This window comes from Pelodiscus sinensis, chromosome 27 (assembly GCF_052426305.1).
Source record: "Pelodiscus sinensis isolate ZL-2025 chromosome 27, ASM5242630v1, whole genome shotgun sequence".
Taxonomy (NCBI): domain Eukaryota; kingdom Metazoa; phylum Chordata; order Testudines; family Trionychidae; genus Pelodiscus; species Pelodiscus sinensis.
The window spans coordinates 15,774,179-16,051,017 of NC_143078.1; the positions used below are offsets into that span (position 1 = coordinate 15,774,179).

The 276,839-nt window shown below is 58.8% G+C and overlaps 6 protein-coding genes and 1 long non-coding RNA gene across 15 annotated transcripts; 3 read left to right on the forward strand and 4 right to left on the reverse strand.

The window, feature by feature from the left end:
- The first annotated feature begins 12,852 nt into the window (after positions 1-12,852).
- On the forward strand, positions 12,853-76,275 carry KIF21B (kinesin family member 21B). 5 transcript variants are annotated; one of them, XM_089773633.1, is made up of 35 exons: positions 12,853-13,104; positions 38,631-38,853; positions 39,137-39,319; positions 43,424-43,573; positions 45,462-45,596; positions 45,715-45,870; positions 46,595-46,710; positions 47,340-47,535; positions 48,916-49,105; positions 49,229-49,292; positions 49,907-50,128; positions 50,515-50,587; positions 51,181-51,280; positions 52,252-52,443; positions 53,293-53,492; positions 53,702-53,809; positions 54,135-54,203; positions 54,753-54,982; positions 55,422-55,569; positions 55,686-55,880; positions 57,957-58,058; positions 58,268-58,433; positions 58,786-58,846; positions 60,141-60,198; positions 60,659-60,864; positions 61,297-61,371; positions 61,511-61,624; positions 63,748-63,786; positions 65,144-65,280; positions 66,116-66,296; positions 67,396-67,560; positions 68,184-68,301; positions 68,901-69,071; positions 70,254-70,453; positions 70,904-71,173. In XM_089773633.1, exons 1-35 carry the CDS (start codon positions 13,064-13,066, stop codon positions 71,001-71,003), a joined length of 4,884 nt encoding a protein of 1,627 aa, XP_089629759.1. In that variant the 5' UTR covers positions 12,853-13,063; the 3' UTR covers positions 71,004-71,173. The 5 variants fall into 5 exon arrangements, with proteins under 5 accessions (XP_089629759.1, XP_089629760.1, XP_075766631.2 ...); XM_075910516.2 differs by lacking the exon at positions 70,904-71,173 and adding an exon at positions 71,572-76,275 and having other exon boundaries at positions 12,854-13,104; XM_089773634.1 differs by lacking the exon at positions 63,748-63,786.
- Positions 76,276-76,493: 218 nt separating this feature from the next.
- Positions 76,494-81,903, reverse strand: LOC142820910 (uncharacterized). The gene is made up of 4 exons (XR_012897918.2): positions 81,771-81,903; positions 78,187-78,346; positions 76,822-76,881; positions 76,494-76,632 (listed from the first exon to the last, which is right to left on the reverse strand). It is a non-coding gene; the product is annotated as an uncharacterized LOC142820910 (long non-coding RNA).
- Positions 81,904-82,421: 518 nt separating this feature from the next.
- Positions 82,422-115,444, forward strand: LOC102456071 (maestro heat-like repeat-containing protein family member 7). Of its 4 annotated transcripts, XM_075910173.2 has the most exons (23): positions 82,422-83,522; positions 84,390-84,526; positions 85,184-85,284; positions 87,277-87,402; positions 88,402-88,481; positions 89,290-89,413; positions 89,873-89,959; positions 93,531-93,635; positions 94,573-94,708; positions 96,412-96,521; positions 96,933-97,082; positions 97,323-97,477; positions 97,718-97,865; positions 102,247-102,437; positions 102,531-102,668; positions 103,213-103,327; positions 103,845-103,985; positions 108,353-108,529; positions 111,459-111,614; positions 113,779-113,880; positions 114,114-114,216; positions 114,819-114,878; positions 115,068-115,443. In XM_075910173.2, exons 1-23 carry the CDS (start codon positions 83,203-83,205, stop codon positions 115,217-115,219), a joined length of 3,114 nt encoding a protein of 1,037 aa, XP_075766288.2. In that variant the 5' UTR covers positions 82,422-83,202; the 3' UTR covers positions 115,220-115,443. The 4 variants fall into 4 exon arrangements, with proteins under 4 accessions (XP_075766288.2, XP_075766291.2, XP_075766293.2 ...); XM_075910176.2 differs by lacking the exon at positions 114,114-114,216 and having other exon boundaries at positions 115,068-115,444; XM_075910178.2 differs by lacking the exons at positions 113,779-113,880; positions 114,114-114,216; positions 114,819-114,878 and having other exon boundaries at positions 115,068-115,444.
- A 10,426-nt stretch (positions 115,445-125,870) lies between these two features.
- Positions 125,871-155,400, reverse strand: AMPD2 (adenosine monophosphate deaminase 2). 2 transcript variants are annotated; one of them, XM_075909893.2, is made up of 18 exons: positions 155,176-155,400; positions 143,825-143,955; positions 141,419-141,549; positions 140,728-140,796; positions 138,982-139,093; positions 135,511-135,697; positions 134,867-135,008; positions 134,329-134,418; positions 133,800-133,929; positions 133,322-133,516; positions 132,781-132,912; positions 132,073-132,236; positions 131,523-131,649; positions 131,057-131,220; positions 130,611-130,731; positions 129,922-130,095; positions 128,997-129,107; positions 125,871-128,042 (listed from the first exon to the last, which is right to left on the reverse strand). In XM_075909893.2, the coding sequence occupies exons 1-18, from the start codon at positions 155,255-155,257 to the stop codon at positions 127,827-127,829; spliced, it is 2,478 nt and encodes an 825-aa protein (XP_075766008.1). In that variant the 5' UTR covers positions 155,258-155,400; the 3' UTR covers positions 125,871-127,826. The 2 variants fall into 2 exon arrangements, with proteins under 2 accessions (XP_075766008.1, XP_075766009.1); XM_075909894.2 differs by lacking the exon at positions 140,728-140,796 and having other exon boundaries at positions 155,176-155,398.
- Positions 155,401-189,538: 34,138 nt separating this feature from the next.
- On the forward strand, positions 189,539-205,408 carry GNAT2 (G protein subunit alpha transducin 2). The gene is made up of 9 exons (XM_006132159.5): positions 189,539-189,879; positions 193,757-193,799; positions 194,830-194,971; positions 196,887-197,044; positions 198,411-198,539; positions 198,890-199,019; positions 201,133-201,286; positions 201,694-201,899; positions 204,038-205,408. The coding sequence occupies exons 1-8, from the start codon at positions 189,762-189,764 to the stop codon at positions 201,882-201,884; spliced, it is 1,065 nt and encodes a 354-aa protein (XP_006132221.1). The 5' UTR covers positions 189,539-189,761; the 3' UTR covers positions 201,885-201,899; positions 204,038-205,408.
- A 2,133-nt stretch (positions 205,409-207,541) lies between these two features.
- Positions 207,542-240,896, reverse strand: GNAI3 (G protein subunit alpha i3). The gene is made up of 9 exons (XM_075910388.1): positions 240,698-240,896; positions 223,421-223,463; positions 223,170-223,311; positions 220,746-220,903; positions 213,570-213,698; positions 210,353-210,482; positions 209,596-209,749; positions 208,793-209,002; positions 207,542-208,707 (listed from the first exon to the last, which is right to left on the reverse strand). Exons 1-8 carry the CDS (start codon positions 240,813-240,815, stop codon positions 208,812-208,814), a joined length of 1,065 nt encoding a protein of 354 aa, XP_075766503.1. The 5' UTR covers positions 240,816-240,896; the 3' UTR covers positions 207,542-208,707; positions 208,793-208,811.
- Positions 240,897-250,147: 9,251 nt separating this feature from the next.
- On the reverse strand, positions 250,148-264,045 carry GPR61 (G protein-coupled receptor 61). Its single transcript, XM_075910379.2, has 2 exons — positions 263,804-264,045; positions 250,148-252,725 (listed from the first exon to the last, which is right to left on the reverse strand). The coding sequence occupies exon 2, from the start codon at positions 252,343-252,345 to the stop codon at positions 250,996-250,998; it is 1,350 nt and encodes a 449-aa protein (XP_075766494.2). The 5' UTR covers positions 252,346-252,725; positions 263,804-264,045; the 3' UTR covers positions 250,148-250,995.
- Positions 264,046-276,839: the final 12,794 nt, after the last annotated feature.

Here is a 276,839-nt window from a genome sequence, read left to right on the forward strand (position 1 = left end):
TTGGCCAGCCCCACAAGCCTGAGCCTATTGTCCCAGTTCTGAGACTTCCTGCCGTGCCGTGTAGATGAGCCCCTAGGTGAAATACAAAGACTAAGGATGGCCTTAAAAAAAAATCTCTGTGCCTCAGTTTCCCCCACCTGACCTACCCATGGGGAGTGAGGAGAACTAGCCCATGTTTGTGGATGGGGCATCTGGGATGTAATACAGCCCCCCCCAAAGGGGCCAGTTGTCTGGAATGAGCCAGCCTTACCTCTCCCCTTTTGCTCAGGTGTTAACCTGGAAACTGGGGACGGCAGGTGCCAGGGGCAGGAGCCTAGCGGTTCAAGCCAGAAGAGACTCTTCTGCCCAGCCAGCCTGGCCTCCTGCCTGGCCCCGGATGGTGACTGTCCCCAGTGGCTCCTGCCGCCTGCCTGGCAGAGCTGGCACCCAGCGCGAACGCGCCCTTATGTTCAGCCTGAATGTCTCTAGCTCCACTTCCAGCTGCTGGGTCTCCCCCGGCTCCTGTAGCAGCTTCGCCGGCCGGCACAGCCCGCTGCTCCCTCTCCAGCTGACTCCAGAGGGGGCGGGCCGGGGCCAGCTCTGTGCAGCCAGGCAGCCCTCCCAGGGCAGGCCATTCCCACATCCTGCCCCACAATGGGCCTCTGTTGGGCCTCCCAGCTCCTCAATGGGCTCATGTGACCAAGGGGTCAGCTTCCTCCCAGGGACATCAAAGTGCTGGCTGCGCGCCTAGGTGTCCCGTGCCTGGGGACCCGCATGCTTCAGTGGGGGAGGTGGGCGATGGGGTCAGGGGTCACTGGCCTGGTCCAGTGTGTTACCCACAGGAGGGGGGAGGAGAAGGCTCCCCATTGCTTGCGTGGCTACGTGGCCCACCTGTTAGTTCCAGCCACGCTCAAGCCTAAGCCAACGCTGACCCATCGGTGCCCCTTGCCAGCACTGCTACGTCCCACGGGGCTCAGGCTGCCTCTCGTGTATGCACAAGGGACCCTCCACCAAGGCAGCTGGACACAGCCCGACTGAGCGGCTCTCTCTGGCATCTCCCTGCGCCCTGCCCTGGACTCTGCGGCCACGGCAGGCGGCTCTTGGCTGCATGACTCCCACCCTGCCAGGCAGGCCTGGCAACGGGCCCGGCTACGATTGCCAAGGGAGGATCCTGCAAAGGAGGCCGGGTCGCATGCGTGGGACATGAGCATTAAAACCTCCGCCACCCTTGTGGCGGGAGATCTCGTAGTATAACCGAGACCACAGACACCCTGCTCTGCTGGGAACATCCGCAGCAGCACGGGGGCGGGAACAATTTGTATGGTGGGGGTGCGGAGAGCCATTGAACCAGACTGCAAACCCTGGACAGAACGGAAACCACATCCAGCCAGAGGGTGCTGCAGCCCCCCCCCCCCCCACCCCGCATCCTTAGGGTGGTTTATTGCTCCTCCAGGAACAGATGTAATCTGGTTACAGGAACTGGGGGCTAAGAGGCCTCAGTGCCCCCCTTGAGATGGGGGAATCCCAGCCCCCTCCCCAGTTCCTTCTCCCCTGCTTTCCAGCCAGGAACTAACTCCCCCTCTTCCAGCCCTGCCCCCAGCCAGGGCAGCATCCACCTTCCTTTGTTTCTCCCCATGGGGGGTTGGCTGGTTCAACCGGTATGGAGTCACCTTTGCATAATAAGGTTTTCCCTGCTGGGTCTTGCTCCAGACAGCAGAGGTCACCACAGCCCAGCAAGTACCCCCACTACATCACACCCCCCACCCCGCATCCTTAGTCCCAGCACCTGTGGACCAGCAGAGACCACATCTAAGGCAGGTGAGAGCCTGCTCGAATTTCCCCTTCCTTGTGTGTTTCTTTCTTCCCCCTCTTCCTTCTGTCCTCTATCTCTCAGCTTTTTACCTGATCCAAGAGCATCAGCACAGCCAAAAGCCAGCCAGGAGACAGCTCTGCCCTGCCGGTGCAAACCCAGCAAAGGAGATGGACCTGACCCGAACAGCCAGAGGACACAAAATGAGCCCAATCTAGCTGGAGACATAACAGGTAACAAGAAAACATTCTACAAATGCATTAGAAGCAAGAGAAAGATCAAGGACAGGGCAGGCCCATCCCTCAGTGAAGAGAGAAAAATAATAACAGAACATGTGGAAATGGCAGAAGTCTTTGTGTCGGTTTTCACCAAGAAGGTTGGTGGTGATTGGATGCCCACAATTGTGAATGCTGGCAAAAAGGAGGTAGGCTCAGAAGTTAAAATAAAAGTGAAATGTCGTCAAGTTACCAGGGCCTGATGAAATGCATCCTAGAATACTCAAGGGGCTGATAGAGGAGGGATCTGAGCCTTTAGCCATCATCTTTGAAAAGTCATGGAACTCAGGAGAGATTCCAGAAGACTGGAAAAGGGCAAAGATAGCACCCAGCTATACCAAGGGAAATAAGAACAACCCAGGTAACTACAGACCAGTCAGTTTAACTTCTGTGCCAGGAAAGATAATGGAGCAAATAATTAAGGAATCCATCTGCAAACACCTGGAAGATAATAAGGTGATAGGTAAGAGCCAGCATGGCTTTATTAAGAATAAGTGTCAAATCTATCTGATAGATTTCTTTGATAGCTTTGTGGATAAGGGGAAAGAGGTAGATGTTGTATACCTAGATTTAGTTAAGCATTTGGTACAGTCTTGCATGACCTTTTTATCAATAAACTAGGGAAATACAACTTAGATGGGGCTATTATAAGGTGTGTGGATAACTGGTTGGCTAACTGTTCTCAGAGAGTAGTAGTCATGCTGGAAGGGCAGAAGAAAGTGGGATTCCAGGAGGATCAGTTTTGGGACCGGTTCTGTTGAATATCTTTATCAACAATTTAGATGATGGCATAGAGAGGACGCTTATAAAGTTTGCAGACTATATGAAGCTGGGAGGGGTTTCAGGTGCTTTGGAGGATAGGGTCATAATTCAAAATGATTTGGACAAACTAGAGAAATGGTCTGAGGTGAACAGGACAAAGTTCAATAAGGACAAATGCAAAGTGCTCCACTTAGGAAGGAACAATCTGTTTCACACATACAGAATGGGAAGTGGTTGTCTAGGAAGGAGTCCTGCAAAAAGGGATCTAGGGGTCATAATGGACCACAAGCTAAATATGAATCAACAGTGTGACACTGTGTGGGAGGGGAGAAAAAGCAAACACGACTCTAGGCTGCATTAACAGGAGTGTTGTGAGCAAGACACGAGGAGCCATTCTTCTGCTCTACTCTGCGCTGGTTAGGCCTCAGTTGGAGGATTGTGTCCAGTTCTGGGCACCACATTTCAGGAAAGATGTGGAGAAATTGGAGAAGGTCCAGAGAAGTGCAACAAGATTGATTAAAGGTCTAGAGAACATGAGCTATGAGGAAAGACTGAAAGAATTGGGTTTGCAGTGGAGCTCTGGAAACAGGAGGCTGGCACTGAGGATCTAGGAGGGGGGCTTCTAGGGGTGGGGAGCAGGCACTGAGTCATTTGGGATGGGCACTGCGGGCTCTGAGGGCAGGAGGCCAGCACTGGGGGAGGGGAGGTTGGATGAAGGGGATGCTGGGGTCAGTGACTGGCGCTGAGGGGTATGGAGGGGTAGGAGGCTCTAGGGGTTAGGGCTGGCTCTGAGGGCCTGGGCTTTTGATGGACCAGTATCATTTTATTTGCATATTTATTGTTTGCATAATGAAATGTAAATATGCAGATAAAATGCTACCGGTCCACCAAAAGTCTGTGAACGGGTTTGCCGATCCCTGGTATAAAAACCGTTGGAAACCCCTGATGTAGATGGTGCTCGGTCCCGCTGTGAGAGCAGGAGACTGGTCTTGACCCCTCGAGTCCTTTCTCGTAGGATTCTGTGACGCCCAGCCTGGGTGACCGAGCGGTGGGAGGAGGGAGGGTCACACTGACCTGCCAGCCCAGGTAGCCGCCTGTCACTTGCATGCTGAGGAGGTGGTGGAAAGCGCTACACCTGCATTGCCCCGGGTGTACGACCTTCCTCCTGCATCAGACTGGGTCCAAGCAGGGAGAATGAGCCCAGCAACCCGCTGAAATACCAGCTTCAGAGCCCGCCCTTTCCCGCCTGCTAAGGGGGTGGAGTGACTGTGGGCAACACCCTGCATTCGCTCGTTTCTCCTGCGCAGCAGTAGCAGAAGGCTCTTGGGTTTGGATCTGAACCTCAATAGTTCCCAGCCTTTGCGTGGACTTTCGAGCCTGTTTGCCGTGGGACTAAGCGGGTCGAGGGCCTTGGCCTCCAAGCCTTGTTGAGCTGCTTAGTGACCGGCTCATATTCACACCTCCCTTCTGGGGCCATTCGTCCCTTGGAATTAACACCACGGCACCCCGAACCCTCCCCCCCAAGCCTGCTCCTTGTGTTGTACTTGGAGACCTGCCTGGGTTCTTTTTCAGGGGGATAAGGCAAACCCCCACTTTTATCGATATCAACACTGCATCATATGCATATGACATACGAATACCCTCAGACACATACCCACACACTCCGTCTTGTTGCTTAGTTACCAACTCGTTGCTCCCCTTAACTTCACTGACCAGGTGAGTTAGACGTGGGAGGGGAAGGAACCAAGCTTCTTCCAGTCCAGACCGAAGGTCCAATGTTGACGAGACCCGGGGTCCCATGCAAGACACCCCACATTTAGAGCAGCCTCCCTCTCGTGCAAATGTCTGCACTTAGCAGTGTCAATTAGCTCTTCATTAGATCTACGGCGCCTTCTTCCGGGTGTTATCCCCAGTGCGGCATTCAGCTCCAAAGAGGGTGCTTGCTTCTGACTCCCGAGGGCGTCCATATGATCCTCTCATTGGACCACGTCTTGGTGTCCTTGGATTTGGCTCCTATTCTTCCCCTTTTCAACGGTTGCAACTGTCACTCCTCAGAGTGCCTGCCTCCCACGCCTCATCCATACACACTGTGATGTAGGGGGGTACCTGGCTGGTTTCTATGCTGCTGGCTCTGGGGTAACCCCCACTGGCTGCCGTGGGTACCACGACCCAGCAAAACAGGATGAGTCACTATGCAAACCAGTATGGCCAGACACCCCCCATGGAGAGGAACAAAGGAAGGTGGATGCTGCCCTGGCTGGGGGGCAGGGCTGGAAGAGGGTTGGTTAGTTGCTGTCTGGGAGCATGGAGGAGACAGCCTAGGGAGAGGGGCTGGAGTTTAGGGGCCCAGTCTCCCCCATCTCAAGGGGGCCTGAGGCATCCTAGCCCAGCTCTGTGACCAGATTCCATCTGTGCTGTGCTGTATCCTGGAGAGGCAATAAACTTCCTCTATTCCACCGGCTGGTGCAGTCTGTTCGTGCCATTTCGGGGTGCAGGAGACAGGGGACCCCCAACGCGCCGTCACACACGCCTCATTCATCTGGCACAGAACCACTTTCACGTCAAAGGGGTAAGAGCCATTCTACCTCCAATACAACGACAGTTTCTTTACCTTGGTTATTCCCTAAGGACTATAATGGTATAAAAAGACCTAATACAACGTTTCAACAATGCGGAAGGACGTACTCCAATGTAAAAAAGACTTGAGACATTGTAAAATGACTAATACAAAGGTTTAGCTACACTTGTCCTGCACCCCGCTTCCTTTGCTGGGAGGCTGATAACACAGGAGACTGGTGCAGGCTTTGGGCTCAGCTGCGATCGGATGTCCTGACTTTATAGGGACGGTCCCGCTATTCAGGGCTTTGTCTTGTAGCAGGGCTGATTACGCCCCTGTCATCTTGCTCTCTGGTCCCTCAGGGCCGCGCACCAGCTGTCATGGTGCTGGTCAGTACTGACTCATTGCTCCCTACTTGCTTGTTGATTCTTCGGCACACAAGCCTGCCGGTTGTGTCTGTACAACCGCCAGCACGTTGGGGGCATGTGGGCACCAGTAATGCCCTTCTCTCAAGCGGAAGGGGGCTAGTGGCGTGTCTTCCGCCAGCATTTCCCCTCCTGTCGGGGGCAGCAAGGGGACCTGGCTGCATTTTAGTGCTGGGAGAAATTCTCCTTTGGGATCCTTGGGGGATGGCAAGTTTTAGGAGTCTGAAGGGTGTCTGGGCTGTACGAAGTGCCCAAGGCGTGAGTTAGCCCAGACAGCCCTGTAAGAGGTGCCCTAGAAAGAGACGCATACAACGTGCCCATCTCCAGAGCTAACACCGAGGAGAGGACAGTTGTTTAACCGGGGTGCCGAGAGGCAGGGATGCCTAGTGATCACAGCATTGGATGGGGACTCAGAAGACCTGGGTTCTAGTCCCAGCTCTGCCACTGGCGTGACAGTGAACAAGTTGCTTAGCTGTTCTGTGCCTCAGTTTCCCTTCCCCATCCTTTGTCTGTTGAGACTGAGTTATTTTGGGGGTGGACTGTCTTGCACAGTGTGACTGGGCAGGGGGAGACCCTGCTCTTGTTGGGTCCTCCTGCTGCGACTGTAACACTGAACACTGAGGCACACTTGCTTTGCCCAGCATCCGGGTTCCCCACAACGCCTCTCCTTGCATAGGGCTGTCTGGGAGCATAGCTTCCCCCACAGACGCACATCCCAGAACCCAGAGTGAGGAGGCCACATGGCTGATGCTTCACTAGCCATTCCCTCCTGGTCCTGAGCCTGCTGCTGCTCTCTGGCCCCTCCAGGAGCCAATGTAAGGACGGAGTCCGTCTTGTTCTTCCCAGCACTCCACAATGCCTCTTCCCCCAGGCGAGGGCAGTCCTGTTTTCCAGGTGGGGAAACTGAGGCACAGAAGGGGCCGACTTTCTTGAAAGCAGCCTGGAGTGGGGTAGAGGGGATCTCCATTCTGAGGGAGTCTAACTTGAAACGGCAGCCACTTGATTTCCAGAGGGGCTGAGACCCCAGGATTCCTACTGGCCAGAGGGCTGCTCCCAAAGCCAGGCCACCTTCACCCCCCCCCTCCCCGAGGTAGCCCACATGCTGAGGAGGCCCCAGGAGTCCGAGCTGCTCCTCGCACTCCCTCCTTAGCTGAGCACAGCAGGGCGGAGGAGCTGCCGTGTTTCCCCGGCGCGTGTCCAACTCCAATCAGAGCTGGGCCAAGCTGAGGCCTCCACCGGAATGGGGCTGGGGACCGGGCGCAGGGTTGCCTGGAAGGTGGGAGGCCTAGGGACTGGCAGCCTGAGGTAACCCCCGGGGTCTCCTGGGTGGGGGGGGGCTGCCAGAGATGGCCCTGGCTCTGCAAGGCGGGAGCAGTGCCCAGGGTCACTGCAAGCAGAGCAGGAGGGAGGCTGAAGTTGGAAGCCAGAGGGAGTTGGGGGTGCAAGCAGCCCAGGGACAGGCCCCTCAGAGGCAGGTCCCTCTCCGGCTGGCTCAGGGCTGGGTCTAGGGGTCTAATAAACGCTCCGGGGCAGCGCCAGTTCTGACCCCCATGTGACGTCGGTTCCTTGCCACGCCTCAGTGACCAGCCTGATTCAGCACCACGGTGCGCGAGCGAGTGCCCCGGGGGGCTTCCGGCCTGATCTGAGCCCTCCTCTGCCGTGGCCCCAGACACGCAGGCCCTTGGGCCAGAGGGGCGCTAAAGAAGCAGGCCCACCCAGGGCTTCCCAGCCACACGGTGTGCAGCCAGCACCTGCGAAATGCAGCTGCCTCTGGGGGGGGGGTGAGCACTACCCCCCCATGTGCAGCTACGGCCCTGCAGACCCCCCTTCTGGTCCCACTCGGCTTCCCTCTCGCGCACGGGGGCGAGCTAGCGGGTCAGGAGCAGGGCCGTGGGGAGAGGCGCTTTGATCTTTCCAGCTGTTGCTCTTGCTCCTGTTTTCGCCGTTGGATTTAGCCGTGTGTGGTTCATTCCGCGCCGGGCGGTCTCACACGGGCACGGCTCACCAGCTGGCCTGGGGCCATCATGCCTCTGAGAATGGTGTCGCCCGGGGAGCAGCTGGCAGGTTGGCGGGGAGCAGAGCCGCGCCCCTTCCCTGGCGAGCTTGGAGAGGGGCCGTGCCTAAGCCACTGATGCTCCACATCTCCCAGGAGTTAGAATGGCTTAAAGGCCTCCCATCCTGTGAGAAGCCAGCTAGGGACCCCTCTGGGATTGCCTCCTGCCTGACGGCACACCTCCTCCTTTGCCTGCCCCGGGGCAGAGGCTGCAGAGGCAGGTGGGGTCTGAGCCCCACTGGGGTGGAATCTGGCTGGGGCTGGGATGCTGCAGCGAGGGGCGGTCAGACAAGTGCGGCCCTGGCCGGAGAAACAGGCGCAGGCGGAGGTGCTGCCTCTGCCCGTCCCCAGCGGTGCGGCCACGCCAACCTCTCGGCTGTCACTGGGCTTGTCTCTAGCCTTGCTGCTGAGAGCGCCGCGGGGGGCTAATGCCAAGCAGGAAGCCAGCTGGTCCCAGATGCAGCCTCAGGAAGCCCAGGCCCCCACTCTGCTTTTGGGAGGAGGTGGGCGGCAGGGGGGGGGGCATGGTCCCGGTCCCCACATGGCTTTGATCCAGCCCTGCTTGTGCCCAGCTGGGATACGATCTCTTGTGAGGTCCAGAGCCTCCCCCCAGCACTGTCGTGCCTGGACGTGGGGTGCTGGTGATGCCAAGGGGGCGTGTGCTGTACAGAGCAGAGACGCCAGTGGGGGCGGAGTGTTTAACGGGGAAGAGCCTGTTTCCCATTAATCCATGAGCCACAGGGGGCGGGGGCTTGCGGGTGTGTCATGGGAGAGCTGCCAGGCCCTTTGGCGGGGGGAGGGGGGGACACGACTGTGTGGCTGGAATTCACAGGCGCCAGGGCCCCTTTTTGACGCTGTAGATTCCTGGAGGTGAGAGGCTCAGGCGTATGTGAAAAGGCGCCAGTGGCCTTGTCTCCCCGATTTACCGTTGTTCTCCGTGACCAGGACGGAGGGTTCCTCCCGCCCGCATGGGCCTGGGCAGCGTGAGCCTCTGGCACAGGCTGTATCTGCACCCTCAAAGCACCAGCTTCATGCCAGGCCTGCCTCACAGTCCAGAGCTGAGCTTCCTTAGGGCCCAGCCTAGGATCCCAGCTGCTGTGATCCTAGGCGGCTGCTGTGGCTGTTCCACAGGCAGGATTGGGCCCTGGGCTCCCATCACCTTCCCCAGCTAAACAGCCACAGGCCAGGCCAACCACTGGAGGGGGGACCCCGGCTTGAAGTGCTGCAGGAAGAGAGGTGGTTAAGTGTCGCTTCCTCCAGCAGAGGCTACTGCAGAAAGAACCAAACTGGGCAACCGAGCCCGTCTCCCCGGACTGGGCTGCTTTACTCCAAGCGTGTGCGCAGCTAGAGCTTGCAGGGGGCGAAGGATCTGCAGCAGCGCGGCGCCTGGATGCAGGGGGAGCACACGGCTCGTGCAGTGTGCAAGCGACACGTCACGTTAGTAACACCAGTAGGAAAAACCCTCCGTGGACGGAAACCAGCGGAATCGGGCAACAGTGAATGCAACGTCTCAGGGGTCACACCCAGAAATCTGAGGGGCCGCTGGCTGCTCCCCACTCTGTTAGAGGTGCTATCAAAGAGAAGCCCTGCCCTCGTTCAGTCGGGAAGATCTCAGGGCGATGGCCTTGGCCTTAGCAGCACCACGACTGCCGCTCTCAGGGGGGGCAGCCAAGCAGCTGTGGCTACAGCAGACCCGGCCCAGGTTTGTTTGCAGCGCTCATGTAGCTGTTTTGGTCCCTGAGCAAGGCCAGGTGGGGATTAGGGATGTAAGCGACTAGGTGACTCGCCAATAAGCAAAACCTTATCAGACAGTCAACTAGCTGCTTTCCCTCCACTTACTGCCTCTAGCAGAGGCAACAAGAGGGGAGGGGGGCAGGAGCTGGTGCTAGGGGGAGCTGACTTAAAAGCTGGTTCTCTGCAGCACCATCTCCACCGAGGGCAGGGGATAGCAGGGCCCGGGGGCGAGCTGGGAATCAGGTCTCCCCAGAGGGCAGGGGATAGCAGGGCCCGGGGGCGAGCTGGGAATCAGGTCTCCCCAGAGGGCAGGGGATAGCAGGGCCAGGGGCGAGCTGGGAATCAGGTCTCCCCAGAGGGCAGGGGATAGCAGGGCCCGGGGGCGAGCTGGGAATCAGGTCTCCCCAGAGGGCAGGGGATAGCAGGGCCCGGGGGTGAGCTGGGAATCAGGTCTCCGCAGAGGGCAGGGGATAGCAGGGCCAGGGGTGAGCTGGGAATCAGGTCTCCGCAGAGGGCAGGGGATAGCAGGGCCCGGGGGCGAGCTGGGAATCAGCTGATTCCTGACTCGCGCTGTGACTCTGCTTTTTCAATGTATGAAGAGCCCGCTAGCTCTTAATGCACTTACAAATCAGAAGTGCAGCAGGGGGGCCCAGTGCGAGCCAGGCCAGCTGATTCCCAAGATCCCCCCTGCTGCATTTTAGCCCTTTACATGTATTCAGAGCCTCCTGGCCTTAGCAGCAGAGCCGCAGCAGGGCTGGCTGCCCGGACCAGGAGCTAACCTCGCTGTGGCTCCTCTGCTTATCGACTAATCGACCAGTCAATAGAAAATCCATCGACGAGTTGATTAAACTCTATTTACCATCCCTAGTGCTGCCCTTTACCGGCCCTACTTCTGTCGGGGAAAGAGACAAGCTCAGCACGCTGCTTCTGGACCTGGCTTACAAGGTGCACTCATCACACCTCTCCCCTATTTCCCCAGCAGGGGGCACTATTTGCAGGGTTAGAAACCTGGCACACCTGCCTGTGCCAATGCTGTATTGGCTTTCTGCTTGCCCTCCGCTTGGCACAGAAAGGAGTGAAATCACGATTGCTAGTAATTACCCTCAAAGGTAAGACCAACGGCCGCACTCGTATCTACCCCTTTCCAGCTCAGGGTTCCTGGATGGAGCAAGACAGTCTGTTCCCATTTTACTGATGTGGAAGCTGAGGCCCTGAGACCGGAACTGCCACAAGACAGCAAGAGGGGAGGCAGGGCGCAGGAGTCCTGACTATGGATCAGGTGGCTCCCCCATGGCTCCCTCCCCTGGGAAAAACTCCAAAACCAACAATCCGGGCAGGACAAGCAGCAGGGATGGTTTCAGCCACAGGGCAAGATATTGACACCAGAGACCAGCCTGGCCCTCTGGCTTCCCTGAGGGAATGGAGACTGGCTACGCAGAGCGAGACACCCTACTGTAAGCAACTCCAGTGACCCTGGGGGCTGGTTTCTCCCACTAGCAGGCCCAGGGCCTGTCCCTCTCTCCCCAGTGTAAACCAGCAGGGGCTCCCTTGGGGTAAACTCAGAGCCGGGGAGAAAAGGGTCAGGCCCTATCATGGGGAGAGTCCAGCTGACGGGCCAGGCAGCTCAGCAGGGCTGGGCCACAGCTCCCGGGCCGCATGGGGGGCTCCTCTCTCGGCACAGCTGCGCCGGGGTGGGGTGCATGGCACAGAGACACACAGGCAGGTCCCAGCAACCGGCCGCTTTGAGCAGCGTGTGGGAGAGCAGCAGGCAAGGAGCCTGCTCGAGGTCCCCACTCAGGGCCACCCCTAGGGGAAGTGGGGAGCAGGGCCCAGCGCAACCCCCCTTCTGCCTCAACCCCTTCTCCCGCCTCACCTCTTCTGTCTGTGGCTCACCTCTGTCCCACAAGCCCCACCCTGCTTCTTCCTGCCTCCGCTGCCCTTCCCCGCTCCCACTGCACCCCTCCCCAAAGCCCTTTCTTTCCCCAGTGTGATGTGGCCGGGGGAATTACTGGGGGTCTGGCGCGGGGCAGCAGCAGGGATCGGGCCATAGAAGCCGGTGTCGCTCCGGGGAGCACAGTGGGCTGGGGCCAGGTCACTCCACTTCCTAGAGCCACCTGGCTGGGAAAGGGCAGAGCAGAGGAGGCTGTTGCATTGCTCTGCATCCTAGGACTTCAGCCACAGCGAGTGGGAGAAGGGGGTGACCCAAGACCCCTAGATAATCCTCCAGGCTGCCCGAAGCTCTGTGGGCTAGTCTCAGTCTGAAGGACCGTCCCATCCATAGGACTGATGGGGATGTCTCTGTGGGCCCCCACAAAACCGCTACGGTGAGCACCTCCTGGCCAGAACCTGCACCTGGTACCCCACCCTCTCCCGCACCCCAACTCCCTGCGCTGGGTCACAACCCAAACCCTGCCCCCCCTCCTACACCCCTGCCCCCCAAACCCCTGCCATGGGTCACAACCCAAACCCTGCCCCCCCTCCTACACCCCTGCCCCCAGGCCCTGCCCCCCAATCCCCTGCCATGGGTCACAACCCAAACCCTGCGCCCCCTCCTACACCCCTGCCCCCCAAACCCCTGCCATGGGTCACAACCCAAACCCTGCCCCCCCTCCTACACCCCTGCCCCCAGACCCTGCCCCCCAATCCCCTGCCATGGGTCACAACCCAAACCCTGCATCCCCTCCTACACCTCTGCCCCCAGGCTCTGCCCCCCAATCCTCTGCCATGGGTCACAACCCAAACCCTGCATCCCCTCCTACAGTCCTGCCCCTCAACCCCCTACCATGGGTCACAACCCAAACTCTGCCCCCCCTTACATCCCTGCCCCCAATCTCCTGCCATGGGTCGCAACCCAAACCCTGCATCCCCTCCTGCACCCCTGCCCCCAGCCCTGCCCCCCAATCCTCTGCCATGGGTCACAACCCAAACCCTGCCCCCCCCCCCATCCCTGCCCCCCGCCCTGCCCCCCAATCCCCTGCCATGGGTCACAACCCAAACCCTGCCCCCCTCCCCACCACTGCCCCCCAATCCCCAGCCGCTCCTGCACACCCCGCACCCCTCCCCCCGCTCGCATCCTAAGCCCGGGGCCCCGCCACGCGTCCTTGCCGGGGCCTCGCACCCCGCCTAGCGCCCAGGGAGCAGCTTGGACCCGGGCGGAGTCACACCCGGCCCGGCGCCGCCCCGCCCCCCGGCGCCGATTGGTCGGGAGCCGCGCTCCGCAGCGGGCGGGGTGGCCCCGCTTGTCAGCCCGGCTGCGGCGCTCGCCCGGCGCGCTCAGCATCTCTCCGCGCGGCGGATGCAGCAGCGCCCCGCGCCGCCCCGCTCAGCATGAGCGCGCCCCCGCCCGGCCCGCCCCCCGCCCCGCAGGGGCTGCGCTGGCCCCGGGACCCCCCGCCCCGCCGCGCCTCCCAGCAGCTGCAGCGCCCGGTGCAGAGCGCGCCGCGGCGGGGGCGCTGACCGGCCGCGGGCATGGCGAGCCACGGGGACTGCTGCGTCCAGGTGGCGGTGAGGTAAGGGGCTGGGGGGCAGACAAAGGTGCCTTGTGTTGCTGCGTCCCCTCCGGCTTGCCCTCTTCCGCCTCCTGCTGGGCTTTCCTGGGCGTGAAACGGATGGAAAATCTGGGGGTGAGCGCATGGGGGTGTAGATCCGCGTGGGGCGCCTAGGCAGGCACAGAGCCCTGTGGGGCGCCTGGCCTGCGTGCTGTGGGGTGCCTAGGCGGGCACAGAGCCCTGTGGGGCGCCTGGCCTGCGTGCTGTGGGGTGCCTAGGCGGGCACAGAGCCCTGTGGGGCGCCTTGCCTGCGTGCTGTGGGGTGCCTAGGCGGGTACAGAGCCCTGTGGGGCGCCTGGCCTGCGTGCTGTGGGGTGCCTAGGCGGGTACAGAGCCCTGTGGGGCGCCTGGCCTGCGTGCTGTGGGGTGCCTAGGCGGGCACAGAGCCCTGTGGGGCACCGGGCCTGCGTGCTGTGGGGTGCCTAGGCGGGCACAGAGCCCTGTGGGGCACCGGGCCTGCGTGCTGTGGGGTGCCTAGGCGGGCACAGAGCCCTGTGGGGCGCCGGGCCTGCGTGCTGTGGGGTGCCTAGGCAAGCACAGAGCCCTGTGGGGCGCCTGGCCTGCGTGCTGTGGGGTGCCTAGGCGGGCACAGAGCCCTGTGGGGCGCCTGGCCTGCGTGCTGTGGGGTGCCTAGGCGGGCACAGAGCCCTGTGGGGCGCCTGGCCTGCGTGCTGTGGGGTGCCTAGGCGGGCACAGAGCCCTGTGGGGCGCCTGGCCTGGGGCGAGTTGTCCCTGGTGCCTAGGCGTACGCAGAGGGGAGGGGTGGGTTGCGCCCTGGCTGCGTGTCCCTTGCATGGGACCCTATGTCTCTTAGGCACAGGTCAACACTGTTCTGCCTTCGGCGCGAGCAGGCGCTGCTCAGCCTGGCTCCCTGAGCACAGCAGCACTGACAGCTCGAACAGATAACGGCGAGGAAATCCTGTATTCCGCGCACCAGCCTCGCGCTGCTCTGGGTTTCCTCTCGGCCTCGGTGCGCCGGGCTCTCGGCCTCGTATTTGTGCAGCCAAACAAAGCCTGTGGTTGCACCAGGAAAGAGATGTCCGTTTGACCCCCTTGATCTCCATCCACCAAAGATCCATTTCCTGGCCTGACAGTTGGGGGGCGGGGGCGATGCCTCTTTGTTTTGTTTGGCAATAGCTGCTGCTCTTTGTAGTCCGTTGGTGTTCATCTGGGGTAACCAGGGCTTGCCTCTGTCCTGGGTCTGAGCCGCGTTCGGGGGCGAGGGGCCCTGCCCGATGTCTTTGTTGCATGGCTCTACAGCTGGACCTTCAGCCCTCCCCGTGGGATTCTGCTTTGCAGCTCCCACTCATCAGATGTTCCTGTTTCAGGGCCATTTTGTGTGTGCTCTAAGGCAGTTGGGGGCTGCAGCAGCCCCTTTGTGCTCCTGAAGGTGTGAGGCTCCTGCTGCCGTGGGAAGGTCCGAGACAGACCATCATCTCAGCCTCCTCCTTTGTGCTTCCTGGCTCCGGAACAATACGGGGACAGCTCTGCCGTTTGGGATTATTGTGCACCGTGCTGGGTGGCTCTCGCTGGCCAGAGGGTGTACGGGGCGTTCGGGGAGCAACTGGCAAGGTTTCTAGCGAGGAATTGGCCTTGAGCCCCAGGGACTGCAGAGCCCTCCTGGTCTAATTCGGGGGCTCTTTGTTAAAGCCGCACTAGGCTGGGTGTATTCTGAGCACAGCCGCTAGGATCCTGGAGCTGTCTGTCACTTTCACTGCTGCTCCTGAACAAGAGAGCAGAGCTGGGTGCGGGAGGGGAGTCCCCATGGTGTAGATGCACCTTCTGGAGAACTGAGAGACCAGCATGGAGCAGGTGGGAGGGGAGCAAGAGAGTCCTTGGCAGACTGAGCCGCTGGCCTGGCCTGCAGGACAAGCTCTGGTTGTGGCTCCGGGCAGCACTTCCCCTTCAGCTCTGTCTGCACAGAGGTGACCACCTGCCCTGCCCTATGCTGAGTGGCTACCAAACCGGGGAGCGTGGCCGCTGGGTCTCCCTGTCTGGGCCCTCTTAGAGCCCCAGCGCCCTGCACTGAGAGCCGAGTGTTTGGGGCATCTAAGGGGGCCTGTTATTTAAGCCTGGTGGTTCTGTGGCTTTGGCCTCTGTAGGAATTCTCTGACATGGGGTCCAGCTGACTTGGGTTTGACTCTGGGCCAGGTCATGTAGACCAGGCACAGCAGCCTGTACGTTTGGTATCGGTTATCAGGGTCACCTCTGTGTTTTCCCTTGCCCTGTGTGATGGGGAGAGATCTGCCCTTGGGGAGGGTGGCAGGCCCCGTGGGGAGAGGGCTGGCGGCTAGCCCTAGACTGGTGATGCAAGAGACAATTTTCAGCGCAGCGCGTGAAGCAGGGTGTGTGTGTGATAGAAATGGCATCACCAGGAGCCGCCCAGCCCACCCACATCCCTGCCCTTAACCTGGAGGAGACTCTTCCCTGAACCCGGTGACCTGGTTCTGATCTGGCTTCAGCTGGTGTAAATGTGGAGTGCTGTGCTGGCTCGCTGGGAGCCCCGTCACTGGAGCAGGCAAGGCGCTGATGCCAGGCTGGGGGGCAGCTCGGGCTCTTTGTCTGCGGTGGGAGCTCTGCTGGTTGAAATGGTCTCCCCTGGGTTTGCACTGGCGCCCGGCTCGGCGTGCTCCCGAGCCGAGAGGTTTCCCACTGGCCGGAGACACGCCCCCCGTCACTCCTCTTGCATTTTGTTCAGGCAGATCCTCTAACAAAGGCCCCCAGTCTGGGCAGCTGAGGGCTCCCCCGGTCAGAGGAGAAAGGGGAGCTGAAGTCTGGGGGAGGAGTCCTGCGGGCTGTGCCCAGCTAATCCCCTTTCGCCTGGGACTACAAGAGGGTTATTTTCATTCTCTGGCTGGCGAGGGGATTTGAAGCCCCTTGGCAGCCCAGGAGTGTGCAGAAGGGCCGGGAGGGAGGGAGGGAGGATCTCGGAGTCTGGTGCGCGTGCTCTGGAGAGCAGCGGGGGCCTCGGTGTTTGACTGAGGCTGAGCTGGGAGGGAGCATGATCCAGCAACGGGAAAGCGGGGGTGAGCTCTGTGGGGTGTCGGTCTGAGCCTCACCAAACCTGCCCTGTGCTCCATTGTCTTCAGAGGGGAGCCTCTTCTGACTCCAGATCCTGGTGCAGGGGCGAGGTGGTTTGCAGCTGGCCTGGCCAATGAAAGCTGGCCGGGGGGGGCTCTGTCTGTCTGGGGGGGTGCACGCAGTGGAAGCTGAAGAAGACTTGGCAGGACAAAGGAGGGGATTTAAAACAAACAGTGAGAAGGAGGCCAGTGGGCCGGCAGGGCAGGGCTGGTGCCCAGCCGCAGGGGCCTGGAGCGGTACACAGCGGTTCCCAAACACCCGCCATGGCCAGTCCTAGCTGCCTGGGCTGATACCAACAGAGGCAGGACGTGTGTGCATGTGTGTGTGTGCGTGTGCGCGTGTGGGTGCGCGCTGCCCATCCGACTCTCCTGTGAACCCAGATCTGAGCGTGCTGGGCACTTGGAAATCTGCAAAGAGCCAGACAGACACTAAGGACTCTGCCCCGGGTGAGTGGTTTGTCCGCTGTCAATCAGACAGTGGGATGACAGCCCTTGCAATGATGCTAAATCTCTTGCCCAACCCATGGACCCTCGCATGCCTGGGGTGCACGTTCCCGACAGTGCGTGAGAGGGGGCCTGCATACGCAGGGGTGGGCAGTCACAGCTCTGCAGCATGATCCTATCTGGGGGGTTCTGGCTCCCTGGGAAGCAGAGAAGCAGAGGGCTTTAAAAAGCCTTTGGCAGGGGAAGGAAGGAAAGGGAGTTCTACCCAAAGTTCCCTCATCTTTTTTCCATCTGTGTGTGGAATAACTTTTGTTCTGTGCGCTGAAGAATGTGCAGATGTGCACCACCAGTAGAAACACAGGCTGCTGGGTGTGGGCGCTCTGCTAATCTGCTGGGCAGCATTGGACGCTCTCCTGGGTAGCTGCCCGAGTGCTCAGCTTATGGGGAGCACTGGCCTTCTACCCTCACCCTTAGCCCGTGAACGCAATGTCAGCTGAAGGCTCATCAGACTGGTGCAATTAAGTCAGGTCAGTTTCATAGCTACCAGGGAGTGGTGTGACCAGCATCCCATCCAAGTGCCTCCGTGGCCTTTCAGCGTGAGCGTGGGCAAGGCCACGGCCTCCAGGGCTTGTAGGTGAGCACTCAGCCCCACCTGGCCTGGAATGCACAGGGATCCACGTCTGCTGTGCCACGTGGGCCTCCCAGCTCCCGGGGATCCTGGTGCCACAGAGCTGTGGAGGGGCTTATCTGGCCCTCCGGGCTGTGCTCTTGCAAGCACGCTGCCTCCCTGTGGCCGCCATTGTGGACACAGCAGGGGCTGCGTGCATTGGGGGATGGGGGTGCATCCTCTGCATTCAGAGGAGGGACTTGGTGATGGGGCTGCTGTTTGTCACTGTGACTGGTGGGGGAGGGAGCAGCACCCGAGGGGGCAACTCCTAGTTCCTGCTTGTGCTTAGGACCAGGCTATTCTCCTGTTATGCCCCCTGGGGAGCAGTTGCTCAGGACAATGTGTGCCGTAGCCAACGGGGAGTAAAGGGCTTTGCAGACTGGCCCTGCTGGGTCTGCCAGGCTAGGATGTCTGGCTGGGCCTGCATAGAACCGGCGTCTGCACCTGCCTGGAAAGTCCAGACCCACAGAATTGAGTTTTCGAGGCGTAGGTGGGGGTGGGAGGGAGCCCTGTGCATAAATGCAGCAAACCCCTTCAAATCCTCCAACACCTGATCCTTGGTCAAAGATCTGAGTCTGCAGAAGCACCAGGGAGAGAGACGGGTCCATCACACTGATGCGCTTTGTACATCAAAGCAAAATCCAGGCGTGCCGGTGAACCGGCAGAATGCTCCAAGGCCTGCCAGCAAGGTGTGCTGGCGGGTAGGACAGGCAGTGATGTAACTGGCATCTATTTATGCAGATGAGCCTACCCAGCTCATCCAGATGCCCTTTTCATCTCCTCTAGTGATAACACAAGCAACCCCGCCCCTTCCTTTCGAAATGCCCAAGGCTGGGGTTGTGCTGCCGAGATGGAGCCAGGCCAGTCCTGGAAAATGGAAGGTAGAGGAGTAAGCAAACCATAGGATTTAGGTCCCTTTTTGAATTCAGCGAATGACACACAGCAAGAGGAAGGCCTAGAAGATGCTATTTTTGTTTTATTGACTTTTTTCCTACTTCCTTTACTGTCCCGAGTCAGGCTCTCTCTCCCCACTGGAAGACTGCAGAACAGCTAGATTTGTGAGGCCACCAATCCCAAGGAGCGTCAACCCGAGCGTGCCGGGTTGAAAATGCTGTTAACAATGGAAGCTGCCACTTGAAACGTCAGGGGGTTGGTTTTGCTCCAGCTGGCAGGTTAAGGAGTGCTAGGGAAGTCTGCAGTCTGGGCCCAGCACTAGGCAGCCTAGAGAACGGTGGGGTGGATTGTGCCTCGCTGGCTTAGGGAGCAGTCTCCTTCTGTGTGAGGGTTCTGGACTCTAAAAATTAGCTACATTGCAATCTGCTGGCAAGAGCATTTATTGGTATCTAATGCAGGAGTGGGGACCCTTTCTTGGGTTAGGAGCCGTTGACCTACAGAAAAATTAGCCAGAAGCCACACACAGGTGAGAAGTGGGGGGAAGGGAGGGGGCTGGAGCTCCGGCATGGGCTCCTCAATGCTGGGGTGGGGGGCCATGAGCCTCGGGGGCCACATCCCCAGGGCCTTAAGTTCCCCACCCCTCATCTAAAGTTTCTAAGTGCAGGCCATGAAACAGTGCCAAGAGAAAAGCTAGGTCTAAATAAAACCTTACACTGGATTTTCAGCCAGTGAAGTACACATGCCCGGCGCAAAGTCCCAATATAGACAGTTTACACCAGCTTTTCAAACCAGGGCAAACTGCACCAGCATAAATCACATCGATGGATTCACACGACAGTTGGACTGTTCTGAGCGTCTGGTCTTTAACTCAAACACCTGACAATCAGATGGGGGGAAAAACCCTTCGTTAAATATTTAACTCGAGGCTCTTTCAGTAAAGGGCAGCGAGAGCTTCCACTCCAGTTCTCTGGTCTTCCAAGAAGACCTCTGGCAGGAAAAGAAAAGGTGAGGCCTTGTTTAAATATAAACCTGATCTTGTTTAGCCAGTTTCCAAGCAAGATTTAGTTAAAGGGGTGCAAATCCCTGTGTGCATGCTCTTAATTTGATGTCTGCCTTGTTTGGATTGATGACACGAGTTAAAATGGAGACTAAACTGTGCCAAAACTAGCTTGCCCTCCTTGGGGTTTGCAGTGGCTTAACCGAACCAGTTTAAAATCACACTGTTAGTTCAACAGTGTAATAGTGCTCATAGACTGGGCTGAAGACTTTATTCCCGACAGTTAAATACAGCTGTCTGGCCTGGGGGAAGAGGATGCAACCCTTGCAGTTTTTCCTTCTCAGCGACCTTCATGCTGTGAGGGTTGTAAGTTAAGTGACTTTGCAAGGAGCTAGGCAGTGAGCACTGTAGGTTTCCTGTTCTCCAGTCTAGGAGACTTGCTGACTGTAGAGGAGGACATCTCCCGTTTGCCCGGCCCCAAGGGGCCGAGCCCCCAGCTGGTTCTGCCCTTGTTATCAGCAAACCCTCAGGAGCTTGCCCTCAGCACTGGGTTATGCTGTGGCTGATTATGGGAGCAGACCCCGGCGTTCTCCTACGGTTGGGCAGGCTTGTTTGTGTCCCTAGAGGATGCTCCCAGGTCAAAGAAGCAGATTCCCAAGGGGGCGGGCCGGGTGTGATGGAGCCTGCTGGGGGCTGTTTCTTTGTGTGCCTGGGTTTGAGCGGGCAATGCTGGCCCTCCTAGACTGGCTTTGGGGGCGGGGGGGGGGGGGAGCAGCTCGTCACACAAGCGTCTGTGTTGGGCTCCCAAGACTGTTTCAAATGTAAAAGGAGCCAACGTGCCCCTGAAGCCCGTAGCCCTGCGTTTCCTGCAGCAGCCGAGCGCGCCCGAGAAGGGCCAGGAAATGGAGCTTGTGAAATTGGGGAAGGAAGTCGAGTCAGATTTCAAGTTTATTTAAACCCTGCAACCTCCAGCCCTCCGGCGCTCTTCTGAGCACGCTGCGGAGCCCAGCCGGGCTGCTGGATGGCTCTCGGCCGGACTGAGCGTCTAATTCCCACAGGCCCTGCCAGCTGCCCCCCTCCTCAGCCGAAGGGGCTGGCCGTGGCTCGAGTTTGCCACTCACCCGGGGCAGTGGGCTGGACAGACGTGTCTCCAGAGGGAGCAGCTCAGGTCTCCCGTGCGCGCCTGCCTCTCGCAGCCCACCGGCCCGGCCCCTGGTCTTTGTTCTCACTGCAGATGCTGGCACCTGGAGAGTGGCCGGTTGGAAGAGCTGGCCCCGACCAGTCTGACACGGCCTCATGCCAGTGCCCGGAGTGTTAAACTGGGGCCGTGGTGGAAGCGGGCGCCCGAGGGGGTTAACCCTTGGGATGCTGGCCCTGACGTGTGGGCAAAGCCTCTTTCTGTGCGAGTGCTTGTAGCCCTGCCCAAGGGCTGGCAGGCTGGGACCCTGCTCAGAGCCAGGCCCCGGTGGGTTGCCAAAGGAAAGTGCCTGCTCTGAGCCTGTAGCTGGCGAGGGCTGTGAGTGTTAGCGTGGGCACTGGTGGAAGCCCAGCGAGATGACTGTTGGGGGGGGGGGGGTCTGGGTCATGCCATGGGGTAGCATCTCCCGCCTCTTCAATCCTCACTAGAACCCCAGTGGGTCTCGCTGTCGGTAGAACGCCTGCCTGCTGTGACTCCCACGATGCTCTTGGGCTCAGTGAAATCTTGTGGCAGTGAGTTCCACAGACCAGCCATGTGTGAAATAGGCATGTCCTTCTCTTTTTTCAATACACCACTTGTTCATTCCATTGCCTGTCCCCTCACTCTTCTATGCAGATATGGGGTGAATAGCAGGCTCTGATGAGTCTTCCCTGCCCCAGGCATTGTGGGCACTGGCCTGCACGTCCCCTCTCTATGCAGCGTTAATGGGGGTGAGGCATATAAATACTTTCACTTATCCAATAGCTGTTCCAGTGCTGCCTACAAGACCTCCAGCAACCCAGTCCCAGCTGGACCCACGACTCCTCCGCTCTTGTGCGCCATCCCTGGGCCCGATCGCACAGGAGTGGCACGTTTGGCAGCATCTGGTCCAATCAGTCCCTCGGGGCTCGGGAGCCAGCTTGGAACCAAATCGCGGGTCCGGCTCAGTGCGCTGTGACCAGGCGGGAGGGGCTCGACCCTGATCCGCCGTGACCTTGGGTCTGGTTTTCTGTTGGGGGAGGGGGTTGCGGGACCTCCTGTCCTAGGCCAGGGTAGATAGTCGTAGTGGCTCTGCCCGTTGTCACCGAGGCTTTGGGGTCAGGTAGCAGCCGCAGGGGAGAGCAGGCCACCCTGCCATGGCATGGGGTGGCCAGGGCCGGGAAACTGGGCCCATGCCCAGGGTGCCATAGCCAGTGGGTGAGGGGCAACTGGGCATGGGTGTTGCTGGGCAGGGGGGCAGGACATGCTGGCAGCGCAGGGCTGGGGTTGGAGGCACAGGTGGGAGGGACGTGCGGGGGTTGGGAGGAAGGAGGCACTATGCAGAGGTTGGGGGGCAAAAGGGGCACAAAGCAGGGGTTAGTGGCAAAGGGGGCACAGGATGGGGGTGCAGGGGTTGGGGAGCCCATGGATACCAGGGAAATGAGGGGGGCTATGTCCCCAGGGGTCAGAGGCATCAATACACAAGTTTGCCCAGGGCTCTATTTTCCTAAGGCCGGCCTTGGGGGCAGCCCCCCGTCAGGACAGAGAGGGTCTGGCATGCCTAGCACTAGAGGGGACTGAAGGGGTGGAGGTGTCCGTTATCGGCAATGGAAATGAAACTGACGTCCCATCTGCTTGTCCTCTCCAGCCCCTGTTTGGGCTCCTCCCGGCCCACCCTCTGCCTCTTGGGCTCTGCCCTCCCTGGCCTGGGGGAGCTGCAGCCAGGCTCCCTGGGTTGGGGGGCGCAGCGTGTTGCTCACAGGAAGGGGGGGGAGGAGGGAGCACAGCTCATCCTAAGCCACCTCTGCAGCACCCCTGCCTGGCTCTTCTTCCCTAGGAGGTGGGAAGTGGGGCAGGCAGCCAATCAGAGGGGGAATAGGCTGAAATGTAGCCCCTCAGCGACCTGCTCCGTGTCCGGGTTGAGAGGCACAGAACGGGACCACTGGCAACTCCCTGTCTCCCTCCCCGGGCAGAGAGCAGGGGCGGTCTGGGATATCCTCATCTGCTGGGGGTGGCTTGTATCCCTTTCAATCTGGATTGGCTAGTGCCTCCCCCAGCCATGACCTTCCCAGCCCCCAGGAATGCATTTTATGAGTCCGTGTGAGGCTGGGGCACAGACGTGTTCCTGAGATGGGGGTCAAGGGGGCAAAGCAGGGGGTTGCTGGGGTGAATGGCTGCAGGAGAGCCAGGCCTTGGGGGGGTTCCAGTTTCAGGCTTGGCATTGGTGGCCAAGGAGGCTGCAGATTTGCAGGAGCTGAGGGTGTAAGATCAGCTGGCCAGCCCCGCCAGAGACACAGGCCCCAGGGGGAGCGAGCTGCCTGATCTCCGCCTTGTCCCCAGCAGGTGTCTGGCACGGTGCTCCTGCCCAGGACAGTCGCAGTGTGTGTGTGTGTGGGGGGGGGGGGGTGCAGTGCAGAAGTGAGACAGGCACAGATGGAACGGGAGGGGCTCTGTGGGTCAGCACTGTGTGGAGCAGGGCCCTTGGCCGAGGCCTTGCTTGGCTCCAGCCAGCGCTGTTGGCCTTTGTGTTTTCATGCACGCTGTTCCCCTCACTCCCAACGACCGACGGGCGAGAGAATGCCGTGCGGGCCCCCTGCGGGAAGTGGCCACGGGCTGAAACATGACATCTCCACGTGGCTGAGGTCTGAAATCCACACTGGTGTGAACTCGTGGAGTGAGGCACGTGGTGTCCTGTACAGCCGGTGTTCGGGGCCTGGCCACGGGAGGTCCGGGAGGCAGAACGGTGCTAGCGGCTGGACCATCCCCTCTTAGGTGCCTGGGTTGAGGAGCCTAGCCCAGTAGCTGAACTGCAGCGGTTCTGATGGGCCTTCTTGCCTGGTGCATTTCATCCGGACGTGCAGGGAGGTTACCTCCGAGTCTCTCTCCTAGCCGTAGCTAGTCAGTTTCACTTCTGGGTTCCCATGCCCCAGCAGAGGGCCGCTTGCCGTCCTTCCTGCAGTGAAGTGGTTTAAATCAGCCGCTGATAATGGTCACAGGAACTCACTGGCGCAGGCGCAACACCGAGTCACCCACCCTTTCCGCCGCCGGCGAGGCGGGGCTGGTGACTCAGCCTGGGACAGAGCAGTGCGAATGGAAAAACAAAGCGCAACTGACTTGCGCGGCGAAAAGTCACTTGCCTCCAGGCTGGCTTCAGTCAGACGTGTTTTTATAACTGATGTGAAAAAACGGAGATAAAAATGTCTCTTTGGGTTTTGCTGAATCTACCCTGTGGCACTAAAGTACCGGAGAGCACCCCTTGGATTTCAACAGGAGAAATATCCCTTCTTCCCGGCCTTAACAGGCATTGTGGGCCTGCTTTGTGGTTCAGACGTTCCAAAGTGCCCAAGTGATTTAGGAGCCTGCTGAAAGCCAGGGAGATTTAGGTCTCGCATCCCTTTGGTGCTTTTGAAAATGTTACTCGCCGGCCCACCTGGAAATTCCACCGGGTTCTCTAGACTCACTCTGTCACCGTGCATGGGCAGGTTGTTTGAAATGCTGGGCTTGGATCTCGCCTGGAAAAGTTGTCGTCCCCCCCCCCACCCCCACCCCGGAAGATCTGTGCTATTGTGTGGGATTCACCCTGCAAGGTGGAGAACTCAAGGGGTCGGGGAGATTTTAAGGCTATGGGTTGTTAGCCTCTGTAACCTCTGAGAAAGGGCCACCCTGGAATCCATTTGGAAGCAGTTGGAGGACAGGAAAATGATCATGGATACAGTCAACATAGATTCACCAAGGGCAAGTCATGCCCGACCCACTTAGCCTTCTGCTGGATGTGACATCCCTTGACTTTAGCAAAGCTTTTGTTACGGTCTCCCACAGTATTCTTGCCAGCAAGTTAAGGCAGCCTGGATTGAATATGTGGACTGTAAGGTGGCTAGAAAGCTGGGTAGATCAACAGGCTCAATGGGTAGTGATTAACATCTCAAGGTCTAAGGGGCAGCCAGTACCAAGTGGAGGGTCCCAGGAGTTGGGCCTGGGGTTGATTTTGTTCAACAGCTTCATTAATGACCTGGATGAGGGGATGGATTTTCACCCTCAGCAAGTTTGCGGATGACACTAAGCTAGGGGGAGAGGTAGATACGCTGGAGGGCAGGGACAGGGTCCAGAGTGACCTAGACAAACTGGAGGGTTGGGCCATAAGAAATCTGATGAGGTTCAACAAGGACAAGTGCAGAGTCCTGCACTTAGGATGGAAGAATCCCAAGCATTGGTACAGCCTGGGGACCGACTGGCTAAGCAGCAGTTCAGCAGAAAAGGGTCTGGGGATTACAGTGGATGAGGAGCTGGATATGAGTCGACAAGGTGCCCTTGTAGCCGAGAAGGCTAATGGCATATTGGGGTGCATTAGGAGGGGCATTGCCAGCAGATCCCTTTATTCAGCATTGGTGAGTATCAGTTCTGGGCCCCCCATTACAGAAAGGATGTGGACAAATTCAAGAGAGTCCACGGAGGGTAACGAAAATGATTAGGAGTTTGAGGCACATGAATTATGAGGAGAGGCTGAGGGATTTGGGTTTATTGAATCTGCAGAAGAGAAGAGTGAGGGGGGATTTGAGAGCAGCCTTCAACTTCCTGAAGGGAGGTTCCAAAGAGGCTGGAGAGAGGCTGTTCTCAGTGGTGTGGGATGGCAGAACAAGGAGCAATGGGCTCAAGTTGCAATGGGGGAGGTCTAGGATGGATAGTAGGACAAGCTATGTCCCTAGGTGGGTGGGGAAGCACTGGGACGGGTTTCCTAGGGAGGTGGTGGAATCTCCAGCCCTAAAGCTTGTTAAGTCCTGGCTTGACACAGCCCTGGCTGGGATGATTGAGTTGAGGTTGGTCCTGCCTTGAGCAGGGGGCTGGACTAGATACCTCCTGAGGTCTCTGCCAGCCCTAATCCTCTATGATCCTGGTAGTTTAGCAATATTAATTTAGTAAAGAGGTGATCCTGGGGGTGTGTTAGGCACGTTAATTATGGTACAACAGTGTAATTGGAGCGGAGGGGGCAGGAGAAAATTACACTCGTCGAAGCTCTAAGAATACCAACCTGCTTGAAATACGATCCTGGCACATCTGTCTGGGGGGGAGGGGAGCACTTTTCCCAGGGGTCCCCGGTGCTAATTGAAAAGCAAGCAAACTCCTTTGCCCAGCCCTTTGCCTGGCAGGCCCAGAGGGGATATCCCCTACCCGAGGCTGTCAAAATACACCGTGTTGTTAGATTAAACAGTCGAGAGGGTTGGGACCTGCCTGATTGCAAGGGGAGGTCACGTGGGACTCGGCCACAGAGGTCCCCCCCCCCCCGGAGGCGCCGAGTGTGGGGAGAATTGTGCACAGCTGGGCTGTTTCCGCCAACGTTAAACGCAAACCGGTTTCCCTCCTGGCCACAGTTTGGGCTGGAGGTTGAGCGCGTGGCCCTGTTGTACCGTGTGAGACTCTGAGCGGGCGCGTGGCTTGCACCGCGCAGACGCTGGGGGTGGCTTCCCCAGGAGGGTTCACTTCCCAGCACTCCGACGGGGGTGATACGTGGGCACGCGGGGGCCCTTCCAGCATATTCGCTGCCGTCTGTCTGGCTTCTCTTCTGCACGCTCCACGGCAGGCGTGGCGGGTCTGTTCCCAGCAGCGCCTCGTCACTGGCGTGAACGTATCGGGAGCAAAACTCCCAGCCTGCTGCTTCTCTGCTGTCGGAGACCCTCCTGTGCAGCCAGGCCGGCTGCAGTTCCCTTTGTAAGCAGTTTGTTTTCTGCGGGCTGCCCCTTTAAATCTGCAAAGCCTCGGCTGCTTATCTCTGCAGGCAGCCATCTAGCTGTTGCACTTCTCTAGCCCTCAGCTGTACAGTATCTGAGCCCAGCAGGACTCCCACGGTTGTTATCCTTGGACACCTCTGCTGCGACCCTCACTGTGCCCCTAGCACCCCTAGCTCTTCTCTAGCGCTTGCAGGGCTGGAAGCACAGGGCACTGGCAGTCAAGTGGCATTGTGCCCATTTTTCAGATGGGGAAACTGAGGTAGATAGAAACGAAAGGGTTTGTCCACCTAGGGAAATAGACCAGACCTGCTCCCCATGTGGACAGTCTGGTTCTGGAATAAGAGTAAACTCACATCCTGCCTGAATCTGGATTCGTTTCCCTTTGTGGACAAGCCCTGAGTTGCTTGCCCGAAGAAGGTCACAGAGTCAGTGGCAGGGCACTGAACCTAGCTCTCCCATTGGGTCGTCCTTCCTCCCCTTCCCATGTTGTTCCCCCTCCGCCCGAGCGAAAGTCATTCAGGCCAGGGGGGTTGGTTATTGCAAGGGCAGGACCCCGCTTCTCGCGCCTCCCCTCCCCCCAAGCTTTGCCCCCCTCGGCTACGGAGCTGAGCCTACCCACAGCACTCCCCAGCGGCCCCTCTCCCTGCGGCCCCACGACGTGTTTGCAGGAGCTGCTCCTGCATGAGACTTTGCTGCTGCCGTTGGCTCTTCCAGGCCTTTCCTTGTGGGCTGGAGCCGGACGGAAGGGCTGTGATGACAGCCCAGGACAACATGCGCGTTTCACCTGCCCTGCACAAAGGAGAAGGTGCCAGGTGGCCAGGGGGAGCCACACGGGGCTAACCCTGCACTGGCACCGCCCACTCGCCTGCCAGCAGCCTGGTCCTCGCCAGGAGGGTACTGCTGCCTGCCTGGCCACCCATGGGTCCTGCCCAGGACGGGGTGTCTCCCCGAAGGAGGGGCCGTGGGTAGGTCTGCTAGGGCCATGTGGCCACAAGGGGGGTTTTCATCGGTTTGCAGAGCTCATGGTGGGGCCGCATGAGGCCGGTGTCCCCTCGCCAGGTCTTGCTGGCAGCCTGCCCTGCGCTCCCCCCCCCCCCCCCCCCGCAATGGTCTGCTGCGTGGGAGAGGCCACAGCCACGTATCGAGTGATGCGTGGGCAGGGCCGGGGGCAGCGGCTGCAGTCTCCAGCCCAGAGCCACAGCTGACCAGCGAGGGACGGTTCCCAGCCTCTCTTGCAGCCTGGGCTGGGGGGGGGGCTTTTCTCTCCCTTCCTCCCCCCACCCCTTGGAGAGAGGCTGCTGAGGGAGCACTATGGTTCATTGTCCTGACCTTTGCCACCAAGGGACAAAGCCGCCCGTCATGGCTCCCACTGGGCTCCTTCTCCTTCCTCGGCAGGGGCAGCTGAGGCCCGAGGTGGGGTCTGGCAGGCGCAGAATGAATGTGTGTGAGTGTGTGTGAGAGAGAGCGAGAGAAGAGCCGAGCCCGCTCTGCGATGCTGGAGCCAGGATGGAGAGAGGGCTCCTAGCTCACACCTGGGGCGCGATCAAACACCCCACGGCCGGCTGGGCCGGGGCGTGTCTGTGGTAGCCGCCCGAGGGCTCTGGGCTTCAAAGGGCTTTAGACCCCCTCAGAGCGAGGAGCAAGCAGCGTCCCCTAGGGGACCATTGTGGAATAAATTGCTCATGGGGGAAGCTTCTTCCTGACCCCGGTCAGTCAATGTCTGGGCAGGCCCTGAAGCATGAGGGTTCCCATCCTTTAGGCATGTGCGTTCTCTCCAGCAGATCTGGAGGGGCAGGAAGAAGCCGGCAGGAAGTAGAGTGGCCAGGTGGCCAGTTTAGAACCGGACAGTCCAGCCTTTGAGTGTTCTGTTCGGGAAACACACTGAGACAATAGAACTGAGACAATAGGTCTGTCTGGGATCTTCTAAATCCGATGGAATGTCGATTGTGATGGAATGTCAAGTGCGTCCAGGATTTTTGTTGACACCGTCTGGCAACCCTCGCAGGAAGGCAGCACCTCCCTAGTGGTGAGCGAGTCTGTGCGTTGGGTGCAAGCTCTCGGGGACGAGTACGTGCCTGTGTAACAGGGAGGCCTGGGCCATTAGGCGCGACCTCAGTACAACCCTCGTTCTAGTGGGAAGAGGCAAAGCCGCTGTCCCAGCGGTTCTTTAGTCTTAGCTGAGCTGGGTCTTTCCCAAGTGGGGCTTGTGTGTGTGACCGGTTTCAAGAGCCAGGGCGGAAGGGGGCCCTTTGACCATCCGGTCTGACCCCTGCATAGTGCAGGCTGGAGACCTGCCCCAGAAAAACATCACCTGGATTTAAAATTGCCCGGGATGGAGAACCCCACACCAGGGTGGCCCAATGGTTAGGACGCTTGCCAGAGACCCGGGTTCAACACTTGGACCTGGGGTAAGCAAATGCCTTAGTCTCTTGGGGGCCCCATCCCTGTCTCGTGGGAACGGCGGCACGATCTCAGGAGGGCAGCTTTGGCCAGGCTGCTACCAGCCTCTCGCAGTGCACTCTGCTTGCTATTGAAGTCCCCGGGCAGCGAGCCGCGGGCGAGCCTCCAGCGCCTGGGCGGCCTGGCTTTCAGTCGCAGGGCTAACGGGCCGGCAGCTCCTGGGCTGGCCTGTGGGCTGATGAGTCTGCGCTGGGAGGGGTGGGGGGTTCTTAGAGCTCTCGATGCAGAGGAGCGCTCTCTTCCACTCCTCCCTCTTCCATGGGAGCGGCGGCCCTTGGGTGCTGGGAGCGTCTCCCGCCTGCCCGGACAGGCCCGCGCCAGCACCCGGGCATTGCAGCTCCAGCGCCGAACCCTCCTGGCCCCAGGCTGGAGCGTGAGAGCCAAACCGCCCCCACTGCCGTTTGGAGCAGGCTAGCGCGAGTCTTCTCTGCCCACGTGGGCTGGGAGCCCGCTCCTGGCGTGGCCTGCAGGGCAGTGGCCTGGGATTGTGTCCTTTCCCTTTGCTCCTTGCCTTGTCTCCTGTATGGCCTGCAATGCTACAGAGCCGGGCAGCTCCTTGGGCTCCAAGGCTGTTGTCTGCCCAGCGCCTGGCCCGGTCTGTGAGCGAGCGCTGCATTATCGCAGTACCCCGGGGGGCTCTCCTCCCTTGCGCTTGCGGGGCCTGGCTGGAAATGTCCCTGGAGGGGATGGGGGGACCCACCTTTTGTCACCTCTGCCTTTCGGAGCACAGAGGGAGACCCTTCCCTTTCCCTCAGGCGCAGGGCCGGTGTGTGTGGGCAAAGCTGCTTTGCCCTGTGGCCCCAGAGACCGGTGCAGGCGTGAACAGCCGTGGGTGCTGCTGTTCCAGACTCCTCCGAGAAACCTGACCACAGAACCCTGCAGCTAGCTTAGAATCAGACGGAGCACCGGATGCTGTTACCTCTTGGGGGTTCGGCGGGGCCCCCGACGGCCCAGTGGGGTGGCTGGGTTTCCCTGCTCCCGTCCCTCTGTTTAACCCGTTTGCTCGTTCCTCTCTGGAAGCCAGTCTCCTGCCCGCCCCAGAGCCTGTCTCGGTGAAGCGCGGGTGCGTGGGTCAGCACAGGTGTGCCACGGCAGAGCACGTTGGCTGCCCCGTGCATGCCTGAAGTAAAAGGCTCCCCTAAGACCTGGGTCAGAGGGGCCAGGGAGCGAGCTGTTTCCGAGCTGTGCATTCTGGGAAACGGGGCTCAGGAACAGCAGAGGTGGCAGGAAGATGCCCCGCTGCCTGGCAAACCCTCTCCATCCATACCTGTTGGAGGGCTCCCCATAGCCCTGGGCCTGCAGCGGAGCCCATCGGCGCAATCCTGGATGACTACAGGCGTGTGTGTGTGTTGGGGGGGTGTGAACAGTCCCTCTCTTCTGGAGGCAACCAGAGTGTTCCCTGTACTGGTCCCCAGGGAGGAGGGGAGGGATCGGGCGGCAGGGCAGGGAGTGCCCCGGAGAGACGGCTCCTGCCGGGCAAAGCTGCATTGAGCTGGGTCCTCCCGGGGTCTCGGCCCTGCTGAGCGTGCCTGGAGCGCCGCGTTGGAGCCGATCCTGGTTGCGAGGGGTGGAGGGTGTGATTGCTGCTGGACCTAGGGCAGAGCTGTGAACCGGCCCGGCCGGGTTCAGCTGTTGCCAGCCGTGGAGAATCCAGCAGAGCCCTTGGGAGGCTGTTCCCAGGGTTACTGACCCTCTGTTTCGGTGTATCCCTTATTTCCAGCCCAACTTTGTCTAGCTTCAGGTTCCAGCAGCTGGATCTCGTTAGCCCTTCCTCCGTTAGCCGGAAGAGCCCATTAGTGTAGCCTGGGGCCCCATCTCCATTGAGCCTTATCTAGCCCCCATCTCTAGGGGATCTGCACCCCTTATAGCCATTCAGATTTACTCTGACCCACCAGAAGTGCTCTTACCCCACAGCACTGATTGGGAAACTGAGGCACAAGATAGCAGACCTGGGGTGCACCCCATACGCTGAGTTTCAGTTGAGTGCTCTAGCCATTAGGCCATTCTGTCTGGTCAGCTTGCTGCTGGGGGGTCTCCAGAAAGCCTCAGCGCATTGGCCATAGGCTGCAGTGCCTGGGGCATGCACTCCCCGCTCCGGACCGGCGTCCCGCAGGCGTGCTGAGGGCCGGGCTAACGTGCCGCTGGGAGGTGACTTAAGGGTGTCTCTTGCCCGGAGCCATAGGGGGAGCGCTGGCCGACCAGGCGCCACCGTCCAGCAGGAGCCTCAGTTGATTTTCTCCAGTCACCTCCGCTCCCTTCCAGCTGTCGTAATTAAATGCTTCACTTTGGCTTGAGTTCGCTCCCAGCCAACCAGAGAGCCTGCAAGCGCTCTCCCTTGGGTTCGTTTGTAGGCCTGACTCCTCCTCCTCCCACCCCTCCCCTCCAAGGACAAAGCCATCCCAGCATCCCTCCCCTGCCCCACTTGGGACTCCCAGATCTGCGGTGCTGGCTGCAGCAGAGGAGGAATGGGCAGATGGACAGAGCACTAGCTTGGAGGCATGGGCTCAAAAATCCCCTGCTCTCCCACTGATGCTCTAGATGTCCTTGGGCAATTCCCTTAGCTTCACATCAGCCTCGGTGCAATGGGCATCCGGGGCACATAGTGACAGGAGGGAGGTGAGGCTCAGCAGCTGTCCTGGGCTTGTTACAAAGGAGCCGCTCTGTCTTGGCACTTGCACTCGGCCACAGAGCTTGTGCTGCTTGGGAGTCGCTCTTGCTCCACCTTACTCATGCCAGAACAAAAGGCCTCATTCTCTTGGGGCTTGAGAGATGAGCATCATGTCTCCGTCAAGTCTCTTGCATCCTGCAGTGGATGATGGACCAGCCTGTGCAACAGGATGTCCCAGAGCCCAGAAGAGTTTGACAAAGCAGAGGTCAAAATGGGTCCTAGCCAATGTTCCCTCTAATCTTTCCCTCCATGTGCGGAATAAATGTGCACCTAGGCGTGTGCGACTGTGCACCACCAGTGGAAACACAAACCTAGCTGTGGGCTCTCTGCTAATCAACTGGGCCGCGCTGGAATCTCTCCTGAGCAACCACACAAGCTCCCAGCTTCCAGGGCACACTGCCCATAGCTATAATGTTGCGGCAGGGACCATGCACTTACAATAGTGCCAGCATATGGACCAAAGCGAGTTCTGTCCTAGTCAATATTTGTAATTGGCGACCTGGAGACTATGGACCAATAGGCTTGACCTAAGCACTTGTTCTGCCTTCAAACACGGTATCCAGGTGCCTCCTAAAATCAGGTGCAACTCCTCAGCCAGAGAGGATGTGTGGAGCTTAGCACACCAGAGCCAAGGGCTGGAACAGAACCCCCCTTTCCGCCCCGTAATGTGGCTGGTGTGGGGAGAGCCGATCAGAGGCACAGAGCGACTGGAGGGGACGGGCTAGGCAGCAGTCGCACCAGGCTGAGAGCTCGGGGATTGGAGCGGGTGATGGATTCAGTGTGAGTCGCCCACACGATGCTTCTGCAGAAATAGACGGAGTGACAGGAGCCGGAGCTGCCGTGATGTGAATGTAGGTTACACCTTAGGCAGCAGCTCCGACAGGCTACTCCCCGCTGCCGAGGTGGAGAAACGGAGGCTGGGGCGTGTGGTAGAGCCAGGCCTGGATTCCTCCTAGTTGCTTAGTTGCTTTGACTTCATTCAGCTTCCCGGTGCAACCCAGTGCTCCGTGTGTCACAGGTCCCCCTCTGGGCCGAGCCGTAGGGCACAGGAGTCTGGACTGCTTAGCTGGGGCTGTCAGCATTGGCGAGCGGGTAGCTCATGCTTGCGATCCGCACGCTGCCCGTCAGACTGACAGCTGTATTTGCTGCAGCACCAGACCTGGCCTCCTCTGAGGTCCGTTTCGTTCTCTGCTGGTGCCGATGGCACGGGGTAGAAACCCCCAAGGACTCTGGGCAGTAGTGGAATCCCTCTAGAAAGTGGAGCTGGTTGGTGAACGAGCAAAACTCTGAGCCAGCAGCTGCCTGCCCTCTGGCATCCCAGAGACCTTTCTATCCTCCCCAAATACAGGGCTTCCTGCTCCCCCATGTGGGGGTCCCCCCTCCCATCTTATGTCAGAATCCTCTGTCTTCCAAGGGAAGGTTTGACTGGGATGCAGATCTGACTTGGAGGGGCGGGTGTTCTTGCCTCTAGACAATTGTCCGTCAATTGGGGTGTTTGTGTGACAGCCTGTGTGTGTGTGTGTGTGTGTGTGTGTGTGTGTGTGTGTGTGTGTGTTGGTGTGTGTGTGTGTCTGGGGAGTGTGCCCTGGTCTGCTGTGTTGTGGTTTTATTGAATGTGATGTAATCTGTCGCTCTGAGCCCAGCGGGCCCCGTGCCTGCCTGCCAGGGTCTGTCCCTGCCGCGGGCAAGGCCGTGCTGTCCAGCCTGGGGCGATCCCTTGACCTCGGGACCACAGCCAGATAGCAGCTGCTGCGAGCGCCCAGCATGAGTAGACCCCAGAGCAGCCGGTTACCAAGCCCCCCTGTGGGCACGTGTCCTCACTGGCCAGGCAGCAGGGCGAAGGCTGGAACGCCACCGGGGGCACAGCGCGGTGGGTGTCTTGGGGAGATGTTACAAACTGCCGGTAGGTGATAAATAATTCTGTCCCCCCCCACGCCCCCCTGGGGGGCACTTCTCATGCGAGCGGAGGGTTTGCCCCAGGGTCCGTGGCTGGCTTCCTCTTGCTGCATGCGGTCTGGTGGCGCCTCTGCCCCAGAAGCAGCTGCATTCCGGCACTGCTGTGCACTTCCCACACGCAGGGATGGGGTAGGGGGGGAAAAGTGGTGGAGGTTTAATTTCGTGCCAGATTTTCAAAGCGGCTCCGTTCCCAGCAGCTCAGTGGGTGGGTGGAGGCCGTCGGGAGCCGGGATCTCTTGAAAAGCTGCGGCCAGGTTGTGTCTGGCAGGGCTGTTCTAGTATACATTGGCCAAGCTCTGTGGGCTGCGCTGCTGGATAGAGGTGAAATAGTCCCAGAGCAATAATGTCACCATGGAAGGGGAAACTGAGGCACAGAGGGGGTGGCGAGCGGCGGAGGCGCTCTAGAGTTTCAGTAGAGGAGCTGGGTTTGCGGGGGGTTGCCCTGAGCATCAGGGGAATTGAGTCCGGGGGTCTGAGTTCAGCCTGAACACAGCTTCCAGTCAGACGGCTCCCCGTGACCCCGGGATGGTGGGACATGAAGCCCCAAGAAAGGGATGCCCCTTCCTACAACCCTGGTTTTCCTCCCCATCCATTCCGTGGGGCAATTGGGTTATTGATTAGCCTCCGGAGTGCTGGGGGCCGTTGTGAGCCTCGTGGGGCGTGAACCCTGCGGCCAAGCTGGGGCCCGCCCGGCGTGGCTCCGTGGCCCTGCTGTCTCGTGAGGAGGCTCCTCGAATCGCTCCCTGCTGTCGTCGGGCTGCGGACTCGCTCTCAGGCCCCTTCAATGCTTTGGACGCCAGCCCAATTGGTTCCCTCTGTGCAAACGTTGGCTCGTGGGGCCGCGCGGAACAAGCCGGCCATTGTGCGTGCCGGGGCCACTGGAGAAACTGCCCCCGGGCTTTTTATAAGCAACTGTGTGTGCGTGTCAAAGCATTTCACCCCTCGGGTTGTCCCCTGCTCCCCCTCCTCCTCCCCGGCGGATGCTGGGTTGCCATGGCAACCGCGCGGCGGCTTTCACATCCTGCCAGCCCAGAAAGAAAAGAGCGAGGCTCCGAGTCGGGGAGCCCCCCGGTTGCTTTATGAACTGCTCTCTGTCTCTCGCCCGGCCTAGCCGGCTCCGGATGCAGGATGGGGGCTGCCTGGCACAGCCGCGGCAGCCCCCGGTGCTGTCAGTCACCGGCCCGCGAAAGGGCAGGCTCTCCCGCCCGGCCTGTGTCTGTCTCTCCCGGTGTGTCGGCCGGCCCGTCGCCGTGGGCCCGGCCCCGGCTCTCCGCCAGCTGGGCCGCGTTTGTAAATGGACGGGCCCTGCAGGAAGAATCCGCGGCTCCATCCGGCCACGGCAGTCAGCCCTCAGGGCGTGGAGCAGACCTCTCTGCTGCCCTCCCCACAGCTCAGCCAGCAGGGTGTGCTTGGCGGGGCGGGGGATTCTCTCCTGCCCCCAGCCCCTCTTGCACCCGGCTGGGGCATACGTCACCCCCCTCTCCGGGGGGGCCAGGAAGGGTCCAGCCCGCGTATCTTGCAGGGCTGTGTGCTAGCGGCAAACGCCAGGGGGTGCGTAGTGTCCCCTTCCCCTTCCTGCACCCTCATCTGTGCGAGCCCCGACACCGGTGATCCCGTGGTGAGCAGGTCTGTGTGTGGGCCCCTCCGCCTGTCCGGCTGGACTCCCAGTGCCCCCTGGAGGCTGCTGGCGTTGGAACTGTGGGGCCATTGGCGGGAGGGGGGCTGAGCAAGGGCTGGTGCGCACCCCCCACTGCCCAGCGGGGCTCTGCGCACACTCAAGCCCCCTCTGCAATAAGAGGGTGTGTCAGCCATTGTCCTCCTGAGACGGAGGCTGGAAGCAGCTCGTGTGGTTGGAACAAGCCGCATCTTGTGCCTCGGCGTGGCAGGTGCGACTCTGCCGGTGCAGTGGGCTGTTCGCTGCCATGGCCACTGGCAGATCTACTTCCTGGTGCAAGTGGGGCGCTGGTTCGATCTTTTCCAGGGAGGCTGCCTCGTGTGACGGCGCGTTGCGGTTTTCCCGTCTCCTGCACCCCCGTAATGGCACGAACAGACTCCCCCAGCCAGTAGAATAGAGGGAGTTTATTGCTTCTCCAGGATACAGCACAGCACAGATGTTATCTGGTTCCAGGGCAGGCCTAGGATGCCTCAGCCCCCCTTGAGATGGGGGAGACTGGGCCCCTAAATTCCAGCCCCTTTCCCTAGGCTGTCTCCTCCATGCTCCCAGCCAGAAACCTAACTCACTCTTCCAGCCCTGCCCCCAGCCAGGGCTCCACTCCCCTTCTTCCCATTGTTCTGCTCCCTGGGAGATCACTGGTCAGACAGGTTTGGAGCCCCCTTTGCATAGTGACTCATCCCCTGCCCTGCTGGGCCGTGCTACAGCCAGTGGAGGTCACTCACAACCCCCTGCCCAGCATAGCAACCAGCAAGGTACCCACACTACGTCACAAGGCTGCCTCTTGTCGGGCACGAGGAACCATTTCCCTGCCTGTTAGCTGCTGTTCAGTGACCGGTGGGGAACTCCCGAACCCCCAATGGGCTTAGGCGTCTGGGCAAGCAAGTGCGGTGCTTGATGTGCTTCGGAGCAGCCCCTGCAGGTGGGGGAGGCTGGCTCAGGTGGGCTCGGGGTCAGGTGAGGAGTGACGTTCTCGCCCCGGCTTGCTGTCTGGGCTGCCTGGATTCCGATGGGACCTCGCCAACCTCCGTAGCGCCTGCTGCTCCTCAGCACAGCTTTAAGAACCGAGAGAGCCGTCCAGAGGCCTCACACCACTCGGACCTCACAGGCCACATTCCTCCCTAGGAAGGCTTCCATGCCTATGGACCTGGTGTGCGTTGTCAGCACGGCAGGAACTGGTCTCCTGGGTCTCAGTGTGGTTAGCCCTATTGTGCAAGTGGGGAAACTGAGGCAAGGCCACATGGCGGGTCAGCGGCAGGTCTGGGATTACAACCCTCCGTGTAGATTTGCAGGGGTTTGGTCTTGTTCCTGGCTTTATTTTAACCATCTGTGACCACAGACCTGCGATGCCTTATCATCCCCACCTGAGCACTACAGTAACTCACTAGAACCGCGCCATCTGCCCGGCCTCATTCCTGCTGTGTCTTAGACACGTGACCAGGCACCTTCGTTGGTTAGACAGGACAATCGTGTGGCTATTTCAGTCTCTAACGCGCTGTTGAGAAGTCTCCAGGGTGCAGTTGACGAGGCGTGGAGCGAGCTTTACAGAGCTGTGCGAGGCCACTCTGTCAGTGCACAAGTCCGTGTGATCGGCTAATCCCCCTGGAGATTTCTTCCGTCTCGAATCCCAGCCGGTCCAGCCTTGTCCATCTGCCTGCTCCCCTGCTAGCAGCCAGGCTTTGCCATGGTCCAGGGTCCCATATCCAGCGGGGCAGCACTGAGGGAAGTACAAGAAATGCATGAAAGGGAAACGAAGGATTCACCCGCCTGTATAAAGTTTCTTCCTGACCCTGGTCACCTAGGAGCTGGTTCGTGCCCTGAAGCATGAGGATTTATCACTTTTTTAAAATAAAACATTTCTCAGCTTCTCAACCTCTTTGCAAATACCCAGTTCTCCTTTGAGTCCAGTGAAGCTTTTGGCATCAGGGCTGTGTCATAGCAGGGAGCGCCACAGGCTAACTCTGTGCTGGGTAATAAAGGATCGGACTCGTTGTCTTGTTGTCCATGGAGCCATGAACTCCATGGCTTGTTCTGCATTTCCTTGGTCCAGTTCTCTGAGTCCCCCCCGTCCTTCCAAGTCACGCTGAACCCCCCCCCCTTCATCTGACACCACCCTTCGAGTCCCGTTGTCAGGTCCTCTTGGTTTCAAAGGTCTCTGGGGTGGGGTGCTGTGTTGATGCATTCTCCTGGTGAAATTGTACGGTGCCTGTTACCTGCCTCTTCTTCACCCAGACCATCCGGATTTTGGCTTGTGCCTCTGGGTGCTTTTTGTGAAGCCCTGATGTCCAGTTTTTTAACCTGGGGACAGAGGCGGAGCAGGGGGCGGGACCTTGGGGGACAGAGGCGGAGCAGGGGGCGGGACAGAGGCGGAGCAGGGGGCGGGACCTTGGGGGAAAGAGGCGGAGCAGGGGGCGGGACCTTGGGGGACAGAGGCGGAGCAGGGGGGCGGGACCTTGGGGGACAGAGGCGGAGCAGGGGGCGGGACAGAGGCAGAGCAGGGGGCGGGACCTTGGGGGACAGAGGCGGAGCAGGGGGCGGGACAGAGGCGGAGCAGGAGGCGGGACCTTGGGGTCTGGTTATTAGAAAGGTGGCAGGTACCTTCCAGCTCTATGAGAACTGTATATTTAAAAAAAAAAAATACAGCGGAGGACACTCCTCAAGCCCAGCACATGGCTCGTTTTGGGTTTGGGGGAATTTTTTTATTTTGTTTGTTCTTAAAGTAAATTGTGGGGGCTGTTGCTGTTTTCTCAGCCCTCGGCTTGCCGAGAGAAGCTTGCGAGCGCCATCCAGATTCCGGTTTTAAAGCTCGCCATTTTAAGCCTGGTGTATCTGGAGGACCTGTCTCGTGATTGTCAGGTGCCTGACTTCTGGCAACACGGCATTGTTTCCCGCCAGAAACTCGATCCTCAGTTCTGGGAGGGAAGCCTCCTGTTACGGTGCAGCAAAGCTATTTCCAATCGGCCTGCTCCCGAAACAGAAACCGATTCTTTCCCTGGCAAGAGCTGGCCCCCCGGCCCAGCCTGTGTTTGGCTCTCGAACGCTGCCTCTTGCGGGATGTTGCCTGGGCTTGGCCCGTAGGCGCTTGGCGGCCCTGGAGCGGTGTAGTAGTATCAGGGTCTGGTGCCTTTCTTCTCCTGGGGTGGGCTGGGGCAGAGGGTACGTTCAGCATCCCGGCCCCTGGCTCCCCCATCTGCGTAGCATGTTTGCTTCTTAGCGAGCTATTGTAAAAGATGCATTTTAGGTGGCTTTGAAGGTCGCTGGGTGGACACACAAAGGCCTGCTCACCCCTCCGCCAACCAGCACACCCTCCCCGGTTTGGCTCGGACCCCAGCTAGGGTGAGAGTTGTGGTGCAGTGGCTTCTTGGGTTGGTGGCTTTGGTGACAGTGACCACTGGGCCCCAGCGATCTCGCTTACTGCCAAGCAGCCCTCACAAGGGAATTGCTCTCTAACTACTGACTGGGGGGGTCTGAACCAGCAACCTCGAGGTGCCAAGACCTTACATGGGTAGCACCAAGGTCCCTCCCCTATGGGGTTATTCACAGGAGTCCTGGGGGCCAACCCTAGCCAAATTCCTGCTTCCTGCTGTTTCACCGGGGGGTGCGATTCCTGTGCTAACCGGTTACTTTTTGTGGGTAAGCAGCTGCTGCCGTGTTCCTGCCCAGAGGTGGCTGCATTTCACCCATGGGCAGCCCCTTGCCGCCGGGACGCAGGGTGCTCAGGGAGAGGTCAGATTGTCGTGTCCTCAGCTGTTTGTCTTCTCCACCGGCAGGATCCGTCCCCAGCTGTCCAAGGAGAAGATTGAGGGATGTCACATCTGCACCTCGGTAACGCCTGGGGAGCCCCAGGTGTTGCTGGGAAAGGACAAGGCCTTCACCTACGACTTTGTCTTCGACCTGGACACGTGGCAGGAGCAGATCTACACCACGTGCGTCAGCAAGCTCATTGAGGGCTGCTTCGAAGGCTACAATGCCACCGTGCTGGCGTATGGCCAGGTACCCGCTTTCCCCGCTTGTGTCGGTGGCAGACCTGGGTCACCGCACCACCAGCTCCGGCAGGGCACTGAGCGCTGGGCCAGCACAGCTGGGCAGGTCCTGCAGGTCGGAGCTGAGGCTCATTGGTGGGGTGCAGGGCAGAGGCCAGAGCTGGCATGTTGGGGGGGCTGCCGGCTGGGTTCTTGGGGCATCAAGCTGTTGGGGAAGGGTGGCTGCTGGTTGGGATTAGCGGGCTGGGGCGGATGCGCCGGGGCTGTCTAAGCGCCTGTCCTGTGCCTTTCAGACCGGAGCTGGCAAGACGTACACCATGGGCACCGGCTTTGACATGAACATCTCCGAGGAAGAGAACGGGATCATCCCCCGGGCCATCTCCCACCTCTTCAGTGGCATCGAGCAGCGCAAGCGGGCGGCGCAGGAGCGGGGCACGCCTGTGCCTGAGTTCAAAGTCAGCGCCCAGTTCCTGGAGGTGGGTGTGAGCGAGGGGGGTGAACTGAGCACGGGGAGTGGCCGTGCTCACGGCCGTGGGGCAGGGCCTGGAGAGCGGCCGTGCCCGCGTCTGTGGGGCAGAGCACAAGGAGCTGCCGTGCCCATGTCCGTAGGGCAGGGCCCGGGGAGGGTCTGCAAACCACAGCTGCTCATGCGCCGCTGCAGGGCCCTGCATCAGACAGCGCTGGCTGGTCACACTCTGGCTTCTCCGGGAGGCAGCAGACCTGGTTACCTCTGCCCTGCCCACCTCCGTGGCTCCTGCCACCCCAGCTATTGCTCCAGGCTTCCTCGCTAGCTGGCCTCCCCTGCGAGGCAACAACATGCTGGCCCTGCCGCCTCTTCGCCTCTCCATTGCCCCATTCATCACGCCCTGCCATTAACCAAACCTTTCCTGTGGCGCCTTTGATCTGGAGCGCGCCCATCATGCCGTGCAGGCTGCGTGTACTTGCCGATCGCTCAGCGGTGCCCCCATGCAGCGAGATCTTTGCCCGGTGGGAGCTGCCGTCACAACTTGGCGCCCGTCCTGGTGACGGGGATGCTGCCCGCTCACAGAAAAGCACCAGGCGCGCCAGGACTCCGAAGTCCGGACGGCAACGGGTTCCGTGGCTCCTCGGGGCGAGGGCGGGAAGGCTGTCTGTAGACCGCCCCGCTGCGCTGACCCAGCCTCTGTGTGGTCGATGCCCCAGAAGCGTGCGAAAGCCCAGAGAGCGTGAAGGGGCTGGCTTTGCCTCTTGCGGTCGGATCATGCTGACAGCCGCATACGCTGTGGTGTACGGATCCAGGCTGTGCCACGCTTGGGTCCAGGGACTAGCGCTGGGAAGGAGGTCTGTGTGAGACCACTGGCGGCTGCTGCTACATTATTTTGCCAGTGTGACGGCGCGTTGGGGTTCCCCCGTCTCCTGCACCCCAAAATGGCACAAACAGACTCCACCAGCCAGTAGACTTGAGGGTGGTTTATTGCTCCTCCAGGATACAGCACAGCACAGATGTAATCTGGTTACAGGAACTGGGGCTAAGAGGCCTCAGTGCCCCCTTGAGATGGGGGGATCCCAGCCCCCTCCCCAGTTCCTTCTTCCCTGCTTTCCAGCCAGGAACTAACCCTCCTCTTCCAGCCCTGCCCCCAGCCAGGGCAGCATCCACCTTCCTTTGTTCCTCTCCATGGGGGGTTGAGACCTTCTTTGCATAATGACTCATGGCCTGTCCTTCTGGGCCGTGGTACCCACTGCAGCCAGTGGGGGTTACCCCAGACCCATAGAAACCAGCCAGGTACCCCCACTACGTCACAGCCAGCTCCCCTTGGCGTGACTGTTCGGGGTTCTGCAACTTTCCCTTTTCTCAGAGTGCGCAAAACCTCCGAGAGCTGACAACACGTCGCGCTTCAGCATCGAAACGCCTCCCCCGGTAGAAAACTGGAGAAGGAAGTGTCTGTTCTGAGGCTACTTAGGAGGGGCTGAAGACCTGGCTGGGTCCTGAGTTCTAATGCTGCTGCTGCGTATCTCTTCAGAGACGTGCTTTCTTGGGCTTCGCGGCACCAGTGGCCCGTTTTACAAGGCACTAGTGACTTGCAAACACGGGTCAGAACCAGCAACAGATTGAACATCTCCAGTTGGCCAGGGCCGAACCGCTAGAGCGGAGTCCCACCCCACCCCCGGAAGTCTCTGGGCTTCATTTTCTCCAACTGGGCAAAGACTTCAGACCCGTGTGACTTTACTCTGCTGCACCCGGGTGGGTGAATCGCCCTCCCCTTGCAGCTTAGAAAACCTTCCCGCTTCCGTGACCCCCTCCTGCCTCTTCCGGCCCGGAGCTGAAGATTGGGAGCGTGACCGTGGCAGAACCAAGCAGGTGGCGGGGGGATTCCCTGCTCATTGTCAACTTCCTTTGAAATCCCTTTGTCGGCGCAAGGCTGTTCCCCGGGGCTCGGTCTATACGCCCGAGGACGGCGTGGCGGGGAGCCCCGGGCGCGAGCTGCCGAATCAGACACAAGGAAACCCTGGGGCAGCGGTGCCTCTTCGAGCCTGGGGAATCTCCGTCCCTGGAGAGATTTAAGAGCAGGTTAGACAGATGACTGACGGGGATGATTTAAATGGGGCTGGGTCCTGCCACGAGGGCAGGGACTAGACTTGATGCCCTCTCGAGGGCCCTTCCTGTGTTCTGTGATACTGCAGAATCAGTGACAGCAAAGGTCCCAGTGGAGGCAGACTCCGACTTCACTGTCGCATCATCTAGATCCCCTTGCTAGCTTGTGCTTTGCCTCAGGAGCGCTCAGGTTGCTTTACAGTAACAGGAGTCCCATTTTACAGAAGAGGAAACTGAGGCACAGAGCAGAGAAGTCACTCACCCAGCAGGCCACTTGCAGAGCTGAGAACAGCTCAAACCCAAGTCTCTGGAGTGCTAGGTTAGTACTCTGATCACTAGGCCACACTGCCTGCTCCTAGCATGCCCACGATTGCCCAGCCAGCAGGAGGCGGCCTCCTTTAGCTGACTGCTTTGCCAGAGCAGCACTGCGCCTGCGGGGGGCGGTTCAGCTGGTCCACAGCGCCTGTCACCTCTGCTGCACCCCTGCGCTCCCTGCAAACCCAGCGGGGCAGAGCAGCTCAGCCCTGGGGAATTGTTTGCTCCCAGAGTTGTGCGCTGATGGCTATGCTCCACCCCTGAGGTGGCTGCATCTCCGCGAGGCTGTGTGCGGAGCTGGAATAGCAGGCGCGCTCGTTGCGGGGGGATGATGCGGGTCGGATGGAGGTCCCGAGGCTGTCAGGTGACAGGCGGCTGCCTGCTCTTACTGCTCTTATCCGTGTCCTGTGACCGGTCCCCTCTCCGGGCAGGCCCACAAGAGGGGACTTTTACTGTGCTGGAGCCAGGGACCGAGTGGAACGGATTAGCCGTCCTCTCCTGAGCTGCTCTGCGGCGCTTTCCTGCCAGCCCTGAGCCGGGAGCCTCGCGACGAACCCGCTTACGTGGCCTAGAGCCAGCGAGGTGCCAGGACTCCTGCCCTCCTCCCCGAGCCGGCGTGTGGCTCCGTGCCCTGGGACAGGCGCCCGGCCCGGTGGCCGGATCATGGCACCGCGGCGGGTGGGCGAGGTGCCCGGGTCGAGATGTGCAGCCCGTCGAGCGCCATGGGCAGCCAGGCCCCAGCTCAGCCTCCTTCTCGGGTTGCCAGTTGTCCGGTATTGGCCCAGACTTCTGTCTGGTTAAAAACCCTAGAAAATACCGGCCATGCTCAACTACTTTGGTCCCCGTCTTTGTGGGAGGAGGTGGGAGGGTTGCACTCAGCCAGGTTTTTTTCCACCATGTTCGGTATTTTGGGTGAAACTATCTGGCAGCCCTTCTCCCTTCTGGGCCATCAGTGCACCCAGCACCCTGTGCATGACCCGCTGGGTTCTCGTCACTTACACGCACGGGCGGGTCTGAGCCCTGCCAGCCCCAGACCCCCAGCCAGACGGCCCAAGGAATGCAAGGCCAGGGACCGTGGGCAGTGGGGGAAGCGCTAGCCCTGCCCTACTGCCCAAACCCCTCCCCTGGAGGGGAGCCCCACCCACCCCAGCCCCACCAGGAGGTCTGAGGCTGCCATGCTGCGGCCCAGCCCGACCCTTCCTGGTGGCTAGGGAGCAGGGCTGCAGCCAGGGCGTCGGCAGTTTTGGAAGGGCTGTGCTTTCATTTGCCTGCCGCCCACGCCAGGGCCACTGGCCACTCGGGGCGGGAGCCCGGCTGCGGGTGACGGCCGGGTCTCCTCACCTAGCCCTGTTCTAGGGCCTCCTGGGACGGGCTTTGGGAGACCTGAGTTTCCTTCCTGCTCTGCCGCACGCTCCCAGGGGAGCTCCCTTGACCCCTCTGGCCTCCGCTCCCGTCTGTACCGGGTACCGGGTGTGAGGGTGAGCAAGGACCGAGCGCTGTGGCCGAGGACAATGGGACTCTGGCAGTGGTGGGTGCATGCACACGCCGGGGGCGCTCTCCGCCAGTGCAGTCCCAGGGCTCCGATGCGCGGAGGGGCAGGATCACGGCTAGCTAGTTATACTCCCACCCGCCAGGCTCCGCAGCCAGCCCCCCGCCTCCCAGTAACCCGCTGCCCCGGCGCTCTCCCCTGCAGCTCTACAACGAGGAGATCCTGGACCTGTTCGACAGCGCCCGGGACCCCGACGCCCGCCACCGCAAATCCAACATCAAAATCCACGAGGACGCCAGCGGCAGCATCTACACCACCGGCGTCACCTCCCGCCTCATCAGCTCCCAGGACGAGGTGGGCGGCGCCTGGGCCCGGCTGCGCTGGGCTGTCCGGGAGAGCGGAGGGAGGGGCTGGGGGCGCGAGGGGCAGAGCCCCCACTGGCCACAGGGGGAGTCGGGCACTAGCCTGCCACAGCCTCAGGGCGGAAGTGCTCCCGCTGGCTCTCCTCGCCTGGCCCTGGGGGCTCTGGCTGCCGCTGCCCTGGGACAGACTCCGGGTGCAGCTGCGCCCCTGGGTGGCATGAGGGCGCCACGGCGGGATGCCAAGTCGGTTACGTTTTCCTGTGGCAGCTTCGCAGCGCGAGGGCGCCCCCTGTCTTCATGCTGGGGGATCGGTCTGTCCGTGGATTTCCACTCCCACCCCCAACTGCCCTTCCGGCCCCCCAAAGGGGGAGCTGTCCCCAGCTGATCTCACACCTGCAGCCCCCTTGCAGCAAAAGGGGGTCCCAGCTTGGGCAGGGTTACCCCTCTCCCAGGCAGGGCCCAGAGAGGAGCCTTCGAAACACGCTCCCCACCCCTTCGCTCTCGGTGCTTGGACCATTCCTCCTCTCCAGGCCCCGCTAGGGTTGCCAGGGGTCCGGTATTTGTGCTCTGTCCCGTAAAAAAAATCAGACAATGCAGGACACGTGCAATGTCCGGTATTTTCTGATTTTTTTCCGGCTGCGCACCGGACGGAAGCCTGGCGTGGGTGGGGGGAGCGGCTGGGAGTCCCAGCTGGGAGGCGGGGGCCCGATTGCCCCCGGGAGCCCTCAGTCGGTTGAGTTTGAGGAGGAGGGGAAGCCTCCTCCTCGCTCATGCGTTTCCAGGAGCCTGCGTGGGACAGGCAGCGCCCTGGGATCTGCAAGTGCCCGAGTCAGTCCCACTCCGTGCCAGCTGATTTGCTCACACACACCCCTTTCCCGGCCGGCCAGTTCTCTCCCACTTCCCTTCCTGATCTTCCCCAGCCAGCCCCCCTGCACCCTCCCAGCTCTGCTTCCCGCCGGCCGGTTCCTCTTCCTGATCTCCCCTGGCCAGCGCCACTGCACCTCCTCCCCAGCTCTGCTTCCCGCCCCCCCTTCCTCCTGGCCCCCCCCTTCCTCCTGGCCAGCCCCATGGCCCCCGACCCCCCCCAGCTGTGCTTCCAGGCTCCCTTCCTCCTGGCCAGCCCCGTGGCCCCCGAACCCTCCCAGCTGTGCTTCCAGGCTCCCTTCCTCCTGGCCAGCCCCACGGCTCCCGACCTCCCCCCCAGCTGTGCTTCCAGCCCCCCCTTTCTCCCACCCCCCCTTCCTCCCGGCCAGCCCTGCCCCCCTCCCAGCCAGTCCCACACACCCCCCCCCCCCCCATGATCAAGTGTGTCCGGTTTTTTTTTGGGGGGGGGGGGTCTGTGAGCATGTGACGCCAGGCGGCTCCTCTCTGCTGCATGAAGCAGGTGTCCCCGGGGCGGTCTCTGCCCTGTGCGTGGTGCCAGAGCCGGCAGCCTCCTGGCCAGCTGGGACTCGTCTCATCCCGCCTCTGCTGCAGCTGCTGCTTGGGGTGCATCTGAGAGCCCGCAGGAGCCTGGGCCAGCGCGCGGGGCCCTGTGCTGTGACCCACAGGCCACCTGTGACCATTGCAAGTCCCACCTGCCGTCTCCCTGCGGGTGCAGCACCACGCGCCAGGCCGGACTGCAGGGGAGAACGTAGCGTGCTGGGTTACTTGCGGCTCGCTCGGGCGGGTCCAGCCCACTCCCCGAGTCGGCTCCGCCACGGGCCTGGCTTTCCTGGTAACTTGGGAGCTGGGCTGGGCCGGGGTCACCCTACAGCACCTGCTGCTCCTTCCCTCTGGCCACTGCCCAGCGTGAGCACGCAGGGCCCCGGGGCGCCGGCTCGGCGGGAGGCTCCGCCGCTGGGGTGGAAATCTCGTCTCACCCCTTCCTGCCATTGCAGCTGATCCAGTGCCTGAAGCAGGGGGCTCTGTCCCGCACCACCGCCAGCACCCAGATGAATGTGCAGAGCTCCCGCTCCCACGCCATCTTCACCATCCACCTGTGCCAGATGAGGGTCTGTGCCCAGCCCGACCTGGTGAGGCTGAGTGGGGGGGGCTGGACGCGGAGCGGCAGCGGGATGCTCGGGGGGGCGGTGACAGCGGAGGGATGTGTCCCGTGGGGAGCGCTGACGCCGCTCCGTGTCTGCTGGCCAGGTGACCAGCCTGCCAGAGGGGTCCCAGACCTCCAGCGAGTACGAGACGCTCACTGCCAAGTTCCACTTCGTCGACCTGGCCGGCTCGGAGAGGCTGAAGCGCACCGGCGCCACGGGCGAGAGAGCCAAGGAGGGCATCTCCATCAACTGCGGCCTGGTAGGCTCTGGCGGCGGGTGGCGGAGACGGGCCGGCTGCAGGGCACACAGCCCTGGGGCGCTCTGGCTCACGAGATCCCAGGCAGCGGGAGACCTAGAGGGGACCTGGCTGCTCAAAGTCCTGGCGCAGATTTGGCAGGGAGGGGCCCGGTTGCTAGCCCAGCCCTGGGCGAGGGCGTTCGCCAGGCCGTGGCATAGGAGCAGGGTGGGGGCGAGGACTGCAGCTTGCACCCCCCTAGGGACTGTACGTCTGGAGGGCAGCGCCCCTTCCCCGGCAGTGGGTGCTTAGGGGCGGGATCGGACCCCGTGTCCCAGGCAGGGGCTCTGCCTCGGCCACTCGAGTTGTGAGAACCGTCGTGGGATTCGGGATCTCTGTTCTCCCGACGTCAGTGCTGCCGGGTGCCTGGCACAGCCCGCCTGCCACGCTGCCCCGGCTGGGGAGAGCCCCGGGGCTGGGTCTCTAGGGCTGCAGCTCAGCCCCCCTCCGCGCCCACCCTGGGAGTGACCAGATACAGGCCGAGGGGCCTGCTGAAGGCAGGGCAGTGGGGTGGCTCTGGAGTGGACTAGGGGAGCATCCTGCATAGCCACCGCAGCTGCACCGACTGGCCCGGAGCCGCCCGCCCGCCCCCTGGTAGGAGGCTCCGATCGCCCGGAGCTGCCCCCAGCAGGGAAGGGCCCCGCCCGGCCCGGGGGAGAGCTCACGGTCCCTTCCGTCTTGTCGGCAGCTGGCGCTGGGAAACGTCATCAGCGCCCTCGGAGACCAGAGCAAGAAAGCCGGGCACGTCCCCTACCGAGACTCCAAACTCACCCGGCTCCTGCAGGACTCCCTCGGGGGGAACAGGTGACCCTGGGCCAGGGCGCGGGGTCACCCGGCGGGTGTCAGCTGCCATGGGGGGGGTGACCCGGAAAGGAGGAGCTGCACCCCCGCCGGGCGGGGGGGGGGGTGCATGGAACGGGGGGGCCTGTCAGGCTGAAGCGCTGTTTGGATTTCCTGGGTGCGTTGACGGGGGCCCAGCGGCCTCTCCTGGCAGCTTTTCTAATGCGATGGGCTCGGCCCCGGGCCCCGGCGCAATTAGCCGCTTTTGCAGAATTAGCTCTTGCAAAATGTCAGCCCTTGGCAGCCCCACTTCCAGGCCTGGGCTCGCTTAAATCCCACCCTACCTGGCTCCCTCCCTGGGTGTTGACTCGCTGCTCTGTAACCAGCAGGGGAGGGTGTGGGAGGCCTGCCCTTGTCCGGCACAAAGCAGGCTGCTGCCTGAGCCATGCTGCCCATGCCAGCCCCGTGCGGAGGGGACCCCAGGCAGGGCCCAGCCGCCGATCCCAGCCCACCCTTCCCGCCCCGGTTAGAGAGCTCAGTACAGGCCAAAAGGGGCGTGTGGCCGGAGCTGCCAGCATTGGGGGGTGTCTGATCCGACGTGGCCCAGCTGTCACGTTGACACACCTCCCCGCCCCCGGCGCTCCGTCCTCCAGCCAAACCATCATGATCGCCTGCATCAGCCCCTCGGACCGGGACTTCATGGAGACCTTGAACACGCTGAAGTACGCCAACCGGGCTCGCAACATCAAGAACAAGGTGGTGGTGAACCAGGACAAGACCAGCCAGCAGATCAGCGCGCTGCGGGCCGAGATCGCCCGCCTGCAGATGGAGCTCATGGAGTACAAGGCGGTAAGGGGCTTGCTTACGAACTGCCCATCCAAGCCAGCCCCTGCCCCTCGGGCTAAGGGAGCAACTGGGCTTGTGGCCGGCGGCTAGAGGGAGCCCCATGTGCAGGCACAAAGCCTGTGTGATAAACACCTGGAATCCTCGCAGTCACCGGTTCAAATCCCAGCTGCAGCCTTGAAAAGTGGGAGTGGGTGTGTTGGGAGGGGGGATTCCTGCTCCTCCCCCCACACAGACCTGGCCCCGTTGTGTGTGCAGCTCCTTGTCTGCTGGCCTTGTCCTGCCCTGCCCCCCCCCCCAGTGCATGCTGGCACTGAGCACCACCCCAAAGATGACGCAGTAGCTTGTGGGGAGCACTGGGACCCTGCAGGGTGCACGGGACACTGAAGAAGGAGGCGGTTAAAGGGCCGTGCGTCCTGCTACGAACAGGGAGAAGGCTTTGGGCACTTTCAGAGCTCGAAGACCCCCTCCTCCCCCCGGCTTTATGTCCCTGTCCCACACGGCATGCCGCAGCCCTTCCGCTTCGCCCCCAGCTTGTCCGGGCTGGTTTCCCGAGAACACGGAGCATAAGAACGAGGGGTCACCCAGTGAAATGAACAGAGAGCAGCTTTAAAACAAGCCAAAGGACGTTTCTCTTCATGCAGAGCATGGTCGGCCTGTGGAACTCCTCGCCGGAGGAAGTTGTGAAGGCCAGGACTTGAACAGGGTTCAAAAAAGAGCGAGATAGATTCATGGAGGTTGGGTCCATCGATGGCTGTTAGCCAGGCTGAGGAGGGTTGGTGTCCCTGGTCTCTGTGTGTCAGGGGCTGGGAATGGGGGACAGGGCAGATTCCCTGTTCGGTTCATTCCCTCTGGGGCACCTGGCCCTGGTCACTCAGCAGACAGGACACCGACTTGGATGGGCCTTTGGCTCTGACCTGGTCTGGCCGTTCTTATCTTCCTAACACCAGCCCAACTGCAACCGTTGCCTGTCCAAGGGCTGAGTCTCTTATCGCCCCAGGCCAAGAGCTCATGGAGTACAAGGCGGTAAGGGGAGGGGACAGGGCACTGGGACTTGGGAGCCCTTGCTGTGCCCCAGACTCCCCGCGTGACCTTGGGCAAGTCACTTAGCCTCTGGGGCTCAGTCCCCATGTGGCCAGCGGGTAGCAGCCCTGCCTGCTATCTGGGGGTGTGGCCGGTGCTCAGATGCTGCTGTTGGGGGGCTCAGGTCAGCACCTCCACTGAGCAAAAGGCCTTGATGTCACATCCGCTGCCCCCGAGCGCAGCCCCAGGACCCTGCCTGCCTTCGTAGCGTCTCCCGCTTTCCCTGCCCTCTTGCTGTGGCTGGGTCCCCCCCCCCGGCGCTCAGGGGGGCTGACGGAGGCTGGGCTCCCCTTCTCCCCCCAGGGCAAGCGTGTCGTCGGGGAGGACGGGGCGGAGGGCTACAGCGACCTGTTCCAGGAGAACGCCATGCTCCAGAAGGAGAACGCCGCCTTGCGCATGCGGGTGAAGGCCATGCAGGAGGCCATAGACGCCATCAACACCCGCGTCACCCACCTGATGAGCCAGGAGGCCAATTTGATACTGGCCAAGGCAGGTGAGGCCAGGCCCCTCTGGAGGGCGGGGGGTTGCGGGGGAGCAGGGATCATCCTGCTGACACTGCTGCCTCCCCGGAGCTCCGGGCTGCTCCGCATTACTGATCCCAGTCCTGTCGCTCCAGCTGACGGCAACGAGGCCATTGGGGCTCTGATCCAGAACTACATCCGGGAGATCGAGGAGCTCAGGTGGGTGCGAGCCGCCTCCTCCCCTTCCGCCCGTCCGAGGGGGGCCGCGTACCGCGCGGGAGAACCCGCAGACAGGCAGCCCAGGCCCGGGAGGGGTGCTGATCTGGTTCTGGAGGCCCGGATTCCCTCCCTGGCTCTTCCGCTGCCCACCTCGGTGACTGGTGCCATGGGACTGGGTTCAGACAGGCTCTGCCACTGAGCTTGTGTGACCTTGGGCACATCACTTGCTCTCTCTCACCTTTGGTCTGACTTGACCGTTTAGATGGGGCAGGGGTCGTCTCCTGGGGGCGTGCAGCCCCCCGCACAACAGGGCCCTGGTCTCGGCTCTCTGGGAGCTAGTGAACTCGTAATAAAAGCCCCCTTTGGAGATGGGAACGCCTGGGTCCTGTAGGGTGTCCTGCCCGGCCCGGCTGGTGTGTCGTGGCACAGGCACCCCTCCTTTCTGCAGCGTCCCCTGGGAGCAGAGCCCCGGGCCCCTTCGACTGCAGTGAGCGAGGGACGTCTCTGCTGGTCCCCCCTTAGAGGTCGGGGGGTCTCTGTCCCCCGGGGGCGGGGGGCCTGAACATCTCCCCGGGCTGGTAGGTCTCCGTAACCAAGAGCCCCTCGGTCCCCAGGACAAAGCTGTTGGAGAGCGAAGCCATGAACGAGTCGCTCCGCCGCAGCCTGTCGCGGGTCTCCTCCCGGCCCCCGTACTCCCTGGGCTCGTCTCCAGGGCCGGGCCTGGGGGCGCTCAGCAGCCCCATGGTCTCCATGGAGGCAGAGGCCTCGGAAGTCCTTCGGCGGGCCAAGCAGGACCTGGAGCGGCTGAAGAAGGAGACCAGGCAGCGGAGGAAGAGGTGAAGGCCAGGTCCCTGGCTGGGGGCAGGGGGCGGCTATTCCGGGTCCTCCCATCACTATAGGACCATAGTTACTGGACACCCCTTCTCCCTTGGCTTCCGGCACGCTCCAGACACCCTGCCCCCACCCCACAGCCATACAGCAGGGAAGTGGGGTGCCTGGTTTCTCTGCCTCTGACTTGCCAGGTGACCTTGGGCGAGTCCCTTCCCCTCCGTGTGCCTCAGTGTCCCCATCTGTCATTACTGCTGTGATCGCTGACTCTCTGGAGGGTGGGAAAGCTGGGCTCACGGGGGGCTGTGAGGGGCGTTGGGCGTGTGTCCCCTACGGGGGCCACGTGCCAGGGCTGCCCCGTCTGGGGGCTCATTCCGCTCTCCTCTCCCGGCAGCCCGGAGAAGGAGGCCTTTAAGAAGAGGCCGAAGCTGCAGCAGGAGAACGGGGACGAGACGGACGAGAACGAGGTGAGGGAGGCTTCCCCGTGGAGCCGATCGCTAGCCCGACCGCCAGCAGCCTTCCCTGTGCCTCGGCGGCGCTCGGGCAGCGGGGCCCCCTGCCCCTGGGAGGGGGGGAAAAGCCCAGCCGGGCTGTGGGAGATTCTGGGGGGCAGGGATATGCACCCCATGGGGCAGTCAGCTGCTGTTTGCCCCCACACAGGTGTGGGGAGTGGGGGCAGGGCATGGGCCGTGGATGGAGAGTGGGAGGGTCCCGGCTGCCCCCTGGCGTGCCCTGTTGCCATCGGACACCCAGGCAACCAGCCCCAGGCCTTTCCTTGCAGCCAGGCTTCCTCCTGTGGCCACGTCCCCGCTGCCCCCTCGGCGCTGGGTCCAGCCCCCCTCTCAGCGGAGCGAGGGGCGCTCCCAGACACCGCCCCCCCGCACACCCACGTCCTGACTCGGGCGGGATCAGCCCTGCCCCTTGGGATGAGGGCCCCGGCTCACACCGTCGCCCTGCCTCTGGGGGGGTGTCTGGGGCTACAGCATTTGGGGCTGGCGGGAGCAAGAGCCTGGGCCGATGGGAGAAGGCCCCGTGGGGCCTGACCCCCAATGTTTCCCAGGAGGAGGAGGAGCGGGAGGAGAGCGGCTGTGAGGAGGAGGACGAGGACTCGGGCAGCGAGGAGAGCCTGGTGGACTCCGACTCGGATGCTGAGGAGAAGGGTAACGCCCGGGCCTGGCGCCCCCTCTGCCGAGGCGGGGCGGGGGCTGCAGCCGGCCCTCGGGTGAGCTGGGCCGGTCTTAGCTGGGCCTGCCCTGCGGGAGCTCGGTGGCACGGGCCTGGCTGTCCGGCTCTGTGATCCTGCCCACCTCAGCCCCTCACGTGCTCCCCCGCCAGGGCTGCCTGGCTCTCTCCCCCCCCCCCCCCCGGGTCCAGGGCTGCCTGGCTCTTCCCCCCCCCCCCTTCCCGGGTCCAGGGCTGCCTGGCTCTCCCCCCCCCCCCCTTCCCGGGTCCAGGGTTGCCTGGCCTTCCCCCCCCCCCCTTCCCGGGTCCAGGGTTGCCTGGCCTTCCCCCCCCCCCCCCCGGGTCCAGGGCTGCCTGGCTCCCCCCCCCCCCCCCGGGTCCAGGGTTGCCTGGCCTTCCCCTCCCCCCCCCCCCGGGTCCAGGGTTGCCTGGCTCTCCCCCTCCCCCCCCCCCCTTCCGGGTCCAGGGCTGCCTGGCTCTCCCCCCTCCCCCCCCCCCCAGGTCCAGGGCTGCCTGGCTCCCCCCTCCCCCCCAGGTCCAGGGCTGCCTGGCTCTCCCCCTCCCCCCCCCCCCCGGGTCCAGGGCTGCCTGGCTCTCCCCTCCCCCCCCCCCCCCCGGGTCCAGGGCTGCCTGGCTCTCCCCCTCCCCCCCCCCGGGTCCAGGGCTGCCTGGCTCCCCCCTCCCCCCCAGGTCCAGGCTGCTGACAGGGGACAGCAAAGGGGGCAGTTCCCCGGGGCCCAGCGATTCAAAGGGTGGCTGTCGCGACCGTCAGAGCCCCAAGCCCTCTAAGTCGCTGCCACCGCTGCGTGTTGCAGGGGCCAGTGCGCTCCGGGCGGCGTTCAGGGCTGGCTGCTTGGCCCCCCGCCCCTTCCGCCTGAGCCCACAGAGCCTGTCTGCTCCCGGGGGGCTGCCTGGCTGACCGGCTCTGCCCCCCTCCCCCTGCCCCCAGTGGTGAATTTCCAGGCTGACCTGGCCGACCTGACCTGCGAGATCGAGATCAAGCAGAAGCTGATAGACGAGCTGGAGAACAGCCAGCGGCGCCTGCAGACCCTCAAGCACCAGTACGAGGAGAAGCTGATCCTGCTGCAGAACAAGATCCGTGACACCCAGCTGGAGCGGGACCGGGTGCTGCAGAACCTCAGTACGGGCCGGCCCCCCACCCCCACCCCCACCCGGCTGGCTCCCCACCCCACCCCCGCATGCCGCTGCAGAAGAGCCCAGGGGCTTTTCCGGGTGCCCAATGAGCCCAAACCAGCTGTGCCCCTCTGGCAGTTCCCACCTATTGCCACTGGCCGTTCAGTGTCGGGCTTCTCCGCTCGTGGGGCCGGTCCCTCTCCAGGGTCCCCACTTAGTTTGGCCACTTGCCAGCAGCTTGCTTAGGGCTAGGCCTGGTGGTCCCGTGACCTGGGCAGCTCACTGGGGTAGGTCCCGTGGAAAGTGCTGAGGCCTTCGCTCCACCGGCGCCTTCCCTCTGAGGAGCTCCGAGCATGTTAACGAGCTCTGCGCCCTTGTGAGACAGGCCACAAAGGGTGGTGGCCCCGTGGGGAAACTGAGGCACGGAGCTGTGCCCAAAGCGCCCTGGCGTCTGCGGCGAAGCTGGCTCTAGAGCTCAGATCTCCCAGTGAGAGACTTGTGGCTTCCCAAGGCAGGAGAGCTCCACCTCCGGGGCCCTTCAGTCCTGGGCATGTTCCGAGCTGGGCACCACTAGCACCTCTCACCGGGGCCCCCGACCAGCCGCGTCTCCCTCTGGGGAGGAACGGCAACGGCTGCCGGGAGGACGGCGCATGGCGTGGGGCCTGCACCCCGGCACCGCTCTGCTCTGGGGTTATTGCTGTAAAACGGACCCTCGCTGGTCCAGGTGACTGTCTCCGAGCGGCTGGCCCAGGCAGGCCAAGGGTTAATCTCCGGCCTCCCCAGGAGGGTGCTTTCCCGGGGAAGGCGCGTGGGGGCTCCGCCCAGCCCGGCGCGCTGAGCCTGCCCCCCTCCCCAGGCACCATGGAATGCTACACGGAGGAGAAGGCCAACAAGATCAAGGCGGACTACGAGAAGCGGCTGAAGGAGATGAACCGGGACCTGCAGAAGCTGCAGGTGGCCCAGAAGGAGCACGCCCGCCTGCTCAAGAACCAGTCCCGCTACGAGCGGGAGCTCAAGAAGCTGCAGGCTGAGGTGGCCGAGATGAAGAGGGCGAAGGTACCTGGCTGGGCGAGGAGGGGGCCAGGGGGGTGGGGACACAGAGACCTGGGCAGGTGCTGTCCCGTCTCCGGGGGGGCAGTGCCTGCTGGGAAGTCTGTCTGTCTGTCTGACAGGTGCCTGGGCTCCCCCTGCCCAGCTCCGGGGGGGGGGAGGTTGTGAGGGGAGCCCCCTCGGCCTCGCCAATGCACCTGCCCGTCCCCCCGCAGGTGGCACTGATGAAGCAGATGCGGGAGGAGCAGCAGCGCAGGCGGCTGGTGGAGACCAAGCGGAACCGGGAGATCGCCCAGCTGAAGAAGGAGCAGCGCCGGCAGGAGGTGAGAGCCGCGCCGGGGGGCTGTGGGCAGCACCGCTCCGGCTGGGCCTGTGCCTCTTGCTCGGTGCGCAGCTCCCATGCCACCTGGATCGGGGCAGCAGGGAATGTGGGTTTCCAAGGGGTCTGGGCCAGCCTGAGCCCAGAGCCCCTTGCGTGCAGGGGAGCCCCTGTGATGGAGCAGGGGAACCTGCAAAGCCGGCCAGAGCCGTGGGAATGGCTGAGCAAGGGGGAGGGGGAGCCCTGGGTCCCTGCCCCCCATTCCTGCCATTGTCTGTAGTGGCTCCTGCCCCATCAGGACTCAGTGGGGCTTGGCTTCTCTCTCCCAGTTCCAGATCCGGGCCCTGGAGTCCCAGAAGCGGCAGCAGGAAATCGTGCTGCGAAGGAAAACCCAGGAGGTGAGTGCCAGCCCGGGGCCTGCGGGGTCTGGAGAGCCTCTGGCGGCTGTAACGCGGTGGGTGCTCAGCCCTGGATGGCGCCTCGGCCGCGGGCAGGGCCCTGGGTCCTCTCCTGGCAGAACAGGCCAGGCTGGGTCGTTCCCAAGGCGCTGGCCCTCGGGCGCGTTTCATGGCGGGAGTGACCGGGGGAGGGAAAACGCTGGCTGTGTCCGTCGTCCCCCTCCCCATCCGGGCCCGGCTCCCGTCCAATCCACAGCAGCTTCCTCTGGGTCCTGGCAGCGGGTCGGTGGCGTCGTTCGCCGCTGACTGTGTCCAGGCTGCCTCCGACCCCGTCGGTGCCTCGGGGCCACCTCGGGGCCCGCGGTCCAGACACCTCCCCAGCCCTTCCCGGTGCATTCTGGGAAACTGCTGCCTGCTCGGAGAGCCTGGACTCTCTGGAAAGGGGCTGCAGCTGCTCCCAGCTCGTTTCCCCGGCTCTGGGATGGGGGGCGTGACGCCCCTGCGGGTGTTCCCCGGGGGGCCCAGCCCTCAGGCACTGCTCTCCCCCAGGTCTCCGCTCTGCGCCGCCTGGCCAAGCCCATGTCGGACCGGGTCGCCGGGCGGGCGAGCCAGAAGCCAGCCCTGCTGGACTCTGGTGCGGAGGTGTCCGCCGGCACCACCTCCTCGGACCCGGAGTCCGGCTCCCGCTCGGTCTCCAGCATCGTGCGCCAGTGGAACCGGAAAATCGACAACTTCCAGGGAGACCCTTCGCCCTCCATGAATGGGGCGCGGCCCGTCAGGTCAGACAGGGCTCCCCAATCCCTGTCCCTCACCGCCTCACTCCCTGCTTGGCCCGTGGCCCTGCCTACGGGGGGTTAGCCGGGCGGGAGGGCGGTCCTAGGGCCCACAGCACAGGAGCACGATGGCTCTATAGGTGTGGGTCAATCTGCCTCTTGGTTTGACACGGGGGACTCGCCCAGATGGCTGGCGGCAGCCCCCATGCGTGAATGCCCCCGTCCTGAGCACTCGTGCATGGCGGCTGGTACCCGTGGGTCTGAGCCTCCCAGAATCCCTGACCCCAGTGCTGGTACCTGTGGGTCTGAGCCCCCCAGAGTCCCTGACCATGACCCATGCTGGTACCTGTGGGTCTGAGGCCCCCAGAGTCCCTGACCACGCCCCATGCTGGTACCCGTGGGTCTGAGCCCCCCAGAGTCCCTGACCACACCCCTTCTGCTGCAGGAAGAAGTTCCCGAAGAAGGGGACAAGCCAAACCTTCAGCAAGGCGGCCCGGCTCAAGTGGCAGTCGCTGGAGCGGCGCATCTTCGACATCGTCATGCAGAGAATGACCATTGTCAACCTGGAGGCCGACATGGAGCGACTGATCAAGGCGAGGAGGCGCGGGCGGGCAGGGTGCGGGCAGGGCGGGCGAGGCGCAGGCAGGGCGGCGCCCGGCGGGGTGGGTGCTGGGCGGCGCCGGCTGAGGCGTTCCCTTCCCGCCCCCAGAAGCGGGAGGAGCTGGCGCTGCTGCAGGAGGCACTGCTGGGGAAGAGGGGAAAGCTGCAGGCCGAGAGCCCCGAGGAGCAGAAGAGCCTGCAGGAGCTGAACGAGGAGATCGAGGTGCTGACGGCCAACATCGACTACATCAACGACAGCATCTCCGACTGCCAGGCCACCATCATGCAGCTCGAGGAGAGCAAGGTGCCGGGCGGGGAGCATCGTGTGCTGTCTGGGCGGGGGTGGAGAGTTGGGGTGGATGGGGCTGGCACGGGCTGGACTCTTGCTCCAGGCAGATGAAGCATACGGGGTGCAGGAGGTCGGGGTGCCCTGGGGCAGGTTGGGAGGCTGACAGGGAGCTGAAACGTTCTGCCCTGGGTCCCTACGCTTACCCCGGAGCTCCCCTCCTCTCTAGACAAGCATCAGGGGCCGTAGCTTGCAGGGCCCCGGTCCGGCTGCCGTCTCTGCCTGGGGGGGCTGTGACAGGCTCAGGTCGGTGGGTTCCGGAGGCTGCCATGGACGCCAGGCTACGGTCGTGGCTGTGGCTGCTCGGGCCGGCGAGGCTGCAAATCGGCCCTCCTCAGCAGCGCGGCTGCCCGGCGAGGCCAGGGTGCAGGGAGGCCCGTAAACGTTGGGTCGTCAGGGTCTCCATCCTGCTGGGGGGCTATTTGCGGAAGGGGGGGCCGAGCGCCCCGCTGGAAGTTCTGCACGTGCTGGCGCCGGTGCCAGAGCCACACTCGCTCCTGTCCGTGTCGGCGTCGCTGCACCTGGCTCGCTGCCAGGCTGCAAACGTGCTTGGACCGGGCTTTCTCCGTTCCCTGCGCGTCTCCCGGCAGACGCTGCCTCGCCCGGCACAGGGAGCCCTGCGGCTCAGAGCAACGCCGAGGCCTGGTGTAATGTGGCAGGAGCACACGGAAAGGGCGATTGTTTAGAAACAGGGCCCACTTTGCCCAGAGCTTGGGCAGACCCCAGCAGTGTGTGTTTCCGCTAACAGTCCCGTCACATCGCACCTGGGAGTCAGCGAGGTGCTCAGAGCAGCCTCCGGGGCAGCGCAGGGAGCGGCCCGGAAATGCCGTTTGCTTCCGTAGGAAATGCGCCCTGGGAAAAACAAATCCATGTGCCGTTTCCCCCTCCCCCCGGGGAGACACGGGAAGAGCTGTGGGTGTGCAAACCTGCGTGGAGGTGCTGGGAACCGAACCGGCGAACTTGCGCGGAAAGCCGCGTTCAGGCGCGGGGCGTTTGCCGAGGCCCGGCTGTGTAACAGGAGGGAATTTGGACCGTGCTGGTTAATCCAAAAGCCATTTTTAATCCTGGGGACCCACCCGAATGCTGGGGCCTCTCTGCTTGCGTCTCTGCTGCAAAGACAAGCCCACAGCACGGAGTCTCCGAGCCCCGGGCCGATTGTCTTGGGCCGCAGGGCTCAGAGTACACAGGGAGACACCCGCCCTAGGCCCGGAGCCCCGGCTCTGTAACCTGGTCCAGGCAGCCCAGGGGGAACATTGCGGCGCTACTTTCAGGCCCGTGGCGCAAGCCTGGCTCCGAGGGGGCTGGTCTTTCCGTGTGGCGGGGGGTGACCCCGGCTAGCACCACGTGGCTCTGCTCTCCTGGTGCCCGGAGCACGTACCCAGGTTTAGTGGTGCATGCTACACTTACACTGGGCTGCTCCAGTGCGCCGGAGCAGGTAGCCACCTCCCAAAGGGCGGCTGTTCGTGCTGGGCCATAGGTCGGCCTCGCTGTGTGTCTCCGGGCTGGGGGTGTTCCGCACCCTGGGGAGCCATAGCTCTGCTGGTACCGGTTCCCCAAGTGATCCTTCCCTTGCTGTGCTCTGGGTGCCTGGCTAGCGAGCAGCCCCCTCGTCTCCGAGAGCTGCCGGGGCCCCTGCTGGCGTGTGCTCATGCACGCTGTTGGCAAGCCAGGCCTCCAGGCCATCCGCAGCAAGGGAGGTTTCGGTTGGACATCAGAAAAAACGTCCTAGGGTGGTGAAACACTGGAAGAAGTTGCCCAGGGAGGTTGTGGAATCTCCATCCCTGGGGATATTTAAGAGCAGGTCGGACAGACGCCTGCCAGGGATGCTCTAGACGGTGCTGGGTCCTGCTGTGAGAGCCGGAGACTAGACTTGACGCCTCTCGAGGTCCCTTCCAGTTCTACTGTGCTATGAGCTGCCCCCAGAGCCCTGCGTCCGCCAGTCCAGGCTCAGCGGGGCTGGCCCTCTGCTTTCGGCCCCAGCTCCGGGGCAACGGCCGTTCTGATCCCCTCCCTCCGGTCTCTCCTGCTCCGTAGGAGGAGCTGGACTCCACCGACACCTCCGTGGTGATCAGCTCCTGCTCCCTGGCCGAGGCGCGCCTGCTGCTGGACAACTTCCTCAAGGCGTCCATCGACAAGGTCAGCGGGGCGCAGGGGGGTCTCGGGAAGCCCCAGGGTGGGGTGCCAATCGCAGCGGGAGGGAGGCTGGCCCAGCCCAAGGCCACTGTCCCCAAGCAGCAGCTGACCGAGGCTGGTGTGCATCCTGGGACAGGGATCGGAGCCAGGATCCCACCCACCCGCTGGCCTGCCCTGTGCGCTGGACTGAGGCCCCTGCTCCCTCCGAACAGGGGCTGCAGGTGGCTCAGAAAGAAGCGCAGATCCGCCTGCTGGAGGGGCGCCTGAGACAGACGGACGTGACCGGCTCCTCCCAGAACCACGTGATCCTGGACGCCCTGCGGGAGAAGGCCGAGACCCACCCCGAGCTGCAGGCGCTGATCCACAACGTGCAGCAAGGTGGTGCCTCGCTGGGCCCCCCAAGAGTGCCGTGCTCTGGCTGGCAGGGGAGCAGCAGTCCTGGGGAGGGGGGGGGGGCTGGCAGCGGCTGGGAAGGCTTGGGTTGCCCCCTTGCCCCTGCAGTCTGCCCACCCCGGGCCCTTGGCTTTGCTCTGACCCCGGGGGAGGTGCGACAGGCCCACGTGGTCGCAGCCGGCGGCGCAGGGTTCGCAGCACGATAGCAGGGTGTGGGGGCCCCCGTGGCGCCGTACGCGGCTCTGCGGCAGCCCGCTGGCTGGCTCTAATCAGCCCGGCCCGTGCAGAGCCCTCCCCCCCGAGCGCTGACACGCCCTGTTGGCTGCTCCTTGTGCAGAGAACGGCTACGCCAGCACGGACGAGGAGATCTCGGAGTTCAGCCTGGCCTCGGACGGGAGGTGAGCGCGCTGGGGAGCAGGCCGCGTCCCAGCCCCTGGGCGGCGGGATCTAGGGAGCGATCGCGCTGGCCCCCACGATCACATCTCTGGGGCACTCGCTCTGTTCTCCAGACCTGCCCGATCAGAGCCAGCCCCTCTATGCTCAGACCCAGGCATGCAGGGGCCAGGTGTGACGGCACGTTGGGGGTTCCCCGTCTCCTGCACCCCGAAATGGCACAAACAGACTGCACCAGCCAGTGGAATTGAGGGTGGTTTATTGCTCCTCCAGCACAGCGCAGCACAGATGTAATCTGGTTACAGGAACTGGGCTAGGATGCCTCAGGCCCCCTTGAGATGGGGGAGACTGGGCCCCTAAACTCCAGCCCCTTCCCCTAGGCTCTCCTCCATGCCCTCCGACAGCCAGCAACCAACTCACCAACTTCCAGCCCTGCCCCCCAGCCAAGGCAGCATTCCACCTTCCTTTGTTCCTCTCCATGGGGGGTGTCTGGCCACTGGTTTGCATAGTGACTCATCCTGTTTTGCTGGGTCGTGGTACCCACGGCAGCCAGTGGGGGTTCCCCCAGAGCCAGCAGCATAGAAACCAGCCAGGTACCCCCACTACGTCACACCAGGCGGAGCTGGGAGGGGAAAGGGCGGGACCAGGGGAAGGCTCTTGGAGAGTGGAGGAGGCTGGTGACAGGGTGGGAAGGGGCAGGGGTTCGGGGCCGTGGTTCCTCCCTTTCGCTCGGTGTTTCTCAAACTGGGATGTGTAGGGTGTCCACAGAGAGTTCCTCCCTCTCGGGGCTAAAGCTGGCTCCTTACCTGCCCTGACTCCACATGGCTCCTGGAAGGGCCCTAGGTGTAGGAGCAGCCAGGAGGGATCTGCGTGTTGCCCCACCTGAGTGCCGCCGCCCGAAGCTCCCATTGGCCGGGAATTGCAACCCACGGGAGCTGCGGGGATGGGGCCTGCATACTCCCTGGCTGCTCGCGCACCTAGCACCCCCTTCTGGGAGCTACAGTAAGCGCTGCCAGGACCTCTCACCCCAACCCACTGCCTCAGCGTGGAGTCCCCTCCTGCATCCTCATCCCCGGCCCCTCCCGGGACCCGCACCCCCAGCTGGCGTTCCCACCACTCCCGCCACAGCTCAGTGAAAGAGTGAGGGCGGGGAAGAGCAAGTGACAGAGGGAGGGAGGATGGGGCCCTGGAGAAGGGGGGCAGGGGGTCCCAAATGTTTTTAATCCAAATGGGGGAATTCGGGCTGCTGAAGTTAGGAACTTCCTGTCCTAGCCTGTTAACCCCTTGTGTTCCCTACAGCGTCTCCCAGTCTCTCACCATGAAGGGCTCGGCCAGCCAGGACGACTTCAAGTTCCAGGTCAGTCCTTGGCCGCCGAGAGGCCCGGGGCGCTGTGGGCTGCTAGCTAGAGCTGGGCCTCGGGGCCCGTACTTAGTGTGCTCCCCACTGGCCCGGTGCCGGCCCCTAGCAGGGCTTCCCCAGGGCTGGGATGCCACGAGGAAGCGGGCCTGGAGCTGCAGGAGCCCCAGGTGTGGGCTGAGCCTGGTGTGTTTCTTTAGCACCGTCTGACCCCCGAGTGCCACGTGGTTGGGCTGCACTGAGCCCCGGGGAGGTGTCTGGGTGCTCCCTGGCCACACAGCTTGGCACGGGGGTGCTTGTGAATCGGTCACGCCGGCATGGGGCCCAGGCAAAGGCTGCCCTAGATCTGCCACCGCTGGCAGCTCGGCCCCAGGGCTTTCTGGAGGTGAACGGCCAACGGGCACCTGCTCCACGTGCCACCTCAGGGCCCTGACCAGCCCCCTCCCTGTGCCGCGCCTAGGGGGAGCCCAAGCTGTCCGGCCAGATGAAGGCTGTGTCGGCCGAGTGCCTGGGACCCACGCTGGACATCTCCACCAAGAACATCACCAAGTCCTTGGTGTCGCTCATGGAGATCAAGGAGGACGGGATTGGCTTTTCCATCCGGGATCCCTACTACAAGGACAAGGTCTCCCGCACCATCAGCCTGCCCACCCGCGGCAGCACCTTGTAAGCCGGCGAGCGTGGGCCCCACGGGTTTACAGCCCCGGGGGGCAGGTGGGCTGGGCCACCGAGCTCTGCCCTGAGCCTCGAGTCGGGACTCCTCTCGGTCGGCCCAGCCTGCAGCCGTGGGGCCTGTCTGGGGACACTGGCCGTGGGGGATGGGATCGGGGAAGTGAAGATGACTGGGTTCTTCTCGGAGGGACGGGGGCGTCCGGTCTCCACAGCCCTTACCGAAGGTGTGGAGCTGCCTGCCCTGGCAGCAGAGTCTCGGTGGCGATGCCACAGGACCCGCACTTGCCGCGCAGACCCTTAGCCAGGGCCGCTGCCTTGTGCCGCCTGGCTCGGGCGTGGATCTGCGCGCTCCCCGGGGTCTGCTCGCTTGCTCGGGTCGGCCTGCTCCAGGGGGGGCGATTGCTGACCTGTCTCGCTGTGCTCTAGCCCGCGGCAGTCCCGGGGCGCGGACACCTCGCCTCTGACCCGGAGGAAGTCCTACGACCGTGGGCAACCCGTCAGGTGAGCTGGGGAGGAGCAGCCGGAGCCCGGGTGTAGTGCCCGGTGCTGGATCCAGCTGGCCCTGCAGGTGCAGGCCAAGGGGCGGGCCCCCAGACCAAGGTTGTAATTGGGGGGTCTCTTTCTGAACACCCCGGCCCAGGACTTCGGACGCGGGCTTCACGCCACCCTCGTCCCCGCCCACCAGGCCGCGCAACGACCGCAACGTCTTCTCCCGCCTCACCAGCAACCAGAGCCAGGGCTCCGCACTGGACAAGTAAGAGCCTTGGGCGCCAGGAGCGGGCGGGGGCATCTCCGGCGGGCCCAGCCCCACCAGCAGGCAATGGCAGATGCGGACTCCCATGGCGGGAAGAGCCCCCAGAGCTGGCAGACCCACTGGGGCCTTTGCCACCCCCGCACCTGGCAGCCTGGGAAGCGAGCGGGGGAGGCAGGGAGCTGCGCTAGAACCTCACGTGGGTAGCAGTCCCCCTGGGTGGCAGCCCTATGCCAGGCCTGTGTGTAACCCCATCGATTGGGGGGGCTCGTTGCTCCCCCTCTACTGGCTGGACCTGGCCTCGGGTCTGTCCCTGAGCTACCGAGCCTGGGCCTTTACCTCAGGCACAAGCAGCTGCTGCTGTGAGCCTGCCTGGCAGGTGTCTGCCCTGCCGACGATCCAGCCAAGGCCCCGGTGGCGCCCTCGGAATAGGCCCCACGTGCTGCCCCGGCCGTGGCCCTGTGTGCGCACACGTGTCCCGGGGGGCTGGGCTCACAGCCCCACTAGTGGCCCTGGGCTCTGTGGCTCCTGCTTGTAGCTCTGCGGGGTCCCGGCTCGGCCCCAGCATGTTGGCCAAAATGGTGCCCGCTGTGCTGGCTGCCAGCCCGGGGAACGAACCCGGGAAGCCACTGGCTGGGGGTGGCTGCGCTTCCCAAGCAGGTGAGGTGGGGCCAGGGGCTGTGAGCGGAGCCACCGAGCCACCTCCCCCACCAACGCGTGGGGCTCGTCTGCACCAGCTGGCCCCAGCCCTGGTTCTGTGGGGCACTGGCTGTGCCATCGCTCTGCCCCTTCAGTGCCCTGCTCCCTCTCCTGCTGTGCTCAGTGGGGCGACGCCCGCAGCTCACAGGCCCTGGGCCCCTGTGGGTCTGACACCTGCTGGGCGGGCCAGCTTTCCAGCAGGGTCCCTGAGTGCTCCTGCTGCCAGGGCTGGGGCCGTTTGGGGGTCTCCAGCGGCAGGCTGTGTGGCTCCCACGGAGGCAGGAGCCCACCGTAGGGCACTGGCCCGCCCCCGGTGGGGGCAAATTGACCTTGCTGCTGCAGGGCAGCAGAGCTGTTTCCATAGACAGCCCCGAGGGGGGGGAGGCAGCAGCCGTCTCCTCTCATCTCCCCATAGAATCACTGCAGCTGCTTCTCCCTGGGGGTGGGCGATGATTTCGGATGGGGGGGGATAGAAGAATTTGGAAAGTGGTGGAGGGCCACACACTTCCAGGGTATTAACAGAGGAGATGCAGGGTCTGGGTATTAACAGAGGAGATGCAGGGTCTGGGATGGAGGCCGGGTGCAGAAGGGAGCTTGGGGTAGGGGATCGGGGTGCCGGGGTGCAGGGGCAGGCTCTGGATGGAAGCCCAGCTAGTTTCTTGGGCCGGCTCCCTGCCTGCCCAGCCCCTGCTCCAGCTGTGGGGCCATGAATAGTCATGACCCTCAGGGGGCGGGACTTCAAGTGCTGCCTGTACTTCAAATAGGCAGCTCCCATTGGCTGGAAAGCCGCCAGTAGGATTGTGTGCTGGGGGCGGGGGCAATGTGTGACGCCTCCCCCTTTCCCACTGTTCAAAGACAGACGGTCCCGTTGAGTGGCAGGCGGGGAGCCTGCCTGCTGCACTGACAGGCTGGATCTGGCCCAGAGCCGCATTTTGCCCCGCCCTGTGCTAGTGTCGCGCAGGCAGAACCGAACCGGGTACCTCGGGAGCTCAGTGCGGCTCTGCTCAGGCTGCCGAGCACTGGCTGTTCTCTCTGGAGTGGGGTGGTGGCCCTAGAAGGGACAGTGCCCCGCACCCAGCAGGCGTGGGGGTTAACCACACAACGGCCCAGAGCCGTGGGGAACCCGGGGCCAGGTGGGTCCCTGCCACCAGAGCTCTGTCTTGAGATGCCTGGGCCGGGGGGCCACGGGAAGACGAAACCAAGCCTGGACGCAGGGATCCCGGGGCGAGGTCTCTGTGCTGCCCTGAAAGGCCTGGTGTGCCAGCCGCGTGTCCCTTCTGCTCCTTTGCCCCTTCTCTCTGGTTCTCTGTCTGCTCCTCCCTTCTACCCTCTGGCTTGGACGCAGTAACAACGCTCCACTCTCTGACTCCGCTGCCGCCCCCGCTGGAGTTTTTTCTCCCGTAACCCTGCTAATTTTCTGTCCCTAGGTCTGACGACAGCGACTCCTCTGTCTCGGAGGTGCTGAGGTACACGCCGCTTTCCTTGGGTCGCAGCTCGCCCGCTTTCTGTCCTCCTTGCGTTGCTCCCCCGCCCTGCATGCCGATCCCGGCTGGCCACGCTCCGGCCTTGCTTTGCTAAATCTAACGGCACTCCGTCCTGGTGCTGCTCTTGCTGGCTGTGTCCCTTCCCCTCTTCTCTGCTCCCCGCATAGCCCCCGCATGCTGCGACTGCCCCGTTCCGCCTCCAGGGCTGAGCCACGGTCTGGAAGTGTGGGGCTGGGTGTGGGGCTGTGACTGGGTGGGGGCAGCTGCATGCTCTGTTCTGCCTCGAGGGCCCAGCGGGCCGTGGCGATCGCTTGCACTGCGGTAGCCTAGGGACTTCATGGCCCCGGAGCGCCGAGAGGCCGGGCAGCCCAGCTGCTGGAGCCTGGGGCTGCCGGAGAGGCCGGGCTGGGCCTTCAAGTCAGACGTCTCAAAGCATGGCACAAACGGCACCTCGGCCTCCCAGCCCCCGCTGCGGGGGGGTCCTTCTCCCCATTGTGCAGATGGAGAAACTGAGGCCCAAAGAGTCAATCCCTGCGGTGCAGCATCTTGGCACCAAGGCCCCTGTGGCTGCTGCTCAGGCCGGTGCAGCCTCCCATGTGGATTAGAGCGGCCTGGGGGTTGCTCCACCTTAATGCAGCCTCCCGAGGGGCTGCGGGCAGGCTCTGCCCCCAGTGTGCCCTGCTTTGCAACACCAGCTTTGCAGAGCCAGCGGCGCCAGCCTGGGCAGTATCTGTGCCACACGACTCCCCTCCCCCATGCATCAGACAGAGGAGGGGCATCAGCCCTGGAACAGCCTATTCCAACCTTGCCCCAACTGTGCTGTGTGGCCGATGGCCGGCCCCTTCCCCACCCTGTGCCTCAGTGTCCCCACCGTCCCTCGGCCCCGCTGGGAGGAGGGGAGATGCTGGGAGAGCTGGCTGGGGAGCTGCTCTGGAGACTTTCTCCATGACGGGCTTTTCCCCCGGGGCTCTTTCCTCGCGGATGCTGATTCTCGTGTGCTCAGCGCCCTGGGACCTCCGTCTGACCCCTCCTCTGCCGTCTCCTGGGCTCCGTTCCCGGCTCTGCCATCGACCCGCCTCGTGAGACTCCTTCCCGGTGTGTCAAAACGGGGCGAAGCGACTGACAGTGGACAGGGCAGCTGGAGAAGCGGGGCTGGCCGCAACGCGTGGCTGGGGCAGCCCCAGTTCATTCCAGCCCGGAGGTTCTGGGCTCGGGTCTAGAGCCGGCTGCCCCGTTAGGTCCTGACTCCGAAGGGGATGGGGCTCAGCAGGACCTGGCTGCATCTGCGTCCCACGGTCGGCGTCTTGCTGACGGCCTGGTGCTCTCTCCCCCACGCTAGGGGCCTCATTAACCCAGTGAGCAGTGCCAAGAGCGCCCGCACGGCCCCGCTGCAGTGCATCTCCGTGGCCGAGGGACACTCCAAGCCCGTTCTCTGCGTGGACGCCACCGACGAGCTGCTCTTCTCTGGATCCAAAGGTGGGTGCGTGGGAGGCGGGCGGGCTGCTGAGCTGGGTGGGATTGCTGGGGAGTGGAAGGGGAAAGGGGGAGCCGCCCCGACCTGCAGGGACAGGAGCCTCCTGCTCAGACAGCACCAGATGCCTTAGCACCCCTCAGCCAGGGCTGGGCGATGATTTTCGCAGGGGGGCCACTTAATGAATTTTGGTCCGTGGTCACGGGCTGGCTCCACCCCCTAAGGGGCGGGGCCTGGGGCGGGGCTGGGGACCAGCCTCCCCCCAGAGCTGCCTGGGGCCACAGGCTTTGAATTGAAAACACAGCGAAGGGCTCGTGGCTCAGTCGGGCTGCTACCCCGTTCCCTGGCCACCCCCCGGGGCTGCTGCTGCTATTTAAAGGGCTCACGGCTCCGGCCCCTGCTGGGGTAGCGCTGCGACCGGGAGCCATTTCAATAGGATCCTGCTGCCTGGGCCACCGCCTGGAAATGCAGTGGCCCGGGCAGCAGGCTATAAAGGGAAAGCTGCCAGAGGCAGTCCACGGGCCAGATCCAAGTGTTAGGCGGGTTGGATCCGGCCCCTGGGCCGCATCTTGCCCACCGCTGCCCTAAGCCGCAGCGAGCTGCTGCAGGAGGGGGCAGCAGTCCGGGCTGAACAGCTGTGTGGTGACCTGCCCGGCCCCCAGTGGCCAGATGTTCACCTTGCACCTAGCGCGAATAGGGCCTGGACTGAGCTCCCCTCTCGCCCAGGGCACCCCAGGAGCAGGGGGAGGCAGGGCAGGGCGGGGGGAGGGGAGCCGTGGGGTTCCTGTGCTTAGGATGGGACGGCCCTGCAGCCTCACATGCCCCTGCCTCGCCCCACAGACCGCAGCTGCAAACTGTGGAACCTGGTGACGGGCCAGGAAATCGCCTCGCTGAAAGGCCACCCCAACAACGTGGTGTCCATCAAGTACTGCAGCCACTCGGGGCTGGTGTTCACCGTCTCCACGTCCTACATCAAGGTGTGGGACATCCGGGACTCGGCCAAGTGTGTCCGCACCCTCACGTAGGTACCTGGCACCCTGAGGCTGCCCTGCGGGCCCGGCCCGGCTCACCCTGCTGCCCTGCCAGGGCCTGCGCCCAGGGCAAAGGGCTGGTCACTAGCCTGGCCTGGCTCGCGGAGGCTCCGTGGTTGGGTGCTCTGCTCTCAGGGCAGTTCGGGGGCTCTGGTAACCCTGCTTCCTATGGCGGCTTGGATCAGGGATGGGCAATGAGCCATCTGCTAAGTGCTCCACTTAGGGAGGAGCAACCAGTTTCACCCGTGTAAAATGGGAAGTGACACTCTAGGAAGGAGCCCTGCAGAAAGGGACCTGGGGGTCACGGTGGCCCACAAGCTAAACATGAGTCAACAGCGTGACGCTGTTGCAAAAAACCAAACCTGCTTCTGGGCTGCATTACCAGGAGTGTGGTGAGCAAGATACGAGGAGTCATTCCTCCACTCCAAGAGGAGACTAAGGGGGGATAGGACAGAGGTCTATAAAATCCTGACTGGTGTGGGAAAAGCGAATAAGGAAAAGTGATTTACTTATTCCCACAATACAAGAACTAGGGGTCACCAAATGAAATGAACAGGCAGCAGGTTTAAAACAAACACAAGGAAGATTTTTCTTCACTCAGCGCACAGTGAACCTGTGGAACTCCTTGCCAGAGGATGCGGTGAAGACTAGGACTTGAGCAGGGTTCAAAAAAGAGCTAGATAGATTCATGGAGGTTCGGTCCATCGATGGCTATTAGCCACGATGGGTAGGAACGGTGTCTATAGCCTCTGTTAGAGACTGGGAATGGGCGACGGGAGAGATCGTGTGAGGATTCCCTGTTCTGTTCCCTCCCTCTGAGGCACCTGGCACTGACCACTGTGGGCAGACGGGATCCTGGGCAGGATGCCGTCTGGCCCAGTCTGGCTGTTCTTATGTCTTGTTCTGGGGAGAGGCCCCGCCTGACACCACTGGCTGCGTGTGGCCAGGAAGTGGCTTTGCTTTATCTGCTACGTGGCCGGGGACAGGCGCTCGCCAGCCTTCTCCTCGGTGCCCCACGGGCTGGGTCTGCCATCCACGCTCCGCCTCATTTCCCCTGCTGAGCCTCCCCTGCCTCTGTCCCTGCTGCAGGTCTTCGGGCCAGGTGATCTCCGGGGACGCCTGTGCTGGGACCTCCACCCGCACCATCGCCAGCGCGCAGGGCGAGCACCAGATCAACCAGATCGCGCTCAACCCCGCCGGCACCATGCTCTACGCCGCTGCCGGGAACTCCGTCCGGACCTGGGAGCTCAGCAGGTGGGGGCGGTGCTGGGCCCGGAGGGGCGAGCGGGGCCCGAGGCCAGGGCGGCTCTTGCTGGGGGAGGCGGGTGCTGCGTGGGCCGTGGGAGCAGCCGCTCTGGGCTGGGCCAGGGCCCGCACCCACCTGGCTGGAAGCTGTTACTGAGGCAGGGGTGGCTTTGGCCCCAAGGCTCTCCAGCCCCCCCATGGAGGGAGAGCAGGGGGTAGCCCCCCGTGCAGCCAGGCCACAGCTGCCCAGGCATAAACGCTGAGCAGCTTCGCCTGCCTGCGCTGGGGCCTTGCACCACGGCCCTGCTGGGGCAGGTCCCGGGGGCAGGTGGCCAGGTGAGGCTGGGCAAAGCAGGACCCCGCACTGCTTGAGGTCACTGGCTGGGGCACGGAGCCCACCGCCCTGCCCTTAGCCTGAGGCCAGGGTCCTACCCATGGTGCCCAGGGACACGGTATCCCAGGGTGCTCCTTCCTCAGCGCCCCACAGTCCCGGGTCCCCACTTCTGTGCGGGGGAGAGGGCCTGAGGCTGGAAGGATCCCTGCTGGGAGACTGAGCTAGTGAAGGGCCCGCAGGAGCAAGCGCCTCCTGCTGAGCGTGCCCCAGGCCCTCACGCCCCGGCTCCTGCTTGTAGGCTGCAGCCGATCGGGAAGCTGACCGGCCACATTGGGCCCGTGATGTGTCTGACTGTGAGCCAGACCGCGAGCCACCATGACCTGGTCGTCACTGGCTCCAAGGACCACTACGTCAAGGTACCCTGGGACCCTCCCTCTCACTCACACGAGACCTGTGAGCCCCCGGCCTGCTGCTGGTGCCAGCCTTCCCCACCCCCGTGCAGAGCCGCTGCCCACCCAAGGCGGGGACGCGCTAGGTGGGGGTCTCCGGCGCGCTCAGCGTGGGCCTGACTCCGCTCCCGTGGCGGGACCGAGCCATTCTGTGGAGCTCAGCAGGCGCAGAGGGAGACCAGAGCGCTTCTGCTAACGCCAGCCAGGGTCTGAGACGCCACGACCCCGGGGCTTGTAGCCTGAAGGGCCCGGTGGCTGTGCAGCCAGCCAGCCGTCCTGTCCCCGCACCTGCCAGGTGTCCCGTGGCACCGTAGGGTACGTCTGCACTGCCAGCCTACTTCCAACTAGGGTGGCTAACGTAGGCATTCGAACTTTGCCCCGTGGCCCCTCCAGTCACTGCAGGAGGTGGCGATTTCCTGAGCCATCGTGTCCCCATGTGTCCCAAAGATCAGCGTCAGCAGGCAGAGCCCCACTGCTTCCAGCCCATCCCTGTCTCGTGTCTCCTGGCCCCCCGCCCCTCTGGCCGGCCGGCGGCTGCCCCCTTCCCAGTGGCTGTTTCCTTGCAGATGTTTGAGATCGCGGACAGCGTGGGGGGGAACATCGGCCCCACCCACAACTTCGAGCCCCCGCACTACGACGGCATCGAGTGCCTGGCCATCCAGGGCAACGTGCTCTTCAGCGGCTCCCGGGACAACGGCATCAAGAAGTGGGACCTGGAGCAGCAGGAGCTCCTGCAGGTAGGGAGGGGCAAGCCGGTGGCCTAGCCCCACGGCCCCCTTTGTGTGCTGGAGGGTGAGCCGGGGCCAGGCCGGAGAGCCTGCTGGCGTGTCTGTCGAGGGCTCTTGCCAGCCGGCCGGGGGCAAGGGGCACGGTCCCCTCCCTACTTTGTATGTGAGCCCTGGGCCTTGCCGACGGCAGTGGCTGGCATGGTGGGCAGTGTTCCCTCTAATTGGCTCCATGTACGGAACACATTTTGTGATGTGCGCCGAGGCCTGCGCGGATGTGCACCACCAGTAGAAACTTGCTGCCGGCTGCTGCTGGCCGTGGGCGCTCTGCTGATCAGCTGGGCAGCGTTTGAACCTCTCCTGGGTGGCTGCCCAAGGGCACAGCTCGCTGGGCCCGCTGCTGGTGGGTCCCGAAGGCAGCGTACGGCCGTGGGGCCAGGGGGCACAGGTTGGCCTCAGGGCAGAGCTCTGCATTTCCCAGTGCCTGGCCCTGGCCCTGGGGAGCGTGTCTCTGGTCTCGCGCCCCACATGGCACTACGGCTCATGCGTCTTGGCGAGCACTTGAGGCCCTCCCTGATAATTGAGCGCCTCTGTTCTGGGGAACTTGCCCAGGGCTGGGCTGGTCGGAGGGGGCTGGCACTGGGGGTCAAGGGGAGTGTGGGGGCTCTGCACCTCTGAAAATGGGCTGTCCCCCAAAATGGAGCTGCCCAGAGCTAGTTGTGGCTTGTAGCCGTCGCCCCACCCCACAGTCTGCCCCCTATGACGTGGGGCCCAGGCTGACTGTGATTCCCCCTGGGGCAGTGAGGCCTGGGGGCAGACAAGTAATTAGAGATGGGGGAGGGGGCTACTGAAGGGAGCTTTCCGGCCCCAGGTGAGTTTGCAGACTCCCGCCCCCCGGAATTGGCCCTGCTTGTGGGTCTCGTGTCCAGGCTCCCTGGCTGCAGCGAATCGATCCCGCTGGGGAGCCTCTGGCCAGTGCCAAGGAGCGCTTGTCTGGGGGGCGCTGCTCTCTGACCGGGATCCAATCTGCCGCTGCGGCCGGGGGGGGACCGGAGCAGAGCTTAGAACCGCCAGCCCCTGCTGCCCGGCACCGACCAGCACCAGGCGTTTGCATGGGCCCGTCGTCGCTACAGGCTCTGGCCCGGGGCGCCGTGGCCGGGCTCACCAGCTCTGCCCTGTCTCTGTGCCTGCCAGCAAATCCCCAACGCGCACAAGGACTGGGTCTGCGCCCTGGCCTTCGTGCCCGGCCGCCCCATGCTGCTGAGCGCCTGCCGCGGGGGCACGGTGAAGGTCTGGAACGTGGAGAACTTCACGCCCGTGGGGGAGATCAAAGGCCACGACAGCCCCATCAATGCCATCTGCACCAACGCCAAGCACATATTCACGGCCTCCAGGTGAGGGCTGGGGCGGGGCTCCGCCGTGGAAGGGGGGGCGGGCCCTGCGGGGGGCGGGTCTGGCCCCCAACTCACCCGGGGCAGTGTTGCACAGGGTAGGGGGCAGTGAGCAGCGCCAGAGCTGGGCTGCAGCGGGGGTGGGGGCCTGCAGCCACCCAGCCTCTCACCGCCGACCCCTCTCAGCCGTCGTTAGCCCACCCCCCACGAGGCCCCGTGCCCGTCCCTCCGGTTCTGACCTGCCCCTTGGGGGTGCTGCTCCCCGGGTCCGTGGCCTCGCGGTGCAGAGAAAGGGCTTCTTGCCCGCTGGACACCTCCCGTGCCAGCGTGGCGGCCCTGCCCCACGGCCCCTTCTCCGCCCGCCCTGTGCCCAGCCCTGGCGCGCTCTGATCTCCTCTTCTCCCACCATGTCCCCCCCCGTCCGTTCTCTTCCTCCCTGTGTCTGTGCCGCAGTGACTGCCGGGTGAAGCTATGGACTTACGTGCCTGGGCTCACCCCCTGCCTTCCTCGCCGCGTCCTTGCCATCAAGGGCCGTGCCACTAGCCTGCCTTGACCCTCCTCCTGCTCTCTCTGGCTCTCTCCCCGCTGCGGCGCTCTCGCCGGCGCGCGCTTTGCTCTCTCTCTCTCTCTCGCCCCCTCTCTCCACTCGGGTCTCCGCTGCTTCTCAACGGTACGAGCTTCTTTTGGATTTTCCCCCTTCCAGCTCTGAGCAGGAGCCTGTCCTCTCATCCTCTCCCTGCCGGCCCCCTTGGCTGGGGCCCGCTGCTCCCTCTTGTAGCGCCAGGGGCCAGGCTGGCAGCTCTCCCACCCCTCTGGCCAGCTCGGTGCTGCATGGAGCTTGTCCCTCCAACTGCTGCTCCTCCTGGGCCCGTCTGGGGGGACCCCAGCTCCCTCCCACCCCATGGCGTCACTGGCCACTGCCAGTGCGGTGCCCTCCGGCCGAGAGCCCGGTTCCTGGCACGCGGGGGGCAGCCGGGCACGTCCGCACCCTCCCTGCGCGGGCGCACAGCGGCCTGGGTGTCTCGAGCTGCAGCGTGATGCCCAGGGGGGGCAGGGCACTGTGCTGCTTCTCCCCAGCTGGGGGAGCCCCCGGCCTCACTTCCTCTCGCTTTGTCCCCTAGCGACCTGACGGTGAAGCTGTGGAGCCGGAGGAAGCTCCGGAACGGCCCGACCTAGGCCCTGGAAAGGCAGGCCCAGCCCCCTCCCTGCCCAGGAAGCTGCTTTGTCCGCAAGAGCAGGGGGCGGCCTGGCCTGTGTGGTGTCCGGTTCCCAGGCCTCGGGGGGCTGGGGCTGTGGGCACTCCCGGCCGGGGGCGTAGCCCTGTGCAGCCCACGCTGGGCCTCCGTGGGGCGCAGGGGGACCAGGGCAGGGCCCAGCAGTGCTTTGGGACGGGGCCTTGCCAGCCCCAGCAGGACCCCCGAAGGGATCCGTCCAGTCTGCCCCCCAGCCTGGTCAGTACCCCGACCCCTGGAGCATGGTGGGATCCTGCCCCCTGCTGCTGGCCTCCGCCCACCACGATGCCTGGGGCCTGGCTCCTTCTGGAGTGGCTGCAGGAGCCCCCCTCCGCGCCTCGCCGGGGAGCAGAGCTGGCCGGGCCCGAAACCTGGAGAGGGCTTGTGCGTTGCCCTGGGATCCCCGGCCGACCCCAGCACCAGCGGATCCCAGCCTGGCACCAACAGGGAGCGTCGCTGGGGCAGGAGCCGCGTCCAGGGTTCAGTCCGCAGCTCCAGCGCTGTCTCCCGCCCAAATCCACATGCTGCTCGGCTGTTGTCAGCCTCTGCCCCACCTCGTGCCGAGCCAGGGTTTCCCTTCTGCCCCGGGGGTGGAGAGAAAGCAGAAAAATCCCTGGGGCGCCTCCCAGGAAGGGGGGAGCCCTCATCTCTTCCCTCTGGGCACCTCCCCACCCGACAGCCTGACTCTCCCAGCAGGGCCGGTGGCTGTGTCCCGTGGCTGGGTGTGGGGCGAGCTTGTTCCGGCTGCTGGGGGCAGGGCTGGAAGCTTTTGCAGGGGGCTTTCCCGCAAGGTTGAAGCGCCCTTCAGCAGTTTGGGGATTTGTAATGGCCTGGAAGACGGAAATGCTGGGCAGAGGGCTGCGGTCTGCTCCGTCGCACAGTAGATTTTAGGTTTGCTGGGACTGCTCCAGGACTGGCGTAGAGCTGGAAGGGCGGTTCTGTAGCCTGGAGAGAGGTGTGGGGCACAGGCAGCGGGCATGGGGTGCTCTCAGCGGGATCCACAGCAGGGTTCGAATGGAGCCTGGACGAGGGAAGGACTCGGGTAGCAGGAGGGGCATTAGCAGAGCTGGGGGGCAAGAAGGGTTACCCAGCCCCTGCCCCTGCCTGCTTGCCACCCACTTCACTGCTGCGCTGCCACGTCACTACATGGCACGAAAGCCACGATTCCATGAGGTCTCTCGCCCCATCTCCTGCCCTGCTGGGGTACCCACCTTCCCTCGGGCCATCCACAGCCAAGTGCCTGCAGCTGCCAGACCCCGTGGGCATCCCCCCGCCGCACTTCCGAAGCACATGGACTCACCTTCACGGGCCGCTGGCTGCCTGGGATGCGGGCCGGGCCGGAGGGAACCGCAGTCGCTCCAGGCAGCTTGGAAGAAGCCGCGCTTGGACTCCGCTTGTGTGGCTTGATCCTGGCAACGTGCTGGGGGCTGGTGAAGCGCTGGCTCTTCAGCTACCCTCGTCAGCAATGGACTTGTATGTCCTCGGGGGCTCCAAGACTCAGACCTTTGGTTCCTGGGTGATTTCCCCTCGTTTCCTTCTACGGGGCAGTTCAAAGGACGGTTCTCACCCCCAGATTTGACCTTCTTGAAATCTGTTACAGATGGGCCCGGAGATGGTCCCACTTTCTAAGCATCAGCGCCTCTTTATTTATTTGTTTTGCCTTTTGATGACCCAGCTGCCCTGTCTTGGAGTAGCAAACCCTACAAAAACAGTGGTTGGTCGCCCCCTGCTGGACACAGTGAACGTTGCCTGTGACTCCTGCTGCTCTCTGGAACCAATCAGTGCTTTCTCTGAGAGGGGAAAAATTGTTCATCTCCATCGTGTCGCTGAGCATCCAGCTACTGACGTCCTGCCAGGGGCTGGTGTGGTGGGATCCAAAGACAGTCACTCGGTTTGCTCAGCTATGGATCTCCCCAGCCGCCCGTCCTCTCCCACTGCTGCCACCAACAAAAGAAGTATCCCCAGGCAAGCGAGTGCTGCATTCCAGCCACTGAGACAGTGGAGTACAGCCAGGGCCCCTGATGGAACGGGGCTAGCGTGGCTGGGAGAGCGAAGGTGGATTTTACCGTTTAGCAGCAAGAGGGGCGAGCAAGCGTCTGAGCGGAAGAGGCTGGGAGCTGGGGACTCCGAGGCGCCAGTGTAGCTGGCGGGCTGCCGACCTGGACCCTGCAGGAGGATGTCTCGGGGTGTCTGTGTGGCGCACTAGCTGCCGCATGGAGCTGCTCTGTGGGGGTAACACTTGACAGCCTGGGGGCTGATCCCCGGCAGCTCCACCCTACGTGGCTCCAGTGACCCCAGTACGTCATGGGACTGAGCACTTGAGGGGCCAGGCCCCGTTACGTCTCGTGCCCAGGGCCCCGTGGCTCTCAGTGTGTGGCCACTTCCCGCTCCTGCGTGCTGGGCCAATCCCTTCCCACGCGGTGCCCCTGCAAGGAGGGGGGCGGGGGGGGGGCGTGTTGTACTCTGCCTGTGTGTTCGGTGTTGTTTCAGTTGGGGGGTTTCTTTCGGTTACGCTACCTCATGCTCTGAGCCATTTTTTTTTTAATGATTTTGAAACTTGAATTTGTCCTGGGAACGCACAGTCTGCCGCCGCCTGCAGTGCTGAGCCGCCCGGGCACTGGGCCGCGTCCTGCCTTTCCCGCTGGGCAGCCCAGCCATAGGTCACGCGTGGCCCTGGTCTGCTGCGGAAAGGCCCGTGAGCCTGGGAGGCCAACTGGAGGCAGGGAAGGGGCCTGATCTCCAGCCGGGGGGTGCTCAGGCTTTCTCTTTAAGGGATCCCGGGCTGGGCCCCTACGACAACCAGCTGTACTTGAAAATCATGACCCTGAGTCTTACATAGAGGCCCTGTCTGCACATGGGCAGGGGGCCTCTGGATGTCGCCCTAGGCCAGCGTGTGCCAGGCTGGAGGGGTCGGACTTGGTATGGCTCTTGAGCCCATGGGAGTCCAGCCTTCCTGGTCACGGCAGCACGGGTGCCATGCTCTAGCAGCAGCTGGAGGCTGATCCGGCCCGAGTGGGGGCGGGGAAGAGGGTGCTGTGCGTTTCCATGAAATCGGGGTGCCCTGCCCGACCCCCTTGGTAGTGGCGCTGGCTGTGGCCACCTGGCCATGGTGCCTGGTCTGGAATCAGGCAGGGACCAATTTTTACCAGGCGCTGGCTGCACTTAACCAGCACCTCCTGCAGCCTCGTCCCCAGAAGCCATGGGAGAGCAGGGCTGGGGCGGGCCCTGAGCCGGGCTGGGGCCGCGGGTGTGGGCCCTGCAGCCTGCGCCTGTCTGTCACACGACTTGCTCTGGGCTCCGGCCAGGCCCTGCCCGCCCGGCGCTGCCCCCCATGTCCTCTCCCGGCCCGTGGGCCTGGCAGCCTGGCTCCCAGCCCTGGCTCTGGCACCGCGGGGGCTGGGCTCACACATCACAGCAGCTCCCCCCTGCCAGCCCTGCAGAGCCCCTCGCTGCCAAGCACAGGGTCTGGCTCCGGGGCAGACGCCATCCTGGGGGAGCCTGTTGTCCTGAGGGCTCCCATCCCTCCTGCTGCTCCCCACACCGCCGTGACCCCCCCGCCCCTCCCCCGTGTTGCAGCCTGTCTGCTGGGCCGCGCGGGCGCCTGTCGGGGGTGCTTGGCAGGGCCTGGTCCCTAACCCTTACACCGGGGGGAGGTGGATTCTCATGGGCTGTGCCCTGGCACTGACCTGCCTCCTCCCTGCTCCTTTACACGGGGCCCAGCCCCCTCGCGCTGCCGGCCCTGCCCCCATCCTGCCTCCCCGGCCCCTTTCTGGTACGATTCCCCGAAGAGCACAAGGGCCAGGTCCCTCTGAGCCCACTGGTGACAGGGTCACCCCCCCCCCCCCTTCATCCTCACCAGAGCCACTTGCTTTGTGATCCCGCCACAGTCTCCTCGGGCGAGCCGGGTTGGGACGCCCCACGGTGCTGAGTGACCGGCCTTAGAGCGTGGCCTGGCTCCTACGCAAGGCCCCCGGCACCGGGACTGGGACTGGCTGAGAGCGGGGCTCCTTCCATCCCCCCACCCCCCGGGCCCCAAGTCCTACCAGGAGATGCTGCTGCTGCCCAGCCTGCAGCTCTTAGCTGCATGGTCCCACCCCCCACCCTGCTAGTCCAGAGCCCCTCCGCCTTACACTCCAGCGCCGCTTTACCCCGGGTCAATGCCTGGCCGGGGGGGCGATCCCCCCACCTCAGCGCAGGACGGAGCGCGGCGCCATGGCTTTGGGCTGGGCTAACTCCCCCGGCTGCACTTTGGGGTGAACGGCTGCGTATGGCGCCCTGGACGGCAGAGCTGAGCAGGACTCGCCTGGGTGACTCGGTCGGGCCCCGCACACGTGTTGCGAACAGCAGGTGCCTTGTCTTGCCCGGAGGTGCGTCCAGAGATGCCAGCGCTCGCTAAGGCCTGTCGCTCTCCGGCCGGACGGTGGGCGCCCGCGGGGAGTGGCCCGTGTTTGGTGTGTAGGACCAGGTGTGTATAGTTTATACCTCGCTGTGTGACTGTAAATAGGGTTATTTAAGCCTCATGCTGTACATGGGTTTTCCAATGGATGTGTCTGTTCTGTACACTGTCTTCGTAAATAAATGCAGCAAACTGAACAGAGGAGCAGGCTGCTCTTTACGGGGGGGGGGGGGGTGCACGTGGCCGGGCAGGGCAGGCTACCGATGGGCAAGATGGCTGTTCCCAGGGGTGTTGGGAGCCTCCCGAATGGACCCGAAATGTTTCTCCTTTCCCAAAGGCAGGGTGCAGGGCGGGCGATGGCTCTCAGCAGAGCGAGGGCAGCCGGCGGCTCCAGGGCAGGCGCTAGCCAGCGCACATGGTTCTGACCCTGCGGGCGAAGGTCCTCAGGCTGCAGCCAGACGGGGGCTGGTCCTTGACGGCCTCCAGGATCAGGCAGGTCTGAGCAGCCAGGCATCGCACGCGGGAGTTGCTGTCCTGCCCCAGGCCTTTGAGCACTGCGGTTGGAAGGGAGGAAGCAGCGGTCAGAGCCCCAATGCCGCGCGGGCGACTGCTCCAGCCCGTGGCTGCTGGGTGTCCGGGGAGGCAGCTCCCCCCTGCAGCTCGCCCAGCTCTGGGGTGGAGACCGAGTCCCAGCCCGGCCGCTGCGCCCCAGCGCTCCGTGCCCCAGCCGTGGCTCCACTCACCCTTGCAGATGGCATCCAGCTTGTCCCGGCTCCGGTGGTGCAGCTGCCGGGCGCTGAGCCCTGCACACAAACAGCTCGTCACATCCCTGCAGCCCCAGCCAGGGCATCAAAGCAGCTGTCACCTCTAAACACGGGCCCCCCGGGCAGCCACCTGTCCCATCGCAAACCCAGCACCCTCCCTGGCCCCACCCCTTCCCTGAGAACCCCCCTTGCTCATTCCACCCCCCCTCACTTCCCCCTCCCTTCCTCACTCTAACCTGGCTGGAAAAGGGGTCGGGGCGCAGGCCCTGGGCTGGGGCCGAGGGGTTTGGCGCGTGGGAGCCGGGGATCCTGCGCCGGGTAAAATCTCCTGCTTTGGCTGGAGCAGCCTCTAGGAAACTGAAGGCGACAGCAGGAGCCTCCCAGCAAATGACTGCGAGGGCTGCGCAGTGACCGACCCGCGGGCGCCTCACCAGGCAGTCACAGCTTGGCCACACATCCTTCCTCTGGACCAGCACCCTGAGCCGCCGCCACCTCAGGAACAGCGTGGCCCTGGCGAGGGTGTCCCAGCTCACAGGAGGGGCCGGGACGTTACAGGCGGTGGGACCCGCTGGCCTAGTTGCCCCGCACACCGGGAGGCCAGGTGGGCCGAGCTCCCCCCGGCCCCAGGCGGCTCGCGGCTGGTCGGAGTGTGGCCGGGGACCTGGCGAGGCTCCCGGCTCTGCCACTGATGCCCTGGGCGAACTCAGGCCAGCTGCTAAAGCCCCGGACCTAAGGTGCCCAACTCCCATGGGCGTTCCCTACTTTGGAGGCTCTAGGCCATAGTCGCTCTGTGCCTCAGTTCCCCGCCTGGAGGAGGAGGGGGCATGAGGAGGAATTCATTACTGCTGGGGGCATCTGGCGCCCCAGGGACGGGGGCCAGGAGAGCTAGTGTGAGCACAGACAGCTGGGGCGGGGGCAAGGCCTGGGCATTTCGTGGCTGTCTGGCCACTTGGCCAAGGCCACGCCGGGTCTTGAGCGCCACCTGCAGGCTGGGTAGCCCTGCGCTGGGAGGGGCCATGGCCAGGCCTGGGCTCTTCCTGCCAGCGCAGCCTGTGGGCTGTGTGGAGACAGGGGCCGTAGGCACGGTGAGGTGCCCCCCCCCAGCCTGGCTGCACAGGGGCTGTTGGGCTCAGAGGCTCAGGGATGGCTCTGGGCAGGGGTGGGGGGAATGACCAGGGGGCTACTGGACTCAACTTTCAAGCGATTTTGAGCACGGGGTTGTCGCAGCCCTGAGCACGAGCACCTGCCCCTGCCGGCCAGCCCCGGGGGCGGGGAGTCGCACGTTTCCCCGCACACAACTCACTGGTCACGGGTAACGTGCTCAGCTGCAGGCTCTGGCCTCACCTGGGACATGCTGAGATTCTCATCATGCAGGAGCAGCAGCAGCGGGACCAGGCTCCGGAGAACGTGCTCCTTCATCCACCACCGGTAGGGCTCCGTGACGATGCCCAGCCTGTATCACGTAGAGTCCTGGGGCCACGTTTGTCCAATCTTCTTTAATGACCTGGAGGATGGGTTGATTTGTTCATGGATGATATTGAGCTGGGGGAGAGGTAGAGACGCTGGAGGGCAGGGATGGGCTCCGGAGTGACCTGGACAGATTAGAGGGCTGGGCCAAAAGAAATCGGATGAGGTTCAACAAGGACAAGTGCAGAGTCCTACAGGCTGGGGACCAACTGGCTAAGCAGCAGCAAAGGACCCTGGAATTACAGTGGAGGAGAAGCTGGAGATGAGGCAGTTTGCTCTTGCAGCCAAGAAGGCGAACGGCTTATTGGAGTGAATTAGGAGGAGCGTTGCCAGCAGATCTAGGGAAGCAATTATTCAGCACTGGGGAGGCCACATCTGGAGTATTGTGTCCCCACTACAGAAAGGATGGGGACAAATTGGAGGAAGTCCAGCGCAGGGCATTGAAAACACATGTCCTCCGAGGATAGGCTGAGGGATCTGCGGAAGGGAAGCGTGAGGGAGATACCTGAGGAGGATGGAGAGAGGCTGTTGTCAGTGGTGCCAGGTGACAGAATGAGGAGCGATGGGCTCAAGTTGCAGTGGGGGAGGTCTGAGTTGGATATTCAGAAAAACGATTTCCCGAGGCGGGTGGGAAGCTCTGGGCTGGGTTCCCTAGGGAGGGGGTGGAAGCTCCTTCCCTAGAGATTTTTAAGGCCAATCCCTGGCTGGAGTGATTTACTTGAGGTCGGTTGTACATTTAGCAGGGGGTTGGACTAAATGACTTCCTGAGGTCTCTGCCACCCTAATCGTCTGTTTCCCTTTGTGATGGCGCGTTGGGGGTCCCCCGTCTCCTGCACCCTGAAATGGCACAAACAGACTGCACCAGCCGGTGGAATAGAGGAAGTTTATTGCCTCTCCAGGATACAGCACAGCACAGATGTAATCTGGTTACAGAGCTGGGCTAGGATGCCTCAGGCCCCCTTGAGATGGGGGAGACTGGGCCCCTAAACTCCAGCCCCTTTCCCTAGGCTGTCTCCTCCATGCTCCCAGACAGCAACTAACTAACCCTCTTCCAGCCCTGCCCCCCAGCCAGGGCAGCATCCACCTTCCTTTGTTCCTCTCCATGGGGGGTGTCTGGCCATACCGGTTGAGAGGTCCCTTTGCACAGTGACTCATCCTGTTTTGCTGGGTCGTGGTACCCACGGCAGCCAGTGGGGGTTACCCCAGAGCCAGCAGCATAGAAACCAGCCAGGTACCCCCACTATGTCACACCCTTGTCAACAAATGCCAAAGCAATGCACCCCCAAATCCTAGCCTAAGATTAGGGTGCACTTAGCTCTGTACCCCACACCTCCCATCTCCCAGCCCCCCAGCCTTGTGTCAGGTGAGGCATGGAGCACAGGGTCCCCTACACGCCGTCTCTTAGCCTAGCATTAGAGGGTGCAATGCTCCATGCCCCCCACACACCCTGTTTCCCAGCCTGGTGTTAGGGGACACCACACACCTTGCCCTGTGCACACCCCATCTCCAGGCCTGGCATTAGCGGGTGCCACACCCTGTGCCCCATGCACACGTTATCTTCCACCGTGGTGTTAGGGGGCCCCACGCTCCATGCACTGGGTACTCTTTTTCTCCTGGCCTGGCATTAGCGGGTGCCACGCCCTGTGCCCCATGCACACGTTATCTTCCACCGTGGTGTTAGGGGGCCCCACGCTCCATGCACTGGGTACTCTTTTTCTCCTGGCCTGGCATTAGGGGGCTCTGTGCTCTGTACCTTGTGTGATGGCGTGTCGGGGTTTCCCCAACTCCTGCACCCCCTGTAGTGGCACGAACAGACTCCACCAGCCAGTAGAATAGAGGGAGTTTATTGCTTCTCCAGCACAGATATAATCTGGTTACAAGGCAGGCCTAGCCCCCCTTGAGATGGGGGAGCCTGGGCCCCTAAATCCCAGCCCCTTGCTTAGGCTGCTTCCTCCATGCTCCCAGACAGAAACTGCCCCACTTCCAGCCCTGCCCTCCGCCTTCCTCCCTTTGTTCCTCTCCCTGGGAGGTAACCTGTAGAGCAGGTTACCTTCCCGACCCATCAGCTACTCTGCTGGGCCGTGGTACCGGGGGGGGGGGGGGGGTCACCTACAGCCCAAGCCTAGCAACCAGCAAGGTACCAACACTACGTCACACCTTGTTAGGCAATTTTGTGTGTGTAATTTGATTGTTCTACATCATTAAAATATAATAATCTGATGGTATTTAAATCAGTAATTGGGGCAACTAAGATGGAGTCTGTGACCGTTTAACGTAGGAATCCATATTAGAACATCAGAGCGGCCAGACGGGGTCAGACCAAAGGCCCATCCGGCCCAGTGTCCTGTCTGCCCGCAGTGGCCAATGCCAGAGGCTCCAGTAGGAGTGAACAGAACAGGGAATCGAGTGATTCCTTTCCTGTCATCCCTTTCCAGCCTCTGACAGAGGCTAGGGACACCATTCCTACCCACCCTGGCTAATAGCCATTGATGGACTCAGGGCCCACAACATATTGGCACCTGAGCTGGGGAGCTCACCTGACACCCCCATGTCTCCTTGCTGCACTAAGCAGACACAATTTTCTACACTCTGGGTCCTAATGGTGCCCCCCCACAGTCTGGCACCTGAGGTGGCTGCCTCAGTTCTCCTCGTGGTAAGGCCAGCCCTGGATGGACCTAACCTACATGAATCCAACTAGCTCTTTTCTGAACCGTGTTAAAGTCCTCGCCTTCACCACATCCTTTGGCAAGGAGTTCCACAGGTTGACTGTGCATTGCGTGAAGAAAAACGTCCTTTTGTTTGTTTTAAACTTGCAGTCTATTCATTTCATTTGGTGACCCCTAGTTCTTATTTTGTGGGAAAAAGTTTAGTCTGTACTGGAGAGCACCGAGACATGTGGGTGGGGGGGAGGCAGAGGGCCTCAGTTTGTACAGCTCCAGAATCCAAGGGTGGCACAATGTGCCAGGGAGGTCTTGAGGCTTTGTCACGGCTATACATGCTACACTGACTGCAATAAACAGGATAGCCCCCAGTGCCACTCTGCAGCTGGGCTTCTGCCTGCATTCTCCCCTACAGCTAATTAGGTTATTGATGGGGTTTTTATTTAAATCAGGAAGTTTGGGTTTTAGTTTAGTTTAAAAGTGTTAAAGAAAGGCACGGGTACCTCGCCCCTTCCAGCTCCCCCTCCAAACTCCCTCAGGAACCTCCCTGGCCGCAAAGCTCCGATCTCCTCAGGCACTGACCACTCAGAGACCAACCTAACCCGGACGTCCCTGCAAGCGTCACGAGGGTCCTGTTCTCCTCAGACTTTTCCCGCCCTTGTGGCTTTATCAGGACTCAGCCTCAGGGCTCTCGGCCACAGTGGCAGGCGTGCCTGGGCCCATCTGCTCTACCACCTGACAAGGAGGGACAACCCCAGCAGGGCCTGCAGCAGAGGAAGAAGGGGGTTTTACTGGCCTCACCCGCACACCGCCTGCTTGTATTATCACCAGCCTGCGACTCCTTCCACCCACCAGTCCGGGCCGGACGTTATGGGACTCCGCAGCGCTCTGCCCCAAGGGCCCTAATTCAGCCTGAGGGTAGCAGGTCCCGGTGCCTCCCCCAGCGCCATTGCCAGGTCCTCAGGCCAGAACGGGCCCTGTACTTGGGGTTTGCTTGCCACTTTAATCACAGAGCCAAAGGCTTTGACTTAGTGAGTCTGGGCTTCCGGCCCGTTTGTTGCCGTGTCTGTCCCGTTTTGTCCGATGTTGGTTATGTCTGTGTCCGGTTCTCTTCCCCATTTCTCCCTCCTTTCTAATCAGTCCTTGAATAGCTTCCCCCCTTGTTTGCACCTGAACATCGCCTCCTCTCTCTTTATTGCACCTACGGGGGCGGGGGGGATCTGCTTCAGTGCTTCATTAATTCACAGGTGATAGACCCTGATGGGGGGGGCCGATCCCGTATTTCTGACAAGGGCACCAAGCTTCATTTTAACCGTTTGCTTGGCCTTGGGGTGTCTTCATGTCTCGCCTGCCTGAAGCCCAGCCCTAGTGACTCCGGGGGGTGGGGGTGGGACAGGGGCTGAGACAGGGGAGCAGCCCACACATCCAAAGGGGCTGTCTGGGGCAGGGGTGGGCGTGGCAGGGGTGGGCGTGGCATGACATCACAAGGCCTGTCGCAGCTAATTGGCCCACGGCGGTAAGGAAGCGGTGACCACGCAGAGCGCCCATGACAACGGGCTGGGAAGATGCTGCGGGACAGGGGCGACCTCGGAGGCCGCCGTGGCTTTGCTGCAAGGAATCTCCCTCGCGCGCTCCCTCCTTGCGCGCTGAGAGAGCCTTGCGGGAGCACTCGGGAGTTTTCTCCTTTCCCACTGCTAAGGGAGCTGGAAGAGTCGTGCCGGGGGCGGTTCCTTCCACCTGAGACACAGGAGGGAAGACAGAAAAAGCAGAGGGGAGTCAGCCATGCCACCAGCACGGCACAGTGTCTTTAATATTATTAGGAATGATCTCTATTGCCATTGGGATAACCACGGCCCATCTCGCCCACTATCCCGTCTCTGACGTGGCCAGCACTGCAGAAGACTTGCCCAGAACACGGCCATCAGGGCGTTGGTTATCGATGGAGCTCTCTTCTCCCAGCTTCTGGCATTCAGGGACGTACGGACACCTGGAGCCAGGGGCTGGCTAACAACGTTGGATTGACTTCTCCCCCATGGGCTGATCCAGTTCTCTTTGGAAGCCACCTCCACTTCTGGCCACCACCACGTCTCCGGACATCAGGCTGCCCAGGTGTCTGGTGAGTCACGCCCCGGCTGGCCTGTGACTCGCCTGCCCATTGTGACACTGCGCCGGCTGGCTGGCACAGCCCTGCCGCCTCACTGCCAGGCCTGGCGCTGGCACGTGTGGCTGGGGAATGCTGAGCCAGCCCGTTCAGCTCCGTCACCGGCTGCAGAAAGCGGGTTGCTCGTTTACACCGCAGCTTCTGCCCACGCCTGGCTCCACGCCGGAGACTCTTCTGTTGCCCCTGCTTTTCCCTCGCCTTGCCAAGCACCCGGGGCCGTCCCTGCACCGCTGGCGTGAGCACAGGATGGAGTCCAGGGTGGTCACGGCTGTGCCAGGCAGCACGGAGGAGGAGGACTTGGCAGGGCGTGGGCAGGTGGCACCGTCTGGTAGGGGCCCAGCAGAGCAGTGGTCAGTGCCCAGCCCTGCTTTCAGACCTCGGCATGAGATGTGGTGAGTTGCTCTGGGCCTCAGCGAGCTGGGGAGAGGCTAGACAACAGCCTGCCAGGAGGCGGCTGGGGAGTACCCAGACCCAGAAGTGGCCCTGATCCTGGCTCCTGCCCAGTAAGTTGGGAGCATGAGTTGGGGAGCTTCCGGCTCTGTCATTTCTCGGCGCTGGAGCCTCAGCTGCTTGGGAGGGGAGCTGTGAATTCAGAGCCAGACTGGTGTTTGGGTCTGAATCCCCCGGCCCTGCAGAGCGTTTGGAGCTGGCTCCCGGCCGCGCCCTTCCTAGCCTGGCAGGCAGCCCCCGGGCCCTCCAGAGCCAACCTGCTGCTCCTCCTCTCTGCTGGCCGGCTAGCCGCAGCTCCCCAGCCCCACCCCAGCGCTCCAGCCTCCTCCACGGGGAACCCCACACACAGTCACTTTCTAGCTCCACAACTCCTGCTGCTCACAGCCCGCCTGCCCCAGCACCCCCTCCCTGGGGGCTGCCACCGCCCGTATTCCTGGGGGAGAGAGCAGGGTAATTTCCCTGGGCAGGAAGAGTCCTGGCGGGGTGGGACCAGCCTCTCTGGTGTGCAGCTTGTGACCCAGTGGGGAGCTCTTTGCCCTGGGCTGGGGGTGACCTGGGAGCCTGGCGACCTGGGTTCTAACCCTGCCTGTACGGCTGAGGGGCTGGGTGACTCTGAGCATGTCTGTCTACTTGTTTCCCTGCTGGCTGGGCTGGCTAGCGCGTGAGCCCTGTGGCCAGGGACCGAGTGCAGCAGGGCCCTGGTCGCAGCTGGCACTTGGAGGTGCTGGTGGAACAGACCTAGCCTGGCTGGCCCCACTGCACAGCCTGCCCTCCCCCACCAGCAATGTCTGGTCCTGGCTTCTTTGCAGGATGATGGAGGAAGCACCCCAGGGCTCCTCGAAGCCCATCCCTGCCTGGGAGGAGAGCAAAGCTCCCCCCTGGAAGAGTCGGCAGAGGCACCCCCCGCAGCAGCAGGAGCTGTGTGTGCTCCAGCCCGTCTGTGCAGGTGAGCGGGGGCCAGCTGGGTGGGGGAGGGAGCTGCATGGTGGTGGGGCTTGGCCCCTCCAGGGTTGGGGTCCCCTGGAGGAGACGACTCCGTAGCCTTGCAGGGCTCTGGCCTGCCATGAGATGGAGACAGGCAAACCCAGCGGAGGGGAGGCCCTCCGGCTGGCAGCAGCTGCAGCTGTGAGAGCTGACTGGGGCAGGTGGAGACAGGCCCGTCAGGCGGCAGGTCGGCGGGTTGCTCGGGGCACGGTGGTTGCTAAAGCCCGGGACTGCCAGGAGCCGGCCTGAGCAAGAGATGCCCTCTGCTGCTGCTGGCTCCTTTGCAGGGCCACACGTGGCAGTGCAGGGCATCTCATGCTCAGGCCGGCTCCCTGAGGGGGGTGGCTGATGTGCCCAGTGCCTGCCCGCTTACGCCCGATGGCTCTGGCTGCCCATGGCCGGAGAGGCAGGCAGAACAAGCAGCGTGCGTGGGGAAGAGGGGTGGCCGCTGGGGACTAGAGTTCTGACTCGCTCTTTGCTGGGCTGGGCAGGAAAGAGTTCAGGAGGCCAGGGATCACTGTGCTGTGCTTCAGGGCCTCTACACTGCTGGCGTGGGAGCTGGGGGCAAAGGTCTAAGATCCCTGCCTGTAGCATTACCACCAGCTCTGTCTTCTATCAGATTCACCAGCCCCTCCCAACCGCCCCTGCTTTCTGGAACCAGACTTGGAGGAGAAAGAGGCCCTGGACTACATTGACGCTTTTCTCCGGGTCAATGAGCAGGTACCAAGAGCCCTCCTCTGACCTGGCCCTCCATACGTGCCAGCCACTCTTCTCCACATGGGGCAGGGAGTCCAAGGCCAAAGTGGACCACTGTGACCTCCGGGGTAACACAGCCCAGAGACCCACCCCCAAAGGTTTATACTAGAGCATCTTAAAAACATCCCACCTCGGCTCACCAATGGGCACCCCCCTTGCCCTGGGACACTTCCCCACTGATTTGTTACTTTCACTGTTTAAATGGACATTTCCCGCTTGCATGTGTCTAACTTCCACCTGATGTCCTGGAATACTCTGAGCCTATCGGGGGCTTTTCACCCTCCCTGTCTTGCTGGGCTGGGCTCACAAGCTTCTTCCAGCCATACACACAGACAGGGCAGAAAGACACAGTAGAGATCCATCCTGGAAGACTCAGGTTAGGGGGCTTGTCCCAGGATCTGGCCTTTGGAGTACAGAACCAACGGCTTTATGAAATTCACCCCCTCCCTCAATGTGGAGAGCGGTATGCACAGCTCTTTGTGAAATTAGTAAGTGAGGAAAGGGGCAAACTGGGTTATGGTATAAACAAGAATTAAGTTTAACCTACACAGGATCAATTTTACATGTGTATGAGGGATAGCAAACAGAACAAAGCAAGTTACTTAGTAAATAAATAAAACCCACAAATGAAGCTATCCCATTAGATAGATAGGGTGTACATTAGCACAGGGCTACTCAACACGGGGCCCACGGGCCGCATGTGGCTCATGGCTTGTTTGTTTGTGGCCCACAGTGTGGTTTGGGGTTTACATGGGGCACAACACGCAGCCCATGGATGGGAGCCAAAACAAAAAAGCAGTCAATAGAATGGTCTTCTGTTGAGATGTGGTTTAGTAATTAAATTCCTGGACTATCTTTGCTCATTACAAGTACTGTCATATGGGTGGAAATTGGGTAAATGCTGCATTTTATTAATATCAGCAGAACTGACTTAAATGGGGCCTGCGTGTTGTGTAGCCTTGCCTTTAATCTTTGTATACATGCCCGTCAGTGTGAAAGAAACTATTTGCATATATATTTGCATATATATTTGCATGTACATGCAACCACACTTAAGTAGTGGCCCTCGGCATATGCTGAGTATCACTGTGGCCCCCAGAGCTTCCAAAGTTGAGTAGCCCTGCATTAGCAAATTCGCACTCTGGGTGATAAAAAGGTTGAGAGGCACAAGCTAGATTGGCTTTGCAGCTTGGATTTCCTTAGGGTTAGGGTTTAGGGTTACACAAGTGAGGCCTCTCTCTAGCCTGGGACTATAGTTTACTCTTTGTCCCTCAGGTATTTCCCAGTATCTTGTTGCAGGGAGAGTAAGCCCCCTCCATTTCGTTGTTCCCCTTGTATCTCCTCTTCCCGCTGGCTGAAAGCTCTTTTGCTATGGCCTGGGTCAAACAGTTGCCAAGGTGCAGTGCTGCCTTGGCGAGGTTTCCATGGCTGGCCATTCCAGGGGTAACCTGGGGCCTGTGCGTTGTCTCGAGAAGACATTGTTTGGCTTCTTTAATTGTTGTCCCTGAGGCCCTGTTGAACGTCACAACGTACATAACTTCACATGCAGCGACAACACCCACAGCCCAACGAGACATGGATGTCTAGCGGATAAAGGCTTTGAGAACGACACCTTATAAGCCCTACTCTCTACTGAACCGATGGCAATTGCCTGAGAGTGGTGAATATTGGGGTGTCGGGGTGTCACATCCAGATGTTCCTCCCACTCCCCAGGGCCCCCAGTTTGGCTGTGCACCTGCTGAAGTTTGCCATTGGCCACCGGCCCTGGTCTGGTTCCACACGGAGCCGCCCTGCCTTCCCCAGACAGTCGCTCCTGAGGCCAGAGGAAACGCCTTTCCCCGCACTCGGCACGTCAAAGCCTGAGCTGCGTGGGGAGGAAGCTTCCTGGCCTCTCTGCCCCGGGGGCTCCGTGCCACGCTAACCTGCCCGCTTGTGTCTAATCTCTGCGGGACGCAGGATGAGGCCGAGAAACTGATGTTTCTGAATTGTGTCAGCACCCTCAGCAGAGCCGTCAGCGCCCAGAGCCCGGAGGGGAACCTGGATGCGTTTATCAGCAAAGCTCTGTTTGTGGAGCGGATAAAGGCGAGTCCAACACCCGCGTGGGGCACTGGGCGGGCTCTGTGGCCACCTCTGCCAGCCACTGGGCCGGGTCAGACCTTGGCCTGTGGCACAGGAGAGCCTGGGGCCAGGTGCCTAGAGCGGGATCTAGTCTCTGCAGCAGCTGCATGGACGGGCTCCTCCAGGCTCTCACGCTGCACCACGTCCCTGCCCTTTGATCGCTCTCCTGCCTCTGCCTCCAACTGGCCAGCACCCTTCTTGCCTGGTGTGGTGGGTGCAGCTGCCGCCCCCGGGTCGAATGCAGAGGGGAGCTAACCTCGAGCAACTGCAGCCCCCTGGTTACACGCCCCAGGGCAGCATTAGCCTTGTGGGCCCCGTGTCGCACGAGGAGCTCACATGCAGCCAGTTACCATGGCAGCCGTGTCTTCCGGTTAGAGCCCCCGGCTGGGACTGCCTTCTGCTCCCAGACACAGAACCGCCCAGTGGCTCTAGGGAAATGGACAGCGTCCCCCTGCGCCAGCTTTCCACGCCACCGGCCCCCTGCTCAGAGCCCCACGCTGCGCTCGGGGACTAGCACCATCTGCTCCATAGAGCTGGGAACGCTTTGCCCCCCACGCTGCAGAGAGCTTCCCGGGGCTTAGCTCCCTTCCCTGGGGCTCGGCTCACCTGGACCCGACTCCCAGTTCTGCAGGGAGACCCTGGGCTCGTCCCATCTTCCTCCGTGCCTCAGTTTCCCTGCTAGGCCTCATCTAGTGTGCTCTGTGGGACAGGACTGGCCCTCACTGAGCACCTGGCACAAGGGGCCCGATCTAGGGGTAGTCTCTGGGTGCTGATGCTGACGGAGCCAATGCAGTGAGCTGGTGTGTACGCGGGGGGCCCTGTCTCTGTCTTGCACTGCCCGGCTGGGGCTCTGCACGCCATCAAGCCGGCAGGAGGACGACCGGGCTGCTGAGCCCACATGTCACAGGCAGGGCCTGTTGGAGCATGGAGCCCGCCTGCCATTTCCCCACGCTGTGTCCCCAGATGCTGATTCATCACGAGCCCGTCAACGCCCTGACAGGGAGGGTGCGCCAGCAAGCAATGCTCACCCTCATGGAGCTGAGGTACCCGCCCCGCCCGGCCCCAGGGCAGCCAGATGCACCAGCCTCTTTGCCGCGTCCAGTTCTCCAGGGCATCCCCCCTCTGTCCTGCTGGAGCTGTCTGCTCCCCACTAGCTTCCCTGCCCTCGGGCACCAGAGACTGTCGCCGGCACCAGGGGGTTGGTGGTAGAGGACCCTTCGGAGCTTGGCCTCGTCAAGTGGCCCCTGACGATGGGGGGAGAGGGAGGACCTTTGGGACCCCTAAGCGATGGCTCTGGGGCCGGAGGGGCAGCTGGAGCAGAACTGGGGTCGCTGCCGTCTGTGCCAGCTGTGTCATGCTGGCAGCCCTGTGGCTGAGAGGCTGGGCAGGCTGAGCCCTGGGAGGTGGCACTGCCTGTGCCGGGGGCTTTCGGTGCCGCTGGCGCCCTGCTCTGCCTTTGCCAGGCATCCGGAGGGTGTGGGCTGGAGATGGGCTGGTGGCTGGACAGGTGCCCCCGGACTGGGAGGGGAGGGGAGGGCAGGGCAGGTGCTGGAGCAGCTCAGGGCCATGCTCTGGCTATGGAGATGAAGGGGTTAATGCCAGCTGGGCTGCCCCCTGCCCCGCCCAGCTGAGTGCCCTGTCCAGCGGGCTGCGAGCCCTGAGCTGGGTGTAGGGCTGGATTCCTGCCCGGACCCTGCCCTGCTGGTGTGAGAGGAGGCAGCACCAGCTCCCTCCTCCGGCCCCTCCCCTGGGACCCCGTAGGTCTGTTTCCACGCCCGGGGAGCCGGAGACCTCAGCATTGGAGCATCAGTCCCTCCTCTGCCCTCCAGTCCACAGTGTCTCTTCTCTTAGCAAAGTGAAGCCTCCGCTGCAGGGTCTGGACCAAGGCAGCCTGCTCGCCGTCTGCTTCTCCAGCGTGTTCTCCCTGCCTCCAGCAGAGACCATGCAGGGCGCCGAGGCTGATCTGTACACCCAGGTAAGCCCCAAGTGGCTGTGTGGAGCCTCCCAAACCGCATGGGGATCCTGCCAGTTGCTGGTGTGCCTGCCTGCTGGGTTACCTGGCACTGGCACAAGCGAGTACTGATCACAGCTCGTCGGCAGGACTTCACCGCCGGAGAGAAAGGAGCAGCTCCCTCCTAGGGCAGCAGTAGTAGGCATTTATCCTTTACGTGCACCAGCAAGTAGTGGGAACAGACACTCCCTTCACAAGCACACTGATCCCCCCATGTGTACCTGGGGCACTGGCCTGGGATGGGCAGCATCAGCAAAGGCAGGTGGGGCCGGAGGAGTCTGCCGCAGGCCCCCTGCGGGTACAGGGAGTGGGTGAGCTGGGATCCCTGGGGCTGCCATGGCCGGGGGGTGTCTCGCCAGGCTCTGGTTCAGCACCTGGCTGGGTAATGTCCCTGCTCTGGCACCCTCTCTGCTCTGCATGCAGACCCTGGAAGCCATGGACGGGATGCTGAAGGCCCTGATGTGTAAGGATGAGAAGCCCGACCTTGTGGAGCTGCAGAACATCTTGGAGGTCCGGAGGCAGCTGTGGGGGTGGGGAGGGGACTAGTCTTGTAGCTGGGGTGGGGCTCAGGGCCCAGAGCTCCGTTTAATCCCAAGCACGGGACACGCTCCTCCCAGTACCTTCTGGACCAAGGCGCTCAGCCGGGAGGCCACGTGTCCTGCTGGATCTCAGAGATTCTGCACGGGGCAGGGGTGGAGCCACCTGGGATCTGCCACGTTCTCCACTGAGCCCCTGTCCCACGCCGCTGTGTGCAGAGCCTGGGGCTGGGTGGGGTGCAAAGTTCTCACGGCCCTTCCTGGGCCCTAAGGCCCCACCCAGCAATCACACTGGGACCCCTGGGCTGCAGGCCCTGAGCACCACCCGTGGGCCCCCCAATCTGGCCAGAGCCTAGTTCTGGGCCACAGGCGGTAGAGTCTGTGGGTGATCTGTGGCCCAAGAAGAGAGACGTGTCCATGGCAGAGGTCCTGTCTTCTCGACCCCAGAGCCTGGGAAGAGGGAATGACAGAAGTGCCGGGTTGGGAGGGGTCTCAGGAGGTCGCCTACTCCACCCCTGCAGTGAGGCAGGGCCAAGCAGTCCTCGACCATCCCCGATGAGAGTCCAGGCTGGTCTTTCAAACCTCCATGCTGGGGAGTCACCTTGTCCCGAGGTCCCCTGTTCAGTGCTTCGCCACCGTAGGGCTTCTCCTGACCTCTCACCGAACTCACCCTGGCTGCAGATAAGCCCATTGCTTCTCGTCCTGCTGTCGGGACACAGAACCCTAGAACACTAGAGCTGGAAGGAACCTCGAGAGGTCAGAGTCCAGTCCCCTGCCCTCACGGCAGGACCAAACTGGAGCCAGGCCAGAGGTCAGCGGCAAAACCAATCCTTGGTTTAGAAGAACAAACCTATGAAGAAAGATTGACCGAATTGGGCATGTTTAGTCTTCAGGGGACACCTAATGAGAGTCTTCAGATACGTCAGGGATGTAACACAGAGGAGGGTCACTGACGCTTCTCCATGTGGTCTTCCTCACCACACTCCATTCCCAGGAGTGTGTGAGCAAGACATGAGAAGTCATTCTTCCGCTCTGCTCTGTGCTGATTTGGCCTGAGTTGGAGTATTGGACATTAGGAAAAAACTTCCTAATTGCCATTAGTTTTTTTCCTAATGTCCAACCTAAACCTCTCCAGCTACATCTAGACTGGCATGATTTTCCGGAAATGCTTTTAACAGAAAAGTTTTTCCGTTAAACGCATTTGCGGAAAAGAGCGTCTAGATTGGCACGGATGCTTTTCCGCAAAAGCACTTTTTGTGGAAAAGTGTCCGTGGCCAATCTAGACGCGCTTTTCCGCAAAAAAGCCCCGATTGCCATTTGCGCGATTGGGGCTTTTTGGCGGAAAACAAATCTCAGCTGTCTACACTGGCCCTTTTGTGCAAAAGTTTTGTGCAAAAGGGACTTTTGCCTGAACGGGAGCAGCATAGTATTTCCACAAAAAGCACTGATTTCTTACAGTAGGAAGTCAGGGCTTTTGCGGAAATTCAAGTGGCCAGTGTAGACAGCTGGCAAGTTTTTCTGGAAAAGTGGCTGATTTTCTGGAAAAGTGGCTGATTTTCTGGAAAACTGGCCAGTCTAGACACAGCCCTCTTGTGTCCGGTTCTGGGCACCACATTTCAGGAAAGATGTGGAGAAATTGGAGAGGGTCCAGAGAAGAGCAACAAGAATGATGAAAGGTCTGGAGAATATGACCTATGAGGGAAGGCCGAAAGAACTGACCTTGTTTAGTTTGGAAAGGAGAAGATTGAGAGGGGACATGAGAGCCGTTTTAAAGTATCTAAAAGGGTGTCACAAAGAGGAGGGAGAAAAAATTTTCTCCTTGGCCTCTGAGGATAGGACTTAAGCAATGGGCTTAAACTGCAGCAAGGGAGGTTTAGGTTGGACATTAGGAAAAAACTAAGGGCAGTTAAAGAAGTTTTTTCCTAATGTCCAATACTCCAGACATGGTGCTCTGCGCTAGTGCACCTTAGAATGACATTTCCCTTTCTCCCAGCAGCATGGCGCTGTTCGTTCCCAGTCAGCATGTGACCCGGGTTAGCCCCCCGCTTCCTGCAGTCCTGCCTCCTGCCCCGCGAGCCCCACTTTGTCTGAGGACATTTGAGTTTTCCTTCCTAAGTGCAGCCTGTCCCATGTGTGTGTACTGGATTGCGTCTTGTTGGCCAAGTCTCCAGTTCAACAAGCTCATTATGATTTCCAATCTGTCCTCAGCCGTGCTGGCAGCTCCGCCCAGTGAGGTGTCCTCCGCCGATTTTACAAGCAGGCGCTAACTGAGCTGGTAGTGAAACTAGTACCGGGCCCAGGCACCTCCCGAGGGACCACCCCGAGACATCCCCTCAGTGTGCCACGAGACCCTTGTCACTGCTCTTTGAGTCGGGGCTTTCACTCAGCTGTGCACCCTCCTTCTAGTCTCTCAGCTAGACCTCAGTTTGCTGGGGCAGATGTTTTGGGGGGCTGCGTCAGAAGCCTTGCTCAATTTCACATACCCTATCCACGGAGGAACCTAGACTGTTTTGACATGGTTTGTTCAGGACCAATCCATGCAGGCTAGTCCTCCTAACCCGAATAGCTCCTCCAGGCTCTGACACGGCATCTTTAATCCTTTCTTCCGTTTCTCTCTGGATACCCGAGTTGGGCCGACTACCTAGAATTCCTCAGGGTCTCTTTGTTCCCTGTTCAAAGAGAGGTTCTGGGTCTGCTTTTCTCCAGTCCTCTTGGACCTAAGGCTGTGTCTAAACTGGCATGATTTTCCGGAAATGCTTTTAACAGAAAAGTTTTCCGTTAAAAGCATTTTCGGAACAGAGCGTCTAGATTGGCACGGACGCTTTTCCGCAAAAGCACTTTTTGTGGAAAAGCGTGCGTGCCAATCTAGATGTGCTTTTCTGCAAAAAAGCCCCGATCGCCATTTTCGTGACTGGGGCTTTTTTGCGCAAAACAAATCTGAGCTGTCTACACTGGCCCTTTTGCACAAAAGCTTTGCACAAAAGGACTTTTGCCCGAACGGGAGCAGCATAGTATTTCCACAAGGAGCACTGATTTCGGACAGTAGGAAGTCAGTGTTCTTGTGGAAATTCAAGCGGCCAGTGTAGACAGCTGGCAAGTTTTTCCGCAAAAGCAGCTGCTTTTGCAGAAAAACTTGCCAGTCTAGACACAGCCCCTGAGGCTCTGCTGACTTGAATACACCTAAACTTATCCAAATAATCTTTCACCCTTTCTCTCCCTAGTCTGGCCTGTGTTCCTCCCCCCTTATTGTTAATGTTGCGGTGAGCATTAACCCTTTAACCCCGCTAGCAAAAAAATGCATGAAATAGCTGGACTTCGTCTGTTTCCTCAGTTATTTGCTCTTCTTCTTTGCTAAGTAGTAGTCCGACACTTTCCTTTGTCTTTCTCTTGCTCCTAATGCATTTATAGATCCACCGCTGATTGGCTTTCATGTCCCTTGCTAGTCGTCATTCAGTTTTGCCTTAGCCTTTCTGAGTTTCTCCCGACGTGCTTGTGCAATTTTTTGCATGCCGCCTTGTCCCAATTCGTTTCTCTCACTCTCCCAGTTCCTGCTCCCCTGGACCACATCCAATGAGGTGCATGAGCGGCTGAGGGCAGTGGAAAGGATCGCCTGGCTGATCAGACTCATCGCTGGGCATCACAAATTCAAGGTGGGCAGCCTGGGCCCTGGGTTGCCTCTGAACTGCACTGAGCAGCCTCGCGGTGCAGTGGGCACTGATGTCACTGGGGTCTATCCACACTCCAGTGGGCTTTGCGCTCCTAATTCTGTCTCCAAGGACTCGCCCCGCTGTCCCCTTAGGACCGTGGTCTGCCCTGAAGACTGGGTGCATTTACACAGGATTGCCCCACGAGCACCGTCTGAGCCCCGGTGTCCGGGGGCAGCTGCCTGGTTCAACTCTTTGCCAGTCATCATGGGACTGCTTGGCTAGGTCTAGACTGGCATGATTTTCCGGAAATGCTTTTAACGGAAAACTGGCCAGTCTAGACACAGTCCTTTGGTTTGGCACCTCCAGGGCTGCAAAATGAATTTCTCCCCGCCCCCTTCTGGGCACTCTCGGCCATTTAGCTGCTCCAGCTGCTCCATCCTCCCATGGCAGGATCTGGAAGGAGGCACCCTTAGGCAGCAGAACTGAAGGGGGAGGGGACCAAGTGAGAGGGATGGGAGGGGCCAAAGGAGCAGGAGCATTATGGGGCAGGGGGTTGGTGTGAAGTGGGGAAGGGCAGGGAGCCAGCTCAGGGCCTGCGGGAGGCCCAGGGAAGGTCTCTGGCAGCAGCATTTGGGCAAGAGGACAAGGCTGCAGCTGGAGGAGAGGTGCTCCTGGCCTGGGGTCCCTGCAGGTGCGAGCTGGCGAAAGAGGCCGGGATTATGAGTGTGTCTTTGAGAAGGAGGCTCCACACTTGGGGCAACGTTTGCTGACTTTGCTGCCCAGATTTCCTGCCCCTAGCAATGCCCCCCCACGCCCCGGCTCCTCCTGCTGTCTTGGTCACTGCACTGTGCTCTGCCTCCCCATTGCTGGTGCAGACCCAGGGGAGTCGTAGCACTGGGCCCGCAGGGGCGGGTGACTCCCTTTGCTCTCTCTCCGTCAGGGCGTGGAGGGGTTCAGAGTGCCGGGCCAGCTGGTGGGCTGTCTCACCCTGTGCTGTGCGGAGCACGAGCAGGAGATCTGCCGCTGGGCCGTGGATGGACTTCACCACCTCTACTCCTTCATGCTGCGGCAAAAGTGTAAGAGCCCTAGAGACCCTGCTCTGCCCTCACTGCCCTGACACGGGCATCCCAAAGCCAGAGCAGCTAGTTACGGAGCTCACTTGCCTTTGCTGCATCCTTGCAAACACTGCACCATTCCCAATCCCATCTCGGACTGAGCCTGCACCGTCGCTAGGGGTTCTTTTGGGCCTTAGAAACTAAAAAACGTCCTCATTATCCAAGCTCTGCACTTCCCCCATGTCTTTAGCATCCCCTATCCGTGTTCTACTCTTCATACCTTACATAACGTTGGACATAGTGAGTGAGAGCAATGGTTCTTCTAGCCCAGGACTGTGTCTTCCAAGAGCAGCCGGGCCAGATGGTTAAGAGGGAATGAACAGACTGGGAAATTCGGAGTGATCCCTTCCCTGTTGGCCAGTCCCAGCATCTGGACGTTTAGGGGCACACAGAGTATGGGGCTGCGTGCCCTGATCGGCTTGGCTAACAGATGGCTCCAACTTTCACAAACTTTTCAAACTCTTTTTTGAACCCAATTATATTTTTGGCCTCCACGACATCTCACAGCAATGATTTCCACAGGTTCCTGTGCGTTGTGTGAAGAGATGCCTCCTTTGGTCTGTTTGCAACCGCCTGCCCAGGGTGACCCTTAGTTCTTGTGTTATGGCGGGGTGAAGAATGCTTCGCTGGTCCATTTCTCCACACCAGTCAAGAGTGTACAGCCCTCTATTATACCCTCCTCCCACCCTCCTTAGTCTCCTGTTTTCTACACGAAACAGGCCCAGATGTGGTCTGTACTGCAGACCTGTATTGTTATATCTACCTTGCTGGGGGTGTGAAAAATCCACCGCCCTGAGCAATGTTTGAACCAGCCGCGCTCCTTGTGTGAATGTGCTGTGCAATCTCCCACCAACCGCTCCTGCTGCACGGGGACATAGGCACAGTGACGGCAATGCAGTGTGTTAAGTGTAATGTAGCTCCCCATACTTTGAATCTCTCCTCCCATGGAAGCTGTTCCCTACCCCTGATGTCTGCTGCTCTTCTTGGCACTCTTTACAATGCTGGTTTCTGTTCCATGATGAGGTGCCCAGACCTGCCCGCAGGACTCCAGCTGTGGGTGTCCCAAGGTGTGACATAGTGGCATTGTGATATTTTCCCTGCCACCTCGCCCTTTCTCAATGGTTCCCTGCATTGTGTGTGTTTGTTTAACTGCTGCTGCACGTTGCGTGGCTGGTTCCAGAGAACTATTTACGGTGACTCCAAGGTTTCTTCTGTAGGTGGCAATTTAAACCCCATCGTTTCGGATGTACAGCTGGGGCCATGTTTGCCAATCTGCATTACTTTGCATTTATCAGCATTGAATTCCACCGGCCGGTTTGTTGTGCAGTTTGGGGAGAGCCTTTTGCAGCGCTCCGCTGTCTGCTTGGGACTCACCTCTCTGGAGTAATGTTGGATCATCTGTGCATTTTACCTCCCTGCTCCCCCTGCTCCCAGATGGACTATGTTGAACTGCACTGGTCCCAGCACGACCCTGCTATTTACCTCTCTCCATTGTGAAAACGGGCTGGTAACTGGGGCTCTCCCATCCAGTGAGGTATCATGACTTCAGGGTGATCTCCCTCTGCTCCAGTTTGATGTTCTCCTTCCCCGAAACCAAACGCCTGTTTGCCCCTGGCTATCTGTGAGCTCTATGGCCTGCTGTCTGTTTCCCCTCCCTGGTTCAGGCAGGACCCTGGCAAAGGACAGCACAGAGTATCTGCAAGTCCTCAGAGACTGGCAAGCCGAGAACACCTTCTGGTTCGCCTGGTTCACCAACGCCAGCGATATAGCCGTGGTAACTACCATTCGTGCTTCATGGGAGTGTTGTGCCCAGAGTTAGCAGGGGGAGGAATTAACATCCCCTGAGTCTGTGGGGAGGGACAGACCCAGCTGTGTGACTCACCCACCTACGTGCCCAAGATGCACTGGGGCTCATCCGAACCTTGTCAGGCCTGGAGGGAGACGCAATAAAACCCTCGTTGCATCCACAGCAGTGCTGCTGAGCACTAGCGCGTGTATCCGTGCAGTTTGCACCCCGGCGTGGCGATGCACGACAGCTCCGGATTGCCAACGAGGTGCAAGAACCCAGTCCTGTCCTGGCAGAGCGGGATCTGCCTGCGCTCCTGGCCGGGCCGGTCCTGGCTGCTTGGCCCCCCGGGGACAGCACCGGGCGGGAAAAGGGGTTTCAGTGGCAGGTTTGTTCCAGATGTTTGGGAAGTACCTGCACCCGGCCGAGCGCACGGGCTTCATCCTGGCGGCCATCGACGGCATGAGAGACGACAGCGTCCACGACGCAGTGGAGGCCAGGCACATGCTGCACGCGATCCTGGGAGTCCCCATCCCAAGCTTGGAGAGGGTGAGAGCTGAGCCCCTCTGTGAGTGGCTCTGGGCGCGAGGCGTCATGGGAGCAGGTCTCTGGCCTGTGCTGTGCAGGGTCAGGCGAGGTGATCGCCAAGGTCCCTTGTGGCCTTGGACATGGGCGCTGGCCCAGGGCTGTGGGCTGGGCTGGCGGGGCGGGACTCTGGGGTGCGGCAGGTCCCTGGCAGCCCAGAGGGCGTGAGGAAGCCAAGCCCCTGGTTCCCCCTTTCTCTCCCAGGTGTCGGAGGCCGTGAGGAGCATGTACCACAACCTGGACTCCATCAGCGAGACGCTGGCCCAGCAGGAGCTGCTGAGGTCCCTGCTCTTGCTGGGCTACCAGTACAGCGAGGAGGTGGTGACGGCCCTGCTGGGCTGCTCGCTGTGGTGCGACAGGTACGGGGAAAGCGGAGCCTCCTGGGATCACCTGCCCCCTCCCCCGCCCCGCGAGCTGATGCTTCTCCCCGAGGGTTTTACGGGCCCACCGGCCCCAGAGACAGGAGCCCTCCCTGAATGGCTTCCCCTGGGGCGGATGCAGCCCCCTTGCTGGAGCGGGAGGGCGGCTTGTGGGGACCCAGCAGGCGTGCCAGCGCCGGGGGCTGCAGGACCCAGCTGCCGTCGCCTCCCCCTTTGCAGGGCAGCCGTGGAGATGTGGCGGACCCTGACGTCCCACCCCAAGACCACAGGAAGGATCCTGCGGGAGCTGCTCAAAAGGCTGCAGGAGGGGCCGCTGGGCCAGCGTCGCGACACCGCTCAGAAAATGGCTGCCGTCACCCCCCTGGCTGTAAGAACCAGCCCCTGCAGCAAGGGAAGGCGCGCCGTGGGTCCCCCTAATGGCCTGGCAGGGGCCACCCCCTCCTTGCTGGGGTGGGAAGGGGCAGTGCCCCCCATGTCCCAGGCTCCCCTGTCTGCTGCCCCAGCCTATCCTCAAGGTCCTTCCCACAGGCACCCTGCTCTGGGGTGGAGCCGAGTCTCTTGGGGACCAGCCTTCCCCTTAACCAGCCAGGAACCTCACTCCGGGGATGCCTCCTCCCGGCCCCCTCAGCTGGGCTCACTGCCCCCTTGGGCTGGGCATGCCACACAGACCTGTGAGGGGACCCACCGGGCTGAGGTTACACTTGCCAAGCGACAGCCCCGGCACCATCCTCCGACTCGGCTTTGCCCTGGCGTAGCCCAGTCCTGTAGGCCTGCTTGGGGAACACGCCCACTGGCTCGGACACAGGAGAGGGAGACAACCCCCCTGAAGCCCAGCAGCCCAGAGCGAGAGCACTCCCCTGGGACGGGGAGAACTGGGTTTATTCCCCGCCCCACTGGGTCTCCCAATCTCTCCTGTTGAAACAGTGCCGCTGGGTATAAAATGCTTAGTCGCGGGGCTCTAACTCTTGTTGAAGAAAATCAGTGTTTTGTGGCATTCCAGGATGTTCAGATTTTGGGCCACACCCGTGGGTGGGGAGGGCGCCCAGCTGGGAAACCCAGGGGCTAATCCCTGCTGTAATTAGGAGTGTGTGCTCCCAAGTAGAAATAGACACTGACCTCCTTTCCGGCCGGGGGAGGGGGTTACCACACCCCCTCTCTCCTCGGCGTTGCCCTATTGGCTGGTGTAGGTGACTCCCCACTGTTAGGTTCATGGATTTCACGGCACGGAGGCATCTCTGTGATCATCTAGTCTCTCTGGTGTGACACAGGCCAGAGATCTGTCCCCAGAGCAGAGCTTAGAGGGGAACCATCCCATCCTGCTTCAGAAACGGTCAGACACGGAGAATCCCCCCCATTGATTCATTGATGACTCTCCCCGTTATCCGTCCGCCTTATTTCCCGTCTGATGTGTCTACCTTCGACTTCCAGCCCCCGGGTCAGGCTCGTCCTTTCCTGGTAGACCAAAGAGCCCGTTATTAAATGTTTCTTCCCCTGTAGCTGTCCACTGACTGTCCTCACGGCCCCCTTGCCTGTCTTTGTCCAGAGGACTAGCTTGAGTTTCCGGAGTCGATTGCCATGAGGCAGGGTTTCTAATCAAACAGGGTTGGGAACCCTCTCCCAGGTACATCCACATTCCTCTTGAGTAGCAGGCCTGGACACAAGGCCCAGCAGTGGTCACACCCCTGCCAGATACAGGGGGAAATAACCTCTCTGTCCTACCTCGAGCGTTTCCCGTTTACTGCTCCCCGGGTGGCGTTCCCCCTTTTGGCCACAGCGCCACACTGGGAGTTCCTGGTCAGCCGATTGTCCCCACGACTCCCAAGTCCTTCTCAGAGTCCCTGCTTCCCGAGGTAAGAGCCCCACGCCCTGTAAGCATGGCCTGCAGGTTTTGTTCCTAGCCAGATACATTTACAATGAGTCGGTATTAAAACACGCACACCATGGGCCTGTCCCACACTTTTCAGATCACTCTGAATCGGACCCAACCTCTTCGTTCGTTTGGGTGTCAGCTGCAAACTGTATCAGTGATGATTTTATGTTTTCTGCCAGGCCCTTGATAAAAATGTAAAATTGCGTAGGGCCAAGACCCAGTCCCTTGCAGGGACTGCATTGCTGAGTCCCAGTTTACAATCACAGTTTGAGACCCATCAGACAGTTTATAAGCTGATTCTTGGGTGCCACATTACTTCTGTTTCATTCTAGGGTTTCCATCTAACTGGTGGTGTGATGGGGTGTGGTCAGAGAAGACCTCTTGGGATTGTTCCCCAGTTTGCTGATCACTAATACCTGCCTTCCTGGTCTCTGGAGCTCCCTGCCACCCTGTGCTGCTGGGCCAGACCCTCTGGTCTCCCCCAGACAAGGCCCAAAGTTGTGGTTACCATCCTCCCCCCACCCGCCGGAAGAGCAATGCAGGCACTGAACCACTTCAGCTCTGGGAGGATGCAGTTCTAGGGTACATAACTCAGGAAACCAACCCTGAAAAGTGATCAAAACCCCAAGTCAATCTGTCTTTGTATAAACATTTTACAGAAGAAAAGCTCATGAGGACATTCACCCTCTTTTTCAATGAAAGAGAGATATTCACACTGGTAATTCCTCCAGCTAGAAGCTATTTACACTGAGCTTGATAGTAAACAAAGGGTTTTTATTAAGTACAAATAGTAGGACTGAAGTGGTTTCAAATGAAAATGGACAGATCTAAGTAAGTTACTAAATTACAATGAAAAGAAAACATATAGGTATTATTCATAAATGATCTGGAGAAAGGGGTAAGCAGTGAGGTGGTAAAGTTTGCAGATGATACCAAACTGTTTAGGATAGTCAAGACAGAAGCAGACTGTGAGGGACTCCAAGAAGATCTCACCAAACTGAGTGATTGGGCAACAAAATGGCAAATGAAATTTAATGTGGATAAGTGTAAAGTAATACACATCTGAAAAAATAACCCCAACTATACGTACAGTATGATGGGGGCTAATTTGGCTACGACAAATCAGGAAAGAGATCTTGGAGTTATCGTGGACAGTTCTCTGAAAACTTCCACACAGTGTGCAGCGGTGGTCAAAAAGGCAAATAGGATGCTAGGAATTATTAGGAAAGGGATAGAAAATAAGACCCAGAATATCTTACTGCCCCTGTATAAAACTATGGTACGCCCACATCTTGAATACTGTGTACAGATGTGGTCTCCTCACCTCCAAAAAGATATTTTGGCCTTAGAAAGGGTTCAGAAAAGGGCAACTAAAATGATTAGGGGTTTGGAACAGGTCCCATATGAGGAGAGGTTAAAGCGACTGAGACTTTTCAGTTCAGAAAAGAGGAGACTGAGGGGGGATATGATAGAGGTCTATAAAATCATGAGTGGTGTGGAGAGGGTGAATAAAGAAAAGTTATTTATTGGTTCCCATAATAGAAGAACTAGAGGACACCAAATGAAGCGAATGGGTAGCAGGTTTAAAACTAATCAAAGAAAGTTCTTCTTCACACAGCGTATAGTCAACCTGTGGAACTCCTTGCCAGAGGAGGCTGTGAAGGCTAGGACTATAACAGAGTTTAAAGAGAAGCTAGATAATTTCATGGAGGTTAGGTCCATAAAAGGCTATTAGCCAGGGGATAAAATGGTGTCCTTGGCCTCTGTTTGTCAGAGGCTGGAGAGAGATGGCAGGAGACAAATCGCTTGACCATTGTCTTCGGTCCACCCTCTCTGGGGCACCTGGTGCTGGCCACTGTCAGCAGACAGGATACTGGGCTAGATGGACCTTTGGTCTGACCCAGTACGGCCGTTCTTATGTTCTTATGTAGGTAGTTGTAGATCAGTAAAAAACTTATTTCAGACAGATTCTTGCCATAAAGAGCTGTTCCTATTTCAAAAATAATCTTAAGGTCACAGACAGAGTCTTTTATCCTGACTTGATCTCCAGCCCTTTGTAGCCTTTCAGGGTTTACCAGGCCAGTGGAAGACAACGGGCTGATAGCTTCCCATTTCTTAAACTGACTTTTCCCAGGGCAGAAACATTTTGTTCTTCATCCCCCCCTTTCGTGGAAAAGGGTCAAAGGGGAATCCCGGTACCAGGTGGTACTAGACATGTCTTACTAGTCCAATCACTTTTGGACTTACAGGACCAAAAAAGGCTATTTACAAGTCATTAAGTTGCTCACCAAGTCATTAAGACTTCTAGCTGGGCACCAGAAATCGGTCTCATTAGCACATTTAAATCTATAAACCGCCTCGTGATTCATATTTCTAATTTTTCATACAAAAGAATGCACCAAAATAGGCTCTTTGGCACCAGCATTGATCGGTTACATGAGGTGTTTTGTTCAAAGCATCTCTGAGTTCATAAAGCATGGGGAAGGGGGGGGGGGCTCGTCACAGGTGGGTGTCGCCTTGCAGAGGTCCATGTTCTACAGCATCAGTACTGTTACCTCTAGCGAGCAATTTCATAATCTCATCAAAAAGCAGATGCCAGTTGGTGCGTCAGGAGATGGACCCATATTGATTTGCATTAATTATGTTAACCTCGTTAGTTCTTTATGAAATGAGTCTTGGACCAGCTGCTCCCTTATCTGGCCCGGGATCGATGGCAGACTGACAGGCCCTTCTGTGGTTCTAGCCAAGGTGTCAGGCTAGGAACTGAAGCCAGTATCCCAGGCCTTAGTCCCCAGACCACCACTCCTCTCCAGGTGCCCGGGGGAGCATGGGGAGGATGGGGCCCTGCGGTGAGATCTGTCTCCTGTTCTTGCTGCAGGCCACCAGAGCCCTGTACGAGATCTTCCAGGAGCCGGGCTGCAGGCGGGAGGTGCAGGAGCTCTACCCTCAGCTCTACATCGCCCTGCTCTTCCAGATCACCTACACGGTGGAGCCGTCGGTGCAGGACATCGCTTTCTATTGGAGGGTGTGCAGGCAGGAGAACACGCCCACGCCCCTCAGCCCAGTCAGGTACATCAGTCTGGTGCCTGCCTCCAGACCACCCACGGCCTGCAGCACGGCCTGGCCTGGCTCGCACGGTAACCAGACTCGCTCTGCACACAGGTGCGTGGTGAAGGCCATGAGGGCCTTGCTCCGCTGCGCCGGCTACGGGGACCAGGTCACCTTCATCCAGAAGCAGGGCGGCTGGGACATGCTCGCCAGCTCCGACACACACCACAAAGGGGTCTGCCTGCTGGCCCGGTGAGCGTCGCGCCCCTGCCCGCAGCAGGGCTGAGGACACGGCTCCATTGCCTTGCCCTGGGGGTCAAATGTGGCTCCCAGTCGACGGCTCGGCCTCCCGGCTGTGGGCCGAGGGGCCATTGGCTGCTTCTCACCCTGCTGCCTGGCTCGCTCAGCTGGGGTAGCTCTGCCAGCCCGGGACATGAGAGAGGGAGGGAAAGTCGCCGGTTGGCCCAGCTTCTGGGGGTGAGCGGGAGGCTAACATCGAAAGCGCCAGCACTCGTCTTGGTCCTGTCTAGGCTGTTCCCTCCCCACCTTCTGTCCGGGCACACAACGCCCTTCTTCGCCTGCCGCTCTGGTGCAGCCCCCACACCGCATGCTCAGAGCTGACCTCGGGGCGGGCGCCCTGTGGAGCGTTGAAGGGGCGTGGAGGCCACTGAGCATTTCTAGCCGGCAGGAACCAGTCTGTGCCAGCATCGTGGAACTGGTCGCCCGGGGTCCCCCTGTAAATCGAGAACCTGGCTTGCCCACCTTGAGGAGGCGGGGTTTGTGTTTCCCGTGCCAGGGCCATGGTTAGGAACCGTTTCCAGGAGCGCTCCTGGATCTTCCACCAGCTGATGGCCATCCTTGACAGAAGGGACGACAAACGGCACATCCCGGCCATGGCCTTCTTCATACAGGTGAGCCTCAGAGAACCGCCCTGGCCCGGTAGTGGCTGGAGCATGTGCATGATCAGCGGCGCCGATCGAGGGCCAGGACAGGGTGGGAGTGAACAGGGGCAGGGGAGCTACAGCCGAGGGGTGGACCTTGCTCGCTCTGGACACTGCAGTTACCTGCCCTGGCTGGTGTCCTTGGGATGGGGCAAGGCCCCAGGGCAGGGTGTCTCCGGCTCCCAGAATTCAGCTCCATAGAAGGGTCCCTTGTGTGACCTCAGGCCTGAGGCCCTGCAGAGCCTTATGACGTGCACGTGCCGCGTGCAGGCCAGCTCACCTGCCTCTCCCACCCAGCAAAGGCTGCAGCCTCGTGTCCTGCATGCAGCCTGGCCCTAGAGCCCTCCCTTGCCTGGGCCTTACAGAAGGAGCAGGGCAGGTCTGGTTCTTGGCTGAGCCTCCGGGGGCCCCACAGCCCACGCCAGGCCCAGAGCCGAGTCACCGGGGCCAGCCCCTTTCTCTAGCTTGTTTCCCGTTGGTGGGTTAGCTCCTGCAGTGCCCTGACCTCGGCAATGAGCTGGAAGACGCCATCCTGGACCAGATGAGCAGGCAGCTGAGAGACCCCAACACCGTGGTGCGCTGGCTGGCACTCAAAGGCCTCTTCAACCTGGCCCTTCACCCAGAGAAGGTGAGAGGGGAGTGGGCTGAGGGATAAACCCTGAACCACAGGGCTGGAGCCATTGAAATGTTCCCAGGGCACATGGCATGGCCTAGGAGTCAGGAGCCCTGGGTGCTGTCCCTAGCTCCGCCACTGACCTGCCGAATGACCTTGTGCAAGTCTCCTCCCGTCCTGTGCTGTTCTGCAGGGCAGAGCCTGGCTCCCGAGGGGTGCGTCTCTGGGTGTGAGCAGCACCTGGCACTCCTGGGCCTGCTTGTGTCTGGGGTCTCTGTGATACAAAGAACCCATCACTGGAGTGGTATCAGAGCTGCGGACTCTAGACCCCTGGGGAATGCTGGTGACACCAATCAGGGATCCCCAGACAGAGCCATTTTGCTTAAATTAGAACATAAGAACATAAGAATGGCCGTACTGGGTCAGACCAAAGGTCCATCTAGCCCAGTATCCTGTCTGCTGACAGTGGCCAGCACCAGGGGCCCCAGAGGGGGTGGACCGAAGACAATGGTCAAGCGATTTGTCTCCTGCCATCTCTCTCCAGCCTCTGACAAACAGAGGCCAAGGACACCATTTTATCTCCTGGCTAATAGCCTTTTATGGACCTAACCTCCATGAAATTATCTAGCTTCTCTTTAAACTCTGTTATAGTCCTAGCCTTCACAGCCTCCTCTGGCAAGGAGTTCCACAGGTTGACTACACGCTGTGTGAAGAAGAACTTTTTTTTATTAGTTTTAAACCTGCTACCCATTAATTTCATTTGGTGTCCTCTAGTTCTTCTATTATGGGAACCAATAAATAACTTTTCTTTATCAGCCCTCTCCACACCACTCATGATTTTATAGACCTCTATCATATCCCCCCTCAGTCTCCTCTTTTCTAAACTGAAAAGTCTCAGTCGCTTTAGCCTCTCCTCATATGGGACCCATTCCAAACCCCTAATCATTTTAGTTGCCCTTTTCTGAACCCTTTCTAAGGCCAAAATATCTTTGTTGAGGTGAGGAGACCACATCTGTACACAGTATTCAAGATGTGGGCGTACCATAGTTTTATACAGGGGCAGTAAGATATTCTGTGTTTTATTTTCTATCCCTTTCTTAATCATTCCTAACATCTTATTTGCCTTTTTGACTTCTGCTGCACACTGTGTGGAAGTTTTCAGAGAACGATCCACAATAACTCCAAGATCTCTTTCCTGATTTGTCGTAGCCAAATTAGCTCCTATCATACTATACGTATAGTTGGGGTTATTTTTTCCAACATGCATTACTTTACACTTATCCACGTTAAATTTCATTTGCCATTTTGTTGTCCAATCACTCAGTTTGGTGAGATCTTCTTGAAATTCTTCACTCTGCTTCTGTCTTGACTATCTTAAGACGTTTAGTATCATCCACAAACTTTACCACCTCACTGCTTACCCCTTTCTCCAGATCATTTATGATTAAGTTGAACAGGATTGGTCCCAGAACTGACCCTTAGGGGACACCACTAGTTACCCCTCTCCATTTTGAAAATGTACCATTTATTCCTACCCTTTGTTTCCTGTCTTTTAACCAGTTCTCACTCCATGAAAAGACCTTCCCTCTTATCCCATGGCAATGTAATTTACACAAGAGCCTTTGGTGAGGGACCTTGTCAAACACTTTCTGAAAATCTAAGTATACTATATCTACTGGATCCCCCTTGTCTGCATGTTTGTTAACCCCTTCAAAGAACTCTAATAGATTAGTAAGACAGGATTTCCCTTTACAGAAACCATGTTGACTTTTGTCCAACAAATTATGTTCTTCTATGTGCCTGACAATTTTATTCTTTACTATTGTTTGACTAATTTGCCCGGTACTGAAGTTAGACTTACTGGTCTGTAATTGCCAGGACCACCTCTAGAGCCCTTTTTAAATATTGGTGTCACATTAGCTACCTTCCAGTCATTAGGTACGGAAGCCGATTTAAAGGATAGGTTACAAACCACAGATAATAGCTCAGCAATTTCCCATTTGAGTTCTTTTAGAACCCTTGGATGAATGCCATCCGGTCCCGGTAATTTGTTAACATTAAGTTTTTCTATTTGTTCCAAAACCTCCTCTGACACTTCAATCCAGGACAGCTCCTCAGATTCATTACCCACAAAGGACACTGCAGATTTGGGAATCTCCCTAACGTCCTCAGCCGTGAAGACTGAATCAAAGAAATCGTTTAGTTTCTCCGCAATGGCTTTATCATCCTTGATTGCTCCTTTTATATCTCGATCATCTAGGGGACCCACTGGTTTTTTAGCAGGCTTCCTGTTCCTAATGTACTTAAAAAACATTTTGCTATTTCTTTTTGAGTTTTTCGCTAGCTGTTCCTCAAAATCTTTTTTTTTTTTTTTTGCTTTTCTTATTACATTTTTACACTTGATTTGAGAGTGTTTATGTTCCTTTCTATTTATCTCACTAGGATTGGACTTCTACTTCTTGAAAGATACCTTTTTGTCCCTCACTCTTCTTTTACATGGTGGTTAAGCCACGATGACTCTTTTTTAGGTCTCTTACTATGTTTTTTAATTTGGGGTATACATTTAAGTTGGGCCTCTATTATGGCGTCTTTAAAAAGTTTCCATGCAGCTTGCAGGGATTTGGCTCTAGTCACTGTGGCTTTTAATTTCTGTTTAACTAACCTCCTCATTTTTGTGTAATTCCCCTTTTTGAAGTTAAATGCCAGGGTGCTGGACTGCTGAGGTGTTCTTCCCACCACAGGAATGTTAAATGTTGTTATATTATGGTCACTATTCCCAAGTGGTCCTGTAACGGTTATCTCCTGGACCTGATCCTGCACTCCACTCAGGACTAAATCGAGAATTGCCTCTCCCCTTGTGGGTTCCTGTACCAGCTGCTCCAAGAAGCAGTCATTTAAGCCATTGAGAAATTTTATCTCTGCTTCTCTTCCTGAGGTGACATGTACTCAGTCAATATGGGGATAATAAAAATCCCCTATTATTATAAAGTTCTTTATTTTGGTAGCCTCTCTAATCTCCCTCAGCATTTTAATACCAGTGTCATTAGGAACCATTTCCCCCTATGAATTCCCTTTTGAAGCCTCATAGACGTTAACTACCGAGGTCCTGGGTGCTGCTCTGACAGGAGCTGGCAAAAGCTCTTTGCCACGTGGCTCTTACCAAGTTTGAGACACGTGGTTCAGTGCAGGCAGAGACAACTCCTGGGTGGTAAATGGCAGCTGATCAGCCTGGCCAAAGAGGAGACAATCTGCAGCGACACCTCCCCTCGGCGCACCAAGTCACTCCGGTGTGGGGAACCCGCCCTGCCCATAGGGTAGACGGGGAGAGGGCCATTCTCCGCGCTGTACACCAGTCCCGCTCTTCTGTCTGCCTCAGCCTGCTCAGACCCTGCTTGTGCTTGGTTTTTCCTTGGTTGGAGCAAGGCTGTGGCTCCAGGAGGGAGAAGTGGGCAGGAGGGGGAGGCTGGGTCCCACAGAGCCCCGGGCACAGGCCAACAGCTGGGAGCCTGGGAACCGGGCAAAGGAGCAGAGCCTTTGCACGTAGAGCCAGGACCCGGGAGCCCCTGTGCAGGGCCAGGAGCAGGGCCTGGGGCTGGCAGCTGGGACTCTGGGTATGGGTCTGTGACGCCACGTTGGGGTTTTCCCATCTCCTGCACCCCCGTAGTGGCACGGACAGACTCCGCCAGCCAGTAGAACAGAGGGAGTTTGTTGCTCCTCCAGGATACAGCACAGCACAGATGTCATCTGGTCACAGGGCAGGCCTAGGATACCTCAGCCCCCCTTGAGATGGGGGAGACTGGGCCCCTAAATCCCAGCCCCTTTCCCTAGACTGTCTCCTCCATGCTCCCAGACAGAAAACTAACTCACTTCCAGCCCTGCCCCCCAGCCAGGGGACATTCCACCTTCCTTTGTTTCTTTCCCTGGGGTAGCTGGTCCGACAGGTTGAGAGACCCTTGCCTAGTGACTCATCCCCTGCCCTGCTGGGCCGTGCTACAGACAGCCGCCAGTGGGGGTCACCCACAGCCCCAGCGTAGCAACTACGTCACGGGCCAGGAGCAAAGCCCTGTGTTCCCGGGCCTGTGTTTGGAGGGGAGGCAGATGTTGATTTGATTAGGGTTAGGGATGTGAAGGATTTGAATGAGTGAATTGGTTAAGGGGTACGCCTCTTCCTTAACAAGTGAGGCTTATCAGCTATAGTTAACCAGTGGGGCTGGAGCACCTCCCCACCCCCCACAGGCAGGGGCCTCTCTGGCATCCTGACCCCCCACTTGCCCCCCTTTAATCTTTAAACAACGTTTCCCCGGTTAGCCAATGCAACGGGGTTTTACATCCCTCTCCGGTCTCTTGCGGGTGTTGGCAAAGCAGCTCCTCCTTCCACACAGGTGGGGAAACTCCAGCGCCTGCTGCCAGACATCCAGGAGCGGCTGCGGGAGGCCGACCGGGGTGTCATCACAAAGGCCATCGGCGTCCTGAAACTCATCCTCACCAGCCTGGACCGGCAGAGCGCCAGCCCCGCTGCGGTGCAAGTGGCCGAGAGGCTGCTGCCCCTCTTTGACAACGTAAGGCCTGGCGGGAGACCCTCCAAGCCACGGCGAGGGAAGGGGGGTGGGTGGGGGGCTGGCGGGGCCTGGCCTGCTCCTAGCCTGTTCCCGCCTTCCCCGGCTCCCCGCTCTCCGGCAGAGCGCATGGCAGTCAGGGCGGGAACCTGCCCTCCCAGCATGGAGCCCACCGCCGGCCTATGGGCTCCAGAAGGAAATGCTCCATCTGCGGGTACCCGCTCCCCCCTTTCTTCTCCCCTTCGTTCCCATGGCAACACAGCAGCAAAGGAGGGGCTAGTTCTGCCCTCCTCTTTCATAAAGGGGTGTGCCGAGAACCAGCCCCCTCCGGCGTGTGCACCAGACTGAGGGTCAGTCCGCACCGGAGGGAGGAGAAAGGGGCCCACCCGGTGCGGCCTTGCAGGGGTAACGAGGGGCCACCCAGCTCTCACAAAGCTCAGTCCCACCCTCAGCTCTTCCCAGGGGGCTGAACCCCCAGCCGATCAGAGAGCCAGGGGTGAGCTCTCTAAACCAAAGCCCTGTCTGGGGGGGCACAAAACAGGCCCTTATGGGGGTGGACAATTCAAACCAGTGCTAAGAAGGCGACGCCCGTCCCAGGGGAAGGCGAAGAGGCCTCCACAAGCAGATGGCACAGCTGCCGGTGTCCCCTGCAGTGCAGCCCTGATGCCCCCGCGCCCTGCCCAGGGGTCGCAACTCAGCCTGCCCCACCACTGGGGTGAGGGCAGCGGGCTAGTAAGATTCACATGGGATGGAGGCTGCCTCTGTAATAGCCTGTTAAACTGTATTATGCTGTTCGGCTACTAGGTGGCACTGTGTGATACCTCATTGAACCGAACTCAGCGCATTCAACCAGCCCAGATGAACCCATCTGCAGTGCTTAGTGTCTGCCTCTGGGCCTGGCAGTTCGGAGCCCGGCGGCACCTCTGGGCCTGGCAATTCGGAGCCCGGCAGCACCTCTGGGCCTGGGCAGTTCGGAGCCCGGCGGCACCTCTGGGCCTGGGCAGTTCAGAGCCCGGCAGCACCTCTGGGCCTGGGCAGTTCGGAGCCCGGCGGCACCTCTGGGCCTGGGCAGTTTGGAGCCCGGCGGCACCTCTGGGCCTGGGCAGTTTGGAGCCCGGCGGCACCTCTGGGCCTGGCAATTCGGAGCCCGGCGGCACCTCTGGGCCTGGCAATTCGGAGCCCGGCGGCACCTCTGGGCCTGGGCAATTCGGAGCCCGGCGGCACCTCTGGGCCTGGGCAATTCGGAGCCCGGCGGCACCTCTGGGCCTGGGCAGTTCAGAGCCCGGCGGCACCTCTGGGCCTGGGCAGTTCGGAGCCCGGCGGCACCTCTGGGCCTGGGCAGTTCGGAGCCCGGTGGCACCTCTGGGCCTGACACATCAGTTATGAATAAAAAAATCTTACTTGAGGCTCAGCACCTTTTTCCTTACAAATTAAGCACTGTCCATCTGGTGTGTGCAGACGAGCTCTGTAGCCAGTCCAGAGCTGGTTCAGGCATGTGACATGACTCAGAGTAAAGTGAGAACAGAACCAAAAGATTGCAGCTGGAAGAAGCGGCACCCAAGTTTGGAGGTTCTCATTCCCATGTGCCTCTTTGATGCCCCAGAGAATGTCACTTTTCACAAACCTTCAGAATGGAAAGATTGGAAACAATGCTGTGCCAGATTTCGCATTGCAAACAAGCGGCACAAGGAACTGGAGATAGATGGGTATTGTCTTAATGTATGCAGTGGGGAAGTAGGCAGCATGTCTTAACACACTTTGACTTTACTGAAGACCATCACTAAGATGAGCATGGAAGGGTTCTGGCTGTGTTTGATGCATACTTTATATCTCAGAGAAATGTGGTTTATGAAAGAGCATGTTTTCACCAGAGAATTAAAGACTCCTGCATCCCCTGACTTACATTCCCAAAAATCACAGTTTTCAAACATAGAAATATCAGAAATCGTCTGGCTATAGCGTTAAAAGATAAACACTTTCACAGAGACAAGGCAGATAAGGTATATAGGATACACCTTATTGCTCTAGTGTCTTGGGACTGACTGTGAAAAAAACCCTTTCACAATAGCTAGAGGGATTAAACTCTAGCCACAGCTCTACAGATAACAAAAGAGACAAAATTAGTCAAACAGGCAAGAGCACATTGAAACACCAGAAACTAGCTTAAAAGCTATAAACAGACACTTGAGTGTTTAAAAGTCTTTATCGTAAAACCCATGGGGCAAACAGAGAAAACTCCCAAAGTAAGAGAGCCGAACTCCAGCCAACATGCACAAGGTATGAAGAAGTCACAGCCCAAGAGATGACCAGCCAGTGGTGCATGGTGTAATACATGTATGAAAGGTGGACACGTTGTATCTCTTTGCTGCACCAAATCAGTTAGGGAGTTGACTCACATTGCAGATAATCAAGACCCATTGTGATGACATGGCTGGCGCCCACCTGGAGCCTGAAAATGAATATTTATGGCAAGACGTGAAAATTGACTCAGATGCTGATGTCACAGTCATCTCAGATGGGACTTAACCCCACCCCGAGCTCCATCTGGCACAGCTGGGGGGATTCTGTACTGCATGGGCCACTTTACCACCCAACCAACGTACAGAGACAACAGCTGAGGCTTCCGTGTGTATGGATCAGAAACCAGAAACTTCTCCACTGCAGCATGGCCGCCGGGACGGATGGAAGAACTCAAGGATCTGATGCTATTGGGCTTTTGCAAGGTGACCGAGTCCAGTTCACCTTAAGAGGCAAGGCTGAACCAAGCAGTGTGCACACCACTCTACAAGAGAGACCCAGAAACGGGTTAGCTATAGAGTTCGGTGGTTCTCATGGGCTATTTTCCAGCTATGTGGTAATACTGTGCTTGAAAGACCTTGCCCGTCGGGTGAGCACGACCGCCACAGCCTCCTTCCCACGTCCTCTCTTGCAGGAGTCCAGCAAACTCCGGATGCTCTCCATTGCCCTCTTCAAAGCCCTGCTGGGCATCGTCACGGAGCCCTACCGGTGGTGGATGAAGGAGCACGTTCTCCGGAGCCTGGTCCCGCTGCTGCTGCTCCTGCATGATGAGAATCTCAGCGTGTCCCAGGTGAGGCCAGAGCCTGCAGCTGAGCGCGTTACCCGTGACCAGTGAGTTGTGTGCGGGGGAAACGTGCGACTCCCCGCCCCCGGGGATGGCCGGCAGGGGCAGGTGCTCAGGGCTGCGACAACCCCGTGCTCAAAATTCCTTGAAAGTTGAGTCCAGTAGCCCCCGGTCATTCCCCCACCCCCGCCCAGAGCCATCCCTGAGCCTCTGAGCCCAACAGCCCCTGTGCAGCCAGACTGGGGGGGGGGGCACCTCACTGTGCCTACAGCCCCTGTCTCCACCCAGCCCACAGGCTGCGCTGGCAGGAAGAGCCCAGGCCTGGCCACGGCCCCTCCCAGGCGCAGGGCTACCCGGCCTGCAGGTGGCGCTCAAGACCCAGCGTGGCCTTGGCCAAGTGGCCAGACAGCCACGAAACGCCCAGGCCTTGCCCCCCCCCAGCTGTCTGTGCTCACACTAGCTCTCCTGGCCCCCGTCCCTGGGGTGCCAGATGCCCCCAGCAGTAATGAATTCCTCCTCATGCCCCCTCCTCCTCCAGGCGGGGAACTGAGGCACAGAGCGACTACGGCCTAGAGCCTCCAAAGTAGGGAACGCCCATGGGAGTTGGGCACCTAAAGCCTCTTGCAGCTCTGGGCCTAAGCAGCTGGCCCAGGGTGTCAGCAGGCACTCCATTCCAGATTTTGGTTGGGGTGGGGCCAAATTGAACCATGATTCCAGGGGCTGCTTACACACTTGAAAATGGCAGGGGGGAGAATCCAGCATGCCGTGAGCTCCAGAGGGGCAGTGGTGGCGCGGCTCCAGCTTCCCTTAGCCCCAGAGTCAGTGGGTAGTGCAGCTCCAGGCTGCCCCATCTCTGAGCGCCGCAAATCCGGTGGGCAGACGGCCCCAGCAGTGGGATTCTGGAGAAACATGAGCAGGCCAGGTGAGGCAGTTTGGGAAGGTGTTGCATTCCCCTGCTGTGGTACCTGCCTCCCATGCTCGTATGGAAGGGGTTCGGTACAGTGCGTCCCCGCTGTACGCCGTGTGCGTCCATTCTGCACTAACCTCGCTGATGCTTGTAGGAGCGGATGCGTTATGAGTCCTCCCATTCCACGCTCTGAAGTTGCGCAAAAAAAAAATGCACAAATGGAAGTCAGCCGTGAAAAAAGAACTCCCCGCTCTACATTGTCTCGCTAGAAATCCGAGGGTTTTTTGGAACGTATCTTGGACACACAGCAAGGACGGCCTGTGCGCCTCCCCTTGCCTTTCTCCATACCTCTTCCAAATGCAGGGTAGCTATTTTGAGATGAAGTGATCAAACCTTCACGCAGTACTCGGCCAGTGGGTGCACCATGGATTTCGAGAGAGGCAATATGATATTGTCTCGCTTATCCCGTTCCTAATGAGTCCCGGTAGTTTGGGGGTTTTTTGGGAGGGGGGTTGATTATCACTAGCCATAGAGCAGCTATTTTCAGACAGCTATCTGCAATGAATCTAAGATCTCAGTGTGGGTGGGTTCAGATAATTTAGACTCCATCGTTTGGCACGTGTAGTTGAGATTATATTTTGCCATGCGCATTGCTTTGCGTTCATCAGCATTACATTTCATCTGCCCTTTTGTTGTCCAGTCACCTAGTTTTTGAAATCCCTTCGCAGTCTGCTTGGGACGTAACTATCAGCAAGTTTTGCAGCTCACCGTTACCCTTTTTCCAGCTCACCTATGAACGTGCGGTCCCAGCACAGACCCCTGGGGGACACCGCCTGCTACCTCCCTCCATTCTCCTTTGTTTCCTATATTCTGACGGGAGTAGCTGGTAGTGCCTTTACTAACAGCCCTTGTGTTCTCTGGGTCACGCTGCCTCTGTCTCTAAGCCAGCGACCTGGGCCTAAGACTGTGCTGCCCCCAACTCCCCCAAGGCCCCGCTCAGGCTGGGCTGCAGTTCAGAACTGTCTGTGGTGAAGGGGAGTAGACCCCGGTTCCCAATTCAGAGGGTCTGGGGGGGGCCCCTCGAGTTTGCCCAGGACATCAGTGGCAGAGCCGGGAGCCTCGCCAGGTCCCCGGCCACACTCTGACCAGCCGCGAGCCGCCTGGGGCCGGGGGGAGCTCGGCCCACCTGGCCTCCCGGTGTGCGGGGCAACCAGGCCAGCGGGTCCCGCCGCCTGTAACGTCCCGGCCCCTCCTGTGCCGCAGGTGAGCTGGGACACCCTCGCCAGGGCCACGCTGTTCCTGAGGTGGCGGCGGCTCAGGGTGCTGGTCCAGAGGAAGGATGTGTGGCCAAGCTGTGACTGCCTGGTGAGGAGCCCGCGGGTCGGTCACTGCGCAGCCCTCGCTGGCAGGAGCGGGGCTGGGTCAGGCACCCCCATGTCCGGCTCCGCGCCCACACGCAGCCCAGCTCGGGACCACGCCTGGCCCCGCGTGGCGCCCCTCTGCGCGACCCCCGGCCCAGGCAGGAGGGGGAAGGGCTGTCCCCCCGGGACCCCTGGCAGGCCGCTAACCACCTCGGGCTCCCTTGCTCTGGCTCCTAGCTGACGCGCTACAAGCGGAGAGCCGACAGCTTCCTGTGCCAGACCCTGCCCTTCCTGGAGCACCCGCAGGCCCTGGTCAGAGAAGCGGCCATCAGGTTCCTAGGTAACCACCAAGCAGAGGGGCCCCTTAGCGGGGCGGCTGGACCCAGTCCCAGGCCCGGCTCAGCCCCGGCCAGCGGCGAGAAGTAACCCCTGGGCTCCGCTTCCCTAATTACGGCTCCGACACCCCCAGGAGCAAGCTCAGCCCAGGCCAGCAGATGGGTCCCCTCAACCCGCTCTTCCCCATGCAGCCTCCTCCCGCCGTGGGTCCTTGGGAGCTGGTAGGGTCTCCTTTGGCAGCCAGCCTCAGCCTGGCCCCTGGCCCAGCCCGCGAGGGGTTTGCTGGGAGTTTCCTAGAGGCTGCTCCAGCCAAAGCAGGAGATTTTACCCGGCGCAGGATCCCCGGCTCCCACGCGCCAAACCCCTCGGCCCCAGCCCAGGGCCTGCGCCCCGACCCCTTTTCCAGCCAGGTTAGAGTGAGGAAGGGAGGGGGAAGTGAGGAGGGTGGAATGAGCAAGGGGGGGCCTCAGGGAAGGGGCGGGGCCAGGGAGGGTGCTGGGTTTGCGATGGGACAGGTGGCTGCCCGGGGGGCCCGTGTTTAGAGGTGACAGCTGCTTCGATGCCCTGGCTGGGGCTGCAGGGATGTGACGAGCTGTTTGTGTGCAGGGCTCAGCGCCCGGCAGCTGCACCACCGGAGCCGGGACAAGCTGGATGCCATCTGCAAGGGTGAGTGGGGCCGCGGCTGGGGCACGGAGCGCTGGGGCGCAGCGGCCGGGCTGGGACTCGGTCTCCACTCCAGAGCTGGGCGAGCTGCAGGGGGGAGCTGCCTCCCCGGACACCCAGCAGCCACTGGCTGGAGCAGTCGCCCGCGCGGCATTGGGGCTCTGACCGCTGCTTCCTCCCTTCCAACCGCAGTGCTCAAAGGCCTGGGGCAGGACAGCAACTCCCGCGTGCGATGCCTGGCTGCTCAGACCTGCCTGATCCTGGAGGCCGTCAAGAACCAGCCCCCGTCTGGCTGCAGCCTGCGGACCTTCGCCCGCAGGGTCAGAACCATGTGCGCTGGCTAGCGCCTGCCCTGGAGCCACCGGCTGCCCTCGCTCTGCTGAGAGCCACCGCCCGCCGCCGGGCCACACGCCCTGCAGCCCGCCTGTAGCCTTGGACTTGTACGCCACACGGGGGGGGGGGGGGCTTTTCTAGGGGATGAGGCCACACACCGCGTGAATGGAAATACAATGTAAACATTACAGTCGGCTTGTGCCGTCATTCTCTCCACAGCCACCCACCCTCTTACCCACCCTCCCCCCACACACCCCTTTCCCTCCCCACCCCCCACACCCACTCACCCACCCGCCACACGCACCCCTTTCCCTCCCAACCCCCCACCCCCACTCACCCACCCGCCACACGCACCCCTTTCCCTCCCAACCCCCCACCCCCACTCACCCACCCGCCACACGCACCCCTTTCCCTCCCAACCCCCCACCCCCACTCACCCACCCGCCACACGCACCCCTTTCCCTCCCAACCCCCCACCCCCACTCACCCACCCGCCACACGCACCCCCTTCCCTCCCAACCCCCCCCCACACCCACTCACCCACCCGCCACACGCACCCCCTTCCCTCCCAACCCCCCACACCCACTCACCCACCCGCCACACGCACCCCTTCCCTCCCAACCCCCCACACCCACTCACCCACCCGCCACACACACTCCCTTCCCTCCCAACCCCCCACACCCACTCACCCACCCCCCCACGCAACCCCTTCCCTCGCAATCCCCCCACACCCACTCACCCACCCACCACACACACTCCCTTCCCTCCTAACCCTCCACACCCACTCACCCACCCTCCACACGCACCCCCTTCCCTCGCAACCCCCCCACACTCACTCACCCACCCTCCACATGCACCCCCTTCCCTCGCAATCCCCCCACACCCACCAGCCACATGCACTCCCTGTCACGTTACTGGAATTTGAGGGAAGCAGCCAAATCATGGCTGCACCCATAGGTGGGGGTGCTGGCCCCAAAAATGATATAAAAGGGGGCCATGTGGGGTGTTGAATGGGAGCTTGCTGTTTGCTGATCCTGCGTACGCTATTTATGTGAGTGTATAGTGTCTGTGTGTGTAGGTAGGAATCTGTGTGGATACTGAATATTTCTCTGAATGTGATTGAGCATTGGGCAGAGCCCGGCCTATGGACATGCTAATTAGCGAGGCCCTGTGGGACAATGGCACTCAATGGGCCAAGGACACACCTAAAGCATGAGGTCGGAGACCTAAGAGCTGCCAGGAGAGAGAGGCTGAGGGCCAGGTGACCGGCTTCAGCCAAGAAGAAGCCAGGAAGGAGGTATAAAGAGGCCATGTGGGGGACTCCATTTTGTGCTCAGCTCAGCATTTCATCCCAGAGGCAGCAATGCAGGGATCGAAGAGCCTGGAAGATTTGTGAACCCATCCTGATCGTAGGATGTGCAACAAGAACTTTTAAACCAGCAGCTGTAACATCTCTGCTAGAGCCTGCATCGAGGACTGGGAGTTTTGATGCATGTAACGTATGATACTTTAGCAACCTCACTCTCATGCTTTTCTTTCTTGTGATAATAAACCTTTAGTTGTTAGATGCTAAAGGATTGGCCCAGCGTGATTTGTGGGTAAGGTCCAGAGGGTAAATTGACCAGGGATCTGTGGCTGGTTTCTTGGAGCCGGACAGAACTTGTTCGGGGTAGGTGGGATTGGGTGCTAGGACCCCCCACCTGTGTATGAGGCCCAGGGCCATCTGGGGCACGGATATTGCTGGGGTGTCGGAGGGGTTTTGCTCGTGAGGCTTCAGGCAGGCTGCTGAAGTGCTCTGTGGGACTGGTTTGTGGCCTGTTTGGAGAGGTCACCAGTCTGGGGGCTGTAAGGAGCCCCAGATTTGAGCAATTCGCCCTGAGCGGATGCCCTCAGCTGTGCCCAGACATGACCCAGTCCGTCACAGTGGCGTAGTCGACAGGATCCACAGATCTTGGTCAATTGAGCTTTGGGATCAGGACCCCACGCTGTCTAAATTTGATTTGTGGTACTGAGAGTGCGGTTGGTTAAAGGGCAGCTGAAATGAGTCAGCACCAGTATGAGAGCCTAAGTAGAGAGGCTCTGAAGGATTTGTGCTTGGGGAGAGGCATTGCCTTTAGGAAAAGGGCCTCTAAACTAGATCTGGTAGTGTTGTTACTAGCCAGAGATGTGGATGAAAGGGAGCAGAAACGAGCAAAGGAAGCTGCTGAAAGAAGGCGGAAGGCAGATGAAGAAATTGCTAAGAGAAAGCAGGAGATGGATCGGGAACTTGAGATGAGAAAAGCAGAACATGCAGAGAGAATGGCAGAGCATGCAAAGAAGATGGCCCCGGCCAAGGAGGAAAATGCTAGACTTGACCTCCAGCTTAAGAGACTAAAAGAACAAGAGAGACTGTATCCTCCTGAAGGTTCAATGTATAGCTCTGTGGGTATGCAGTGTGCTTATGATATGGCAGACGTATTTTGCCCAGCTGATGTGATGACCCAACCCCAAAGCATGTGTGAATGCAAACCTTTTGTGTTACCTGTAGCTAGCAGGGAGGTTTGGGAAGGGGGTGCATGTGGCTATGGAAAGTTTCCTGGAGCTGGTCAGTCTCCCGGTAACCAAGGGGAAAGTGTCTCTACATGTGTGCCTGTGGCAGATAGCTGTGTGTCTGTGCAGGGGGGCAGTGAGTCTGAGTGTGGGACCCAAGGGCTTGTCTGACGCCTCAGATGAGGCTGGAATCAGAAACAGGGCAAGAAGGGCCCAGAAGTCAGGGAAATGTTTCTCTGGGGCAGCCTGGAGTGGCTGGCCAGAGTGAAGTTTTAGTTGAGGAGTTGTTGGCTGGTGAGGTTTGTGGAATTGAACCTGCACAAGCTGAAATTGAGTTGTGTGAAGCACAGTGTGTGCAAGCTGGCAATTTGGATGGTGGAAGTAACAGTGGGTCAGTAAAGGAAGCTGTCTCAGTGTCTAGCTGTATGCCTGAAATTAGCCAGGGGTGTTGGGACAAGAGAGAAACTGTCTCTGATTGCCTGTCTGTGTGTGGGGAAGAGTTTCTTCCTTTGTCTAAGGAAGGTGCCCCACAGCCTGTGTTGGCTGAGAGCAGGGCTGTTGTCCCAGAGTTGGGTCTGGATACAAAGAAGGCCCAGAAAGGAGGTGTCTCTAAGTTTGTATCTGCTGGGGAGGAGGATGCTGTGACTTGGGTAGATCCAGGCAGTGTCTTGCCAGAACCCCAGAGACCAGACAGTGGGGACCCTGATGTTGTGCCTGATGCTGCTGTGTTACTGGAAGAGGGGGAAGTGACTCTGTGTGACCAGGGTGACCCCTTAGCCCAGGCACAAGGAGAGAATGAGGGACTGTTAACTCTGGAGCCTAATGATGGTATGGAAGTATACAGCCATCTAGAGAGCTGCAAAGGGAGAGAAGGTGCCTCTGACCCTGTCTCTTGTGAGTCTGTCTGTGTGCCTGAGAGGGGATTGTCTGTGAATCCACCGGAGGGGCCAGAGATGATTCAGGGAGTAAGGGAATCGCAGGAGGAGTTGGTTGTGGCTCAGCAGGGCCATGCTGCTGCAGAGCCAGAGAAGGGTGAACTGCTGCTTAAGGAAGCCCATAGGGAAGTGAGTCCTGGCAGTGCTTGTAACAAGCAGTTTGCAGTAACTGAGAGAGGTGACGATGCCTGGCTTGGAGAAGGCATTCAGGAGAAAGCTCTGCCTGTAAAAGGCAGCAGCTTCTTGTGTGAGGCACTTGTTGCAGTGCCTGACAGACAGAATTTGTCCATTAGCAGTGACTCCACTGACTTGGATATAGACAAATCCAGTGTGGATGGTGGTGGAGAAGTCTCAGAGGGACAGAGGGTTGCTCCAGATGAGGCAAGAACATCCAGAGAACTGGAGCAGGCGGTTAACCCAGTGACTGTGTGTGACCAGCTTGCTGGGAAGTCAGTGTGTGTGGGACAGGATTGTTCCCAGGTGAATGAGGAGAGTGGGAAGTTAGTGTCTCAGATTCAGGAGAAGGACTGTGTAGCCAAGTATGCAGAGCAGAACAGCTGTGTGGTCACTCTCCCTAGGATGCAGGAGATGGCAGTTATGCTCCCATCTCTGGACACAGTGGACACTCATACTCAATCAGGGCGTTTGATATCTGGTTCCATGTGGAAACAGAGGTTGGAGGTGGCCAGAGGAGAGACTTGGGAGTCTACAGCTTACTGCACTGAGTGGGGGAAGGGGGAGAATTCCAGGGCCATTGTGAGCCAGGGAGTCACGCCCAGCCAGCCCTTTGTCTTGGGCAGGCCAGAGGTTTCAGGCCTGGAGCCCAGAGGACAAGGGGGAGGGGCAGGACTTGCTTTGGCAAAGAAGATTTGCCGTTTGAACCTGAAGGGCCAAAACTGCAATGGTGTGGGGCCAGAGAAGGGGCATGATGGAGAATGTCAATATACACCTGTGATTGTTCTTGTTACTGATGTTAATTCTTGTTGCAGAGAATTGTGAGGGTTTACAATGGGCATGATCTTATGGAAATACCATGTAATCTGTCCAGAGATGTACCAAACAACAGACGGTATGTAAGGGGACATTGTGATGTTGTGAATGCATGGTTAATGCTTGTAGCTAGTCTTGGAACTTTTTACAGGACAAAAGGTTCCAGCCAGAAGGTTCTGTGTGAGAAGGGAAACTGAGGCACACCACCATTTTGTTTTCGTGGCTAAGTGCAAAAATGGCTACACAATTTGGGGTGAGAGTACCTGCATTCACACGATGTTAATTGTTGTTCAGAGAGTTGCCAGAGCTGGCCTGGATAAATTCACTAATTTTTTCAACTCAGGGCAAAAGCACCTGACATGCTTAAGGATCATGCGCAGAAGCAGATCCAAGTAGCTGTGGTTCTACCAAGTTCTACCCTGGGTGGGTGAGACAGGGCAAGGACATGGTTGTCAATAGGGCAGACCTTGCAATAATGAACCCTATTTTAGGCACACTTGGTTCTCATACTCTCATTCAGCTCTGTACTGTTGTTTCTGCCATTGGGTAGAACATGTGATGACCCAGAGCCAAAGCATGGGGAGGCCTGTGATGCCCTCAGAGATGTTACTGGCATCACTTCCTGCATTAATTTTGCGTTGGGGGGTGTCACGTTACTGGAATTTGAGGGAAGCAGCCAGATCATGGTTGCACCCATAGGTAGGGGTGCTGGCCCCAAAAATGATATAAAAGGGGGCCATGTGGAGTGTTGAATGGGAGCTTACTGTTTGCCGATCCTGCGTACGCTATTTATGTGAGTGTATAGTGTCTGTGTGTATAGGTAGGAATCTGTAATCTGTGTGGAAGCTGAATATTTCTCTGAATGTGGTTGAGCATTGGGCAGAGCCCGGCCTATGGACGTGCTAATTAGCGAGGCCCTATGGGACAATGGCACTCAATGGGCCAAGGACACACCTAAAGCAGGAGGGCGGAGACCTAAGAGCTGCCAGCAGAGAGAGGCTGAGGGCCAGGTGACCAGCTTCAGCCAAGAAGAGGCCAGGAAGGAGGTATAAAGAGGCCATGTGGTCGATGCCATTTTGTTCTCAGCTCAGCACTTCATCCCAGAGGCAGCACTGCAGGGATTGAAGAGCCCGGAAGACCTGTGAACCCATCCTGATGCTAGGATGTGCAACAAGAACTTTTAAACCAGCAGCTGTAACATCTCTGCTAGAGCCTGCATCGAGAACTGGGAGATTCGGTGCATGTAACGTACTAATCTTTAACAACCTTACTCTCATGCTTTTCTTTCTTGTGTTAATAAACCTTTAGTTGTTTGTTAGATGCTAAAGGATTGGCCCAGCATGATTTGTGGGTAAGATCCAGAGGGTAAATTGACCAGGGATCTGTGGCTGGTTTCTTGGAGCCGGACAGAACTTGTTCGGGGTAGGTGGGATTGGGTGCTAGGGACCCCCACCTGTGTATAGGCCCGGGGCCATCTGGGGCACGGATATTGCTGGGGTGTTGGAGGGGTTTTGCTCGGGAGGCTTCAGGCAGGCTGCTGAAGCGCTCTGGGGGACTGGTTTGTGGCCTGTTTGGAGAGGTCACCAGTCAGGGGGGGCTGTAAGGAGCCCCGGATTTGAGCAATTCGCCCTGAGCGGACGCCCTCAGCTGTGCCCAGACATGACCCGGTCCATCACACCCCCTTTCCTCGCAACCCCCCCACACCCACTCACCCACCCTCCACACGCACCCCCTTCCCTCGCAATCCCCCCACACCCACTCCCCCTCCCTCCACACGCACCCCCTTCCCCTCCCCACCCCTTGCCACATACCCTGTTCCCCCCCCAGCCACATCCACACACACACTCCTATGCCCACCCTCCCACACCCTAGGGCGGGGGTCTCTGTCAACATGTACGGCACTCTAGTGTCAATGCAGATGGAAGCCAGAGGCCCGTGGCAGCACATCTGCCTTTTATAGCAGTATCGTCCCATGCACACCGCTGGGCTTTGCTGTGTCATGCTGGACTCATTAACCCCAAAATCCTCAAGGTGACCCCCCGTCAGCATAAGGTTGCTTTGTTACTGGGCATTTCTTCTCTCCTCTCTCTGGCTCCACTCTTTATCCGCCTGCTGAGGACATCAGTCTGCTCTTGTCCAGCCATCAGTGCGATCCTGATACCAATTAGCATGTCAGGCCCATGTTCCTGGTAAGCTGTGCACTTGTGCAGCCACTCAGGAGACATTCAAATGCTGCCCATGGCTAGGCTTTTGTTTCCACTCATGGTGCACATTCACACATGTCTCGGTGCACAACATTATTCCACACATAGATGGAAAGGATTAGTGGGAACAGTGGGTGGTGCTTTTTAATTTCTCCACTTCCCTTATGACCAGCCGGTCCATCTGGTCCTGGTGCCTCCTCTCTCTTATCTGTTAGCATACCAGACATTTCTCCCCCTCCGAACAGTAAATCCTTGCAAAAGCTGGGCTTTTTGCAGAGCAAAGCGAAGCTAAACACTCCTGTCCTTAATTCAACAATTTCTTACTAGTGCTACTAAAAATAAACTAAACCCAAACACTGTTTCTTCTTGCCAAGTCCACACTAAACCAGCTATGGAAAATCACTTCTTCTTAGCACTTTTCTCTGTTAGGCTTTTGGGCTGCAGGAGCCGGGTGGAGAGTGTGGTGGCTAATCCGCAGGCTCTGCCCTCCACCCCAGACTGTGCTGCATCACCATGGCTACCTGCCTACCCTACCAGGCCGTGCGCACCCCCCTGTAAAGAGCAGCATGCTCTTCTGGCTCAGTTTGAGGACGACAGTGTACAGAACAGACACAGCCATTGGAAAACCCAAGTACAGCATGCGGCTCAAAGCACCCTACCTACAGCGAGGTATAAACGATTCACACCTGGTCCTACACAGGCCGCTCCCCGCGGGCGCCCACCGCCCGGCCGGAGAGCGACAGGCCTTAGCGAGCGCTGGCATCTCTGGACGCACCTCCGGGCAAGACAAGGCACCTGCTGTTCGCAACACGTGTGCGGGGCCCGACCGAGTCACCAAGGCGAGTCCTGCTCAGCTCTGCCGTCCAGGGCGCTATACGCAGCTGTTCACCCCAAAGCGCAGCCGGGGGACAGTGAGCCCAGCCCAAAGCCATGGGGTCCTCCTGGGGTGGGGGGATCACTGGAGTGTAAGGTGGAGGGGCCCTGGACTAGCAGGGTGGGACCATGCAGCTAAGAGCTGCAGGCTGGGCAGCAGCAGCATCTCCTGGTAGGACTTGGGGCCCAGGGGGTGGGGGGATGGAAGGAGCCCCGCTCTCAGCCAGTCCCGGTGCCGGGGGCCTGGGGCCTTGCGTAGGAGCCAGGCCACGCTCTAAGGCCGGTCACTCAGCACCGTGGGGCGTCCCAACCCGGCTCGCCCGAGGAGACTGTGGCGGGATCACAAAGCAAGTGGCTCTGGTGAGGATGGGGGGGGGGGTGACCCTGTCACCAGTGGGCTCAGAGGGACCTGGCCCTTGTGCTCTTCGGGGGATCGTACCAAAGGGGCCGGGGAGGCAGGACGGGGGCAGGGCCGGCAGCGCGAGGGGGCTGGGCCCCGTGTAAAGGAGCAGGGAGGAGGCAGGTCAGTGCCAGGGCACAGCCCATGAGAATCCACCTCCCCCCGGTGTAAGGGACCCGGCCCCAAGGAGCCCCGGGGGGTGAATTTCTCTTTGGAGCCCCGGCTGTCCTGCCCTGGAACCTGCTCCCCATCCCAGACCCCCCGGCCATGCGTGGGCACGGTCAGTCACAGGCCCTGCAGGGGCATGTCCTCCCCTCGCCCCGCCTGCCGCTGGACCAGCAGGGTGACTGCACCGTTCTGTGCTCTCCGGGGGCCTGTTCTGCCCCAAGCCCAGTCTCCAGGCGGCAGATTTTGCAGCCAAGGAAGCAGTGCGGCTCCTGGGCGATCCCAGGGGGTAACACACCGGCCCAGTGGCAGCAGGGGGACGGCTGGGGGTGCGCCGGGGGCGGGCCCAGCAGGGGCCACATGCAGTCTGGGGAACGTGTGTCCGGGGCGAGGCGGATCCACAAGGAAACAGCCCTGCCCTTGCCTGGGGCTGCTCTGGGGTCTGCTCCTGGAGAAGCGGAGCCACAGTCCTGTGGGTACAAGCCTGGGCCAAGCCTCGGCTAGAGGAAACCGGCACCACTTGCTGCAGCGCAGGCCTGGGCCCGTGATTCACGAGGACACGGACTCAGAGAGATGGAAATTCCCCGGGCGGCTGGGAGACCGTCTGCGAGGGGCTAGCTCAGTCCCACACCCGCGGCCCCAGCCTGGCTCAGGGCCCGCCCCAGCCCTGCTCTCCCATGGCTCCTGGGGACGAGGCTGCAGGAGGTGCTGGTTAAGTGCAACCCGCGCCTGGTAAAATCGGTCCCTGCCTGGTTCCAGACCAGGTGCCATTGCCAGGTGGCCTGGGGCGTGTAACCAGGGGGCTGCAGTTGCTCTAGAGAGGGCTCCATGCGGCCCAGGGGCGGCGGCTGCACCCACCACACCAGGCAAGGCGGGTGCTGGCCAGTTGGAGGCAGAGGCAGGAGAGTGATCAAAGGGCAGGGACGTGGTGCAGCGCGAGAGCCTGGAGGAGCCTGTCCATGCAGCTGCCGCAGAGACTAGATCCCGCTCTGCCAGCACCAGCAGGCACCTGGCCCGGGCTCTCCTGTGCCACAGGCCAAGGTCTGACCTGGCCCAGCGGCTGGCAGCTGAAGCTGGATAACGCTGCAGAGATAGGGAGATGGCTGTGGTGCCCACCCAGTGCCCCATGTGGGTGTGTTGTACTTGCCTTTATCCTCCCCACAAGCAGGTTTGGATAGAATAAGGGACATGGCCAAGGCCAAGCAGAAAGTCTGTGGCAAAGCTGGGAAATGACCATGAGTCTCCTGGCTCCCAGGCCAGAGCCGCCTCTTCCAGGCTCCTGCCCTCTGTCTCTGGTTCAGTGAGAGCTGTGCACTCCCAGAGTGCAGGGTCTGGCTGGTGCCCAGAGAAAACGATGCTGCCTATTGCACGTACGTCACTTTCCCCGAACATTGAGCCTGCTGCTACAACCAGCCAGGGCCTGCCAGCTCCCTGCAGCAGGTCAGCGCGCAGCTGTGGGCTGTGCTAGGTGGGGAAGAGGATAGAGACCTTCTGGCGCTAGCGTGCCCTGTTACTGGCCCCTCACTGCCGGCTGGCGCCCCAGGGCAGCTGTAGGTGCAGAGACAAGCCAGCCCCGCGGATGTTTACTCACTGCAGGGGAAGCAAACTCCCCGCCAGGCAGGCGCAAGCTCGGGGCGAGGGCTTGCTGGTAGTGGGTGTTTTGATCAGACAAGCCTGTATTTGCAAGCAGCAGAACACGGCCCATGTCAGCCGCGCGTGCAAGCACAGAGGTCACGAAGCTCTGGCTCCTGTCAGCTGCGATTCTTCAAGGCGCCGTAGGACCCTAAACGTGCAGGGCCAGCCTGGACATCTCGGCCCGCTTCTGCAAGGCCCACGCGCGTCTGCCAGCTGGCGGCGTGGGGCCTGACCGTGCTGCAGGGCAAGGGGGACGCTAGCTGGGGGAGGGGCGCCTGCGCTGTATCCCCAGCCGGGCACAGCTGTGCTGACACCCTCACACCCCGCGAAGGGCCAGCGATGGCCGCTTCCCCCAGAGGCTTCCTTCTGCCAGCCTGGTTCCCCTACCCCCCACCCTGCCTTGCTACAGGATTTGGGCCATCTACCCGCAGACGGATCCAGAGCAAGGAGCCTGCCTGGGGGATGTCCCTGGAGTGGTTTGCCATGGACGTCCCCCGGGCAGTTGGGTGGTTCCCAGCTGTGGCAGGACATTGCCAGACCCCCCCCCCCCCAGGGCCATAAACCCACCGCCCTGTGCTGGTTCCCTGTAACGCCCAGCCCGGACCTGCCTGCTGCAGGGGAGCAGCCCGTGAGCTTTGGCCGGCTCCCTGCACTTCCCCACCCTGGGGTCAAACTCCACTAACTCACATGACAGGCACAGCAAAGGCCCAGGGTCCAGGCTCGCTCCCCTTCAGCACCCCCACCCAGAGCAGCAGGCTCTGGGCCGCCTGGGGTCAGTCCTTACCCTGCCCTGGTCTGTCGGCCGAGGGGCAGTAACCTGGCCCGCAGGCCCCGGGTCTGATCAGCGACTGGCATAGGAACCTGCTGGCGCCGAGCAGAGAGCCCAGGCCTGGGCGCAGCTCCCCTGCCCGCGAGAGTCACAGCCCAGACGTGCACGCACACAGCTTGTGTTTATTGACCATGCTCCTGTGGACACGACCCGGGAGGACACGCAAGGCGGCAGCCGTGGTGGCCGCAGGACGGGATGCCGGGCGGGGACGTTACAGCTACACGGAAATCAACACTTGCTCGGCCCAGGCAGCACAGCGAAGGGGGAGGGGCTCTGGCGCCGGGGGGTGCACACGGGGGATAACCCCCTATTGGGCAGAGGGTCCCCACTCCACAGCCAGCCCTGCTCCCAGCTCCGTGCCCCAGCACCCACCAGGGGCCAGGCGGTGCCAATGCCTCCGTGGTCCCGGCGCCCGGCAAAGAGTGCGGGGGGAGGCTAACCCCACACACAGGGACGGAGAGGCCTCATGGACCAGCCCCACTACAAGGGGTTGTGGGCAGTAGCTGGCAGCCCCCGCCAGGCCCGAGCCGGAGTAGCGGGCAGTGGCCGCTGTGCCGGGCGCTCTAGGGGCACAGGTCCGGCTGGGCCGAGGGCGCTGAAGGCAGCTGCATGGGGGGCAGGGAAGGGCAGGGGGATGGGGGAGGGGAGCGCCCAACATACAGTGGCCCAGGCAGTAACTGAGCAGTTAGGGGGGGGGAGCTGAGCTTTGCCCTGGGGCAGAGACCTCCTGCCCGTGCCCAACCCCATGGCCACAAGACGGGCCTGGTGCCAGGGCTTCCCCGCTGTGCCGGCTGCCCGGGGCGGGGCAGACCCGAGGGCTCTGCTCTCAGGGCAGGGCGGGCAGGGCTAACGCCTCTGCCCCCACGCCAGTCCCCACAGCACTGTGCGGGGCTGAGGCCTCCCTCCCCTGCGCCACTGACGGGGGTGGGAAGCCAGAGATGGGTCCTCCCCCACCCCCGGGACACTGGCGACAGAGCCACGGGGGAGGGGGGTCAGGCCGGGCCCACGCAGGGCAGCAGAGCGGGCAGGGGCCGGGGAGCCACAAAGCAGCATGCGGGGAGGCCGGCTCTGCAGCCCGACACACAGACAGCTGGCGCCTTGCTCCCTGCTACTGCTGGGGAGCTCCAGGGCCCGTCTGGGCGGTTCCCAGCCACTCGAGGCTTCCACACGCCCAGGCCCTGCCTTGCCGCCGACAGAGAAATGCTCAGACGGACACCAGGTGTGAACGGAGTTAAAAATACCCTGCCCCGCCCCCCCCCAGGCCAGGGCGCAGCCTGGGGCGGAGGACTCGGGCATCACAGTTTGAGGAATCTGGAGGGTGGATCCTCCTTTATTTACAAAGTCCCTGGCCCCGCGGGCCCCATGGCCACAGGGCGGCAGCAGGCTGGAGCATCAGGCCAGGGCAAAGCCCAGCTCTCGGCCGCCTGCCCTCACAGCTGCAGCTCCAGCCACAGACCAACAGTCCCAAGGCAACTCTTCCCCGGGCAGGCAGGACACGTGCCACGGTGAGAGTGGCACCTGCCCAGAGCACCATGCTCCGGCCACCCCCCACCAAGCACCTCGACACGTACCAGAACACGTGTGCTCTCCCACCAGCACACTCGCGCCTCACCGGCCTGCCGCCGGGCACGCACGCTGGCTCACTAGCACCTCCAACCCACACACCGGGACTCGTGCGCTTGCACGCCCGCACCCTCGTGTCTCCTCTCCCCCGGGGGCCAGGATCCAGGCGCCGGCCCCTCCTCCCTAGTGCCCCAAAGGGCCTCAAAGCACCCTCGTGCTACAGTCCAGCAGGAGTTTAAAAAATGAAAAGGCAGAAGAAACATCCAAAAGAAAACTAACAACCACCCAAAGCAGCTAAGGCAGCCCCAGCCGGTCACCAGGGGCAGCCACTAAGGAAAGTTTCCTCGGGGAAACACCAAGCCAAGGGAAAGCACGGACGCCAGCGAAGGGCCTGCACAGGCTCCCGGGCTAGGACGCAGGCTCGGCGGCAGGTTCTCCTCGTGCTCCGGGACAGCCCCCAGGGACAGCGCCCGGGGGAGCGCAGGCCAGGGTCCTTCACTGCGTGCCCAGGGGGCATGTCATGGTCAGGGCGTCCTCTTCCTGGATGGTCTCCAGCTCCGCCGTCTGCACGGCCTGCGTGATGAGCGTCAGCTCCTGGCACAGCGTCTCGAAGCGGTAGCTCACCCGGATGTCCGGCACGTTGGTGCGTCTGATGTCGTTCCCCTCCGAGCCCTCCTTCAGGTAACTGGGCCCCAGCCAGTAGCTCTTCACCTGGGAAAGAGGACGGGGAGGGGCAGTCAGGCGGTCTCAGGGTGGGGACCCCACCCGGATGGATCACACGTGGCTGGGACCCACGGCTGAAATGCAGCCAGCTCGGGAGCAGCCGCTGTTCAACAGAGCACAGCAATGCTACACTGCGGTCAAGGTGGGGAGCAGACCAGAGCCCCACGCCCCAGAGACATGCAGGGCAGGGGTACAGGGCCCCACGCCCCAGAGACATGCAGGGCAGGGGTACAGGGCCCCACGCCCCAGAGACATGCAGGGCAGGGGTACAGGGCCCCACGCCCCAGAGACATGCAGGGCAGGGGTACAGGGCCCCACACCCCAGAGACATGCAGGGCAGGGGTACAGGGCCCCACGCCCCAGAGACATGCAGGGCAGGGGTACAGGGCCCCACGCCCCAGAGACATGGAGGGCAGGGGTACAGGGCCCCACCCCCCAGAGACATGCAGGGCAGGGGTACAGGGCCCCACCCCCCAGAGACATGCAGGGCAGGGGTACAGGGCCCCACACCCCAGAGACATACAGGGCAGGGGTACAGGGCCCCACGCCCCAGAGACATGTGCCAGGCCGGAACACAGAGGGTGTGAGGTATTGAGCACAGCACCCCCCTAACGCTGGGCAGGGGAGATGGGGTGCAGGGTACAGGGCATGGTGCCCCCTACACTGGGCAGGGGAGATGGGGTGCAGGGTACAGGGCATGGTGCCCCCTACACTGGGCAGGGGAGATGGGGTGCAGGTCCAGGCCCCCTACCCCAGGCGGAGGAGATGGGGTGCAGGGTACAGGCACAGCGCCCCCTACACCGGGCAGAGGAGATGGGGTACAGGTCCAGGCACGGTGCCCCTACCCCAGGGTACAGAGATGGGGCGCATTGCCCCTGGCACCCGGCCCAGGTTCCTCAGCGTGGCCGGGAGCTGCACACGGGCTGGGGGTGGGGCCGGTACCTTGTGGGAGAAGCCGCTCATGAGCACGCTGTTGCGAGCGAGTTCGCACATGTCGCAGGAGCTGAGCTTCCACACCTGCGTGGCGATGCTGTACTCCTCCATCAGCGGCTCCTGCAACGGCACGGCCGTGTCAGCCGCCCCCGTGCCCGCCCTGAGCCCGCCGGGTTAGCAGGGCAGGGGGTCAGACCCACGGTGTGCCCGCTGGCCAGAGAGCTCTCCCCGGCCTGCCAGGCCCACACTGCCCTCCCCTCCCCACGCCGAGCTCCGTTCTCTCCGTGTGCCCCCCGCCATGGCATCTGGGCTTCCTCAAGACCTGCAACGGAGATCCGGCCCCCACCCCGGGCAGTGGACAGTTGTGGGGGAGCACAGCTGGTGCAGGCAGCACCCAACTGCTTCCCCCACCCGGGCCAAGCCCCTAGAGCCCCCAGTGTGGCCATCCGAGCCTCTGGCCTCTCGGCTGGGAGGCTGCCAGGGCCCGAGGGGGAAGTCGCAGCCCAGACCCTTCCCGTGGGGCAGCACGAGGGCTCCTCGTGAGCACGGCCATTTCCAGGCACCCTGCGCCCGCCCCCAGGGTCCAGCGCACGCGTGGCCTGGCCGCATGCACCGGCAGCCTCCAGACTCCAGCCCGGCAGCCCGGATGGGGGGAGTCTTGGGCCCGAATGGAAGGGCAGGAATAGGCCACGGCTCCCTGAGACTGGCCCAGGAGCCAGAGGGCCGGCCCGGGCGCAGGGCACAGCCCCAGCCGAGCGCTGCTGGGCAGGACGCACAGAAACCTGGGCAAGGCGGGAGGTGCCAAGCAGAGCAGGCCAGTCCGTGGCACTGGGGCACGCCGCCGCCCTCAGAGCCCGGCGGTGGCGATTCCAAGTGGCGGCAGCTGGCAGCAGCTCCCCAGCGCCGGCCGGGCCGGGCCGGGCCGGGGGCTCACCTTGGTGAAGTGGAACTGCAGCGGGTCGTCGGTGGAGAGCGAGACCATGAGGCCGCGGGACAGGTACTCGGGCAGCGGGTTGCGGTGGTAGCTCAGGAAGAGGCTGTTGTTGCTGAGCGGGGACATGGCGATGCCGATCTGGGCCAGGTAGTACAGGTACTGCAGCACGGGCGCCTGGGCAGGACCAGCCGGGTTAGCGGGGCAGGGGGTCAGACCCACAGTCTGGCTGGCCAGAGAGCTCTCCCCGGCCTGCCAGGCCCGCACTGCCCTCCCCTCGGTGTGCCCCTCACCACAGTGCCCGGGCTCCCCCCTTCCCTCCGACCTGCTGCAATGGAGAGTGGCCCCCGGCCTGCCTGCACCCAAGCACCACTGGCCCGGCAGGGCACTGCCCAGCTCCCCCCCACAACAGTTTGGCACCTGAGGCGGGGAGCTCAAATGACGCCCCCAGTCCCCTCGCTTGAGCCAAAACTTTGACGGGTCCCAATTCTGCCTCCTCCCTGTTCTCTCATGGGCCTGCTCTGCTCCCCGCCCCAGGAAAGGAGAATTAACTTACACTGCCTTGTTCAAAAAGTGTCAACGTGCCCCCCCACACGCAGCCTGGCCCTGGGGGCCCCCCCCCCACAGCCTGGCACCCGAGGCGGCCGCCTCCGCCCGCCTCACGGGAAGGCCGGCCCTGCCCCGGGGCTCACCTTGCGGAGCAGCAGCCCGTGCGAGATGTTCTCCGACAGCATGAAGGCCGACACCAGGTGGTGGATGGGGCCCGCCTCCCCGCAGTGAGGCCGCAGGACGAAGGTGTGGAAGCCCCTCCGCCTGCAGAGAGGTTGCCAGAGGCAGGTCAGGCCGCACGGAGCCACGTGGGCAGGGGAGGCCGGAACCGGCGCTGCCCAAATGTAACCTCCAGGAGCAGGCTCCCCATGGCAGGGATCCCCAGACAGACCCTGCACCCCATATCCCGCTGGCTGGCCCCCCAGACACAGGGGCACCCCGCAGCCACGGGGTAACAGCCAGGGCCCAGCAGCTGGGTTAGTGAAGTCCTCCACCAGTCCACGCAACCTCCCCTGAAGGGCCAGCGGGGGGCAGGGCCCTACTCTCCACGGCCCAGGCCCGGGGGACGAGCGGGAGGAGGGTCCCCTACCTGCGCAGGTGGTTCAGCACCGTCATGTTGGCGTACATGTAGTACAGGTAGTAGGCGTAGGGCGGGTTGTCCTCCTCCACCCAGGACCCGGGCAGGGGGCTGTCCTGGTTGAAGATGTGATGCTCCGGCTTGGATTCGTCGTCCACGCTGTCGAAGCCGTCCACCTGCCACCGGGAGGGGAGCGTGAGACGCTGGAGGGGGAGCGTGTGGATCGGACAGGAGGGCCTTCCCGGGGCACCCCCTCGGAGGCAGTGCTGTGCCACCCGGGGGACTAGAGATCCCATGCCCCAGCTGGCCAGAGAGGAGAGACATGCCCGGGGCAGCCAGATCTGACACGTTACCCTCCCCGAGAAGGCTCTTGGCACCCCATGGTCAGACAGGGGCCTGCACTGGACACTGGCTGCCCCCCCCCCCCGCGCCCCCCGCCCAGGGCCTCTGGCAGCCCGCCCCATGCCGCAGCACGCACATGCTCCAGGAAGAGGTGCAGCTCCGGGTGGCTGGCAGGGTGGATGGTGGCTTCAAAGAGGGGCAGGAAAATATTCTCCAGCATCTCCTGGAAGTTGGCCAGCTGCTTCTTGGTGCGGTACACGTCGCTGAGAGAGACAGGGGCCGGCTCTGAGCAGGACACCACCCTGCCCGGGCCTGCTCAGCCGCCAGCTCCCCAGTTCTGCTCTTGCTTCCACCCGCTTCAGTGAGGCTAGTCCCGATGGGCGCTGGGGTCAGGGCATCAGACCCCCGGCCGTGGGGCTCAGGACTCCTCTAGGCCTCTCCCTGCCCCAGACTCAGAGCTGTCAATCCCCCCCTTCCAGGTTCCCTCATCCTGCCGCATCCCCCCATCTTCTCCCTCCCCCGGCTGGGCCCAAGTGCCGAGATCCAGGTTGGCTTCCCCTCCAGCCAGGGAGCCCCTGCCCGGTCCAGCCAAGCCAGGGGCCCAGAGCAGCTACTGGGATCCAGGGAACGATCGCCAGCACGAAGCTCTGCCTGGAACCCCGGGCCCTGCTGGCAGGGATACTCACAAGAGACGCGGCACCTGCACCAGCCAGCGCACGTTGTTGGAGTGCACCTTGTGGCTCACGGCCCACTTGGCCAGCTTGTCCCACTCGTCCCGCGAGCGGCCGTAGATGGAGAGCCGCAGCTCGGCGTTCTGGTACTTGCTCTCCTCCAGGTCGGACATCACCTCCTGCGGGGGGACATGCACCGGCCGTGGAAGCGCCTCCCCGCCCGCGGGCCGGCCCGAGACACGGAGACGCGCAGGCACCACGCGGCTGGCAAAGCCCCTGGCAGCTCGCGAAACACGAGACACTGACGCGCCCAGGCCTCGAGAGGGGAGACAGGCTGAACCAGGCTCATCACACGTCTCTGGATCCCCGCTCCCTCCACCCGGCTTGTTCTGTTTCCACCTGGAGTCTCTACGGTGCCGATCCCCGACAGCCGGAGCCTTCCAGACTCGTCCCGGCACCTGAGCAGCCAGACACCAACCCCCTCGCCTTACACCAGCAGCACCAAGCAAGTCAGACAGCGAGCGGGTGCCAGGCTACCCTGGCCCTTTCTGACCCTGCCCCCCCGATAGACGCGACCTTGGGCTTTTTTCCAGGCTGCCCGCTCAGGGGCCGGGAGGCGGAAGGGGGCCTGGGGCTGTTGGCTGGACTCCGCAGCGGGGCACAGAGGCGCCAGGGCAGGGGAACAGCCCTGCAGGGGAGCACGGGGCCGGAGGCAGCCCTCACCTTGATGATGTGGGCGAAGTACTTCCCCGAGACCTCGTTGTCCGTCTTGATGAAGATCTCGCGCAGGATGGACTCCCCGATGGGGTTGTACTTGGTGTTGAACTTGTCGAAGCGGTGGAAGGTGTTCCGGTCCTGTGCCGGGGCAGAGGGACCCGTCAGCGCATCGGCAGCCAGGACAGCACGGCCCAGCTCTCCCGGATCTCCCTGCTCCCGCCCTCCCTTCCCTGGCTCCCACCCAGCCCACGGCACCCCCTGCCTCCTGCTCCACCCCTTACGAGACCTGACGAGTCCTCCTCCCGAGGGCCCCAGCTGCCCAGACAGCCCCCTGGAGCGGATCCAGCATTCGGCTCAGCAATGGCGTAAGCGGGCGTAAGCGGGCACCAGGGAGAAGGGGGGGAGCTTCAGCCCCGGAGCCGGGTCCCTTGGGCAGCACAGTGGGGCAGGTTCTACCCAAATGGGTTTGCTTTCCCATGCTCCCCCGCCTCCCCGGCCTGGGGGGGGACAGCCCCTCCTGCAGGGCTGCGGAGCCAGGGGGACGCACCGCATGGACGTCCAGCGTGTCCACGCTGAGGTCGTAGGCCGTGAGGTTCATGGTCTCGAAGACCTCCTTCAGCGTCTGCTCCTTGCCCCGCTCCACGTGCACGATCTCGTCCAGGTGCTTCTTCATGGTGCGCTTGATGAAACGCAGCAGGTGCTTCTGGTTCATGCAGGACGAGGCGTGGATGTGCGTGTCCACCTGTGGCGGGGCAGGACACGCATGACCAAGGCTCCGGCGCTAGAGCCCAGCCCTCCCAGCAGCCTGGAGCCCTCCCGGGAGCGGGGGCCCTGGATCACCAACTTAGGACCCGAGGCCAGCAGGGTGGTGGCCATGGCCCAGTGCAGCAGAGAGGCCAGGCCATGCAGGCGGATGCCAGAGGCCCCTGCAGCCCGGGCGGGGCTGGTGCTGCTGCTGCGGGACACAGGCCTTGCTCCCCGGGGCGGCCGGTCCAGCAGGGAGTTTGCTCCGGCCCTGGTGGTACCTTGCGGATGTTGTAGAAGTCCCGGTGGGGAACCTTCTTCTGAGCCGCCAGCTCCTTCATCTCGTTGAGCAGAACGTGCATCTGGAACTTGGAGCTGAGGTACTGCAGCCGCCGGTAGCAGAAGGATTTTCTGGACAACGGAACAGGTGATGGATCTCAGGTCTCTGCCCACGAGCCCGGGGACCTGAACCCCCTTCACTGCAGGGCAGCGGTTGCCTAGTGGGTAGAGCACCAGACTAGGACAGAGGAGCCCTGGCGCTGATGCTCTGTGGCCAGGGGATTATTAACAGCAACTCTCAGGGGCTGGCATCTGAAGAGGGGGTGTCCTGTACCCCGGCCCGCAGCTGAGGCAGGGCCAGTCCCATTCACACCCCGGGCGGCTCTGGGTTCTGCTCTGCGGCTCTAAGGGCGCAGCAGCCAGCCCGGCAGCGGGGCCAGGTGGCTGCCCAGGCGGGAGCGGCTGCCTAAGCCACGTGGCCCATCTCCGCCGGGGCGCCCCGGGAGCAGGAGGGGAAGCCGCTCTGCTTACATGGGGCCGTTGATGATCAGCGCCATCAAGACGTTCATGTCGGCGATGAACTCCTGCAGATCAGGATACGGCAGGTCCAGCTCCGTGCTCCTGCGGGGGGAGAGGGCCTGGCTCAGACTCGGCGCACAGCCGGGGGCAAGGAAAGGGAGCAGCCCCGGACAGGGCACCCAGCTGGCATGTGCCAGGGTCCCAGCTCTACTCCAGGGACTACTTAGGTGGCCCGGCTCCAGAGGAGACACCCTCCGATTCTTCCTCCGGGAGGGGGGGGGCAGCGTGGCCCAGTGGTTAGAGCACAGGGCTGGAACCTGGCTCTCAGTGGCACCTGGAAAGCCAGGCTTGCAGGAGGGGGTGAACATGGAGGGGAAGAAACTCCAAGGGGATGACCCCTGGCTAGCGCCATGCAGGCAGAGGGCCAAGGGCACTTGCTCTTATGCCCAGATCCCAAGAGGCTGCTTCTCCTTTCAAACCCACCAGCCTTGTTCCTCGCCGGGCCCCGCCCTGGGGCTCCCCCCCCCGCCCTGCCCCCGCCTGCACTCACCCGTCGGTGACCCCCCGCTTGGTGTAGACGTGGATCACTCCGCTGACCATGCGGAGGCCGAAGCCCAGGTCGGGCGGCATGGCCGCAGGCGGGCAGGTCTCGTAGGGGTGCAGATTAGTGAATGGGGGGTGCACAGGAGCATCTGCAAACAGGAGGAGGAGCCGGGCAGGGGGCGTCAGACCCAACGGGGCCTGGGCAGAGCCCGGCGCTAGCCTGGCACCGGGTCCCTCGGCGAAGGCTGGGGAGGCTCAGAGCGGGGCTGCCCATCCAGACACATCGCTCGCCCCCTCCCCCCGACTCCCTCCATCTTGTAAGCCAGACTTTCGCCCCTTCCCCCCACCAGGGAGCCCCCTCCTTCAGGACCCCCCCTCTGGCCTCTCCCTTGGAATGCGGGGCAGGGCAGCCCCACCAGGAGGCAAGGCCACGTTATCAGTGGTGGGTAGGGGCGAGTTGCCCAGCACTTCATCAGGGAGCTGAGAGGTGTGGGCGGAGGAGGCTGGGGGGGGACTCCTCCTCCCCCAAGTGTATTCTGCAGCTTACTGGGCCTCCCTCCACAAAGCCCTGCTCAGCTCCCCTCCCGGCCCCCTTCCCTTGGGGCATCCCCCACACTCACTGCTCTCCGCCCCCCGCAGTTCTGGCCTCACCAGCAGCCATGAGGGTCTCCGGGATCTCCTCATAGATCCGGGTCTCCAGTGGCTTCACGGAGAGCTCCTGCAGGAAGCGGCCAGTGGTCTTGCAGAAGCTCTGCAGGGAGAGCCCCATGTATTTCTCCCGGATGAACAGCGCCTTCACCACGCTCTTGGCTGCGTCCAGCAGGTCTGTGAAAGGCACCTGGAGGGGGAACAGGAGACCAGCTCTAGCCAGGGTTGGGCCCACGGTTTGGAACTAGGGCAGGTTTCCATGGATGAGCACAGGACTGGGATGATCTAGCCTATAGGAGAGCTGCTTTAAGGATTAATGTAGGGCCTGGTTTTTCCCCATGGATGAGAGAACAGGGAATCTTGCTCACATGTAAAGGATCAAAATGATCAGGAAACTTGGGCTTTGGAAGTGGGTTTTTTTTCTTCAGTAATATCCTGCAGCCGTAAGTTCCACAGGTTAACACCACAAGTGAGTATTTCATCGGGCTTGAATGTTCCCTTTTAATGTCACTAATCTCCCCGCTCTCTTTCACACACACGTGTCTCTCTCTCAGACACACACACACACGTGCGCACATGGGCATGCCCCAGGCAAGGACTGAAGAGCTGCCAGACCCAAACGGTTACCTAGGGATCTCCTCAGCCACTCACCACTGTGGCACCTGAGCACCTACATTTCAGTGCAACATGGCTCCTTTTCAGCCACTAACAGGGCTCTCACCAGACGGCTCCTGAATCCAGGCACAGGCCCCCAGCTCCCCACAACCCTGCACTCCCTCGTCCCCGGGCCCTCCATCACTGTCCATCAGCTGACCTAGGAAGGGCACCTCAGCAGTTCAGGCGTTAGACTCGGATGTGAGAAACCTGGCTCCGGCCCACTCCATAGACCCCCTGTGAGACTTTGGCTTTCCAGGCCCAGGTCTCTACAACTGCAACAGCAGCATCTCCCTGCACCAAGCAGGGAGGAGGATCAATATGGCAAAGAGGGAAACCTGGACCACTAGGACTGGAAGGGACCTCGAGTGGTCAGCAAGTCCAGTCCCCTGCCCTCAAGGCAGGACCAAATACTGTCTAGACCATCCCTGATAGACATTTATCTAACCTGCTCTTAAATATCTCCAGAGATGGGGATTCCACAACCTCCCTGGGCAATTTATTCCAGTGTTTGACCACCCTGACAGGTAGGAAGTTTTTCCTAATGTCCAACCTAAACCTCCCTTGCTGCAGTTTAAGCCCATTGCTTCTTGTCCTGTCCTCAGAGATCAAGACGAACAAGTTTTCTCCCTCCTCCTTGTGACACCCTTTTACATACCTGAAAACTGCTATCATGTCCCCCCTCAATCTTCTCTTTTCTAAACTAAACAAACCCAATTCTTTCAGCCTTCCCTCCTAGCTCATGTTCTCTAGACCTTTAATCATTCTTGTTGCTCTTCTCTGGACCCTCTCCAATTTCTCCACATCTTTCTTGAAATGCGGTGCCCAGAACTGAACACAATACTCCAACTGAGGCCTAACCAGCGCAGAGTAGAGCGGCAGAATGACTCCTCGTGTCTTGCTCACAACACACCTGTTAATACATCCCAGAATCATATTTGCTTTTTTTGCAACAGCGTCACACTGCTGACTCATATTCAACTCGTGGGCCACTATGACCCCTAGATCCCTTTCTGCCGTTCTCCTTCCCAGACCGTCGCTTCCCATTCTGTATGTGTGAAACGGACTGTTCCTTCCTAAGTGGAGCACTTTGCATTTGTCTTTATTAAACGTCATCCTATTGACCTCTGACCATTTCTCCAATTTGTCCAGATCATTTTGAATGATGACCCCAATTCAAGGAACAGGGAGGCACTCGGTTATATGGTAACAATGGCCCTAAAAGCACCCTAGATAGACGCCGTTGGCCTCCCTATTTCAGGAGCTGGGCTGGGACTAGCTGAGCTGAGCCATGTGGCGAGCCCTGCCTGGCCCAATAGGAGCAGCCCCCATCCGTGGCTGCTCCAGTCCAGCCGGGCCCACCGCACCCACGCAGCTCCCCTCCCGCATGGGCAGCTAACTGGCTAAACACGTCGTTTAACCGTTCACGTTTGACATCCCTAGCGGGGACACAGTGCCGCCTCCTGCCCTGCCTGGGGTGCGGAGCCAGCAGGATACACAGGGGGCTGGAGCCTGAAGGCAAGCTCTGCTATGGGCCTCAGCCACGGAGACGGGAGGAGCCACAGATCCCCCGAAGGGCCTGGGCGTGTCCCCGGTCCAGCAACCAGGGTAGGAGCATCACCTGCCCATTCACAATTGCTACCAGTTTGCTCTTTGCTCTTCCCACCCTGGATCAGTCAGTTTCTCTTTCTAGTCAGTGTCACTCTCTGATAGTCAAGTTCCCCACCTGCCAGCAAAGGGTTAAATTACACCCGTGCACACAAAACCCCCAGGAACACACCCTGGCAAAGCCCATGGCAGTCGGGGCCAGCACTAGTCCCGGAGCGATGTGCTGGGCCGTCTCCCGGCCACGTGCTGGTCCTGGACAGCTCCTTAGCCAATTCACACTGCTGCACACAAGCTGCCACGCAAGGACAGGTGCCCAGAAGATGGGCACCTGTTGCTATTTTAGCCAGGAGAACTGTGCTGGGAACAAAGGACTATCTGTAGAGGTCACCTTGATCCGGTGGGGGACAGGGACAGGGACAGAAGAACGGGCCTCACCCTCAGCTGATGGAAACTGGCACCACTCTGTTGATGCCAGTGGAGCCATGCCAATTTACACCAGCTGGGGACTTGGCCCAGAGATTTCTGGCCCCTGGATGGAGATCAAGGGAAACTCACAAGGGGCTCACAGATTCTGGAGAGGAGAGGAGAGGACCAGGGGCTCTCTGCTGCCCATCACCCAAGAAGAGAAGGTTTGGGGGAAGCTGCCGGGGCCCAGCCTGTGAAACCAGGAGCAGTACGGTGCCAGGTGACTAGGGCAGGGGCATCTCAGGGCACCCCCGTACCACGAGTGAAGGAGTCACTGCAGCCCGGGTAGGCATCCCTGTGCCAACAGGATTAGCACTAACAGGGCAGCGAGGAAGGGGCGGGGGGCAGGCCAGCACCCAGTAGAAGGCTGCCGGAGACCCGGGGGACGTCCTCGGGCTGCTGGCCCGTGCCAGGGTCTGTTGCGGTCACGTCTTCGCCATTATCGTTAGCCGTGCTAGATCACAGGCAAGCCCGCCCCTTCGCCTGCTGCGAGGACCTGACACAGGGAGGGCAGGGACTGGCGGGCCCACGAGATCAGAGAACGGGACACAGGGGAGGCCACTTTCCATCGGCCCCAGGTCACAGGGACGGGCTGGCGTGTGGGAGAATGAGCCGACCCCTCTGGGGGCACCGGCTCGGATCCAGAGGGGACTGGCTGGCTCCTGGGGTCTCTGCGAGAGTGGGGGAGCAGCCCGCGTAACCCTCAGTTCCCACGCCCAGGCAGCCCCTGATGCCCGGCAGACTCACCCCACACGTCTCCTCCCCGGAGATGGTGACCCTCTGGAACTCCCACTCCAGCAGCACATCCCGCTCCTTGGGGAGATGATCCACCAGGTCCTCGCTCTGCTCCTTGTACTGCCTGGGGATGGGGGGGCAAGAGACGGTCAGGGAGCAAGAGCACACGTCCGGCCCCGGCCGTACCTCGGCTGCCCCGTCCCAGGCCTGTGAAACTACCAGAGAAAGACACATGGCACAAGGAGACGTGCAACACGGGACCCCCCAGGGGGTGGCTGGGGGTAACCACAGGGCAGGGAGAGCTCCCGGGACCTCCCCAGCCACACAGCAGCGCCTGGGCGCCCGCCGGTTCCCAGTAAGCAGATGCACGACTCAGCAGAGCTGGGCGCCGGGGGCTGGCGCCCAGCTGGGGTAGCCGCCTCCTGGGGAGCAGCCTGTAGCAAGGAGGGTCCCGTTCAGCAGCCATCAGGGCTCAGCTTGGCTGCTGGAGGCTGCGTTACTGGGAACCTGGCCCAGGGACACACGACAACAAACGGCAACAGAGACACGAGGCGGCGCCTGCCCCGTCTGCGCGTCCAAGAGCGAAGGCAGGAGGGAAAGACAGCGCAGAGCAACGGCCGGGCCGGGCCGGGCGGGACGAGCGAGGCAGCCCCCCCAGCGCTCCAGCCAGCCTCCCTCTGGCGGGCACCTTCCCCAGACCCACCCCTGCCGCTAGAGCGACTGGAGCCCTGGCTTCCCTCCCAGGACTGCCGCTCCGCCTGCCTACCCCCGGGAGCCCTGCGTAGCCCTCCCGGCTCCTCCTCCTTGGCCAGGAGCAACGGTCCCAAGTGGCCGAGGGGGAGGTCTGGGTGGGACAGGAGGGAACACGGGTGGGTGGGGAAGCCCTGGGGCGGGTTCCCTCCATCCCTCGAGGTCTCCAAGGCCCAAGCAAGCCCTGGCTGCGATGATTTATTGGGGCTGGTCTAGACACCTCCTGAGGTCTCTGCCAACCCAGACCCTCTAGATCCCTCTTCTGTCCTCGCTGGGCCCCCTGCCCACCCCGAGAGGGAGCGCCCTGCTTAGCATGGCTCCGCCCCCTTCCCTTCCAGCCCCACGGCCACGCCTGGCTCCCGGCAGAGCCCGGAACGCCCCTCCACTCAGAACGAGGGGGGCTGCACCCCAGGTTGGCCCCTTTGGCACCAGCTGAGCAGAGAGTGCAAGAGGGACCAAAGCCTCCATTGGTGGCTTTGTAGCCTGCCGGGGGGTGGGGGCTTTTCTGTCATGGGCCACAGACCCACAGGAAAAGTCGATCACAGGCCACTCACCCACGGGAGGCCGTGGCGCTGGAGCAATTTTTACAATGGGGACCTTCCCCTGTCCATGCCCCTCTCCCCAGAGTTGGGGCCAAGACTGGGCCACAGTTCGGGGGCAGGGTGGACCGGTGTACGAGGGCTGAGGCTGGGGCCACCTCTGGGGGTGGGAACAGAACCCCTGGCAGGGCCCAGCAAAACCTGGGGGTGCCACAGCACCCCCTGCACCTCTAGTTCCCCCACCTGTGCACGCAGGCTTGGGATTTTGGTGTTCATGGCTCCGGGGGGAACCACAGGCCAGATGAAATTTAGCAACAGGCTGGATCCGGTCTGCGGACCGGAGGTTCCCCGCCCCGGCCCTAGCGAATGCTGCTCCCCAGCCAGGCTGGGATCGGGCGGAGCCCTAGCCCTCGGGGCGTGTCAGCTCACCCTGAGTCGCTGGCAGAGCGGGGGAAAGCCAGACACTCACTGTAAGTCAGCAGCACTGTCAATTTTCAGGAAGTCCTGTTTGGCTCTGAGCAAAATGTCGGGTTCTAGTCTGAGGACAAACAGGAAGCAGAGGCAGGGGCAGAGGCAGGGGCGGGGGCGGGGGCAGAGGCGGGGGCGGGGGCGGGGGCGGGGGCAGGGGCAGGGGCAGGGGCAGATAGACGGATGGACAGACACAGGGAAGAGGAGAGAGGAAGAAAGAAAACACGGGTGTTAATGCAGAAACCAACACCAAGCACAACAGATGCCACGACCAAGGGGATCTCCCCGGGCTGGGGGAGGGGAGCCCACAGCAGAGACCCAAGGGAGCCCAGGGGGGCTGGGAAAGCAGAGAAGGGCCACGGCTGGGACCCAGCAGAGCCACAGCAACCCGAGAGCCCGGCCCCTGCCCACAAACTGCCCAGCCCCTCCCCGGGGCCCAAGCGAGGCGGGAGGTGCTGGAGTCTGCCCTGCCCGAGGGGCGGGGGGCAGAACGTTCCCAGCTCAACCCGGGCGCTGCCCCAGCCAGGCCTCCCGCTAGCCCCGGGCTGCCCCGCCAGGCTCCGCAGCAGCGACCGGCCTGAGCAGGTGGAAGAACAAGTCTGAGGGCCCCGGGTCGGAGCCTTCCTGGCCGGGTGCAGTTCCTGGCCCAGCTCCCCGGGGCCGGCTAGTCCACCCCTGCCTCGGGCTCTTACTTCACGTCCTGGCTGATCTGGCGCTCCAGGCGCTGGCGCCGCTCCTCCAGCTGCTCGATGGGGCTGTCCTCGGGGAACTCGTAGGGGGCGCTGCGCATGTCGCTCTCCGCCAGCGAGCGGGAGAACAGCTCCTGGGCGCAAGGACGAGCCGTGAGGGGAGCCGGCGGCGGGGCCCTCAAGCCAGCCCACCCCCCCAGGCAGCGGCGGGACGAGTCCCCTCCTCGGCGGGCACGGCGGGTTTCCCGGCAGAGGGGCGGCCGTGCGCCGAGGGAAAGGAAGCCGAGACGGGCCGGCTCAGGGCTGCGGGCAGGAGGCCAGCCCCGACGGGGAGCCTCCGCGGATGCCATCTGTTGGCAGAAGGGCCCCGGTGGAAGGAGCCGCGCACCCCTCGCACCCCTCTAGGGCACAGGGGGGCAGCCCGGAGGAAGCCAGCAGCTGCTGCTGCCCCTTCCGAGCCAGGGCTGCCAATGCGGCACGGACACAGGCGGCCATAAGCCGGCTCAGGGCGGGTGTTAAACGCTGGGGGGGGGGCTCCCGCACACACAGACGCCTGCTCCTTGCGGTGCCCGCGGGGAGGGGAGGGGCAGGGCTGCGCGCAGGTCTCAGCGCCGCTCTCCATGGCACGCAGCCTCCCGACACTTCACTGATCCTTCTCAAGCGCAGGATGCTGAATCTGCCCCGGCGGTTGCTGATCAATGGCTTCTCCCGCCCTGGCTGCAAGCGCACAGCCCCCTGGACACGCCCCAGGGGATGCCCAGCCTGACGGCGCATGGGAAGGCAGCCAGTGAGCAACTGGGGGGGGGGCTCGCCTCCCCCCGTGAGCCTGCCGCCCTGAGCAGAGAGAAGAGCCTGGATCGGCCAAGCCAGGCCTGCTCTGCCGCGATGGCCCTGGAAAAGCTCCGGGGCAGGGCCCCCGCGGCACAGAGCCTCACCAGGAAGGAGGCTGGGGGGGGTTAAAATGAGGTTAATTTACTAATCGAGTAGTCATCTCGCTGCGGCTCTGCGATTCGAAACACGGTAGGAGCTGGGGGGAGGGGAGGGGCAGGTTGTCCAGCTCCTACTGCCTTTTAAACTGCAGAGCCGCCGGGGTTTGGTCCCCGACCGGCCCGAGCCGGGACTGAGCCAGGCTGCCTGCCCGGCCGGCAGCGACATCCGTCTGCCCGTTGGGACCCCCGCAGACAGGGGCCAGCCTGGGCCCGCCGCTGGCAGAGCCTGCTTTGCAGCACCCGCCCATGCCCACACCGAGACACGGGGAGATGGAGGCTGACAGAAAGTGGGCTCCTGCCTCCTGCTCATGCCACCTCATGGGGCCCCCGCACCGGCTTTGCCTTAAGGGGACCACAAATGGGGCGGAAGAGAGGAGCAAAAACCAGACCAAGGGGAGGGATGGGGGTGTGCAGGGAGGCACAGACAGGCGGGGCCGAAGGAGAGGGAGGGATGGGGGTGTGCAGGGAGGTACAGAGAGGTGGGGCCGGAAGAGAGGGAGGGATCGGGGGTGTGCAGGGAGGTACAGAGAGGCGGGGCCGGAAGAGAGGGAGGGATGGGGGTGTGCAGGGAGGCCCAGACAGGCGGGGCTGGAGGAGAGGGAGGGATGGGGGTGTGCAGGGAGGTACAGAGAGGTGGGGCCGGAAGAGAGGGAGGGATGGGGGTGTGCAGGGAGGTACAGAGAGGCGGGGCCGGAAGAGAGGGAGGGATCGGGGTGTGCAGGGAGGTACAGAGAGGTGGGGCCGGAAGAGAGGGAGGGATGGGGGTGTGCAGGGAGGTACAGACAGGCGGGGCCGGAGGAGAGGGAGGGATGGGGGTGTGCAGGGAGGCCCAGACAGGCGGGGCCCGAGGAGAGGGAGGGATGGGGTGTGCAGGGAGGCCCAGACAGGCGGGGCCCGAGGAGAGGGAGGGATGGGGGTGTGCTGGGAGGCACAGAGAGGCGGGGCCCGAGGAGAGGGAGGGATGGGGGTGTGCTGGGAGGCACAGAGAGGCGGGGCCCGAGGAGAGGGAGGGATGGGGGTGTGCTGGGAGGCACAGAGAGGCGGGGCCCGAGGAGAGGGAGGGATGGGGGTGTGCAGGGAGGCCCAGACAGGCGGGGCCGGAGGAGAGGGAGGGATGGGGGTGTGCAGGGAGGCCCAGACAGGCGGGGCCGGAGGAGAGGGAGGGATGGGGGTGTGCAGGGAGGCCCAGACAGGCGGGGCCCGAGGAGAGGGAGGGATGGGGGTGTGCAAGGAGGCCCAGACAGGCGGGGCCGGAGGAGAGGGAGGGATGGGGTGTGCAGGGAGGCCCAGACAGGCGGGGCCCGAGGAGAGGGAGGGATGGGGTGTGCAGGGAGGCCCAGACAGGCGGGGCCGGAGGAGAGGGAGGGATGTGCATGGGGAGACACTGAAGGCTGACGGGGAACATGGGGCAGGCGGCTACCTCAGCGATTTCCTTGTACTTGCCATCCATGGAGGTGCGCAGGTCGACAGGGAAGTGCTTCAGGCAATGCGGAGTCCCCGGCAGGGAGCGGGCAGACTGCAGCGTCCGAGGCCCCAGCGCACCATGGATCTCTGTGGAAACAGGGCGGCACTGTCAGCCGAGCGCGCGGTGCCGGTTCCATGCCCGGGCCAGGCTTTGGCCGGGAGGGTTTTTTTAAATTGGAAGAAAAATACACTTAAAAAAAGGGGGAAAAAACCCAGAGTCAGCAGGCTGGGACCAGAGGAGGGCCACTCTGTTTGTGCAGCGCCTGGCGCAGCTGAGCTCCTGAGCGCTACTGTAACGGGGCACAGCCCTGCCTATGGCCAGAACAATCCAGGATCTCTCCGTGCAGATCAGGGTTCCATGCCCATCACCATGGCATCTGGGCACCTGCCACATCAAATCCACAGCCAAAACCCCAGTGGGCATCCTGGAGCCTCTGGCACATCTCTCTGCTTTGGGGTAACTGCTCGGCTTGGGGCACGGAAGAGCTTTTATTTCTGTCTTGCAGGGCTTGGCTCCTTTACTGGGGCGGATGGGAGGGGAGGAGCATTTCGATGCGGAGGGGAGAGGGGGTTAATAACAATGGTGCTACCCTTTGCTTCCTTAGCCCTTTCAGGCCTCAAAGTGCTTCACAGCCACTCAGCGGGGAAGGGAGGCGGAGGAAATCGCATCCTCGGCTTACAGCTGGGGAAACTGAGGCACTGAGTGACAGCAGCTTGAATGCAGCATGGGGGGTCTCCGGGGACGGCTCCCAGCGCACTACAAGGGGGGGTGTCTCTGGGCCAGCACCCAGCACACCGTGTGGGGGAGGGGGGAGTCCTCCAGGGCCAATGCTCAGAGCAATGCAGGGGGGTCTCTGGGACTGGCACCAGCACACTGCAAGGGGGGAGGGGATCTCTGGGGCCGGTGCCCTGCACACTGTGGGGGTCCCTGGAGAGAAGGGGAGTACAGACGCAGCCTCTGTTGTGCTACCCGGCGAGCCATGGGGAGAGAACTCGCTCCTGTCTCAGCCGGTCGGAAGGAGAGGGGGCCGCTCTCCTGCCAGGGCAAAGCAGGCAAGAACCACAGAACAGACACAACTGTCGACAATTCACAACTGGCTGAATGGACCCAACTCCCTGGCCATGGGACCTCCATGAGAACAGGGGTCACCTCCCTGCACCCTGGGAGACAGCACAGCCACCCCCAGCTCCCACTCAGAGCCCAGCCAGGGCAGAGCTGGGGAAAGTGGGGCACCGACCGGCAGGCTCTCCCACCCCTCCCCCAGGCGCAGCATGTTATCCACCGGGGCGCTGCTGCTGGCACCGGCACGCTGGACCTCGCAGATCAACACAGAGGTGCCAAACAGCAGGCGCTCCGCGATGGGAGACCGAGTGGCTAATGCCAGCCCAGCAGCGGCCAGGGCTGCTTCCCCCTGGAGTCACATGCTCCATGCAAAAAGCAGAAGGCTCATCGCTCACCCAAGCAAGGAAAGGGATGGGAACCCCAGGGCCTGCAACTAGCCAGAGCCCTGCCAAAGAGGCTGCCCCAGGTCCCCCTCACGCAGCCGCCTCTTTCTTTCCAGTCTCTCGGGCAGACCCAGCCTGGCTCCTGGCCACTGGCTGGGAGAGAAGCCTCTTGCCTCCTTCCCACCCTCACCTGGGACGCTCCCCATTGCAGGGCTGGTTCTGCTGGCAGTGGGGTGGGGAGATGGGAGACAGCCACTGTTCTAGTACTAGCACCCCTCTGAGCCAAGGGCAGCTGTGAAAGTGACCAACCCCTCGTTAGTTTCACTCTGAGGCAGGCAGGCAAAGTTCTGAGCAGGTGCAGAGAGGAGCCTGCAGCCTCCTTCCAATCAGGGCAGTTGGCTCCACAGCTGGAAGTACCACACACACACACACACACACACACACACACACACACACACACACACACACACACACACACACACACACACACACACACACACACACACACACACACACACACACACACACACACACACACACACACACACACACACACACACACACCCAGAAGTGCAAAGCTGTCTGGGGAAACTCCTCACTTCTGAGGCCCAGATGAACTGGCTCTCGCACCCCACGGGTGTTTAACTGCTAACCAGAGAGGATGGATGGGAGGAAGTGAAGAAAAAGTCAACACAAGCTGCAAGGGGAGACCCCGCCCTGCCCCTCCAGCTGAGGAATCCACACCTAGGGCACTTCTTTCAGACAGGAAATGAAGCTGAACTCCTGGTTGCTTGGTGCTTCCCCCTTCTCAGTGTCAGCTCCTCTCCACTTCCTGTCCTCAGCGCTTGCCCCACACCATGAACCGGGGAGCCTCCCCGCCCCCCACCAGAGGTGGCTGCACCGCAGAGGGGGGGAAGCAATTCTTGTTCATGCCCCGTGTCAAGGTCTGTTCTTAGCGTGCTGCGGCCAGCGTCCCCTTGGCTACTGGCACAGTGTGTCTCTGTTCCCAAGACAGACACATTTCCTACCCTCTGAAGCCTCCAGCGGGTTGAAACCACTGCACTGAGGTAGCAAGTCTGGGTGGTGGGTTAGCCCCTCTGAAGTTACTCACCACCGGAGACCACCGCTCTGGATACAAGCCAGGGCTTACGGCGCTCTCGTTCCAAACCGCTGAGCCCTTAGACACTTTGCGTTCGGACAGCACTTCATGGCCAGGCAGCACCCAATGGGGATGCATTTGCTGCCCGGGGCAGCCGGGAGGCCAGGTTAAATCAGATCCCCAACCCAGAGCACTCCCTGGGCTGTAGCTGAACGCTGCCTGGGGTGCGCAGGGGTGTTTGCCAGGGACCCCTCTGCAGCTCTCCTTTCAGGCCCATGGCCCAGCCTGGCACTGGCTGAAAGGAAAAACTGAACGGATGGGCTGCCTCCATGCACAGCGCACACCACCGTGAACCGTGTCCAGCCTGGCCAGCTGATGCCAGGGCTCCGCTATGACGAGGGCCAGCCTCCCTCCCCTTCCCCCCCCCCGGGTCCTGGCACGTGGGCAGTGCCTGTGTCTGCCTGCGCGCACTCACTTGGGAAGCCCAGAAAGAGCAAATGTGGTGTTAGATGATCCGCACGTCACAGGGGGCCAGGCAAGGGCTGCTGCTCGGTGGGTCTCCAGGCCCTTCCCCATGGACCATCCTCTGGCCTCCCTCAGTCTTTGTGGATTCCAGCCCCAGGGCAGCTGCCTCCCCTGGGCCCTGGCACCCTGCCTGGGCTGCAGCAGAGCCTCATCAGCCCAAACCCCATCCCACCATGTCCCCCCAACACCCCTGACTGCTCAGCAGCAAGACAGCTCCTGCGCTGCTCCCCTTTCCAGCCACCAGCACCTGCAACCCCCCACCCCGGGCGCCCCTCTCCCAGCCTCCATCTGACAGGTGCTGCAAGAGGGGCTGCCTTTGCTGACTGCCCCAGGGCTTCAGGGCAGGATCCCCCCCGCCCCCAGCTCAGCTCTTGCCTGCTCCTCCCCCTGCCCCTTGGGAAGGCTGGGCTGCCCCAAATATCTCCAAAAACAACTGTCCTGTTCCAGGAGCCTGACAGCACCCAGGCAGGGACACGGAACAGAGCCCCTGCAAATGCCCCCCCCCCCCCACACACACACCCCGTGCCCCTGTGCTGGTTCTGCTAGAAGAACTTCCTCCCCCACGCCCACAGCACCGGGGCCCAACAGGGCTTCTGCCCCCATCCCTCCCACACCTGGTACCCCCACTGCAGGCAGGCGCAGCCCAGAGCTGCACCCTCAGGGCCTCTCAGAGCCGCTGCTCCCACCCAGCATCCTATCACCTCCTACCTGAGCACAGCGCCCGCGCAGGGGGCAGGCCCCGGGGGGCCCACCTGGAGCGGAGCCCGGTGCAGACGAGGGGCTGCCCCAGGCTCTGGCCGTGGATGCTGCCGGCGGTTCACAGCCTCTGCCGTGCAGCTGCAATCCCACAAGATTCCAGCCCGGGAGCCGGCTTGGGCTGTACCAACCGTAGCCACGCGCCGGGGGGCGGAGACCAGAAATCTTCCAGCCCCACGGAAGAAGCAGACAAAGCCCTGAGCCATCGTCCCCCGAGGCGGCGGAAGCGCAGGGTCGTGAGCTGGGCGCTGAGCCAGCACGCGTGGCCTGGCTCGCCAACGCAGCAGCGGCAGCACCTCGGGAGCCCTCCGGCCCGCACCACGATTGCTGCCCTGAGCCCACGGTGCCGGCCCAGCCCGCCCATCGCCAGCCCAGCAGCACCCGGCCCTGGGGTGCCTGGCTCAGCTCTGCGGCCCGGCCTGGCCAAGGCTACCAGGCAGGAGGGCTGGGCCGGTCCTCGGCCAGAGACAGGCCTGGCCTGGGCACAAGAAAATGCTGCTCCAATGCTAGTTAACATGCCAGCCCGAGCATCCCCCTTCCAGCAGTAGGGGTACCACCCATCTGCCCTCCAAAGCCTCTCCTGTAGCCAGACATCCTGACTCCCAGATGCCCCCTTCGCTCTGACCACTAGACCCTACTCCCCACCCTGAGCTGGGATAGAACCTTGGCTCCCAGTCAGCCCATCTGTTCTGACCACTAGACTCCACTCTCCTCCCAAGCCACAACAAGGCAAAGTCTGATCCCAGGGCCCCCCCCCCCCCGAGATCCCAGGGGCCCCCCTCCGGGATCCCAGGGCCCCCCCACCCCCTGAGGGCCTGGAGTTCTCAGGGAAGAGCTGGGCTGGTCCAGAAGAGTAAATCTCGCTCTGGAGCTGTGGTTTAATGCCCCCTTATGGAGTGAGGCCCAGCAGCCGAAGGGGGGCTACTGCTGGGTAGGGCAGCTCCTGGTGCTGCAGCCACGGATCAGTGAAAGGCTCCTGCCGACCTAGGAGCAGCTGCTCCCTCCCTCCCTGCGGAGGGAATGGACGCGCCCAGCCTGCGCTCTGCTCCATCCCTGCCACGGAAAGCAACAGAGGGGCTGGCGAAGGGCCTCGGGCCGCACAGAGAGAGGTCTCGGGCGCCCCGCCATCCAGCGCCCACCCCTGCCTGCTCCCAGCCCCAAGCCCGTTCCAGCCAGTGGATGTGCAGTGCACCTGGATGTCAGGTGCTAGGACTGGGCTCTGCCTTAGGAAGGGGGCTGGGGCGACGGTGGCTGAGCTCAGGTTCTGTGACAATCCCAGCTCCCCAGGCCTCCGGACCCGGCGCGGCGTCTGGAGCCCTGGCTGGGCGCGCCCGCTGCTCCCGAGCGGCCGCCAGCTCCTCCTGCTCCCTCCCTGACTCCTGCTCCGACCTTCCCCTGCTGGCGTCCTCTGAGCTCATCAGTCACCTTGGGGCACCTGCGGGGACCCCGTGGGAACACTCCACACCCGCCTTCCCGGGGGTGCCCCACTTTCCTGCCTCCCCCCATCTCCTTGGGCTAGTCCCCTCTACTCCCTTCCCCTCTCTGGCCTGCGGGTCTCTGCCGCCGGGGGGCCAGCTCGGGAGCGGCTACTCGCAGCCCATGCACACAGAGCCTGGGGAAGAACCCTGTTACGCAACCCAGCTGCAACCTCCCGCCACCCCTTGCAAAAGGTCAGGTTCCTCCAACAGCACAAGCCCGCTCTGCAGCGCCCTGGCTCGGGGAGGGCTGTGCAGACACCCCCTTCCCGCCTCCTGTCCAGCCTTGCTACAGCTGATCCCATGCTAGCAACAACCAGAAGACGCGCTGCATATTTTGCCTGTCTGTAGGGCCTTCAGCCAACTGCCCCACAGCCCTTTGCAAAGAGGAGCCAGGGTGGCCACCCCCTTGGCACGCATGGGGAAACTGAGGCCCGGAGGGGGGAAGTGTGTTGGTCAACACCAGAGCGCGTCAACGGCAGAGCCAGCTGCATTCCTGACTCCAATCCTCTGCTGGCATCTGCCAGCCACAGGCAGGGGGATACAGCCACAGGCAGGTTCCTTTCCTGTCCCAGGAGGAAAGTCTCCGGGACCCTGCAGAGCCCACGGGGAGAAGGGACTGGAGGCGAGAGAGGAGCTAGGGTGGAAAACCCAGCGTCTGGGAGCACGGGAGAGGGGCGCGTTGAATGGGGGATGGAGACTTCCCATGTAGGTGCTGGTGGTTAAAAACCAATCCCAGGGACGGGGTCCTGTCTCGGCTCAAGGCTAAGGGAGGGGGGAGGGGCTTGTGACACCCACAACTGGAAAGGGGAACCCCCCCAATCCTAACCGAACTAGCATCCAGTCCCCTCCCAGGTGCCGTCACGTCGGCTGCTGCCCTTACCCCGCTGCTGGCAGCTGGGGCTGTCCAAAGCCCACTCCGTGAATTGCCCCTCCCCTTCCCATCCTATCCCCGGAGGCCCAACCTCGGAGGCTTTTCCAGCCCTGAGTCAGCACAAAAACCCTGGCGAGCCATCGGCTGCCAGCAGCACTGAAGTGCGATTGTTAAACCCGCCTGCCCAGCTCACGGCCAAGCCAGGCCTTCGCGGCCGGCCACCCTCCCGCAGCCTGTCCCATTTCCCAACCGTCTTCTTCCCTGATGACATCATCCGCTGGTGCAAAACAATGCTATTAAGATAATGCCCTGGCCACGGCGAGGCTCTTGCATGGCTTCAGATACAGGCATTGTGGCCCTCACTGGGCGGGGAGACAAGACACTGGACACATGGGGAAACTGAGGCACTGATGAGCAACTAGCCTGCTCAGACCGCAAGCTGGTGACAGAGGCGGGAGTAGCACCCAGGAGCCCTGGGCTCCAGTTCCATGGTGCTGACCATTGGGCAGCACTGCCGACATAGTGAGCTCACCACAGGCCCATACTTCCTGTATGTAAGAAAGGAGATTCCCCAACTGGCTGGTCTGGGTCAGCTGGAAGTGCCGGTGATGCAGCAGCATTCAGGCATCACAGGGGGTGGCTGGCACACACCCTATCCACTCGGAGTCACAAGAACCACTCCCCTTGGGCTGTCATGTACCAGGGCACCGTGAGTGTGAATGTTGGACGCTTGGCGTCCGCATGAGCGTCAGGTCCCTGGGTCCATTTCCGGGTCCTGCCCCAACTACCTGTGTGCCCTAGGACGAGTCACGTCCCGGCGGGCAGCTTCCTACCAGGAGACGGAGCCACTTGCCTGCTACATGCATAGTGTGGCGGAGACCCGGACAGGTGCTACGCTTTCCCAAGGCCCAGGCACCCCAGGCCTCCTGCGTGTGGGGGCTTCCCGGGGGCCCCTTGAAGCTGTGACATTAACGTGCGCGTGGGAGCCCGTGCTTTGTAGAGCGCTGGCAGCAGCTGATTAACGGTTCCTGGAATAGTCACCATCCAGCGGGGTTCATGTGCGGGAATGCGGCAACGAATTCCATCCTAATCCGGGCCGTGTCAGTAACCAGCAGCTTTAACCCTCGGTAAAAGGCGTTTGCTAAGGCACCGTTCACCTTCAAGGGCAGCCAGAGCCCTAGGGCGAGGCGTAGGCAACAGAGCAGCTCCCATCCACCACCACCACCCCGCCCTCCCTGCTGCCGCTCCCCCCTCCCCAGATCTCATGCCCGGAGCAGTGAAGGGAGGGGAGCTGGAGGGAATCTGGCAGGGAGCCATGCTTGCCAGCCTCTGCAGTGTGGCAGGGGAGGGATCTGGGGGGCGCAGCCAGGCTGGAATCCCCTCTGACGATGCACCCCGTCCCGGCCAGTGCCAGCTGACTCGGGCTCTGGCGAGAGGGCTGTTTAACTCTGGTGCAGACCTGGTCCTGGAGGCCGTCTCCAGCCCCACGCGCCTGAGCCAGCGGGCACGGGCCAGGTGTCTCAGTGCAATGTAGACACCCTCCGCTGCCCATCCCCCGCTGTCTGTCTGGAGGATGCCTCCTGCAGCCCAGGGGCCTGGGAGCGCCCACAGGACCTCACCCCTCAGCTGTCTGCCCTGGGGCGCCCTCACAGCAGCGCCCTGTCGATACCAGCGCTGAGGCCCGGAACCAGCTGCATCACAGAGATGCTGATTTCACCCCCTTCCTCACCTCACGCCCTCCAGGGATGGTGCAACCCCGTGACTTCCTCTGCTGGAATCCTGCACCCCCGCCTAGCAGCCGCTCCACCTCCTGCTACCCATTTCAGGAATTATAATTGCAGCAGGAAAAACAAGGTATTGATCCACATGCAGAATTACACACACCCCTATGCCCAGGTGTCCAGACCACACAACGTCCTCCCGCCCCCTGAGAACTCAGCACACACGAGGTGTGCGTCCCACACCACCACACACTCCACAAGCACACAGCACGCTGATCAGCATCAGCCAGGCTTCTAGGCTCTATGGCAACAGATGATAAATAAAGGAGTAAGAATAATGTGTCCCTGCAACACAGCCCCATGAGCGCACAACACAACACCCACACGCAGATTAGCTAGGTGCATTATGAGCTTTTCCCTCCCCACTTGCCTCTGACACCCCACAGTGCCCGAGACTGATGCAGGAAAGTGAACTATGGCCTGGGCCAGTATTAAGGGAGATTCCATCTGCCCTAGCACGACATTCACTGTGGGGCACATGCAGGTGAGCCCAGCTCATCAGGTGTGGGTGCATCACGCACAGCACCCCCCTGCCTCCAACATTCACAGCCCCCAGGGCCTGTGCTTAGGGGCATGATTCTCACACCACAAAACACAGTCCCACTGACTTGAACACGGGATCCTGTAGCCAGAGAACATGCCCTGGGACCGCCTGGCCTGCAGAGCTGACACCCAACTAGTGCCCCAGCCGCCCCACATTAAAGGCTGCTGCCTAGGTCCCCACAAGCCGGACTCTGGTGCGCCCACAGCTGCAGCCGGCTGTCTCTGCAGGCTGGGGGCTCTAGAACACGTGGTGGGAGAAAGCTGGATGCCCCCCAAGGTGGTGGGCGCTATGTTCCAGCCCTAGGAGAGGGCCCCAAAACGTGGTTTGATCCATGTCTCCCATGCCCACAGATCCACGCCACAGTCGCGCACCTGCACCAACACCTGACCCACTAGGGCTCACAGGGGCAGGAGGCAGCAGCTTCCACCCAGGACCTCAAAGCATTTCCCAAAGGCAGGTGAGGAGCATCACTCCCAACTCACAAATGGGGAAGTGGCCACTCGCTCGGCGGGGGCAGCTCAAAGCCAGATACACACAGAACCCGGCCCCCCCCCCCGCTCTAACCCGACACCCTGTGCGGGAACCCGGCCCCCCCCGACCCTCCGCTCTAACCCGACACCCTGCGTGGGAACCCGGCCCCCCCGACCCTCCGCTCTAACCCGACACCCTGCGTGGGAACCCGGCCCCCCCTGACCCTCCGCTCTAACCCGACACCCTGCGTGGGAACCCGGCCCCCCGCTCTAACCCGACACCCTGCGTGGGAACCCGGCCCCCCCGACCCCCCGCTCTAACCCGACACCCTGCGTGGGAACCCGGCCCCCCCGACCCCCCGCTCTAACCCGACACCCTGCGTGGGAACCCGGCCCCCCCTGACCCCCCGCTCTAACCCGACACCCTGTGTGGGAACCCGGCCCCCCCGACCCTCCGCTCTAACCCGACACCCTGTGCGGGAACCCGGCCCCCCACTCTAACCCGACACCCTGTGTGGGAACCCGGCCCCCCCGACCCTCCGCTCTAACCCGACACCCTGCGTGGGAACCCGGCCCCCCCGACCCTCCGCTCTAACCCGACACCCTGCGTGGGAACCCGGCCCCCCCCCCGACCCTCCGCTCTAACCCGACACCCTGCGTGGGAACCCGGCCCCCCCTGACCCTCCGCTCTAACCCGACACCCTGCGTGGGAACCCGGCCCCCCGCTCTAACCCGACACCCTGCGTGGGAACCCGGCCCCCCCGACCCCCCGCTCTAACCCGACACCCTGCGTGGGAACCCGGCCCCCCCGACCCCCCGCTCTAACCCGACACCCTGCGTGGGAACCCGGCCCCCCCGACCCTCCGCTCTAACCCGACACCCTGTGCGGGAACCCGGCCCCCCACTCTAACCCGACACCCTGCGTGGGAACCCGGCCCCCCCGACCCTCCGCTCTAACCCGACACCCTGTGCGGGAACCCGGCCCCCCGCTCTAACCCGACACCCTGCGTGGGAACCCGGCCCCCCCGACCCCCCGCTCTAACCCGACACCCTGCGTGGGAACCCGGCCCCCCCGACCCTCCGCTCTAACCCGACACCCTGTGCGGGAACCCGGCCCCCCCCCCGACCCTCCGCTCTAACCCGACACCCTGCGTGGGAACCCGGCCCCCCCCCCGACCCTCCGCTCTAACCCGACACCCTGTGCGGGAACCCGGCCCCCCCCCCCGACCCTCCGCTCTAACCCGACACCCTGCGTGGGAACCCGGCCCCCCCGACCCTCCGCTCTAACCCGACACCCTGCGTGGGAACCCGGCCCCCCCCCCGACCCTCCGCTCTAACCCGACACCCTGTGCGGGAACCCGGCCCCCCCCCCGACCCTCCGCTCTAACCCGACACCCTGCATGGGAACCCGGCCCCCCCGACCCTCCGCTCTAACCCGACACCCTGCATGGGAACCCGGCCCCCCCGACCCTCCGCTCTAACCCGACACCCTGTGCGGGAACCCGGCCCCCCCCCCGACCCTCCGCTCTAACCCGACACCCTGCATGGGAACCCGGCCCCCCCGACCCTCCGCTCTAACCCGACACCCTGTGCGGGAACCCGGCCCCCCCGACCCTCCGCTCTAACCCGACACCCTGTGCGGGAACCCGGCCCCCCGCTCTAACCCGACACCCTGTGTGGGAACCCGGCCCCCCCCCCGCTCTAACCCGACACCCTGCGTGGGAACCCGGCCCCCCCCCTGACCCCCCGCTCTAACCCGACACCCTGTGCGGGAACCCGGCCCCCCCGACCCCCCGCTCTAACCCGACACCCTGCGTGGGAACCCGGCCCCCCCCCCCCCGCTCTAACCCGACACCCTGCACTGCACCTAGACATGCAGGGGACCCAGCCCCCCATTCCGCAGCTCTAACCCGACCCCCAGCATTTGCCCCCAGCCACGCAGGGACCCAGGCCCGGCCCCCAGTTCTAACCATGACACCCGGGCAGCCCCTGCTCTAACCACTAAGGTCACTGCCCCCCCCCCCACATCCGCAGCACACACGCGCCTGCAGAGTTCACGCCCCCACACTCACGCGCAAAGGAAGCACGGGGGGGGGGGGGCTTTCCTTTCCCTCCCCCCAGCCCGATCCATCCCTTGCCTTTACTAGCGCTACACGCACCCCGTCCCCGCAACGCGGCGCCCACGCCAGATGCCCCGGATCCCCCGCAGCTGCGCCGCCCCGGGGGCCAGGAGGGGAGCCGGTGACCCCCCCGGTCCGCGGGGCGAGCGGAGAGCCCCGGCCCCGCGCGGAACAAAGGCAGCCCACGCACGGGCGCGGGGGCCCGGCCGGCGCTCACCTGCGGCGGCGGCGGGGGCCTGCAGGCTGCCCCGCTTCTGGAAGGGGTGCTTGCCCCGGGGGGGCGCGGCGCCCGCCGACATTGCGCCCGCCGGGGAGTCGCAGCTGCGGAGCCGGGAGCTCTTCCTGCAGCAGCGGCCCAGAGCTTGCTCGGCCCCTCCCCCGGCCGCTGATTGATGCAGCGAGCGCGGCGCCGGATCGAAGTCCCCGGCTCCGCCTGGCGCGGCGCCAGGCCCGGGGCCCGAGCTCGGGCGAGCCCAGCCGAGGTGCAGGGCAGGGGCCCAGGGCGCCGGCTTGGACAGACCCCAGGGGCGTGGTTTGCGGGTTCCAGCAGCAGCACCCCCTGCGCAAAACTTGGTCCGTCCTCCCCCCTCCCCCAGCCGGGCCTGTTCCCAGAGCAGCGAGCCCAGCGGGCCATGGAGCCAGTCTGGGGGCTCTGCTAGGGGCCAGAGAAAGAACTCCCCTCCCTGGAGAGCTGTGGCAGATGAGGGCGCCTGGCCAGATGGGGTAGACAGATCCCCCCCCCCCCCCCCCCCCGGCCTCAGGGATGGATCCGTGCCAGGCCACAGGCAGACCCACCTGCTCACCTCTGCAGAGGAGCAATCCAGGCCCCCCTCCCGGGGCTCTGCCCACAAGACCCAGCACCACCCTGCACAGCATCTTTCCTGGGCGGCCAGGGTCCTTGTGTGCCCACAGCCATGGTGCTTTCCAACCCGCCCCATAGGCCCCTATCACTGGGGCACACAGAGATGTCACACCAAGCAGTACATCAGCATCAGAGCCAGAATTGCACCTCCTGCCTGCACTAACCACTGAGCCACACTCCCATCCTGATCGGCAGGACAGGCAAAGATGTACAGTACAGGCTTTTCAGCCTCCTTTCCCTCCACTGCTATTTTCAGAGGCTGCCAGCCCCATCCCAGGCTTCTGCCAGCACAAGAGCCAGAAAAGGGGCTCCCTGGTGGAACAGGAACAGGCAGCAGGGACAGGCCCTCCCCGCTAGTAAGACACTAGAATTAGCAACACTGGCTGGTGGAGAGCACATGGGGCTAGGACTCAGGAGAGGTGGGTTCTGTTGCCGACTTCACCAGTCTGTGCCTCGGTTTCCCCTCCCCCTTTGCTTGTCATATTTACTTAAATTGTTGGCTCTTTGGGGCAAAGACTGTCTGTGGGTGTGTGCGGCACACACCCGGGCAGGGCGTATCATCTCCGGGGCTGACCGTCCTCTGGCTATTTCACCCCATGGTCTCAGCAGTAGCTGGTTTCTGGACTACTGTGGGGTGGATGTGTGTAGGGGAGAACTTTAGGAGCCATGGCACCTGCCAGGCCTGGGTCTCAGGCCTGGTGAAATGGACTTAGTCAAGAGGGAGAACAAAGGGCATCGGGAGCCAGCCTGTGTTTACTGTCTGGATGTGGCGGAGCCTGACACTTTACAGAGACGAACAGTCCCCTAGAAATGTCCCTGGGCGGGGGGTAACTGTGCTGCAGAGAAGAGCCCCAGAGGGTCTCAGGAAAGGCAGGCCTCGGGGTTCCGAGCTGAACAAGCGCTGCCCAGGCGGGTGAGAAAGGGCCTGTTCCTGGGGGCCAGGGGGCTCTAGGCTGCACCTCCCTTTGCCTCCTGTGTCCCAGTCCTTGTGTTTGAATCGTTAGCTCCAGCTCTGGCGAGCAGCCCTCCCTGGGGGTAAGCGCAGACACAGGGGAGAGCCTGCCCCGGAGCACTGGGGGCAGTGGCCAGTGGGGCCAGCAGACACAGGGGAGTGCCTGCCCCGGAGCACTGGGGGCAGTGGCCAGTGGGGCCAGCAGACACAGGGGAGTGCCTGCCCCGAGCACTGGGGGCAGTGGCGTTGGGACCCTTCCCCGGGGGGGCACAGACAGGACCCCGTCAGCAGAGGCAGCCCATTGACCCCAGACACTGCAGGGTCCCCCAAAGCGCCCGGCTGCCTCTCCCAGGCGGAGCGCGGGGCCCGGCTAGATGCTGGTCTGGCTGGAGGTTGCACAACAGCCAGTTGCGTCACCCCGGGCCGGGGGAAGCGCCCGCAGCTCCGCGGCACCAGGGCCTGGCTGCGCCGGGGAACGCCCGTTCCGGGGCCCCGCGCCCCCGAGCGACCCGCCTGTCCAGCCAGCTGCAGCAGCGCGGGGAGCGCCCTGCCCGCGGGGAGACCCCGCCCCCCCCCGGCATGTCCCGCCAGCCGCGCGGGCAGCAAACCCCCCCCCCCCCCCCCCGGGCCCGGGCCGGCTCCCAGTCAGGCCCCGGCGGAGTCAGGGGGACGAGACTGCCCCTCCCCCTCCCGGGCCAGGGTGTTAGCCCCCCCCGCGAAGCGGAAAGACAAAGAGGAACCGAACAATCCGCCTTTGTGCTGCAGGAGCCGCGTGTCGGCTCCTGGCCCCAGGGAGCCCGTAGAGCCCCCCCCCCCCCCCCCCCCGGGCAGCCTCCGGACTGCAAAGCCGCAGTTGGGCGAACAGCAGCGAGCGGGGGGGAGGGAGGGGGGAGCGAGGGGGCTGGGGGGGGGGGGATAGGGCGAGAGACCAGCTGGGGGGGGGGGGCAGAGGTGGGGGGGAGGGGGAGGAGGGGGGGGGGCGGGTAGGGCGAGAGACCAGCTGGGGGGGGCGGGTAGGGTGAGAGACCAGCTGAGCGCAGGGGGGGGGGGGGGGGGGGATAGGGCGAGAGACCAGCTGAGGGGGGGGGGGGCGGGTAGGGCGAGAGACCAGCTGAGGGGGGGGTAGGGTGAGAGACCAGCTGAGGGGGGGTAGGGTGAGAGACCAGCTGAGCGCAGGGGGGGGGGGGGATAGGGCGAGAGACCAGCTGAGGGGGGGGGGGGATAGGGCGAGAGACCAGCTGGGGGGGGCGGGTAGGGTGAGAGACCAGCTGAACGCAGGGGGGGGGATAGGGCGAGAGACCAGCTGGGGGGGGCGGGTAGGGCGAGAGACCAGCTGGGGGGGGGGTAGGGTGAGAGACCAGCTGAGCGCAGAAGGGGGGTTGGCCAGGTTGATCCGGTTGAAAAAGGGAGCAGGCAGCACTGGCAGCTTTAGAGTAATGGAAGTAAAAGGGGGGAAGATGCTGATACAGAAACTCCGCTCTCCGCCCCCAGCCCCGCACCCTTCCCTAGCCCTACCTGAGGCCATGCTGATCCGGCCCTGTCACTGCCAGGGTGGCAGGAGGCCAGCAGAGCCAGGCTGGCTGGGACGCAGGGGATGAGCCTCCCAGGGGTGGGGAGAAGAAAGCGGCTTTGTGCTGCACCTGGGAGTGGACCAGGCTCTGGCTAAACATCCCTGCTGGGAGGGAATACAGTCACAGAGGCAGGCTGTCCGGCTGGGCGCCCTGCCTGCCCTGGAGTCGGGAGGACTCTCCACTCCTGCTGGCAGCCCGTTCAGGCAGGACCCTGCCTCCCAGCTGTAGCTTTGTGCCTAGAACTATAATGCTAAACTGGGAGCTGAAGGGGAGTCTCCCTTAGCTGTTAGCAGTATAGTGCTTTTGAACCTCTCCTAGCAGTTTTGAATCCATCCAGCAGAGGACAGTAGAGCTGTGAGCTCATTATACTACAGACATTCATAGCAGGAGCTTGCAATTTTCAGTCCCCTCTCCATGAGTAACTCTTGGTCTCCCCCAATGCTCCTGCTCAGAGTGCAAGCACCTATTCAGGGTTATCTCTGGGGTGACACCACTGACCTCAGTAGAATTTGGCCGGGCAATAATTTTGGCCCCCTGAAGTTTAAAACTCTTCATGGAGCCTTCCCGATCCGGGGTCAGATCCTCAGCTGGGACAAATAGATGCGGCTTCATCAGCATGACTACGGCTAGAGCAGCCTGGGCCAGCCCTAGACTAAATGGCACCCCAGACAAGGAGGATCTTTGCCCCCTCACAGACCCCCCCATCTATGTCCCGCAGTCTCACCTTGTCTACACCACTGTGGCCATCGACCTAAGTTACACAACTTCTGATGTACCAAAGTCAACGTGCTTCGTTAGGTCTGCTTACTAAGTCCACCCCTGTGCTTTGGAGGAGAACCACCTAAAACTCAGTCCTAGGCAATACATGGACCCCTCCTGGATGGATTGCTGCCCCTCGATCCAGCAGGAGTGCAGACTTGCCCTTAGACCGTCACCAAACATTTTGTGTTGAGCGGGGCAAAAGGAGTAATGGTATTTCTTTCCTATTGTTGCACAAGGAGGGGTACCTCTGGCCTCTCATTACAAATGTCCTTTATCAAGCAATACTTACATGGGCTCTTCAAACACAAGTTTGCTTTCGCACGTACAATAAAACAGGGTTCACAAAATCCCCACCGCACTCTCGCTTCACTTCTCTTTGTTGTTAGAGGGCACTGGCTGTGGCCACACCCTGCCCCGTATGTACCGTGAGGGTCTGGCTGGCTGACAGCTATCAGGTCCAAGGAGAAGGTGGTTCTCAACGCCTGGAGGATTCCACGCCAAGAAGTTCGGATATGTCTACCCAGCAGGGCAAAAGTCAAATTAAGCGATACAACTTCAGTCCTCCAACTCGCCACTACTTTGAAATAATGGCTTTCTGTGTAGACGCGCTCTGTGTTATTCTGAATTAACGCTGCTGCATAGACATAGCCTCAGTGACAAAGCCTCCCCATTTGGAACCCCTGAAACATGTCACCTTCAATATTCTCTTGTCACTGACAACAAAAACAGCCTCCTAGGCCACAGCCCATGTCGCCTGCCCCTAAATCGAGCCCTGAGAGCAGCTAGCTACTCCTGTGCTGGCCCTGCTCTCCGGCTCTGCAACTGCCCTTTGGAGCAAGGGCCATCAGGACGCTGCTCTGCAGCTCCTGGCCTGTCTCTCTGCTCCTGTGCCCATTTCAGATCTTTGATGGACACCTCTTCTCTCCCCCCCCCTCCCAGTTCCTGTTCAACAGCAACGTTGGGGTGCTGGCAGCGTTCCCTAGCCCCAGCCAGTAAAAGGCATGCCCCCCTGAACCCAGACCCCCTTTCCAGTTGTTCTTTGGTTGCCCCTGCTTGCACAAGAGCTGCTGAGCATCTGATGCTGGGGAAGAGCAATGGGTGTAGCCTGTGTCAGAGGCAGATCATGGGGTAGCAGAGGGGAGGACATGGGGGTCAGCAAGGAGGCTGGAGAGGATGAGGATGGTGAGTGAGGGAGGGAGGAAGCAGTGATGAAGGGAAGGGGTCGGTGCCCCCTCCTGGAGGCGGAGGTCACAGCCACAATGAATCCAGGGTGGGTGCCCCCAGACACCAGCCTCACGTGAACCCACTGGATCAGTCCCACCAGACCCAAGTGTGACGGCGCGTTGGGGGTCCCCCGTCTCCTGCACCCCGAAATGGCACAAACAGACTCCACCAGCCAGTGGAATTGAGGGTGGTTTATTGCTCCTCCAGGATACAGCATAGCACAGATGTAATCTGGTTACAGGAACTGGGGCTAAGAGGCCTCAGTGCCCCCCTTGAGATAGGGGAGTCCCAGGCCCCCTCCCCAGCTCCTTCTCCCCTGCTTTCCAGACAGGAACTAACTCTACCTCTCCCAGCCCTGCCCCCAGCCAGGGCAGCATCCACCTTCCTTTGTTTCTCCCCATGGGGGGTAGGCTGGTTCAACCGGTATGGAGTCACCTTTGCATAATGAGGTTTTCCCTGATGGGTCTTGCTCCAGACAGCAGAGGTCACCACAGCCCAGCAAGTACCCCCACTACGTCACACCAAGCCACATGCTGAGTCCCACCGGATCCAGGGTCTGCCCCCAGGGATTCCAGAGAGGTAGGGATGGGGAGGGGAGGGGAGGGAGGCCTGGGCGAGGAGGCAATGTGGAGCCCTACACCTCCCCTGGCCGGGCAGCTGAACCCGCACGGCCATTCCCAGTCCCCGGGACAGCTCCAATGGGACAATCTCTCCCCCACCCCACAGTGTGCCAAGGCCTGCCCCGAACTAATGCTCTGCCCCTCAGCAGAGAGCAAGGAACCCAGGACACAAATGAAGAACCAGGATAGAGAGTCAGGGGCAAAGGTTAAAAATCTGGGCCCAGAGCAGAGACTCCCACTAGTGCCCACCCCTCTCCCAGGCGTCTCAGGAGTCAGTGGATGCTACTCAAAAGAACTGCACATGGAGACAACTGGGGAAAGAACCAGGCCCGGAGAGCCCCCATCCAGCTCTCTCCTGCAGGGAGGGCTGATCGTCTTGGCCTGCACCAGGAGGAGGCTGACCAGGTGCTCTGGAGACTCTGTGGGGCCACGGATGGGGCAGGTGTGGATGAGGTGGGGCGGGAAGAAGAGCAGGCTAGAGCAGGGGGGCTGGACTTGACCTTCTGAGGTCTCTTCCAGTTCTATGGTCAGCAAGAGGTCCTGGAGCAGGCAGAAGCAGGACAGCAGCCCAGCACACTCTGCATAGATGTGCACCGTGGCCTCCCTCCCACCATTCTAGGAGCCACGGCAGACCCCCGCCCCCGCTGACGGCTCCAGCTAATACGCCCAGCGGGCTGTGGAACTAGGGCGGAGCATAGACCAGGGTTACTCAACACACAGCCCAAGGGCCACATGCAGCGTGTGGCCTGCAGAGCAGTTTGGGTTTACGTGGGGCGCCACTTACAGCTCGTGGGCGGGAGCCAAAACAAACAAGGAATCAATAGAATGGTCTGTTGAGATGCGTGTTAGTCGTTAAATTCCTGGACTGTCACTGCTCATTAAAAGTGCTGGCATGTGGGTAGAAATCGGGTAACGATTGCAGATTGTAGTATCCGCAGAACTGACTTAAACGGGGCCTGCGTGTCGTGTCGTCTTGCCGTAATCTTATATTCGTGCCCCTCAGTGTGAAAGAAGCTATTTGCATATATATATATTTGCATCAATATGCAACCACGCTTAAGTTGCGACCCTTGGCATGTGCTGTGAATGTCACTGTGTCCCTCGGGGCTTCCAAAGTTGAGTAACCCTGGCATAGACTGACCCCCCAGCAGTGTTTCTCAACCAGTGGTACGAGTACCCTTAGGGGTACTGGAGAGAAGTCTGCAGGGTACGTTAACACCACTGAAATGTGGAGGAAACTGGATTTTTGTTTTAAGTTTTACAGCACTTGAAATTTTTGGGTGTAAAAAGTACAAAAATAATAATCGCCTGTCCAGCTACGATTAAGTTGTTTAAACAAATGTGTTGCAATGGTAGAAAAAATATGTGTGTCTCAAAGTACTGGGGGTACTATTTTTTTTGGAAAAAGGGGTACTTTATAAAAAAAAGATTGAGAAACACTGCACCAGAGCGTCCACTTGCACCAGAGCGTCCACCCTCTACAGGTCTCTTGGCGTCGGGGTGAGACACAAGGACAGGACATGGATGGTATGCATGGGTGCACTCTGGGAGCAGTTCAGAGACAGACTGGCTAGATGGCACTCAGACAATTCAGATAGTGTGTGCGGGGGGGTGCAACTGGGGAGGCTTGTGGTGTGTGACATTTTGAGGTTCAACCCAGACCACCAAGGGGATGCTGTGACGGCGCGTTGGGGGTCCCCCGTCTCCTGCACCCCGAAATGGCACAAACAGACTGCACCAGCCGGTGCAATAGAGGAAGTTTATTGCCTCTCCAGGATACAGCACAGCACAGATGGAATCTGGTCACAGAGCTGGGCTAGGATGCCTCAGGCCCCCTTGAGATGGGGGGAGACCGGGCCCCTAAACTCCAGCCCCTTTCCCTAGGCTGTCTCCTCCATGCTTCCAGCCAGCAACTAACTAACTCTCTTCCAGCCCTGCCCCCAGCCAGGGCAGCATCCACCTTCCTTTGTTCCTCTCCATGGGGGGTGTCTGGCCATGGTTTGCATAGTGACTCATCCTGTTTTGCTGGGTCCTGGTACCCACGGCAGCCAGTGGGGTTACCCCAGAGCCAGCAGCATAGAAACGAGCCAGGTACCCCCACTACGTCAAAGATGCATCACCCCTGCCCTGCAACTGTGGGTGCCATCAGTGCCACCCTGCCAGAGTTGAAGCCCTGACACCAGCAGCCAGCCTACACTTCTGGCTCCCACCAGCCTTGGTGACCCCTAGCAGGGTCACCCCAACGTCCTTCCAGACCAGAATTTCCCCAAAGCCAATGTGCCAGTCTGCTGGATTCCCAGCTTGGAGTTGGCCTCAGCACATGGCAGTTCTGCTACTGCTCAGCGTGTGCCAACTGCCTGCCTGGAAGCAGAGCTCTGTAGCTACAAGCCTGTCTCTCATCAGCAGAAGTCGGGCCAATAAGGGATAGTCTCTCACTCACGTTATCTCTAACTCTTGAAACCCCTTCAGCTCTGCCCGGGCAGCAAACTCTTCAGGGCTCTGCCAGTGCAAGCCTTGCCTGGTAGGAAACAGACAGTGATCCCAGCTCCTGAGTTCCCCAGAGACATCTCCCTGCAGTGTCCAGTCTCCTCCTGCAGCTCTTCCAGAAGTGACTCGGTTTGGTGTTCCTGTAAAGAGACAATACCCTGCAGTGCAGCGCATTATGGGTGCATCTACACCGTACCATTATTTCGAGATCATATTGCGAGCGTCTACACAGCCATTCCGTCCTTTTGAAATAACAGATGGCTTATTTCCACTTCTGTAAACCTCAGCTGTTTTGCAATAAGGCCTGTGTAGATGCTCCACTGCTGCCATTTTGAAATTGCCCCTCTCTGGGGCCATTCTAAGTTATTCCACCTGGGGCTCTAAATTGAGATAGCACATCTACATTAGGGAATAAATGTATGTATGTATGGAGATTGCCTATCTCCTAGAACTGGAAGGGACCTTGAAAGGTCATTGAGTCCAGTCCCCTGCCTTTGCAGCAGGACCAAGTACCATCCCTGATGAATTTTTGCCCCAAATCACCTCCACAAGGATTGAACTCACAACCCTGGGTTTAGCAGGCCAATGCTCAAACCACTGAGCTATCCCTCCCCCTGCCTCATGCTAATTTTGAGGCTTCCCTGCAGTGTAAACGCGTTATTTTGAAATAAGCTATTTCAGAATAACTATTCCAGAATAGCCTATTTCAAAATCGCTGTGCAGTGTAGATGTATCCTCTGTAAACTGGGGTTTGGCAGTCATGCTGATTTCAAACACCGCCTGAGCGGGCTTACAGTAAAAGTAAAAGAAGTGTATTTAACAGCAGGACATAGGGTTATGTGATACCGAGTGTGGGGGATAAAGACAGAAAGGGTTCACAAGGAAACATTTCAAATATGTTTGTATGTTGTTCATTCCAGCATGTTACCATCGGTCTGTGCCCACGAGCTTTCCCCTTGGAAGGCTCCAGCATTCTGAGATTTCAAGAGCTCCAGCCCCGGGATACACACCTGGCTTTGCTTCTATTTCCAAAAACTCATTGGCCATGTTCCATGGGGCTGGAAGGCTTCCTGCCTGTCCCCCTGCAGATTCACATAAAGGTGGATGGGATAATCGTGTTAGGATGGGCTGGTTACATTTCAGCAGAACGGTTGGTAAGGTACTCCTGGAAGCAGTGCTGTACGTGTTACGGACACAGGGAGGGAGTGGGGAAAAAGCAAGGGGGTAGCCAAGAGGAAAAGGAAAAAAGGGGATTCATGCTGGCTGGGAGGTAACCCCAACACGCATAGAACTGTTTGCATCTCTGGACTTCAGCTCTTGCTGCGCTCTGTGGATGTGAGGGGGACCAGGGCAGTGGGCAGGTGAAGGAAGAAGCCCTCTAGCGGTCCTGGCAGAGTGGCTCAGAGAGGTCCCAGGGAAGACCTGGTGGTTGGAGAGAAAAGAGCCGCTGGTTGCACCGGCGCACTCTCCATGCTGAACCGCCAGCACCATAAAGGAGTCTCTGCGGGGCCTGATGGCTGAATGAACAGGCGGACCGGACTGCGAATACAGGCCCTGGGGGAGACTCAGGACACGCGCAGCGGGAAACTCGGAACGCTGCTGGCCAGAAAATCCCCAGGATCTTCTGGAGGCTGGCCAGGGACCCTAGGAGCAGGCTCCAGCACATGGACAGGACTAGCTGACTGATCACCAGGACCGTCCCAGGGAAGGCACGGGAGCACCCTGTCCGTCTCACAGCCGATCACACGGCCTGGCCTGCGGAGTGACCCTTTGCCTCCAGAGTGGCTGCCACGACCCTGCACAGAGGGCGCTGGGCCCTGCCTCCTCCCCACCATGGTGGGTCTATCGGGCTGCGCAGGGGAGGTGGCAGGTGGAGAACACCTAAAGGAGCCCTGTCACGGCGCATGCACCCCCTGTCCCTTGGGGTGCAGGTACCCAGGGGTGTGGACGCCACCCAGTCCGCTGCCAGGTCGTTGGCAACCTCTATTGTTCTGTAAAGATGGCCCTTAGTCGACAGCAACACAGCCCATGGGTAGAGTCTGTGGATGGCCCTTGGTTCAGAGCAGTGCAGCCTAATAGCTTAAGTCTAAGAGGGTTTGGGGCAACAGCCCCATAGGGGAGTCCAGGCTCACCCTGCTCCACCAGGCCCTGACCCAGGGCCCTGTGGGTGGCATAGTCCTCCACCACGCACTCGGCTGGGAATCCAACCACGGCATGCCAAGCTCCCCGAGCGGGAGATACCCCTCCTGCACCCTCCATGGGTCACTTCCTACCACAGCTGGCACAGGGACGTTCCACGTGGTCTCCAGGTCCTCCAGTTCCCATGCAACAGCCTCTCCCGGCGCTGGCAGCTCGGGGCGGCCTTCCTGCACTCTGGCTGTCTGGCTGGAGTGGCTCTCACACTCCTTCAAGAGGCCTTTCTCCCTGGGGTCCAGCCCGACTGAGCTGAGCTGCTCCCTTTTATATTGCCCCAGCATTTGGAGCATGCCCAGTCTGGGGGTAGGGGCGGGACTTCCCTTTCCCACAGGGTTTTAACCCCTCCTGTCTCAGTGCAAGGTGTGCACACCCCATCACAAGCCCAAACTGCCTCGATGAGCCAGGCACCAGCTCAGATCTACCAGGCTGGTCACTCACCCACTTGCCATGGGGCATTTAAAGCAACAGCATCCGTTTACAAGGGTTCCAGCCCTGTGGTGCTGAGGGCAGGTCCCAGCTGCCAGTAGCTCCAGGTGTTGAGTTGATTACCTGGCAGGCAGCATCTCTCAGCAGCTGCCAGCTCTGCCCAGGGTCTCAGCTCATGCCTTCATCCTCTTCCTGGGACTGTGCCCAGGAGATTAGAGCCAGGCATGAAATGGGCTTCAGGGGCAGCTCCGTGTCACCTGGGCTCTGACCCTGGCAGGGGCTTGGCTCGGCTCTCTCCTACCAACATGCTAATACAACAGATGTTATTAACGCAAATGTTTCAGATGACGTTTGCAAGGTACGGGTTAAAAAAGGCACCACGCAGCCAGGGTCAAGCTTGGGTTACGAGGAAACACACGTATCGGTTTACAAGGCTAGCGAGATACCCAGTGCGCATAACAGCATTGTCCCGGTGGGTGGGTTTTGGAAACATCTGGATAAGTGCCCTTGGGGACGCCGTCTGTAAAGGGTATAAAGTCAGAGTCTGTGGCGGTTGAGCGCATAGGTACACGAGTGGAACACGTCCCTCCATGGAGCGTGTCCCTTGGTCTGTCAGTCTTCTGTGAAAAGATACAGCGTCCGTCAGGGAAGGAAACAGGTGATTTCCTTGACTGTGTCTCTCATTGGTGGTCTCGTGTATCTCCCCGGGCACCATATGTGGTGTGTTAGAAAAGGAGGCGGGTGTTTTCGCTGGCCACACCCCTCATTGGTGGTCTGAGTCATCCATCCTGGCACTGTTGGTAGGCCATGATGTACTTTGTGCACATATCTCTGGATCACTGGATGACATCGGACACCATCAGCTGCCTCATGACCGGGTGTAGCAGTAACGACACTGCACGCTTGTACCACTGGTTTGTTGAGGGGGGGTGAATAGGGACCTCATAGTCCCGGGCCCTGAGGATGTCAGCCAGTGGGGTGTACGTCTCAATCTTCCAAGCTCAGACCCAGTGGAAGGCTGCTGATATCTACCATGAGCTTCTGCTCCTTGCTGGTCACAATGATGTCAGGCTGCAGCAGGCTGTCCATCCCTGGGCGACAGTCAACGGCGACACTTCCCAGAGCCGGCGGGATGGCTTGGAGCAGCCGGTCCTGGATGGTCTTGTAGTGGAGCCGCCAGGCCCTGGAGTGGGCCTGCAGCTGCACAGGATGTGGGGCAGCGTCTTGTTGGCAAAGCCACTCTTCCTGCACCGCTTGTCTCGCTCCTGTGGCAGACGGCGCCTTTGAGGGACACAGCTGAGCTAGGCCGGGTGGACGAATCGCCAGCATCCCACTTGTTGGCCATTTGAACACCTTGCCCTGGCCAGCTTCCCCTTGAGGCTCTCCACGTATTGGCACCTTTCAGAATCCTCTCCAGCGTGGTTCTGGTGGCGGGGTGACATGTTCCAAGGGGTCAACACGCACCAGGACGCCCAGTTCCCGGTGTTTGCGCCATGCCCAGTGGCAGCACATCCTCTTTCCAGGTTGGTGCAAGGCATGGCGGGCGTGGGACCACAGGGAGGACAAGTCACCTCCTCGCTCCCAAACTTGGCCTCCAGGGAGTCGCTGAGGTACAGGCAGTATCCTGCTCGGAGGGGTCCTGGCAATGTGCTTCCTCCCACCACTGCTCCTCACTGTTGGGTCCGGGCATATCCGGAGGCAGGAGGCCACGTCACACAGGCCACCCATCCGAAATATTCTGGCTCTCCCCTGTCTGTGGAAGACTTTCCCATGTCCAATGTATACGGCACTCTTGTTCCCGGGCCGTCCCATGTCCAATGTATATGGCGCTCCTGTTCCGAGGCCATCCTGTGTCTGATGCATATGGCGCTTTCCCGGGATCATTCGGTGTCCCATACCTACGGCGCTCCTGTTCCCGAGCCATCCCATGTCCAATGCCTATGGCTCTCCCCTTCCGGGGCCGTCCTGTGTCTGATAGCTACGGCACTCACATTCCCGGCATCATTCCGTGTCCCATACCTACAGCGCTCCTGTTCCGGGGCCGTCCCATGTCTGATACCTACGATGCTCCTGTTCTCAAGCTGTCCCATGTCTGATGCATATAGCGCTCCTGTTGCGGGGCCGTCCTGTGTCTGATAGCTACGGCACTCACATTCCCCGCATCATTCCGTGTCCCATACCTACAGCGCTCCTATTCCTGAGGCCCTCCGGTGTCAGACACGGGAAATGCTTCAGTCCGCTCTGGGCGGGGCAGGATTCTAGGCCAGTGACATATGTGCTAATCATACAGGGCTGTTGTGGAAACAGAACAAGCCACCCGGCTGAAGCCAGGGTGAAGGGGCCTGTAAGCAAAGGGGACAAGCGTTACCCGGCAGGGGTTAGTGACACTCCTGCCTCCGCTTGTCCCTGCCTCTCGGGGCCTTCACTCCTTGCCCGACACCTCATGTCCAGGCTCTAGCAGGGTTACAGAGTGGGCCCGAGTCTGAGCTCAGTCCCGTGTAACCTGGATTCGCACCAGTGACTGAGGCACACAAGTTCCACCCACCTCGCCGGCTCCGGGGTTGCTCGGGAGAGGAGGGCTCAGAGGCTTTGGGGAAGGGGCGGAACAGGGACAGGAGGCAGGGTGGGGCTATGGGAAGGGACGGGGTAGGGGGGCAGTTCAGGGGCAGGAAGAGGCTGATGTGGCCGGGGTGAGGGGGGTTGTCCTAGGCCCTGCACCCTGCCTCTTCACACAGCCCAGAACGGTATTTGCCTTTGTCACAACTACATCAGACGCAGTTTGTGACCCAGTGTCTAGGTGACAGACAGCCTCACCACAGCTCCGGGGGAGGAGATGGTTCCCGCCCTCCTGAACAGGTCGAGGTCTTTCTACCGAGAGCTCCCCTTTGGGGCCTGGGTTCCACTTCTCAGCGCTAGGCGTGGAGAGACGGTGGGAAGTGCTGGCCTTAAATTCTTCCTCTCACTTATACAAGTCCAGTCCCACTGCAAGCACATCACTTGGCCTGTGGCGCACAAGGGGCACACTTGTGTGTGTGTACACACTCGTGTGAGTGTGCACGAGTGCTTGTGCACAGCAGCAGTCCTTTCCTAGCAGCAGGGCTGGCTCAGGTAGTCTGCCACCGTGAGAGGCGCAGGCTGCCAGCCCAGAAGGAAAGGCAGCACTTAGCGGGCCCTGCTCCATCCCATGACCAGCGTTGTCTGTAAGTGGACACTTGTGCAGCCTCTCAGGAGACATGCAGATGCCGCCCAGCTATTAGCAGAGCGCCCATAGCTCAGTTTGTATTTCTATTGGTGGTGCACATTTGCACATGCCTCGGTGCACATACAAATTATTCCACACATGGCTGGAAAAAATTAGGGGGAACATTGCCTGTGACAGTGGCTTCAGCCTAGTGCCCTAAGGAAAGGGTAATTCAGACTGAGAGAGGCTGCCCCTTGGTGTCTGTGCCAGCCATGGGTTGTGGGTGGGGATCAGCCTGCACCCTCTGCCTTCATTTCTCTCTCTCCCTCTCACGCATGGCTGCCCCTCTCTTTCCCCCCCCCCACCCGCCCGCTTCTCAGCACCTCCCCTTTCCCACCCTCCACAGGGCTTTGGCTTAATCCCGCCAGGGCTGTGGGGTTTGGAAATGTGGCTTTGATGACCCCTGAGCTGGTGCATGGGACGGGGGCTACCAGGCCAGTTTGCACTGATAGGCCCCCCTCCGCTTCTCCCCTTGCCCCTGCCCCCAGCGCTGCAGCGGGAGCCTCCCGAAAAGCCCCGCAGGGAGGCAGAGCAGCTGTCATGCCAGGGAGTGGATTCCAGCCCAGGGCTTATGGACCTTTCCCAGGCAATAGCTCTGCAAAGCCACCCTAATCCGTGGCTGGCAAAAGGGCTATTTTTAGAAAGCCTCCGAGCACAGGGAATTCCACCCCCCCCCAGCCTCATGGTTCCTTCCTGCCGTGCGCCCACCCCACCGTCTCTAGGGGAAACCTGCGATGGGGCGATTACAGAGGAGCATTTTCCAGTGGCTGCGGCACCAGGGGCTGTAAATAAGCTGTGCAAAGTCACCAGCTCGGCGCTGAGCGGGCATGGCTCACGCATCACAGAGCAGCTCGCAGGGCAGGGCGGAGGGGGAACGCGCCTCCCCTCTCCGGAAGGACAGGCATGCTGCCCCCACACCCCCGGACTCCCCGGGGGTCCAGCAGTGCTGCATGGAGCCCTGGGCTCAGCCATTCTGCCCCTGCGCTCAGAGGCCATCACTGCCGGGCGCGGAGAACATCCTGCAATGGGCCATTCTCCTGCCTTCCTAATGCAGCTGCCAGCTCCAATGCCCTAGCCCCCTCTGCAACCCACCCCCTCTCTCGGGAATCCTGCCACCTGAGCGCTAGAGCCGGCTCGTGCTCTGAGCCAGCCTGTGTTGGCTGCTCCCAGCATGGAGGTGGGGGGCAGGACTCAGCCCCACCACCCTGGGATCCCCACACAAATACCCGATCACCTAGGCCCACTCCAGAACCCGCCAGGAGAAGCTGGGTCCACCCAGACTGCCTTGGCCTGGGGGGAGGCTGGGCGTTAATGCCCTCTTCCCAGGCAGGATCTGGACATGGGCCGAGATGCCTTTCCCCACCCACTTTCTCTGCGTCCGATCCCCACGCAGGCTGGGGTGGGGGCACCCTAGGCACCCAGAGTTCCAGGTACCTACCAGCCCCCCTCGAGGCACCTCCCAGGGACTTGGCTGAGAACTGCCACATCCTGATCTGACCCCTTTGAAAACTAGCCAGTTCCCGGGCTGCGAAAAGGCCCGTTCCCAAGGCAGGCACTAGATGGGGGAAGAGGGGAGGCTTCTGGTAGCTGGGTGCTGGGTTGGGGTCACCCCTGCTGCCCATATGTGGTGCCAGTCCCAACCCCTCCCTTGCGAAGGGGCCCCGGGCAGGCAGCTGGCGCCAAGAGCTCCGGCTAAGGGTGGAGCTGAGCTGGCAAACTCTGCCATGGTGATGGGCCTGTCTGTAGCGATAGGGCCAGGGAGTTGGGAGGGTGAGGGGCAGAGCTAACGGGTTACATGCCTGGGAAAACAAGGGAGAGCCTATGACAGACTCATCCCCTGCTGCCAGAAGGCTTCCTCTCCTAGGGGCTCCGTGCAGACCCCCTCTCTCACAGCAACCCCTGTTATGCAGCCCCTCCCCCTCCACTGAGCCCCCCCAAGCCGGTCATTCCTCTAGCCAGCCCAGGCCCCAGGAGGCGTGGCTGCCCGGGCCAGCTCCAGAAGGGCACATGCCCCCAGTGACTTCAGCCCAGCCCGGATGGGTGGGACGTTCTGGTATTTTAAACAGCGGCCCGGCGCCATGGGACTCCATTAACGTGTTTGGAAACGGGCACACGTCCCAGAATTCCTCGGGAAGCTTTGACCTCTGGCTGCATCGCCGCGTCTGGAGTCCCTCACAAGCGGCCTTTGTTTGCTCTTCAGTGCACAGCAGAAGAGAGACCAAGCTCCACAACCTCGCCCTGTCGGCGGGACGGCTCCAGTCTCCTGTGAGCAGATCCAATGGCTGCATCTCAGCGCTTCGGAGACGCCCAGGTCTGGGGAGCGCTGGATCACGGGTCCTAGCCTAGGCTCCTAAGACACACACTCAGGTGCAGCTCTTGTGTCTTCCTCCTCTTCTTCGGACATGGGGCTCTGCAGCCCAGATGTGTAAACCGCTGCGGCCAGTGACTCAGCCTTCCCAACCCCCAGCCCAGGTTCCCTGTGAGCTGGGTGCTTGTGCACTGCACAGGAGAGATTCAGATGCTGCCCAGGTGATTAGCACCCACAGCCAGGGTCTGTGTTTCTATTGGTGGTGCACGTTCGCACGTTCAATTCACATAAAAAATTATTCCACACCTGGATGGAAAAAATCTGCCCATGAATAGAAAAGAGTAGAGGGAACATTGCCTGCAGCACCATGGGGAGGAAGGAGGCTGCATGATGAGTTTTTCTGGCCCCGGAGCGTGGGGAGGGCAGGCACTCTGCCTACAGAAGGTGTTCTGAGGGCGGAGTGTGGGTGGGGCCAGGCTGGTGGTTTGGAAAGGCAAAGCCTCCCCCTGCCTAGCATACTGACCACCCCTGTAGATGGGAGTCAATCAGCCAAGAACACAGTCAGCTGAGGCTTTTAGGGGCCAGTTAAGGACAGTAGCAAACGATGGGGCAACAGGAAAATACTCACACCACCAGGGACATTAAGGGCAATGAGAAGGGTCTATAATTGCGGCAGGAGGGGAGGAACGACTGTAGATTAATGGAGCCTAAAATGAACAACCCCAAGTGGCCGAGAGCCTGAATGCTTTTTACAATCCGCCCTTATTAGAATGTTAATGGAGGGCCCGATCCTGCAGGCGCTGACTTCAGCAGGGGAGGCACAGTGCGAGGAGCGACGCAAAGGCAGAGAGGGAGGATGGCCCAGGGGCTGGGATGCCAGCCTGGGACGGGACAGACCATGCAACAGGGAGACTCTCAGAATTGCTCCTCACAGGGGGTGTCTTGGCCTCAGTTGATTTTTTATGGCGCTGAGAACAAAATGAACTCCCCCCTGGTTCCACAAAAGCACGTGCGCACACGCAAGGTGCTCCCCGCAGGAGCTGCTCAGTGAGGCCTGGCTGACAGTACATCGGCCTCTATTTCCCTGCTTTGACACGGCCACGGGGGAAGGCTGGTTCAACGACACGACAACGACTGGGAGGGTCTGAAATTTAATTCTCTGCTCTGCCCCAGCCTCCTTCTGTGGCAAGTCACTTGGGCCCAGATCCTAACGGTATTTAGGCTCCTAACTCCCACTGAAGTCGGTGCCTAAATCCCTGTGGGGAGCTGAGTCTTAGTCTCCCAGGGTCTCGCTCACCCCCTGCCCCACATAAATGGGAACGGGGAAGGGGAAGGATCTGTGACAGCAGGCTGCAGAGCCAGAGGATGTCATCAGGCGAGACTGGCATGATTTCACCAGGCACCATGGGGCAAAACTCAGAGGCAGGAGATGAAATTAAAACTGCAGGGAGCGAATGCCTGAAACCCAGAGGCAAGTAACTGTCGGGTTCAGGTACCGCCAGCTGCAGCGTTCCTGTACAGCTGGTAAGTCAGGCGGGGGCAATTCTCAAGTGGAAAAGTCCCTTTAAGAAAGAGATGCCCATCCAGATATGGACGTCCTTTGGACTGGGCCACAATCGTCACTTGGCCATTTGGCAGCAGCAGGCTCCACCGCGGAAAGCTGGGCTGCGAGGGCCCTGTGTGCATTCCCCCATCGCAAGCCTCAGTGAGCGAAATCCCACGGTTCTCATGTAGATTTTGCAGACAAAGTCCCAGTAGAACCCCCCTCCCCCACTCGCCCATGAGCTTGGCTTTAAAACCAGGAGACCTTGAACTATAATCAACGCCGAGGTGCTGAGGGTGGGGGCAGCATGCGGAGACTCCCACGCCCCACCCAGGGCGGCAGGGATGTGCTGCCAGTGGTCAGGAGGGGCGGTCCTGGGCCATTTTAAATCACCAAGCAGGGGTGCTGGGGGATGCGCTGGGGGAGCTCATGAGGGCAGCAGGCAGGGCCGGGGGAGAGACTCACCCCCCAAGTTTGCTGGAACTGGGCCCCCGGCCAGGACTATTCCTGGAGCCCAAGCAACACAGGCCCATAGAACTCGGCGCCCGCGGCCGCAGATCCGAGCCGGCAGGGGGAATCCCGAGCTCCCAGTGGCAGCGGGAGTGGCCCTGGACTCCCCTCCCCTCCCCTCCCACAGCAGCTACAGGCCCTCGCCCCCTGCCAGCCCCCTTTTGTCTCAGCCGTGCTAGTTCCAGTCAGGGACACTGGCTTCCCGGATTTCTGTGCATCGCCCGTGACTTTTACTATAAATAACCCTGAGGAAATTGCAACTTTAACAGTGACCACAGGAGGGAGAAGGCAAGAGCTGGACTGTGTTTTACAGCAGCCTTCAGATTTCACCCTCCCGCCGCCGGGCTGATCCCACAGCCCACGGCCCCCTCTAGCCCCTCAGATGGGGCGCTGCCAGTCTAGCCTCCTTGTCCCTTCCCACAGCGAGCGCCGCCCTCCCTTCCCATGGTCCCAGAGCCCTCCCCCTCCATGTTTCTTGGCTCCCACATTTCCCCTCTGCCACCTACTTTTCCTAGGCCTTTCGTTGTCCCTCTGTGCCCCGCAGTCTCTGTCTCTTCCCTCTCCCCCGTGCCATGAACGCTCCTCACTGTCTGCACAATGGGGGCCGATTCCAACCCCCACCCCTGTAGCACGGGGGTCTCCAGCCTTTTTAAGCACGAGATCACTTTTTGAACTGAAGTGCAATCCAGGATCTCCGTCAGATCCAAACCCCCTTGTCCCATCTCCTTCGGGCCCCTTCTCTGAGGCCCGGCCCCTGCCCCCACCCTCCATTTCACCAGGCAGGGGCAGAGGCTCTGGTCTTGGGCTAAGGGATTAGGAGCGTGAGGGGGGCTGTGAGCTGAGCCTGGGGCAGGGGGTTGGGATGCAGGAGGGGGTTCCTGACTGGGGCGGGGGTTTGGAACTGGCTCCAGCTGGGCACCGCTCACCTCAGAGGTGGCTAAGGCCCTGCCGGGGCCCTGCACCGCTCGCCAAAGCAGCCAGCAAACTCCCTCCATCCCAAGCCCCCTCCCACTCTGTTCTGTGGAGCTAGAATCCAGGGTGGGAGGGGGCGTCCTGACATGAGCACCCTCCTCTCCCTTCCCTGCTCTGCACAGCAAGCGGGAGGCTCCTGAGTGTGGCTAGGGTTACCAGATGGTTTCAAAAAAATACCGGACACACTTGATCTCAGATGGGGGAGGGAGCAGCCGGGAGGGAAGTGGGGCTAGCCAGGAGGAGGTCGGGGGGAGCAGGCCTGGCCAGGGGAGATGTAGGGGCGGGGGAATCAGTCAGCGGGAAGCAGGGCTGGCCAGGAGGGAGTTGGGGGGAGTAGGGCTGGCTAGGGGAGATGTAGGGGCGGGGGAATCAGCCAGCGGGAAGCAGGGCTGGCCAGGACGAGGTTGTGGGGAGCGGGGCTGGCTGGGAGCAGAGTGGGGGGGGGAACCAGCGAGCGGGAAGCAGGGCTGGCCAGGGGAGATGGGGGGGAGGAATCAGCCAGCGGGAAGCAGGGCTGGCCAGGGGAGATGGGGGGGAGGAATCAGCCAGCGGGAAGCAGGGCTGGCCAGGACAGGGTTGGAGGGAGCGGGGCTGGCTGGAAGCAGAGTGGGGGGGGGAGGAACCAGCGAGCAGGAAGCAGGGCTGGCCCGGGGGCACACAGATGCCGGGGCGCTGCCCATCCTGTGCACAGTCCCAGTGGGGCGCACAGGCAAGTCCAGCCTTGGGGATTTCATCCCACCCTGGCCCAGCCCTCCACCCCCCTCCTCTCTACTGTGTAGTTGCGTACTGCCTGGCTGGTAGACACATTCATGCAGTGTGAGCGTGTCTACCAGCCAGGCACTATGCAACTACGTACTGATACGCCTGATAATAATAAAACTCACTTAATTAGAAAATACCCGACATTTCTATGTCCAGTATTTTCTCAATTTATTTCCCGGACAGAAAGCTCAAATACCGGACTGTCCAGTTCAAAACTGGACACCTGGCGACCCTAGGCGGGGGGGAGCAGGGGGAAAGCTCTAAGGCGAGGGGCAGGAGATGTGCAGCAGTGGGGCGAGGGGCAGGTGAAGTGCTGGCACTTGACAGTCTCTTGGCTGAACCAGTCAGCATCACCTGTCAGGGGCTCCAAGATCTACCAGTAGATCCCGAGCTCCTGGTTGGTGACCCCTGCTGTAGCGAATCTTGCCATTGATTTCAATGGGCGTGTGAACAGTGTATGGCTAGCCTTAGTTAAGGGGCTGCCTGCCTTCAATCCCTATGCAAGTACTAGCAGCTGATAGGGAGGCAGTGTGGCATGAAGAAGACCGAGGCTCTATGCCCAGCTTTGCTACTGGCTGCTGGGTGAACTTGGGTGAGTTGTGGCCTTGCTCTCTGCCTCAGTTTCTCCACCTGTAAAATAGGAATAACAACATCAGTCTCCTTGGTCGAGTGCTTTGAGATTGGCTCAGGGAAAGCATGAGATAAGAACAAGGCATTCTTAGTATTCTGGATAAGGGGGAAAGTGCCCAAGGTGAGTGCAGATGAAAATGAAAAATTACAGCAAGCCCCAAGAAACCATCCCAAGCATTGGCAATTGTGCCAACACTTCCAGGGAAACTCATGCTACCCCAAAGCATAGAAATCCAGGACTTTTCTGTTCTGTTCCAATCACTATCGCTCTTCCACTGGTTTAAACCACACTAGAGGGGAGTGAAATTCAGCATTGACGTCCCTCAGGAAATTTCAGCAGCTCGACAGTTGTTTTCTTTCCAAACTGGGACAACAAAGTTAAATTTTTGATTTTTTTTTACCAGAAACCCCCCCCCTTCCCCCCCAAATAAAAAAATGAAAATGTGTTTTGATATTTTCAGTTGAAATGAAACATGCTGACATTCCAAAAATCAATCTGGCTCCCTTGGGCATGTTGAAATGACCCGCAACACTTCATTGCACATCATTTCTACGTTACAGTGCGTGTCCCATGGTGGTGCATTGTCTCATGGGAGCCAGGTGCCCCTTTGTCCCCTATAGGCCAGGCTCCCTGACTGGACTACATCTCCCATGATGCACCGCACAGAATTTAGTCAGAGGGAAAATCACACTACGCTATGCAGGCCCACCAATCGGGTGGGCGGGGGAAAGGGGGTGATGGCCCTGGGTCCCAACAACACAAAAAGGCCTCACTTCTACTGTGGCAGTGAGAAGGGTGGCCCTGGGCCCTTTAAATGGCCCCAGCCCTGCCCCTTCTGCCCAAACCCCGCCCCTTGTGGGGCAAGGAGCAGAGCTCCCCCCCCTCCTCCCACATACACCTTGCCCAGGGGCCCAGCCAGGCTGTTGGCCCCACTGACAGTAAGGGAGATGGAATCCTCTGGGGAGCTCAGCTTATAGGAGGGACCGGAGGGCTGAACTACAAATCCCATAAGGCAATGCAGTGATAGGCAAGGGAAGGTTAATGTTGTATTCAACTATTTTGAAATAAAATATTTTGGGTCAGTTCAACAAAACACAATATTCTGATTTGGGTTGAATCAACCCAAAATGAAATATTTCATTTACATTTTTTGAAAAGAAAAGAAAATTTGGGGAATTTTTCTCATACAAAATTTTAACGTTGTGGAAATTGCATTTTCCATTGGAAAATAACTTTGGCAGAAAAGTCGCACCCGCTCTAAAGAAAACATAACCTTTGGATCCAACCTAGTCTGGCTGACCGGTTCAATATGCATTCACCACCTGTGACAATTTTTAACTCAAGCTGGGGTGGGGGGTTGTCTCAAGGCTGAGCTCCAGGAATGATCATAGAATCATAGAGCTGGAAGAGACCTCAAGTCCAGCCAAATGCCCAAGGCAGGACCAATCCCAACTAGATCAACCCGGCCAGGGCTTTGTCAAGCCGAGACTTAAACACCTCTAGGGATGGAGATTCCACCCACACACACAGGGAACCCATCCCAGTGCTTCCCCACCCTCTCTAGGGAAATCGTTTTTCCTAATGTAAGCAGGGGATGAACAATTGCTTGCAATACAGCCAGCTGAAAGGGGAGAGCAGCCCTGGGGGTGGGTATGCTCACTCGAATTGTTCAGCCCTGCAAGATAATCCACTGTTGCTATGTAAATACAGCTCATGCCGGGATGGGGGAGGAATCCGGGGTGTGGTTATGTAAATCCAATTCAGCCAGGGCTGATGGAGCGTGAATTGTTGGAATGGAATGTGGTGTATTGCAACTAATTTGGCTGTTGTGGGGTCACAAGCCATGCTACCTTAAATGTAGGAACTATAAAATATGACACCAGTACTTGCAGGAGAGACACCATCATTGTAAGAGTCTCAGATGAACAAGCCTCCCCCATCCAGACCAGAGTGAACTGAGTTGAGGGGAAGGGGCTTGAGCTAGCCTGCTTCATGCTTGCCAGGTGTGAGCTGGAAGACTGGTTCAACCTTTCTCCCTAGACCTTAAGCAGGCTCCATAAGGAGTCTCTGTTATTCCAGTGGAAGCTGGAATCTTTTGGCCAGCCTAGGTGGTGGCTAGGAGTTGAAATCACTAAGGCTACGTCTACACTGAAGGCTTCTTGCGCAAGAACTGTTTTGCGGAAGAGTTCTTGTGCAAAAGGTCTTCCACAAGAGTGTGTCCATGCTGCCGTGTGCTTTTGTGGAAGAGATGTGCTTTTGTGTAAAAGTGTCCATGGCAGTGTGGACGCTCTCTTGCGCAAGAAAGCTCCGATGGCCATTTTAGCCATAGGGGTTTCTTGCACAAGAAATTCATGTTGCCTGTCTACACTGCCTTCTTCTGGAAGAGCTCTTGTGCAAGAGGGCTTATTCCTCGTGGGGAGAGGAATAACTCTTCCGGAAAAAGCCCTGTTTTCCGACGCTGTACTGTACATTTACTTGTGCAAGAATGCGCGTGCAGTGTAGACACCCAGCAAGTTTTTGCACAAGAACAGCCGTTCTTGCACAAAAAGCCTGCAGTGTAGACGTAGCCCAAGGCTACATCTCTACTGGTGGGAAGTGTTTTTCCTAATGTAAGCAGGGGCTGAACAACCGCTTGCAATGCAGCTAGCTGAAAGAGCTGTGCTTTTGTGCAAGAGCATCCATGGTCGTGTGGACGCTGTCTTGCACAAGAAAGCTCTGATGGCCATTTTAGTCATAGGGCTTTCTTGAGCAAGAAACCCCTGCCGTGTGTCCACACTGCCCTCTTGCGCAAGAGGGCTTACACTTAGAAAAGAGCATAGCTCTTGCGGAAGAAGCCCTCTCTTCCCACACTTTACTGTAAATCTTCTTGCGCAAGAGCAGGCGGGCCGTGTGGACGCTCTGCAGCTGTTCTTGTGCAAGACCCTGCCATGTGAGGAACCCGAACTGAAGTCACTGGTTTGTCCTGGAGCCAGCCCTATAACGATGGGGTGGCTGACAGGAGCAAGCGGACCACAGGAACAGCACAAATGTAGCCTGGCCTCAGGCTCAGTGAGTGGACTCATCAGGGTGATGTGTCTGGGTCCGCACTGACTGGACAGAGCTGGAAGTGGGGTACGTGAATGGGACCCTGACATTGTTGGACTAGTGAGCCTGAGAGGCAAAGGACATTGCTCAATCCATTTGAGCTGGGACAGTTACTAGTGACTCTGGTTGTGGTGTTTTTCCCAAGCTAATGCCATGTGACTTCTCTCGCCCTTTCATTAAAAGTTTCTTTTCTACGCTCAGACTGTGCTTGCGAGGGGGGCAGCATGGCCTCTCAGAGGTACCCTGGGGTATGTGAATTTCCCAGGCTACTGGGTGGGGGCTCGAGCCGGTCCTGTGTGAGACGGATGCAAAGGGGCCCCTAAATATTGAACCCAGCCCTGGCCATGACGTCATCACGGGCCACCCCTGCTGCTACCAAATCCCCCCTCGCTCTTCTCTTCCGCAGACTAAACAAGCCCAAATCTCTCAGCCTCGCCTCGTAGGTCATGTGCTCCAGCCCCCTAAAGTTGCTACTCAAGCTTAGAATGATGCGGGGTGGGGGGGGGGGCGGTCTACCTGTGTTCCGCAGGCTGGGTGGTCACAGTGGTCCCTTCTGGCCTTGGAATCTGCGGGCAAGTGAGAATAAGGGGCAAACGCCCTGCATGCTCTGTAGGCCCATGGCTGTCGCTAGGCCTGGAGAAAGCAAGTGCAACCCACTGGTCCCCTCTGAGTCTGAGCTCCAGGGGACGGGGGCCTGTTACAGCTGCATTGGGCCAGGCTTTCAGCTCAGGAGGTCCCAGCCAGCCAACCCCAGGAGCCAGTAGCAAACAAAGGAGCAAGAAATGGGCATGATGGGACACACATTTAACCCTTCCCAAGGCATCGTCTCCCTTTCGCTCACTCCCCCAACAGGTCCCTGTGGATCTGGCCTGCCTGATTGAGAGCCACGAGGGGAAGGATCTGTGAGCAACCCGCCCTAACCTCTGGAGCGAGCCCCGGGGCATTGGGGCATTGCCACAGTGTCAGAGCAGCCCTGCTGACTTTGCAGGGGAGCAGAGGCGGGGAGTAGATGGGGAATGCACCAGAGCAGAGTGGCCGGGAACCTACCAGATTAATCTGCAGCATCAGCAGGAGAAACATGCAGCAAACAAGTGTCTCAGGAGAGAGGATTAGAAAGCTGTCGAAACGCAGGGGAGGGGGGAGCTTGCTGGGAGCTTTAGGGGTGCCCACCTGGCAGGCAGCACCGAAGGGCTGGGAGCAGAGATCTGACCCTTCCTGGCAGCCCTACCAAGAGGCAAGAGGGGAGGGACTTGCTGCATCAGGGAGAAGAGGAGGAGGGGGATTTGGTTTGCAGAGCTAACCCTTTAAAGAGCTTAAGGGCAGGATGGAGGAGCCCGATTAGCTGGTGGTAGTCCTTCTCCTGGCATGGAGGGATTAAGAGCACTCCTTACCCGCCTCGTCCTTCAGAGCAGTCGCTGCCCAAACTGCTGGGAGGACAGGAATGGGGGTGAGGAGCCGCAGTATGCTGGAGAAACCAGCTCTGTGAGCGCTTGGCATGCCCCCCAGGCCTTGGTATCACAGCATGATGCCTGAGCCCCGCAGACCCCAGCTGGCACAGGTCAGAGATCACAAAGGCCAGAGCCCTGCGCAAGCAGAGAGCAGGGGACTCATGCTGGACATGGATCCCTTCCCTTTCGTGTGGGGTGAAAGGTTGGCAGCCGGGGGGGGGGGGAAGGGAGAGGAGGAAACACTGCTCCCTTTGGAAGGGAGGCGCGTTCCAGGCAGGCTGACAAGTAGAGGGAGTTGCTAAGTGGCCGAGCACAGTGCGGAGACCCGCCGTTCACAAGCTGTCGTCTGCGTGGGGTGTTCTTTGCAGAACGTGTCTTTGTGCATAAACATTCATGGAGTAACTAATCCAAAACAGCCGGGCCCACATGGCCGGCTTTAACCTACTGCCCTTGGAATCCGTGTGCCCAGACAGCGCTGAGTTTGTTCAGAATACTGGGCAGTATTCCATCATGCCCTGTCCTGTTCCCAGAATCTACCCTTTCTGGGATTTCCTTGCAGTGCATTGTGGGATACTCACTGGAAGCCATGGAATTCAGAGATCAAACAAGCAAAGCCTCGTGACTCCCCTCCTGTCATCCCAGGATTCAGTTGTCTTTCATGAGTCCCATTGCTGCCAGTCAGCCTGGTGGGCTGGCCATTGTGACTAGACTGTGGCTGCAGCACTTGTATTTGCAGCTGCACAGCCAGACGGTTTGGCTTTGCGAGATGCCCCTGCGCTGCAGAGCACGTGTGGGGAGGCGAGGAAGAGGAAGAGGAAGTAAAGCAGCTACTTGTGCATGAACTTTTCCTGAAGTAGCTTCACTGCTGTTCCTGGGCTTGGCATGTGGGATGGGACGGTGAGGCAGGTCTGGGGTGATCACCAAGGACAGTGGAATTTCAGGACAGCAAAGGCCACTTTCCTAGAAACCTTGCAGAAGTTGTGGTGGTGGCAAACCAGCACGAGAGCTCCCCGGGGCGTGAAAAAGTGTGCGGCCATTGCCACCTGCAAGCTCATCGTCTGTGGCCAGCAGCTCCCCAGTTCAGGACTAGTAGATCAGCCGTCGGGGCTCTTCTCACAGAGGGCTGCACTGCGGTGCTGAAAGAGCCTGGCTCCGACAGCCCAGCATGCACCGGAGGCCATGCATGGATTTGCACTGCTAGGTTCCAACACTGTATTGGTGCCATAATAGAACCCACCTGTGCGGGTTATCAGAGCCCCACACAAGGCCTCAGAGTTCATCCGCAGAAAGGGGGATTTCTCCAGGGTGCCCCAAGGCCTCGGCTGATCTCCATGGCAGGTGCAACATGAAAGTAGAGTGGTCTGGAAAGGTGCCGGATCCTCAGCCCCTTTCCTGTAAAGAGAAAGGGAACTGCCGATGTCCAGAGTGGTCCTGGAAGCACCAATTCTATGATTCCCCCATCATGTGGGGAGAGCCAGCCCATCCCTCTGCTTCCCTTGTCTTGGGTGCGTAGCCAGGAGAAAAGGGCTGTCTGACTCTCCCCAGAGCGGAGTGGCAATGATGCGTGTGTTTGGCCAGCTGAGAGGGCGACAGAGGAGTCTGGTGGCACGGAGTAGTATCTGCTTGGTGGGGTAGCTGGTTGCTGTGTATGGCACAATCTCTGCAAGCCAGTGTGGAGCCTCGCCAATGGTGAGAGGGTGGAGGGGCAAACTGGCGGAATGTTACAAACGGCTGGAGAAGCCGCCTCCGCCCAGTACAGCAAAGCGTTGGTGTTTCCTGTAAGCTGTGCGCTTGGGCGACCACCCAGGAGAGTTTTGGGTGCTGCTCAGCTGATTAGCAGAGCGCCCACAGCCAGCAGCCTGTGTTTCTACAGGTGGTGCACACCTGCACATGCCTCAGTGCACATAACATTTATTCTGCACATGGATGGAAAAAATTAGAGGGAACATTGGCCAAGGCGCAGGGCGAAATGGTGACACAAATGTCGATTACACCCTGTGTCAGGCTGGGCATAAGGAAATGTACGTTTGTCTGGCTTTTATTAGGTGTTGTGCATCGATTTTATAACAGCTTCTGCTGTACATGTACTTCCATGCACATGGACTGAACCAGTGTCAAGAATAAACTTCCATGAACAGCAAACAGTGCAAATAATAAAAATCCCTGCTGGACAGACCACACGGCAGCTGTGAAACATAAAACGCAACACGAGGCAGTGCAAAGTGCAGGGGACGCAGCCGTGCACATGCAACACGTGTTCCTTAAGTGGCGAATGCACGCATTGTGCTGTTCTGGGCCCCGGCGTGTGTAGTACGGAGAGTGGCTGCTGTCCTTGCATTGGAGGGTGAGGGAAGAAACCGTTCCTGGTAGTTGCAGGAGTGAATGTGGGGGCCCAGAATTCACTGATTTGCTTGGTGTGGGGAAAGATGACTGGCTGGAACTTGGAGAAGGGTACTGCTGCTCCCAGCATGCATTGCTCCTTGTGGTGTCCAGGACATGGCTGAGTTGAGATGGAGACCATCTGGTGCAATGTTCACAGACAGGAACTTGCTGCGGTTGCTCCACGGCCTTGTTGTTTCCAGCTGTCCCTTGTCAATTCTCTGTCCTTCTCTGCAAGGAGACCACGACGGCACCTTCTGAACCCTCTTCTGAGATGCAGACACGTGGTCCCCAAACATCTCATCTCTGGTTTTCCTTTTGTGGCCCTGGGGATTGGTTGGGCTCCTGGCTGGTGTTTGGGGAGTGAAGGGACACCAGGAGCAAGCGCTGGGAAACACAACAAGTGGTGATGGTATTAAGTCCAGTCTCCATGGCAGCAATTCTCTTCGGTTTGGGAATACCACTCCTGTTGCCTCCCAGCCTGGGGTGAGCATGGAGATGATCAGACGTTTGCTACCTCCCCGCCCCATTAGATAGGCCCCATCCCAGTCTTGGGCCACTGGTAGGCTGTGTGCTGGGGTTGGACGGTAAGGCTGAGGGGTGGCAGCAGAGGACAGGTTAGTAACTTCGCATTCATCTCTGCAGCGCACTGGTGGATTCACAGATTCATAGATGCCAAAGCCAGAAGGAACCTGTGTGATCATCTAGAACCCAGGCCAAAGAACTGCCCCAATACAATTCAAGCAGGGTCCGAATCAACGCTTCCATTTCAGCCAGCTGGAACAGGAAAGGAATCCTGGGTGTGGTGATGTAAATACACTTCACTCAGGTTGCTCAGGCCTGCTAGATGTTCAGCTGTTAGAAGGTACTTTGCTCATTGTAACCAATTTGGCTGTCGTGGGTTCACAAACTGTGTGTGAAAACTGAATGCAGGAATTGTAAGATAAGACCACCAGAGCTTGCAGCTATCGTGGGAATGCACAATGCAGGAAGTCAGACTGTGTTTAATTCAGTTGAAAGAAGAGACCCTGTCAGTGTAAATACACATTGATGGACAGAGGCTGGTCTTTCAGAGACCTAGGGAGGGGGTGGAATTTCCATCCCTAGAGGTTTTGAAGTCACAGCTAGACAAAGCCCTGGCTGGGTTGATTGAGTTGGGTTGGTCCTGCCTTGGGCAGGGGACTGGACTCAATGACTCCTGAGGTCTCTTCCCACCCTCGGAGTCTATGATTCTAGGTCCGTGGTCACCAACCCATCGATCACGATCAACTGGTCAATCGCGAGGGCTCAACCAATCGATTGTGAGGTGCTCAGGGCCCCCCGATTTTCCCCCACCCCCAAGAAGCCCCACTACCTACCTCCAGCGACAATGGAGGTAGTGCCTGCTTCCTGCAGGGTGGACAGAAGTCCTGCAGCTGAGCGCCACTTCTGGGGGTTCCGGAAGTGAGCTGGCTGCTCCCCTCCCCCAGGTCTGCAGCATGCTGGGAACTTGCGGCTAGGGGAGGAGGGGAATCCCCAGAGGAGGCATGCCCCGGGGCTTCCCTGCTCTGTGGGAAGGGGGAGTCGTCCCCGGAGGAGGTGCGTGCCGGGGCTTCCCTCTTCTGTGGGAGGGGGGAGTTGTCCCCAGAGGAGGCATGCTCTGGGGCTTCCCTCCTCTGCCAAGGGGAGGGAGGAAGAAGTCCTGGGAGGAGGTGGGTGTGGGGGACTCCCTGTCCCCTGCCCCCCGCAACAACCTGTCCCCTGTTCCCACTGGCACCCTGTGTCCTGCTGCAGAACCATGTCCCCTGCTCCTCGTTCCCCCCGGCACCCTGATCCCTCTACCCTGTCCCCCACTGGCACCCTGCCCCAACCACAGCACCCTGTCCCCTGCCCCAGCACCCACTAGCACCCTTCCCCAGGACCATGTCCCCTGCTCCCACCAGCACAGTTGGGGCCACATTAGTGAAGCTCGGGGTTTTTTTGGAGGAGTTATTTTTTTGCATCTCACTTGTGTGGCCCCCCAACTGACTTTTCTGTGGGTCAGTGACCCCCTGACTCAAAACAGGGTCCCTGTCCTTCCCATAAATAAAGACAATGTAGAAATTTTTTGTGTCTGACATCGTATGTTATTTAAAAATGAAGCCTGGCCAACAGTCCCCCAATTGGGGCCAAGCCCCCATCTGGCCGCAGCATCATAACACTCCTGCACCATCACCCCCAGACCCTAGATCTGAGCCTATCATACACTGGACCCCCCTGCCCTGAGCCCCTCATATACCCCAACCCTCACATCCAGAAGCCTGTGGCTTGCTTAGGACCCCAACCCTCCATCTGATCTCAGCACTCCCCCTGCCTGGAGCCCCCTCCCTGAGACAGCGTCCCCTTCTCCACCTCCTCCTGCCTCCCCTTCTCCACCTCCTCCTGCCTCCCCACACCCAAATCCCTCATTCCCACCCCAGAGCCCACACATCCTGTCTCAGCCCAGTGAAGGTACGGCTAGACTGCAGGAGTTTTTCCAGGATTCCAGAGAAATCCCGGAAAAATTCTTCCGCATCCAGGGATGCGTTTGTTCTTCCACTTTTTTTAGTGGAAGAGCAAACATGCTCTTTCGGTAACTCCTGTATTCCTTGTTCCACAAGGAATAAGGGGACTTCCGAAAGATGGGGTTTTTCTGACATTTGGTCCAGTCTAGACAGGCCACATATTGGAAAAACCTCTTCCTGCATAAGAGTCAGCAAAAAGCAGCAGTGCAGAGTGTAAAAGGGCTGGGGATAGCAAGTGATGGAGAGGAGGAGAAGAGAGAGGGCGGGGCTTCAAGGAAGGGGCGGGACCTTGGGGCGAGGATGGGGTGGTAGATCTTGGCTTGTTCTGACATTTAACAAGTGATCTTGGGTGTAAAAAGGTTGGAGACCACTGGTCTAGGTTAAGCTGGGGAGGAGATGATTCAGCAGGCTGCATGTCCTCCATGCGTGAGCTGTAAGACTGGCTCAACCTATTTCTCCCCATTGTTCAATGAGCGAGTTGAAGAAAGTCTCCATAAGGAGTCGCTTTTGTATGTAAATTTACTCCAGAGGATGCTAGACTCTCTGTGGCTGGACTGTGCTTGGAAACCTCGTCTCCAGCAGACCAGGGACACCTGGAGCAAAGCCTCAGAGGTGCGGGACTCTGCCGCCGCTGCGGCTTTGCTCCCGGTGTCTCTGGTCTGCTGGAGACGGTCCCCAGCAGACCAGAGGCACCGGGAGCAAAGCCGCAGCGGCGCGGCACCCCGCCGCTGCTGCGGCTTTGCTCCCCGTGTCCCTGGTCTGCTGGGGGGAGGGCGCAGCTAGTGCGCCCCCCCCAGCAGACCAGGCTTTTGTTGTGGACCCTGGGGTAGAGCAGCTGGGGTGCTGCCGGGTTGGTCCTGCAGGGATCTTCCTGGCAGCCCAGCTGTTCTGTCCCAGGCTTGAGATTCAGCCGCTGTTGAAACTGATCAGTGGCTGATTCCAGGAAGCTGGGGGCAGAGCAATTCTGCCTCCAGCTTCCTGTAGTCAGCCCCTGGTCAGTTTCAGCAGCAGCGGCTGAATCTGGACGCCAGTTCCGACTTACATACAAATTCAACTTAAGAACAAACCTATAGTCCCTATCTTGTACGTAACCCGGGGACTGCCTGTAGTGGAAGAAAATTGGCACAACCATATATACCAAAGGATACAATCAAAAAAATGAACACACATGAAAAGGATATATGTCTGTTTTGTGTGCATTGAGTCCTTGGGGCAGTGTCTGAGACGTTTGTCCCATGTACATAGCAGACGGACACTTTAGGCACATGATAGCATAGATTATATTTCTGGATGAACAGGAATATGTGTTCTTGATCTTCTAAGTGGCATGGTTAGGACCTGACACCAGGGGTACCATTAGCACGGCCAGTGTGCCACGCCCACACTGTGCTGAATGCTTGAACCCAGTGAGCAGTGCTGGGGCATTGTTAATGACACCATTCCTGCCCACCCTGGCTAATAGGCATTGATGGACCTAACCTCCATGAATTTATCTAGCCCTTTTTTAACCCTGTTATAGTCTTGGCAACATCCTCTGGCAAGGAGTTCCAGAGGTTGACTGTGCACTGTGTGAAGTAATACTGCCTTTTGTTTGTTTTTAACCTGCTTACCTATTCATTTCATTCGGTGATCCCTAGTTCTTGTGTTATGTGAAGGAGTAAATAACGCTTCTTTATTCACTTTATCCCCAGAAGTCATGATTTTATAGACCTCAATCATAGTCCTTTCTTTTCCAAGCTGAAGAGTCCCAGTCTTATTTAGCTTTCCTAATATGGAACCCGTTCCAAACCCCTAATCATTTTTGTTGTACTTTTCTGAACTCTTTCCAATGCCAAGAGATCTTTTTTTTGAGATGAGGTGACCACATCTGCACGCAGTATTCTAGATGTGGGCATACCATGGTTTTATATAGAGGCAATAAGATGTTCGCTGTCTTATTTTAATGACTCCTAACATTCTGTGTGCTTTTTGACTGCCACTGCACATTGAGTGGCCATTTTCAGAGAAATATCCACAATGACGCCAAGATCTCTCCCTCAAGTGGTAACAGCTAATTTAGCCTCCGTCATATTATACCTACAGTAGGGATTCTATTTTCCAATGTGCATTACTTTGCATTTATCAACATTCAAATTCATCTGCCATTTTGATGCCCAGTCACCTAGTTTTGTGAGATTCTTTTAAAGCTCTTCACAGTCTGCTTTGGTTTGAACTATCTTGAGCAGTTTGGTATCATCTACAAATTTTGCCACCTCACTGTTTATCCCTTTCTCCAGATCATTTATGAATAAGTTGAATAAGACTGGTCCTAGCACAGACCCCTGGGGGACCCCGCTAGTGACCTCTCTCTATTCTGAAAACTGACCATTTATTCCTACCCTTTGTTTCCTGTCTTTTAACCAGTTCTCAGTCCATGAGAGGAGCTTCCCTCTGATCCCATAACAACTTACTTTACTTAAGAGCCTTTGGTGAGGGACCTTGTCAAAGGCTTTCTGCAAATCTAAGTACACAATATCCACTGGATCCCCCTTGTCCACGTTTGTTGACCTCAAAGAACTCTAGTAGATTAGTAAGGCAGGATTTCCCTTTACAGAAACCATGTTGACTTTTCCCCACCTAATTATGTTCATCTGTGTGTCTGACAATTCTGTTCTTAATCTTTACTATAGTGTCAGCCAATTTACCCGCTAGTGACGTTAGACTTACCAGCCTGAAATTGCCAAGATCACCTCTGAGCCCTTTTAAAATATTGGCTGGTTCCAAGCAGACACCCTGATGCCAGAGCAGAAGGAGGGACACAGGTAAAAAGACATGCCAGTCCAGGTGTAAAGTGCAGTGGGAGCCCTGCCAGAGTTAGCGCTGTTCTTTTGAAACACAGCTCCAGCCACACGGGGCTGTTCCGGGCTAGCTCATCTCAGGCTGGACTCAATCCGCTTGCAAAGTGGACTCGTCAGTTTGCCACAAGTGGCCAAATAATTAAACCCAAAAGGAAAAGACAAATCGTGTCAGATGGGCACTGGCGGCGGGGGCGGGGGAGAGGGCGGGCAATCGGCTCTTGGCGTTTGTCTGGCTGCTTGTGTTCCCAATGTGAATCCGATTCCCAAATCCCAGGGAATGGAATTTCATGGGCAGAGCTATGAGGGTTTTGGAGACACCCCAGCCACGGGACGGGGGAAAGCTGGGAACACGTGGCGCTCTGGCATCTGGTTAGCAGAGCCAGCGGTGCTCAACCGTGAACCAGCTGATGTTTCCATTGCGCCCTGCTAGCCCGGCTCTGCCCGTCCTCCCACGAGAATTTAACATGGGGACCCCATGGATCTTCTAGGTAGACACCAGAATGGGGGAAGGAAGGGGCATGGGACTTCGCACGGAGCCACTGCCGGGGGCAGGAAGTGGGGGGCCTTGGGCGCACAGAACTACTGGCATATGGCGGAGCGGGAAGGATGGGCCCAGGGTCCTTACCATGGTGGGAAACAGGCAATGGAGGGCATGGGAGGGAAGGGGAATGAGCTGCTGGCATGGGGGGGATGGGAGTCCCTGAAATAGAGGGGGCTGGGAGGGTGGCAACAAAGAGCCAGGGGAGGAAGGGGGGATGGAGGGAGGCCAGATGTGGCGTGGAAACATCTAGCTCTCCAGCTAGCACATTTCTGAGGCACCCATTGCCGGGTACCGAGGCCCTAGCTGGTGGGGGCTGGCTGCCCCCCACTGCGACTGCTCAAACAGCCTCTCCCAGATCCGGAGAAAGGAGAAGGCTGGTTTTACGCAGCAGGCCCCTCACTAGCGTTTTCCACCTACACCTCCCAGCTCTGCGCGTCTGGCCTGGGGGCCCTCGGGTCGCACCCCAGGGCCCCTGCAGCCGGGGAATCCTTCCGGGTGTGCTTGCACTCCCTTCTCCCCTTCCATAATGACCTTCTCCGCCCTGCCGGCAGCCTCCAGCGAGTGTTCTCCTTCTCAGGCATTAATCTTTGCCATCTTGGGCTTGGATAATTGGATTTTGCAGGTCACATGGTGAGATAAAAAGTCCCCAATCCGCAGGGCAGAAATTAGGTTACCCATGGGGAATTAAGGTAGAGAGCAGAGAGACGGCTGGGGGCACAGGGAAGGGCTCCCATCCTGCCGCTGGCCAGCAGCCGTCCTGCGTGGAGCTCCAGAGCTGGGCTGCACGGGCACCAGGGGCAGTGGACTAGATACCCCTTTTTCTCTCTCTCTTCCCACCCCTAAAGGGTGAGTGAGCCAGGGGGAAGAGCTGGAAGAGACAGAGGAGCTAGAGGAGTTAGAGGAGCTAGAGGAGGAAGACGCCGAGATGGGGAGCGGAGCGAGCGCAGAGGATAAAGAATTGGCCAAAAGGTCCAAGGAGCTGGAGAAGAAACTCCAGGAAGATGCGGACCAGGAGGCCAAGACGGTCAAGCTGCTGCTGCTAGGTAAGCGGGAGAATAGGTAACGGGAAGCCCTGGGCCCCTCCGGTGGATTAGGACAGGAGGGAGGAGGGTCTGTGCCACTCCGAGCTGGTCTCCACGCATGTCGGTGGAGAATGGCCCAACCAGGGATCCTGTGGGCTCAGGATCGTGCCGTGTAGGAGGGGACGGCTAGCCAGAGCCCACCCAGCTTCCAGGCTAAGCCGAACCTGGGACAACGGCTCCCTCAGGCGCCGTAGCCACGGTGAGGCAAAAATAGAGGAGCGGGGGCAGGAGAGAGAACCTGGGGGTCTTGCGGCAGGGCTGGCGAACAGGGATTAGAAAATGCGGGTGGCCAAGGGCCGGGGGAGAGAGGCGAGGAAGCAGGACATGCAGCGAGGCCCGAGGCAGGAGGGATGCTCCAGCCCATGCTGGGCTCACAGGTGTGATCAGCCCTGGGGTTTTGTTGCGGCTCCGTTTTTTCCCAGCTGAGCGAAGCTCCGGTGCTAAGCGGCGCCAGATGGGCTCTCATTAGCTTGATGACTTCCTACCTGAAGCGATTAGCCAGGACCCAGATTTCTCCACCAGTCGGATGTGCCAAGAGGTCACAAACCCCGGCTCAGAGAAGCCGGGCTGAAGAGGGCAGCACCTCAGGAGGGATTAGAATCTATTTGTGGTTCCCAGGGAGGCTGGGGCGAAATCGGAGCGCGGTGGCTGGCAGCATCGCTCGGTAGCCACACGCCGAGGGATCCATCTGGAGACTCCAAGGCCGGCGGGGAAAAGGGAAGGGATTTGAGGGGAAGTTTCTGGCCAGAAATGCCAAGCCAAGACCTGGTGCGAGAGCCTGGCACAGACTCAAGCACCTGGTCCTAGCCCCTGCCCTGCTGCAGCCGCATGGTTTGCAGCCCCGCTAGAGACACGTGCCGAGACCCGGCCTAGAGACAGGCAGAGGTGATGGTGACTGGCTCTGCTATGGGCTTGTTAGCTGGGTGCCCCGCTGAGGGCCGAGAGCGCAGCTCTGGGCCGGTCTCTGCGGAGGCCAGGCAAGGCCACACGAGGTTTAGTCCTTCGCATGCCGCGATGGAGGCTCCAGCCCCTCTTCTCCTGCAGCGCCCCCTCTCCGTGCTCTGCCTGCTGCCCCGTCTGGCGCACAGCCACCAAACCGCACGTGTGTGGGCGTGTAAAGTCAGCCGGGGGCGCCTGCTTGGGCACAGCACAGGGGCAGCGGGGGCCAGGGGCTCTTCCGCAGGGCAGTGGGGGGAGGAGGGCTATAAAGGAACTGCCCGCCGGCATCCAGAGGCTGAGGAAAGCTGGCGCCTGACTGAGCGCAGCGCTGAGCGTGGGGCTGGACCCCTGGCTGGAAAGCCAGCCTCCCCGGCTCCTGGGAGCGAGCGAGGAGAGCCCGGCAGGGCCCTTCCCCCCCTTGCCCCATCACAGGCCTGGGGAGGGGCCCCGGCGCTCCGGGTTCCACTCGCTGCCTCTGAGCGGCCCACAAGGTTTATCCAGGTGCCGGCGAGGAGGCCGGGATCAGCGTGATTAGGCCTAATTCTAAGCAGCTTCCTGGCTGGAATAAGCTGCTTAAAGTGAGGAGATGAGACGCTGCCCGGCGCTGGCTGCCCCGCCCCGCCCCACCCTGCCCCGCTGGCGGGGGGAGAGCCCAGGGCTGGGCTGGGTGTGCCCAAGGGCTGAGGACCCCAGCTCCAGTCCCACCGACACCCTCATCGCCAGCGTGCTGGGGCGCAGTGGGATGGGCCTGGCCCGCTGGGTTGGGGGCCCCCGCTGGGGGGCTGATGGCACGACCGCATGGCTCTCGAGCCCCCATCCTCCGCCTTGAGCACTGCTGAGGGGCGAGTCGAGTCGGGCGCGGCCGGCTCAGTGGAGGGGTCGTGGAAGGCGGCAGAAGCTGCAGGGTGCGTGCTGGGGGTGTCACCTAGGGGAGGCGAAAGATCGGAATCCCTGGCCACAGGGCACGAGGGTTGGCGGGGCGGGAGCGTTAGAGCAGCCATGCGAGATACCCGTAGTGACCTCAACAGCTCACCTGGCCCATCCTCCCGCGCCGAGCAGGCCCAGCCCCACGGGGGGAACCTGTTCCCAAAGCCCCCACAGGTCCCATGCGCCTCCCGCGCCACCTGCTCCAGCTCCAAACTCGCCTTAACATAAGAACGGCCGTGCTGGGTCAGACCAAAGGTCCATCTAGCCCAGTAGCCTGTCTGCTGACAGTGGCCAGCACCAGGTACCCCAGAGGGGGTGGACCGAAGACAATGATCAAGCGATTTGTCTCCTGCCATCCCTCTCCAGCCTCTGACAAACAGAGGCCAAGGACACCATTCTATCCCCTGGCTAATAGCCTTTTATGGACCTAACCTCCATGAAATTATCTAGCTTCTCTTTAAACTCTGTTATAGTCCTAGCCTTCACAGCCTCCTCTGGCAAGGAGTTCCACAGGTTGACTACACGCTGTGTGAAGAAGAACTTTCTTTTATTAGTTTTAAACCTGCTACCCATTCGCTTCATTTGGTGTCCTCTAGTTCTTCTATTATGGGAACTAATAAATAACTTTTCTTTATCGGCCCTCTCCACACCACTCATGATTTTATAGACCTCTATCATATCCCCCTCAGTCTCCTCTTTTCTAAACTGAAAAGTCCCAGTCGCTTTAGCCTCTCTTCATATGGGACCTGTTCCAAACCCCTAATCATTTTAGTTGCCCTTTTCTGAACCCTTTCCAAGGCCAAAATATCTTTTTGGAGGTGAGGAGACCACATCTGTACACAGTATTCAAGATGTGGGCGTACCATAGTTTTATACAGGGGCAGTAAGATATTCTGGGTCTTATTTTCTATCCCTTTCTTAATAATTCCTAGCATCCTATTTGCCTTTTTGACCGCCGCTGCACACGGTGTGGAAGTTTTCAGAGAACTGTCCACGATAACTCCAAGATCTCTTTCCTGATTTGTCGTAGCCAAATTAGCCCCCATCATACTGTACGTATAGTTGGGGTTATTTTTCCCGATGTGCATTACTTTACACTTATCCACATGAAATTTCATTTGCCATTTTGTTCAGTTTGGTGAGATCTTCTTGGAGTCCCTCCCAGTCTGCTTCTGCCTTGACTATCCTAAACAGTTTGGGATCATCCGCAAACTTTACCACCTCACTGCTTACCCCTTTCTCCAGATCATTCAGAGAAATGCCTAAAAATCCACCCGCAGCCTCCTGGCTCCAAACGGAGCCTCCTCCTACCTCGCTGGCCTGGGAGAGCAGCAGGGCGCTGGCCCCTCGGTCACAGGCCATCGCGTGCTGTCAGTCTCCAGACTGCACATGCCCGGTGCCTTCCAGTGGGGCGCCAGACGGCTTGAGCCCAGGGCAGAGGGTCAGGTTTGGGCCCCGTTTCCTGGTCTTTGTGAGCTGGCGAGGAGCCGGGGTGCGTCCGGCAGGAGTCTCCGTGGGACGGCGCTCGTGGCGCTGAACAGAGGAGGCTGGGGACATGCAGCCCCCCCCGTCCCAGAGCTGAGCTTCTATTGCTTACAGGCCAGGGGAGCCCAATGCCTCTGGACAGCTGGGGAAGGGGAGAGGCTGGGCAGTTACGTAAGCGCAGGCTGAAGCCCTGGGCTCTAGACGCTCCCGCAAAACAAGGCCATTGACAGGGCTTGGGACGCAATCCGCTTTGGGAACCCAGGGCGGTAATATGCGAGTATCCCCCCTGCCCCGAGAAATCCCCTGCGGCTCTGGGCTCACCCAGAGCGAAGCGCCGGGGGCGGGGAGCAAAGAGCAGGCGGGTGCACACTGCTCGCTGCGTCGCCAGGTCCTTCCGCAGGGCGACGCTACAGAGCTTGGGCCCCTCTAGGCGCCAGCGTCTCTGGCGGGAGGCTGCACTCACACGCTTCCGCCGGCTCTTTTCCAGGTGCCGGGGAGTCAGGCAAGAGCACAATCGTCAAACAGATGAAGTGAGTACAGCGGGAGGGCCGAGGGGGGGCTGCCCAGAACACAGGCCCGGGCCTAATCTAAGCACGACTAGCGTGATCTGCGCTGTGGGGCCAGGCTGCCTTCCAGCCCGACGGCAGCAAGATTGCTCACAATGCGTTAAAGAGTCCAACCAAAGCAGCACCTGCTGGAGGAACAGGGGCCCTGGTCTGCCTCCAGGCACGAGCTGATGGGTGCGGGGTCCCTTCCTGCGCCAGCCCAGCACTGACGGGGGCGTTTCTCGTCCTGCTCGGCCCGCGCTAGGACAAGATCAGCCTGACGGCAGAGCCAGGAGCAGTGCCCAGGCGGGCTGCTGGCCCCAGAGGTGCTGGGGCACGCTGATTGCTCGCCACACCAAACCGCAGGCTCTGGGCCCACGGGAGGAGGAAGCAGCCAAGCCCCTTTCTGCACCCTCCTTGCTGTGCTGGGCCGCTGGCGTGAGCCCCGTGGGGCAGAGAACACTCCCCATGGTGCAGCACAGGCAGCCCCACACTTGGCACCAGCTGCGGCCGGCCCAGTGGGATCGGCCCTCCCGCTAGGAATCTGTCACAGGCAGAGCCACGAGCTAATCCGAGCCACGGGCCTCCACCCTGGTCCCTGGGCTGGCTCCATGGAGACCCAGGAGGGAGTTTTCTCTTTGCATCGGGGCTTGCGTGCAACCACGATGGGCCCAGTTACCAGCCGGGCCGCATGCCAGCCTGGGCAGAAAGTGGCAAGGAGCCCAGCTCTCCCTGCCTGGTGCCAGACACGGCCAGCGCACGCCCCCCGTACTGGGCCGTTCTTCCATCCCGCACCCACCCCAGCCAGCATGCCCGGGCCAGCGCCAGGGGAAAGGCAGCTATGCCAGGAAAACACTGAGTGTTTGAGTGCTGGAGGAAGCAGGGGCCAACCTGCCCCATCTCCGTCCCTGCCCTGCCTCTCCTCTGGTGCCAGTGTCCACATGCAGGGGAGGGTACTGCTAGGGAACGCTGGGATTCCCGCTAAGCGCCCTGCTCTGGTCCCCCCGCCCTGCAGGATCATCCACCAAGACGGCTACACACAAGAAGAGTGCCTGGAGTTTAAGTCGATCATCTACGGCAACGTGCTGCAGTCTATCCTGGCCATCATCCGCGCCATGTCCACGCTGGGGATCGACTTCGCCGAGCCAGGGCGGTCGGTCAGTACGCGCCTGCACCTGGGAACTGGACAGGGGAGGGCGTGGGGGGCTGGTCCCCACGTGCTCATCTCTTCGGGCACGTCGCGAGTCCCATGGATCTGCAGAGGCGGGCGCCTGAGATGCAGGATGCTCGGGTTGGAGAAGCTTCCCTGGGGCTAGAAGGGGTCACGCGCCTCACTCCAGCTAGCAGAACGGCAGTGCGGATGCTGCCGCTGGGGCGGGTTGCTCTGCCAGTCCGAGGCACCCTGGGTCTGAGCTCACAGGGCCAGCCCCACCCTGAGCCCCAGCTGCCATGTCCTCGCTGCCTGCTCAAATCCGTCCCTCGGCTGGGCGCTGCGCAGACATATCCAATGCCTCACGCACGCCTGCAAGCACTTACCAGGGGGCCAAAGGTTCCCAGCTGCTCCTCTGGGGATGGAGATTCCACCCCTCCCTAGGGAACCCAGCCCAGCGCTTCCCCACCTGCCTAATATCCAACCTAGAGCTCCCCCACCACAACTTGAGCCCATTGCTCCTTGTTCTGCCATCCATCACCACTGAGAACAGCCTCTCTCCATCCTCTTTGGAACCTCCCTTCAGGGAGCTGAAGGCTGCTCTCAAATCCCCCCTCACTCTTCTCTTCCGCAGACTAAACAAGCCCAAATCCCTCTGTGGTGGCAGGTCGGGTACCCCCCCATCCTGCACCCCGTCTGCAGCAAGATGAGACTCTCCCAGCCAGTAGAATAGAGAGTTTATTGCTCCTCCAGGATACAGCCCAGCATAGACGGGATATCAGCAGTCAGGGCCAGGATGCCTCAGGTCCCTTGGATTAGGGGTCCATTGTCATCACTAGACCCTCAGCTTTCCTTCATGCTTCCCAGCCAGCCACTGCCCCTTCCCCCAAAACCTCCCTTCCCTTGTTCCCTGCCTGCCCTCAACCTGCCGGATAGGCTGGGTCTTTGCCTACGGGACTGACGGCAGCCGTCCTGCTGGGCAGAGCTACAGGTGCTGGCCAGTAGGGGTCACCCCAACCCACACAGCCACCAGTGGATGCCCAGAGGGTATGGCCTGCCTCAGCCCCTCCTCTAGGTCATATGCTCCAGCCCCTAATCACTTTGGTCGCCCTCCGCTGGACCCTCTCCAATGCGTCCACATCCCTTCTGCAGTGGGGGGCCCAGAACTGGACACAATACTCCAGATGTGGCCTCACCAGTGCTGAATAAAGGGGAATAATGACATCTCTGGATCTGCTGGCAATGCTCCTCTTAATGCAACCTAATATGCCATTAGCCTTCTTGGCTACAAGGACTCACTGTTGACTCATCTCCAGCTTCTCATCCACTGTAACCCCCAGGTCCTTTTCTGCAGAACTGCTGCTTAGCCAGTCGGTCCCCAGTCTGTACCAATACCTGGGAGTCTTACAACCCAAGGGCAGGACTCTGCACTTGTCCTTGTTGAACCTCATCCGATTTCTTGTGGCCCGATCCTCCAATCTGTCCAGGTCACTCTGGACCCTTCCCTGCCCTCCAGCGTCTCTACCTCTCCCCCAGCTTAGCGTCAAACCTGCTGAGGGTGCAACCCATCCCCTCTCCCAGGTCACTGCTGGCACGTGGCCGGTCCGTCTCCACCCGTGGTGCCAGGCTGCGGTTGGGCAGGGGAAGGCAATGCCTTCAAGCTGGGCAAGGCGAACGCAGAGACTCGGGCCCTGCTCCCTTTGGGGTCCCATTGCTCCCTGCAGCCAGCTGCTGGTGCGGGCTGCCACCTACTGGCGAAGGAGCAGCGCGCACCCCGCTCCGGGCCCTGAGTCTGTCTCTGGTTACTGGCCCGGGGAATCAGCAGGGGTGGGGGCAATCCAGAGAGCAGTCCCAGGCCCCGGTGCAGACCACGCTGCCCCCCCACCGGCTCATGCCCTGCGCTCAGCGGCTCTGCCCCCCAGGACAACGGGCGGCAGCTGTGCAACCTGGCAGACTCCATCGAGGAGGGCACCATGCCCCCGGAGCTGGTCGACTGCATAAAGAAGCTGTGGAAAGACAGCGGAGTCCAGGCCTGTTTCGACCGAGCAGCCGAGTACCAGCTCAACGACTCCGCTGCCTAGTAAGTCTGGCCTATGGCCCAGGCATTACCACAAGCACCTGCCGTGGGGGGGGGGGGGGGGAGGCTCCTTCTCTGGGGCTTAGTATCTTGCCTCTCTCCTTAGCTGGTGTGAAGTGACTGGTCGCTGGGGAGCAGGTACCACCCCCTCCCTACGATTCACCCCAAGGACTCCCAGCTGCCCAGGCAAAGGGGGCAGGAGGGGAGAGATTCCAGGTGAAGGGCCGACCTGCTCCGTTTGGAGCCGCTGGATCCTTAGCCTGGAGTTCAAGGAGAGCTCTGTCCATCCGGGGAAGGGCCCACGCCCCTTAAAGGGCTCTAGCCGACACGCAGGACAGCCCGAGCGGCTGGAAGCATGAGGATCCATCAAGCTGCATTCACTCCGGTCTTTCACTGTGTCCTCCGGGCTCCCCCTCGGCTGGGAGATGGGGACGTGGATTGACCCGGCCTGGGCAGTGCTAGTGTGTCAGCAAGACCCAAGCCACCAGGGCCGGCCTAAGCGCTCCAGGCCCCTGGCAGCCGGGCGGCTGGCCCTGCGCCACCCCATGACTGCAGCAGCCAGCCCTGCCAATCCAGCACAGCTGCCCCGTGCCCGGGTGTGTCAGGCACCGGAGCCCCACTCTCCTGTGTCCTAAGAGGCAGCTCCCTCCGAGGCCAAGGGGGCGTTTCAGGCTCTCTGGTGGTCAGTAGCCTCGGGGCTTCTGCTCACAGCAGCGTAGACCCGTGGAAGCCGGTGGAGTTACCCCGGCTCCACGCCACTGTCAGCGCCAGCAGCGCAGGTCCCTTTGCACTGGCGTGAGCTCTCGAGGCCCTGCGCCGTGGCCGGTTTGGGCTCCTCACGGCGACTGCTGCAGGGAGCACGCAGCCTTGCTGCACCCCCCATCCACGGGCGGGAAGGACGCTCTGTGACTTCAGAACCCCAGCCTACCCCGCTGCTCCCCGCTCCGTTCAACCTGGGGTTACGGGCTTCCCGGAGCGACTCCATCACCTCGCACCCCCAGCCTCCTCTGCAACAAGCCCTCGCGTAGCCCCAGCCGCCTGTCCGCACCCAGCTGGCCTCCCTCATCACCCCCCCCCCCCAACAGCCTCTCTTTGGGCCATAGTGGCCAGGCTTGGTCAGCGCCCGGCCCAAGGGGCCTGGGCCGTGCCCTAAGTCAGGCGGCCAGGCGCATGCTTTGACTCGGGCTGCTCAGCTGAGATTCTCCTGCTCTATGGTGGGTAGGACGTCTCCTCCCCCTCAGGCTACGGGATCGCTTGGGCCTTCCCCCACCCTCTCCCATGAGCCCAGCTCCCTGGGGACCCCAGGCCCGGTAGCTCCATGCCCTGCCTCCTGGGACTCCTCCCGACAGCTCTCTGTGTTCCTGCCTAGCTACCTGAACCAGCTGGATCGGATCACAGCCCCTGATTACCTCCCCAATGAGCAGGACGTGCTACGCTCTCGAGTGAAGACCACAGGCATCATAGAGACCAAGTTCTCGGTCAAAGATCTGAACTTCAGGTGGGTACCGACGCACGTGTCCCTCCCCCTTTGGTGGCCTCTGGCGGCGGCACCCACCCAGGCATCCTGGCCAAATTCCAGCTGGGATAATGCCGTCCTACTTCCATTGGCTGGGAGCGTGTCCGTCCCATCCCAGCCTAACGGCCGAGTTTCGTGGCTGGCGTAAAGCAGCAGAGCACCATTGCCCCGTCAGTTTACACCATCTGGCCTCTGCAATCGTGTAAACAGCTGCCACATCCCAGCCGGGAGAGGGTGGGGGCTGGGGTCCTGGCGGGTGCTGGGACTGTTCCCATTCTCACTGGTCTGGGGTCAGGGGCTGTCTGATGGCAGCAGTGTTCTTCCTTCCCCAGGATGTTTGACGTGGGAGGACAGAGGTCGGAGCGCAAAAAGTGGATCCACTGCTTCGAGGGCGTGACCTGCATTATCTTCTGTGGAGCCCTGAGCGCCTACGACATGGTGCTGGTAGAGGACGATGAAGTGGTGAGTTCTCCCTCCGCATCCCAACGGGCTGTTGGCACCGTGGCCACTGCTCTGCCCCTGCAGCCCGGCTGGGCGGCTGCTCTTCCCTTTTCCAGAGAGCCAGCAAACAGAAAAACGCCCAGTTCGCCTGGGCAAAATGTGAGCGCCACCCCCTCTGCCGAGCATAGGCCGACTCGCGCCCTTGGTGCAGTGCCTGGATTGCCTGGAACGCAGGGAGGCGCCGGCAGGCAGCAGAGCCGGGAAGAGCCTTGAACGTCAGTTTACATGGTGCTGCTCTGATGCAAATGCAGGAAGCAAAGTAGCGCTCGCCTGACATCGGATTAACCCCCGTCGGAAGAGAAACGCCAGGAGCAAGACCGCCCGTCCAAGTGCCTGGAGTAGGAAGAAAGGCCTAGACCACAGGTCATGAGAGAGCTGAGTTCAGGTCTCACCTGAGAGCTGTGTGGCCCTGGGCAAATCACCTGACCTACCCCCCGGCTCAGTTCCCCCTCTGGGCAGAGGACAGGCCTTCTCTGCCTCCCGTCGCGCCTGGCGAGCGCTCGCAGTCGCTGAGGCAGAGTTGGCGGCAGCTTGTGATAGTCTCACGGCCGAGACCTGGGCCAGCTCGCACCAGGCTTAAGGAAGAGCTTCCGAGGCCAGCTGGCCTGCAGCACCAGGGAGCTGGCTCTGGGGAGGGCAGTGTAGAGATCAGAGGGGGGAAATGGGGGATTTCTGAAGGTCCTATCCTCAGGCACCTGCAGCAGCCACAGGAGGGAGACACAGAGGTGCTGGCTCATGGGAGAAAGAACAGCTGTTCAGTGCCTCCTCCCACAGCATCCCAGTGGGGGAGGTCTAGGGTGGAGATTAGGAAAAACTATTTCCCATGGCGGGTGGGAAGCCCTGGGCTGGCTTCCCTAGGGAGCGGGTGGAATCTCCATCCCCAGAGGTTTTTAGGTCCCGGCTTGACAAAGCCCTGGCTGGGATGATGGAGTTGGGGTTGGTCCTGCCTTGGGCAGGGGGTGGGACTCGATGACCCCTGAGGTCTCTTCCTGCCCTGGGATTCTATAATTGGTCGTCGGTTTAGTAACAGGAGCCCCGCGGCTTCCCAGGGCCGAGTCTTTGCCACCCGCACACCTGCCTTGCAGCAGCTTGGGATGTGACGGTAGCTCTAGGATACGAGGCAGCGGGGGGGGGGGGGCCAAGTCCTTCACGCTGGACGCTCCAGCAGCTGTCGTGATGATCCACGAAGAGGCCGCTGCTTCTGGTGCAGCGAGGGACCAGAGGGCTGCCAAGCCCCCTGGCTTCTAGGAGCAGGAACCTGAAGAGTCTCAGGGTGAAAAGTCTCCTCTAACAACCCTGCCAAACCGCTCACAAAGCTCCCATAAACATGCTCCCGGGCCTTCTTTGGCAAGGCAGGTGCTTCTCACACCAGAAGAGGCTGCGAGAGACTTGCTGAAGGCAGAGGGTTGGGCTGCTGGTTTCCAGCGGCTGTATTTGGGCCTGTGCTTCTCCCTGCCTGCCAGGGGTACCTTCATTTCAGCAACAGTCGCTCTCTCCTTCCCACCATCAGTCAGCACAGCTGGGGTGTCTTGGGGCCCAGGCTAATAAAGCCCTCCCTGGGCTGAGCACAGAGCTGTTTCTGCTCTACAGAGCTTAGTGGAGCGAATTGGTGCTTTTTCAGTTGAGAACTGACACTCGGAGCCCTGTTGAAACTGCAACAGAGGCACTACAGAGGGGTGCTGATTACCCCTTGGAGTCCTTATCTGGGCTCTGACAAACAGGAAACATCATCACTTTATGACCCACAAAGGTTTCACCCTTGTAACGGTAGGAAGTGCAGCCCTGACCTTTACAACTGCAGAAAACAGGTGCTTTGCTGAGCGTCACCGTCGGTACGATTAGCAGTGTGGGCAGCGGCTGCTGTGGAGCCGAGTTTGAGGAAGAAACTCGCCCTTGTTCACAAGCCACAGAAAGTTGGTTGTGGGGGGTGGGGTGAGAGCACTTTCAGTACACGTCTGACCCAGTGGGGACTGGCCTGCCCCTCCTTTCTGAAAGCAGAACGAGCCGGGTCTCTCCAACAGCCCCGCCTCGGAAATGTCTGTCCACGCGAGATGGTCTTTTTGTCTGTCTTCAGAACCGCATGCACGAGTCCCTGCACCTGTTCAACAGCATCTGCAACCACAAGTTCTTCGCGGCCACCTCCATCATTCTGTTCCTCAACAAGAAGGACCTCTTTGAGGAAAAGATCAAGAAAGTCCACCTCAGCATCTGCTTCCCAGACTACGACGGTGAGTTGGTCTAAAAACTTGCCCTGCCCCTCTCCATGGGAGCGTGTAAGGTCCCATGACATCTGCACCCAAGGCTTAGAAACAAGTGTCTACCCAGAGGCAGTGGGAAGCAGGGAGGGGCACAGCCCAGGGTCAGAGCAAACAGTGCTCTTAGGATCTCATTGGGATGAAGTTAGGACTCTGCAGAAGGGAAAAGGGGCGGATTTGTCCGCGTAGGAGCAAAGAGGTTTGGCTGAAGGCTGAGCCACCCCAGGAAAGGTCTGCTCGCTCGTCACTGTGTGTGGAAAGCAAACAGTCCTGCCCTGGGCAGCACACACTTAATCCGACCCAGCCCACGACAACGGGCTTGCAGGAGTTTCTAACCGGTGCTCTTCCCAATCAGCAGAGCTACTTCCTTCCCCAAACAGGCCCCAATACATTTGAAGATGCAGGAAATTACATCAAGAATCAGTTCCTTGACCTCAACATGCGCAAAGACGTGAAAGAAATCTACAGCCACATGACCTGTGCCACAGACACACAGAACGTCAAATTCGTCTTCGACGCAGTCACGGATGTCATCATCAAAGAGAACCTCAAGGACTGTGGTCTCTTCTAGACGCCAGCGCCGCAGGTATGGGCACGGCAGGCCGAGAACTGGAGAGCTTGTAAGCCACACCGGAGCACTTGATTAGCAGATGGGGAGGAGGCAGCGATAGCGCACCGAGGTCGTAGGAAACCTTTGCTCTATTTGCCCTTCTAAGTCACAACTAAATACTGGCTCATCCTGCCCCTCCCCGCCACAGCAGCCTCTTCCTATTTTGTCTATGGGAACAGGAGGGGGCTGCGAGCATCAGCCACCTCTCAAGGAACCCGTGACGCTAACTGCTTATTGCCTGCCAGCCCCTGCAGCGATTGATTTCCCTACTCAGCGGGCAGGTGGGCTTTTTAGCTGAATCTGATTGGCCAAAGTGGACTAGAAGGTCTGGCTGGGTAGCAAGCATTTTAAGGCATTGCACTACGAAACTGTTTGCCCTTGGCGGGGGAGAGGTGCTGCCCCTTGGAATACCGCCCGGCTCCCGTGCAGTCAGGCAAGACCAAGCCGAATTATAGTCCGGGCGATCACCCCGCCACAACACAGCACACTGGGTAATCTGCAGCAGTATTATAATCGGGTCCATTCCTATTGCCGCTCAGGGCGACAGTTCTAGCACTCAGCGCGCACCGGAGCTGAAACAGAACCTAGCCGGAGTAGCGTGCTCTTGGGGATGGGACAAGGGACAGGACAAGGGACGAGTTATGCACAGCGTCAGACAGGCCCTGGCCACCCACCCTGCTGCTTTTCACAAACACAGTCTGAGTTTGATGAACATTTGTGGTAACTGCCCAGAAAGGCCCTGAAGCATTCTCTGCCCCCCCTGCTCCAAAACATCCAGCCAGCATCTTCCAATGCTTTATTTCCCACAGAGCCAGGCTGGGAGCTTTCCCTCTCCATGCACACAAAGAGGAAGGCAGGGGCATGAAAGGCAGCTAGCCTGCTTCACTGCAAGCACACCCTCGCTTGCAGCAGGAGGGAAGCGGTGATCTCACCTCTGTATTGTTCACTGCGACATTTCCTGGCAGGGCACAGGGCCGTTTCTAAGTGTGGGAACGGCCACTTGAAGCTGTTGTGCTGTACAGTTGCTTGGCAGGTTTAGTACTATAGTGAGTTACAAGCACTGCTGAGAGCAGCTCCGCTAGGAGCAGTTGATAGGGATGTTGATGAAGCAAAAGCTTATCGGTTAATGTTACAGTATGTGCATTTCCCTCCTCCCCCTTGCGAGTTCATTTTTAACAGGCTGGCCAGCTCAGTCCTGGCTTGCACGGGGTCCAGGACCTACCCCTGCCGCAGCTCTGCATTTAAAGTATATTAGGAGCCAGGCAGTGCTGGGTCTGGGAACTCAGTCCCACACCCCAGACAGGGGCTGCTGCCACCCTGTGTTGCTGCCTGTATCAGAGGGAGCAGTACAGGGCGACAGGCAGCTGGTCTGCCAGGAGAGCTGGTTTTTAAACTGGCTCCTCTTGCAGACCAGCTCCCGCCTGGCACCCCGTGCTGCTGTCTGATACAGAGGCAGCAGCGGGGAGTGGCAGGGACTCCTTGGGAGTGGGGCCAGAGCCCACTGGCTGCCAGCCCTAGCCAGGGGACTATAGAATACTTGAGTAACTGATAATCCATGAGGTTAATCAACTATTTAATTAACTGGTATTTAACAGCCCTAGGTTAGATGCAGAATTGTTGTAAACTTTATATTTTACACTGTTATATTTTCACATTGTTTGCTCCTGTCCGAGTCAGATTCTCCTTCACATCCCTAGTCTAGTCGACTAGTCGCTTCTCCCCCCTGCCCCATCGGATAGAGGCAGTAAGGGAGGGATAAGCGGGGTACTTCAAAGTGGCAGCACCGCATGGAGCCCAGGGTCAGCTGGGGGGTGCCCCGGTCTCCATGCGGCACTGCCCCTTTGAAGTGCTGCCGTGGTGTTTAGAAGGGGCAGCGCCACCCTATTGACTAATCAAATAGTTGATGCAAAAATACGTCAGCTATTTGATTAGTGAATTACATGATACTTAACATCCTTAATTTTGACAGATGTATTTACCTAGCTCTCGTCTTCGCATAAAATCAGAATCTGGCCCTCAAAATCAATACTCTGCAGGCATTTGGGCACTGGATTTAATTCTCTTAAAGTGTCCTAATTCTAAAGTGTTATAACTTCCCTTTCTCTTTTCTTAAGGGAGATGGCAGGGAAAGAAGTCAACTTCCATTTAGCATCACTGTTCTGCTGAGCAGAGCCAGAGGACTAAGCAAAAATGACTCAAGAACCCACACTCTAAGACCCGCCCGGTGCACAAGCCACATCCCTCCAAGAACAAGCCATCCAATGAGGCTAAACTTCCTGCAGCCCAGCTGAGATGCCCTCCTCTTTTAAAAAGTTTCTCTGCAGTCTGTAGCACTGCTGCTTATAAGAGAAACAGAAGAGCATGCTCGGAAACAGAAGAGCAAGTAGTCACCAGTACATCAAATGGATACGTTATACTAAGCTTTACATCTCCGCATGTAAACAACATTACAAACCTCCATGGAAGACAGTGAAAGCAATGCTTCTGTGGAACGCAAGAGAAAACCCCACCCCAGCCCGGTCTATTTTGTGGAAACCCTTAAAAAAATCCATAGTGGTGTGAACTGGAAGATATCACTGGGAGTGGACAATGGACCAGATTTAAGTTTAACCTCAAATGTAACTAATCCCTCAGTCCTTGGTTTAGAAGTTAACCCATTTACCAGCTGTAAATAAAGCCCCCAAGAATTGAGACACTTTCAAACCTTCCACTGGAAAAATTAACATTTGCTGCTCCCTGCAACTGCTGCAATTTGTCCCCACAGCCTTAAGTAGCCGATTGAATTTATTTCTAGTATCCAATTTTCTCTCTGTATTTGATATCCTGGTAGGCTGATTTGCCTCCACCTGTTCTCTCTATCCAGTGTAGCGGCACAGATGCTAGCTGCTGTCTCCTGGATGCTGAGAGTAGCAGATCACAGGACAGCAAGACAGCTGGATTGATTGGGGTCTGGCAATCATTTCACAGCGGTGGGGGGAGAGCAGGTCAGACACAAAGAGGAAACGGTTACGGAAAAGATTCCCAGTCTGCTATTTAGAGCTGTATGTCCTCTCCTGTGTAAATAAGTCTGTGCTATTATTAGAGCCACGGTTACTTGCATCTTCAGGTTTGCTGCAGATAATCTCTTCTATGGCATCAACTAAGCAGTAGTAAACCCAAAATAAAGGCACATGCATGGATCGGGTGGCTGTCCTTTGTTCTGGGCTAGCTGTGTGGAAAACAATGATACCTCAAGATTAAATTCTTGATGCCGAAAACATAAGCCACAGGAATGCTCAGAGGCCGCAATAGGTTTGTGCGCCACATACCGGACCTTGTCCTGTAGCTGCTACACACAGAGCTCCCAGTGTGGCCACCAATAGCCGCAGGTGCACAGTGGCCAAAGTGGTGCCAAGGGGCTGTCTGACAGTGCTATAGACCATCCCGTCACTTGGCTGGTAGGGTGGGCGCCAGTTGCACTCAGTCCCCTCCCAATCCTCTTTAACAGTCTGAGGCTGCAAGGGGCCGAGCACCCTTGGTCTCACTGAAATAAACCTCTGAGCACAGCCCCTTGCGGAGGCACAAAGCATAGATGTGCTTTCCGAACGGAGAGGCTACTCCCAGCATCACTGTGAGGGTGCGGTGAAACCTACAAGGTCTGGCTAAAAGGAGAGAGACACACCGATAGCGGACGGGGATTTCCAGATTCAAGTGAGCCAACCCCTGCACCCTGCCGTACATTAGGGATGTCATGCAAGGCGCTGAGTGTGGGATAACGGCAGCTTGAACCAGCTGAGGTTCTTCCTCTAGGACAGTGGACACCAACTGGTAGATCTTGGAGCCTCTGACAGGTCTGACTGATTTGGCCAGGAAGCTATGGAACAGGGGCCTTTCAGTTGCCCCTCAACCATCATACTGCTCCTGCCCTCTGCCTCGGAGCTGCCCCTCAGAAGTCTCCTGTTTGCTGTGCAGAATGAGGGAGGGGGATGGGAGGAGAGGCTGATGTCGGTGTCATCCCCCCCTCCATGCTTCTTCCCCAGTGGTCCCCAACCATTTAAGGTTGCCAGGCACCAGCGCTCCTCCCCCCAAGCGCCACACGCCCAATCCACGGCGCTCACCATGCGCCACGTGCCCAGGGCCAGGCCAGCCCTGAGCACTTGGACACACACAAATGCCCCCGCGGGTGCCATGGTGCCCACAGGCACCATGTTGGGGACCACTGTTCTACCCTATCTCCACAGAGGAGGGGATGGAGAGAGCTTGACAATGCAAGTGTGTCCCACTGTCTGTCATTCTTACAAATTGTCCTTCACTCTCCTCCCCACCCAACCCATAGGTGGGGAGTAGTTGTTAACCCAATTTGCAAGCAGTATCTGGTTTGGCTGTTGTGCATTTCACAATTTTCCTCTCTCTCTCTCAGGCTTAAATGTAATTCTTTTAGTGAATTCTCAAATGACTCAACGTGTCATAGCTGGAATCCCTGTGGTAACTGCAGCTCCTGGAGGTGGCTGGCATGTCCCTGCACCCCGAGAGAGGCAGAGCAGGGGGTCTCCACATGCGGTCCCTGCCTGCGGACACTGCTCCTGCAGCTCCCATGGATCAATAGCAGGGAACCGTGGCCAGTAGCTGTGGACTCAGTGCCTGTAGACGAGGGGCAGCACAGTGCTAAGGAGCCACCGCTGTACATGCTAGCTGCTTTCAGGAGCAACGCAGGGCCAGGGCAGGAGCAAGCTTAACCGGAAGCCATCTCAGTTAAATGGTGCCTAGCCACAGCCTGCTTCCTGAACCCGGCTCAGCCCTGAACCTCCTGCTACACCCAACCTCCTGCCCCAGACGTGAGTCCCCCTGCACCCAAACTCCTTCCCAGAGCTGGCACCCTGAAACTCCTCCTGGACCCCGATCTCCCACCCTGGGCTAACCCCAGAGCCCCTCCCACACTGCAAACTCCTCGGTCCAAGACCAGAGCCTGCACCCCAACCCCCTGCCCCAGCCTGGTGAAAGTGAGTGAGGATGAGGGAGGAAGGGAATGGAGTGAGCAGGGTGAGGCCTTGGAAAAGGGCTGGAGTAGGGGCAGGGCCTCAAAGAAGGGGCGGGATGGAAGTGGGGCAAGGGGATTTGGGTTTGGGGTAGATCTTACATAGCACTTGCATTGAAAAAGCATCTTGTGGTTAGAAAGGTTGGAGACCCCTGGTGTAGGAGATTAAAATGCTTAGCAGGGGAGTGGTACGGTACTTCCTGGCAAGTGTTCCAGCCAGCATACGGGGCAGGGGAGAGGGGGGTGTAACAGGGTGGCTTGCCCCTGGGCATTATTTTTTCCCCCACTACATTCAAGTGAGGAACTAGGATTCTAGCAAGAGACCTGCCATCAACCGGCAGACATGATGAGCGACATAGGACATCAGCTGATCTCGCGCCATGGCCATACAACCAAGCCGCAAGCAGCAGCGGACAACTCTGTACAAGACACCAGTAAGTCTAGAGGCCCTGTAGTGGAGAGTTAGTAGATCTCCGCTTGCTCCCACCTTACATGCAGCTAGCAGTGGATCTTCTTTTTGCAAGCAGACGGATATGGATAAAGCACATCATACGGCAGCACACTTCCAGAAATGGTTAGAATAAACTGAAGAAAAAGGCTAAGCTGTTTACTCACCATTTTAATACTGCCAACACTAACAGACTGAAACTGTACACGTGACAAAATTGGGAAACATCTCATAATGCAATGGTTTCAGCAACGGAATGTACTGACTTGTTAAGATCGTTACTACAGTAAAAACAAACGACAAACAGGAATTTGGCACCACATTTACAAAGTAAAGGCATGCTGTCAATACAGTTTAGAAGTCTCTGAACAGAAAAGGCCTTGGTAAAATGCAGAACAAGGTGCACCTTTTACAAGTTCTCCTGCTGCTTTAGATCAGGAAAAAATAAACACACCAGAATCTAAGTGGTTGATTTAGTAGCTTTGTAGCAGCACGTATGCTCCATCCAGTTTGGAATTTAGCAGTTTGTCCCTTTAGATGGAAGCACCCCCAGGTAAAACTTCACCCAAGAAGCTGTCTTTAAAGCTTACTACCCCCCAATACAAATCTCTGCTCTGGTTATCAGCATAACCCAGGTAAGCCCCAACGACACGTTAAGACGGGTTATCCTGCTGCAGAAGCCTCCATTCCCCCTCTCAAAAGCCTTATGGTATTTGTAGCAGGATGATAACATCACATCAGAAGAAGCCGAAGCTACAGTCCTAAGAGTTCTATGGATCTTTTAAATAGTTGCAGAAATATTAAATTGACCATATCAAGCGTTAAAAACAAAGAGTTCCTACTAAGAGGAATACTTTCTGCATGATCTGGTCACATCATGTGCATAGTTAAGTGATTTTTTTTGTTTTGTTTTTTTAAAACAAGATTCATTTGCAAAGAAAGAAATAAAATTTAGTACAGTTAGTTTTCTTGATGGAAAAACCTTAAAACCAGACTAGTGGTGGCTTGTTAATCAAAGAAAGAAAAGCTACATACTGAAGTTCTGGAATCCAGCACCTCAATTTCACAAGAGCTGTACACATTTGAGACTACGCAATCCGACTGCTGCCTGGATGATCAAATCACACTTAACAGTTTTTCCATTTTGAGATCTTTAACTTCAACATGCCAGATCCATAAAAAGGTCCCTACTACAGAAAATTGTGCTAAGGAATGCAAGAATTTTGCATGCTGTTTTCATCGCCCTGGTCCTGTTCATGCTTGCAGCTGTCCACGAGGCAGCGAAGAAACAGTCGGCTTCTCAAAACGCCACATCTTAAAACCTGAAAGAAGAACAGTGTTAGCAAACGCACATTCCAATTGTAGGGCAATTCTAGAACTCAGAGCAGCCAGATAGCTCAGCATTACCTTCCTCCCACGTCCTCCCTTAGTAGAGTCCACATTCCTTCAAGTTGTTTTTAATGATTACATCTGTAACAGCATCAAACACAAACTGCACGTTCTTTGTGTCAGTGGCACAAGTGAAGTGGGTGTAGATCTCCTTGGTGTCTTTTCTTCGGTTCAGATCTTCAAACTGACACTGAATGTACGCAGCCGCCTCCTCGTATGTATTCGAGCCTGGGAAATGAGACACTTGACCTTAGCTGGCAGCTCCCAGCAAAGAACTGGATAAGAGTCTTTCATGCCTAAGTTAAGCTTCGTGCAATCATATGCTTTAGCAAGCGACAATCGTACCATTAGCCCCTCCATGTCAATGGCCACTGGTACTTAATGCAAAACAAGTGTCCCACACTACGCTAAACTAGTGAAGGGAAGTAGGGATTGAAACAAAATGACAGGCATGCATGGAGGCCCCATGAGCTGGGCGAGGTCCCAAGAGGATCACACCAGAAGGAGGTACGATCCTCTTGCTGTGACCTTTAAAAGGCCAGAGGGGGAGTAGGGAGAAGGACCAGCCTGCAAGCCATTTGGAATAGAACATCAGAGCGGCCACACTGGGTCAGCCCAAAGGTCCATCCGGCCTAGTATCCTGTCTGCCGACAGTGGCCAATGCCGGTGCCACAGAGGGAGCGAACAGAACAAGGAATGATCAATAGGGAGGTGGCTGCAAAGGTTACTGTGGTGGAGGCTTCCATCATGAGGACAAGCGAGTGCTCCAGCATTTACCCACATTCCTTATAGGCCCCTCCATTCCTCGTAGCCTGGCTCACCTGTGTACTCTGGGTAACAGATGGTTAAGGGGCTCCTCTGAATCTTTTCCTCGAACAGGTCTTTCTTGTTCAGGAAGAGGATGATGGACGTGTCCGTGAACCACTTGTTGTTACAAATGCTGTCGAACAGTTTCATACTCTCATGCATTCGGTTCTGGAAAGTAAAAGAACATGGCGTCACTCCAGTGGGACGCTGGGAGGAGGGGCCCGCTCTGATGAGCTTCAGAACAAAGCTACTAGTGTTCAAAACGAGAAGCGTCACTGCTCAAGTATGTGCAGCCACAGAAAGGTTAGTGGTGCTGCCCAAGTCAGGTAACTCCTTGCTGTGCACGGCCCTGATCAGAGCTCTGTGCAGGAAAGGCTGAAACTCCCCATATTTTAATTTCCCTCAGCGTTTCATCAGCCCACACTTTCTCTGAGGTGTGCCAAGGCGGCCCGGGTGCCAAAGATGGGCCGCAGTTGTAGAGGCTGTCTCAGCAGCCGAGGGTGGGTCCTCTTAGCACAGTGTTTGTTATGTGCTCTTGTAGGGCAAGAGGCTATAGGCTGCCCTTGAGAAAAGCTCATTCCCTGCACCATCCTATTGCCAGAAGCCTTAGAAAGGAAACTCCAACACCATCTCAGTCAGTAAGCACAGAACAAGTTGGGTTAGAGGCCTTTGAGCCTGGATACAAAGTATCCTGGGTAGTTTGAAAGTTAACTCCCATCTTAATCCCCTGGCTGCAGAATGCAGCCAGTATTAGTAACGGCAGTGACATACCATTTCTTCATCTTCTGCAAGGACAAGGTCATAATCGCTGAGGGCTACACAGAATATGATCGCGGTCACGCCTTCAAAGCAGTGGATCCATTTCTTTCGCTCGGATCGCTGGCCACCGACATCAAACATCCTGGAGGAGCGAAGGGAAAGCCACTCATGTCAAGCTGCACTCACCTTGCTCTCCCAAACACTGGCAGGAAGCAGACTGCGAGTGAAATGGCGAGGGAAGGCTGAGCGAAAGGCAAGTCCTCCAATGTAGGGGATTTTAACGACTTTCTAATGAACTCGTTTTAAACACGAGTTTGTACACCTCCCAGTTGGAAATAATCCTTTGGGCTCCTTTGCCACAGTAATTCAAACAAAGTAGAGCCTGCTGCTTCAGCCTGGCACTCTTCCTTGTTTGTTCATCTCACATTCCCTGCAGCAGGAACCCACTGGTGGCTCTCGCTCTGCACAGGTCAGCTATTGTAGTTACCTGTGCCTGGCAGGACCTACTATTGGGATGCGCACAGAACTTGTAAGGTGGGTGTTACAAAGGTTTCACACACAATTAAAAAGCCAAAGGAGCCTGAAGGGTTTTGGGGGGGGGGGGGGGGCGGGGGGGGGGGAATAAATAAATAAATAAATAACTTTTGCTGGAAGGTTTCTGGCTATAAAAAAAATACAAGTTATACCCCACTCCTCTCCAAATGTTCTGCAGGTTTCTGATTGGCTGCAATCATTTATTTAAACCAGGCCAGTTCCAAGTCAATATCCAAGATGATGATCAGAGCAAGTGGGCGGTCAAAGGGAGGAACTAATTCAGTGTTTGCCAATTTACTGATTTTGACCAAAAGGGCCAGAATCGTGGCTCAGCAACTGTGCACTTTTATTTCAGACAAGCAGTCCTGATGGGCCATATTACGAACGAGGGGGATGGGGCGATAGATACAGGTTAATTATTTCATTTGTCAAGTTCTCCATCCCCTTGGTTATTGCAAAGATGTCTGGAGAAAGACCATTGCCTGCCAACCCCACTCGTGAGCGGATCCTCGGGTCAGTCATGCCTCGACATGGCAACACACCAGCCCAGTAGGGAAGTGCAGTCCCAAGAGTCCGCTGCAGGATGACAGGACGATCCAGAGAGAAGACTGCTCTTTCATGTTTAAAATCTATGTGCGCGTTTCCCTAAGCAGGTTCGTCCCTTTGAAACCAGATGCCTTGTGTGTCAGTGTCTACGGACGCCCAATTAGTTTAAGCCGGCCTCATGAGCCTGGTATAAGCCAATCAAGGGAGGTGTGAATGTTCAGCATTAATGATACAATAAGAAACCGATTTTGCAATAACTCTCTATTCGAGCCCATATGTTCCGAAATGGTCTCTTCACTGAAGCTTGGCTGGGCTAGCTAATCTCCCGTCTACGTCCTATTCCCAGGAATACACAGAGGGATTCAGCCACGCTAACAGACCCCAGAGAGGTCAGGTGTGGGTTTCAGTGCTTTAGACAATGTGTGTTCTGCTGCACAGCAGGGAGGCTTGTCAGGAAAGAGCCCAGCTATCTTCCCGGTACACAAAAATGGTTAAGTTCCACGTCTGCCATGCTGAGGTCAGTTTCCCATGAGTCAGAGAAAAGTGGCTTTTTAAAAAGAGCACTGACAGCACAGCAATGTTAATCCCCGTACATAGTGATGGGAGGAAAGTTTCCCCGAGCTAACCAACAGCCATAAAAATAGCTCTGATACAAAATACGCAGGTACTCTGAGACAAGCCACAGGTTAGATCGCTCAGAAACCACACTGGCTAGTGTAGCCCCTAGAAGCGAGAAATGAGCTGGATTTCAGTAAAGTGTTTAGACTCTTCCTAGTTATACCGAATAGGGATGTAATAGCGTAGTTGACTAACCGGTTAACCGAGAAGCAAAAACTTGCAGGTTAAGGCTATAGACTACACGTTTCCCTCCCCCAACCAGTAAATGTTTTAGCAGGCTGGCCAGCACCCCGCTCAGTTCTGGCTCATGCCAGGTGCGGGGACCTACATCCCACTATGACTCTGCATTTAAAGTGTATTAGGAGCAGGAGAGGGGGGGCTGGGGTGGGGGTAGGCAGCCCGGCTCAGCTCCGGTTCGCACTGGGTCTGGGAGCTCAGGCCCCTGTCCCCCTGCAGACGGGCTGCTGCCACCCAGCACTGCTGCCTCTATCAGCTGGTCTGCAAGAGGAGCTGGTTTTTAAACTGGTACCCCTCGCGGACTAGCTCCCACCTGGCCCCCTGTGCTGCTGCCAGCCCCACCCCAGGGACTAAAGACTAGCCCAGCAACCGATAGGAATTCATGAGGTTACTCCAGTATTCCCTAATCGAGAAGGATCAAAACCAGTGCTGGCAAATTAATGCCTGTGTAACCAAGACGACAGCATTCCAAACAGCCCCCCAATACAGACACAGCCATTTCCTAGGACAGGGGAGAGCACTAACATCCACTACACAGGATACTAGCATGTCAGCAAACACGCTCTCAATCCAAAGCAAGGGTTGGCTAGAAAGGGAAGGAGGAAGCTGGGGAAAGCCTGTGCTAGCCTCGCCCTTTCCCCCCACAACATCTTGCGCAGAGGATAAGGAGGGAATGTGGATTCATCATACTTAAAGGGACACTGTCAAGATTAGGCTCAGTATCTCTCGCAGGGAAAGGTTTTACCTGAATTACAATAGAGGGCAAGTCCCGCCCCTGCACATTAAAGGCAGTGGTTAGTCAGCGGGATTGTCTCTAGAGCTTTGCTAACAATGTCCCGCAGTCTGGGCAGAGCCAAATTAATTTCAGCTCCCTTAGAGAGACAGGAAAACAATGCACTGCAAATGACAGGGTGACCAAGGCTACAGGGAGGGCTCTTATCTTAGCAAATCGAGGGGTGAAATGCGAACTAGAACCAGTAGCCCAGTGTCCTTTTAGTACTTTTTGATCCTGTAAACAAGCCGTCGGTACCTGCCTGTGATTCCAAAAGAAAAGCAGCTGAAAGGAACAAGAGAACGTAAATAAAGTCAGAGAACCCCCAAGCCAGCAGCTCCAGTCAGGAGTAATTAACGAGGGGGTGTAGTCATCCTGTACTTGAAAGTGCTGAATAAGAACAAGGCTCCCCAGCCTGTGTCTAAGGAAAACAGGACCCCAACCATGCCCAAGCCCCAGAGCGCACAGCAGAAGAAAGCAGTACAATCCGCAGGGATGAAGGACATCCGGCGCCGTACTCACTTGAAGTACAGGTCCTTGAAGGTGAAGTGAGTTTCCACAATGCCTGTGGTCTTCACTCTGGTCCGCAGAACATCTTGCTGAGTTGGAATGTAGGTCTGCTGGGATATTCTATCCAAGTCATTTAGGTAACTAGACCAAAGAGACAACCCAAGACAAGCTTTTTTAGTCTGCTTCCTTGATAGGAAACGTCTTAGCTGCAGGAGAAAGTCATGGTGAGCTGCATTTGCTGTCCGCACAGCCCTCTCCCCGAGCCTTTCTGTAGCCATTTACTACCCAGCCCAAGCTAACAGCAGTGCTCAGCAAGAGGGTGCTTAGCTAGTCATACGCTCAAATTGGCCTAGAGCACGAGTGTAAAAGATGAGGGTAGAAGCAATGGCCATAGAACTCGAGTGCAATTAATACTCCTTGCTAAAAAAAATCCATTCGGGGCATCCAAAACCTTAACGCTCAGGTGCCAGAAGAGAAGTGAATGAAGCCAAGTGCCCTGCTCAGCTGCAAAGTCAGAGGCACGAAGTGGCAGGACAGGAAGCCAGTCAAAGCTCTGGCCAAAGCAGAACAAACCCTGACGGCCACTTAGACAAGAAGCAAGTGGGAACTTCCCCTGACAACTTGGGGCCCTTCCCCAGCAGCGCCTGGAGAACAAACTCAATCTGGAGCTTTCATGGAGCAAAACTACCTGCCACATGACCGGATGCACTGCTGCTTTCCTGGCACAGGGACCAGAACTCTGCACGGCTCAAGCACCCCGCTTTACACCTGGGCTCCCGGGAGGCTGCTAGGAGGAATCCTTCCCCCTCTGCAGCAGTGTATCCGCAGAGACCCCCTTCCAATCCCAGCGTCGCAGGAGCATCGCCTTTAGGGCTCCCAGGCATCTCAAAGCCAGGCTCTTGCCTTTCATCCATTTCAGAGGAGGTGTTAACTGCCAGCTCCTTGATCTTTGGTAACCTGAGAATCATCATAACTGGGGATTTGGAATTGGCAGTCTTGCCTCTGACCCCAGGTCTAGTCCAGCCACTTCTGAGACTACTGGTGGGGGTGTTTTCTAGCGAAATCCCCCCTTCCCCTCCGCTCAACATGATCTGTCAAGGTTTGATTCGGCCCAGTCCACTTTTCCTCTTGGTAGTGTAAAGACAAGTGCCAACTAGTTTCAAAAGTGAACTTCTCAGCTGTCTACAAGAAGGGTGGGGAACCTTTTCTGAGTCAGGGGCCACTGACCCACAGAAAAATCAGTTGGAGGCCACACACAAGTGAGGAAAAACAGCCCCCTCACTAATGTAGCCCGTCTGAGAAAGAGAAACTCCCCACATCCCCTTCCACACCAGAGCTGGGAAGGGGGGGAGAAGAGTGTAGAAGATTGTGTGTTCCAGCCCTGCAATGGGACAGCTGGAGTGTTAGCACCAGCTCCCCAATGCTTGGGGGGGGGGGGGGGCCTGAGTCTCGGGGACCAGATCCAGTCAAGCTGAGGCCTGAGGTTCCCTGCCCCAGGTCTACAAGATAACACTATTGTGTGTCCTGGTTTAATGGAGGATTTGGAACAACTTCAGAATTGCATTTGTATAGGTAGCATGACTGGCTCCTGACTTGAGAACTATATTTCTGCTAAGAAGTAAAGATCCTTGGAATTTCTAGTCTAGGTCAGAATGGTCCCATTTTCCTGGACACAGGACACAGCTCATTTAGCAGCAAAGCACTCGTGGAAAAGCAGCGACACAAACCAGACAGCAAAGGCAAGTGAATTAAGTCACAGGAGGGACAATCCGTGCTAAACCCGAACACGCTGTGTTGTGTTGGTAGAAGCAAGCACGCACTACCTCAAGCGCTGGCAACTGTAACTTGGCTTTGATAACAAGCCTGTGACTAACCAGCGAATTATTGCAACAGATGCTCTACTTCCTCCATTAGCACTTTTAATCTGCCTGCTCCACTGACAGGTTTCAGCACAAGACCTCTTAGAAGCAAAATGTGTTTAGTTCTCTCATCAGCTCTTTCAACAGAGGTTAGGTAATTTCCAGGCACTATCTACCATCAAATGAACTGAGAAATCCCACACATGGTCACAATACAAAATCTTCTTTAGAAACAAGTGACTTACCAGACTATTAGTGTTTGGTGGGACTCCTACAGTAATCAAACACAGCTGGGCCAAGGGACAGGGGAGAGAAATCTACAAAACCCTGTTCAGAGTCCAGGAGAGATCTGAACCAGGTCATTCAAAAAGGTGGATATGGACAACGCTGCAGGCCACTCGTCTCTAACTCCATGGTCAGCAGAACTGCATGTTCAAATGACCAGAACACTGCCAGCATCCAAAGGAACTGACACCAGGAAGTAAGTCTTTGCTTGTCAATCCCCCCACCCGGCCCAGCACACGTAGGCACTGTGGATCTGGGACAAACTCCCTCCTCACACTTCCTTATTTGTCAGCAGCAACCCATGACTTAACAGACGCGGTTTGCTCTGCAAGGCAGCAGCAGCCACACCCATGTAGCACTGTCCTGTAAAGTGCTTTCTTTCTACAGAGGGAAGCTGAAGAATCCTAGTCAGTTACAAGCTGCTGCTAGCTCTGCATAGAAGCTGTGGGCCTGAAAAAAGTAGGAATGCAAGAAGAAAGTGAGAAAAGAGAATGATGCAGAGACTACACTAGCAGATGGGGCATTAATAATCCTGTTTCCTCACTACTGTGTGGGGTAAAAAGTTAAGACAAACTAGTCAAATTTACCGACCATTCAAAGAACAGATGGGTTTATCCTAGTCTTCCTAGTTCCCTTCTGGTTTAAGATCATGATACCATCTACACATTCTGTTAGTCGGTAAGGTGCTGCTAGATTATTTGTTGTGTTTTAAGGTTTTCCAGTTACAGACTAACTCAGCCACCCCTCAGAAGATGGCTTAATGTTCTTCCTGAGTGAGTGCAGAGGGATTAGATCATTTCTTCACTACTTCTGACACAAACATTTGCTCCCTCCCTAACACCCTCTCACTTTGGAGGAAGACTGTTTTCATGCCTCAACTGTCCCCAGGAAAAATGCAAGTCCTAAAATTAATGTTTCAGCTACAAAGGCGGCAAAATTTGTATAACAAAGCCCAGGAACTGGGGGTTACAGTGGACAAGAAGCTGGATATGAATCAACAGTGTGCCCTTGTAGCCAAGAAGGCTAATGGCATATTAGGGTGCATTAGGAGGAGCATTGCCAGCAGATCCAGAGAAGTGATTATTCCCCTTTTATTCGGCTCTGGTGAGGCCACATCAGGAGTAGTGTGTCCCGTTCTGGGCCCCCCACTATAGACAGGATGTGGATGCATTGGAGAGGGTCCAGCGGAGGGCGACCAAAATGATTGGGGGGCTGGAGTTCATGATCTATGAAGAGAGGATGATTTGGGTTTGTTTAGTCTGAAGAAGCGAAGAGTGAGGGGGGATTTGAGAGCAGCCTGCAACTTCCTGAAGGGAGGTTCCAAAGAGGCTGGAGAGAGGCTGTTCTCAGTAGTGATGGATGGCAGAACAAGGAGCAATGGGCTCAGGTTACAGTGGGAGAGGTCTAGGTTGGATATTAGGAAAAACTATTTCCCTGGGAGGGTGGTGAAGCACTGGGCTGGGTTCCCTAGGGAGAGGGTGGAATCTCCATCCCTAGAGGTTTTTAAGTCTCAGCTTGACCAGCTGTGTTTGATTACTCAGTGGTGAAGCTCTGGCTGGGATGATTGAGTTGGGTTGGTCCTGCCTTGGGCAGGGGGCTGGACTCCATGACTCCTGAGGTCTCCTCCAGCCCTAGGATCCTATGAATGAAGGGAAAGGATGTCCCTCTTCACCACTGAGGGAAACGGGGGGCAAAGCCCCTGGGAGCTGGGGGAGAATCTGCCTTTGTTTCACCTACATTTTATGTGGGAAGAATAAAACTATGCTTGGAAAAAAAAACAACCTTTGGGTGAGGCAGTGAGTCCTGCCTAAGGTGATCAGGTGCATGAGTGAAGGGAAACCGAGGCAGCGAATTGCTTGGTGCCTGTCTGGGTCAGGCAATGCGGCTTCAATGGGCTGAGCAACATCCGAAGCAGAGGACCTGACAGACAACACCCTCCTTTTGCTGTACAGGCCACTCCTGTGACCCGTCAGACTGAAGTGTAGGAAAGACAACATGTGATCCCCACTAGATTGCACCAGAAGGCATGAAGATTGCACAATCTTATTTCTGGCATTGCCCAGCGTTCGGGTGATTAGCATTATTCATTTCTTGCCATTTTAATGTGGAATTCCCTGGGGGGGTTTCCTACATGAAAATGGAAATCTCATCATGTGGGATTGTACTGACACCAACCACCCCCCACCAGGTCAGAGGAGGAGTTGGAGCCACTAGCTGTACCGCACAGACCTGTGCCACTCGGTAGCTGGACTGTCGCCCGCTATGCGGAGCAGCACCACAGCAGGATGGGATGCTGCCAGTTAGAGATATTTACAGACAGCAAATAAATGGTGAGTCTCGGGAACCCTGGGCTCCAATCCGGCTCTGGAGGGGAGCGTGTTCCAAGGCACACCGATTCTTCAGCTCGTTTCCAATACTCCCACCCTGTCCCTTCCCTGTCATCGTCTAGGTCTGCCTCTACCACACCCCAGCTAGCCCAGTACTGCTCACACCTCGTCTCCTCGGCCAACCTCTCTCCCCCACCAGTTTCAAGTCTCCCCCCTGCATCTACCAACTTTGAGAGTAGACACCACAGTCTTGGTTCCTTGTCCCGCCCATTGCCAAGCCAATCCCAGTGACGCCTCGCAGCCTGGCTCTTCGTCAGATCAGGGTTGTCCCTTCCACCCCCCCCCCCCTTCCTGTGCCCTACCTATTTCTCAGTTTGTCACTTCTAACCACCATCACCACCGGACACTCAGCCACCAAGGGCTCCTCCCCACCCCATTCTGACTCAGTCCCTTTGCCTTATTCCTCTTCCCCACTCCTAATTTCAAGTCCCCAGCTACTTGTCCCCACCTACATCCCTGTCATCCCACCCCTCACAAAGGCAGATTAAGCCTTCAATCAGGCAGTGTCCCTGTGGTCTGCAGGCCCTAAAGTGTGGTCGATGAGAGCACAGGAGAGGGGTTCCTTGCTCACTATTCCAGGGCCCAGATCTGGACCAGACATGATCTGCAACTGCAAGAAACTTCTGCTCAGCATGGACAGAATCTTCAGTTTCTCAAAGCCTTATAATTTCACCAATTTGAGATGGATTTTCACCAGGCTGGCAGAAGCCACATCCCTGACACAAAGGTCACCTCCCTGTAAAATATCAAGTCCCTCACTCATGCACTAGAGCTTCCCAAAGAAAAGGGCACCAAAAAAATCCAGATACCCCATGTGGAAAGTTTAAACCCAAACAAACAGTTAAAGTTTGGCAAAGTTGTAAGCAAGGGAAAACAAGCCCCCTTAATGGGAAGCATTTGGCTACCTTGACAGGAACGCCAGCAACCCCACCTAAAATAGACAGCCTCCTTTCTGCCTGAATATTGGTACACCAGATGGGAAGCACTGGTGAAAACTACTAAAATGAAGTGCATGAAAATGGATTTGCCTACACTTGTTTTAGGAGCTCACAGTTAAATGTTCATTACATGTTTGGTAACTTAATTACAAGGCTAGTTGTCACAAAATACCAACCCTGGCGTTAATGCTGAGGAGACGTCAAAGCACCTTGCAGAAGTTACAACTCATCTCGCTACGCTGACATTTACAAAGGGACTGAGTTGCTTTTACACTGCGATGCAAACCAAGTTAGTTTGTTCGTGACATTAGAAATCGAATTGTTTTCCTTGTGATGGGGGGAGACAATACATTCTACACTGGAGGCAGCCAATCCCTTTCGTTTCATTGTGGTATTTACTGTCATCGGTCAGAGCGGGAGTGGGCAAATATCGGCCTGGGAGCCAGATACAGCCTGCCAGGTTTAGCCACTGGCTGGCCCCCACATGCCCGATTTACCCACACCTCTGCAGGTATGGGGGTCACAGCTAGGGATGTCACTGTGTAAACAACTCCACAATTAGCCAATAAGCCTGGGCTCATTGTCGACTATGCACATTTCCATACCCCCCCCCCCCCCCCCATGCTGCCTCTGTATCAGAGGCATCAAGGGAGCGAGAGCCAGTGCCCGGGGGTGGCGGGGGGACGTTAGATTAAAAGCAAGCTCTCCAAGCACTCCATCCGCCTGCCTGCCCCCACCCTGGCACTGCTGCCTCTGATAGAGAGGCAATAGCATGAAGGTGAAGGGGATAGGCTACAGCCAATGTGCGGGCAGCCAGCTTTCAAGCCAGCCCCCATGCATATTGGCTCCCCTGGACCTGCTTGTGTCTCTCTTCTCTCCCCCCACCCCCAACTGCCTCCTACAGAGGTAGGGGGTAGGAGCCAAATGCGGCTTCCCCCCTTTTCCACTGCCTATCAGAGGCAGCGGGGCCGGGGGGGGGGGGGGGGGAGAGGCTGCCATGGAGCAACCTGTGTCCATGGGGAGCCTGGGCCCACTGTAAGCAGCCGGTCCACAAGGGGAGCTGGTTTTTAAACAGGCTCCTCTTGCAGATTGGCTCTTGCTTGCCACCCCATGCTGCTGCCTCTGATACAGAGGCAGCAGCATTGAGTGGCAGGGGCTTCCCCAGGAGTGGGGACCAGCAGTGCACTGGCTGTCGGTCCTGCCTCCAGGGAGTATAGAATAGTCGTGTAACACTAAGATTTCACGCGGTTACACATCTATTCAATTACACGTTATCTGACATCCCTACCAGTTCCCATTGGCTGTGGATCACCATTCCCAGGCACGGGGAGCAGCAATCACTCATACCTGTGGAGATGCAGGTCAGTATAGCAGCAGCAGCCCCCCAGGAGCTAACTACCACCATTTTATTGCCTGCCCCTAAGTCAGAGCATGGAGCCACAGAATCACAGAAACGTAGGACTGGAAGAGCCCTCAATAGAGCAGGGAGCAGATGTCCTGAGGGATGGATCAGAGCCAATCCCCTCTGCACTAGCATACCCCATCCTGCCAAGTTTACCCAACTTAGATACACCCTTCCTTAAGTGATCTGTGCTCCCATTAAGCGCGTTCAGATTACCCCTTAGGGGAGCATGTGGGCACTAGAAGAGCATATTGCTCTGACAGCCACAAGTGGTACAGTCACTATACAAAACACTGGGGCTGGTAAAGGTCTCTTACTAGGATGCGGAGTCATTAAGTTGATACTCTCTTGATCTGCTGAAGCAGGCCTGGACCCCGGCATCTCGCCACAACCGTTTAATAACTCCAGCTAGCTCAGGAGTCATCACTCCTTCCTCGGCACTTCCAGCCAGTACAAACAGCTGACGGGCATCGTCCTGCAGGAAGAGGGGAAAGGAAGATTCAGTCGACACTACAAGCTGAAGTGTGGCTTACCTACCGCTTATGCCACCAGTAATAGCATCTCTACTGGCACAGCTAGATTCCCCTCCCACTACTATCACCCATTATGTTAAACTAATCCTCCTCCTCTAATCAGAAACACATGGACTGAGCAAGAAGCCAACTGCTCCTCGGGTGCCCATGATAATGTGGTTACAGAATGCAGGATGCGTTAACGAGAGGCAGGTGGCGGCTGTCTGTGGCGCGCACAGGCCCATATAGCACCGTGAACCTTCCCTTCTCAGAGGTGGATCTTAGTTTTGACATGAGGTATGTTCAGCTGTTTTAAGCATACCAGTGCTGTACAACAGGCCACTGAAGGCAATGAAGTTTTCCCAGTCTAAAGATACAATTTACAGTTTATTAGAGGCCATGCTGTAGAATGCCCCAGGAGGAAAAATCCCGTGTCAAAAGCAAATACTGGATGATTTAAAGGTTTGAAAACCCATCTCCCATGAAGATGGTCAAAAGAAAGGGGAATTCCAATTTCTTCATAGGAGCATTTCCCAGGGAGAAAAGATTGGGACCGCTCAGGATTCCAGTGTTTGTTGGCACTGAACTGCATGAAACACTTGTCAGAACACGTAAAATTAAGTTCTCGCTTTTCAATGGGGGAAATGATCAGCCAGATTTGCAACTGTGAAACAGGATGACCTACTTTGAGGTTTCCCTGATACAACTTGTCTCAGCTCTATTTAGAGGTAACGTTGCAAGGCCTTTTACTCTCCCAGAAAGTCTCCCAACTAGAAGAGCCTGTCTGCTCCTCATACTTCCTCTCTCCTGAAATTAGTCCTTAGAATGCTGCTGCAAGGTGTGGCATTAACGAACAACCTACTTAGCCTCTAGAGCAGTGGTCCCCAACCTTTTCAGCTCCCCCCGTAAGCGCCGGGGGCCGGGGCCAGGGCGGGGGCGGGGCCAAGGCAGGGGCCGGAGCCGGAGCCGGAGCCAGCAAGGGCACGCGCAGCGCCCCCGGGGGCGGGGCCAGGGCCGGGGCCAGGGCACGCGCAGCGCCCCCGGGGGCGTGGGTCAGGGTCGGCACCGGCATGCGCGGCGCACCCGGGGCCGGGACCGGCCATGCGCCCGGGGCTGGCACCTGCCAGCCCAGATGCTCCGCGGGCACATGTAAAGAGCCCGGCGGGCGCCATGGCGCCCGCGGGCACCGGGTTGGGGACCACGGCTCTAGAGTAATGCCCCGGTGACATGTACATCACTGCAGAGTTAGCCCAACTGATCAGTGCCTGGCCCAAGTTTAAGCAATCGCTCTGTAAAGTCTTATCCAAGTTAGAGACTTCACTGGTGCAGCACTGCATTGCGTCCCACTAGGGCAGCTGGGGAAACAGCCCATGGCTCTTTGAGCTGCAGTATACGGAGTTGCTCTAGGATTTTTCCTCAGTAAGTTGCAAGAGGAAGTGCCTGTCCTCCTGGGCACAGAATTGTGGGAAGACACTGAAGGACTATCAGCACCCGAGAGGCTGAGCCTGGACCACCAGTATGAAATGGGCAGGATACCAGCCACAGTCCTGGTTCTGCTTTCACTAAACTCACCCTCATCCATGTCAGAGACAGCCCAGGTTGAAAGCACAACTGATCTCAGGAGAAAGGCTTGTGGTGTTTCTGGACAAGGACATCCTGGGGGGCTTAATCCCACAATTAAGATATTTACTTCCTGCTCTTTTGTCATGCGTGAATGAAGAGATCTACCAGGAAATTTGCTAGACAGGAGGGACTGAGCAGGCAGAAATTTTAGTGATGTGATAGAGGAGGAAGCCATATCATTTGGAAAGGAGGAAGTCAGAGTTCTCTTCAGAATGCTCTTTGTTTCTAAATTGTGAAAAGTCATTAAAAATCTGATTTAGATTTAAAATGTAAAAGGACATAACTTTCTGAAATACTTCAGAGCAGGAGGCAGAGCATTTGAAATGTATCAGTAACAGTCTTTTGTTATCAATGTAGCACCTGGAACTGAAACTTTTTTTTATTAGAAATCAGTTCATAAAGTCGTCTAGGGCTCCTTTCCCATTTGCAGTACGATACTCAATCTAAGGGGTTACTAATACTTCACAGATTACCAGATGTACTCCACTACTGGTATCTTGTAGCTTAAAAATATTGCCACCACACATGCCAGGGACTGAATTTCAGATCTTCATTAACATGATTTACATTACAGAACAAGCTAAAGGAAATGAGTGAAATACTTACTGCTCTGGCAACTTCCCCAAAGTCTATCTTTAGCCTTCCCATGGCTCTTATTATTGCAATGATAGACTGGATAGTATTGCTGTAGACAACCACTTTATACTGTTTGCATTCTTCTTCTGAATAGCCATCCTCATGGATGATCCTGGGGGAGAAAACCCCATAGTCACAATCCAAACCAGTAGGACAATGCAGATTTCTCATTTCATTTAATACAGAAACAATTTATTGTCAATATTTGAACATCTACTTACTTCATCTGTTTCACAATGGTGCTTTTACCAGATTCCCCTGCACCTGAAAAGCAAACAAACAAACCTATGTTAGTTTTAATGTGAAGCTAAAAGTGAAAGTGAGAAGTGCCACGTCTGGATGTTGACGAGGATTCAAGTGAAGAATTTAGTTGTGCAAGCTCATCAGTAAGATCTCTACAGCAGCTATTCCCTACCGTGTTCCACCTCTGACAGCGGGCCCCCAGAGAGCGCAGGCACCAGTACACAGTGTTCAGTCTGTGCTCTCCGCTTGTTTACAAACGCCGACAACCAAGTGCTCGTTAGGGACGTAAAATCCTGTATAATTTCTTAACCAGTTAAATTTCACATTTAATCAATTAACGCGGGAAGGGGTATCCTTTCTCCCACTGCAACTGGGCTGGAGCAGCTGCTCCAGATGTCCAGAGCCCCACACGACTGGAGCAGCGCCCTCCCACGGTGGGCGGGGAGCTGTCCCAGGCCACCGGTTAACCGGACCTGGTAAGCATGACCCGTTAAAGGTGATGCTCACGAGTTGACTAGGGATGTGAAAGGTTCTCTCTTAGCAGGAGGAATGCTAGAAGCCTGAACTGCCAGAGGTCTGACTACTCCTTTACTCTCTGGACCAGGCAGACAGGACTGTAAAAGCTTCAGTCTGTACACCAGCCCTTCACCCTACACTAACCATCTCCCAAGGCAATGCTCCCATTACACATGAATGTGAAGGCTACAAAGCAGTGGAAGTAACAGGCATTAACACTTTGCACTGCTAAGATACCATTCAGCCAATGGGGTCAAAGCACTTAAACAGTAAGTCTCACAACCGCCTAGCGAGGTAGATGGCTCTTACCAATGGAAAGCCTGAATAGCAGCTAAGTGAGGACCTCGGTGTTGCAGCGAGTTGGAAGCAGAGATTATGCCTTCTAGGTCCCTGCTCTAGTTGTCTATTAGTGAATTACTCCATACAGCTTTCCAAGTGAAATAGCAGCCCAAGGAAGGTCAAGATTTTCACCACGGCAAACACCGGCAGCTTCCCATTATGTAGGGCACAGAACACAGCAAAGTTTGACCTGTCTATAGGCTCTCATTTCCCATGCTGGTCTGGGCTGTAGATTTCCAGCAGTGTAATCGGTGATTCAGAAGCCAACATGCACAAGATGACTGCGCTCTCTTTCTTGACTTTACACACTTGTCTTGAGGAGAACTCCTAGTAGCACAGGTGAACAAGAGAAAAACAGCTGCCCCAAGGGAAAAATCAAAGAACAAACTGAAGCCACAGTAACATTCCACCATGCTAGCCTGCACTAATCTATTGTTAAGATCAATGCCTAGATTCAGTTTGCCAGCTCTGAAACATCAAAATGAGGGATCATAAGCAAGATGTGATGGAAACCCCCATCTACTGACAGGCTCCAGTATCTCCACCTTCTGCACCAGCCGTCTATCTTCTGGAAGTGGAAGGGCTATAAGGAAGCCCTCATCCAGATTCCATTCCGCAGCAGTTTATGGAAATCTAACCTAAAATAGCAACAACGCTAAGTTTGTCGTAATGATAGGATAGGACTGAACCAAAGAAAATTCCTTACATGTCAGATCATAATCTTATTCTGCTTAAGGCAGTCTCAAGGAAACCTCTTCCTCATTTTAGGGCAGCTATCTGGGAAACATTTAGGATAGAAGGTTCCAAAAGATAATGAGAAGTTAAGTTTACCTCAAGATGAGGATCTTGGCTCGAGACCCTTGGCACACCCCCTCCCAACTCAATAATGTGCCTTGAAGTGGTGATTACAGTAGGGTAAAGAAGCCTGACCTTGTCACGCCCACACAGCCAGCCCAGAGTCATCTTAACTATTTGCATCTAGAAAGTGGTGCTTTTAGATGCTATTTTACAAGCGCCAGACACACCCACTGCACCCTGGAGAGTGGAGGTGGGAACCAACTCTTCGAGCAAAGTACAAAAGTGGAGTGGTTGGCAAATTTTAAACAAGCTTCTGGAGCAAATGCTACTCTTCACTAAAAAGGTTCCAACATTCACTAAGAACAAAGAGGACATCAGTTTAAGGTTGCATCTAAAAGAAGCGCCCAATAAACGGTAGATTTCTATTATCCACAGAAGGCTGAGGAGAAGCTTGCCTAGGTTTGGGCTTGCAGTCCATGGCATTCTAAGTATTTTAACACTGATGACTGTACAAACCGAAGTCCTGTTCACATTTAGCATGAGTACTAGAGAAACTGGTTTCTAGACTCTTGGTACTTATGTTAAGTGAAATCTGGGCTCTGGTATATGGTCCTGTCACTATTTATAGGGATGTAATAGGATAACCACATATCAGTTACCATGAATGGTTACACACAGGCTCCCAGCCTGCACCCAGGGAGCCAACTGCAAGCCTGCACTGCCGGCTTTGCATCAGAGCTGGCTACCGACCTCCCAGGAGTGGGGCCGGAAGGTGGGAGCTGGTATGCACTGGGAAACAGCTTAAAAGCCAGCTACCAGCACACACTGGCTCCTGGGGAGCTGGCTCAGGGTACATATAACCACCAACATTAAGAGGTTACAAAGTTACCCAATTACATGCTTTTTAATATCCCTTCTATCAACCTAGCAGAAACTTCCAGAGGAAGCATTAGAAGGTATGTCCTCCAGAATTAAAGTTCCAAATTGTTTCATTAGTTTCAAATAGACACAGAGGACAGCCACTGACAGAGAAACTGCTGCATTCACATTTAAGTTATTGCATCCTTAAGATCTCAGGAAAGCTGAGCTCCCAGAGAGAATACTAGGAACAAGGTTTAAAAGAGGCACTCTGTACATTCTGTCTCTTCAGGGCACTTGATATCACACACTGCAAGGAGAATGAGGAAATCTGCAGGCTAGATTTCTGAAAGTTAGAATGGTGCCTTTGTACTAACTTTTGTATAAGAGATAAAACACTTTGAACTTTTTACAGTTCCTCTATAATTCTGAACTGCTTTTTAAATCAGGATAAAATGTTGGACTAGTATGGAAAAGAATTAAGAGTATTTGCATGAGCATGCAAAGTCTCAAGGTACAAATGGAAATTAGAGAGACAGGCAAAGAGCAAATATACCATTACCTGACTTTCTAAACACTTATGCAATGGCCAAATACAAGCAGGTATTCATTAGTTATGGAAATACTGTGCAAACTTGAACAGGGATAACTGTCGTCAGACTGGGAGCAGGATACAAAGACAATAACTGTACCATAAATTGAATGGTGACGGTACCTGCTCGTCTTTTATAAGGAGATAGTATTTTCTGCCATGAGAGACCTTGACAACAGGACAAACAAATTTACCCCTGGATTCAACTACTTTAGTACCTGTCTAGGAAAAGTAATACAACAGCACTTTACAAAATTAAGTTTCCCATTATCTGCCAGTGTAACTTTATACTAAAGTTCATATGTCCCAATGGTAGTTTAGATTGTTTCAGACTGAACAAGTGATCACAGTATTGCTTGAAAATCCTGAGTGGCTTAACAGGGTAGGTTGAGACCAGCTTCTCCATGCCTCACTGTATTTGGCAGTAAGCCAATTCAGTGCCTAAGGCTAGGAATGTAGGTGAGCAGTCGAGCTGACAACTTGCATCCTCCCTCTCTCCACTGCCTCTGTATCAGAGACAGCAAGGGCAGGGGAGGAGAGCAAGAGCCACTGCTGGGGGGAGCCGGCTTAAAAGCCAGATCCCCCCAGCACTGTCTCCACAGTGCCACTGGGACTCCCCGCAAGCTGGGGCTACTGGATCCGGAGTGAGCTGGGACTGAACAAGCCCAGCTCAATCCCGCCTCATGCTGCCTGCCTGGCTCTTACTACATTAAAACTGCGGAGCCACAGCAGGGATAGCACCTGGACCAGACGTGAGCCAGGACTGAGTGTATTCCCTTAGCAACAAATTGTGCAGTGGATAAAAATTCTATCAACTACATGATTAGTGAAATAGCTGCTCCTTAACATCCTTACTTAAGGCTTTGATACGGGGTGTAAAATTATCACAAGGAAGAATGGAAGCTCAGTGCCTTAACCACAAGATCCAAAGAACTGGTTTAATCTGCTGCTCTGCTACAGATCTCATGGGCCCATGGACAAGTCACTTCATCTCTGTTCCCCACCTGCAAAATGGGCATACCACTTATTTTTTCTCTCCCTGATTGACTGGTTTAATCTACAAACTCCTTGGGCTCATCTATTGCTATACATTTAACACAGGGCCTGCCTCTAGGCATCTCTCTATGATGCAAAACCACTGAGTTTCAAAGGGGGAAAGCCTTAATCCATATGGCAGTTCAGGTACATGCCTTTTGTATGAGCTCTGCTCTGGAGCATATATGTATATTTAATTCAGATTTATTACCCAAGACTATACCAAGTTAGAGTGTGAACTCCCTAAAATGCTCAGAGCTGACTGAAGATACTGCTTGTTTGCCTGCCTCAAATACCCATCCAGACAGTAACTCTGACAGCTGTTCCACAGGACAACCAGACTGTTTCCAAGGCAGGGTGGGTAGTGCAATCAGAATCAATTAGACATTAGTCTGGGGGTGGGGGAATGCTCACTTAGATGTATTCATCATGAGCACCTCTGCTCTGTTGAGGCAAAGTACCAGTAATGAGTTTTCAGCTGTTCTGTCTGACCCAACCAAGGCATGAAGAAATGAAAAGCAGCTCAATATTTTAACAGTGTTTCATGTAGCTCAGCCTCATTCATTACTTACACATCAAATACAAAGATGTTCCCAGTCCAGGCTCAGACAGCGGCTGGTAAGGCAAACTATGGGAAGAGAAAGGACCTCAAAGCAAGCATGTTCTCACCAAGATTACGAACAGACATCTGCCACAAAAGAGGATACTACAAGACTGAGATGCATTGAAGCTAATGACTCAAACTCCAGCTTTCACCAATTACTTTAGTAACAGTCCTTTAAGATTCAATGTGTTTTTTCCCTACTAAATGATCTTCCATTTAGTAAGCTAGCTCTCTTGTTCTCACCTCTCTGTACTTCAGTTGCCAAAATGGCTGCCTATCATTTCTAGGAAGGGTGAATTTCCACCAAGATGACATCAGGAACATCACTCTGAGAACTTTGCTGTTTAATGCATGAGGACAGTACACAAGAAAAATATGTAACGTTAGGCCTGAGAATGTAGTGGTTCTAGTATTCTGTATATTCCCTTTCAGAATTTCCACATGGGGGAAGAGACAAAGATTCATTTTATTCTGACAGCAATCCTCTATGTTCCCCTTATGAACAGAGGGGGCATATGAAGAATAGCTTCAGTGTATTGTACACAGTTTGTAAAAAACAGCCATCCTTACCACAAGCAGCTCTGGTGGCAGGAATTTTCATGCAGATTACTTTCAGATGCATTCTCAAGTGACATTTGTTTCTCGTTGTTTGCGCTACCCATGTTCCCTCAATTTATCAGCTATGTATGCCTGCAGCACAGTCAGCGCTGAACTGGTGATACCTATTATTTCACTGACAGTGTCATATGAAATGACATGATCAATAACGTCGCTGTAGGCTGTAAGGATATTCTCATTTTTAAAACTGTGTATCCCCTTTGGCTTAAGTCTTTCCTGATCCCTCAAGTCAGTCCCACTTTGATGCTGTTTGAGGACCACATTTTTTCCCTTTTGAGGTACAGTCAATTGACAATATCTGTCATTACCTGGTTCCTTCTGAAGAGGGAGAGACTGAAATAGAAAAAAGTAGCTAGAGAAGACATTTTACGCCATATGGCTCTCCTCCTGCAAGGGCAGGACTGTCTCTCCCAGCACACTAGCTCTCTCCCAGTCAGTCTAGCTTTGAATTTCACATGTGACTGGTCTTCGATCAGTCCAAGTTCTCTCTCAATTTTCACCTCTCCGAACCTGTAACAGCCACTCTATGCCAAGCATCACAATAACCATTTTAAATCTGCCCTCAAGACAACCTTCCAGATCCTTAATGATTTTTTGCTCTGTGTGCTCCTTCCAATGTCCAGTCTTCCCAGTAATGAGACGTCCAGCACCAAATGCTATGCTTTATGCACCTGCAGAAAGATTGTTTCTGCTCAGCTGTGTAATCTGAGTTTGAGTATGCAGCATAAAGACTGCACAGGCCATTTCAGGTTTTTCCTCACTTGGAATTTCTGTGATTGTTCTTTTCTCCCTTACTCCCACAACCAAGATTAGTAGCTTGCATTTTCCCAACTTAATCACATTTTCCGCTTACGTTTTCAATCTCCAAGTCCCTGTGTTTTCTGTTTTCAGAGGCATTCACAAGTCCTCCTAATTATATATCTGCAAAGATTAGCACACTTCACATTCCAAATTTGCCTTCTTTTTCCAGATATCTTACAAGTAGCCCCAATTCTATACCAAGACTGTCCCAACAAACTCAATAAATGGATGTTTAATCAGTACCCTTTCTTTACTGCTTTCAGCCAGCTTTAAGAATTATGACGTAGAGTCTGATTAAACAGGACTTGAAAACTTAGCCCTAAAGTACAAGACAAGCACCTCTAGATTACTAACAAAGTAGGAATTTAAATACAACAAAAAAATTTTCACTGATTTCTCACAGCAAAACATAGGATGTTCTTGCAGATCTTATACCCCTCCTCTGAGGGCCCGACCAGATGTAACAATTATAAAGCTTTCAAAACCTCAGAGCTCCAGAAATAAGAGTCTATTTTACTGGACTCAATTAGAATTCAGAAGCATTATTTAGACATTGTCACTTGCAAAAATGTAAAGGGAGGCTGTTCCTTTTGCTTTGATTAGAATAGTTAGCCCCGAGATTACATTTCAGCATAAGAAACCAGAGCTTACGCTGGTTAACCAATTTCAGAACAGAGATGTTGCAATTACTTGGAGATAGAAGTCTCAATTCCCTTCTGCAAAACTGGCAGTAAGAGGACAACGAACCCTACCTAGAAAAAATGCAAAGAGGCGGCGATTGAAAATGCGACAGCACAAGTTACCAAAGAGCGTCCCTAGCCATTGTATCAAGAGGGGTAGCCGTGTTACTCCTCGCTGCTTTTGCAGATTCAGACTAACAGCCTCGCCATTGGTTCACACCAAAAGATAGCTTGTTTAAGATGAGCGAGCTCACAGCCAGGTTGTCAGATATTCAGAAAGCCCATGACAGAACTGCTTTAGCCCCCAACGGAAGCCAGGCCAAAATCTCAAGAGCTACTCCATCCTTACCCACAAAAACCCCCAAAACCGGCACCCAGGTCTTTAAAGGGATTTTCCATACATGGTCAGCCATTAAACTTGTATGACTGCACGGCTTATTTCACCATTATGCTGAAGAGCAGAACAGCAAGTCTACCTCATTACACATTTTTGTAACAGCTATTTAAGATCCCACAGGGTATAATCTACATTGCAACCCCTGCCTGTCCAGTGCCAGCTGCCTCAGGCTCACAGGGCTCAGGCTGAAGAGGCTGTTTAATTGCCGTGTAGATGCCCAGGCTCTAGGACCTGGGTATCTAACTGCAATGTGGCCATACCCATAAAGGCTATAAGGCCCATGAACAGAACTCCTACTGATTTCAGTGGAGAGCACTACACACAACAGCTCTGTGGTTAATCCATATTAGTATAGCATCGGTGGCTGCATTTACGCAAAAGGGGACATCATCAACCAACCACTTCCTTAAAGGAAGCTAGACGCCTTCCTGTAAGATGAAGAAAAACCCAAGCCTCATGAAAAGCTCACATTTATCAGTTAACTGGGAAGCAACAGCCAATCAGTAAACAGCCAAAAAACAGCTTTTGAAAGCAATTAGAGGATTCAGTGTTTTGATAGCCTGGATCTGGAAAATTAAATGAGTGGAATAGTAACAATTTGAAGTAACAAAATAATTGAAGCCACCCCATTGTCCTGGGCCAGAAATTCTATTTGACTTTTAAATATAGGCACTTTTTACCCAGTAAACATCACTGCTGATTTGGAAGCTGTGACCAGCCTAGGGATGTAGTCCCTCCCCCCGCCCCGCTGCCTCTATCACGTTCTTAATACATTTAAAAGGCAGAGCCGCAGCAGGGTTAGCGCCCAGGCCAGGAACTAACCCCGCTGTGCCTCCCGCACTTAACTAATCGATGGAAAATCGACTAGTCAATTACTTGATTAAACTAAATGCAACATCCCTAGACCAGTCATTAGTCTAAAGTCCTTGTTTGGAATCCAGTGCAAAACTGAGCTGCAAAAGGAAATGGAGTAGGCAAAGCCCATAGGGGTGAAAAGTTTCTACAATGACTTGCAAACTGACCTAGAAACCAAGGACAGTTGCTAAAGAAGCCAAGGTCAAAGGCAGAGGAAGTGGAGCCATCAGGAGAGTGGCAAAGCAGATCAGACAGCCAGACCTACTGTCAAAAGGGAGAGGGGCTAATCACCGTTTCTCTTGCAGACTTGCCAGTACCCATATTGCTCCATTAAGAGCTGAGTTTGTTAGGTAGGAAGGAAGGAAGTTAATCACAATAGCATGACAGGATGCATCACACCATATCTAAGTTAGATAGGATCTCAAGTCAGAGGCCAAAGGCAAAAATGTTACATCTATCCAATGTGGCATCACCTCCTCTTCTGTGGAAGTGATAGTGCAAAAAAGCCCTGTGCAAACAGTTTGCACATCTTCCCTATAACTGATGGTTGGAGCAGATAATCACTTGCATTTTATTTCTGTGTGCAGATTTTTCAAAAGATACGAAATTAAATACAATAATTTAAGTTCATATAAAACAGACTGAAAATCCACACTATCAAAGCAATTATAGTTAATAATATTAGGCACAGAAGTTAAATATAGCAATATAGTATTAGGTCATCCAATCCATCTCAATTTTAATTGCACAAACTAGATTAAGGAACCACAGCACTGTATTATCATCAAAGACATTAAAGTTAACATTTAAAATACTGTTACTTTGGAGCATTTAAATTTCTCGTGGTACTTTTGTATTACACATTCAGTCCATTAAATAAAAAGTAGGTTAACAACTGCCTTAAAGCTTCTGAAATGCAGGAAACCTGGAAGTACTTGGCATAGTTACCGTGCATTGTATTTGAGCACAATGGTCATGCCTGCCCATCACTGAACAAACAAACTACGGTGAACAAGAGCCAATGTGTCCATACCAGCATTAAAGCAGCTAGAAACTGATGTAAGAGTTCTACATAATATTAATTTCACAAATGAGGTCACTTCAAAGCAGATGATCAATGGAACACTGAGACATGCTGAATTTAAAGATGTACTTAAAATTTACATTTTGTATGCGATGAAAAATATTATAGCTTGCGACCTTCCATGATATTTATGTAAAATGCACAGCAGCTTTTCAAAAAAGGATCCAGACAGATCGGAACGTTACAGATTAGGAAACAATTTAGCAATTAGAAAATACTAAGATTGACTAAACAACCTACCCTCTAATTAAAGGTCACTCAAAGAAATATTGGTATATGAAATTATAAATTTTATAAATAGATTTTTAGGAAGAGAACTGCAAAAGGGGAAACTAAGCTGGTGGTGAGGTATCTAAACTAGATGCCTTAGGAATCCAAGTCTTCTGTTGAACTGCTTTAACCAATCCTAAGAACTAAATCAGCAGAGTCATCTCCAGACTCAGCTAATAAGTGCTAAAAGTTGTAGTGCAGAGGTTTTTCACCATAGTAATTAAGGGGATGAAGAAGGTCTCAGCTGCATTACAACTTGTTGGCCATGCTGTAATGGGGCTAAGGAACAACTGCATTGAAACTAGTTCAGCTTTATAGACAGACAGGATCTCCCAACACTGCTATTCTTTCATGATTCTTGGAGGATCTTATTCTATTCTGAAGCTTGGCAGCATAGTCTACTTGCTTTAGCAATCACTTAATCGCCCAGGGGCATATCGGCAAAAAGAGGGTGTTTGATTATGCTGGAATGTTCTCCGCATTCAAGAACTCAGAACTGTGTACAATAATATTCCAATTGCTGCATTCATCACTGAAGCAGTCTGAACTTGTTACTAATTGTCACCAGCTACAAAACTATCGTGACTAAAATTATGGGCAGTTAGATGGAATCAAAAGGAAGTAGAAGATAAGTAAAACTTGATTTACAGCAGAACAATTACTGTCCACATTACACATGAATACTGACGACCAAGGGAGCACAACCAGCTCCAGCATGCAAAATTAACCACAAATGCAAAGAATAGCCTTCACAGCCCTGAGAGATTGCTCAAAGCCTTATTACTCAAGTGTGGGGGATTTCAGGGCCTTGTCTACACCAGGGTTTGCTCTAATTCCCGCCATCAGTGGCCAAGTAGTGTAAGCTCCAGCAGTGCAAATACAAACTGTACCCATCTATATTAGGGGCTTGCACCAGTGTAGTTTCATTCAGTGTAGTGATATAACAGAGCAAGTTCATGAGACCCTGCTGAGCCTTTGGGATTTTATTTCCTCTCCAATGAGTTTTTTTTAAATAAAACTCAAGCATTAGAAACCACTTCTATACACCTTGAACTATTCACCCCACCAGCCTGCTCTTTTCAGTTCTGCAGCTGGTTTTGCAGCACTGTGCTGCAGCCTTGGGAGCACTTAAAGCTAATTAAACCCAACATGGAGCACAAGACACCAATGGATACAAGGGATGCAAAGCACTAAACCGATCATTTGACAGAAGATCAATTTTTGATCTGAGGAAGTGGGTCTGGCCCACGAAAGCTCATCATCTAATAAACCATCTTGTTAGTCTTTAAAGTGCTACATAGTCCTGCATTTTGCTTCAGCTACCCCAGACTAACACGGCTACATTTCTATCACTATTCTCACCTACATAGGTCTGCCACACCAGCCACTAGTCACATGTGGCTAGTTGGCCAGGTGTGTGGCTAGTTCACTATAGTGGCTACTGATTCAGAACTGGTTGGACACCACGGGTTTAGATCATGCCCTGCTCGGTCACTAGTGGAGGAAAATGAGAGTGAGACATGTTGCAGCATTCCATAATCGATGTACAAACTAGAAGTATTTCAAACATCTATCCCCATCAAATGACTAGGTGGGCCCAGGCTCGTTACAAGCAGAGGCTGCTTCATGGCAGCCGCCTCCTGCCCCGCACTGCTACCTCTTAGAGAGGCAGCACATGGATAGGCACTGCAGAGAATGCAAGTAGTTGACTAGTCACTTACTTCCCTAATAGGGAGGGGATGTGATGATTCTCTGCCTGCATTTCTCCCTGTGTCACCCAATGAAGTCCTGGAGGTGTAAGAAGAACTTGCAATTAATGAATATGAATGCCTCTGATTTCAACAAGCCTCCCCACAATCTGGGTTGAGATTTAAGTAGGGTATGGAAACCCAGCTTGTATTAGATGACCTCATTACATTAGTGCACTGTAATTTCTACTGTTTGTCCATCAATTTTAGGCAGAGCAAGGATGGGGCCCTATGAAACTCTAGATGTCCTGTTTTTCAGATACAATCCAGAACTGATCAACTGTGGCTCTAAAGCACTTTACTCCAGAGTTTACAAGGAAGGAGGCTTGTAGCAGGGCATTTCCAATTAAGGCCCTCACCCTTGGAATTCATCCTTGAGCCCTCGTCAGAAATATGCTGAGCACGGGGAAGGGCTGAGCAGTAACTGGTGGCTCAGATCTCTAGAGGAGGTGGGGGAAGTTCTTTGTGTAACATCTGTTGGTTGAATGGTTATGTAGGTCAGGACTGTTTTAGGATGCGTTTAGGATCTGTTCTAATTATTTTGTATGAATGGTGGTTTTTAATTATGTTCAAGTACCATGGAAGTAAAGAGTGATTTAAAATAAAGACTGGTGAAGTGTATTTTATGCATGAACAGTTCAAACAAGGGATGTGGCAAAGATGCCATCTAGCAGAATATTGCATTCGGAGGAGCGAGCCTGACTGGATTCAACAAGGCACCCGCCTTCGGCAGCCAGCAACATAAGTTGAAGTGTACTATATGACACAACTTGCAGGCAAGCCCCTTCATTTCTTATTCAAACTGATTTTTAACCAAAAATTCCTGGATTTTACAGAGTATTTAGTTTTATCCCGTTTTCACCCTAGTTTTAAAAGAATCTTGTTTTATTAGGAAAATACAATATACTGCATGAGATATTACAATAATACATTAGTCTTTGTTAGGGATAGGAATGGGAAACTGGTTAATGATGTCTGGGAACAGTACCTCCTCCTCCCCCTGCAGGTAGAGGGCTACTCCAGCCATGCCCGGGGCCAGGAGACCCACAGGATCTCCCCCACCCCCACCCTTCTACCCACCAAGATAAACCGTGGTTAACTGATTATACAGGATTTTACATCCCCACCCTGTGTATATGCAAAGCTGTCTTTTGAAGTAAGGTTATGTATTCGACTAGGAGACATACAAATAGGTATGCACACAAGCTCTGAAGTGCATGCACATTGAATGTACTGATGAATCTCATGCCCATATACCCATTTCAAGCTGCTAGATACCAGCTTAGAGATCTGACACACCAAAATAGGAAGCAAATGAAAATCTGCATCAGAATACATTTCAGAACACAAAGATTCAAAACTTTAAAAAAAACCAAAAACAGGAGAAAAGAATGAGTTGATTGTATGAGCTGCAAACAGTGCAGCTCAAATAAAAGTAAATATTTATAGGCGAATAGTTTTACATCTACAATAGTAAACTGTTTGTTCAAATTACAAGTTTTGTTTAGGGATTAGAGATACAGTGTTTGCTTAAACTCAGTGGCAGCAGCATTGTGTTTGGAGTTCTTTTTTAGACCTGGAGCAAGTCACAAGCCACACTGATCAACAGAATTGAACTACTACTGAACACTCTCCCCCACCCCTGTTCTTCCATCCACCAAAATAAACCGATATTTTACATAGAAAATTATTAATAGCTTTTACTCTGATGGAGGTCTGGTTTTGCTGTTGTAATAAACACTGACACTTTTCCGAGGAAAACTCAAATAGAAGAACAATTTAAAATGAAGGGCCCTATCTATAGCACGATAGGAGTTGAACCGAGTAGACAAGAATCATACAATTTCTATACCCTCCCACACCTTGCTGCTTCCCATAACAGGAAAAGCTCATAGAATTATACATCAGCTAAGTTGCATGCCTGCTCCTGCACAGGAGCGGTTTCCTGGAGGCACGGACAGCCCGCTAATAGAAAGGAGGGAGTGGTGTTTAAAGCAGAAGTCTGAGCAAGGACTCCTGGGTTCTAGTCCCTGCTCTCCCACAGGTTCTCCACAGGGCACTGCCGTGCAGCCAACAACAGATGTCAGCACTATTATAGAAAACGTTGTTGAAGCCTGGTATCTACCACCGGTTAAAGCCATTTTCAGTGCTGGCTCAGAGACCCTTTCACAGCAGTCAGCAACTAGGGATTACACGCATTCCCCCCAGCAGGAAATTTTTTAGCAGGCTGGCCAGCAGCCCAGCTCAATTCTGGCTTGCGCTGGGTCCTACCCCTGCTGCAGCTCTGCATTTCAAGTGTATTAGGAACCAGATGGGCAGGTAGCCCAGCTCAGATCTGGCTCATGCCAGGTTCAGGAGCTCAGACCCTCACCCCGGACAGGGGCTGCTGCCACCAGTGTGGGGCAACAGGCAGCCAGTCCATGAGGGGAGCTGGTTTTTAAACTGGCTTCCCTTGCGGACCAGCTCCCACCTGGCACCCCGCGCTGCTACCTGTGATACAGAGTGGCAGGGCCCCCCCCCCCCCCGGGAGGGAGGCCAGAGCACACTGGCTGCAGGCCCCACTCCCCAGGGCTACGTCTACACTGGCCCCTTTTCCGGAAGGGGCATGTAAATTTCACCAGTCGTCATAGGGAAATCCGCGGGGGATTTAAATAGCCCCCGCGGCATTTAAATAAAAATGTCCGCCGCTCTTTTCCGGCTTTTAAAAAAGCCGGAAAAGAGCGGCTAGACTGGCCCGGATCCTCCGGAAAAAGCGCCCTTTTCCGGAGGCTCTTATTCCTACTTCGAAGTAACCAGTAATTCATGAGGTTAATCGATTATTCAATTAACCAATATTAAACATCCCTATCAACAAGATGACAATTACGTAGTCCAGACAAGATCTTGTGTGATCTTGAGCAAGTGACTCCTCCCTCCTTATGTTTCCTTATGTCTAAAACGGGCGTAACACTTGCTACCTAGCAGTCAGGGTTGTGAAACATTATTTGTAATGTAATCTGAGATCCTTGCAGGAAAGGTGCTACAGAAATACAAATATGGTTATATAATTTACTAGTTTACACTGATGACCTGAGCACTACCAAAGGCTTAGTGAGCAAGACCAGAAAACTTAGCATCCTGTTTTTCTTCCACTTCTGAGAGTCTCTTAAGGGCAAAACCATAACAATTTCAAAAAGAGGAAAGTAGAAATCTCAAAAAACCAACAAGGGCCTGTAGTCACATGACGTGTGGCTGAAAAAAGGCTACTCCAAAAATTCTACAATCTCTCTACAAAAGGGTGGTTAGACTCCTCAGTCTGGTGTAACCCGTATGTGGGTTACAATGTTTTAGCAATGTCATAACAATGAAGATTCTGTTGAAAGGCTGAGGCAAGGAAAACTGACTAGCTCTTGCCTATGTGAGCTTTCCCAACCTACATAATTTTGCAGAGAAGTGCAAAACTAGGCCAGTTATTTGAATAGATGCTGAGATGTATATGGAGACGTCTCACCTTCATTCAAAGTATTTCTGAATTGTTCAAAAGGGGATTAAAGTGATTTCTGAACTTTATAAAGCAACACATTTCTTCAAAACAACTCTGCATCAGCATTGAGTGGTTTGCTCCAGTTACTGAAACACTCCAAAGGTCTGTTCTTACCTTGCTTCGTTTCATGAAATTGTATCTCAACCTAGACATTTTAGCATTTTTCTTTTTAAAAATGATCTTGAAATGTTTAAGATTCATATGCTATTAGTCTAGCTTTCGAAATTTTAATAAAATGACTACAGCATGCAGTGCATACATTTTATTTTAGAAGTTGATTGCTCCGTTTTAGCTGTATATTACTAAATACGTAGAGTGCAAAGATCTTTGCAGAATCATTTAATCACTGGTGACATTAAAAGACTTTACTAAGCTAGGATTTTTTTTAAAATACAGGTTAGATGGAAACCTTTTCAAAAGCACAAACGGCCATGAGGCCAATTAACTGCCACGGAGACAATAGGAGTGAAGTGCATAACCACCATTCATGCTTTTGAAAAATCTCTGCCACAGAGTCTGAGAACACTGCATCACTGCTACATGTCTGATTTGTACAGAAAAGCTGTACACAGGCATAACTGCCAACACACCTCTGCAAACTCCTTTTAAAGTGGCTTTTCAGTGTTAGCTATATTCCAGCATCGTGGCACACAGAAAAACCCCACGCACACAGTATGAAAAAGGAGGTTACTAATCCCATTGAGAGTCCCTTCTCTAATCATTTTGCAACTCCAACAAAGGAGCAAACCTCCAAGGAAGAAGACCTATAACCACAAACAGCCAATCAAAAAATTTTCTGTGCACACAAAGGACATGAACCACAGGGCCTCACACCATACACAGCTGAAAAACAAGTTAAGCAATACACACATTGCTTATAGGATTCTTATGGTTGTCTCCCCTTAGGAAACCAGAAATCTTAGCTTAACATTTCCCACATAAAGCAAAAACTCACTAGTCGGTGTGCTTCTGAGTAGATCAATACATACACCAAAGCTATTTTGTCTCTCAAATAGAAAGACAACTTTGCAAAGCAACTGATTATGAATGATCAGATAATCCACATTCCACCCCAATCAATACAAGATGGTACTTCATTTTATTCTTAAACTCATTTGAAATGACTGCTTTCACTTGGGAGTCTACTACAAATTAACAGACTTCATTATTCAGCAAGTTTTCTCCAAGAAATCTTTAATATTTCCTTGCTTCCTTGTATCTTCATGTGCTTCATTGCACCTCTATGAACCAGCCTTCAATAAGGTTCACAAAAGCCATATAGAACATAGCACTTAGTTTGTAGCCCCAAAATATGTATCTGTTCAAAGAACAACATTGGAAAAAAGCCCAACAAGTCAGAGATCTCCAATACGAACGAAAGGATTGCATCAGACCCAAGGGCCATGTAGCCCAGCATTCTTCTGTCTTCTGACAGTGGCCAGTGCCAGGTGCCCCAGAGGGAGTGAACAGAACAGGGAATCATAAAAAAATCCCTCTCCTATTACCCAGTTCCTGCCTCTGACAAAGAGGCTAGGGCAGGGGTCTCCAACCTTTTTAAGCAAGAGGTCACTTTTCGAATGTAAGTGCAATCCAGGACCTACCTCAGACCCTATTTGTTCCACGTCCTTCGTGCCCCTTCTCTGCGGCCCTACCCCTGCTCACTCCGTCTTCCCTCCCGCCTCCCTTCCACAGGGCAGGGGCAGAGGATTAGGACACTGGTTCTGGTCTTGGGCTAAATAAGGGATTTAGAGCGTGAGGGGCTCAGGGCTGAGCTGGCGTAGGAGATTGCGGTGCAAGGGGGGGGTCAGGGTAAGGCTCTGTAAAGGAGTGTGGACCCAGCCCTGGGGGGAAGGGCTGGTTCGCGCGGGCCCCCCCCAGCCGTGTCCCCCAGCCCCGGTGGGAAGGGGGGTTGGTTCGGGGGGGGGGGGCTGGTCCACGCAGGGCCCTCCCCCCCCAGCCGGGCCCCGGGGGGGCGCCGCGGGCCCCCCCCCAGCCGTGTCCCCCAGCCCCGGGGGAGGGGGGGGCTGGTTCGTGCGGGGCCCTCCCCCCCCAGCCGTGTCCCCCAGCCCCGGGGGGGGCTGGTCCGCGCGGGGCCCCCCCCCCAGCCGTGTCCCCCAGCCCCGGGGGAGGGGGGGGCTGGTTCGTGCGGGGCCCTCCCCCCCCAGCCGTGTCCCCCAGCCCCGGGGGAGGGGGGGTCTGTCCCGCGCGGGGCCCCCCCCCAGCCGTGTCCCCCAGCCCCGGGGGGGGCTGGTCCGCGCGGGGCCCCCCCCCAGCCGTGTCCCCCAGCCCCGGGGGAGGGGGGGGCTGGTTCGTGCGGGGCCCTCCCCCCCCAGCCGTGTCCCCCAGCCCCGGGGGAGGGGGGGGGGGGGTCCGCGCGGGCCCCCCCCCCCAGCCGTGTCCCCCAGCCCCGGGGGGGGGTTGGTCCGCGCGGGGCCCCCCCCCAGCCGTGTCCCCCAGCCCCGGGGGAAGGGCGGTTGGTTCGGGGGGGGGGTCTGTCCCGCGCGGGTCGGTCGCGGCGCGCCCCGGCCCCGGCTCACCGAGCAGCAGCAGCTTCACCTCCTTGGCCGCCTTCTCGCCGTCCTCGCGCAGGTTGCGGTCGATCATCTTGCTCCGCTCCACCGCCGCCTTGTCCTCGGCGCTCAGCGTGCAGCCCATGGCGGGGCCGGGCCGGGCTGCGCCGCTCGCTCTCCTCAGCCAGGCGGCCCGAGCGCGGCTGGCTGGGGCGGGGCCGGATATCCGCTCCGGGGCCTCCGCCCGCCCGCCGGGAGCGCGGCGCACCCTGGGAAATGCAGTTCGCCCCGCCGCGAGGAAGCGTTGCATGCTGGGGGATGCAGTCCAGTCGCTGAGCCCGCCCCCGTCGCGTTGCATTTCGGGACTTGTAGTCTTATGTAGTCTGCTGGTGGAGGCATGGTCTGCGCATGAGGGACGCTGTGCATGGCGCTGGACAGGACCGCATGGGGCTGCCCTCCCCCGTGGGCTGGTGTCTCTCGTGGGACTAGGTGTCCACTGTATTTACCTGTGCTACTCAGTGGGGTCCATGTGCACCCCCAGCCCTCATGGGCATCACCCACCGCCAGCGCCTAGCTAGGTGCCCGGGCATGGCTCAGGCGACCCTTTGGTGCTGGGACACGGAGAACTCTCCGGTGGCTCTGTGCTGCATTCCCCTCCCAGCTGGAACAGGGCTAGATTCAGCTCCCAAGTCCCTGCTGCTTGAGCTAAGAGCAAGTTGCTCTTGGCTGCATGGAGCTTGGCAAATAGCATGGCAGCCTGGAGTCCAGCCCGCAGACGGCAGCATGCAGCGTACCTCACTCCAGGACATGCACCCAGCGAAGCTCATCACAATGGTGACACCACCGTAAAACGCAGCGGTGCCTGCACGAATCATGGGCTCTTCATTGTAGCAGAAAAGGGTCTAACGCCAGCCGGCGGCTGGAAGTTGTAAATAGACAATTCAAAGGGGAAAGAAGGTACAAATTCTAACTGTGAGAGTAATTAACCAGCGGAACAAGTTACCAAGGACCAGCATAGGTGCTCCTGTCCCTGGCCATTTTGAAATGGAGATGGGCTATTTCTTCTAAAACATTTGCTCTAGGAATTGGTGTGGAGCGGGTCTCTGCCCTTACACAGGAGGTCAGATGAGAAAATCACAGTCTCTGTGATTCTCTGCTACATAGCTGGCAAGTAGCCCTGTCACCTAAGGTACCCAAATACTGAGCAGAGGCCAACATGAGCCAGAGACTCACCACAGAGTAAGGCTCTGAGCTACCAAACATCAGCTGCTGCTTGTTCCCGGTGCTCTCCACGTTTCCCTTTGGAGTGTGTGATGGGGGTATACAAACCTCACACTGGTAAGGAAGGAGCTAAAGAGGCAACTGCTAGTCCCAGATGGCCTCATCCCAAAGGGGACAGGATTAGTGCTGGGCAGCTGAGTAGGCAGTGGAGGTGAACTGACCTCCATCATGGAATGGAGCACACCAGGGGCCCTGCTGCTGCCTAAGACTCTGGTTGTAGAGACTTTGCCAGACATGGGGAGAGCCAGCAGGTCGGAGACTTCCCCTTTGATTTCAGTTCTTTGATGGCTACTGGGAAAGGGAACTGGTGAGAAAGCAACCCAGGGAGGCAGCAACAGAGTAGCACTTTAGGTACAGAACGTAGCTGCCTCCCTGGATTGGACCCTGCTGAAGAGGGACCCTGGGATCCCCTGCCAACTCCCACCAGAGATGGAAGAATCTGGGCAAGGGGAGATCCAGAAGCCCATTCCCTGGCCTAGCCGATAGTGATACCCCAACAGGAGTGTAGATGCCCTGAGAAGGGAGGGCAGAAAGCAGTGACCAAGCTGGCCTGGGCACAAGAAGAGCAGACTGCCGCAGGGCCAGCACAGCTGTGCCCGGAGCTGGTGCAAGTCTAGCAGCCCTGCTAGGCCTCTGCCTGATCACGGGGGCTGAGGCCCAGCCTCCCAGCAGCACCAGGGACTGAGGGTACATTGGCTGCTATGCAGGGCCCCATCTGTGGCCATCTAGCAAAGATCCTCTTGGGGACCCATCATGGCCAGATCCTTACTGACAGTGAAGAGAGAGCAGGCTGCGAATGCATCTGGGGGAAGAGGACCAGGTGCCCAGAGAGGGAACAGTCTCCCATGCTGCAGATGTTACATCTTTTGGGATCTATTTGGAGCCTGGTTAACCGCTCTCAGCATAGGGACCCTCGACACCCCGGCAATTGCAGGGCATGCTCCTCTCCCACGGTGCCTTAGCCACGTCTTTGCCTGAACCTAACTCCAGAGGAGAGTTCAGTCCCTGTTCAGTCCTGGCAGCTGTGCTGAGGTTGCCACTCATCCGTGTCATGCCCAGGGCTCCTTTTGTGATGAAGATGCTTGTGTGTGGGGAGCCAGTCTGAGACCCGCCAAACTCATCGCTCCAGGGGAACGAACCAGCCTGTGATGGCAGCACCTCTGAGTTACAGGGTTGCCAGGTGTCCGGTATGGAACCGCACAGCCCGGCATTTGCACCTTCCGTCCTGTCAAAAAAGTCAGAAAATACCGAACATCTAAAATGTCTGGACAGAAGGCCACTCGGGACATGCTCTGCTGCTCGCACTGGTTGGGATCTAAAGAGGCTGAGACTGCATTTCAGCCCTGGCTTTTTTTTTGCTCATCAACTTTTTCCTTTATTTTCTGAACAGAATTTTTTCCCAGCATTTTTTTTGGGGGGGAGGGGAGCTTTGGTATTTTTTGTGAAACCATCTGGCAACCCTACTGAGTTAGGGTCCGTCTAAACTACATGGCTCCGATTTGTTTGTTCGGCAAAAGGAAATGAAGCCGCGATTTAAATAATGAGGCATAACGGGGAGGTCGATAAAGGGCTTTCAGGTCGGTGTGGGAGCGTCCAGACTAGCGCGCTGAGCCGACAAACAGCTGATCAGCTGTTTGTCGGCTCAGCGCGGCAGCCATTTAAATTTAAATGATTATTTAAATTGCGGCTTCATTTCCCTTTGCCGATCAGCCTAATCTACATGGCGCCATCGATGGACCCATGTAGTTTAGACACACCCTTAGGGATATTAAAGATCAGTTAATTGAATAGTCGAGTAACTTCATTACTTCTTATTGGTAAGTCGACTATTGGGTAGTCTCTGGGGGCGGGGCCTGCAGCCGCTGTATCAGAGGCAGCAGCACATAGCGCCAGGCAGGAGCTGGTCCATGAGGGGAACCAGTTTAAAAACTAGCTCCCCTTGTGCCTCTTGCCCAGTGCTGCTGCCTCAGATAAAGAGGCAGCAGCTCAGGCTGACAATAGCCTCTGTCTAAGGAGGGTCTGAGCTCCCTGACCCGGTGCAAGCTGGAACTGAGCGGGCTGCCTGCCTGGCTCCTAATATACTTGAAATGCAGAACTACAGCAGGGGTAGGTCCTGGACCCAGCACGATCCAGAATTGAGTTGGGCGGCTGGCCAGCCTGCTAAAAAATTTACTGGCAAGGGTTGGGGGAGGGAAATGTGTGTAGTCTACAGCATCAACCTCTACGCTTTTGCTTCTCGATTAATTGGTTAATCGACTTCGCTCTGACATCCCTGTCCTGAGTCCCTGCATCTTGGGCAGAACAGCTCTTCATTCCCCACCCCGGATCCACTGCTCCCCCAGCAAGGAGCACAAGAGCCCGCCCTGGAGGCCTGTGCCCCCCATCCAGGGGGGCAAGAACATCTCCTTCTTCCCCAGCCCTGACATATTAACACCCCCGGCTCCGCGTGGGGAAACAGAATGCAGGTCCATGGCGGGGGGAACAGCCGCCACTCAGGATATATTGCGTGCCCCAGTCTGCCCCAGCCTGTTCACCATAAAGGGCCTTCTGCTGCCCTCTTGTGCCTGCCACTGTCCATAGCACCCAGCACAGCCCCAAGCCCGGCTCCGGATCCCATCACAGGCGAGAGAGGACAGGGCCATCTAGGGAGCACCAGCGCTGGCCTCCCTGGCGTCGTTATGGGACACAGCCCCTCCGATAACCCGGCTTAGCCATAGGCCTGCTGGCTTGGCTGTGGCCAGTGAAATCCCAGCTCAGGAGGGGCTCATTGGCTAGGGATGTGTCTGGCAGGCGGGTGCTGCGGGAGGCCTTTGGTTCAGGTAGCCAGGGAGAGAGATGGAGCAGTGATGGGCGACCCAGGCTTGCGAGTGGCCCCCTCATTTCAGGGGGCTGTAAGATTGTCCTAGCCAAGCCAGTCCCTGGGGACGGCAGGTTTGCTGACGGCGCTGGCGAACCTTGAGCGTGTGGGGGTGCCGACTGAACCGCAGCAGCGCTGGGATTGGATGCAGGGGAGCCTGGCTCTCGCCCTCACTGTTGTGTGCGATCTGCCCGCCCCTCCCTTCTTGTGCATGTCAGGAAAACCAAAAGTCTTGCGGGCCCCACCCAGAACCCCAGTGGGCTGCAGGTCGCACCCCGGAGCTGTGGGAAGAGGAAAGGAACGTACCCTGTGTTCGCAGGAATGGTTAAGCAACAGCCATGCATGGGGGGGGGGGGGTAGTTTTAACCTTTGACCGGCTGGCCCAGCCTGTGCTGCTGCAAAGGGGCAGGGAGTGGCCCGGGGGCAGCCCTGCCCTGACATCCTTTTGCCCCTGCCGGCTGGGTAATGAAGTGGTTAACTCCCATTTCCTCCCTGGCACAGAAAGCAGCCCCCGGTGCTGGTGCAGGGCTCAGGCAGCCCGGTAGAGCGTCAGGGCCCCAACAGCCGTGCAGTCGGAGCTCCTTCTGGGTTACAGCCCTTTCTTGGGATCCCAGTGGCAGGGGCCCCGAACGGCAAGGCATCCCACGAGAAGCTGCTCCCGCCAGATCCAAGGCTTACACCTGCGGAGCCTGGTGCCGACACGGCTCCCGTGTCTCCATCGCCCACCGACTGCAAGACACGAGCGCTTTCTGCCTGGGCTGCTGCCCTGCCCTGGTGCAGAAGAAGCGCTCATCAGAGCTATTTCTGGAGGCTCCGAGGGACAAGCGCGTGCGCCCAGGGAGGCTCGGAGGAGCGTGAAAGGTCAGCGCAGCTGGATCCTGCAGGAGGGGGAGGCGGGAGGAGGGTGATGCCGGGAGCGCGTGCGGGAGCTCACGTGTGGATGTGAACAGGGCACGGGCCGCTGCATCCGGAGCCACACTCCATCGGAACAGGCCCACAAGCCCTAGGGAGACTCCCTGGGAAGGGTCCCAGGAGCCGGGGCAAGGCGGGTGCGGTTCAGCTTTCTGGCTGCAAACACAGCGCTCGCTGAGCACGTTCCCGTCCCGGGGGCCTGGTCCCAAGGCACGGCCTGGCCCTCAGGGGTGGAGCCCAGCCGGGCACCACAGCGCCCTTGCCCCACAGTGGCCCAGGATTGATGGTGTCCCAGGAGCCAGAGGCAGCATCTACAGAGACCCAGCAAGAGGTCCCAGAGGTGTATGTGGGACACCTGGGATTCAGCCCCCCCCCCCACACACCCCCCCCCGCCGGAGCCAGTCCCCTCCTGCCCGCCCCTTGCAGTGGAGGATGCAGAGACTCAGACAGGCGCCGGCTGGGGGGTTAATTCCTTTGCCATGGGCGGTCGGGGTCTCTGCTGCCTTTTGGCATTTCCCGGCCCAGGGCCCTGGCTCCCCTGGGGCAGAAAGAAAAAGCATCTAGCAGAGCAGGAGGCCTTGGTGCTCTGCCCCGCCCAGCGGGGAGGCCCCTGTGTAAGACCAGGCAGAGGGGGGCTTTTGCAAAGGCCACTTTCCCAGGCTGCAGCCAGCAGGAGATGAAAGCTGCATCCCCCGGCCATCTTCCTGGGCTGGGACCCCCCGCCAGGCCCCTGCCGGCAGCTCCCTGGAGTTGTTACGTGGTGTCAGGGGAAGCCAGGAGGCTCTGAGCGACAGCCGTCCCGCCGGGTGCTGCCCAGAGCTCCTGCCCCAGCAGCGCGGCCGGGGGGAGGGAGCCGAGCCACGGCTCAGCACAGCTGCCTCTCCCGGGCGCCTCTGCCTGCGCTAGCTGCTGCCACAACCATCACACCGGCCCCACACCCGTTTCCTGGGGACCGCGGGGCACGTTGCACTGATTAGCGCCCATGTCGCTCGCGCCAGGGGGCTTGGCTGAATCTCACGCGGTGCGCAAACGAGTCGGAGAGCTTAGGCCATGGGGCTCCGGGCCAGAGGGGCCCACCCGCCCCACCCATTGCCCAGCATGAGACCCAGCCGTTACCGCCCTCACGGGCCACAGGACGCACCGAGGTGCAGCAGGGCCTCAGGCCCCTGCAGTGGCACTGCCCACTGGGGCAAGGGCCAGGACTTGCCCAGAGAGACTCGGGCAGCGTTCCCCTGCTATAACCACTGGACACTACTGCCTTCCCCCCTGGTTATGCCCTGTCCCTGTGTGTGGCTACTGGAGACTGGCTATCGATGGTGCAGATGTGAGTTACCCGCCTCCCCTTCCGAAGGCAGGGCTAGCTCGGAGGGGTCCCTGAGCAGCATGCTGAGCTGGCAGCTGCTTACGCCAACCGGGCAACATGCCGGGGGGGCGGGGGGGCAGGGCCACAGCTCCACTCCTCCGGGCCAAAGGGAGCGCCCCTCTCTCCTCCGGGGGCCCCCCCCGGAGTCAAACACACCCGCCCGTCAGGCCTTTCTTAGGAATAAGCAGCGGCCTCCCCCGCCCCCGCGGGGCTCTCCCCTGCCATGGGGGCCTGTCCAAGTCTCTGAGCCGGACTGGGAGCTGGGCCGTGTCTGCCAGCTGGCAGGTGAGTGCCCCGGCCCTCCAGGTACCAGGGCCTGGCTGCAGGCGATGCCGACAGCACAGCCCAGGGGCTGCGGGAGGATCCGGTTCCGGGGCCGGTGCCTGGGCTGCGAATCCCGCCAGGGCGCGGAGCAGCTGTGGGCCGGTGCTGGGTGAGAACGTCAGAGGCGCCCGAGCCCTTTGTGACCCTGGGTGGTGGCGCTTCCTTTGCCCGGGGGCTCCTGCCCTGGCACATTGCAAGGGGGTGGTCTCAGGGGAGCCCAGCAGCTTGCCAGGAAACATCACTGGACCCCAGCTCCAGGGAGAGCGAGGCCAGAGCCCACGGCCCACGAGCAGCCGTCTGCCCGCCAGGCCCTGGCGTAGGTGGGGAGGTGCCTGGATGAGGAGGCAGGACTCCTGAGCCCCATCCCCAGCTCTGCGACGGGCTCGCCCTCGTGCCTGCCCCAGCCGGGCCAGGGCCGGTGCCAGCGCGTCCTCTGTCACACAGGGCCTGGGCTAGACAGGGAACTGCCTGCTCCGCCCAAGGGTTGCAGCCGAGATCAGACGCTGAGCCTGCCACAAGGCAGGTCAGCATCCTCCTCCCTGATGCACCGAGGAGGAAACTGAGGCACGGAGCTGTCTGAAGCCTCGTTTTCTCAGGTGGTGAGCCCCCAAAGCCAGAAGGGGGGTCAGGGGAGCTGCTGGGTGCCCAGCGCCCCAGGGCAAGTCGTCTGATCCCGCAAGTGCCTCAATGTGGATTTGGGAGCCTGGTTTCATGCCCGTTTGGGGGCTCTTGGCCTAGCTACGGCCCAGGGTCACAGAGCGCAGCTCACCCGACTCGCTGGAGCCTGCCCCCTGCAGCTCAGAGACAGGCCAAGAGAGAGCCCAGTGGGCAGCCCCACCCGGCCCTGGCTTACGCCCTAGAGACTCCCTGGGAAGGGTCCCAGGAGCCGGGGCAAGGCGGGTGCGGTTCAGCTTTCTGGCTGCAAACACAGCGCTCGCTGAGCACGTTCCCGTCCCGGGGGCCTGGTCCCAAGGCACGGCCTGGCCCTCAGGGGTGGAGCCCAGCCGGGCCCTGGTGTCATCCACTGCCTGAGGGGCTGGGGGCTGCCAGGTCCCACGCAGGCAGGAGGGTTTTATTTGGTGCTCCTGGGGGAACCCGTCCTGCCCGAACAGCCTGGGGCCCAGCCCAGGAAGAGGGGACGGAGCTCACTGCTGCCCAGCCCAGCCTATGGCCCCTGCCTGGAGAGGGCCCCCAGCCGCAGCAAGACCCGGCAGGCTCTGAGGTTAATCCCTGGCAAAGGTGGCCGGGCCTCTCCTCCTGGCTCTCTCCCGTTCTCCGGCCCGGCGGGACAGGCTCGCCGATTGCAAGGGGCCCTCCTGTCCCTGCTCCGTCCACGCCAGCGACCCCAGCGGCAGGACGACGGGCGGAGATGTGAGAGCAGAGACGAGACAACGCCAGACCCCCTCCCCCATCACCCTGCACTGACCTGTCTGGGGGGCACCTGGATCGGAACCACGCCCTGACTCTGCAGGGCCAACGCCTGACCCCTGAGGTCCTGCCAGCCCCAATCCACCCCCTCGTCTGACAGAGAGGGGCCAGATCCAGCAGAGAAGGATGCTGGATTTCGCTTGCCCAGAGCTCCCTACGGCTCAGGCTCTGATCAGACACAATCCCCCAGCCTACGTCTGTTCCTACATCTGTACCAGTGGCCAAAGACTCCGTGGGGGACCAGCCTGCGTTAGAGTCCCCTCTGCCACGGCCACGGACCAGAGCGGGCGGCTCTGGAAGGGAAAAGCTGATACCTGTCCAGCGGCCCGGGACAGCCTGTCTTGGGGACTGCTTCCCCCATGGCAGCTGCATCTGGTGTCTGAGCTGGGCCATGCATGGGGGAAGAGATCCAGCCCTAGATCAGGGTTCCCAACCGCTGGTCCGCGGACCGGTGCCGGGCTGTGAACCGCTGGCTGCCGGGCCGCAGCACATGCCAGGCCATGCCCATGCCGGCTGCTCCAGGACCAGGGCTGGGGTACACCCCAGGCGCGTGGCCCGCGGTTGCTGGAGCTGAAGCTGGCTGTTCTCGGCGGCTCTGGGAGCCGGGGCGGGGCGGGGTACACCCTAACCCTCTGACCTGCCACACCGCAGCCGGCTTCGGCTCCAGCGGCCGCCATGTGGCGGGTGGCTGCAGCCGCTGAAGCTGGCTGTTTGTGGGGGCTGGCGCACATATTTTGGCAGACCGGTAACATTTTATTTGCACATTTGCATATTTGTCATTTGCATAATTAATATGCAAATATGCAAATGCAAGTATACCAAAGTTTGCAACTGGGTTTGCCAGTCCGCAGTATAAAAAAGCTGGGAACCACTGTCCTGGACCGTGGAGCAGCAACGGGGGCCAGGGCGGGAGAAGGGTGGGAAAGTATAGGGCCCAGCTGGGGCATGGGGAAGAGACCCACGGCGGATCTCAGCCTGTGCCCCGCCCCCGGGCAGGCGTCACCAACACAGCAGCAGACTGGAGGCGTCTGAGCCAGAGCTCAGGGCCTGGGCTGTTGCAGGGAGGAAGCCTGGGCTGTGTTCAGGGTGTGCAGGGCAGGAGGCTGGGCTGGATCCTAGGACACCCGGAGCCCTGCCTGCTCACAGGCCCCGTGCTCAGCTCCACTCCCTCGGCCTGGTTCTGCTCTCCCGCTGCGCCTTCCGCTGACCCCTGGCTCCGGCGCGCCTGGCCCCGGCCCAGCTACGAGCCTCTGGGCCACACCTAGGCTCTGCCGCTGCTCAAAGGGACCTCGGGGAGGTGGCGTGGCGGGGAGGGGTCCCACCTTTCCCCTGTTCCTACTGGGACTGGGGAGCCAGGTGCTTGGTTTCTGACCGGAAAGTGACAATGACGTCTGGTCACTGTGGGCAGGGGAGGCTCCAGGTGACCACCTGCGCCAGCTTCGACTCGGCCGGGGCCGCCTCCTCACTGCGCTGGGGGCTCCCATCCTGGTGCAAGGGGCAAAGCAGCGAGCGATGGGAGGGGGCGGGACAGAGGAGCGGATGGAGCCAGGGCCTCGGGGAAATAAGCCGAGCAGAGTGGGGCCGCAAGGGAAGAGCCGGGGCAGGCGAGGTGCCGGCATTTCCGCGAGGAGCAACTTCGAAAGGGGTAAGAGGCCGTCACAGAATCATCGACAGTTAGGGCCGGCCAAGACCTCAGGAGTCAGGACCTCAGCTGCCTCCTCGAAGCAGGAGCCCAACTCGACCACCGCCTCCTGGGCTTTGATCACACTATTTGATTCTGAATTAGAGACCCCAACATCAACACTTTTCATAGACTCGGAAACCTGGAGCTGGAAGGGGCCGCAAGAGATCAGCTAGCCCAGCCCCCCGCATCGAGCCAGGCCTTTTGGACACTTACCCGGGGCAAATTGGAAAATCCAGGGAATTTTTAACCCCAGAGGCTGTTTCTGCTCCAAATCAGAAAGGGACACAACATAGAAATGCTACGATATTGATCTTAGCCAGCCACCGCGACTCAGCCCCCAGAAGCAGCTGCTTGTCAGCGTGGGTGCTCAGGTGGAGGGAGGACGCGTCAGTCGCTCTGGGTGTGTTTATTAGGAAGTCGTGCCCTGTCGACAGCTGGGCACTGCCTCTCTCCGCACGTCGCAGAGACAAGGGCTGCTACGGCTCGGGCGTGGGCGCAGCCCGGATGTAGCTGTCGGAGACCATGAGGTGCTGGTCGAGGAATTCCGAGGTCTCCTCTGCAATCTGCCCGGGGATTCGGAAATCGACGCCCGGCGGCTCCCTTTTGGGGGAGGGGGGAGCGAGAACGTTCCTGTTCTCCGCGTTGCAGCCTGTCCCCTGCAGGAACTGCAAGAAGTTCTCCTCGATGGAGCCTTCGCGGCTGGGCAGCCGGAGGTCCTCCTCCGGCGGCTGCTTGAAGAAGCAGCTGAGGTGCCTGCTGAGCTCCCCCCGAATCTGCCGGTTGAGGTACCCATAGAAGAAAGGGTTGGAAGTGAAGCAAAAGTAGCCAATCCAGGTGACCACGCTCTCCACTTGCCGGCCCGGGAAGGGCTGGGGGCCCAGAGCCGAATAGAGCTGGAAGGAGAAGTAGGGCAGCCAGCAGAAGAGGAACTGCCCCCCGACTGCTAGGAGAATGATAGCAGCCTTCCCCCCCCCAAACGTCCTCTGAGGGGTTGTCCGAGGGGCACCGGAGCTGGTCACCATGGTGGACCTGCTACTGAGCGACTCCGACCGTTGCCGCGGCGTATCCATCCAGGTGGGGAGTGGGCCGTGGTGCAGGGCAGCCACCCTGGCCACCTTGAACATGCTGCAGTAGACTACGAGGATGATCAGGGCGGGGAGGAGGAAGTAGAAGAGGGCAAAGAAAACCACGAAGAACTTGCAGTAGGAACTCTGGCTCCACTGCAGCGAGCAGCTCCGGCTGCTGTAGGCCGGGGCCGCGCTGAGACGCTCTGGGGAGAGCCAGCCCAGGACAGGGATGACAGACATGACCACCGCCTTGACCCACACCCCCACCAGGACGCAGGCCACCAGGCCGACGGTCATCTTGACCTCGTAGCGCAGCGGGTGCACCACGTAGTAGTAGCGCTCCACGTTGATGGCCGAGATGGAGAGGATGCACATGCTGATGAAGCAGACGCTCAGGAAGAGGTAGACACGGCATATGGCCTCGCTGAACATGGTGCTGTTGAAGAAGGCGGAGCTGGACAGCATGGCCAGCGGCATGAGGGTCAGGGCTGCCAGCAGGTCCACCAGACAGAGGTGGAAAACAAAGACAAATTTCCTCAGTGCTGGTGTCTTGATGATGACGGTCATCACGGCCACGTTGCCCACAATGGCCGTCAGGTCAATCAAGAGCATGAAGAGGAGCCCGATGGATTCCGAGGCCACGTCCCGGGTTTTGGTGTCCAGGCTGGAATTGGGGTGCATGGTGCTCTGGGCAGTGCGGAGCAGCCTCCCCGGCCTGGAGGAATTCCACGCCCATTGGGTAGGGAGTGAAGGCTCCATGGAGACTGGTGTCGACGCCCACGGCACCTCCCCTCACAGGTCCATCACCCATCCTATTCTGAGCCCCCTCGAGTAACCAGAGAGAATTAGCCAGCAGAGAGGGAGGCGTCCAAGCCCACACGCTCACGTGCTGGCTGGCTCCTTCGCCAGCCGCCAGGCCCCACAGGGCAAGTCCATGCTCCGAGGTCAGTTACGCTTCCTGATGTGGCCGGGGTCCACGGGCCGTCGTGCTGCTCAGCTCCACTGCATTTGGCACTTGGTTGTGTCCTGCTGGACTGTGCTTGGGGGCATGACGCCCGCTGGTCCGAAAGGCCATGGGATCCCAGATCGTGCCTCCTGGTAGCTTATCTCCCACCGCGTCCCCCAGCAGAGCTCAGCGCCTGCAAAGCAATGGAACTCCGCGTTAGTCAGCGCGCCGGCCAAGCCCTGGGCTCGTGCTGGCGGGGGGGTTTGCTGCAAGGCCGGGCGCACTGGAGCCCAGGCCTACGCACAGACGTGCTGGCAGCGTTTCTCTGAATCAGGACCACAGAGCTGAGTAGACCCCGAGGGTGATGCTCAGGTTCTGTCCTAGCTGATGCTGCTAATCCCATAAATCACTTTGGGAGGGTTCCGGCCCCTCTATTGCTCCGAGGGCTTTCCCAGCTTTGGGCCTCAGTTTCCAACTCCAGGGGTGTCCCAAGGTGGGCGGGGCAGACAACCCATCTGTCATTATTAGGGATGGGGAGACACCTTCCCAGGGGGGCAAGGAGGGAGAGATTGCCCCATCTCTGCCTACTACAGTGGGTTTCCTGCTGGCCACTGTCCCAGATAGCATCCTGGACTAGATGGGCCCTAGGTCTGATCCTCTCTGACCGTTCTCAGGGTCCTGTGTCCCTTTCACCTCCCCCGTGAGGCCTACTGCCTCTGCAAGAAGGTCCAGGGACCCCCCTCGTCACTCAGAGGCTGCGCGGGGTGCCCCACGGCTGACGCAGAGCAGTGAGGGGGCTGCTCCGTACCCTGGATCCGGGCAAGGATGAGCCACTCTCACGAGAGAAAGAAACCAGCTGGAGTCACCCAAGGAAAGAGCCACAAAGGGCCGGGGCATATCCGGCTTATGGAGACTGGTGCCCTCTCTGGCCAGCCCCACCTCGGTGCTCTCAGGCAGCCCAGAAATTACCGTCCTGGGCCCAGCTCCTTGGCTGGGATAAATCAGCACCATGCCCCGGAAGGGCCGTCGCTCCGTAGCGGCCAGTGGAGTGAGGCGGATTTGCAGTAGGCCCTGGCCCCGTGCCGCTGTGCCGGCTGGGTCTGCGCCTGAGTCCGCCAGGGCTCTGTATGGTTCCAAGTGCTCGGCATTGCCGCGTGCCTGAGCATGCAGTGCATTGCCGGGGGCCTGTACGGCGGCGGTGTCCCGTGCGTTTCATGGGATCGCCCGTTTCCCGCGCCTGTTTGAGAAGCAGCCTCATTGTAGGGGCCTGGGTGTTCATGCTCCCTGCCTACCATCCTCGGGGAAATGGGAGAGGTCCAGGTTGGAGATTAGGAAAAACGATTTCCCTAGGCGGGTGGGAAGCCCTGGGCTGGGTTCTCTAGGGAGAGGTGGAATCTCCATCCCTAGAGGTTTTTAGGTCCCGGCTTGACCAAGCCCTGGCTGGGATGATTGAGTTGGGTTGGTCCTGCCTTGGGCAGGGGGCTGGACTTGATGACTCCTGAGGTCTCTTCCAGCTCTATGGTTCTATGAAGCAATGGATCTTGGCAGCCCCCTATTATCATAGGGCGAGTGTGTTAGCGGGTCCCCATTCCTGGCCATCTCAGCATTTGGGAGTTTCACTCGAACACTGACCCATGGGGTCCTCACACAAGGAGGCTCCCCTACAGAGCCTCCTTCCAGTTTACGAAGTATCCCAGAAAAATAACCTCCCCAAAAGGACAGGCGTTGGGATTGTTCCCGGTAGATGGTACCTTACAATCTAGCATCAGACTGTGCCTCAGTTTCCCCTTGCAGTCAGTTACTCACCAGTTCCGTCAGGTTGCTCAGTGACTTAACCCTGCAGCTAAGCCCACCCTTTCTGGGGTCCACGTCCACTGTAAACCCAAACCCTCAGGACTTAGCCTTTCCACCTGGGAGATGGGCCAGGGCCCAACCCTACCTCTACTCAAACTGCTACAGTGGCACAGCCTAGCCACGGGAGGGGATCTCCAGCCGCCGTGGGAATCCACCTCCCTGGAGGCGAGAGCAGAATCCTTCTCTTGTCCTAGCCCTGTCTACAAAGGGGGTCAGGTCAGCTGTCTGCATCACTGGGGGGGTCTTGCCCTGGGCAACGTAGCCGGGTCAACAACATTTTAGTTGTCTTAAAGGGCCACCACACCCTGTGACACCAGCATGAGAGTCCGTCTACACGACAGAGACCAGACCGTAACCTCGTAGCATGGACGCCGCACACACCGCAGGACAGGGCACTTCTGTCCCTTCGGGACACCCCCCCCCCCGACCAAAGTTAGCCATGTCAGTGGAAGGCCTGCGGTGTGAGCTGCACCCGCACTGGCGGTTCTGTGGCACAGCTGCCCGGGCAGGGTGGATTTTCACTTCCCTGGCCCGTGTAGCTGGGCAAGACGATATGTCCGCGTGCACTGTGGCTAGGGCACTACGCCAAGCACACGCGCCCTGACGAAATAGCCAAAATGAAGGACGTGAATGTCAGCAGCACTTAACGCTTGGACTGGCACAGCCCTCTTGCGTAGGGGCTGTGCTGATCCAAGCCGCCAGTCTAGACACCGCTAGCTTGGCAGGAAAATGCCACTCTTCCATTGACAGAGTGTGACGTAGCGGGGGTACTTGCTGGGCTGTGGTGACCCCTGCTGTCTGGAGCAAGACCCAGCAGGGAAAACCTCACTATGCAAAGGTGATGCCAAACCTGTTGAACCAGACACCCCCCATGGAGAGGAACAAAGGAAGGTGGATGCTGCCCTGGCTGGGGGGCAGGGCTGGAAGAGAGTTAGTGAGTTGCTGTCTGGAAGCATGGAGGAGACAGCCTAGGGAAAGGGGCTGGAGTTTAGGGGCCCAGTCTCCCCCATCTCAAGGGGGCCTGAGGCATCCTAGCCCAGCTCTGTGACCAGATTCCATCTGTGCTGTGCTGTATCCCTGGAGAGGCAATAAACTACCTCTATTCCACCGGCTGGTGCAGTCTGTTTGTGCCATTTCGGGGTGCAGGAGACGGGGGACCCCCAACGCGCCGTCACACAGAGCTCCTGCCGCTCGGAGGGGTGGACTACCTTCCATGACCGAAACCCCCTTCCGTCGCCATGGGACGCGTCTACACTACACTGCAGCACCCGGAATGTAGCCATGATCTAAGCCGTGAGTGCTGTAAAAGGGAGGGAACATCTTATCACCAGCTGTGGAAAGGTGTGTGCCTGCCGAGGGCCTGGGAGAGTTAGTCCGGGACACTTGGATGGACCCACATTCCCCAGGAAAATGTAGTGCTACTGAAATCCAAACACGGTGAACTCCGGTCAGTTTTGCTGCCGTTTTACTGAGGAGCACAAAGTTGTAATGCCCTTTTCTGGCATTTTCAGCACAAGACATGCCGATTTTTCTCTTTTAAATAACTGTTGGCTTCTGATGGTTTGGGTACGATGGGCTCACATCGCAGAGTTCTTTTTAAAAAACAAAAGGACGAGAAACTCTTTCCTTTCCAGCCTTTCCCTGAGTGGAGAATTCCCAACTGTCCCGTTTTCACTCTGATTCGGAGTGAAGCCGGATTTTGAAAGCTCAACATTCTTTGCAGCACAGAACTCCCATTCTCCGCACTGACCCAGCTCTGGGGGGTGGTACAAGGGGAAGGGAGATGCCTTTCCCACAGAGCTCTGTATCCTGGCTCTCATGGGGACGGAGAGCGCAGATATTCCTGATCCTGAGCTGGGAATCACTGGTCTCGCTGACTCTAATGGACCTGAGGTTGAAGATCTGTCCTACATTTTGATTAGGAAACATTGATGGAAAACCGCCCTAATGGATCTGCTGAAACAGCATCTGGGGACGAGGGCACCTACAGGGCAAACTTTCGACAAACAGCAGCAACGTTTGCAGCCATCTGAATAGTTAGATATTGACCACTGATGGAATTGAGTTCTACAGCTGTAGCCAGCTCAGAGCGCAGCTGATCAGTCGAGCATTCCCTGCCTAGATGGGGAACCGTAATGCACTGCCTGGCTCGCCCTGCAGGGCTGACCTGGAAAAAAGCGTGGCTGGACACTGTCATGCCAATTAAAAGTACCAGGCCTCACTCTCGGCCATTTACGGCTTCTCTGTACATTCTGGCAGTGGGAAGGGCCCTGAAACGGGGCGGAATTTACTCGCACTGCAGTGTAAAGGAGAGCCGAGCCGCGAGAGCATGAGAAGTGGGGCACAGCACCTGCTAGCAGGAGGCTGGAGAATTGGGGTCAGCCCTGGCTCTGAGGGAAGAGCGCCCCCTACTGGCTCACCCACAGCACTTCTAGTCCCATGCTGGGGCACTGCTGTCTGCACCCACAACGCGCCTGGCCCCACACCGCCCAGAGGGCCCTGCTGGAGCTGCGGCAGCAGCCCTCTGCGGAATGACTCACCTGGCCCACCTGTGTTTAGCTCACAACAGTGTCTCGGGACAACAGGTTCCTGCTGGGGCGGCAGGCACCCAGCGCTGGCCTTTGCCGGCTGCATCTGGCCCAAAGTGGGGAGCAAGGGGAGGTGCAAGCTGTCCGGCTCCAGAGAGCTCAAGGCAGCTCTCCCTTTGCGGGACCCTCCCCAGGAATTTCTCCCCCGGTCCACGTTGCCACCCACAACAGAGGCCATGCACCGGCCCTCGGGAGCCCCTTCCCCAGGGGAGCAGCGCAGTAGCAGATGGGCGCCTACGCCAAGCGCTTCTCCTAGCAGTGAAACCTGCTCACAATCCCCCCTGCCCCGCCCGGAGGCACAGGGACAGATGCTGGGGACTGCTCAGCTCTAGCGGGAGCAGGTGCAGCTACAGCAAACTCACTGGAGTCACACCCACCAGCCCCAGGGCTGTCGTGGTGCAGAGGCCTGTCCCTTCGGATGCTGCAAGGCCCCTGCGGATCACCAGCTGGGGGGCAGGACGACCCCCCTTCTGGGGCTGCTATTACAGGGGGAGGGGCTGTGCTGCCCTTCCTCTGCAGCATCTGGGGCCTGGCCCCATGAGAAGCAGGGCAGAGGGCGAGAGGGCTGGGGTGCTCCGTGCATCTTTCCCCTGCCCACTCCCAGCTCCTGCCGCTCTCCCCAGCTACACGCCCTCCCCGCTGCTCCGAACAGGACGCTTTGCTCGCCCAGACCCCCAGGCCGGCGGCCCTCTGCCCAGCGGGCACACCCCGTGATCCATATCACACGAGCCAGCCGGATTGACCCTCCTGCCCCCCGGCCTCACCTTGGCCCCTTCACTTCTCTCCCCGCCCTTCCCCTTGCAGGGACAGGATTCTTACCCCGTGCCTTCCACCTGCGCAGCGAGCCCCGGCATCCAGCCCGCAGGCCCGGCCAGGCCCGGCAGGGAAGAGCCCGGCTAGGAGAGCAGAGAGGAATCCAGCCTGGCCCGGCTCATTCCTTCGCCCTGGTGCTGCTGAACTGACTGTCCGGGTGGCCCTGGGAAGGGCGGCCTCCGCCCAGCTCAGGTCCTCGCCCCTCCATTAAAACGGCTCCTCCAGTGGCTAGATCTCAGGTGCCCAGCGCCGGTTCCGCCCCGGCTTCAGAATGGATGTGGCTGGGTGCGTTTCCCCCGCCGACCGAGACCCTCCAGGTGCCTGGGCTGCAGCGAGAAATGCTGCGGCCTCGCCAGCCCCAGCCCTCTCCTGTCCCCAAGCCAGGCATCCGCCCCTACCTTTCCCTGGGCAGCTTGCCCGAGTGCTGGGCACCTCGCAGCGGATGCTCCTCCACTGGAGATGATGCACAGAGCCACTGCAGTGAAGGGTGAGAGGCAGCAGCAGCATGGAGAGCCAGGATTCTGGGTCCTAAAGGCCTTCTGCTTTGCAGGTTGGTGCCCTGGGTCTGTCCCTGTGCTCGGCTCCCCACGGGGAGGAGACAAGGCGTGCAGGCCGTATTGGGCCTCCTCCTAGCCCCGGCAGCGTTCCCAGGGAGCCGGAGCCATCGCCTTGGGCACTGTCCTCCAGGCTGCCGCCCTGCGCTGGGGGCCCAGCATGCCCCCAAGCCCACGGCAGGCTGTCTCCTGCAGCGGGCCAGGGCTCTAGGGCCACTGCAGGGGGGCATGGCCAGGGGACGGAGGGGCACGTGCCCCTGGTACCACACTGGCCGTGGGAAGCTCCCAGACCAGGAAGGTCAGACTGGCCAGCAGCACTGCTGGGACTGGCTGGGGGAGGAGGGAGAGCCCCCTCGAAGGAGAGCCGCTGGGCTGTGCACCCTGCCAGAGTCTGGAGCCGACCCCCCGGCCCCGAGTGCAGCGAACTCAGCCGTTCTCCCGCCGCCGCGCCTGGGCAGCCCGACGGGCGCGAGGGGGTCGATTGTGGCCCGTCCCCTCCGCTTCGCTGACTCCTCTGAACCCGAACCGCACGCGAACCATTTCAACACGGCAGCGGCAGCGTGCGGCGGGCAGGGCACAGGCCTGGCTTTCAGTCCTGTCGGAGCCCCATAGGTTCTGAAGTGTGTGCCCCGCTCCGTGCCTCAGTTTCCCCAGTGTAACGAAGGAGCAGTGACACTTCTCCTCCTTCAGAAAGCCGATGGCTAGAGGTGACAGATGTGTTGTTGCCTCCCTGTGTGGGGGCCAGGACCACTGGTAGGCTGCCATGGTGATACACAGACCTGGGGACCTGGCCTGAGGCGGACACGGCATAACTGGGGCAGGTGAAGCTTTAGGGAGGAGAGAGGCACCACCACCAGGAGGCTGGTACCTCGTGTAGGGACAGCCTGGAAGAGTCCAAAGCCCCGGGGGGGCAGGACACAGCTTAAGGGACCCAACGAGAAGGGCCGGCACTGAATTGATGGGCAAGGGCAGCAGCAACCTCCGGGGGGGGGGGGCAGATGAGCCAAGGAGTGGGGCGGGGATGAGGGCAGCAAAGGGCCCCACCTCAGATGCAGGGTACTAGGCAGAGTGGGGGGCAGGGAAGGGCAAAGGGAGGGGCAGAGGGGGGCAGGGAAGGGCAAGGGGAGGGGCAGAGGGGGCAGGGAAGGGCAAGGGGAGGGGCAGAGGGGGCAGGGAAGGGCAAAGGGAGGGGCAGAGGGGGGCAGGGAAGGGCAAAGGGAGGGACAATGGGGGCAGGGAAGGGCAAAGGGAGGAGCAGGGAGGGACAGGGAGGGGCAGAGGGGGACAGGGAAGGGCAAGGGGAGGGGCAGAGGGGGGCAGGGAAGGGCAAGGGGAGGGGCAGAGGGGGCAGGGAAGGGCAAAGGGAGGGGCAGAGGGGGCAGGGAAGGGCAAAGGGAGGGGCAGAGGGGGGCAGGGAAGGGCAAAGGGAGGGACAAAGGGGGCAGGGAAGGGCAAGGGGAGGGGCAGAGGGGGGGAGGGAGAGGGGGCAGGGGGGCAGGGGCAGAGGGGGCAGGGAAGGGCAAAGGGAGGGGCAGAGGGGGCAGGGAAGGGCAAGGGGAGGGGCAGAGGGGGGCAGGGAAGGGCAAAGGGAGGGACAAAGGGGGCAGGGAAGGGCAAAGGGAGGGGCAGAGGGGGGCAGGGAAGGGCAAAGGGAGGAGCAGGGAGGGACAGGGAGGGGCAGAGGGGGACAGGGAAGGGCAAGGGGAGGGGCAGAGGGGGGCAGGGAAGGGCAAAGGGAGGGGCAGAGGGGGGCAGGGAAGGGCAAAGGGAGGAGCAGGGAGGGACAGGGAGGGGCAGAGGGGGACAGGGAAGGGCAAAGGGAGGGGCAGAGGGGGGCAGGGAGGGGCAGAGGGGGGCAGGGAAGGGCAAAGGGAAGGGCAGAGGGGGGCAGGGAAGGGCAAGGGGAGGGGCAGAGGGGGGCAGGGAAGGGCAAAGGGAGGGACAGAGGGGGCAGGGAAGGGCAAAGGGAGGGGCAGAGGGGGGCAGGGAAGGGCAAAGGGAGGAGCAGGAAGGGACAGGGAGGGGCAGAGGGGGACAGGGAAGGGCAAGGGGAGGGGCAGAGGGGGGCAGGGAAGGGCAAAGGGAGGGGCAGAGGGGGGCAGGGAAGGGCAAAGGGAGGAGCAGGGAGGGACAGGGAGGGGCAGAGGGGGACAGGGAAGGGCAAAGGGAGGGGCAGAGGGGGGCAGGGAGGGGCAGAGGGGGGCAGGGAAGGGCAAAGGGAGGGGCAGAGGGGGACAGGGAAGGGCAAGGGGAGGGGCAGAGGGGGGCAGGGAAGGGCAAAGGGAGGGGCAGAGGGGGGCAGGGAAGGGCAAAGGGAGGAGCAGGGGGGCAGGGAGGGGCAGAGGGGGACAGGGAAGGGCAAAGGGAGGGGCAGAGGGGGGCAGGGAGGGGCAGAGGGGGGCAGGGAAGGGCAAAGGGAAGGGCAGAGGGGGGCAGGGAAGGGCAAGGGGAGGGGCAGAGGGGGGCAGGGAAGGGCAAAGGGAGGGACAGAGGGGGCAGGGAAGGGCAAAGGGAGGGGCAGAGGGGGGCAGGGAAGGGCAAAGGGAGGAGCAGGAGCAGGAGGGGCAGGGACAGGGAGGGGCAGGGAGGGGGAGGGGGACAGGGAAGGGCAAAGGGAGGGGCAGAGGGGGGCAGGGAGGGGCAGAGGGGGGCAGGGAAGGGCAAAGGGAGGAGCAGGGAGGGACAGGGAGGGACAGGGAGGGGCAGAGGGGGGCAGGGAAGGGCAAAGGGAGGGGCAGAGGGGAGCAGGGAAGGGCAAAGGGAGGGGCAGAGGGGAGCAGGGAAGGGCAAGGGGAGGGGCAGAGGGGGGCAGGGAAGGGCAAAGGGAGGGGCAGAGGGGGACCGGGAAGGGCAGGGGCACAAGAGGGTGACTCCAGACTGGTGTCTCACCGGCAGCCCCGGGGAGCCAGGGCGGGACGAGGGCTGGACCGTGCTGGGGGCTGAGGGGGAGCAGCTGGGCCGTGAGTCTCCCAAAGGGCCAGGGGCCTGCTTTCCAGCCAGAGCACCCAGCGTGGGCAGCCCCCGTGGGCCGGGGACCAGGACTCCGGCGTTGCCGTGCCAAGGGCCCAGCGTGCCAGGCAGTGCCCAGGCGCCCGGGGTCGGAGGCAGCCTGCTGCGAAGAGCCCCCAGGCTGAGCAGGGAGGGGAGAGGAATTAGCCTGTTCTCTGCCCCGTGCTGCGGAGGGGATGCAGCGGGGTGCCGAGGACGTGGGCTCCTGACAGATCCAGGGCAGCACAGCACCCAACTGCCAGACACCCTGGTGCCCAGGGGAGCCCCTGCCCCCACCACTGCACGGGGAGAGTCAGTGCTTCAGAACGGCATTTGCAGAAGCCAGGTGGGGTGCACTGCTGACGGCGTAGGGCGTAAAGCCCCCGTTCGCACAGGGACTTAGTGCCTAACTCCCCTGGGTCTGGGCCTTAGGCACCCTAGAGACGGGGATGTCTCCCTCTGCTCAGGAGTCCCAGCCCTGACCCCTCCCTGCCAGCCCTCGCCATAGCCCACAGGACACCCGTGCTCAGGGTCCTGAATCCCAGCTGAGTGCCCTGACCCTGGGCACATGCCTGCATCTGCCAGCCCCCAGGGAGCCTCTGCTCCCAGCTCAGCTTCTGCCTCTCAGGGCATCCTGGACAGGTCAGTTCCACGTCCCGTGCCTCAGTTTCTCTTAGGGTTGCCCACGCTCGGGGATTGGCCTGTCATCACCAGGAATTAAAGCTGATATCACGGGACAAAACCTCCAGGCATTGATCCAACCACAACCACCCCCCTTGTGCCCTGTGTAGCAGAGCCGGCCATGCTCTGGGTTAGCAGCAGCTCTGGGAACAGCATCTGGAGACGGAGAAACGCCGCAGCTCAAAGCATGCGGGGAATACACTCCCTGGTTCCTCCAACCTCTCCTGGGCCACAGAATGTGGCCTGGTTAACTTCCTGCATGGCACTGGTATGGCTTTTGGTGGCATCTGCTTCTCCCCTGGGTCGCCTGCATCATGGAGCCAGTAACATGGTCACATGACCCCAGCCTCGTGGTCGTTTCAGTCTGGCCTTTTATTCATTTTGATAGGGTTGGGGGCTCACGCTGCCCCCTCTCATCTGTCCCCTTGGCCACTGTACGGGGCGGCTAGCACCAGGGAGACGGCAGCTGGGAGCTCCGGCACAGTGGGGCCTGGGCAGGGCCAGCCAGGACCCCTGGGCTGTGATCTTCCCCACAGCAGTGGCCCTGGCTCGCCCATCAGCAGCCACGACGGGAAGAGGGGAGGAGGCCTGGCTTGGCAAGCCCTTTGTAGTTGTCGGCGTTGGCTGCGCGGGCTGCTGAGTAGCAGCGTGGAGAAGGCAATGCATATTCAGGCTGCAGCCACCACTGGTCACGTGCACCTATTGCTAGGTTACAAGAACCCAAAAATAAATCCTTCCAAACGAGATTAGAAACAGAGGGACCTCGGATGACCTGCGCTCCCAGCTCCGTAATAGGGAGTGAGCAACGCTGGCGGCAGGGATACTAGCGCGTGGCAGAGGGGGAGACCCGGGGAAGATCCCTGATGGGAAAGGAGGGCCTCCCTGGACAAAAACAAGGGGGCTGCTCCCCCGGCAGCTGCCAGGTCGTCCCACGCAGCTGGAGAAGGCCGGGCTGCTTTGATCGGGGCTGGCCGTCTGGGCTCACAGCTGGGAAATCAGTCACAGACCCTTCCCCCGACTGTCTGCCTGGCCCCCTCCAGGCTGAGTCCCACAGGCAGCCCCCTGCATCCAGCACCCCACGGCCCTGCAGAGTCCGGCCAGAGAGCCGTGTCCCTACGAACTGCTGCAGGCCGCCTGGTGGGGACCTCAATGCACTGGTGTGTCGGGGGATCCCCAGCCAGTGTATATCCGCATAGCTGCCTTGGCACCCGCGGCCAAATCCCTCCCTGATGTACATAGCTGCATTGGAGTCAGTGGGCCAGACTCCCGCTGGTGCCAGTCCCTGTGTCGGCCTGGGGCAGTGGGGCATGGCGGAGGCTCCCCAGGCAAGTGACATGAATGCCTGGCTGCGGGCCGCGTTGCCACCAGGCTAAGATGGGGTGTGTTTAACCTACACCCCTCTGCCGACAGGCATCAGGGACCGGTCGGAAAAGGCTTTCCTTGTCGACCAATCCCCATTCGGTGGCAAAAAGCGGCGGCCATTTTTATTCAAACGAAGCGCAGGGTATTTAAATCTCCGCTTCGTTTGCAATAGCGATGTGCAGGGCTCGCCAGCCGCGCGGTTCTGCGCTCTGTGCATGCGCAGATCGCTCTGCGCCGGCTCTTCCGGGTTGTGATCTACTCGCCCCGGGCAAGGAGATTACATCATTTGCCGAGCCCTGGCGATGTGCCTGCATCCCTCTGTCGGCAGAGGGGTGTAGTTTAACACACCCATGAGGACTCGGCCCTTGCCCTGTCACAGGCCAGACCCATCACAGTGAGCCTGCGCGGTGCTTTAACCACGTTACTCAAACCTTTCTAAAGACGGGCCCAGGCTGCAGCTGAGTTAACAGGGCTCGGACCCTCTCGCTCTCCGCGGCGTGCAGCAGGAGTCACGAAGTGAAGGCAGAAGCAGGCTGACACAGAAGCACACGCTGCACCGAAACACCTCTGGGACACGAGCAGTGCAGAAGCCCGGCGCTGGGAGCTCGAGGCATGGAGCAAAGACCGTCCCCGGAATCCATTCGAGAACCCACCCCAGGCAGCAATTGATCCATCTGGCCAGGCCGGCTCGGGTCGCTGCACCCCAGACTGATCTGCAGAGCGGGCGAGTGGCGAGCTGAGGGCAGGGCGGCTCCGCAACTCGCCGCGAGGCAGGGGCGCCCACTAGGCAGAGGGGTCACTAACACGGGCGGAGGAGCATCTGGGGACGGTCCGGAAGCCCCGGGAGCCTGCCTGAGATTGAGTGGCCGATGCCTGCGTCTGACGAGACTCTCTCGCTTCCCTCTGGGCGTGGAGAACGTTAGTGACGGAGCCAGACACGGGGACGAGAGGTTCCTCTAACCACAAGCCACTCGTGCCCCGACGCAGCCAGGTGCTGCGGGGCAGGGAGCGGTCAGACTGCGCACGGAGCGCTCCGGCAGTGTCTGTGCCTGCCAAGGCCGAGCGGGCCCATGCCGCAGACAGGAGGGCTGCAGACGTTTGAGGAGACTGATGCTGCTAAAGAACTGGACCAGGCTTCAGAGCAGCTCCTTGCGGAGGGGCCTGGCCCAGGCAGCTTTCCCCGGCAAAGCCCAGGGGAGCCTGCCGTGGGCACTGGAGCATTGCCATGAGCAGGGATGTCCATCTTCCAGGGACAGGCCCTTTGCTGGTGCATTCTGGCTGCAACTGGGAGGGCAAGGAGGACAGCGCAAACCCAGAGCGCCGCTGCCACGCAGACATTCTTTCCGAGCTCGCCTCACCCACGGAGCAACGGCAATAAATAGCACGAGAGCCACCCGGCACAGCGGAGGAGGCGGCAGCTGCTCTCCAGGGTGAGCTGCATCCTTAAATGGCCGCGTCTCGCGCAAGTGCCGCTTGCTGACACAGGAGGCAGCGGAGGGCGTCTCAACCCCAGGGAGCTGCAAGTGTGCGGACAGCACAGACCTGTCCTTGTGCAAAAGTCTAGGGCAGACGCAGGCAGGAGAGCCAGGGGCTTACTCAGGGCCAGCTCCTCGGCTGGCGTAGTCAGCTAAACTCTATTGATCTCAATGGAGCCATCCTCATTTACATCAGTTGTAAGTCTGCCCCCTCCTGGCCAAGTATGGCGCTGCTGGCGCTCCTTGCCTCAGTTCCCTTCCTTGACATGGGTCTTTTTGACTCTCCCTAGAGCGGTCAGGAGTGAGCCAACCACACCCCAAACTGATGTCTCTCCCCGCTTTTAAACACCCCATGGGACCATGCAGCTAGTCCCTGGCTCCCTTAGTCCCATCCAATCAGGCTGGGAAGCAGGAATATCATTCCAAGCAATTCAGGGGAGCAGGAAGTTGTGTCAGTGTATAGAACAATCTAATTGAAAACACTTGGAAGATCAGACGATAAGGTGATGAGGCACAGCATAGATTTGTCAAGAACAAACCACATCAAACCAACCTGCTAACTTTCTTTGACAGGGTAACAAGCCTTGTGGATGTGGGGGGAGGGGGAAGGGAGAGTGGTAGATGTGGTATATTGTGACTTTAGCAAGGCTTTTGGTACTATTTTAGTACCTTCTCTCAAGCAAAGTAGGGAAATACACCCAACATGGAGCTACTATGTGGAGGGTGCACAAATGATTGGAAAACTATTCCCGGAGTAGTTATCAGTGGCTCACAGGCATGCTGGAAAGGTGTATCAAGCGGGGTCCCAGAAAGATCAGGTCTGCTTGGTTCTGTTCAATATTTTCATCAGTGATTTAGATAATGGCAGAGAGAACATGCTTACAACGTGTGCAGATGATCCCAAGGGCTTAGGAGGCTAGGATGAACATTCAAAATGAGCTGGACAAACTAGTGGAATGGTCTGAGGCAAATAGGATGAAATTCAATATGGAGAAACGAAAATACCCCACGTAGGAAGGAGCAATCCGTTGCCACAAGCTAAATAAAGGGACACCTAGACTGCAGGCTTCTTTCAAAAGACGCTTTTTCAGAAGATCTCGCCCAAAGAAACTTCTTTCAACAGCGCACGTCCACACAGAACACGTGCATGGAAAAAGTGCTCTGCTTTTCCGACAGAGCACGTCCACACAGCACACGTGTATGGAAAAAGTGCTCTGCTTTTCCGACAGAGCACGTCCACACAGCACACGTGTATGGAAAAAGCGCTCTGCTTTTCCGACAGAGCACGTCCACACAGCACACATGTATGGAAAAAGCGCTCTGCTTTTCCGACAGCGCACGTCCACACAGCACACATGTATGGAAAAAGCGCTCTGCTTTTCCGACAGAGCACGTCCACACAGCACACGTGCATGGAAAAAGCGCTCTGCTTTTCTGAAAGAGCACGTCCACACAGCACACGTGTATGGAAAAAGCGCTCTGCTTTTCCGACAGAGCACGTCCACACAGCACACGTGTATGGAAAAAGCGCTCTGCTTTTCCGACAGAGCACGTCCACACAGCACAAGTGTATGGAAAAAGCGCTCTGCTTTTCCGACAGAGCACGTCCACACAGCACAAGTGCATGGAAAAAGCGCTCTGCTTTTCCGACAGAGCACGTCCACACAGCACACGTGTATGGAAAAAGCGCTCTGCTTTTCCGACAGAGCACGTCCACACAGCACACGTGTATGGAAAAAGCGCTCTGCTTTTCCGACAGAGCACGTCCACACAGCACACGTGCATGGAAAAAGCGCTCTGCTTTTCTGAAAGAGCACGTCCACACAGCACAAGTGAATGGAAAAAGCGCTCTGCTTTTCCGACAGAGCACGTCCACACAGCACACGTGTATGGAAAAAGCGCTCTGCTTTTCCGACAGAGCACGTCCACACAGCACACATGTATGGAAAAAGCGCTCTGCTTTTCCGACAGCGCACGTCCACACAGCACACATGTATGGAAAAAGCGCTCTGCTTTTCCGACAGAGCACGTCCACACAGCACACGTGCATGGAAAAAGCGCTCTGCTTTTCTGAAAGAGCACGTCCACACAGCACACGTGTATGGAAAAAGCGCTCTGCTTTTCCGACAGAGCACGTCCACACAGCACACGTGTATGGAAAAAGCGCTCTGCTTTTCCGACAGAGCACGTCCACACAGCACAAGTGTATGGAAAAAGCGCTCTGCTTTTCCGACAGAGCACGTCCACACAGCACAAGTGCATGGAAAAAGCGCTCTGCTTTTCCGACAGCGCACGTCCACACAGCACAAATGCATGGAAAAAGAGCTCTGCTTTTCCGACAGAGCACGTCCACACAGCACACGTGTATGGAAAAAGCGCTCTGCTTTTCCGACAGAGCACGTCCACACAGCACACGTGTATGGAAAAAGCACTCTGCTTTTCCGACAGAGCACGTCCACACAGCACACGTGCATGGAAAAAGCGCTCTGCTTTTCTGAAAGAGCACGTCCACACAGCACAAGTGAATGGAAAAAGCGCTCTGCTTTTCCGACAGAGCACGTCCACACAGCACAAGTGAATGGAAAAAGCGCTCTGCTTTTCCGACAGCGCACGTCCACACAGCACAAGTGCATGGAAGAAGTGCTCTGCTTTTCCGACAGTGCACGTCCACACTCACTGGATGCTCTCTCGCATAAAAGGCCACCCGGAACCACTTCATTAGGTCAGCAGTTGCTTCTGGGTGCTGTTACCGAAGGCTGAGACGTGTGCGTACAGGGACCCCCCTGGACAGCCGTTTCTCAGCATCTGCTGCTTGCTTGTCTGCCTCTCCAAGGGACAGCAAAGCTTTAGCTGTGCGTGCTCTGGTTGCCCAGCTTCTCTGGACACCACTGCATTTCTTTCTTTCTTTCTTTCTTTCTTTCCTTTGCTATGGAGCCGGAGCTGCCCCTGGGCCCCGCACTGTCAGGCTGGAGGTTCTGCAGCAGTTTCAGCAGACCGTCTTGATGGTCCTGCCCCAGCTGGACTCTGAGCTCATCACTGAGAACCTCTGCCCGGATGTGGGAGCCAGGCCCTTGCCCCTGTGACGAGTCGCCAGCAGAACAGAGGGTTTATTGCTTTTCCAGGATACAGCACGGCACAGACATGATGTCACTACAGGAGTCGGGGCCAGGATGCCGCAGACCCCTTGAGATGGGGTGCCTCGGCCCTGAGCCGCCCAGCCCCCCTCCTTAATCTGTCTCCTTCATGATTCCAGCCAGAAACTGACCCTTCCCCCAACACTCACTTCCTTTGTTCCCTCCCTTCCCCAGAAGGACCGATTCGGTCACTGTCATGGGGGCCTGCAAGGGCCGTGCTTACAGACAGAGGCCAGTAGGGGTCACCCACAGCCCAAGCACCGCAACCAGCAAGGTACTGACACTACATCACACCCCCGTGCCCCACGGCTAAGAGACGAATCTGGAGGCTGGACACCAGTTCCGATTGGTGGGACCGGCTGGTGATGGAGCGGTGGGACGACCAGCAGTGGCTCAATAACTTCCACGGGCAGAAGGCCACATTGTCGGAGCTGCGTGCCTGGCTCTCCCCTGCCCTCCGGAGAGGCGACACCTACCTGCAGCCCACCATCCCCCGGAGAAGTGGGTCACTATTGCTGTTTGGAAGCTCACTGCCCCCGACAGCCACTAGTTCGGCATGGGGAAGTCCACCGTTAGGGTCCTCTTCATGGAGGTAAGGCGCACTCAGGCTGCAGTCCCTGTCGGGGGGGGAGGAGTCCTGGAAAAGGGGGACCCTCGGGAAAGGGGTGGAGTGGGTGTGGGAGTGAGGGGGGGCGGTTGTGCCATCCTGCCTTCACACAGCCCTGCTGCTGGGTGGGCAGCCTCATAGGGGGTGGCTCCTGGGGGCATTTGAGGGGGGAGGAGGCACCTCCCAAGGGCTCCGGCACTCCCTCTCGTTCTCTGTTTTGTGGGTTTATTTGTCTCCTTCTGCAGGTGGTGAGGGCCATCAACTCCGTCCTGCTGCGCAGGGTCACCTGCCTGGGAGACCTGGACCCCATCATGGCCGGGTTTGCTGCCCTGGGCTTCGCAAAGTGCAGAGGAGCGCTCAATAGGACCCACATCCCGAGCCGCACACCACAGCATGGATGCAGATTAAGCAGGTCGACATCGCAAATGAGGCAGGGATTTAAATAAAAATTTACATAAAAATGTCCGCCGTGTTTTGCCGACTCAACGCTTTGTTGACCAAAAGCGGCAGTCTAGGGGGATCTGTTGAGAAAGCCTTTTTCGACGGTGGACGTTTTATGCAAATTAGGCATGGGATATTTAAATCCCTGCTTCATTTGCAATGTCGATCTGCTTAATCTGCATCCCTCTGCTGACAGACGGATGCAGTCTAGACCTACCCTCGGGGATAGTTTCTGTTGGATGGTCGAGCCGGGCACACGATGCCCGCGAATTTAGAAACTCGAGCCTATACCACAAGCTGGAGGCTGGCACATTCTTCCCCCAGCAGGACTCTCGCATGGGGGATGTACAGATGCCACTGAGCATCGTCGGGGACACGACCTACCCCCTCATGCCACGGCTCATGAAGCCGTACACTGGCCACCTGGACCCCACCAGGGAACAATTCCACGTGCACCTCAACTGGGCATGCAGGTCGAATGCGCCTTCGGGCACCTCAAGGCCCGATTCAGGTGCCTCCTGACTCACCTCGATGTGGGGGAGTGCAACACCCCCGAGGTGGTCGCGGCGTATTGTATTCTCCACAACACTGTGGAGAGCAAAGGGGAGACCTTCCTCCTGGGGCGGGGGGCAGAGGCTTGCCGCAAGGGAAGGGCCTTCGAACAGCCACGGACAGCTGCCATCTGCCAGGCCCGTCTGTTGGGGGTGGGCATCCAGGAGGCCTTGAGGGACAGTTTCTCTGAAGGACCCCAGTAATTCTCCCCAGGTGCCTTGGCCCCCTCTACATTTCCCACCTCAGCCCCTCCCTGCCCCCTTCCCTGCACAATCAATAAAAACAATAGTTGTGAGTTGAATGAGGAACATTTTGTCTATTTTTTTAACAAAAAGTAACTGAGGTGGAGGGGGGCTGAGAACCCGGAGGGGGGAGTGAGGAGGGGGTATCAGGGCTGCGAGTGGCATGGGGAGCACCAGCAAATGCTGCCTCAGGTCCTGGGACCTCGACGAACTCGGGGTTGGGGGGGGCCTGGGACAGCGGTGGGGGGGGCCTTCAGCGGGGTCAGGTCCGGCGGAGGGGGGGGAGAGGGGGTATGGCAGGGGGAGCTGCAGTGGGCGGAGCGGGAGTGGGGGGGGATAGAGTGGGGACAGGAGCCGGGTGTGCCATCCCCTCACGGCTGGTGGCACGTTTTCGCCCTGCCGCACGAGCTGGTCCCACATGCGATAGCGCCACTTGGTGTCATTGGGCAGGACTGCTGTGTGCTCTCTCATGAGGTCCTGGGGGCCCCTCCCACGCCTGCAGCTCCCCTGCCCGGCATGGTGTGGCTCGCCCCTCAGCAACGGCTGGTCCGGCTGTGGAGGCCAAGAGGGAGAGGCGGCCAGTCCCTGAGGCCGTGCCCTCTTCTGTGAGCTGCGAGCAACTGTCCTTGGAGCAGGGGACAATGATGTCCCAAGAGCAAGGCCATGTGTGTCCTGCATAGCAGCCCTGCCTCACAGGGGTCCCGAGGTGCCCAGGGGATTATGCTGCCCACTCACCCCCACCCATGGACAAGCAGGCCAGGGAAGTCTCCGCCCGTAGTGGGATCCCATGTGCGGGAGAGGGGCCAGGAGCAGCCTGGCCCTCCCTGGGGCCCACACACACACCAGCACCTGGCAGCGCTGCCCACAGGAGCAGGTGGTGCCTCACATGTACAGGCATGGCCGTGTGCTATGGGTGGTGGTACTCAGTCTGTGTAGGGTTGGGTGCCCAGCCTGCTTCTAGCAGTGGCTGGTGGGGGGAGGACGTCCCTCCCGGGGGTCGGACGTGTGTGGGGCCTCCTCCCAGCCTGTGAGCAGCAGCCCGTGTGTGCTCCGGGGCTGGCTCCTGAGACCACGTGGTTCACACTGCCACTGCATGTGCTTGCACGTGCACGGACGGCTGCACGCTGTCCAGACCGAGCACGCCGAGCGACGATCGCACCCCATCCCCGCCTCCCCCGCCTCCCCTGCCCTGTGTGTGTGACAAACAGGGCACTCACCTGATAATCCCTCCCTGGCATCAGATGATGCCTGGGAGATTTCCAGGGTCTGGGATACCGGCTCCAAACTGAGGGTGACGACGCTGCTAGTGTCCTCCTCTTCCTGCAGCTGTTGTTCCTCCTCCTCCTCAGGGAGCTCCGGCCAGGCGAGCATTGGTGTCTCCGTGCCCGAGTCCACCAGTACCTGGGGAAAGGGCTTCACCCCCCCCCCCCAGGATCTGGTGCAGCTGTGTGTAATAAGGGCAGGAGTGTGGTCCTGCCCCAGAGTGAGAGCTGGGCTCCCTGGCCCTTGTGTAGCCTTGGTGTAGCTCCTTCACCTTGCTCCTGACTTGGTCCAAGGTGCAGGGGTGGTGTCCTCTGGGCCAGAGCCTCGGCCGTCCAGCCATAGATGTCGGCATTTCGCCTCCGGGAGCAGAGATCCTGCCTTGTTTCTTCCTCCCCCCACAGCTCCAAGAGGGACAGGCTCTCTGAGCCCTGGTGCTGCTCCCTGTGCGGGCCAGGGGAGTGTCGGAGGGCTTGTGGCTGTGCCATGGGTCCGCAGGCCTTTAGCACTCAGAGCCGCAAGCTCGGGATGCTGCTGCAAGGCCAGCTTCCTGACAAGACTAGGCCTTAAGAGCTGGCAGGAGACAGGAGCTATAGAGCTGTGATTAGTGTGGACGGAGTATCCACCAGGGCACCTGTGTATTTTCCTGGAGGCCTTTTCCTTTGAAAATACTCCCTCTTCTGTCTACACGCCTTTTTCCGAAAGAGCTTTTTTGGAGAAAGGCTTCGTCCTTGTAGAACCAAGTTGACCAATGTCGGAAAAACCCTGCGTTCTTTCGATTTTCTTTTGAAAACGCAATAGCGGGGTGGACATAAGTGACGGGTTTTTTTTTTCCGAAAAAAACAGCCATTTCTCTGAAAACACCCTGCAGTCTAGATGCACCCTAAGAGTCAACCATTGAAAACTTGCAAAGAAAAGCAAACATTCTGGGAGTGTTGTAAGCCAGGCATGAGAAGTAATTCTTTTGCTCTACTCTGTGTTGAATAGGCCACAACTGAAGTAGCGTGTCCAGTTCTGGGCTCCACGTTTCAGGAAAGATTTGGACAAATTGGAAAAAGTCCAGAGAAAAGTAACAAAAATGGTAGAGAAAACATGACATTTGAGGAAAGGCTGAAAGAACTGGATTTATTAATCTGGAAAAGAGAAGACTGAGAGGAGACACGAAAACAATTCTCAAGTACATAAGAGGTTGTATCTGATGATAAGACAAGAAGCAACGGGCTTAAACTGCAGCAAGGGAGGTTTAGGTTGGATATTAGGAAAAACTTCCTACCTGTCAGGGCGGTTCAGCACAGGAATAAATTGCCTAGGGAGGTTGTAGAATCTCTGTTATTGGCAATTACCAGCAGGTTAAACAAACAGATGTTAGATAATACTTAGTCCTGCTGTGAGTGCACATGACTCTCTGCACCCTATATTCCCCATAGTGATATGATTATGATATGGTTACAATTATGATGCAGCTTGTACAAACTGTCATAGAAGGTGACAATGGTTCATCCTTCAAAATAATGGGCCGTGGGGAAAAGCTTAGCCTCCCCTAAGCCTCCCCCAAAGCGTCTGTCGAAAAAAAGTGTCTAGACTACGATCAGTATTGTCGACAAAGCAAGCCGCTTTTTTGAAAGAGAGTCTAGATGATCTCTTTCGAAAAAGCACAGTTTGCATGCAATAGCGCCTTTTTTCGAAAGAGCACTTTCGAAAAAAGGCGTTATTCCTCGTAAAATGAGGTTTACCGCTGTCGACAAAGCTGCAGCGTTCTGTCGACCTCCTGTCAACAGAATGCAGCGGTAGTGTAGACGCAGGTATAGTTGTGTTGACAAAAGCCAACTTTTGTCGACAAAACCCTGTAGTCTAGACACACCTCTAATGAGCTTTGCTGTTGATACTTCAGCCAATGTATGGGTAATGGCTGCCTGACACACTGATCATGCAAAGGCATGTGACTAAATCATGTGACATCGGACTCCATTTTGGTGCTTGTACTTTTTCACAAACTGAGGGGGAAGTACTATAATCAGTGGACCTCACTCCCTGTAGAACGCAACACCTGAGGAACCCAAGGGCGGCCTGTCCAAATAGGCAAACTAGGCGGTCGCCTAGGGAGCCAAGTTAAATGGGGTGCAATGGGGTGCCAAATGGTGATGCAATATCATTGAGGGGTTTGGAGGTGGGGGCGCCGATTGCATGGTTCGCGTAGGGCGCCAGTTGCTGACAGCTAGTCTAGGGCCACTGCTGGAGGAACCATTTAAGTGTGGAAGGGGACCCAGCCGGGACAGAAGAATTCCCGCCTGTGTATGCAAACGCTGTGAGCTGCGCGTCCTAGCGATCGGTGAGACATGGCTGGGTTCCAACCCCATCTGTTTATAAAGACTGGACTGTGGTTTTGTGTATTTCTTAGGTCGTCTGCTCTGCTCTGTCCCCTCAGCACTGACAAGCCTCACAATCTGCCGTTCATAAATCCGTTTTGTATTTGTACCTAAAGCAGCGTGCTGGGCTAGCAGCGCTTTGGAGAATCCGCTCAGACCAAGCCCTGCTGTGTTGTCCTTGTCATGATGATGAGGGTTAGCCAGCAGCCTGGGGATTAAGGGGTTAACTACACCTAGCCAGGTGGAGTGACCAATAAGAATGTAGGTGGGACTTTCAAACTGGGACAAAGGAATTTGGGCTTTTTTCTTTTTTTCTCCTTTTTGGCTCTCTGTGTGTGAGTTCTCTGCAACTACAGAGAGGGACAAGCATGTCTCTCTCTCTCTCCAAGACACCATTCTTCATTTTCTGTAAGTAGGGTAAAGTTTAGGCAGTTTCGTTAGGTTTTATTGTATTAAGGATTGGGTATGGGATCTGAGATCTGGCACTGTTTAAAAGATGTTTTGGCTTTTCTTTGTAACTAAGTTCTAGGCCCATGGAGTTTCTCCAGGAGTATATTTTGTTACCTCCCTATCTAGTCATTATGGTTGCAACAGGAATGTTGTTGTAATAATAAAAGTTCTTTCTTTTCTTTTATTAACCTGGCAGTGGTTAATTGTGTGCCCTGATTTTTATTTTAGGGGTAAGATTTCCCAAATGATCTTTCCCCTGATTTCTTTATCAACATTTGGGTGGTGGCAGCAGAAGTTTTATTCCCAAGATCTAGGTTTTTAAGATCTTGGGGGAAGTTTTATACCAAAGCCTGGTAGATAAGGCTTTGGGGTACACTTGCTGGCCCCCACTTCTGCATTTATCATGCCAGAGTGGGGAAGGAGCCATGACAGTCCTCTCCACACTGGACACTACCCCTGCTCTGGTCAGACTTTTGGCCAGGGTGAGAGGGTACAACTCTGGGATCCTGGGGCAGGGAGCTGGGGAGAAGCCCTCCTGGAACTGCAGTGGGGTGTGCCCCTGCCTGTGCGAATGTTTGTGGGAGTGCAGGACTGTGAGCAGAGGGAGCCCAGGTTGGTGTGCCAGAGGGCTCAGGGGTACCCCGGTTCCAGGCTGTACCCCAGGAGAACTCACCACAGGGTGCAAACCAAGCTAGCGGGGAGGGGGGTTGTCTCCCTTGCCCTAGGGCAACTGAGGACCCAGTGTAGAGGAATCTATTTAATTACAGCACAGAAGGCACTGGCTCATCTCCCTTTAAAGGGGCCGGTCACCCACCCTGCAGCCATCTTATTCCCAAGGCAGGCACTACATCATCTCCCCATCATTTCCTCTGCCGAGCCCGGCCCCAGATCCACTGCCAGGCACCTCCTGAGCCCAGCCAGCATCCTGCCAGGCACACCTCTGGCCTGGAGGGCTGGAGCTGAGACCCCTCCACCGCCTCCTCCAGCATCCTTGCTTGGAGCGCTAGATGTTTCTTCCTCCCCCCCCATCTCTTGAAGGTGCACTGCATGGCAGGACCCAGCCCCATCCAGAGCAGAGGTGGGTGACCTACAGCCCCATGGCTTGCCTTGAGCTAGCCCCCGGGGCTCCTGGGAGCCTCCCCGCCAGCAGCATAAGCCAGCATTAGCGTTAGCATTGTGGCTGCAGCACCAGCTCTGGCTCCCGCTGTGGGGGACGGAGCCCTGAGCCTCGCAGGGCAAGCTGGGCCCGGATCCAGCCCACAGGTTCTGCCTGCCCGGGGGAGGACGTGGCTCTATGAGCTGCTGGGAAGCGCTCCCTGCCCGCACTGCCCCCCATCACTCCCATTGGCTGGGAATCGCACACAGACCCACATGGAGCCACCTGAGCCCCCCAACTGGGCCCCAGTCTCCTGCCCCTCCTTCCCAGACCCTGCAGCCTCACCCCAGCCCACCCCTGCACTTTCCATCCTGCCCAGACTCAGCACCCTCACCCCCTCTGCTCCAGACCTGCACCGCCCCTCCCGCCCACTCCCTGGCAGCCCCCACCCACACAAGGAACCGCTCATTTGTGGCCACACCCCAAGGCCCAGGGATGCCCCACAAAATCTACAAGGCCTGGGCCCCCAGAAGAATGAATCCAGGCCTGCTAAGCCCTGAACCTAATCCCACGCCATGGCACTGGACTGGAGCTTGAGGGGGGTGTCTTTTCCCCCCTGCTTCTCAGTTGGGGGCCACACAGACTCCTAGCACACTAGAACTGGAAGGGACCTCGAGAGGTTATCGAGTCCAGTCCCCTGCTCTCACGGCTCCGCCCCTTCTTCCTGAGGCCCCGCCCTTTCTGGGACGGCCTGGGGCCACTTAAAAAATTTCAGAAATGGCCCCCGGTCAAAAATTATTGCCCATCTCTGGTGTAACCATAGCCATCAACAAGATGGCTTCTGCCATTGGTGTAGGGAATCTACCTCCCTGAGAGACAGCAGCTAACCCAGAATTCTTCCATCTATCTAGTGTTGGCTATACAGGGGTTAGGCTGGCTTTGCTACTGCAGCTGTCAATGTTTTACACCCGTGAGTGATGTGACTGGGTTGAAATCGACCCAGTAAGGGGGACCGCCTGTGACGGCGCGTTGGGGGTCCCCCGCCTCCTGCACCCCTGAAATGGCACGAACAGACTCCACCAGCCGGTAGAATAGAGGTGGTTTATTGCTTCTCCAGGATACAGCGCAGCACGGATGTCATCAGGTTACAGGGCAGGCCTAGGATGCCTCAGCCCCCCTTGATATGCGGGAGGGGCTCTCGGCTTCTAAACCCCCCAGCCTGTTGCTGAGGCTGCTTCCTCCATGCTCCCAGACAGAAACTAACTAACCCTCCTCCAGCCCTGCCCCCCAGCCAGGGCAGCATCCACCTTCCTTTGTTTCTCCCCATAGGGGGTAGCTGGTCAGACAGGTTAGGAGCCCCCTTTGAATAATGACCAGACAGCAGAGGTTGCCACAGCCCTAGCAAGGCACCCCCACTACATCACACCGCCCTCCCTGGAAAAGCCATGGGCAGGCTGCAGAAAGGCGAGACAATACTCCCAAAGTCTGGTGGTGAACACCAACGTTAAACTCTTCCGCCAGCCGCAATCTGTGCGTCTTATGCCCCACACTGGCTACTGAGAAGCTAAAAGCAGAAGGACTCACACAACCTTTACGGCTGGTTCCTGGTCAGCACCTAGGGCCAGTACAGCTGGAAGTGAGTTAAAAACCCTGTTCGCTGGACAAAGTGTCCATCTGACCCCAAAGGGCCAGATACATCAGCGGGTCAATATAGGTATGGATCTTACCCAGAATGCCACACTGCTAGGCAATGCCACACTGCTAGGCAATGCCACACTGCTAGGCAATCCTTTAGTGTCTAAAACTCAGCGGTTATTAGCAGGGCTGCTGACAGAATTGCTGGG

Bases quoted from the DNA above. Each gene is read 5' to 3' on its own strand.
- KIF21B (XM_089773633.1), top strand. From the start codon at position 13,064: ATGGCGAGCCACGGGGACTGCTGCGTCCAGGTGGCGGTGAG. The intron at 45,871-46,594 runs GTAGGCTCTGGC...TCTTGTCGGCAG, and splicing joins TCTCCATCAACTGCGGCCTG to CTGGCGCTGGGAAACGTCAT. The intron at 63,787-65,143 runs GTACACGCCGCT...CCCCCACGCTAG, and splicing joins TCTGTCTCGGAGGTGCTGAG to GGGCCTCATTAACCCAGTGA.
- LOC102456071 (XM_089773636.1), top strand. From the start codon at position 83,203: ATGCTGAGCCAGCCCGTTCAGCTCCGTCACCGGCTGCAGAAAGCGGGT. The intron at 102,438-102,530 runs GTACATCAGTCT...CTCTGCACACAG, and splicing joins ACGCCCCTCAGCCCAGTCAG to GTGCGTGGTGAAGGCCATGA. The intron at 103,328-103,844 runs GTGAGCCTCAGA...TTGGTGGGTTAG, and splicing joins CCATGGCCTTCTTCATACAG to CTCCTGCAGTGCCCTGACCT.
- AMPD2 (XM_075909893.2), bottom strand. From the start codon at position 155,257: ATGTCGGCGGGCGCCGCGCCCCCCCGGGGCAAGCACCCCTTCCAGAAG. The intron at 133,930-134,328 runs GTAAGCAGAGCG...TCCGTTGTCCAG, and splicing joins CTGATCATCAACGGCCCCAT to AAAATCCTTCTGCTACCGGC. The intron at 131,650-132,072 runs GTGAGTATCCCT...TGTCTCTCTCAG, and splicing joins GTGCAGGTGCCGCGTCTCTT to CGACGTGTACCGCACCAAGA.
- GNAT2 (XM_006132159.5), top strand. From the start codon at position 189,762: ATGGGGAGCGGAGCGAGCGCAGAGGATAAAGAATTGGCCAAAAGGTCC. The intron at 198,540-198,889 runs GTGGGTACCGAC...TTCCTTCCCCAG, and splicing joins GTCAAAGATCTGAACTTCAG to GATGTTTGACGTGGGAGGAC. The intron at 201,287-201,693 runs GTGAGTTGGTCT...TTCCCCAAACAG, and splicing joins CTGCTTCCCAGACTACGACG to GCCCCAATACATTTGAAGAT.
- GNAI3 (XM_075910388.1), bottom strand. From the start codon at position 240,815: ATGGGCTGCACGCTGAGCGCCGAGGACAAGGCGGCGGTGGAGCGGAGC. The intron at 223,464-240,697 runs GTGAGCCGGGGC...TTTGCTTTTCAG, and splicing joins GGTGAAGCTGCTGCTGCTCG to GTGCAGGGGAATCTGGTAAA. The intron at 220,904-223,169 runs GTAAGTATTTCA...CTCTTCCTGCAG, and splicing joins TTGGGGAAGTTGCCAGAGCA to GACGATGCCCGTCAGCTGTT.
- GPR61 (XM_075910379.2), bottom strand. From the start codon at position 252,345: ATGGAGCCTTCACTCCCTACCCAATGGGCGTGGAATTCCTCCAGGCCG.